Below are 275853 nucleotides of genomic sequence, written 5' to 3'. Positions count from 1 at the left end.
CAATTACTCACACCCCACTGTACTGGTAATAGTGTGCTATCCCTCATGCAGTACTTGAAAGTAATCAGATTTTGGCTTACAGGAAAATGTCTTATTTGAACTTTGAATTCCTACTTCTGGCTTGTCAGTATTTGAGACCTTTGGGGTTTTTGCCCCTTGAAGTGGAAAATGGATAGAGAAGGTCAGCCTTTTCTTGGATGCAGTCCTGTTTGCTTACAAAAACTGCATTTAATGCCCTTTCTCACTGAGCACTGCAGCACTGTTATCATTCAAGGCCTCTTTTCTACAAATGTCTTTGAGCACCAGCTCCACAGCTGCCCAGTCACTGGAAAGGGAGATCTGCTCATCTGTGAAGGCAGTGAGTAGTAGAAATGAGCTACTGAACCCAGAAAAATACATACACTTCAAATCTGCTTTTTACATAACTTTAATTCTGGGAGGGTTACAGGAAGGCTGCAGCAGAAGGCAGGAATGGGAAAGATAACGTTGACAATTCAGAAGCAAAATTCACCACTACAAAAGTTTTCTATGCATTATTTATAGTGCAGGCTGGCACTACTATTTTGAAATCACTTTGCTCTCATGTTTTGGCTGCTCTTCTGTGAGTCTACAGAGAAGTGGGAGATGATATGAGGCACCAGAGGTTAAGTGTGAGGGCCTAAGCAGAAGGGCAAGTAGACGGGTCAAAAGAAATAAATCTCAGGTGTTCTTTGTGCACCTTACTGACAGGGGTTTCTCAAGGTGTAGATGAGGTTAGTTAGAAATTTTATGGTCCCTGCAAATGGGAATACAGCAGATCTGGAAACCTGTTCTGAGTTGTGAGAAGCTGTGCATGACCTCCCAGGTCTAGGGGTGTTTCATATATTCTTTATACAAGGCAAAAGCTTCTCACTTCCTAAGCTATGTAAAGCTCCCTTTCCATGCCATGAGTTAAATGCAAACCCAACCCCTTGCTCATTGGTATTTTCACTGAGTTCAGTACATTTGCATTCTGGGGGTTATATGCATGGACTGGAAACTTGCTCTATAGTTCAGTTGCTGAGAAATGCATAGCCTTTGGCTCTTGCTAGAAGCATGTGCCTGCCATGTACAGTCATTTAATTTTCCCCCCTGCTTGATTTCTGTGTTGAACTCTTAGTGTTGTTGACTTGTAGCAATTATGGAGCTCTCTGCCAATTAAACAGCAAAGATGAGCAGCAGTGGGCTCCCCAAACTGCCACTCAGATGCTCTGGTTGCTCAGTGCACTGCTGGGCTGCCACAGAGCTGTTGGCAGTAACATTTTTCTTCTGCTTGCTGAGGGCTTTTGGGTCAGCCTGCAGCCTCACAAAATCTATTCAAGAAAAAATTAGAGCTGAGGCTCTTGCATAAGAGTAACAGAGAGAAAAAGGCTAAAACCCATTCTCTCTGTAGCAATTGTTGGGAAACAAAAATTTTCTCTTTGCATTAAAATCACAGTCAGTGTTCATTGGGGAATACCACCTGATGTTCTTCACTAAGATAAGACACAGACACTGCTTCAAGGCTCATCAGAAGCCAACTCAGCTTCCAGAGCAGTTTTGGCAACCCCCAGTAATCGATTTGTGCCCCACTGTCCAATAAGTTGAATGAAGAACGTTCCTTTTTCTATCAGCTGCTTTGTTTCACTTGGAAGCCACCTGGGTTAGCAGCTGTCCTGACCTGCACAGTGCTCTGCAGGAGGAGGGCACCAGACATCAGCTGGTGGCAAAGTCTGAGGTTCCCCAGTAACAGCACAAAAGTTGCCCTCATGCAAAACTCAGTATAGACCAGTTGCCCCTTGCCTAAGTTCTTGCAGCAGCATCCCCCATGCAGGGAGGAATGGAGTATAAGTGCTTAACAGCAGCAGAATCCTGCATCATGCTGACTGCTCATGGCATGTATTTATGCTGCTCACAGATGAGTTTGCTTCAGGTGTGGGCTGAATATGAGAATATGTTAGGGAATATCAGGTCTGTGCTTGGCAAAATGAGATCCTTCTAATACTGCTAATGTGAGGTCATAAGGAAAAAGAACATTTACTCGCATCATCCTTCAGAAGATCAGTGATATAAAAATGAGAGGAAATGAAAATAATGTCTCTGTCATTTCATGGTCTCTTCTAGTTTAATCCCTTTGAGACTGGGAAGGAGAATCTTTCCCTCCCCTAATATTTTCCTTCATCTATAGGCCACTTGCTGGTTGATCCTGAACAAAAAGTAAATGAAAAGACCTTCTTGATTTCAGTGCTTTCTAGTAGTTTTTTGATCACTAACATGAATTTCAGTGCCATTGCATCTTCTGAAGACATACACTCCATGATACTAGACCTAGACCTTCTCCTGGAAAAGAGCTGCTCTGATGGAGTCTGGTCCTTCATTTAATTTATCTCCTTACAAACTCACACTGCCTTGGATCAGGTAAAGCCAGAGTCAGGAAAGCTGGTGCAGATGATCCACATCTATTGGCACGTCTATGATTTTTATTTTTTAATTCAATGTTATTTTTCTAATCTGTGCCAAACTGTGCCAAAGGATCAGTACACTCTACAGACAAGCTTTTCTCATGCAGACACCCTTATATCCAGCATGGGATTCTTTGCCAGAAGTCTTTGCACCTTTTTGTTCCATGCTTATATTGTGACTGAGCTATCCTGGACCCAAACAGGGCCAATTATCAAAGATAAAGCAGATTCATAATATGTAACCACTCCATGCAAATAGATGTTCCTGCTTACAAGAGCTCTTGTCTTTCTCCCCTACATAGGTAGATGAATTTCACTCCTTAAGAGACAACAGTGAAACATGATGCTATGTTTTTAAGCTTGTATTCATTTTAATTTTCCGCAAATGGTTTTCATTGTAACAATCTCAACAGGAACCAATAACACACATAATCACAAGGCCCTTGATAAGGGTGAAAATAGATCTGCTGCCAGGAATGATTATACTTGTCCTGGAACTGTGAAAAACATTACACACACTTTTGTTTGGGTGAGATAAAGGGCAGTTTTACCCTGAAAAAAAAAGGCTGTTAGGATGGCATTTTCTTATTCAGTGGCTTTGCTCCCTGCTCATGTCAGATCTGCTGATGTTAGGGGAGACAAGTAAAATTGTACTACCTTAGGGCTTTAACTGCTCACTCCCTAACAGTGTCAGTTGTACTCAGTTGTTTATTATCATCCAAATTGATTTATTACCACTCTCTGCATGGCTCCTCAGAGCAGCATCTCAGTCCCCCAGCAGAAGTGCAATGCATCAGAGGAGCCATGAAGTGACTTGAAGCAAGCTGGTGTCCAGCCAGGTACCTTTCCTGTGCAACCATCAGCCTGCAGGGCTGGTGCAGCTTGAGAGAGTTAACAGGACTGTCCCATCCCTGCACTCTCAGTCTCCATGCCATGTATGAGAGGTGCAGAGGTGACAGCCAGGACCAGGAGGAGCAGCATTGTAAATGTGACCCCCTCCACCCTCTCATACCATTTGATCAAAGTGACTTCTCAAAGATTAAGTTGATCAACTGATGGTTCTCACTTTTTTTTAAGTACCAACATGGCCCTTGTCATCCACTTGCAGCATCCAAGAGGCACTGGGGAGCAGAGCTGTGCTATAATAATATAGGTGCTGTCATGCTCAGGGAATCAAGGGACAATGTGAAATGCACCCTGACTTCCAGCACCAGGTGAGAGATCTGTGGGATGAATCAGATGTACAAAACTATGGAAGAGCTGAGTGCCAAGGCTGGGATTTACTGTGACTCCTATAGCAGCCAGCATGCCAGTGCCAGGGTTGTATCTTAACTCTCTTGGTCCTCACCAGTGTTTAGCACCCTGGTGAAACTGGGATTCAGTCTGAAACCTTCCCCTAAGCTGTGCTGGGTTTCAGAGCCACTCAGAGTTTTCCCTGTTAAAACATGGACAGTAGTCAAAATGTTGGTACTTACATGAGGAGACTTAAGTTCAGGGGATCCTTAAAATGATCCTGAGTTGTAAAGATAAGAGAACCCTGAAAAACATCCCAGCTCAAACCATTTTAGAGTCTGAGTTCAGGGTCACTAACATTCCTTTTTTAATTCTAGACTGGAAAATAGGTATTTGCTTGAAACATATAGCCCTGAATCATGCTGTGAACAGAGACACCCAGCTTATCACAAGAGCTTTGTATCAGGAAGACCCCCAGATATGACTGGATTTTCCAGAGTGCTTGAAAACCTGCAGCTCCTGATATGACTGTAACAACATTGTCTTCTGAGCCCCTGGAAATGTTTCTATTCACTCTGGTGTCTAAAGGAGAACTCAGACCCCAGGTGGCAGGTCTGGAGCATGTCTCAGGATTCTGGATGGAGAGTGGATTTATGATGAGCTTGGCAACAGGACCCTAATGGGCTGTGAGATGCTTTCCAACACATAAATGGCAGCAGAGGTACAGCTAAGCAAGCCTAAAGCAAGCCTCTGGGTATTAGAAGACTGTCTGGGTTAGGGTACAAAGACACAAGACAGCAGGATTCCCTGCAAGAGGCAAAGCATGCCCCTTGCCTGCAAAGGAACCTCTGGAGGTCATGTTTGGAGATACAACCAGGACAGGAAGGGCAGTAAGGACAGGAAGAGATGAAAAGCTAATTCCATTTACTCTGGGTTCTTCTCAGTGCTGTACACACTCTCCCAGGCAGGATAAAAGACACATAGTTTAGGATTTGCAACCTCCTGCCCCACAGTTCTGGAGCCTATCCCACACTGTGCATGCTGTTTGGCAGCCACAGCAAATCATCATTGATAACTGTGGCACATGGGAAAATTTTGGTACAACTTAAAATTCTGTTTGATACCAAAGACTTACTATGTGTGTATCTTGTTTGAATCACAAGCTCTCTTTTGAATATAGGGCTGATCTTACTCCTCTTTTTACATCTGTTTTTTGTGGCAAAATAATGTCCTAAGGGCATGACATAGAATTTGACAGTCACTAAGCCCTGGCAATCTGTGTGGTAATGCCCTTTCATTAGGGAAGAGGCCAGCCCAGGTATGTAGTCAGTGTAGAAGGGATTGCAACTAAGCAGCATATTGCCTGGTCCTGAGTTTTTGTTAGCTCGTGGGTCTGTTACTGGGTTTGCTGACAAAGGAGAACTGTAGGTTCAAGGAGAGAGGAAATCCCCTGGAATCACCCAGTCCCAGCCCCAGGAGTAATTCAGTGTGTAAGAGAAGCTGTGCAAGAAAAGATGTTTAGGTGATCACTGTTCTGACCCTTTGGCTTCTTTTTCTTCCTACAGTAATGAGTGATCTTTGATCAGGCTGAGTGGTACACGTGGTACATGTGTTTCCATGCCATCTGCCCTGGAAGCACATCTTCACTGGAATGTCTACAGGGTAGCTTGTAAGCACCCCCAGGAGCTGGACAAGCTGGCTGTAACCTCAGGGCCCAAGGAAACAGATTGTGAGGAGTGCAAGTAAGAGGAGTGCAATTTAGCTTTGCTCAGGTCTGAGGCCAAATACCCAGGTCTAGCACAGAAATCTGATGCTTGTGTAGCAGCAAGAGCTTTATCAGGGCACTAACAGGCAGCTACAAAATAAATGAGGCTGCAGAATCATCAGTCCAGATGCAGCTGCCCCATGCATTTGAGGCATCTCAGTTTTGTGCTGTTGCTTCAGCTAAGGGTCCCCTGGCTGTGTAGCTGGTGGCACAGACTGCTCAAGGTGAGGTCACCAGGATCTCTCTGAGCATCTTCTGCTGAGGGCTGAAAATTGCCAGGAATACCAAGCCAGTACACCCATGCTCTTGAACATATTTTGGTTTGATCATTCTTCCTCTGATAATCCATAGCCACAACAAAAAGCTGTTGTTTTGCTCCAAGTATCCAGCTTCAGACAGTTCCAGAAATGTAAGATGAGCTGGGATCAGCTTCCTAGTGTGAACCTCCCTTACTCAGTGATGCCAAGAATGAAACAAGCACGTCTGCAATAAAACAGATCTAACAAAGATTGCTCCCAGCGATGCTCTGCAACACCAAATTTCTCTTTCATTATATTCAAATCAGTCTCATTAGTTCAGTCAGACTTCAATTTTTCAATGCTTGGGGCCTTCTTGAAATAAGACACATTAACTTCTTGATTTATAGCTCATGGGTTGGTTTTACTGGTTGGAAAACTGAACACCAACACATTTTTTCCTTCCTTGTAGCTATATTTTCTGCCCTCTTCAGCTCCCAGAGCTGCCTATCAGATCAGCCCCTGTGCTGTGTAAGCCAGTTAAAGATTAACAGCCAAATTGTGGCAGTGTAATTCCTGAACATGCACAAAAAGATAGAAAACAATTTTGTAAACCAAGTTACACAAGCACTCCATGAAAAAGGTTTGCTCATAATATTTCTTTTTTGTTTATATTCTCACCCAGCACACAAAGTTTAGGGTTGTTTGCCACTCTACTGTCTTTTAATGAGTGTTAAATTAAAAATCACTTTGAGAGACAAGAATTTGATCATTTTGCAGGAGATTAAAGGTCTGGAAACTTGTGCTATTGCCTAGGCTCCCAACTGACCTTGGTAATTCACTTGACCTTGTTCTCTTTCAGAAGTGGTGGGGATGCTGGGTATTTCATGTTATGTGAGTGTATGCTGGGAGTTCCTGGGTGCAGTCATCTCATTAAATGATCAGATGGCCCAGACGGCTGCTGCAGAAGGGTCCATGCACACCCACATATGGAGTTCCTTGGGACCTGTGCTCCATGTGGCCACCTGGCTGCTCAGCTTCTCCCTTGTGCACATTTATCCAGCAGCATCCTCAGGGCTGCCTGAACTCCAGAGGGTCCCCTACCTTCTAATCCTTTCCTGCAGGTGCCTTGGGGCTTGAAAGCTGTGGCATCAGCCTCCAGTGGGAAAGATGCTTCAGCATAAGGGTCAGAGACTGAGCATCTATGTAGAAGTGTTTATAAATATGGAAGACTGAAGAAATAAAAACAAAATAGGGTTTCAAATACGGATCTTAAAATCTTCCAGGTCAGACAGCTGAGTGGTCCTGTTCTCTCCAGTCATATCCCTGACAGTGAGGGGAATAGCTGAATATCCATAAGAATTTGCTGTCCCCATTAACATTCCTAGAGCCAAGCCCCAGCTACATGTTGTTCAATAGCCTCAGTTCTCAACACAGTTCTTGCATCCCATAGGAGAAGAGTCAGCATCTGTTCCTCTGGACATCAAAGAATCAATCCCAAGTGTTTAGACCACAGTTCCCCTGGGAAAAGTCTATGCTAAGATTAGGTACTTGACAAAGTTCCCACAATTTCTGGTGAGACACCAGCCTGCAGTGATTGTTAACCACATCACCTAGGCAAGCACTTTTGCACAGTCTATAAAAAATCCCTGTGTTAAATCTGTACAGCAGGAGATAATTGCATCTGCCTCAGCAGCAATCTCTGTTGAATTCCTGTACTTGTACCAGTCCAGACATCAGGAAACTTGGCTGGAAATGTCAAAGATGTTTAAAATCTTATGTTTTCAGTATTCTACATTTAATCATCGAGCCATACTAATGTGCCTCATTATTTTCTCTTTGATTTCCTTTTCCAATTATAAGTACTTTTCACAGGCATTTCTAGACTGAAATGATATTAATGGGACAATGTCTTTGTGCTACTAACCTTAGAGCAAACATAGACTGATATGAGGTCATATTGAACCACAGGAGTCTTTTTCAAGACAGTCTTCAGGGCAGTCATAGTATTCAGTCTGTATCTGTTTTACTTCTGTCTGCCTTGCTCAAATATCTGTGTCAAGAATTCCCATTGATACCATCATCCAATCCACATTTTTTCTCCACGCTGTTGGATTGTCTAAAGAGCACCTGCACTTCTGCAGGGCTGGGCTTTCTGCTCATAACCTCTGTGCTGAAACCTTTTCTTCCTTCCCCACAGAGGGACTGGAGCACTTGTGGAGAAGATAAGTCCTAGGGTTTTATGTCCTATGGTGGCAGTGCCAAAGCTGGGAGGAGCACCCCTGAAAGGGGACTTGTCTGCCACAGTCATGGGCATGACTTGGACTGTTTGGATTAGCCAACTGTTTAGATTGTCTGGATTAACCAACACTGTGTCTTGGTTAGCTTCAACCACTCCAATAAATATAGGAAATTCGTATCACTGCAGATGCAGCATAAGAATCACTGCAGTTTCTTGCCTTTCACCCAGAGATGCCCTGTGATGGATCCCTGTCCACTGAGCCACAGCCTCTCCAGCAGTGTTTCAGCTCCCTTGGCAGAGGTTGCAGTAGGTGCAAATCAAAAGAGAAGGCTGGAAAAAGGAGCAAGCCAACATTTTTCCCCTTCCACATCTAGGGGCTACTTACCCTGCATGTGCTTGCCCCTCTGGTCATCTTTCACGGGATCTTCACCACTGTCACTTGGGATCCCACCTGGGTATTTGCTGCAAAGCTGGACAGTTTTAGGGATCTACTTCATCTTCATTGCAGTGAGGATGGGCAGTGCTCTCCCATACACTGCGGAAAAGGAGGGAGGGACAAGGCAGGGATTTCAGATCCCAAGGACATGGACTGCCATGAGGCAAGGGTAAAATAGCACTGTACAAAGGTGCTTACTCTTTTCAGCATCCAGATAGGGACCAGGTGAATTATTTTACATCATTTCAGACACCACAAACACAATGGCACAGATATCAAAATGCTAGTGGAGACCTGCAGCTTTCCTAAAAAAGCCCACAGTCATTTCTCTGACAGTGGCAGCACAAATACAAGCAGTTTTACTGCATGCCAATTTCTTCTTAAATCTCTTCCCCCAGGGAGCCGAGTGCTTAGAAAATATTTAGGGGGACTGGAAGGTTGCTGGCAGCTCAGCTAATGTAGCTGAGTCTCAAAATCTCTGATGATGCTCCAAAGCATGTCAGGCTGCACTGATGGGCCAAGTTCCTTTAGATTAGGCAGAAGATGATGTTTTGGCAAGAAAAATTGAAATCCAACCAGGTGCCTCCAGAGCAGGAAGGGTTTATATTTATACTGTACATATATATATCTCCACATATATATACATGTATGTGTATTTATATACATATATATACTATATCCAGAAAGGGCCATGTCCAGGACTATGCAAATATTAAATTCATCTTAAAAGCTGAGACAAGCAGTAAGTGCCTGCAGAGTGGGCGACTCTCCAAGGGAGACAATGGTTGGCTTTTAGCACATCCCACTTTTTATTTCCTTAAACAACTTGACTTGTGTAACCCTGCAGTGTGCTGCCAATTGCTCGTACTCAGCTCCCTGTTTACAGCCCTGCATACACTGGGGCTTTCCATTCTCATGGAATGAGGGGGGATGTAGCTGAGGGGGTTTTCCTGTCTCTCCTGCTCTGCTGCTTGTGTGGGTAAAGTGAGAAAGTTAACAAGGTTGAATATTCTCAGCTGATGCTGAGGGCTTTGCCTTCTCATAAAGGTACTCTGTTGCTTTTCAGTGCAAAATTTAAGTGGAGTTGGTTTGATTTTTACATTGCAGCTTGCAAAGACATAGGAAGGAGTGAGCTTCAGCAAGGGTGTGACACTGCTGTGGGAGAAAAAATGATTCCCAGTGTTTCATACTTGATAAGACTTGCTGTGCCCATCTTATGGCACAGATCAGTACTGACCTCTTGGCCTCCACGTGACTTAGTTAGGAAGTTTGCTCCTATCTAGTAAATATGAGAGACTGTTCCATGGTTACTCCTGACAATTCCATGCAAAATATTCACTTCTTGTTTTGCAGAAGCAATAGGGAGCTGGTGGTGAGGGGTAGCCCCAGTGCTACTGTCCTGAGACAGAGAATTGCTCTGATTACAGGAGCAAAGAGATGCAATTCCTTTCTTGGCATCAGGATATTTGTCATTTTCTTTGCTGAGAGCGCTTGGGTGGACAAGCCTGGTAGTTTGTGACAAGTAGCTTTTAGGGAGTGAAATTTCATCTTTTCAGTAAGAAAAACATGAGATTTTTTTTGTGCTATCCAAGAAAACTGAAGAGCTGCCTGTCTGTTAGCACTGCCCCTCTGCACAAGGTGGGTTTTGTCAGTGAGAACACTTCTACTTATCTGACTGGTGACAGACAAATTAACCCCCTGGTGACAAACCTACTTTGTGGACTGTCCTTTGCAGGTATCTGCATGGCCTCTGTCCCTGTGTCATCAGTCAGCAGGCAAGGTGTGTTGTTTTTCTCTTTTTGCAGCTAGAAAACAAAAAAATGAAGAACTAGGAGTCTAAATCCACAACATCACCAAAATGTCTGATTTTTTTTTCTATGTGTAGCTGGACCTCTGAGTGCCTTGCTTGTACTTACTAAAGAAATATGTTGTAGATGGAGCAACAGCAAGTGCAGCTCTTTCTTCTGTGATCATCCCTCTTCCCAGGAAGATTTCCATTCCCTGCCTGCTAAGACAAAGCATGGCAGAGTTTCTATAGCTCCCAGAGCAAGTACCATAGCAGTACCAAAAAGTTAAACCCAAGTTTTTTTTCTGAGTCAGTTTTTGCTCTTTCTGCTGCCTCCTAGAGCTCTGAAGGCCAAAGACACCTTGTAGTTTATGCATCAATATCCATTTTAAGCTATCTACTCTTTTGACACACTTTGCACTTTCCCCACTTAGTACTGACAGCCTATAATCACTGCACATGGTTTCCCTCTCCTTGTTGCCACCTTTGATAAAGAAAACCATTTTCAGTGTTTCAGTGCTGCTGCTTGCCTCTAAAAGGACAGTTTCGCCTCAGATTTAAATGGACTGCAGAATCACAAATGATTTCCACAGTTAGCAGCAAAAAGGGAAATGCCTGTTTCCAAATAAACACCTTGCTGCTGTCCTGAGGTGTTGAGGATCTGAAAGTGAGATGAGAGAGAATCAAAAATGAACCTGACTCATTGGTTTTTATTCTCTAAATAAATAGCAAATCATAACCCACTTAGAATGTAGCCATCTGCCATCACTCCTGTATTTAATTGGGGCTATAGAAGATCTGGGTTGGGAAGTGCATCCAGTGGTGGCCCTAAGTCTGGGGCTTAGGGATAAACATGGTTTTTGTCAGGGTCCTTTCAATGACTGCGTGGCCCTCGACATCTCCTAATGCAATCTCATAAATCATAGCTCACGGTAGTTAAATAAAAATAAACTGCTGATGCAGGCGAGGTACTGCTTTGAAGCACTGCCACCATGTGGCATGTCCTGCCGGTGTCACAGGGCCATCTGCAGGACTCGAACCCAGCGATGGGCTGCTGAGTTGGTCCTCATCATCTCCCTCTGAGCCCTGGGGGTATTTATTCACCCTCCTTCACTGTTTCTGCAGGGATTTTGTCGCCCTGAAGTGGCATTCTGCCTTCAGTGCAGCCCTAAGTTTCATCCCTTTCCAAGGGCATCCCGTCCACACGGTGGAACCTCACAGGGTTGCTCAATCAGCAACCTCACGGGGAATTTTTCATCTCCTGACCAGTTTACAGCAAGTCAGCTTCATTAGTCCTAACAAGCAGTCTCTTCTCTAGGCTGTGGTTGTCCTTTTAGAGAGAATACTGGGGACTGGATCACTTGGTGCCTCCTGATGTCATCCAAAGTCTTTGTTTCATACATTTCTGATGAGGCCTGAAGCTTGCTGGCTTCTCCTCTGATCTATTTTTAATTAGCAGTTTGGGGCCTTTGCCATCACAGCCATGGAAGGTGATCTCTGTAGCATGGACTCATTTGTCTGGCTGTGTGTGTGCTGCTGCCTGTGCAGAGGGCTGAGCTGTGTTGTCTGGGCAACAGCATCCTTGAGAGCAAGGTGCAGGGAGCATCCAGACAGCTCTTGGGAAGAGGTTTTCTGGATGATGCAGGACAAGATGCCAGGATACCTAACTAGACTGGCAGCAGGCCTAGAGAAAGAGGACAGGGAGCCAATGATGGAAAACTTGCTACTTTTTGATGAATAAGCTCCAGATCATGCCAGAAGGACAGTTGGTTTCACTGTCCACAAAATCTGTGCAAAGCAGTCAGGAGAACTAGGAGCTATCAGAATAAGTCCTTTCCAAATGAACTACTTCATTGCATGGTATGTGTAATTTCTCATATTTTTTACTTCAGGGGCAATTCAGTATCCATAACTTGTTAACAGATTTATCCTCTTTGATCACAGAAACAAAGAGTGATGTGGGTTGGAAAGGACTTTAAAGATCACCTCATTCCAACCCCCCTGCCATGGGCAGGGACCATGGTTGCTCCAAGTTCCACCAGACCAGGTTGCTCCAAGTCCCCTCCAACCTGACCTTGAACACTTCAGGGATGGGGCAGCCACAGCATCCCTGGGCAGCCTGTGCCAGTGTCTCACCACCCTCACAGAAACTCATTTCTTCCTAACTTCTCACCTAAATATGCCCAAATCTTTCAGTTTAAAACCATTACTGCTTGTCCTATCACTCCATGCCCTTGGATGAAGTCTCTCTCAAGCTTCCCTGTGTAACCCCTCCAGGTACTGGAAGGCTGCTCTAAGGTCTCATGATCTTGTTGGAATGCTTCAGGGCCAAATCCTCCAAGGGACTGAGTGTCTTTTGATACCTGCTGGGTGCCTTCAGCTATCCCCTTGTCATTAAGAGGGACAGGCAGGCTCAGCACTTCCCACCAGTGTTTTAGCAAGGCCTGGAACAAAGTTGTGGAGTCCTTTGGCACTGTGCAGCCTAGAGGGCACAGAAGAGAACTGGGGGACAGCTCAACCCAGCCAAAATCTGTGCAAAGTCTGGCACTTTTGCTTACAGTGTTTACAAGGGATACTGTCATTATTTATTGATTGGTTATTTATGTTGCAGTAGCATTTTGGCTTGCAATCCTTAAACCACATGCATCAGAGGCCATAAAAAAAAAACCCAGCAACAGAACAGTCTTTGCTCCAAAGGAGGTCACAGCCAGAAAGAGAAAACAAATGAGTACTACAGACAGTGGCATGTGAAGGGAGCAAGGGACCAATATTATTAAGTAAGAAAAAGAATGAATACACAGTCTGCTATTGTGGGGGAAAGAAAAAAAAAAAAAAAAAAAAAAAAGCACAAAAACTGTTGATTCTCCCTCCTTTCTCCCTCCTATTTTCCCTTCCTAGCTATATTTCCTGCAAAGCCAGAAATGTGTCTGTTGCTTTCAATGTGCTAGATTTGTTATACATCTTCCTCAGAAAGTTCCTGACCTAAAACACATGGAAAAAGATGGAAGTGTTTTTTCTGGCTTCAGTGGATCTGGGATGAGCCAAAAATCTTAAATGCAGAATACTTTTGTGGAAATGAGACATTATGTTTTCAGTCAAAGTTTTATCAGCCTAGAGCCCTGTACCCCAAAAGATTTATTCAGGAACTTCCTTTTTTACAAGGACTTCTAGTTTACTAGTTCCTCTCATTATTGCTCCTTTAATTAAATTTAATCCAAAACCAATCCCTTTATAATATTGGGATTGTTTTCTGCTTCAGTCAAAATATTTTGGTCTCAGATCCAGATGATGCCTTTTCACAATCCTTACTTAAAATGCAAATCATTTCCTTGTAATAATTCCACCAGTCTGACAGCTCTTTCACAGGATGAGCTTTTAGGAACCTTTTTCTCCAGCAAATGAGCAGCCTGAGCAAATATCTGGATACTTCCTTAGACACCATGGGTTTGCACAGCAGCTGTAGCTGAGGATACAGTATTTGGATACCTGTACTTTATTTCTGTTTAGAGTCATAAGCCAGTGGAAATGTTTGTGGATCCCATGTCTTTTTTTTCTTTTTCCAAAATCACTCCCCATATATTTTCCTGCAGAATTGTTCTGTGCTCTGAGATCAAAGATATCAGAGAGCCTTTACACTGGTTCTTTCCCTTCTTTGCTTTGCTGACCCAGAAGTTTGGAGGAATGGTGACTTTAATTGAAAGAGCAGGTATCCTCCCAGTATCTTCCCAGTAAGTATCTTTGTTTGCCTGTCCCCTCCACTGCTTACACAGGTTCAGGCTCATCACATTTAGAAAAGCAGCTTTGGTGGCTGGAAGAAGCAGCAGTAATCCTGCTCACTACTGCCACTGCTCATGCAGGGTGTTTGAACAGGTCTGGCACCTAGGAGCAAAACTGTCACTGTGGCATCAAAAGGGAAAAAAAAAAAGAAGAAAAAAAAGAAAAAAAGCAGTGGCACAAACCCCCATTCATTTTGAGAAAAAGACCTGTCTTCAAATATCTTATAGAAGTGGAATAACCTGTAAGAGAAAGAGATGGTTTTAACAGGTACCTTCAATAAGCATCAGTCTAGTTGAGGGCAAGAAGATAAATAAGGAGAGAAGTGAAACTCAGAGCTGTAAAAGCCTTTAGCAAGTGCTCCATCTCCTTAGAAGAAGAAAAGATCTCTCTTCTGGTTACAATAAAGAGGCAGAAAGTCACTCTGCCAGCACTTTGGTACTGATAAGCCCAGCAGATAATTGTAATCTTTGAACATGTCTAAGTAACAGGGCAAATCTAGTAAGTTTTTATTTAATATCTTACTGGCTCCCACTGAAGGTCTGATTAACCTTGCTCATGTGGAGTCATTGTTAGAAAAAGCATTTTCTCTGGCACTCAGCATTCAGCCAACTCTGCAAAGAAGAGGAAAAAAATAATTCCAAAGCCAGAAATTATGACACTTGGCAGCATAGGCTGTTTCAGTAACAGATAGGAATATCTGGAAAAAAGAGAACAGGATGGTAGGTGGGAACTCATGGTCCAGGGAGAGGGAAACTTTCAAATAAATGTAGGATTTCTGTCCATTTCTATTGAAAGAGAGGCATTGGCCATGAGAACACAAGGGCTGGGCACAAGTCTGTCCCAGCAGGATTGTTTTGATATTCCCCTCACTATGGGTCAGACCCTCAGCCAAAGGGTTATTTGTCTGAGAAGGAACATAACTAGATTTAGGCATCCAAGGGTACATTAGTGGAGTTCTGCTCCATCTGGTGAGTGGAGCTTGAGGCACCATTTCAGCTCTCTGTCAGCACTGATCACATCTCCCCAGACTGAAATGGAACCTCTGAGCACACCTGTAGCTGCCTAAGTGGAGGTGTCTGATTCTGTGAGCTGAATGGCAGATCAAAGCTCCACCAGTTGGCAGTGCCTTTAAATCTAATACTATAATTTTCCTAGATTCAGGCAAATGTATGTTGTTATTTACATTAACCAGAAGGAATGGATGCAATTTGCTAAACAAATTTGCTACTGGCAGCAGGACAGGAGTGAAAGTGTTTTAGAGATGTTTGTAAAATAGATTGCTAACTATTTGTGAAACAGTAAATTTAGGGGCTTATGGCTGTAATATCTGATGGAGTTAATGATGTGTCTTTGACCTCCTTTCTGCTTTTGTGGTTTGGCAGAAGCACTTGTACATATGGAATTTAGATTTTTTATCAAATGTTAAATAAAGGTGAAGCTGCCATCATGTATATGAGAAAATATAGACCTTTGCATGCTGCCTTTGAAAATGCACCTTCACAGGGTCTGTTCTTTTGGTTAAAGTGCCACACTTTAAATATCTGTTTGGATTAACAAAACTTCTACTGATTTCAAAGAATGCAATGCTTTACTTGCTGCAGGTTGGGGCAAGGATTTTCCTCATGCACTGTAGTGTAGTGCAATGCACACACACACACACAGAGTGAGCTTGGTTTGCCTGCAAAGATTTCCTGCATGGCTGTGCAATAGCATGGCAAGTAATAGCTTAAACCTGCACATAGCAGCATATTGTAAAAAAATAAATTGCAGGCAGTGTCACATTGAGTCAGTGCTGGAGATGCTGTGGATACTCTAGCTGAGGCTGCCAAATTTTAGCCTTGAAAGATGGCAACTGAACCTTCCTCTTGTGTCCTGATCACCCCACTTCTTGGGGCAAACAGGCAGGTTCCCCCAGAGCCTGGATGTGCCATGGATGCTGTGAAGCACTGGGAGAGGATAAGATAGGATAGGATAGGACAGGATAGGATAGGATAGGATAGGAGAGACAAAGGAAGAGAAGAGAAGAGAAGAGAAGAGAAGAGAAGAGAAGAGAAGAGAAGAGAGAGAAGAGAAGAGAAGAGAAGAGAAGAGAAGAGAAGAGAAGAGAAGAGAAGAGAAGAGAAGAGAAGAGAAGAGAAGAGAAGAGAAGAGAAGAGGAAGAGAAAGAGAAGAGAAGAGAAGAGAAGAGAAGAGAAGAGAAGAGAAGAGAAGAGAAGAGAAGAGAAGAGAAGAGAAGAGAAGAGAAGAGAAGAGAAGAGAAGAGAAGAGAAGAGAAGAGAAGAGAAGAGAAGAGAAGAGAAGAGAAGAGAAGAGATCTGGTGGGGAAGCACGTGCTAAAAAATGTGCTAAAACATGCCTCTTGGAGAAGGTACCTCAGAATCTGAAGGAAAAAAAAATGCAGTTGTCTCTAACTACTTTTTCTCTCCATGGCAAAACAAACAGACTCTTTAAAGTAATCTCCTTAGGTGGTGGATTGATCTGGTTTTTTAGAAGGGCTTTTATAGTCCTTTCCCTGTATTTTCTGGAACATGGTTGTATGACTTAAAAATCTATTCACTTAGGCTTTTAGGGAAGTAATTTTATAGTTCATCTCTATTATTTGTTTCCTTGCATATTCATGATTTTTTTCTCCTTCCTTGGTTCATTATATACAGTATCATTTTGATGTATTTGCTTGTGGCCAATACACTAGTAGCCACGAGTTTTCTCTTTCCACCTCCTCTTTCCATCAGAAATTTTGCTCAGTGACTCAGGTTTTACATCATTTATAACAGTCCACTTCAGTTCTTGGAGGAATTTTTGGGGAATTGTGCTTGGCACTCTGTAAGTTAGTTTCTTAGCTACCTAGTTCAGTCTAGGATCATCTCATTTCTTCCCTCTATGTTTCTCATGTCCACTGTAGCCTGAACTTTCTGTCTCCTTCCATCCAACGTGTTAGCAGCCTTTTATAAGGATTTTCTAGCTACCTCTGTGGGAGTCTGTGACAGCACATTTTCTTAGTTAGTGCTGTATTGTTTCAGTTGCTGCTTTTCAGCAGTTGACCCTTTTGAATGGACTTCTGTACCATTGTGTGCTTATATTTCCTTAAGGCACTGTCAAGATTTCATGCTATACTGGCCAATTTAGACTTGGTAGGTCAATTCAAATCTGAGTATAAACAATTCCATTGATTTCACAGATGGACACAGAGCGAGTTTTAACAGTTTCTGAAATAGCTCATCTTCTGTATTTGTCACTAAATGCTACTTTTTTTTTAGGAAAAAAAAATCATTCAAAGAGCACAAGCTTGTAAATACATTCAACAGGTCACAACATCCTGTGTCCACCATGTAAGCTCTTACCAAATTAGGTGGTAATCAGTAGGGAAGGTCACTTTGAAAATGATGAAACAGATCTAAAATACCTTCAACCCTTACATTCCCTATTCCAGGTCCCAGGTGCCTTCACACAGGCAAAGATTTAGAAGTAGGCATTGCAGCTTCAGAGCTGTCCCCAGTGTGGAAGTGTGACCTTCCTCTGGGCTGGTTCCTTGCTGGAAATCTCCACACTCAACCCCACGTAGACCTGGACACATCCTACTGGGAAGGTGAGTGGGACAGGGAATGAGCCAGCTAATCTTCCCTCCTCACCAAAGAACAAAAGAGCTTGCCAAAATACTGTTTTATCACAGTGGAGGTGGCAAAGCAGGTGTAGGAGAGAGAAGGAGAAAGAGCTACTCCAGGTTGTCCCTCCTTGTGAGTGGCTCCAATGCAGCAGCTTCTCAATGGGGAGGATGAGCAGTGAGTTGACTTTGGTGAGTCAAGAACACTGAGATTTTCCAGGCTTTATGGCCTGTCCCAGGGTAGCCTGTGGGACAGAGATGCCCTGCCCATCCCGCTGGCCTTTCCCAGAGCCACTCACTCAGAGGCCATTCCTTCCCTAGCCAAGAAGTTTTCTTGCTGCTCTCTCTGCCTTTCCCTTTCCACTGCTGGCTGCTCCTCCCTGTCACCATTTAGTGATTTCAGCTCCTCCCTTCACCATAGAGAGCCCACATCTTCTCTGCCATTCTTACCTGCTCTGGCAGCTCCAGCAGTTCTCCTTCCAGTCCTTTTCCTTTGAGATCTCTCTCATGGTCTCAGCTGTTTATTCCAAGCACGTCCAGACCTGATCTTCCCCTCCATGGTTTCATGTAGTTCAGCTCTCTGAAAGGTCACCAGAGGGAAACTCATTTTTCTCATCACAAAATAACCAGAAATATAGTTGAAGTCCAGTTTATTAAAAAGATTAAATTTTGCTTCATTCTTTCAGACTGATCAGGTTTCAGAGCAGAACAGTGTCAGCTGATGTAGATGCTGCAGATTCCCAAAAATCAAAAGGGAAGCAGAAGGAACTGATCCAAACTGATGGGTGTAGCAGCTGTCAGTGGCAAAAACCACTGCAACCTCCCCAACTACAGTTGTCCAGCATCACTCCCAGCAGCAGAGGGCCCAGCCCCAGTTAGGTTTTTTCCAACCAAATCTGTGACTGCAGTGTAGGATCCAAATCTGGGTGCTGAAGTGATGGCTACGCTGGGAAAACTGGAGTGGGTGGAAGAGCACTGGGATGTGCCTTGAGCCAGTCACCAGTGGTAGAGTTTGCTCAGAGGCAGCTTCTGGTGTTAGGTCATTAATAAAAAAAATGCCATGCACTACCATGCAACTACCAGGCAATGGGAGCTCTGGGGACAAGACAAACCAATTTTAACGAAAAACAGATTCCTCTCATGTAATTCCTAGCTGATCCATAGCATGAAATGCTTCTGTTCCTCAGATCCACATGCAAAGCAGGGTTCTGAGGCTGCTGAGATTCTTCCCTGGGACTCAGATTCCCATTAAAAAAAGAAAAAAAAAAAAAAGATAAAATGTCTGGCCTTTATAGCTGTGATTAAAACCTTCCAAGCATGAGAAGAATGTCAAGTCTTTGCAGGGAAGTCTGTTGCCCTAACTACTTTAAAAGGCAGAATGGAGAAAATTAGCTTGGTATAGAGCTGGTTTGTACCACTGTAGCTAATCCCATATGGCAGCTAAACCTGGGCACAGCTCTCAGACACTTTCATTCTAATAGGGGACTAAGCACACAAGGGGAGGCTTTTGGGCCCAGATTGGCAAGCAGGGACAACCTAGTTTAGCACAAGTGATGCAGTTCCTACACCTGATACATGGATGTGGCAGCCACTCATACAGTGCCTCCTCTTGCACAGCAATTACACCAACCCCAAACCCTGCTGTGATGCTCTGATCAAGGCTGCCATGCCCATGTCAGAAGAGATCAGCTCCAGAAGTGCCTGGCAGTGGCACAGCATTGGTAGGGTTTGACTTTTCCTTTCTAAAACCAGAAGCCTTCACACAGACATACCCAGGGTGGCAGACAAGTCATCTTGCTGGCAGAGCTTACTATGCTTTGGAGGTGTTCTGACCTTTCAGAAAAAAAAAAAAAAAAAAAAAAAGGTCATTAAACACCCTTCAAAGGATGGTTGGTAGAGCAGAAGCAAAGTACACTTTTTAAAGAGAACCCAAATCTGAATCTGCAGCTGCCCTGACTTGTTTGTTCTGAGACAAATGCACACTGTGGTGCTTTATTTAGGGGGCACTGACCCTAATGAAGACATCATTCCCTTGGTGAGCGGTTTCTCAGGAAGGTAATTCCAACAGGCTTGTTCCAAGGCTTTCTGCTATTCCTCCTGTGACCCTCAAAGACATTATCTCTTTTTCAGACATCCCAGAAAGCAAATGAGCTTCAGATGGTTTCTTCAACTCCCATGAGCTCCCCAAGGCTTGCAGAGGAAAGTCCTTCTGGTCTCTTCCTCACTTGTCCTCCAGCTTAGCTCTGCAGCTCTCTGTGGCAGATGGCAGAGCCTAATTTGTCCCAAGTAGCCACTCTGTGCCAGCACCTGGAGCTCTGCCCAGAGGCTCTGGGGTTCTGGGACTCTGTCCTTGGATCTGTGCTTCCTTTGCATACTCATTTTGGTCTCCAAGCTGAAGCACAGATAGCTCACCTTAGTGTTCTAACAGCCAAGCAGTGCACAGGGGTTATGGTACAGATTGTCTATGCTGTATCTATATTTAATTCAACAGAGGTACCATTACAAAACACCCAGGTTTGCTTCCAGATTCCTTGACTGGGCTTTAGGATTCTGCATTTGCCTTTTATCTGCCACCAATGTGACACTAAGGTTATATTAAGAGAGCTGGAAAGCAGAAATACATTTGCAATGACTCTTGAAAAGTTTCTTGCCATTTGGTTGTGAGTAACTTTCCAAACTGGAGATGTTAATTTTACAGTTGTCCTTTTCAAGGAAACTAGCCCTGGAATGTCTCATTTCAGCAAAATGGTTCCTCTTGTAGTTTCCTGCAAGAAGTTTCAGAAAGAAAACCTCCAGGCTGCCTGATGCAGAGCTCCCAACAGCTTCTCATTGCCTGAGAGGGAACTTCCAAAGCCTCATGTTCAGCTGATTACTGGTGTTTGCCTTCAATCTTCATTCCTGTGGGTGTTCTGTGTATTTATTTGTGCATCTATAGCTCATGTTTGCATGTGCCAGTCACTGGAAATCCAGTTTTTCTACACTGCAGGTATAAACAGCAAGTGTCCTGACTCCCTAAGAAGGTCTTAGTGTGCTGATAATTGCACAGATATAGCTAGAGACAACCCTGAACCCCACCTCCTCCCTCCGCCCCCCAAATTTACCAGATAAAAAGGCATAAAAGGGCAGATAAAAAGACCTGGAATGACAAAGTAATATGACCAAGATCATAGCCTCTGTCAGTGGCATGGAAAGGAGGGAACTCACATCACCCAACACATCAACCAAATCTTGGTCCTGTTCCTTGGAGAAGATTCTGGCTTTGTCTCTGATAAAACCAGAAGAAATTAAGAAATTCTTTACTGTAAGGGTGGTGAGACACTGGAACAGGTTGTCCAGGAAAGCTGGGGCTGCCCTATCTCTGGAAGTGTTCAAGGCCAGGTTGGATGGGGATTGCAGCAACCTGGTCTAGTGGAAGGTGTCCCTGCCCATGGCAGGGGGGTTGGAATTGGATGATTTTTAAGGTCCCTTCCAATGCTAAGCATTCTAGGATTCTATGATTTTATGAATCTAAAGTTAATTTTGAAAAGTCACATTTTGAGGTGCATGTAGCCCTGCATACCATCCAATGGACTTCTCATCCTCTCTCATCTTCTCATCCTTTCCTCAGAATTTTTTTTTTTTACCATTTGCTACCTGAATGCAAACATGGAATTTCTTTGCTCCAGACAGGTTCATCATTAGCTTCCTCTTTTCTCCTTGCTCTCCTGCCAAGGAGAGTTTGCAGGCTTTCCCATGAGACTACTGGCACATCCCTCAGGAGATCAACTTTCCCAGTTAGTACCAGACTACTCAGGCACATTTCCCAGGTTCCATGCTTGTCTCTGCTGGGGCAGCTGGGTCTTTACCAGTTCCTCACCCTATCCTGGGCCAGCCAAGCCTGACCCTCTCATCCCCCAGTCCCTGCACCTCCTGCAAAACCTCACACAACCAGGGCTGACACCCATCAGTGGTCCCATCCCTGCTGCTGTGGCAAAACCTATGAATGAGCATGGGACTGGGATTCCCTGTGCCACAGCAAAGCTCAGCAGCCAAGCAGCCAATTTCCCTCTTCCTTCTACTACTGCACTGTGAGCCTGGGGCACTGGGAAGCCGAGCTGGGGACACGGAGTCTCCTTCCTTTCTCAGGGCTTTGCTGCTCTTAATCCTGCAGCACCTGTGTCTGCTCAGCACTGGGTGAGAAACACTGAGGTGAGTGCCAACAAAAACAGGCCTGAAGCTACCACTTTCTATAGGAAATTCCAAAAGGCTGAAATGTATGCAGTGCAGTTCATGAACTTTGTTGGGTAGGACACGCAGGCATAGGAACTGGAGAGGTTTGGCAGTCAGAGTGGTCTATGGAAATAAGCAGAGCAGCATCAGGAAAAGAATTAGAGGTAGGCATAAAACGTACAATATGGAGGTGAGCACTAGGGCAGGTGGAGGATCAGCCTCTCCAGGGATACTGGAGGTGCAGAGAGGGCCTGAGGTGTCCAAAGCTATCCTGGAAGTGCCCTGGAGAGGGGCCATGTAGCTTGGCAGCAATGCTGCTCTGATTTGAGTTCCAGGATGAGTGAGTGATTTAGTTCAGCATTTGCTCTGCCTGTCAAATAACTTCTTTCCTTCCCTGTTTCATCTGGCTGATTTGTTATTTTTCCTCATTTTCTTTCTCAGCCCTGCAGTGGTGGTTCTGCTTCCTTCTCCCTTCAGGACTGCACACTAGCAGGAGAGGACTCAGGCAGATACAGGTGGGATGTGAGCCCAGAACGGGGCCTGGATTTGGGAAAACCACTTTCCAGTTTGTTCTGGGTATAGAGGCCTTTCTGTGGGGGTTGCCTGTGGGTGCTTTCTAATGAATCCAGGTGTTAGGCTGCAGCACGGAAAATGCCACTGAACCAGGGAAACCCCCATATCCCCATATGCTTGTCTTTGAGTAAGTGAGGACTCAAAAAAGATGGAAATGTAAGTTATGTGTTGTGTGCAGGCAGTGGGAAGCATTAGAAACCATGTGGGTAAGCACCTGCATTATGTTGCAAATCCTTTTTCAAAGCAGAAGCAGGAGGACTCAGCCACATCAGGCACACATAATTTTCCTGTTCACAAATGCTTTTGGACACTTCATCAGAGCCTGTGGCACGTTCACCAGCGGATGTGCACTGGAGTGCACACTTGGTCCATATGCTCTGGAGCAGTCCCCAGTTCCTCCTCAGTTACTGCCAAAAGTGGCATGAATTTTGGGAAATTCATCTGCCTTGTTATCATTAAGGGGATGGATGTATTCCCACCCATATATTATAACCAATGCCTTCTTCATTATTAATCTCTTGAATGAGACAGTTACTCCCAAGTGCACCATCTTCCTTTAATAATATCAGATCTTCAGAGCTCCTCATCTCTGTACCCAGACAGCTTTTTGTTTCAGTCTGTGCTTTTCTGCAGCATGAAATTAGTTTTCTTTCTCTTGCTTGCTAAATCTCAATTTTTCACATGCTGCCACAGATGCTCTGTTTGGCCAGGCTTCATTCCATTAATGTTCACCTTCAACCAAGCACTGCCTGTGTGAGAATTTTGGCTTTTATTTTTTATGGGGACTTAGCAAGGAGAAACATATGCCTGCCACTTCTTCTGGGGCTTTAATTTGTCCTCTGTGCACTTTTTTGTAAAGCACCATTGAGTAAGAGCCTGGCAGGACTGCAATGAGCTCGAGTGTATCTGGGAGCACAGCCTCAATTTCTCCCACACAAGTGATCCCACTAGAATCCAGCCCTGCCACCCTGTGATGGGAGGAATTAAACAGCAAGGAGTCAGAGGAAAAGAGGAATTTATTTCTATGCAAGAGATAGATCACTGAACAGAAAACTTTTAAGTTCAGTGACCCAGTGAGCAAACCTGAACCATGTCAGGGAGCAAGCTGCAAATGGGAGGGAAGGAAAAGCTGGGCTCTGGGGACAAACTAATGCAGGTCTGACATCCTCACCTGGGTGTGCAGCAATGACCAGCACTGCAGCAGGCTGTCACCTCCCCAGAACTGGCTTTTTTGAGCAAAGGCCATCCACTAGGTACTGAATGTATACAGGGATGACTGCAGAACCTTTTGAGGCGTTGCTTGTAGTATCCTGTTACCCTTTACATCTCTTCCACAGAGGGCAAAATACTTACTCTCTAAGAGCAGATGGCCAGCTTTTGGGATACTTATTTAAAAAGTTATCTCCCCCCCTGGGATACCACCCTGGCTCTTCTAGCCAGACTTTCATATTGTAGCTTGCAATGCAGACACCACCAACCTCTGCCAGCAGACAAAGAGATTAAGTTGGAGCAAGAGAAACAAATTTTTTCTCTGCCCATTGCCCAAGCTGAGTAAAATACTGAAGGTAAACAACACCATATGCACCCAAAACTACTTGTATTTACCATTTTAAAACCTCAGGTTATACTGGCTCAATGAAGGATTCTTAGGGATATTTTTAACCCTGACACCCTGAAAGGGGAAGGATCATGGTACCTAACGCTCTTCAGGGGACAGGAAATCTTAAGAGCTTGGCCATGATCAGCAGCCCAGCTTCACAATCAGCACTGTGTCTTCTTCAGCAGACTGTGGCCTTTGGGATGTTCAGTTCCAAACTCTCCCTGCTGGGTCCAGGTGTAAACTAACTTTACCCAACTGGTAAGTGGTGCCTATATTGCAGGTAGATAGTGGAGACCAGAGACTGCACTAGGGGAAAAGACCTTGTTGGCTTTAAATCAGTTTGCATGTTTGGGAGCATGTCAAAACATTTATGTCTTTTCAATGCTACATACTACTCAAGTGGGAAAGTGCTTTGAAATCATAAACCTTCTTGTAAAGAAAAACATACATTCCTGTATTCACTGGAGTATGGGTCTCTCAGCTGGAGAATCCTCTATCAGCTTTTTAGGTTCATAAGAAATTAAAGAGAAGTCTGCAAGACAAGATGATCTTGCTGCAATCTAAGAGGAGGTAATCCTATTAATCTCCTTGCTGTGCAGACTTGTCTGTCAAGGTGTGCTGAGTTGACCATAGCTGGATGCTAGGTGCCCACCAAATCCTCTCTATCATTCCCTCCTCACAGGGAAAGAAAACACACTGAAAGTCTCATGAGTTGAGATAAGGACAGAAGGAACTCACATTGAGAAAAATTAATTTATTACCAAGACAATCAGTGTAGAATAATGTGAAATAAAACTTAATCTTAAAACACTTTCCCCTAACACTTCCTTCTTCTCCAGCTCAATTTTACTCCCAATATGTCTACCTCCTTGCTCAGCAGCTCACTGGGGAAAGGAACAGGGGTTGCTTTCAGTTCATTGCATGTTTTGTCTGCTCTATCTTCCTCTTCAGCAGGAGGACTCCTCACACTCCTCCCCTGCTCCAGTGTGGGGTCCTTCATGTGCTACAGATTGATACTTGCTCCACCTTTAACCTCCATGGGCTGCAGGGGGACAGCCTTATCATGGGCTTCACTATGGGCAATCTCCACTCTGGTGTCTTGAGCATCTTCTCTCCCTCCTTCTCCACCGACCTTGGTGTCTGCACAATTGTTTTCCTCATGTTATCACTACTCCCTCCAACTGCAGTCACTGTTGTGCAGGATTGGGTTTTTTCCTGTCTTAAACACGTTATCCCAGATGTGCAATCTGTGATCACTGATGGGCTTGGCCTGAACCAGCAGCAGGTCCAGTGTTGTCTGTCAGATGTAGGGGAAGCTTCCAGCAACTTCTCACAGAAGCCACTCCTGTAGCTCTCTGCCATGCAAACTGAATACATGAGGCAAATGTGGGAAGGAGAACTCTGTCCTGGCAGCACATGTGAGCACTGCTTGGGCTTGGGGCATCCCTGGGAGTCAGAATTGAATCCAATGCAGTGAGGAGTTGACAGAACTGCTGTCGGGCAGGTGGTTCCTACAGTGCCCTTCCAGGGTCAGTCACTGATATTTTATCCAGGCAGAGATCCCCTGAGCATGGTGTAGAACAGGGCTGGTGAGGCAACCCAGGAGGGAGCACAGGACAGTGTTTAATAATGAACATCTGGCTCTCAGAGCACAGGCTGATTTATAGGCACCAAGACAATGGACTATTGTGCTGTATCACTGGGACCATTGGAGTGGGTCTATTCATTTGAACAGATATATGAACTGCCCATCTCTTACAAATGATCTCCTCCTTTCTTAAGTTTTTGCCTTCTCACTTCTTTTCTCCCCTGCTCTTCCTGGAGGGTGTTTTTGTGCTGAAATGTATAAATATCTGACACCAGAGCAGTCATTTTTTCCCTTGACTGTGGTCAATGGCAGCATGTAAGTGTTGTCCAAGGGGGGTTTTCCTTGTTGCAAAAGCAGATCCTCTCACTAGGACTTGTTCTGCCCTTTCATGTTCTGGCACGTGTGTGCAGGGCTGCATGCACTGGGGGTAGTGTGATCAATGGTAATTATCATTAACTGAGGACTCAGACAACAGGTGTTCAGCTGCAAACTGCAAAGCTGCTCTTCCCAGGTTCTTAATGAATGTTGTCACCAAACATTAGTGAGGCCTTGAAAATCCCAACTCGAATTACAAACAGTGCTTCTGGGAGACCCCAGTTCCTTGCTTCCCAGTGTCAATGCCAGGGGGCTCATTTTCATGTGTTTGATGCTGTATATCCCACTGGTGTAAACTGGAGGAGAATTGCTGTTTGAGAATAAAAAGAAGAATTTTCTATCTCCATTCTGTTTCCATCTCCTATGGTTATTTGGTTACTATTTGCAGCAAATAATGCTGCAGAGTACAAGACTAGAAGAGAGAAACTGCTGTCTAACAAAGTGTATTAGAATAGTAGCTGGAAACTTAGCATTCAGCATCCAGGAAATTCCAGCATTATTATTGTTCCTGCAATGTTAATTTGGGCCCCTCCATGCACATGCATTTGAAGACGGACTACAAGTCCACACATTGTTTCCTCTAGTCCCCTGCCTCATTTAGTCATCCAGAAAGGACCGTGCTCAATTAGTGAGCTGCTAGTCAGTAATCTTTTCTGTCCATACTGGTCAATGGAAAGGCCTTGTGTCTTATTCAATATCCATCTTTTCATCCTGCTCTGAAAATAAAATTACTCAGATTCTCCTCACCATATCTCTGGGACTCTTTGGTGTTTGGGTACTTGAGAAATATAAGTGCTTTTTGTCACAGCCTGAGACTTTATTAGTGAAACCAACACCCTTGAACCAATCAGGCAACTGAGTCACAGACCAAGGCTGGAAACTTCTTTAAATCTGAATGTCCAGTTTATGATACCAATAACTGTTTTTTTTTTTTAATTTTTACATATTGATATGATCAAAGCCTACTGTAGGATTATCTCAGTTTAGGATTACCACCATTCAGTTCTTTCTCTACAAACTAAGTTGGACCTTTTGCTGTTCCATGTGTACAAGTTGGGGAGATAGTGTGCTGGAGCTCTGAGCCTTGGCACTCAGCACTGGCAGGTGGATCAGGCTGGTTAACCATGGAGTAAACCCAACAGATCTGTTTTGACAGGTCCATCCAGACAGAGCAGAAGTACAACTAAACCCTCCTGGCAGAGCTGTCAGCAGGCAGCCTGCACTCAGCCACGTGGACTGGGGGTGGGCAGCGGGCTGGGTGGGCTGTGCTGAAGCACACTCTGGAGAATGATCTTTCAGAACTGTACGGGCAAAGCTAATATGGCCTTGGCCTCAGGTTTGCAAGATTAAAGGCTGCACTTGGTGCTTCAGAAGCCAAAAGGAAATGTCAGTCTTCAGAAGGCATCATCCAAAAATTGCAGGATAGTTTTAAAAATCCGCTGCCAGCAATTTGTCTGCAATCGTATAGGAAACCTGTGGCAGGCTGGAAGTACAATGCAGACATCCATCTCCCATTTCTGTGTTTTAATAACAAGTCTGTACTTCCCAGATACTCATCTACTTGGTTATTTTTTCCTCTATCAGAAACATTCTGTATGTATTTCTAATTTTTTTCCCACAACAGCTTTACAAGTGTGGGTATCTTTTATAGGCCATTTCTTTACACAAGATACTGAGGGTATTTTAATGAATATTTTTAGTTGATCCCTGTGAAAATATTTTTAATTATTAACTTTCAAGCATCCTAAACACATTTTCTGGCCTGCAGAAGCCTAACAGTGTGAGGATTTAATTCACTAGGGAGATGCTATGCAAAGAACCTTTCAGTGAGTCTAAAAGTTATTAGCATTTAGGGACCACATCAGAAGGGGCAAAATTCTACAGTAACTTGCATTAAAAAACACCAGTGAGTCAGGATAGGCAGACATGCTGTTCTGTGAGGTTATGCTTGGGGAACAGCTGGCCAAGCCATTTTGCTTTGTGCAATTTGTACTTGATATTCCAGGTAGAAGATGGGTCTCTGAAATTTTGTAATAAAATCTAACTCTCATTGTTAGTGTTCTAGTGTTCTGTGCAAGTTTAAGCAAAGCTGAACAGTTCATTTCAACTAATACTTAATTTTTTATTGAATACCTGGTGACTCAGGAGCTGAGTCCATTGGCCAGGAGATGGTCAGGCCAGAACCTCATTCTTGTTCCTTGCAGGGTTTGTCAAAGCTTGATACCTATCAAAGAGGAGCACATTTACCTCCACATCACAAGAACCTGCAAAGAAACACAGTAACCTGAAGAGGTTAATGTGAGAACTTCTGTTTAGACACTGGTTCCTGTGTTTCTCTAGCTGAATGCAATGGAAATAGTTTAAGAGCAATGTCATCCTCTCTGCAGGGTGCAGAGCTCTGCTGGCTATTTTAAGACATAGAGGCAGCAGGAGAGGAAGGACTACTGATGATCTGAGAAATGATAATCACTGTGCAAGGGCAAGAAGCTCAAGTGCCAGTGACTCAGAAAATTGTGTGCCAGCCAAAGGACTGGGAGGTGAAGAGGTGTTGGAGGAACAACCACTGCACCACCCAGGCTTGGGAGGCTGCTGCTCATTTCAGGCACGAGCATGAGTTTCAAAACCACATTGTGGGATTTCAGGCCAATTGAATTTCTGAGCAGTGAATTTTTGAACAACCTGTCCCGAAGCCTGCATCTAACTCTGAAATCACATTGCAGAGATTTTTGTAGTGGCAGAGTTGTGATTTAAGGACAGGTTTCTTCAGTGGCAGGGGATGAGCCAGGTGATCTCTGGAGAGCTGTTTGTATAAGCTGCAGCATTGGTTTAATGATTAGATGAAGGAGAGAAGAATAAACCACCCAGTAGTCAAATCCATAGATGTATTTTGGACTAGATCCTTACTAGATTAACTTTTGGTAACAAGCATCAAAATAAACAGGACACAGATCAGGTGAAATAACTCCCCATGTGGAGACACCAATGGCTATAGAGGGAACACAGACAGGGTAAGTATTTAAATTGGATTTCTAAGTTTTAGTGGGATTTATCTGACCCATGCCATGAAATGGAGAATTTGAGGTCAAGAGGAATCATTGTCATTCCCTGCTGGGCTGAAGGTGTCTCTGTGTCATACAGAAGACAGAAGCTTTTCCTAAAAATGTTTGAGAAAATAGCTATAGAAATTCAGATGAATGGCTTCAGAGATATTTGGGAACTGCTGTAATGCTTCTGATAATTCATAAAAAAGTTATTGCTGAAACACAGAGGCAGAGACAAAGATTATGAGAAACAAACCCACAGACTGAAAGACGTTTCCCAGACTGAAAGAGGAATTCCAGCTATATTAACTCTTGACAGAATATGAAACATATGATGTCCTCATGGTATGGAGCTCTCCAATACTACCAAAAAGAGTATATTGCCTAAATTGTCCTGTGCAGTTACTTCTCATCCAAATGGATGCCTTGCCCTATGTTCTTCACATCTCCCGAGTCCTGGCACTGTTAGCAGCATCAGTGGTTCCTGGGTATCATGATGAATTTGTAGGCTGGTGAGAGCCCATTGCTTCTTCATCAATGTTTCAGCAAAACAGACACCAACTGGCCTTGGTATGAGCCTGTATCATTACATAGCAAAATGCAGTGGTAAAAAATGAAGGGCTTTCAAACAGAGTATCTTTTTTCTTTTTTTTTTTTTTTTTTTGACATATTGTCCAGAGGGAAGTGGGAGAGAAATTTGGAAGAAATGTTAGAAAAGTGTTAAGAAGCTGTCAGTGTAATGCTGTCATGTGTTAATTAATTCAGGGGACAAGAAAATTATACTGAAATTATACAAATAACCCTATCTCAGTTTAGCAGCAATTGACTGGAGTTTAAATCACTCACCAGAATTAATTAAACATTGCACCAAAAAGCCATGGAAATTATCACCATGCACATCATCCCAGAACAATAGCAGAACTCACCAGTACTTGGCATGAATTGCTTTACTCCACTGACTCCCGTATACCTTATCAAGCCAGTGCCACCAAACAATAGGAAATAATAATCCGAGGACTTATTCCAACCACTGAACAAGTGCAGAAGCAGCTCAGAAGAGGAGAGGATATTGTTATCAATTTTCCCAGCACAAAGCCTCAATGCTAACTCATGTTACCAGACCAAAGCCATCACAAAAAGAAAAGATACCAGCCCCAGGGACTGCCTCTTCACTCCTGAGGAGATACCCAGAAATGGTCCAAATTTACCAGTTGGTGCTAAGACAAATTTAGCCACAATATCTCCACCCAGGGTAGGCCTGTGGAGATTTCCCCATGGGTGCTGTTCCCTTGTGATTACACTGGCTGGAGATAACCAACACCCCTCATTCCAGGGACAGGTGGGTGGGCTTGGTTTGAGATGGGGCTGTCCCCTGAGAGAGCATGAAGCACAAAGTCTTCGCAGTCATCTGAGCTTCAGGGAGCTTTGGGGATCCCCCATCCTCAGAGGTAACACAAAACTCTTCCAAATGCTGTGGAATTGCTCAAGACTGAGAGCTGCAAGTGTGGGAATGAGGGGCACAGTCCAGGAAAGAATCATTTCTTTCATCTTGGTGCACACTTTCCTTTATACTCAGGAAGGTTTCTGAGAAGAAAATCCTTCATCTTCCAAGCTACAGGTATCACTAAACTGAAATCCTCCTGCAGCTGTAGCGAAGTCAAAACTGTGGATGCTCACACCATGTAAATATTCCTACTACTGTGTGCAAATCCAAGTAAATGCACAGGAAATGCATGTACCCATCACCAGTGTACAAACTAAAGTAGCAGCCAGCCTGTAGCTACTGCCCTGGTGTTACAAACTTGTCAAACCCTCACCCTGGTTAGACACATTGGTGCCTTTTGTCTTGTGCTTCCTTTTGCCCTGCAGAGCCCCCAGCCCAGCTCTGTCACCCCCAGTAAGCAAAGCCTTCAATCTTCCTCCCACCACATCACAACTATGCCCTTCTCAGCTCCTTTTTTTTTTTTTCTCTTGCTGGGTCTTCTGACACAGGCTGACTCTCCCCAGCTATGTTTTTTTTCAGCAGTGCCTCAGGACTCTCCCAGGACCACTGATGTTGAGGTGAATTTGCTCTACAGCTTTTTCAATTGCTGCTTCTCCCTTCACCCAGGAAGAACAGTGATTATTCTCCTCTCAGGAGTGACGCCAGGTTTCTAGCATGTCATGAAGAGATGATGCCAATCCTTGGGATCCCCTTTGAGTATATTAACTGCTGGATGCCCAGGCATTGGTCCTTAGTCCTTGTGGCTCTGGTCCTCGGGATATTGCAGGGTAACCAGCAACTATCAGTCAATGGCAGAGAGTTTCACTGTGCCCTTCCATCTCTACCAACTCACTTCTCCCTGTTGTTTATTCCACCTGTTCCTTTTTTTGCTGCACTCTTCTCCCTTCTCCAAAAATCTCTATAACACTTTTTCCCTTCACAGCTCTCATTTTTGCTGCTTCTGAACTTCCTATATCTTCCCTCTATTAGTTCCCACTAGATCATGTCTTGGATTATAATGAGATGAGGGGTTAACAAAATCTTTGAGGGAGTCTCCTGCAAGGTGCCCCATCAAGTCTGTGACCACCATCCAAAAGTCTCCATCCCCATTCCCAAGGTTCCCCTTATTCCTCTGTCTCCTTCCTGTCTCCTGTAAGTGGCACCCAGGCTGGAGAAGTGACTGTCCCTCAGCTCAGAAGACACTATATCCCTGCTTCTTTTCTCCTCCCATGGCACTAGGGACAGCTTGTGTGACCAGTGGCCAGGCTGGGGAGGAGAAGCCTGTATGCATCTTGGGAAGACAGGGCAGTGCAGTCAAAGGGCAACCCAGGAGTTGTGGGAGGCTCAGGAAGGATCCTGAGGAGGTTTGTGAGCCAGTGGCCAAATGTTACCATCTCACCTCCTCCCTGCTCAGGCCCTCAAGCAAAGACCAGGGCAAGGTGGGCTCTTCCATCACCATGATGGCCCCAGCAGTGATGCTGGACTTTGGGCAGTGGTGACTGGGGCAGATCTTAAATTATTTCTTTCATCTTTGCTCTATGAACAATGTGTTAGAGAGAGTTTGAATCAGGAGGGAAAAGCAGGATCACTCTGGCTCATTTTCTGACATATGGCACATCCATGGTTGTAATGGTTTGTGATTTTAGTTGGCATTGTGGTGTTACAAAATCACAGAATCATCTGGGTTGGAAAGGACCTCTGAGATCAACAAGTCCAATCCTTAATCCACTGCCTTTGTGGTTCCCAGACCATGGCACTGGGTGCCACATCAGTCTCTTTAAAAATGTCCAGGGATGGAGAATCCACCACCTCCCTGGGCAGCCCATTCCAATGTCTGATCTCTGTGATTCTGTGATCTCTTGGGTGTTGGCTTTGGTGGTTGGACTTGATCATCTTAGAGGTCTTTTTCCAACCTTAATAATTCTATGATTCTGTGACAGTTTCCCTCTGTTACTGCAAAACACTTGTGCTGGGCAGCATTTGCAAACTGAGAGACTCTGTGTGCAAACCCACCTGCAGTGGGGCCCAAAGGCACCTTTCCCTCACCCTAAACCACCCTGTTTGGGGCTGCCTGGGGACGTCAGGCCACATTATAATGTTACAGGCATCTGCAGTGCAACAGGGGATGATATAAGGCCAGGGACAGTCATCTCCTACCACCCATGGCTCTAAGGTGCCTTTACTCATATTATGGCCACATTTAGAGGTCTCCAGTGCATGCAAATCCTGAGCCCAGGGTCTGCCCCATGGAACATCAGGCAGAGCAGATCCTGAGGTTCAGAGGGGCAGAGTCAACTCATGAGTGTGTGTGAAAGTCAGCACAAGAAGGCAGCAAAACAAAAAACAAACTTCCTCTTCACTCCTCACCTTTTTCACCTCTTCTGTGAGTGCTCAAACTCACAGCTTTGCTCTGGAGACCTTCCAGGGCTCTACTGATCTCTGCAAGTTTTCTCTCTGCCTTTTCCTATCTTTGTGCTGCTTGGCATTTTTCTCTTCTCGCCCAGTTACTGGCAAACAATCCAAATATGTAAGGGGCATTTACAAAAAGAACAACAAAAACTTGTTTTGCCCAGGAAAGAAATGAGTACCATCATCTGGCTGGAGGGAAACTACAAAATTTTAATTACTGTGTGAGAGGTACACACAGAAGAGGATGCTTTTGACTTGTGTTCAAGGAACCAGCACATTTCTGATGTAATTACTGTGCAGCTGACAGCATTAAGCATAAACAGGAACAGTAAGAAGTGTCAGGAGGTTTAGAAAAAGGAAATGTGACATTTAGAAGGCTACAGTTCAGAATAATGCACCAGACAACAGATTATTTTTTAAAAAATAACCATATGTACCACAAAGGAAAAGAAAAGAGTAGAGAAAGCAGCAAAATTGTCAGAAATGGAACCAGGCAGGGAAACTCATGGGGTCAAATCACTCTGGAAATGCTTTTATTTTGGTGCACACAAGTTACCCACCAGGAGGACAGGACCTGTGCAGCAGTCACTGCCCAGGCTGGGGCAGGATGCCCAGGAGCGTCTTTAGACACCAAAAAACACAGCAGAGCACAAACCATTGTCCCACCATGTGCCCTATGGTGTGGGTACAACCCTGAGCCTGGTTTGTTCCTGTATCAGTAAGGTGGGCACTGCCTCTTCTTCTGCTTACACCATGGACAGCTGTAACTCTTGTCATTGGCTGTCAGGCCTTTGTATTTCTAATTTGAGGTTTGGGGTTTTTTTTGTAGCTGAAGAAATGGAAGGAAATTGGATTTTGTGTTTGCTCTGAAAGCTTTCCAAATGTTCATCCTTGTCCTCTACGCTCCTTTTGTGGCAAATAAAATTCATTGGTTCGTAATCTGTGATAGGATAAAGGAGGAAAGCTACTTTAAATCTTGTTTCCAACACTTTTTGTTAAAAAGAGATGCTGTGATGCCAACTTCATTGGTGGTACTCTGCAAAATCTCCTGATTTGCACCAGTGTGAGCTGGGCTGAATGATGGGAAAAGCAGCTTATAGGGCTTGAGCATCTGAGAGTCATTTACATCTCAGTTACAAACCAGTTACTATCCTGTGGGGTTCCACTACCCCCTGTACTAAGGCCCTGGCCACTGTAGTAAATGGGCCAGGGACCAGCAAGTGAAAAGCTGGACGGTGTCCAGCTCCAGCCTTAGTCTTGAGTGATGGCAATTAGAGCACACAGGGGCAGATTTAAGCAGCAATCCCAGAAAAAATTGTGAAGTTGAAGGCTCTTCCACCAGGCACAGTTCAGCTTCTGGAGACATTTGGGGTTTTTTCTTGTGTTTCTGCTGTACTTCTAAGCTGAGAATCAGAGCACAAAGCAAGAGCTTCAGCCACAGCTACCCCACCTTACTTCTTACTCCATCCTACTGTAAAACTTACATTGGGTGGCACTAACAAAAACCTGACCTAAGGCATGCAAGGGGCAAAAATCAAAGTCTGCTTTCCGTTTTGGTCTTTGAGCCAAGGCATGCCTCAAAGGGAGGGGTGGCAGTGAGATCAGGTCTGTCTCCGTGCTAGGAAAATGATGCACTGAGTTTTGCCAGCAGTCAGTGGGGATCAGTTCACCACTCATGTTAAAAGAAAATGGTGCTCAAGCCTCTCTCTGCAGGATGGATGTAGGATCTGTAAATGAAAGACAATAATATTAAAAAGCACTTCTTTCCTGTTGACTTATTCTTTTGTCCTTTGGGAAATGCTTCACTCGTTTATGCAGATATTATCATTGAGCAGTACTGAATTTTCAAACTCAGGGGAAGAGTGGTGAAGATTCTGGCTCAGAATTTGCAACAGCTTGTTGCTTAAACACTGTAAGGACCTGTACAAAGTCCTCATCATCTTGGCTGAGGGCAGACTCCTTGGACTGGTCTTTACTGAAATAACCTCAGGGAGTGTAGTTACGTACCTATACAGCAAAGGTAGTTTAAGCCCCCTTCTCTGCCTCTGGATATTTGTTTCTGTCTCAGAGGAGATTACAGAGGAAGCTTATATCAGTTTGTCTTCAGCACTGCAGCTGCAAATATCCTTCTTTACATGAGCCCTGCTTCTGGGAAAAAAAAAAAGAAAAGCAGCAAAACTCATGATGTCTTCTCAGGCTTCATAATACTGCTTGAGCTTTTAGTGCAAGAACCTTTTTCAGAATTTTAAGACCACACAAGAAACTGTTTATCCATTAGATCACTTGCAAATTGTTGAATTAAGTATTGAAATCACTAGAAGTCTTTTTGTTGACCTAAGAGGAATGCTGGCAGGTGATCTGGGGTCCTGCACGTGGGAGAGCTCTGCTGCCATTGCAGGCTGAGCCCACACCTTTTGAGTTGGTATCAGAAGAATTTTGTGGTCTTCAGTAGCAATCTGCAAGTGAACAAATAGCTGCCCTTTCTTTGTAACATACAAACATCTGGGCAGCTTTACCTCCCTGAGAAGCTTTGGCAGTAGCTCTGTTACATTTATGTGGTGTGCACCAGGCAGGAGGAAGCACAGGGGATGGGTTTGGGTACTTTCTGACGTGGTCCATTCTATTGGCAAACAGAGCAGATCCTGTTTTTCAAAATGCAGGGGGAAAACTGAAGAGCACACAGAGCCTTGTCTGTAGCTCCAGCTTTCTCTGTCACAGATGACAGGAGGCTGAAAGGTGCCTTTTCTAGGATTTATTTCCAACACAATCAGCAGTGTCTTGGATTCAGCCTTCCTTGGTTTACCTTCCCCACTTTGCCCAACACATCTTGCATTTTCCACAGTTTTAGGCAGAGGCATGCCTTGGTGAAAGGTGTTTTAAAAACAGCTTTCCTGTTCTTTATATCCATTCTAATAAATCCTCTTCACAGGATAATGTTGTGCCCTCTAACTATAGCCCATTCTGGGACAACATCTTGCTGCAGCCTATGAATTAAGATAGATTATGTGAGTCATTTAAAGGTATTTCCAGTTACGGTCACTCCTGGATAACATGGACGGATATTTTTCCAAACTGGGCCACAGCTGGTTTGTATTACAGCTACACCCAGGGAGTCAGTGTGTACTCATCTGAGTCATCCCAACAACTTTCAGGTGTAGGATGGGAAATGTATTCACATCTTATCAGGAGCTGAGCCAACATCCAGCAGCTGGTTACACAGAGCAGATAAGCAATGTATCTGGGGTGGACATCTCTGTCTCTGATACCCTTTCTCTCTTTTTCAGGAAAGACAAAAATATAAAATAGAGGCAAGCTTGACAGTTCACAGACAAATCTTTTAGTGTGTTGCAGGGAGGATCCTGTGTCACTACAAAGTTAAACTCTCAGTGAAACCAACAACAGGCTTTAAATTCATGTTTTTCAGGGGGGACTTAGGGTGAGTGCTGGTGGTGCAGGTGCTGTCAGGATGTCTGTCATACCCTATGGGGTCTGGGCTGGTTGGGCACCAGGAACCTGCTGGGCAGGAGGAGCTGCAAGGCTACCAGGACCTAGGATGCTGTGGGACTTGGTCTCTGGGGAAGAGGGAGATGTATTGTCCACAAATGATGCAAATGGTGACTGGGGAGCTGGTGATTGCTTTGGCTCATGATCGAGCACCACTGGGGAATGTCACTATCATGGTAACCGAGCCTGTAACCAAGAACCTGTCCTTCAGCACTGGAACACTGGGAAGGGATTTCAGCAGCCATGGGACTGTCTGAAAAACCCTGGGGAAGAACTGCTGAGAGCTTGTTAGTGGGCAGTGCCTCCTGCAGGAGCTGAAGGTTTTGGAAACACCTGCCTGGGTATTTGATCTTAAAAATGTATAATTGCCCATAGCCTTGCTGTACCTGTTTCTGCTCACATGAAGTTGATGTGGGAGAATGACAGAGCCCTTCACACCTCTGTTAAACTAAAACCATTTAATGGAGAAGAGAAGCTGGTTTAGGCACCTTCTGTGCCATGCCCTGACATGAGGAAAAAGAGGGAAGCAGAAGCTGCATTTCAAATAAATACCTTTAATAGCCACCTGTGTTTTGGCAGGCTTGGACTCTGTGCTCAGAAGCATTTAATGAGAGGCTACGTGGGGTGCAAAGGCAGCCATACAGATGAATGTTCTGATGCTACTTACATTTTACAGCTATTGTCCTCTGCTTGTATTAATCTGGTTGGTAGACAAAGGGCTTGGCAGAGCAGCATATAAAATGCCATGCTATAAAAACACAGTGAATCAAGACCTAGACTTGTCTGTGTTCAAAGGAGAACAATGTGAATGGCAAACTCTCATCCCTCAGGGGGGCTGAACGTGCCTCTCTGTAAGGAAATTTGTTATTCTCTGCTGGCCCAAGTGAAAAGCAGCAGGAAGATTCCAGCAGGCACCAAAGCAAAGGTTCACATGTACAGCAGGGTCAGAGGATGGAAAAATCATAAGCTGAGATGCAGCAGGACCAAAGTGGAGGTAGTTTGGTATTTCTGTAACTGTTTCACTGCTAATAGCACAGTTCTTTTTGGAAATTTGGTGTTTTACATATCTGTGCTCCCTTCACCTTCCCTTTGGAGGCTACACACCATTCCTCCTGCCTCGTGAGGTGTTTGGGTGGTTCTGCACAAAGCACCAGGTCCTGCTTCTTCCCTCCCAGCTCCCCCTGAGTCTTTGGGGGAAGAGGGACTGGAGGGATCACTTTCCTCCTGTTGTCTACTTCTGCATCATGGGATCTTTATCTTCTCATCCAGTAGAAGGTTTATGTTATGGGAGGGGTTTTTTTTAAAGCTCCTTTTTCCCCTGATATTTCCATAATACATTACCAATTGTCTACACTTCAGAACTTTGCAGTTTCTATCAGTCCTGATCTGCTTCCCCTCTCCCTCCTTGTCATATAATGCTTTTTTATTTCTAATTGGAGCCTCAGTTTGCCACAGAATCTGGAAGGGATTTTAGCCAATGTTGTCTTCTTTATTGATTGTGGGACTGTAATCATTTTGCTTGAAAAACCATTGATTTCTATTAGTCTTCTGTCTTTGCCTTTCCTCCTGTTTGCTCATAATTTGCTTATCATTTTCTTAGCCTGGAGGAATTAGCCCTCTGAATCACCATACTTGTGTCTATGCAAATGTATGTCATATATTAAGTGGGATTGTCCTCTGTTTCCCCTATTAAACAGAAATACTGTCACTGAGCATTTGTAGTGTGAGATGTGCACACACACAGAAAAAACACAGGACATAAATCCCTCCCCAAACATCAGCAGTGCCTTGCAGTTCTCCTAACTATGGAGAGACATCCCTGTAACCCAGCCCTAGAATTTTCAGGTCTAAGGATATGTCTGTGCTAAGGTGAAGGTTTGCAGTCTTAGACAAACACTTCTTAGATTGAAACTATCTAAGAATGGTGTATAGCTACCACATGGAAAATGTAGATTTACTAATCTCAGCCCTAGGGAGCAATGCAGCCCTTGGCACCAGCTCCCAGGTGAGTGTGTTCACCAGAGGATGAAGATTCCAGAGGTGAGGAAGATGATGCCCTTTGGGCTCTACTCTGGTGCTGTATGACCACTCCCTCATTTCACAAGCACTCATTTTCAAGTCTTCTTGTACCACCAGGAGAGGAGTTTCTCAGCATTAGAATTCTGTAATAAGGTCCATGGGCAGAGCAATTGCCCCAAGACTGAATGTGTAGCTGGAGCAAGGAAGCTCTACTGGGACTCTGCAGAGCTTTTCCTTTCACCTGTACCCACTCTCCTCCTCCAGGACAGCCAAGGGGCCTGCAAAAACTCTAAAGATATCTGCAGTTTACACTTGAGAAAATTCTAAATGTAATTCTGGAAAACAATGCTGAAGGTCAGGCATAAGAACAAAAGGAGCCTTGTTCAGAGCTGGTATTTTTTTGTACTGAGAACAGCTCTTTTTTTTTTTTTTTTTTTTTTTTTTTTTTCCCATCTGCAAGCACCAAAGGGTCTTTCTGCCCTGATGGGGCTGGGAGGTCAAATGGAGTTTTACTGCCTGCCCCTGGTGTGCTGCTGAGCCCCAGGCTTAGCTCAGGCATGGAACCTGCCCAGGCTGCAGGAGGGGGGGGGGGGTCACAGCACCTTGCTTGTGAAACCCCAAAAGACAACAGCAGAGCTCACCCCACCTCGTGTTTCCTAAATGCACTTATGGGTGCTCAAGAGAAGATTGGCAAAGCAGGAGGCCCTCTGCAAGATAAAATGGGCATAAGAGTGCATGGATTCTGCAAAGAGAAAGCTGCACATGTGCAGATCGGGAAAAAATTATTAGGAAATTAGCTGAGGGTTGCAATCCTGCCATATTATAAATGTCTTAACAATATTATTGGAACAGGATGCCCAGGGGGGTGTTGAACGCACTATCCCTGGAGGTGTTCAAAAGATGGGTAGATGAGGTGCTACAGTGGATGGTTTAGTGGTTAGGGGTTTTAGGGTGGGTGGTTGGATTTGATGATCTTAGAGCTCTTTTTCAACCTTGATGATTCTATGATAATTCCTACAAGCTCTTGATACAATCCCTGCTAAGGAGATGACAAGGAGTGGAGAGGAGATGAGTTTTGCTGTTCAACTCACTGCTTAGACACATAAATACCTCATGCTGCCATTGATTACATTTATATGGTGTCAATTTTGAAGTAATCTGCTGTTTTATTAAACATAAGTCAGCTGTGATCCCTCTCAGTAGAAGGTCTTTGCATTGGCCATGGAGAAAGGGGACAGAGCAGGAAGGCAGGAGATGTGCCATCAGCAGGACAGACCTGCCAGAAAAAGTAATGTTTCAGAGATGGGAATGAAATTTTGTATTTTTCTCTGTTTTGGGAAGATATAAAGTATTCCAAGGTTTGCAACAGCCTTAAAGTATTTGCAAATTTTTCTCCAAAAAAAAAAAAAAAAAAAAAAAAACAAAAACAAACAACAAAAAAACCACCAAAACCCAAAAAACCTGCAAAGTCTGATTTACTAGATGCTTAATGTGTTGATAGGAAAAATTCAGGTGAATAAAAGTATTTTTCTGCAAATAACAAAGTGAAAATCTCAGTAGCACTTTATTTGTGTTAGAAATCTTTTCTTTCCCCAAGAAAAATATTTAAATTCCTTGAATAATGGCCAGTTCCACCTGGGCAGGACTGTGTGAAGCTGAGACTGAAAGGTGCAAAAATAAATCACCTGCTAAATATCACTGAGAGGCTGGTGTAGAGTGAGGGGAGGGGCACATGAATAAATATTCTTACCTGCTGAGCAGCAAAGCATTCAAGAGCAGACACTGGAAGGAGAAGCCTGTTTGTTTTGGAAAGGCTGTGAGATCTCTGTTATTGGAGCAAAGGACCTAGAAAGCACAGCTCAGTGCCTAATATGTGAATTGCAGTTGATTTGTAAGTACTTTTGTTCACAGGCTCTGGAGTGGAGCAAAACTGAGCTAGATCCAAGGATGATAAAAAGAGTATGTAGGGTCCTGTGCCAGGAGACAGATCTCCCTTTTCCTCATGCATCAGTAGCTCTTTCATTAGCAAAAGGTATGTGCTGCAAGATAAGGAAGACATCTCCATAAAAATTACAAATCTAATACCCACGGATCTCTTCAGACTGCAGCACTTACACATTTTTGCCCCATGTGGAAGAAGCAAAGAGATATTGGCACCCACCCCCCTGAGCTGTGCTGCTTGGGAGCCAGCAGAAAACAGGTCCCTGGCACCAGAGGAGAGGGCAGGGGGCACATTACCCGCTGCCCACCCTTTGTGCCATCTGCCCCGAGGTCTCTGTTCAGTTGTATCCCTTCCCTTCTCCTATTCCCAGAAGAAGACCTCTCTAGGATGCTGCTTGCCACTGAATGCAATGTTATGTCTTCAGGGTGCTGTCCTTCCCAGGGATCCAGAGCAGATGGCCACAGCATTTCAAAGTGTTGATGCTGTCAAATTACCTTAGAAAAGAGGTCTGATAGAGATTGTGTCTCTGCTGGTGACTCTGTTACAGTCAATTTGCTATCTCTGCTCTAAAGCTGCTTGTGTTTGTCAAGTGGAAAACTCTACTGTGTCCTCTCACCCCCTGGGTCAGCATTGGGTCTGGGAGGTTGGTGAGTAAAGAAAGAAATGATTTGTAAATGTTTATTTTGTGTTATTATTCTTCAACTCGTTATCCAGGCAATGGAGACCAAACTTTGTGTATCTTTGAAGGTCAGTTCTGAGGATCAAGCTGCTAATTACATCAAAACACAACTTTATCAGTATTGCAGCAGACTTTTCCTACATGGAGCTGCACTGCAGGTATAAAAGGTGATATTCCCTGCCTGGGAGTTGACTGGGGATGTGAGGGTAGGAGCTCTGTGCTTGCAATCTAGGTTTTCTTCCAAATATAATTAATTCAGGTTTTGTAAGCTCCACTGGATGCACAAAACCATGACAGGCAAAGGAAAAGGCAGAGTAGCTACTGAAATAATGAGATTTTAAAGATCAATTTGAATAGAACAATGAAACAGAAAGGTGCCTCAAGATGTAAAGGATTATTTATCTTGATTCTCTTAAAATAAAGTAAAAAATGTGTTTTCTCCCTGAGAAAATTATTTAAACCCAGCATAATGCCACATAGCATTAGAAACATGCCATTTCACATCTGATGCCATGAATTATAATACATGCAAGTGCCCCTCTTCACAGCATGTATTTTTGCAAAGCCCCAGTCTGATATAATGAGCTCAAAACCCCAAAGCACTTGACTGAGGAGTGCTGGAGTGCTCAGATTATTTCCAAGGATGCTGGATGGTAAAAGATAACAACAAACCTTACCTACCAGTCATTACTCTTCTCATAATCTGAAACAAGATACCAAAACAAAAAGAATTTTGCCATAGTGCAGCATGGACATGCCCAAGGAGACTGATGGAAGATGTGGTTCAGCTGATTTTCTGATCTTTTTTGTTTTCTCATGTGTCACTACAAGCTCAAGGGATGAGATCCATAAAGGCACTTATGACACAAGAGGAGAAAAGCTGGAAAAACAGAAAATCAACTGAATTCGGTCAATCATATTTTGCAAGAGGATATAAGCCAGGAAAATGATTACAAGTGCATGGCCAGGGAAGGATGATGGCATGTACTAAGAATTTGGATGTCATCCCTCAAACAGGCAGAGAAGCTTACAGTCTGCACTGTCTACAAATGATAAAACCAAAATGTGAGATCAATAAGAGGCTGACATGCTAAATCAATGTAAAAGATGATATCTAAACTGAGTCACAAATCACCTCAAACTACAGGCACTGAAAAGTAGAGGTAAATCATAGTGGTTGAACAGCTCCAGTTCAATCTGATCAGTATTTGCTTCTAAAAACATTTGTGCACTTTCCTACCTGCTACCTCAAGTGACAAAGCGTGAAGATGAGGGGTTTGAAGGCACAGAAAACGGAGTGGAGCAATATAAGGCTGACCCAGGGCTGACTCAGTTGACCTCTTTGTGACCAGCATGGCAATTGAAGCCATCACATGTCCCCTGGTCCTGGAGACTGGATGGATGAAGAAAGTGACTGAAAAGAGTAAGCCAAGACCAAGTGTTTTTCTGAGAAAAATCAAGAGGTTAAGGAAAAGTGCATGGACTGGGGCACTAAGGGCTGGGCTGTGGAATCCCAGTGCTGTGGATAACCAGACAGTGGAGAATCCCTTGGTCAGAAAAGGCCAGGATCTGCCCATTTAACCTCCTGAGGAGAGGTTCTGAAGCAAGGGCATGGCAATCACTGCCTTGGTACTGGAGAAGATGAATGCCTGACCCAAGGCCAAACCTCTGCCCATCAGCCCAGCACACACAGTGTATGAACAGGAGTGGCTTTTGACATCAGCCTGAAGTTACCAAAACCTGTGGTGGGTTCCTGCCCTGCCTGAGCAAGGATGCAGCTCAGCATTAGCAGTTCCTGCCCGGTGGTTAGCAGCATCCTGAAGGAAAGGTTAAGCTTAATGACAGGTTGGTCCAACAATGCAAACAAATAATTTTAATAATTAGAAAAGGGAAGCTGAGTCAAGACAATACCTTTGTCACAGAGTGCACTCAGAAAGATTTTCACCATATTTTTTATGGTCTTCTGTTTCCAACGCTGCAATTTTGACTTTGTAAGTAGTGTCATTAAATGTTGTCTAATCTGAATGGATGGTTCAGGGACCCAGGTTTCTTCTGAAGTTGTGATAGCTCAGTGAGAGCTACACCATGGCAAGCTGCTCTGAAGACATTTGTAGGGCAGATAAATTCCTATCTGAGAGGCAGACTAAGGAGTATAAGACACTTATTGTCTCCACAACCAAGGAAGGCCAGGCCAGCTGCTCTGCATAAAAACTTCAGTATCCTAGGGAGATAAACACTGACTCTTCTGAACAAACACCCACACTTTGCATTCCCTCAGTTTTGCATAACATCTGCTGAAATCAGTGTTAGCTGGTTCAGGCAATGAAATGTGCACCCATAAAAACAGGAGCTAGAATTGGAATTATTTGCAAGCTGGCAAGGAGGGTTTTCATCTGCTTTGATTTAGCAAAATAAATATCTTGAGCTCTTGGTGGGCAAATAGTTTTTTTCCTGGTGGAATAGCAGGTTGTAGTGGTCCTGCTCATCTCCAGATCTTAACTCCTATCCAGCATGCTCGGTTTGGTGGTGGTGTTTATTTTGGGTGTGTTTAACCGTAACTGATTGGAGCCTTTGAAAAAATGTACAGTTTATTTCAAGATCAATTCTGAAAGGAATCGTGGGCTCAGTGTTATTTTCCATACTTCCTCAAATCGGGCATCTTGGCAAGTAAGGGATGGACATTTCATTTTGTGAGTGAGGAGAGCAGGGTGCCTCAGTGCCAGAGCTCAGCACATGGAAATGCAGTCCTATAGGGGCACGTATACAAAGGTATATAGAATATAGAATGGTCTTTTCAGAGGAGCAGACAGCCAGTGGCATTCTGATGTTCACAGCACCAGAAACATGAAGTCACCAAGAGACTCCCTTAGAGCACCAAGGTGACAATGAAGCATTCAGAAGCATAAAGACTTTTGCAGCAGACCTGAAGGATTTAATATCAGTCTGCACCACAAAGAGTGCTGGGAAATATTGGCCTCAGACATATTTTTTCAGGCTCAAATTGTAGACAGTGAGATGTTAAAACATGAAGTGCTGAACAAGCTAAAGAGCCACAGCCTGCTAGGAATGAAAGGTATATATCCCAAAAGAACTGGAGGAATTTAAGAAAAAAAGAGCTAAATTGCTAACAAAAATACACTGTCTCTCCTTATGTCATATCTATGTTTTAGAAAGAGCTGATTCTAGGATGGGAGACCAGTGAGCCTTTCTCCTGTGCCAGCTGCATTGGTCAAAACAAATCAAAACCAGAAGTTGAGTTGGATGAATATGACAGAATGGGGATGATTCAGTCTGGATCCACTAAGGGAAATTGTCTCTAATCTACTAGAATTTTTTAAATATGTCACCAGAAGAATGGATGTGACTTTCTTGGACTTTCAAGAGGCATAGGACAAAGTTGTTCACAGGAGGTAATCTGGGGAATAAATATCCTGATGTATGAGCCTGAATATTGTCACGAACTGGCAATTGGCTAAGAGAGAACAAAATAAAGGATCAGTTGCAACAGGGCAAAAAATAAATATAAACCTCCCCCTACTAGATCCTGCAGAATAAAATTTTCTTACCAGGACTGATGCTTGATATTTTTAATAAGGAAAAATTAATAATTTAAAGGGCTGACAGAACCATGAGATGTGTTGGAAGTGCTGAAGGCTATGAGGAAGCTCTGACAGCTTTGCCTCCTGCTTAGCGGGGTTTTGAAATGCTCCACTCAAAATAATGCTGCTAAGCAGTTACTTGCAGTTTTGTGTGACCTGTGTGTTGCAGAGACAGGATGCCAGCACAGCAGTTTTTGAATCCTTATTTTCACTTGCTGTGGAAAAGAAGATGGTTTAAATTAGCTATATCACTTTTCCAGGAAAAAATACATCATGCAGACCTTTCTCAGAACCACTGCTCTGTTAAAATCTCCACACCAAATTCACCTTACTTGCAATCCAATTGGCATATTTGCAAGTATCCCATAAAGGACTGCAGCCCAGGGGGATGGCAGAATCAAGCTGTGATTCAGCTTTTCCCTTTTCTGAACTACTATGCAGCACATCTAGCACCAAGATTTCTCAGGTTCACTGTATCCCACCAGACCTTGCTCCATAAGCAGATCAGCACAGTGGTCCTTCATCCAAAGGTTTTTGCATTTGTTACATCTGAAAGATCTTAAGAAGCAAGTATAAATGGAGCTTTTGTTTATGAAAAGAACTCATAAATTAAAAGGACTGGAAAACCTCAAAGATGTGTATCTTTTTATTCAAGATTTCTTATTTTGCCATGAAGTCATCTTGAGCTGTGTATCAAGTTCAGGTTTTTAATAAGAATTTTGTAGATTTCTCATTTCCTCTTTCCAGAGACTTTCCTCTACACACATTATACATTTAAAATCCTTTTTCAGAAAGCAGCTGGCTGGCAGTACAGAAACTGCCACAGTAAATGGGTTTTAGGTACTGATTCTGTTACCAGCTACGTTTGCCAGTACTTCCACTCTCCTACTATTCAGGTGCACTTTATTATTCCCTGTGTTATCAACTTCTCATCCAGAGATACTTGTCAAAAATGACAGAGAAGTGGCAGAAGTGAAACAGATTACTACTTTCACCATGGTTGTAGATGCATTATTCTAGCAGTTAAACTGCTCTAGAAACTTTCTGAGAAGGCAATCTCAGCTTCCTGGTCCATTAAGGAACCAAAATATAAAATTGAGTCCTTGGGAAAAAGTAGCCAGTTTTGAACTAGTAGTCAGCCAGTTCCAAGATGTGATTTATTTGTGAGCTTTGACAGATCAATTTGTATCCTCACTGCAAAAAAAAAAAATAAATGATGGAACCACCCAAGTTCCTTAGGCCAAAAGACCAGTTTCATGTCTAAAATACAATTTTACTGATAAGCAATATATTCAGAGAGATTGTAGAATGGCTTGGATTGAAAGGGGCCTCCAATGATCATCTAGTCCAGCCCTCCTGCACTGAGCAGGAATATCTTCAACTAGATCAGGGTGCTCAGACCCCCATCCAACCTGAGCTGGAATGCTTGCAGGGATGGGGCATCTAGCACTTCTCTGGACAACCTGTGCCAGTGTTTCACCAACCTCATCATAAAAAATATCTTCCTTATATATTGTCTAAACCTCCCCTCTTTTAGTTTAGAACCATCACTCCCTGTCCTATCACAACAGGCCCTGCAAAAATGTTTTTCCCCATCTTTCTTATAAGCCCCCTATAAGTACTGAAAGGTTTCAGTAAGGTCTTTCTGGAGCCTTCTCCAGGCTGAACATCCCCAACTCTCACAGCTTGTCTTCAGAGGAGAGATGCTCCAGCCCTGTGATCATCTTTGCAGTCCTCCTCTGGACCCACTTCCACAGGTCAGTGTCCTTCTTGGGCTGATGGCTCCAGAACTGTACAAACTACTGCAGGGGGGTGTCTCACCAGAGCAGAGCAGAGGGGCAGAATCACCTTTCCTGACCTGCTGACCACACTTATTTGATGAAGCCCAGAATACAGGTGACTTTCTGGGTTGTGAGCACACGTTACCTGACTCATGTCTAAGGACTCATGTCCAACTTTTCAGCCACCAGTGCCCCCAAGTCCTTCCCTGCTCTCAATCCCATCACCCACCAGCCTGAACTGATACAGGGGACATCCCCAACACAGGTGCAGGACCTTGCACTTGGCTTTGTTGAACCTCATGTGGTTCACATTGGCCAATTTCTTGAGCTCGCTCAGGTCCCTCTGGGTGACACCCCATCAGCATGTCAGATTCTTGTTGTAATAGCAGCACTGAAACTAAACTAACCTTCAGTAAAGATGTAGCAGTGAGAGCTAGAGTTACCAAATTCTTTGTAGAGAGGTAACAGCACTTGGGATGTTCAAGCAGTTTTTCTGCCTGAGGGTGCCTTATGCTGGGAATCTATTTTAATTCAATAGGTTCATACAGTATCAGAAGAGTGGAGGGATGAAGAGGAGGCATAGAGGAGATTGTTGTATAAAATGTTTCCAATAAGTGTTTTCAAACAGACCAGTGGGGAGAGTTCTCAGCACATCATCAGCACCAGCAATGAGACCAGCCAGAAAGAATCTTAGTATCTACAAGGGACTTTTATGTTCCCTAAAAATCTTCAGTGAGCTCTGCTAACCACTATTCACCAGCTGACTTCTTACAAATGTATGAATCAAGTAGGTTCAAGAAAAGATTTTATTTTACGTCGTGCACAAACACACACTTGCAAATCTGTAAGTCTTAGTCACAAAGATGTTTAAATTGAGTAAAGATAGGTCAGTTCCTGTAGTAGTCCTTCCCCATTCATTCCACATCCTTTGTCTACAATTTACAATGTACCTTTCTTGTTCTTTTTTCAGGATGAATTACTGGCAAAATCCTAAATGTAGTAAAGTCAAGAGAAATGTTTCTATCAGCATCCATAGGCTAGGGTGTCATTCCTTTTTTCTGAGCCTCCTGAAAAGAGCTAGACAGTTTTGGGTGATGGAAATAATACTAATTACAGAGGATTAGAAGACAGTATCTCCCTTAATCTGTATTTGACAAAATTCAACATAACAGAACCCTGTGCTTTTTGTCCTTTTGCAGTAGCAGCATTGTATAAAGTACTGCACTCTGGCCCTATGACAGGGGTGGAGGTGAATGGTAGGACTATGATTTTCAAATATGTTTATTTCATTACAAAGGGTCACCTACAGTGCAGAAGTGCAAAAATTTGCACATCAGACATCACTTCTGAGTTAGCTGAGCTCCTGTTCTTGCTTATGCTGTCAAACACAAATCATCATGAGGGGGCACTAAAGAGCTGTCAATAGCAAAGTTATTTTGAGGCAAGGTTTGTGGGGAAAGGTAATTATCTTTTTATAGATATCCAAATATTTTGACTGAGATCTGAGATAATCTATTTTCAAATTATCTTTAAACTATGAGGAAGTTGAAGTTCTCCACAAGCCTTTCAATACCTTCTTATCACAGAATCATAGACTGGATTTGATTGCAAGGGATCTTAAAGATCATATAGTTCACAGAATCACAGAATATTAGGGGTTCTAAGGGACCTCAGAAGATCATTGAGTCCAACCCCCCTGCCAGAGCAATGATCACCATGTGTAGGTCACAAAAGAACATGACCAGGTGGGGTTTGAATGTCTCCAGAGAGAGATTCCCCAGCCTCACTGGGCAGCCTGTGCCAGTGTTCTGTCACCCTCCCAGTGAAAAAGCTTTTCCTTATGTTCATATGGAACCAACCCCTCCTGTGTGGGCAGAGACACCTCCCACTAGACCAGGTTGCTCAAAGCCCCATCTAACCTGGACTCTTCTAAAAACTGCACCTGTAATACCTGTGGTTTGTAAAGCTGAAGGGTTTGTGAGAGATGGATGAGCCCTTATAATGAGGATTTTCAAATACTTCCTGTTTCAAAAAAAAATTTCTGTGTGGAAGGCTAGAGATACCACCAGGCCTTACAACACCTGGCAGCACAAATAGCAAATGAATGAATGAGATGCAAATTGGACATCTTGACAGTGAACATGGAATATTTCCTTCTAAAGACTCTGTTCTGGATGGAGTGCCAAAGCCAGTGCAGTTGGATTCAGCAGATAGAACTCTGACAAACTGTAAAGAAAATCCCCCACCTCGTAGACAAAGCAAAGGATTTTCAAAATTAAAATGGGCTGCTTCACAAGTGGCTTGTGAACATTCCAGTGAGACTGTGCTGCTAACAGATGTCCTCAGAATTGCTCTCACGGGCCCCCTTGACATGGAATGCACACATGGCACAAACTGCAACCAGACACTCCCCGTGCAGTGCAGGCTGATCACTCATTTTGCACTTATGGTTTACATCCCAGCAACTGACTCAGTGGAGCAAGGTCAATTTCCATGTCTCAGACTCCAGGGAAGTCAGTGAGAACCAGAATTCAACAACAAATTACAACAAAAATAATAAATAACTGCTTAGTCACACTTAATTTTCCTTCGTAGACATTTCTTTATGTGGAATGTTTGAAGGAATAAAAACCAAGTGTTTCCAAAGCGGAGGCATACAGAGATGTGTTAGATTATAATCCATACTCCAAATTTGTGCCTGATACAGACAGAACTTTCTGATCCTTGTCTTCAAGTCCAACCCCTGCCCAGTGGTAGGATGTCAGTCTTCCCAAGGGTGGGATGTGAACCTTCTCATAGTTTTCTTCCAACAAGACTGCCTCTTGGAAAAAATATTCATCTTGATGTAAAGACTAATGTCAGAAGGCAAAGAAAAATAGTGTCATTTTTTATAAACTCTCCTCCTACTTGCCAATTTCCATAACTGGTAGAAAGTTTACCCTCTGGTTGGACTCTTGTACCATTTTCTATCACACTGAGATCTTTCAGTGTGACTTGCTCTCGACAGACATCAAATGACTCAGTTACTTTCCATTTATCTCATAAGCCACATCAATATTTTTCTTGTGGCTGTTTTAGCAAAGCATCCTTACCAATTCTTTAAGCACTTGTAGAGTCAACTAATCATGTAATCATTTTTTGAACATTGTCTTGAATTCTGAATGCCAAACTGGAAGACCCCCAAGGCAGTTGACATCCAACATAGATATTCAGTCCCATTTAGCCTTCCTAAGCACTGCATCATCATGGTAGGCCATGGCCAACTAAATATCCACTACTACTTGCTAGTGTTTTTCCAAAGCAGTTTTGTGGAGAATTGTGCCCTGGCCTGTGGGACCATCTTACAGCCTTTGACTCTCAGTATTGTATTTGTACTCAGTACCTGATATAATCAGGTTTTCTCAGTATCACCCTTTGTACCACATAACTTTGTTAGGACTTGGTTTGTTTTTTTCCTTTGTCAGAACCATAGAAAGCTTTGTGTTGGAAGGGACCTTTAAAGATCATCTAGTTCCAGGGACACCTTCCACCTGACCAGCCTGCTCCAACCTGGCATTGAATGCTTCCGGGGATGGAGCATCCACAACTTCTCTGGGCAACCTGTGTCAGTGTCTCACCAGCCAATGTGTGCTAGAAATACTTAATAGCATGGGGACAGTCCCTGCACAGCCTTGGTAGATGTTTACTTCATTAATTATCATTCTTGCAATTCTGAGACTGTCTGGTCTACTTTTTCTCCTTATTAGTGTATGCTGAGTTGATTTTTGTAGCAGAATGTGTAGAGGAATGGCCTGAGCATGCATACACAGCCCCATGTTTGAGGCACTCAGGTGCCGATTACGAGGTGGAAGGCTGAGCTTGTGTTAAGCCTCTGCCCCCACCCAATTAGGGTTTGCCTCAGCTGTGCATGAGCAGGATTGGGGGGTCAATAAAAGGTGAGATTCCCAACACACATTCAGCTCACTCTCGAGCAGCCAGAGGAGGATGTCAGCAGAGTTGGGAGCAGAAGCACTGAACAAGGCTACCTGAGCCTGAAGGCAGCAAAATGGGAGCACTGACTGTGCACCTTGGTGAGAATACCTCGTTGACTTTGGAGCACCATACCCCAAGAAAGGTTCTCCTGTCTACATCTGGTGGAGAATGCGGGCACAGACCGTGGCCTAGCCCCTGATTAGGCAAACCAGGAAGAAGGCAACCAGTTCAGCACAATGCAGCACCAACAAAAAAGCTGAAGAGTTGGGATAGAGTTAATTGGAGCCAGAAAGCCTGAGTCGGGTAAGAAGGATCACTACCTTCTCTCTATCGTTGACTCATTGAAGGAAAAAATGGGACTATTAGGCACCCCTGCTCATGAGAAGCTTCCACAGAAGCCAATAATGTGGACGCATGAGCAAGAACTCTCCTCCACTCCATCCGCATTGCTCGTGTGGGAGCTTTGGCGAGAGGTCAGTGACTTGATATGGGACCTTCATCCTCGAGAGTGAGCTGAACGTGTGTTGGGAACCTCACCTTTTATTGGCCCCCCAAACCTGCTCATGCACAGCTGAGGCAAACCCTAATTGGGTGGGGGCAGAGGCTTAACACAGGTGGGCTTAACACAAGCTCAGCCTCCCACCTCGTAATTAGCACCTGAGTGCCTCAAACATGGGGCTGTGTAAGCATGGTCAGGCCATTCCCCTACACATTCTGCTAAAGATTTTTATTTTTTGCTCAAAATTTCTAAAGTGATCTTGCATTTCAATTGTCAATAGAAACTGTGTGTCTTTTAGAACACAAATGGATTACTGGGGTTTGCTTCTAAGCATGGTTTTCAGAAAATTTGACTCTTCCTTGACTCCAGGATTATGAAATTTTTTGGCCATTTCAAAACAAGTCTTTAAAAAGTATGAGGTACCAATCATGTTTTCCCAACTTATTTGGATCATAGTTGTTTCTGTTTTAAAACACCTTTCTAAGAGACTGAGTGTATGTATCTGATCATTATAAGGATCACCTGGCCTTCATTTCGCTTGTAAACATGAAATGTAATTAAGACCATATGCTTCAAAGGCATCACTAAAGTAATTCTCTGTCCAACTCTTCTTTAACTTTCAGGATGAGGTTTAATACTAAACTTCCTGGATTTGATGGAACATTTTTGAGTTCGGAAATTAACATCAAGAATTTTCAAAAATTCTAAGGCTGTTTACTTTTGTCAGAGTAACACCTCCAGCATATATTAGAATGAGGATGCTCCTTCACTTCCATCCACCTACATTTTTTTCTTGTGATTTCTGTGCTTCTACAAACAGATAACTACAGTGTGAATGGACAGTGTGTAGACAACACCAACTGGTGTCTGCTTTATGGTTAGGACAATAATCATTGACTGTCAAAGGGCTTGTTTCTGGGCTTTCAAAATAGAACCCAGCGGTTTTGGCCACTTGATACTTTTTCAATATAATTCCTCCCTTCGTATCCTCAACAATTTAATTCTATTCTCCAGATTTTGATTTTGTACTAAATTACTGTTGACTGTTTCCTTATTTCACTCTCTACTTTTGGATAGGAATCTACAAACCACACCAACAAAGACTTTGTTCTTTGGTTGGAAAGGAAAAGGGAAATGGAAGGGGAAGGGAAGGGAAAGGAAAGGGAAGGAAAAGGAAAGGGAAATGGGGAGGGAAAGGGGAAGGAAAGGAAAGGGAAGGGGAAGGAAAAAGGAAGGAAAAGGGGGAGGGAAAGGGAAGGAAAAGGAAAGGGAAAGAAATGTTAAGAATGTTAACAGCAGAATCAAAATCACAGCTTGGGATGTTGGCAGCTGGTGCACCATGTCCAGGGTATTTTGTCTGCTTTAGCCAGACAATGTCAAAAAAGGTCTCGGTTACCACATGGAACACAGCACTTAGGAACTCAGTTATAAGGTGACTGCTCACATTAATCATGTCTTACTAAAGGAATAATATATTTTAAAATATCCTCTATAATTTCATCTGGATAACTATTCTTTGCCTCTGTCCTACTTTGTTCCCGTTGTGGTTGTTAGACAGTTGCTGGTTTTCAACCCAAATTACTCTAATGTCATGGTGAATAATACCCATGAGTACCACATAAAGTGTGCTGGAAGCTTTCCAGACAGTGTTGCCCAGCTCTCCCCAGGTATACACAGCTCCCAGGTTTCAGAGTAAGGTGCAGAAAAGCAGCACACATGCTGCTGTGGCAGAGAAGTAACCCATATCCAAAGTGCACATTCATCTGGATGTATTTGTGACTCACATTTCAACTTCTGCTTTCAGCACACACTGCAAACTGCTTCATGAACCCCATGCAGGTCATGGACCTTTGGTGGTTCTCACCTGCTCCAGGCTGAAAAAACAACAACTGACTGGAAACCAGAAGATTACTATAATTAGCAACACAACTACTTAGTAACATATGCCACTTCCTTAATGAACCTTTCCAAGCAGGTTATAAATGTCCATAGAAGAAGGCATACTATCAACCTACATATTTTGTGTATGCATATATGATTATCACCATGCCTTCAGCATGATAATAGTCCTAAAAATATCCAGGCATTACGAGGTATAAGGCATGGTAAGATGCAATCAGAGGGAATGGAGCAGGGGGAGTGGGAGAAGGGGCAGAGAAGGAGAGCAGAGAGCATATTTCACATATCAGCATTTGCTTGATCCAATTTAGGAATGAGCATCACCCTGCTGTGGTCATGGTCATGCAGTATTTATAGAATGCCACCTCCTGTCTCACAGACATCTAATGGCAACTAAGGATTTACTCCAAGAGTAAATTGGGACCAGCTGGCCTTCGGGACTGATGCAATGTTTTATAGAAAATCAAAATCATTTGTTTACTTGTGTGATCCTCCTCAAAACCAAGTGTTTAATCTTTCAGTGTGATTAATGGAAAATTCATCCAAATCAATACTGCTCTCTGGCCTAGCTCCAAAAAGGTACTTAAAAAATGCCAAACTTCATGCATAGGAGTAATCTCTCTGATGCGTGTTTCTGGTGAATTGGGACTTTAGTTTTAAAATATTTATCACTTTTTTCACTCTATGGTGCTTGTCATGGCATTAGTTAAGTTTCAATTTAAACTGGTGTATACCTTAAAAATATTGCACTCTCTGTTGCATCTATTCCTTATGATCTTGACTAAAAAGGGAATTGCAATTGCACACATGTATTGCTGGGAAAGGACCTGGTGTACATGTTCAAAATGAATCTCCAGCATTTGGAAACATAAACCTGTCAGGTCTGCTAGGCAGCCTCAGGGCCCAAGGAGTACATTTCATTTTCAAGCATCACATCACATTGTTTCTGAAGTGCCATTTTCTTTGAATTTTCAGATTGGGAAAAGCTTCAGACAGTTCTGAGTCCAATACACTTCAAATAACAATCAAGTTTCACATGAGAACACCAAGGACATTTCCCATACATCAGGAATTCTGCTTTCTCACCAAGTCTATTATTCCAGGAGCTGCTCAAGATCTCTGTTAGGGTCAGAGACATCCACATGGGACTAGGCATTTTTTTCCACCCTCTGCAGCTAAGCTTAGTTTTGGGGATTGGCTGAGAAGCCTCTGCTGGCATTACTCCTCAGGAGGTGAATCCCCAGCCCTGTGCTGTTTGATGGGGTGACCCAAGGTGCCTTGCAGGAGAGACACTCCCCTGTTCTGCACCCTGCAGAGGACTGAATACCACCCTATGAAGTCTTTTTTTCAGAGCTTTGCCTGATGCTGAGCACACCTTGGGAGTCACTGTGTCAATCAACACCACTACAGGCCTGGAAAATGGCTTTGCTCTGCCAGATCCCTGTATTTTCTATAACTGGCACTTCCCTGGGAAAGCTTTGGGACTTGCAGAGCAGCTCCACACAGGCAAGAGAGAGCACATTTTAGACAACTGTCTCTGGAGTGACTGTGGTTTTGGTCTGCAGAGGCAAACAGGAGCTGAGGTCTTATGGTCCACACACTTCACAGAAATTACCACTTTCTTCTATTAATATCTGTCTATAGTTGTTGGATAAAAATATATAGCACTGTAACCATGGTGTGATGCCTTCAGCCAAAGTCACAAATGTGCAGAGAGTCATGATGGATCTGGATATGATGAAAGACAAAATCAATTTGATCTTGGTTTTTTTAAACCTGGTAGAATTCAATTGTCTGTGCAGTATCCATATGAAATCTTTTGGAAGCTGGCTGGGAGGAACACAAAGATAAATGCAGATTAAAGATTTCATACCATCACGTTAAATGTACAGTATCTGTATAGGGAAAACCAAATACTGAAATGTTCATGGTCACAGATTTTAAGATACAGAGATGACAACTTCAAATATTCAGGAATCATGAATCAGGCACCTCTAAAAGCTCCAAAGCTTATCTCAGTGTGACACTGAACAATTTCTATGGAGCAAATCACCCGTAATTGCCATTTTACAAGATTCACAAGAGCCTACCATTTTCAGACTGATTTGAAAATAATGAGATTCAGAAAGAAACACTCTTTCAATTTATCTTCTGGTTTGCAAGCCAAGCCAGAATATTTCGGATCGGTGTTTTAAATTTGTTTTGTAACCCTGAAGACTAGAAACTTGTTCTTTTAAATAAAATGTGACATTCTTATGTAATCAGTTGCCCTGAGAACAAGATCTTTAAGATAAGTGCCAAATTCTATGAAACTTTTGATAAGTTCCTAAGAATTGAAATCACTAAATAAAAGGACAAAAATGTAATGACAAGATCATACTATAGGCCCTGTGGAAAAGAACTGAATGGTGTTAGGAAATCAGAGAAGCAACTTCATCTTGTAAAATGACAATTATGAGTATTTCCATCCCTATAAATTTTTCAAATATCATGTTGAGACAAGCTTCAGAGAGGCTAAGTTAGATGTCCTTCTCTAAAAATATTCTTGGAAAAATAGGTTCAAGTGACCAGCTACAGGAAGTCACAGACTTTCCAAGCCATTTGGGTGTTTAAGCTATGGATAAGCATCTTCCTTTCATCCCTACTGAGTCTATCCTGCAGTACAAGCACAGGAGCACTTCTGTTGTGCCACGTTCTACATCTTCACTAAGAATTGTACTAGTGCTGGCTGATGTTTTGTGTCACAGGTCTGATGGTTCTGTTGTGCTGTTATTCTGCCCAAGAAAAAGAAATTGAGATGGCATAATAGCTGCAGAGGTTTTCAGAACCTTCTGCTGAAATCCGAGGAACTGGGTAAGCTACTCCGTGCTTTGGTGTCACTCACAACAGTGCTGAGTATTTCAATTTGCACCAGACAGACTTATTCTTCCTCCTAATGTATTTTCCAGGCTTCTTGAGGTTTGGCATGGAAGCTGCATTCAGGAAGAGGTTATTGAGAGGAAAATATATTCTGGTCAGGTACCACTTTCTTTCCCAGTTAGTTCCATACATACTTAGCTGGTTTCATCATTGCACTGTGCTGACAGCTCCTCGCAGGAGTGAAGTCATTTGTCTGATCTGGTGCCTGGGCTGATTAATTGGTTCACTATGCAGAATGGCCCTACAGAGATCTAACTTTATTGTCTTGATTGAGAAAGAATAGGAGACTCATTTTGTCCCCGTTTCTGCAGCATTAGATTTCTGTAAATGCTATTTGTGGAGCTGGTAGAGAGATTCAGAGTGGTTTTTGTATTATTCTTGCTGGAACTATTTCCCTGGATGTTTCATGTACCAAAATGAATCTGTGCAGCACACTGCTAGGGTCAGCAACTCTCTATTTGTCTACTTCACTGTCTCTCACATTATCCTCTCCCCTAGAATGGCAATAATTGATCACTGCCTAATGTCAGCACTGCCTCAATGAGGTTTTAGACACTTGGCCTGGGAGGGCAAATCCAATCCATCTCATACTGAATTTCTCTTTTCAGTTAGTTGAGTTTGGCACCTCAGAAGACCTATGAGGGGAAGATATTTCTCCCTGAAATAATATTTTCCCTTTATATATTTATTTAATAGGAAATTAGGCACCTCCAGAACAAATATCCAGTCCATATAAAGGCACATATATATTTTATATATATGTTTATATGTATGTATACATATATATGTGTGTGTGTATATATAAACACATCTTTTTAGCACAGCTCTTTCATGAAGATCAGTAGCTGAGAGAGCTCTCCTGTTGATATACAGAAGTGAATTGGAGCTTCAGTAACATGCTAGGAAGAAATCCTGGTTCCAGGGCAAGGGTCTTCTGGCTGCCATTTGCCAAGAAGATTCTGGAGAGCTTGGGGAAGACCAAAGACCTGCTGGTTTTCACTGGGTGAGCCACTACACAGAGCTGGTGAAGGAGGAATTGTCTTTGTGAGATGAGTTCAATGCACTCAGGATCAGCATCATTCAGGCTGAAAGGGACCTGAGGAAGTTTCTAGTCCAACCTCCTGCTCAAAGCAGAGACAGCTTTGAAGTCAGTCCCTTGCTGTGCTGTCCTCATGATGAAAGAGTTTTCCCTTTTATCTGGTCTGAACTTCTCTTATTAAAACTTGTACCTGCTGCCTCTTGTCCTCCTCACAGGCATGGCAAAAACCATGGATGTAATTGTTTAGCTGAAAAATGGTTTTGAAATATATGCATAGCATAAGGAGAACTGGTAAATGCAATGCCTCAAGAAGATATTCAGATATTCAGTATTTCTACCACTGTTTGCATATTACTAATAGTTGTTTTGTTGACTGAGGAATGATCAGGTGATCTCTGCTAGGCTCAGACTAAGGTGTGATCACTGAGCAACAGAGGCATTTTCAAGAAATCTTAAGCTATTTGTCAAATACAGAAATTCACAAGTTAAACCTGACATTTTAGAAATTATCATGAGTCTTATTAGGAAGCAAAATCTGACAATGTGACTTTAAGAGTTGTAAATAAGGAAGTGCTTTTCCTAAGCCCATAATTTTTTTCCTACTTGAATGAAGTGTAATAACTATAAAGATAATTATTCCCTGGAGGACCTGAGATCTAGCTCATTACCTTATCCAGCGGTCACTGAGCTATCAGGGAGCCCTCTCACCAATCTTGTCCTAATGAGAGCTGTACCTGCCTGGGTTGTGGTAGTTTTCTGTCCCTCACGTGGCAGCCCTGCTCTTGCTGCTCCCTAAAATGATCAGAAATGTCAAAGCTTGACTTTTATGTGCAAACATAATATTTTTCTAAAAAATCACCTGCTTGCATATAGTGAACCCAACCTGGCTGGTCCCATGCTGAGCAAATGACATGGCCAGCTTGGGGAGTCCGGGCAGTAGTCCTGACATAGGCTGGAGAAGGAGCAGCATTTGTTTGGCAGTGTTTCCAGGGATGCTTGTGCTGTGCCAGTTCAGCTGCACTGGATAGACCCCAGCATCACCACTGGAATCCAGTTTATGGTGACCTCCCAGAGTCCCCACACAGCCCATGGCAAGTGAGCATCCTTGGGTGGTCAAAGGTGTTGCCTTCACCAGCTGCCTGCCCAGGTTCAAGCACCAGCTGCTTGGTTTGAGGAGAGGCAGAGGAGGGAAATCAAGTGCTCCAGCAAGATGCAAATGTGCTGATTTACCATGGCTCTGAAATCCTGGGCACATGGTGGTAGCATGGGGTGAATGGTGATCTGTCCCCTAACTATTGGGCAGGAAATCTTCAGTTGGACCTGGGGGGATTTGGACTGCATATTTGAAAGCAACTTTTTTATTCTAAAAATGGAAGCAGACCATCTGAGTGCAAAATCTCCATCAATAAAGGATTTTAGGAGTGGGTTTGATAGCCAGCTATCCAAAATGCACGAGGTGATTTTTGTCCTGGCTTTGGATGAGAGTTTGGACCCTTCTGGCATGTTTTCTTTTGATTATTTGGTTACTATGAGGCTGTGCCTACCTCTCCTTTGACTAAAAAGGGAGCCAAGGAGACTCCAAACCTGGGACCACAGTTCGATGCCTGGAGTTAGATGGGATGAGCGTAGGATTTAGCTGCTCATCCTGAGCTCATTAGTTAGCAAGTCACTAAATCTGTCACTTGAATTATTTCTGACAGGAATGAGACAGATGGTGTCTGGTGATGCCCATTCATATTCAGCTCGTTTGAACTTTTCTGGCTGCACCTTTGGATGATCCAGTTCACCAGCCTGTTTTCTGCATGCTGATCCTGCTCATCATGATGCTCACATGGACCCCAGGCTGTAATTATTCAGCTCTATTATATGAGCATGTTGGAAATGGGTGAAATCAAGGGAGGAAGAGTACATGATCAGCAATCTTGCGTTCTGGCTTAACTTAAGTCTCCTTTACTACAATAGTTTTCCATTGGACCTCAAAGAAGGCAGAGACCACGTTTAAGAAAAACTTCTCTTACTGGTACTCATGATGAAGTGGAGCCTCTGGTGGTTAGCTGTACCAAACCTACATAATTAATTTCTCCACTTCAGGGGAAGTCTCAGCCATTTACAGAGGACATTTTCAGCATTTCCTTGTGCTACAGCTGTGACAGGAAGGTTCCTGATATATACAGCAGAAAGCAACCCCAGCTCCTCTGACAATGTTTGATTCATCTTTCAGAACACCATATTGATGCTACACAAATAAGTAGCATTGCTATTTATCAAAATTTTGCAGCTTGCATAATCAAACTGCTGGAAGACTTTAATACATGAGGAAATTCATCTGATTCAGTAGGCAACCAGCTTGGATGAGATTTCTCACAAGAGGGAAGTTCTCAATATTTGCTTCTTTGCATTCACCTCATTACCTGACTTTGTGCACCTAAATTGCAATGATGTCATCAGGGAAATCCATGATCTTTCCAAACAATTTTGTGGCAGGCAGAGATATAAGCCCTCTGTAGGAGAGACACAACATGTTTCTTGATGGTTGTGTCCATTTTGCTGTATTCCTTTTCTTTCAAAAGAATCACAAGGGAAGAGAAACAAAATTGAAGGAAGGGCAGAAGAAATACCATGTACACCTGAGATATCATTGTGTTACAGTGAATCCCAAAGAGATCAAGTGTAGATTAAATGTAGGTTCAAATTCCCTTCACCTTTCATTGCAGCAAACAAATCCTAACTTTTCATTTTCTCTTTACATCTGATGGGTTTAACCAGGACATACTCATTACCACATCCTTATTCCAGCCTGGCAGGGGTCGTTCTGTACTTGAAATGATACTTTCTTATATGGCCAAGACATTTCAAGATTTTTTCCTAAGAACAAGCTCTACTTGGCATCTTCAAGGACATTTATGAACTCTGGTACTTGAATACAACAGTGGGAGTCAGGAGTTTTGGGGACTATTTCTGTCTCTAGCAATAATCACTATAGGTAGGACTCAACAAAGAGGCTCTGACCTTTTAAAGGATAAAATTAGACTCAAATATTCACCAAGGCTTCTTCTGCTGAGAGATGGAAGAGAAACACTTGTGTCATTCCACACCAAATAAAGACATTTAAGTAAGCAGAGTTGCTCACCTCCAAGGTTAATATTGACTGTAGTGGTGACTCCTCACTGCAGTGATGCTCCATGTCAAATGGAGACAATAATTTTATTAGGTATAGTGTAAGGGTAGCCGTGATATTTTAGTTGTTAATATATGTCCAGTGTCCTTGTAAGAAGTAAAACTGAATTTGTTGTCATTTTTATCCAACATCAGAAAAAGCTACGATCTCTACTTTTCTCCCGTGAGATTTACAGCAGAAAACTACAACTGCTTTAGTACCTCTTCTGAGCCCAGTGATTATTTTCCCAGTATATGGGATCAGGAGGACAGAGAGCTCTTGCAATTCACATACAACTGTGTAGGCTGTTCATATGCACTTTAAAATCCCAGTCTTGCTTCGTCCCTATCCATTGGTGGGCATCAGGTTAGGAGGTGGGTCATGGTGTAGCTAATGAAAGTGCATGGTGTCCTCAGGACTTCCCTTCTCCTGTTTTTACTTTTTTAGCTTTTTAATCCTGGTATATTAATTATGCTGTCTATGACAGTGTTTGCTCTGTCTTCTCAGCACTGGCCCATATTTTTCTGCCTCTGTCAGGTCTTTGCCTCTCATACCAACTTGCCTTTTTACTGTCTTCACGCCTTTTAAGTCATGCTGAGTGATACAAATTCCTGGCAGAACTGGACTCCTAAGTTAGATTTTTCTTGGGCTTGTATTAAACCTCCCTAGTCTTGGTGATGCTGAACATTTTGTGCCTTCTACCTCCCTGCTGGCCAGCAGTACGTAAACAGCACCAGTCTCTAATCCTGTCCTTGGAGTTCCCCACGATTAATCCCTTTCCATGCTAAGAATTGGCTATTTGTTCCTACTCTTTGCTCCTTATCTCTTCTCCAGTTTTTAATCCATGACAGGACTTTACCTTTCGCCCCAGGATTGCCAAGTTTCTCAATAGCCTCTTGTGCAGGACTTTATCAAAAGCCTTTTGAGAGTCCTCCCTGCTCAGCAGTTTCTTTAACCCTTTCAAGGGATTCAAGCTGAAAAACAAGAGCCTGAGTGCAGGGTGAAGACTACTGTTCAGGGGAACTTTGCTGGGTGGCACATCTGTCATCATTTTTGTGTTTTCTTGGCCAAATGTTTCCCAGTTGCAGGAGTGATGTGTGTTTTATACTAACCTGCTTTTCCTGGTTTGGCTGCTTGCTGCTACACCACATTTTGGGAGGGAGCAGGGAAAGGCTGCTCAGCTCTGTATTTTAAGGCACAGACTTATTTTAGTCTCTAGATCTTTGTGTCACACTCCAAAGTGACTGCTCCAGACCCCAAACTTTGGAGGCAGACTTCCGTGTAACCCATCATGCCAGTCATGTGTCCTGCCTCACAGGCACAATGCAGTTGTCTGAATGGGGGCCTTGTACCACTTGAGATGTCCAAAGGGATCTGGTTATGTGCATTAAGGTATGGCTGTGTGGGTGGGTACCACACAGGTGTTACAGGAGATCTGGGATGGAGAGCTGGAGGTGGGCATGGGGATTGTTTCCAATATCTGGAGTTGGCAGTAGACAGCATGGGTACGAGGTTGGGTAAGAGGCCTCCAGAAGTCCCTTTCAACTCCCATGTCCTAGCATATGCTCTGATACAGCCTGAGCAACACTTGGCACTTGGTTGTGTCTTCCCTCCAAACCCCAGTGCAGAGTGAGGGCAGTGAGCTCCTGGGTGCTGCAGGGCACCCGCTGTTCAGCCTCAGTGGGTGGCTGAGCAGGGCTGGCACAAACCAAGCCCTTCCTTCTTCTGAGAAACTTCTGTTTGCAGTGACTTGCATTTACAATTTTGCAAAATCATCCCAAGCCCTGTTCCACCAGATTAGTGTGTCTTCTTAGTTGTCACCATGTCAGTTCTCCACTCATAATGTTCCATTTACCATTGTTGTAATTCCTTTGCTTCCACACAAGCAGGTCCCCAGTGAAATGGCCCAAACCTCACACATGCAAAAATCTGATCAAGTAAGTGCCCTGTTCTCAGCAAGACCTGAACAGGCTCCCCTTCCTATGTGTTTGTCCTGCTGTGTCTGAGTCTCTTGACACGTCACTTTGCCAGATGTATCTTTAAAAGTGCTAAAGATGCTCAATGCCTTCACTTCAAAGTAGGCTGGATAAAATTAGCACTTCTTAGGGTACGTCTGACTGATATCATTGGCTTTAGCTCTCCTTTTTCTTGCCATTTTGCCTGGATTAACTTCATCATGGCTGGACTTCTGTTTTCACTTGGTTTCATTATTTCCATAAAGCCATCAGACAGAGAGGAGTACAGGCAGTAAGAGGATCTTGGGATGTCTTCTTCTTCATGGAGAGAACCATGACCATTTCCTTTTTTTCCCCACACCCTTGACTCTCTGCTGGACTTGCATACTGCATCCATGCTGCTGGGGCTCAGATATACATGCTCCAGTACTATTTATTCTGTACATAAAATAAAGCAATCATAAATTACTCCAGATGGCAGCTCTCTGGGTCCCTGGGGCAGGCAATGGAGATTTACCCATTGGTAGGGGTTTTGGTTTGTTTGTCAGTTTGTTTATATATTTGTTTATTATGTATTTTTATTTATATCTACCCCCACCCCTGGCTGAAATATATATATTAATTATATGCAAAGTACTTAGGACATAAACAAATACACAGTTTTGTTCTGTGTAGCTCAGTCCCCATGCAATGAATAGAGCAGGAGTTTCAGAGCACAGACTGAAATCTCTGTCTCTCACAAAGAATCCCAGAGTTCCCAGAAGCAGTAAAAAATGTAAGGAGAAAGATAATAGCATATTTCAGCCACCACCTGTAATGCTGTAATCCTTAGGGGTATAAAACTCTGGAGGGATATGTTATACACAGTGAAGATTCTGAAGAAAATACCACTGCCAAGAAATCAATTCCCAGCTCCTAAACAAGTGGTTTGCAGTTTACAGAGAAACATCTTCAACCAGGGGCTGACAGCCACATCTCCCGAGGCAGCTACATCATGAAAGCTTTAACCCTTCAGGCAGTGATCAGAAAACCAGCGAGTACTTGGACAGATCTTGTTTAGCTGTTTTGCCTTCTTAGGAAGAAAACAACAGAAAACCATTTCCTGGGTGAGAGCCAAGGGCTCTCTGAGGACAATGGCTTTATCCCAAAGCAGGAGGCAAAGTTCAGGAGTCAGAGTAACACTGATGTTTTGTAAATATCATTAAAAGTTGACAAAGCAACAAACCTGACAACAGCAGGTAACAGGATATGACAGTGTGTCTGAAAATGAGGAGGGATGTTCAAATCAGTGATGTCACTGTTCATTCCAGGTAGAGACCCTGAGGAAGGGCAAATTATTATCCCCAGAGCACAGGGGCTTGACCTCTGCAACTTGACCTCCTCCTTTCTTCACCTTTTGCTAAGGTTTGACAGCTTTTCATTAAATTCTGGCATTTAGAGATATTAGTCTTACAGCTGCTTTGCCTTTCTGAAATACTGCTGCTGACCCTCAATTTATTGATATTGCAAAGTACTTGTATATTTGGTAGGACTTTTTCCAGAAAGTTTTCAGATGGTTGTAAAAGCAGGTTGTTTTTCTTATATTCTGTTTTCATTCTCCTAGCAGTATCAAAAGGGTTAATCTGAAGAAGAAAATTGCGAAGACCAGAAATTCAATCACATTTCCCATCTTCTTGCAGCCAAAAATATTGACCCACAAGGTACAATACTTGGTGCCACACAGTATTACCCTGGCCAGGGAAGGATTAGGAAAAAAGTAGGTAAGATTTGCTGGAAAGGGAGAGGTTTTATACACAATGGGGAAACGGAAGATCATTTCCTTAAATGTCAGCAGAGTGAATAATTGCAGAAAATGGAATTTTAAAAATTCCTTTCTGCACCTGAAAAAATAGAATACTGCTGTGGGATTCCTGCAGGAAGCATATGACTTAGACTTAAATCTGAGTAAATCAGATTTCACTCAGCTCAGCTTGAGAGCATCCAAAGAAAAAATGAGCTGCTTTTCTGTTCCATAAAAACACAGCTTTTCCTCTATCTAATTTGGGGACTAACAAGAGGGGAAGAGTGTTATAAGTCAGAAGTAAATTGCTTTAGTATGAAATAATTTTTATTAAACTCACTGATCTCAACTGTTTTAATTCATCTTTCTTAAGTGCATTACAGAGAAACTTTATCCAACCTTGATGGTCTGGTGTCTCACGGATTATATACCAAGCTCATTTTAAATCACAGATTTAACACATCATGTGTTAGCTTTCAGCACCTGATAAATGTTATGGGTTTCCTAATGCTCTTGCAGAATTAAAACCACCAGACATTCGGCTCTCCAACTGTTGTTTGACTATGTGGCATTAAAGGCTCAATATTTTATTAACAGAAGGAAAACAGCCCTTAAATTAAAATGAAATAGCCCACCCAATAGTCCAACTGCATAATGATCAACCTCAGATTCAATTTGTCTCTTAGCAGTCTCCAGAATATACAAACTGGATAGTTTTGACAATTAAAAATTTTTTCAACATTTTCAACATCCAAAGGCAGACGAGATTCAATAACCTGTTAGAAGTCCCACGGGCTACAATCTAAGGATATGTTTTTAAAAGGAAAATAATAAAGGCAGAACTGTTTCAAAAGCTGGAACAGTAAAACGCTGCAGTCTGCTAAGAGCAGGCAGCATTATTTGGGGCACTTTTCACAGCAAGACTGAACCAAACTTTCAGATACAAATGCTGAAATTGAGTGGAAATAGCCCCAGAATCATAGCCAGGGCAGTTGGAGGGGATCTCTGGAGGCCTCTTGCCCAGCCTCCTGCTCAAAGCCAGACCCCTGCCAGCTCTAGATTAGGGCAGATGTGGCTTTGCTTGCCCAAACCTCCCAAAGACAGTTTGAAAACCTCCAAAGGCTGAGACTAAGCAGCCTCTGTACAACCTGTTCCAGTGCTGTGCTCTGCTCCTAATGAAACAGGTTTTCCTGCTATCCCTCCCAGGCTGCAGACTGTAGCTCTTGCCCTCACACTGCCCTGTGCTCCTGTGAAGTCTGGCTACATCATTTTTATTATTGTCTGACAAGGAGTTGTAGGCAACCACTGGATTTCTCCCTTAACTCCCTTTTGCCAGACTAAACAAGCCCAGCTACCTCAGTCTTCCTCTCTAGAAGTGCAGGAGGTCCCTGACCACATCAGTAGAAATGTATTATGAAGTTAGGTGTGGTATTCCCACATAAAATTCAGCAGATAAATGTCTTTTTTAATGTATAGTTAGAAATAGATGCCACAGTCCTTTGGAGACCTGCCCAGTGATAGAAACTTCTGTCTGGCTGAAATAAAGAGCACAGCTTTTTTGGCAGAGCAGGGATGAAATTGGTTGATGGAGAAGGAGAAGGGGAGGGGTTAGTCAGGGCCATCATCTCTGGGGAAATTGCCCCCTGCTGCAACTTTCATTCCTCTGAAAGCATCTCAGCCCAATTAGCTTGTAATTTAATCTCCTATGTTTCTTCTTAGGGTCAATATGTTTGCTGTGGGGTTTGTGTGCACATACGTGGTTTGTAGTCAGAGGGATGTCAGCTCTGTCTCTGAGGACTAGGGGGACTGGCTGAATGTCAGGCTGGTGTGAGCAGGCACCCACTGCACAATAAATTCATCCCCTGATGCATCCTTGGTTTCCCTCTTTCATTACCTGCTCTGTCCCTGTCCCTCAAGAATTTTTCCTCATTTCTTAATTTTATTTCTCTGGCTTTCTACTCTTCTTTTAATAACAAACAATTCTTGCATTCCTCAGTTTCTTTGCCCATCCTCTCTGCTCCCTATTCTTTACAGCCATGTGTTAGCCTCATTGCCCACCTTTGAGACAAACTTGTGAAGCCCTGCAATCACATCTCAACTGCATCCATAGACTAAAGGAAAAGCTGCTACTTGATGCAGTGGGTCTGTTAAACTGAAGTGGATGTGTAAGGGATATATATTAGAGCCAATGACAGAAAGCACTTGTTACATGTTCACAAAACGTCAGCAACAACCTCTCTGGGTTTCTGGGGACGTGCTCTCTGTCTCCACTGTGATGGTATTTGTAGATTGTAGCACATTTGTCCATAATTTACAGATGTCAGGCAGCCCAACTGGGACAGCTGCTCTAACTGGGTAAGCAGATGTCCAGAAATCCTGACATATCCACTGCGCATGGGAACATCTGTGCTGCAGTCGGATGGAGGTTCTCAGAAAGCCACAGGGGATCCTTGGTCAAGGCAGAAGCATCAGCTGCTGCTTGACCCTGGCAGGGAGGGTCTGGAGGGCATGTCCCTGGGCTTCTGCAGGCTTTTGCAGCCATAATGAGCAGACAGTGTCAGGGAAAAATCAGGGACTGAGGAGATTTCTATTTGTGTCAGAGGCTTGTTATGTTGCTGTGGACAATGCAGCATTTTTGATGCCTGGATTTGCCAGCTTCATCACAAAGATTGTGTTCCCTTTCTGTTTTCCCATTCAGATCATCAGCAGTGATGCTGAGGATTTCTTGGTGTCCTTTAAGCCTGGTGGAGACCTGATCTTCAATTGCATGTCACTCGAGCCCCAAGGAAAACCTCTAGAACAGTCTGGAAGTACGTGACATTCCTCATTTTGGGGGACTGAAAATAAGCAGGTTTATTCATGAAAACCTGAGGCCTTTTCTAACCCCTGTGGAAGAAGAGAGGTGCCTTAACCCAAGTTTTATGAAGTCCCACATAAGTGACACTGGAATAGGGGGGACAACCCCTGGGATTGCTGTCAGAGGTGGCACTGGCTCTTCCTTCAGTGGTGTCACAGCAGAAGCAGCCCCTGTACAACAGGACCCTCAGTGCCCTCTCAGTCCCTACATGAACAACTCTCCATCCCTAAAGCCAACAGGGATAGGTTCTAGAAGGGCAAGGACTCCTCAGCCCCATCCTGCAGTTTTTTCAGAAAACATGATGCTTTCAGGCATGAGGGGGATTAAGGTATAAAAATCCCCATGAAAGGCATGGCATTGATGGTGCTATTCTCACCACCAGATAATCTTTTTCCGTGGAGAACCAGGCAGCCAGGAATAACACTTCACTGTACAGCTGACAACAGAGAGAGCAATCACACCCCCCCAACTTCTGAAATAGCATCCAGTAGCCTTGATCATTGCAATGATCATCACTGGAGAACATGGGTGACAGACTGTGGCAGGGGCTAGAGGACACTGTTTCATCCTCACCAAGTGTTGTCATCGGCCCCCACGTGTCTCATGTTAAAAGGCCACAGACCCTGTGCATTACAAGGTACAAGCTCTGGGTTATACACATATCCAGCACAGAGAGACTGTGATCTGGTCATCTGATGCCAAAGCCTCTGCCATGATCTCATTGCTGCATCTGTCATCACCACCCAGCAGGGAAACCCCTCGCTGATAAATGGCTCCACTCCCATCAGGGGGACAGGGCTGCTCTCACCACCCTGGCCAAACGTGGGGAAATCCAGCCCCTCCATGTAGATGGGTTTCCATGTTTGGTTTTCTGTAGCAGTAGAAGAGAAAATGCCTCTGTAGAGGAGCACAAAAGTGGGTCTGGGTGGCTTTCCTCATGTTGAGGAGCTCTCTAGCAGCTTCTAAATCAGGGAGCACAAAACCAAATGGCATGTCCAGTTGGAGGTAAGCATGGTCTTGTTGGTTACCTGGGCCTCACAGCCTGTCAGGATGATCTGCTCCTGACATGTGGGGTCCAAAGTGTGGCCCAGCTAACACTCCCTTTTAACTGGAAAGGTTGTGTCTGTTATACATACAGATACATCTATTTTTATTGTAGATAAAAAGTTATATCAAACTCCACCAGTGTGGAAAAATCTTTTGTCCTGCTCAGAGTGAAAATTTTCTCTCTTATTTTTATATTCTGCAATTTTTTTAATTCTTTCAGATTCCTGGAAAAGAAGCAATTGCCTCACATTGCATGCCCTGGGTTTTGCGATAGCCTCTTCTGCAGCACCCTCAGGGTCCTTAGAGGAAAAGTGTCATATAAGGGAAACCACCTCGACTGGGGCTTTCAGAAAGATAGATATGCTGAAATTAAAGGCCACTCTTGACAATGTTATATTAATAAACAATATTGTTGCTTGTCCCTGCTTGCTAGTCCCTGGGAAGATCTTCCTCCTAGATGGGAATGCAGCTCTTCATGTCACAAGCAGAACATCTGAAATTAGCAGAGGGGTTTGAAGTCTTTGCCAGCAGTGCTCAAACAGCATTACCTCCTGGCAAGGTGCCCAGGCCCTCTCTGTCCCTGCTCAGGAGCCACAGCTGGTGGTGGCTGTTAACCCCTGAGGCCACCATCTGACCCTCATCCAGCACAATATGTGATGGGGAGCCTTGCAGATGCCGTTGGTCAAAGCCATTCCTGCCCACCAAGATCCAGGGAGAAGCACACACAGGCTGGAGGCTGTGAGGAAGAGCCAATGGCTACTGATGTGTTGGAAAAGAGCCAACAGAAATGCCAGGTGCCATGTGGCCACACAAGGGCTACGTGTTCCTGATGCAGTGGGAGGAACCCCAGGGAAGAAGCAGGCTCTGCTCTGTTATGGGTTCTACAGGTGCAGTGCATGCAAGCTGTCCAGGGAATTTATTATAATGAAGGAGTTTAGCATCTGGGAGGAACTTAAAAGTGCTGCTGGGATTCCAGCTCCACTTGGCTTTTTTCCGAAGGGTGATGGATGACTCCTTCAAGCAATAGGCCTTGAGCAGTTGAATGTGCCCCCAAAGGTGACCAGAGATGGAAGGAGCAGCTGGAATGTCTTTGTTTCTCCCCTTGCAGGGATCTGCTTGGGATTGTTGTTCTCTGGCTGCCTCAGATAGATCACCATGTCTGTCCATCCCAAGGGACTTCTTTGGGGCTCAGGAGGAATCAAAGCCTGACCACTGTATGCAGCCTGCCTTCCTTTTTTGCTCTCTGTTCCCTGTTTGATAATGCTGAACATTATCTCATCCCAGGAACTGATTACATCTCACACTTGACTTCACATCTCAGGCCCTGGAGAAGCTCTGCATGTCTCAAAGCTCATCAGAAACTCATGATCCTTTTGGATGCCTAATGACAAAGTGAGTGCCTCTGCCTCACTCTGACCAGATTATTTACAGAGGTAAAATCCTTCCTCCACACATGTTTTTCAGAAATGAACTTGCAAGTGCCACTACCTCCAAACTGTTCTGTGCCACCCCTTCCACCACACTTGGTGCCTTCTTCTGATTACTTCTCCTTTCTCTGCCATAATCAGAGCAGGCTGATGGAGGTGCTGGCCCAAGGCTGACACACACTGAGCACCACTCCATTTTCCATGCTCATCTCAGTGACAGGTTGCTGTGGTGTGGGTGGGCTGGGAGACAGCAGCACAGACAGAAGACCCAGACAACTCGTTTGGAAGCACAGCAGTAGGGTGAGAAGTAAGGAGATTCCTGGAGAGCATCGGAGCTCCAGGGGAACTGTAACCACAACTGGGAAACACAAGTGAACTCGTATAAATCACTCCAGATGCCACATTTATTCCTCCAGTGCTTGTAGAAATGGTAGAGACTAGATACAGCTTGGAGTTTTACTGGATTGCTGCTGGGCTAATGAGATTCATAGGAAAATTAAAAATTTATCAGATGAGCTCAAAACAATGTGTTCTGCTGGAAAATTTGGCTTCAACTGGTTTTGCAACTCAGAAAAGTGTTTTTTTTGACCACGTTTGACATCACTGAGCACATATTGTTTTGCAACCGGAGCAGGGCGATGGGCAATTGCTGTGTGCTTGAAATGGAAGTGAAATATTTCAGTGGCACTCACTGGAACCTGTCTTTCACATTTACAGCTTGAAGAATGCTTCTGTGATTGTGGTTTTTCATTGCAATTCCTGACAGATTTATTATTTTTTTTTCTTTGATACCCTAACAAATCTCCCAGGGAAAGAAAACCACGCTCTGCCCAGCTCTGGCCACATGCACTTTGGGGCCAGACATTGTTTTGCAGGGAATCTGCAGTGTGTACACTTAAAACAAGGGTTACCCTAAGCCCAGTTGTGCAACCAGCTGTTTAATCCAAACAGTGGTATTAACAGTCAAAAAAGTCAAAGCAACTGTAGCTGCCCAGGGTCCCCTGTAGTGACAGTCTGGATGGAGGTGTCCCCACCAGGCATTTTTTACCTCTACCAAAGTCTGGGTCTGCTTCTGGTTTTGCAGAGCAGAGCCAGCATGGCCCCAGTTCTGCTGCCCATGCAGAGGTATTGAGCACCATCTGGGGTCCCCTGTGGGTTCTGTACTCTCTGTATGGGGCTCGTGGCTGTGATAGGGAGCCCTGGGATAGATTCCTGCCTGTGCAGAGCAGCTGGACACCAGGCAGCCTGTGAAATGGCATCACCCCACTCTGTATAGGCAACAACACAACACTGTCCTCATCTGATTCAAGAGAATACTCTTCTCTACCTGAATATTACTGAGGGAGCAATATTATGTCTGTGTTCATAACCCTTCCTACAGAGCTTCTCCCCACTGGGGAGAGCAATGTGAAACCCCTGACCTGACCTTAAGCAACTCCATTAATCCAGAAATTTAAGACCTCTAAATTCAGCCCCAAATTCTTGCAGGGCCCCAGCACTTATCACCCAGCCTTGAAACCCTGGCAGGAAGTTTTGGTGGCTGATGGTTTGCTCTCTGCCACACAGCAAGCCAAGGCTGGCTCAGGAGGAGAGGCAGAGGTTTGCAAAGTGCCTTGGGGCAAGAAGTCCTGGAGCAGCTCCTGCAATGGTTGTACAGTTGCCAGGGTGAAGAGGCAAAAGTCCCTGCAGGAAGCTTTAGGACCTGTACCCAGCTTGATTTTTACAAGGATTGATTTTTAAAAGGATTGACACCAGGGTTTTACATCAGGGACTGTCAAAACTTCTGGCTGTCACTGAGCATCAGGGCTGGGTACAAAAGAGCCAGGGTGCTGGGTCCTTGAAACAGGTCTTTTCCTGTCATTTTAAAATTAAGGCACCAGGTCTCATTTGTCTCTCAGTTTGGTGACTTGCTCGGAGTAATTTTTTGTTTGATCTGCTGGAAGGGAGTAGGGAATCAGGACTGCTCTGTTTAGTCTTACTCATCTGGCATCTCACTATCACACTTCTGTCCTGGCCAGACCAGCTGTTCCCCACAATCAGTCCCTCTGAGATAGCAAAGCCAGCTCAACGTGCTGTTCCTAGTGTGTCCCTCCAGTCTACAAACAACCTCATGTCTTCCAGAAGTCATCAAGAGAGGCCCCTTTGCAGGATGTGGACCCTTCTCTGATGCCTCTGAGACAGAGGATTATAGAAAGATGAAGAGAAGTTTGCAAACTTTTCCTCAGTACTGGGGACCCAAGGAGGCTTCAATGCAGACTCAGTCATAAGGAAACCAAACCTCACCATGATATGGATGTGCTGTCTGGGTGCTGCCTTGCCTTGCTTTTCCCCTTTCCGTGAAGTTGTAGGACATCTGACCTGGGTGGTCTCCTGTGATTAGTCACAAAAACTCCCACAGAGAGGAAAGGAATCCTGTGAAAAAAAACCAAGGAAAGGAGTTGGACTTGATGACCTTAAGGCTCTTTTCTAACCAAAATGGTTCTATGATTCTATGAAGATTTCCATCTTCTTCCTGCACATATGTAACTTTTTTCCTGCAGAAGGACAGTATTCAGGCAAGCCTGTTAAAAGCCTACAGTGTCGCAGAGCTGTAGCACAGAAGGGTCCAGGTAAGAGTGCACCGAGCTTGGGCTGGGTGTCCCCCCACTGAGACAGCCCAGGCTGCCTGGCTCCATGGACTTTTGCACTGAGCAAAGACAAAGCAAGAATTTTGCAGATTCTGCTCCACTTCCTACCCTGTCCACAGCCTAAGAAGCAGACAAAAACACAAGACAGCTCAGAGCCAAAGGTACAGGTTGTGCCTTCCCCCAGGAAGCCTCCTGGAGAAGTCAGGCAGCGGTGGTACCACTGGGAACTGAGGGCAGAACTGCACAGCAAACCACCATGGCTGCAACAAAGAGAGGGACCTGAGGGTTTCGGCTGACCCTCATGTAGAAAATTCCTGCAGAAGGGGCTGGCTTATCTTTCCCAAGGTGTTGAAACCACAAGCAGCACCAACAAAGGCCACACAATGGACGTAGCTGCATCTGCTTTGATGATTTTGCAGGCACAACTGAAGTGAAGAGGAGAGGGAGTTATTTTCTGAGTCTTTACCTAGGCAAGCCTTAAGCTCTAAATTAAGTCCAAATGTTTGAAAAAAAAAGTTTGTTGCTAAATTAGAAGGACTCAGCCTTGTTTAGTCTACAAAAGTAGGTTAAAAAGCCCTGTCTTCCAACACATCAAAGGTTGCTGTAAGCAGGAGGTGATCAGTTGCTGTCCCTCAGCTCCTGGCAAGAGGACAAGATGTAACCGGAGTAATATCCAGGAAAAGGGACTCTGGTTAGAAATGAGGAGTAACTAAAAGGATCTTGAAACACCGGGCAATAAAACTGGAGATTAAGTTACTGAAAAAAGCTGCAGATTCCCACCTCCTAAGGTTTATAATGATGGAAGAGAACTACTTTAACTGAGAATTATTTGGAAATCCTTGTTCCTTACTTGGTGAAGAAAATCTGGATAAATTCTGGCCCCATCTCAATCGGAGATTCTGTTTTAGGGGCTGAACATGGGCAGAAATAAAAGATACTTTGATAAATCATTGCCCACAAAAACAAGCTACTCTACAAAGTCTGGCATACCAACATGTTATGCTCTTACTTCCCATCTCCTATATTGCAGTTACATTCACTGATCAATCTCTCACTCTGCCTTTCTGTCCTCTACCCTTTCCCAAGCCCTGGCCAGGGGCTGCTACATGATATTTAGTAGGTATTTTTAGCACGTGCATCACTATGGCATCTCCTCTTGCATAACAAAGCTGAAGTCACGACCTGGTCCTGCTGTGATATGAACTTGTGGTTCCTGAGAGCCGGAGCATGAGCTGCTGAGCTGTGTCTTCCAGCTTACAAAGTTAACTGAAAACTTCAGGCCAGACTGATTTATTGATGCTGCCTGAAGTCTGCAGACACAGGGGTGACCTCGTGTTGGTGGGCAAGGGCCAGCTGATCTCCCAAGGTGCTCCTGCTTGAAACAGGTGGATGAAATCCCTCCTCACCCCAGCAAAGTAGGTGTCACTGCTGAGCCTGTGTCCAAGTCACATCCAGTGACCTCCTGATAGCCAAGTGCTGAACCAGCTGAAAAGGTCAGTAGCATATCAGCCAGAACAGCTGGATCTAATAGAAAATGAGTCAAGATGAGACATAGCTGGCATTGCAGGAATAACAGATGTAGCCTGGGTTGGTTGTAGCAGGCTGTTGATGTGCTGAAGCAACTGAAAAGAGACTCATGTGACCACAGCAGATCACTCTCTTCCTGTCCACTGAAACTGAGATGCCCCGCAGATGTTACACACAGATTTTCTGGTGACCAGGTTTCTGCACATGGCAGACACAAGGCAGATCTAACACCAAAATGTGATCTTAGGATGGGGGATTTGCAACGAGAGATGTGGAGATAGAATAGATTGCAAGCTTATGAATATAGCCTGCAGTTTCAATTTGTGTTAGGACTCAGCAGTCTTCAGTCCCAGGCCCAGCAACATCACTGCTGACACCAGGCATGCAAAAATCCCAGATTTGCCATTTCCCTTTCTCTGTTGTTGTTGAAGAGGTGCTGATGTTTTCAAGTGAACAACAAAACAAAAACAACACAAAAAAGCCCAAACAATCAAAAAATTAAAACAAAACAATAAAAATTCACAACTAAAACCCAACCCAACAGCTCTGTAGGTCAGGGCATCTTTTATTGTTCAAATTCAAGGAGGCACATGGGGGCAAGGTGAGGAAAGTGGCTTGCAGGAGGGGGCTGTGAAGGCAATAATTCTTCCTGTGAGAGCTGCGATGCTGCAGTGACAGCACCTCACTCCCAGAGCTGTAAAAGGGATTAACTTAACAAATTTAAAAAGAAAAAGAAGGCTAAAATAGAAGTCTAAAATAAGAATCAGAATCCCTCCGGTAAATTGCTGAGTTCGCTCCCTGCTGTGGAGAGCCAGTTGTGTCAGGGGAGTGAGCTATTTTCTGGAGATATTCTGGAAATAGCACAGGGTAGTCAGGGAGCAGCAGGTGAACATCAGCACGGGAGCTTGTGGTCCCCCAAAAGCTTTCCTGCTAGGTTGGGCACCCCAGGCAATGCTGGGGGGATGCAGCAGGAACTGGGCAGGTGTGAGAAGGGATGGGGAAGGCAGCGTGCTGAATGCTGCTGATCCAAGGCAGCTTTCTGCTCTCAGCAAAACCTTCCCCACCCTGTCTGGCAAAACCACCCCGTTCCTGGGCAAGGTACTGAGCTGAGAGCCTCAGTGTGCTGCTCAGGAGGCACAGATGAGTGCAGGGGAGTGCTGGCCTTAAAGTGTGGGGCTTCTTGCAGCCCACAGCTATGGGCACTGTCCCTGCCACCCCAGCCCCAGGATGCTCTGGCAGTGAGGAGCAGCCTCATCGGGTGAAGCAGTCACTGCCAGGCCCAACGTGCTGCTGCTAGTGCAGAAAATTAATTTTGAAGCAGTCGGCAGCAGTTCCCCCTTGGGGGCACTGGCAGGTGGATGAGAGAGTGCTGGAAGGAGGTTTTTTCTTACCAGGTTTCAATCCTCACTTGGACGTGCTGAAATTAGACGCTAAGCCTTGAACTCAAATCCTCTGATCTTCCCTTTTGCAATCAGCACTGCTTTTGGCTTTTCTCCTCATAAAACCTCTTTGTCAAAGCCACATAAGATACCTCCTTGGGAGGCTGGCTCTAAAACATTTGTCCTGAGTTTTGAGCTGACCCTGCCTCTTGCAGAGGGCATGATGGGAGGGTGATGGATACAGGCTGCCAGAGATGCAGGAAACTGGGGCTAAGAAACTATGCTAAGGTAAAACAGCTTTCCCATGTGGTGGAAAGGGGTCACAAAAAAAAAACCCAAAACAAACACATTTAATTCCCTGGTTGTCTTTAAACCTGGGAAATCACACACACAAAAGGAGTTTATTTTGCTATGCTTCCTCTTCACTCCCAGGAGCAGCAGAGTGGCTCACAGAGCACTGCCTTGTAAATGAGTAACCATTTCTTAAGGAGGTATTTACAATAGAGGCACATGAAGTGCTAGTTGTTAGAAGGGTTTTGGTAAGATCACGTGAGGCTGCTGAGTTCAAGCCTTGTGCCTTTGGCATTAGGACACCAAAAGGGAGGATGGAGTAGGAAAGCCTGTGTGTCTCAAAGAGAGAGGGAGAGAGGGAAGAAGGGGAGGAGGGGGGTGCAGAGTTTGTGTGCAGTGGTGTTTTCTGCAGGCTGTAGGTTCTGGACAGTGCTTATCCTGGTGATGCACAAGTGATGCACCTGGTGATAGCTTAAGTAGTCGTTAAGCCAGACCCTTTTTTGGCCCTTCAGCGTGTTTTAAACCGAGCATTCCTGAGAGTTAGGTCCCTCGTTGTAACAAAGTGTATAGCTGGGTTTAGGAAATGCAAACCCTGTGTGTCTCACCTGCAGTTAAGCTTCATTTTGTAAAGCCCAGTGGGGGCTGTAAAGCAGCCAAGCTGAGCCCCTGACAAGACTCAGACCCACATCAGGGTGTATCTGCATTCCCAAGGACCTGTGGCTACCAGCACCCTCCTCTGCAAGCTGCAAGCTCTGGGTCCCAAAAGTCAGAAGGAGCACAAGGAAGACAGCTCAGCACCACCACAGGACCAGCCATGTGTCCTCCCCTCTGCACACCCTGCAGCCTCTGCCAGCCTTATGCTCGAATCACTGGAGAGGGGATTTCTTCCATATCTCTTTGGTTTTTGCTCACTTTGTAAATGATCTTTTGTTCACCCAGGTGCAACGGTGAGAGAAGAGGCTCCAAGCGAGGTCCCAGTCCCCGGGGTGGCAGTGAAACTGCAGTGCAGTACTGGGGAGGACCACTGGAGGTCTGTGTGCGTTTGCTTTCTCCTCTTCGTTGTGAGGGGCTGTACAGTGCGGGATAAATCCTGCTCGCCCTCCCCGGGCCCGGCCAGGATGCTCAACCCACCTTCCCGGCCAGGATGCTGAACCCACCTCCCCGGCCAGGCGCAGACCCCACAGGGTGGCTCCGCTCCCACCCGAGCATCCCAGGGCAGCCCCGGGAAGGCAGAAAATCCAACTGCAAAATAGGAAAATCAAGAAGACGGTTCATCTGGCTCCTCTCCACCTACGAGGCACTTTTTGCAGCTGAAAACCTCACCAGCGGCAGATCCCTCATGTCTGTTTTCCCGAGGAGCTGTTTGCAGCTCTTTCAACTTTGGAGTGACTTCATCCTCAGCCCAGACCAGCACAAAGCTATTGATCTTCGGGACATGCAAACCTCCTTCCTTTCCCTGGCTGGCTGGGCTCAGGGCTCAGGGACAGTACGATGCTGGGGTTCTTACCATAAGGCAATTTTTCCAGGGCTGCAGGTTCCTGCTTTCCTGCTTTCTACAGACTTCGTTGTCATCCAGCTCCTGCAGCTCTGATCCTGCAGCTCTTGCCTCTCTTCCCATTGTTGCTTCCCTATCCCCTGCAGCATCAGTTGAGCTTTGTTTTTGATCAAGTTCAAACACACTTGTGAGCCACAGGATGATGGTGGGAGTGTGTCTGCACAGCAGTTTTCATTCTGGTAGGGTGCTCACCTGCTTCCCCAGCTCAACAAACAGCCCCTGTCTGACATGGAGGTTCAGTGCCAGCACCAAGGATGCTGGATCTGATCAGTGGCTCAAGAGTGGCTGACACTGGCTGTGTTTCAGCTCAACTTTATCCAGCCATGACTACAGGAGAGCTTCTTCTCTGCCCTGGCCTCTGTAGGTTGCCAGTCTTTGCTTATCACTCTGGGCTGGCATGCCATGGGCTAACACTGTGCATTATGTGGATTTGCCCAGTAGATTTAGTATAAAAACCTTGCTGTTGTGAAAAGGCCACTGGATCTTTTAAATTTCACAGATTGTTAGGACTTACATTTTAAAAGAGAAATGGTACCCCGAAATCAGAGCATCACCCACTACTATGTGGTGGTCCTGGTCACAGGGGAACATCAAACCTCTCCTCTCGATTTGTAGTGCCTGCTCCATGTAGATAGAAAATTTTCCTGGACCAGGACCTGTGTCCCACAGAGCTTCCAGATCAGCAGGTAAGTGGTGGTGTTCCAGTCACATACACTTTCTTGAAAACAGTTCTTTAAAAAGACAAGATTTCCTTGTGTCTCTCTCCACCCAGTACCCTGCTTTACAGATTTCATGATATTCAGTATTTTCCTTAAAGATATGATATTCAATATTTTCCCCAACAAAGACTTTGGAGCGTGAATGGCTTCCAAACAGAAGGAAAACTCAAAGAACTGATTGCTTCTGCTGCCAAGGTTGTCGCTTCTGAGTGCTCCCATCACCCTTTCCTACCAGACCCACACTCAGATCCCAAGATTTCCCCTTGGATGTTTTAGGACTTATTTGGGATATATTCCTATGGCTTTCCTTAGCTATAACTGCATTTTCTACACTGCTGTGCTCTGGCTGGGAGTTCCAGGTGGTGATGGTGGATCTCACTATGAAAGGAAAGCAGAAAGCAGAGCTAAACCAAGCAACGACCCCTGGAGCCCCATTTTCTGCTTTTCAGGGGACAAGCTAAACCTCAAGATGGCTTTTCATAAACTGAGCTTTGGTAACCTGCCGTCACCCCACAAGTCCACAAAATATCCCCCAAGTTGTTGGGGAAATCCCCTTTTGTGGTGTCTCTTTGGTTTCTTAAAATGGGACTTTGTGGGAGAGAGTTGGGTCCAGAAACTAGAACTTTATGGGAAATATTGAATATCATGAAGTCTGTAAAGCTTTCAGCTCAGGTTGGGCAAAAGATAACTGAAAAATCCAGCTGGGCTGTGGTGTGCTGCAAGCTCTGGAGGGAGGAAAAAAAGGTGGCAGCAAATGCACCCTGAGAGCTGGGAGGGACCAGAGGTATGGTGATATTTTCTTAGTGTACGGGCATAAAAGGCTGAGCTGGGGGAAGGAAGTGGGAAGATGGTGTAGAGTAAATGATGGCTGACTCCAGGAAGGGAGGAACTGTTTCGTTTTGTTTTTTTTTTCCAGAAGTGTTGCAGCTGGGAAGAGCAAGGAGATGTTAAATGATGGGTTTTTTAAAGTGGCAGTGCTAGAAAAAGCAGATGGCTTTCATGCAAGTATAAACCCCACTGTTCTTGGCTTATGAAGGAGAAATGCCCTGCACTTGCTGTGTGTTTCCAGCAATATTGGAGCAGCACACAGGGAAAACTGAAGCAGGTGGGCTTCACAGTGAACTCTGGGCTAAACCTGCTCTGTCTGCTCTAGGAAAAGGGGGACTCCTCCTTCTCCAGGAAGGTCTTCATCTGACTCAGAAATAACAATGTTGTGTGTTTACGTCCTGCTCCAGCAGGGCTGTCCTGTCCCAGCTCTGAACTCTGGGCGGTGAAACCATTCATGAACAGATGTCCAGTGCCCTCTTTGCAGGGAGTGCACCTGAGCCCCCAGCTACCCAAACCATCCCTTGCAGACCCCAGCTGATGGTGCCCAACACCCCTCCACATGCCCATGCCAGTCCCAAGGAGGCTGCTGGGTCTAATGGCATCTGGGTCTAGCAGAGAAGAAAAGCAAGTGTCAGACATCTGAGGGATTTTAAAAGGCTTGAGACTCCCCCAGATAGTGAAGTGGGCTCATGCTGGTGCCCCTCTCTACCAACAGTTCCTTCTCCAGGAGGAGCCCAGGTCTCCCAGAGTGAACATCCCCTCACCCCTGTGCAGAGGGAAGGGGATCCAGGACCCGTGTCCTGGAGCATCAGGGCCGGAGGCATCACTGAGCAGGAAAACTGGAAATACCTGAAATTTTGCCTCAGCTTTTTGCTGAAAGGCATTATGCAAGGAAAGGAAAATCCCAGCCTGGATCAAGTGCTGGAAAAAGCAGTGTAAAATCAGCTCTGACATTAGCCCAGCCTATATAGGGCATGGTAGAGATTGCCTCCCTCAAGGCAACACACGCATTGCTGCTGGAGTTCAGGGCACTCACTGGCCCTTGCAAGCAGCTACAGGGCAGCCTTGCATGCCAAGCCAAAAAAGTCACTTTCCTTTGCTTAGCAGCAGGACCAACTCCCAAATGTAGCCAAAAAAAAACAAAACCCACACCCCAAAACCAAACCAAACCAACAAACAAAAAAAAACAAAAAACAAAAAACGCCCACAAACCAAAAAAAACCAACCAAAAAAAACCCAACCATTTTTACATCTTTTTCTTCCTTATGTTTGCAGACCTCATCTTGGGCAGGGACATTAATTAGTGGCATCTTGAGGTTTTTCCAGCTGTGATTGGTTTGACATCTGATTTCCCTCACCATGCTATAGAATATCCTCATCTCTTCTCTTCTACAATTTTCTGCCTCTTTTTCCTCATTTAGCCTCTCCTGGGTCCGTTTCAAATTCCTTCACCCATTGCTTGCTGTCAGGCTGTAGAGGGGTAAATAAATGCTGCTCATCCAAGACTTGTTAGCCTCTTTTAGAAGACCATAAGGCTACAGCTGCACTTTGGCAATTCTTAGTTAAAATAGTTGCCATTAAAAATGCCAGCAAGATAGCTGTTGGTCAGAAGTACATTCATTAACCTTCCTCTTCTTCTCTTCTTCCTTAGCAAAGATGGACACACAGTGATAGAGTTGTTCATAAGACAGCAAATTTTGCAGTAGCATTACTGGGCTGATCCAAGCAGGTAGCCAAAATTTGGGTGGCTGGAGGTTATTTACAGCAAGAGAAGGATCTAGCTATGGAGGCAGATACTTGTTGCTCGTTTACAAAGAACATGCAAAGTTCCGCACCAAAAAACCCAATTAGCATTTCCTGGCTCACCCCACCTGTATTATTCCCACATGCATAAGAGCTCTTGTGCTCTCAGCTTTTCTCAGGCCACACAAAGTCCTGGTCTCTTTTTTTTTTTCTTCTTTTTTTAATCCGAGCTTGCAGCAATTATAATAACAGGAGGAAAGCCATGTTGTCTCTCCAAGCCACCACACTTAGTTTCAGGAAATACTACTCCTTAACTGAAGATGTTTTAGATCTCTACAGAACCTCTCCTTGTTTGAAAGCATTCCTCATGGCTGCACCCAAATGCTCTAGATAAATCTCCAAGTAATCACTGGATAGGTCTGAAACACAGCTCAGAGTTTAATGTTCATGTCACTATAGTGGAGTTTCTGTTGTAACATATGTCATGGATGTTACTGTACATTAAATGTAAATGTAAGCTCCAAAAACATGGTTCAGAACAGGATAAAGCCATCTGTGCATATGTACACTGTTTGAGAAACATTTGGATTTTATTCACAACCCACATAATTCTTTCTACACAAAGAAGCTGTAGGAAGAGAATCATTTTCAGATACCCCCCAGGGAGAGTTCCACAGCTGAGCAAGTCACCCTGCTCTCTCTTTAGAGACAAACCCAAACACTTTTAGCACGACTCATCTGATCTTTTTTAGAGGTTCACGTTGAGCTGGAAGCCTCTATGCCTCTCCAGGGAATGGTTTTCCCCCTTCTTTAGTGACTGGAGTGAGGGCAGTCAGCTCCAATGCCCAGGCCCACCTGGCAAAGGTCTGTGCTGGTCAGCAGATGCCACCTCTGACCCCTGCTTACTGATTCACTGAGTTTTACAAGTTGGAAGTAGTTTGGCACATGGGGTTTTATTGTGATTGATTATTTGTGGCACCCAGACACCTGCAGGAGGAGGCAGGTGCTGGGTCCCAGTGTACAGCAGGACTGGAGAAACGGGGATATGTGTGCAGTTACTGCCAGGTACTCGTACCATGTGGGTGCTGTGCCAGTGATGGCTCCTGAGCAAAAGAATTGTAGATCCTCAGCCTCAGGGGTCTGTGCATTGGGAAAGGGGCCAGAACACAGTCTCAGTGTGAAACAAGTGACCCAAGGAGGAGCTGCTGCAGAGCTGCTGCAGTCAGAGGGAGTGCAGTGAGAGAAAATCTTGGGATGCTAATTAATCCTCTTTTAGGAAGATATTTATTAGGCAAGTGTCTTACATTGATACTCACATCTGCACTTCAACAGAGAGGCTTTTTCTTTTATCCAGCCCAGCAAAGCAGGAGGATGGGGAGGCTGCTGCAGCCCCATCTGGGTGCTGGTGGGGCTCAGCCCACTCCAGGCATCTCTGGTCAAGTGTGGAAAAAACAATGTAAATTACCAAGGTCCATGTTGAAGAAGAACCTGGAGGTATATGAGAAGAAGAGCTTTAAATTTGGATGCCTTCCTTCCTCACTCATTGATGGAGACATTGCAAAGGACAGGGTGGGAGCCATCTCTGCCAGACAGCTTCATCCTGCTGGGAAGAGCTGTTCCAGAATCACTGCATTAATGTAACCTGGGGCAGTTTTTGCTGTCAACCAGCTAATTGCTGAGGTTGATTGATACAGCCTTGGATGAACAATAGATTGTGGCTGTTTCTAGCATTTGCTGAAGAAGGATAGAGCCAATAACATGATGCTACAATGCAAGGCCCACGCCAGCAGCACCTCTCTCCTCACATAGCAGATACCAAGCAGTGGGTCAAGGAGGTTTGGTGGGGACTTGCCTTGGCATCCCCTGCTTCTTATGTATAGGTTGTCTGCAAGAGTAACTGCTCATCCCAAACCATTTGCTTCATTTGCAGTCACATAGATCTCATTGCTTCAAGAGTTACAGCAAAATCTAGTTGAAAGATTTTTCAAGTCCTGCATAACCCAGGGTTGGACAGGAAACATAAGATTTCAGATCAAGAGCAGGTTGTGAGCTTCCCAGCAAAGAAAGTGGCAATTCTGCTGTACATCTGCTGGGTGTTTCCTACACCTTGTAAATAGGATTGACTGTTCCCAACCCAGGATGAGAGCTGCAGTCTTGGAAAAGATGGATAATGACATTTCCAAGGCTTACTGGTTTGATATGCTAATCCAAAGCAAAGTCAGACTAAAGCAGACCTGCTGAAAGCAAAATCTGTTTCTTACTGAAATACTCAAATGTCCTCAGCCCCTCAGAGCTGCACAATCTACCCCAGGTTTTTTTCCCAGCTGTACCAATGTATCGAGCATCTATACAAGCTCTTTCTTTACCCTGAGCAGTGAGAGCTGCTGAGAGCATTGTCACAAAATCCAGACTCTAAACTGTCCATCTTAATTAAATTAGTTCTATCCATGAGGTTCAATGGTTGGTCATGGCGTGTCAGAGGTTTACCCTCAGGTCCTGGAGGAGCAGGAACAAACCCAAGAGCAAAACCCTCAGTGACTTGGGATGACAACTGTGTTCTTAAAAACTGAAAGCTCCTGGCAGAGCAGTTGCCTTGCCAGCAAGCTGCTGTTAACAATATCCCTTTTTATTCCAGGAGCCCAAATCTGCTGTCTGCAAACCTGACTGGCTTCTGCAATTGATTTCAGACAGGCCCTTGATTTTCACTGACATTTGCTTCGGTCAGTCACAGCTGCTGGCCCCTTCCCCACTCATCCTCTCTACAGACAGCAGCACCCCCAGAAGCTCACCTTCCCCCCCCATTTACAGAGAAAGTTGAAAACTTGGCTTTTCAGCAAGACAGGCAAAGTTTGGCATTCAGACAGCAAGGAAGGACTGAGGAAATCTGTGCCTTCTTTGAGTTACTGCATGATGATGCATAAATCGCTGCACTCCCCTGTGCCTCAGTCCCCTTGCTGTGGCCAAGGATGACAGTACCCCCTCACCCCAGGGGAACAGGGGATATTAATTACTGCTCATAAGATGCTCCAATATAGCAGCATAAATAGTGAACAAGTATTTAGTGCCTTTCTAAAGATAACTGATCTTCAAACACTCATGTCCACAGCCTGGGACTGGAATTGGGAGCTCCCCCAGCTCTTATGTAACTGCGTTAGGATTTTTTTTTTTTTTTTTTAAGGAACTGGTTGTTTTCATTACTGTAGTTATTTCATAAAAAAGCAACGCATCTGACCAGAAAGGACTGAACAAAAATAAATGCCTGGTTAACCCAGGCATATGGAAACTAAGTGTTATTTTAATTATATTTTTGAAACATCAGCCTTCTATCTTTGGCCCACTGCTTTAATAATTCAAAGGCAAACACCGCCCTGATTTTTTTTTGCCCCCTATCCACAGCCTCTCTGCCTTTCCATTGGTGAATTTGGGGCTGCCAGGTATCTCCAGAGTGCAGGAGTCCAACCTATCCTTGCTGAGGCAAGATGTGACAGGGGCATGTGGGGATGCTGCATGTCTCACCTCTCCCTGTGCAGGAATCTCCTTCCTGTGGGAGGCTTTACTCTCAGGAAATGCTCTTTTTGCCAACCCATCCACCAAGCAGCAAGGCCATCACCATATCTATGTCATACCATCTTTTATTATAATCGATTTTGATCTCTGGTTCAGACAGGCATAGACTTTGGGAGCTGGAGGATGCTCTGGATGAAGCAGCAGAAGATGCTGGTTAGGAACAGGAACTCTGGATGCTTGAGCCAGTGGCTATCAGGGCTGGACCGGGCCAAGCCTGCCCCTCTGAGCAGCCTGGCAGCGCTGCAGCACCTGATCACCAGAAGGTCCCTCAGGCACTCCAGGAGCAGCTTCTCACCAGGGACACCCGATGCAGCATGAGCCTGTGGGGTGCTGGCACCGCTCCTCTGGGTGGAAAGGTTTCACCCACAATGTGTAACAGAGAGATCAAGCTCTAGGTTGTAGCAACGATTCAGTCACTGTCCAGCTTCCCGAGGACTAAAACTTACTCTACGGGCTCCCAGAGCAGAAAATCCAGCAGGGTGCCAAGTGACACAGCCTGCACTTACCAACCCAGGGATGCCCCTCTGGGGGATGCAGGGGTGCAGCTTGTAGAGGGAGCATGAGCCTCAATGAGGGGGTGTGCGCAAGGGTACCTCCTGGCACCCTGCAGGAGACACAGATGAAACTTTCGGGGGGGGGGGGGGGTTGGGTGCACCTTGCAGAAGGAGGCACAGATGAAGCTTGCAAAGGGGGTGCACAGAGGACGCTCGCAGCACACTGCACCCCACAAGGTGTCCCCTAGCGGGGGGGGGCACAGATGAAGCTCTCGAGGGACGCACCACACAGAACCGGACGGCGCCGGGGACAGGGGTCCGAGACACCCCACCTCCCCGCCCAGCAACCCCTCCTCTCCGCCCCGTCCCTGCACCGGCCGTGCACAGCGCATGCCTCGGGCAGATGCCGGCCGGTTCTAACCGGGAGAGGCCGAAGCTTTTAGGGTCCTCCGAAGAGCCCGCCCTCTACCCTGCGCGTCCTCCCCTCCCCCCCCCCTCCCCTTTCTCCGCCCCGCGGAGGGGTGCGGAGGTGGCCGCGGAGGGAGAAGTTACCGACACGGGGAAGGGAGTGGGCGCTGAGTTAAGTGGGATTCTATTTGGGGCAGCGCGCCACACACACCTCCCCCCACTCGCAGCGCATTCCCGCGCAGGGTGGCCGGGGCAGGGGAAAGGGAGGGTGTTGTAGGAAGGTGTCTTCCTTCCGCAACCCGCGGAGCACCGCGCAGGGCCGTGGTGAATGACTCACCACGGAGCGGCCCACGCCGCAGCCCGCCGGGACGCAGTGCGACCGATACCGGCACCCCCCGCCCCTCCCGCAACAAATCTGCCCCTTCACCCCTCCCCCCAGCTCCGCTCCGCGCAGCGCCGCGCACCCGCAGCGACTGTTCCAGAAAGCTGTCAGACGTTTGGTGCTATCTCTTTCCATCAATAAATAACACCAATACCAACACCCCCACCACCGCCGCCGCGGACCGGTGGATGCGGGCAAGGATGCGAGAGCTTCCCAGAGGAAGCGGCTCCGCCACCGCCCCCCGCGCAGGGACGCGCCGTAGTAATTTGCAAGGGGCGGTGCAGGGATGGAAGGGGGGGACGGGGGGAGGGTGTTCCGCCCCCCCGATCACATGGCGACCCCGCGCAGCCAATGCTGGGGGCTCTAGGACCCCGGGGACCCGCGTCCCCCCTCCCATCCAGCCCTATAAATGCCTCTCTAAAATGCTGCGGAGCTCCTTCCTCCCGTCCCGCCCGGCTGAGCTGACCTGCGCCCCGCGCAGCCTCTGCCTGGCGGGTCTCCGTCTTTGCTCCGCGCCCCGCTCCTTCCCCCTCCCCTTTTCTTTTTTTTTTTTTTTTTTTTTTTTTTTTTTTTTTTTTTTTCCCTCTCTTTTTTTTTCTTTTCTTTTTTCATTTAATTGTTTGTTGGGGGGTTTTTTAGGTTTTTTTTACATCCCCTCCCATTTTTCTCCTCCGCCCCTTCCCCGCGGCCGGTTTGCATGCATTGTCTGTCTCCCAAGATGGTTTGTGAGACCAAGATTGTGGCGGAAGATCATGAATCAATCCCGGGATCCAAAAAAGACACGATCATTGTTTCTTCCACCCAGATGTGGCCCTCTTTGGCGGGTTCCCCTTCCTCCCCTCCACCTCCCCTCAGCGCCCCAAAAGAGGACCCCCGCCGCGACAATGTCTATATCCGCGAATTCCACCCCTCTGAGCAGGAGGTGGTGCGCCGCATATTTTACGAGGGTATCATGGAGCGGATCCCCAACACGGCGTTCAGGGGGCTGAAGCAGCAGCCACTCACTCAGCTGCTTTACGGGCTGCTGGCGGGTGAGTACCTGCTCCCTTTTGGGGGAGGGGGTTGCGGTTCGGGTTTTTTTTTTCGGCTTTGTTGGTTTTTGTTCTCCCCCTATCCCCTCTCCCCTGCCCACCGGGTCTTCTCAAAATGGTCGGAGAGGCGGGAGGAGCAGCGGCGGACCTGCCGCCCCGGGCGCGCTGCGGCGGAGCGGCCGCGGAAGAGCCGCAGCATCGTGCGGGGCGGTCGCGGAGCCGCAGCAATGCGGCGGGGGCTGGGTTGTTGGTGGTGACGGGGGGGTGGGCTGGGGAGGGGAAGCCTTGAACAGCTGGAGGATGAGCGACCCTGCGCGGATTTTAAAGGAGGGGAGTGCCGAGGTGTGGGTTGTGCAGGGGTGAAGGTAGAGTCGTCCTTGTAGTTATTCCAGGCCTGGGGTGGGGGGCGGTGAAGGGGAGCGGTGCGCCCCTCGCACCGCGCACTGCACCGCCCCCGCGCAACCCAGTGGGGTTTAGTGAGGGGGCTCTCCGCGTGCCGGCGTTGCTTGGAGACGTCCGGACCCGCCAGCGAACCGACACCCCCCCATTGCCTTCTCCCCGGAGTAGGGGGGTAGGGGGTAACCCCTCAGCAGGGCCCGGGGGAGGGGGGGGGTGTCACCTCCTAGAGCCCTATGCCCGAAATAACGCGTGCAAGGTGCCCTCCCCCCGGTGTAAACAATAATGCCCCCCCCCCCAGCGCAAATAATTGCATGACAGTGGAGGTCACGTTATTGATGATGTGTGTCCCCCACCCTCCGAGTGAGCTATGGGCTGGTTTCTCATGCCCTTGCAGGCAGGTTGCACCCCCGTTTCCCTAGCACGGGGCCTTGTGCTGGAGGGGGACTCCCCAGCAGGGAGTTGGGGTACAGGGGTTTTCAGCCGGTGTGTCTGTGAGGATGCCGGTGGAAGCCACCATCTCAGGGGTGTCCGCAGAAGGGACCCCCCACCCAGGTCTTCAGCGGCATCCGGGCGGGCAGGGTGCCTGCCCGGGATTCGGTGCTTTCCGTGATGGGAACAGTAATGCCGCAGTGACAAACACATGGCTGCGGAGCGGCGTGACCGCGGCATGGCTTGTCCACCTCGGCCACGTTCCGGCCTCTCAGGGGAAAGCAAAGTGGGGCCAGGGGTCTGCCTGGCCTGGCCCTCGGTGTCCCCATCAGCCCCTTTCTGGTGGGGGATTTGGTGGGACCTGCTGTGGTGTGAGGGCATCCTTGCCACTGGCTCACAGCAGGCACCCCATAAACTTCTCGGCTATCTCGCCGTGATATGCTGTCACTTAACACGATAATCTTGAGAGTGTGAATTGTACCTGTAACTGCTAATGTATATTTTGTCTGTGCTTGTTTTGTTTGTTGTTTTTTTTATTTTTAAATAATGAGTTTGTATTCCGAAATCAACACTAAATTCTCTTTTCTGACAGGTATCGTTTATTTCTCTTCCTTATCTCCATAGTAATATGCTTTGTTGTGACCAAGTCCTTCCTGCTGACCTGCTGTTTGCCCATCTTTCTGATGGGCATGAGGTACTACTTCAGTAGAAAAGTTATCCTCCACTATCTCGATTGTGCGCTGCATACGGACATGTCCGATATTGAGCAATATTACATGAAACCACCAGGTGAGTAAGAATTCCCCAGAGGGAGCCTTCCCCAGCCCTGCTTGGGGAACATGGCTGCTCCCTGCTGCTGGTGCCTTTTCCTCCCGTCAGCAGCACTGAGCAAGCTCAAAAGTCACCAGAATGCAGCTCTTTAGCCACACCAGACACAAAGCCATGCCAGGGTTTGGTGTGGGGCTCTTTTTGTTCCTTGTTCCCCCTTCCTAAGATGTGTAGTCATCTAAAGCAGCCTCCGTACACCCCTTCAAATGCAGCACTGGGTCCTGTCACTGCTCTGGGGACACTGGGCGTGGATGATGCAGTTATTTACTGCTGGATAGGTCCATCCCAGCCCTTATTTCTGAGTGTGGTATTTCTTTGCTCCTTGCGCTTGGTATTAGCTCTTGAGAGGAGGAGGAGGGGGAGATGAAAGCTCTTTTAGCCCAGATGTATAGAGGAACCTCTTTCAGTTATTGCGCCCATTTTCCCATTTTATTCAAGAAGAGCCTTAATGCAAGTGTTTGGGAAGAATAGCAGGTCATGTATGTAAAGGGATGCTGCCTGGTTTTGATGTGATATGCATGTACATACATGTACAGAACTAAAAAGGTAGTATCTAATGGCACTCTTTGCTCATTAAGCTGTTAAGAATATCTCTCATGTGATGAATTCCTTTTTAAAAAGCAGTCCATTCAGAATTTGTCAGCCAGGGAAGGTGCCATTTCCCTCTTAGCAGGTGTGCCTTGGTGTTGAGGACCAGAAGAAGGCAATGTCTGGGAGATGACTTAGGGTTTGCTTCTGGTGGTCGCTTAGTACTAGAGATGAGCTGGGAGAGCAAAGGCAGTGCCAGTGACTCACCTTAGCTCTTTCTGTCTTCTTGAGGAACCTGCTTTGTTGTTTTGGCAGGTGACTTTTTGCTGTATCATTGCTGTTCCCCAGGTGTGACAGACCTCCTCCTAGCACTTTTAGAGACCTCATAGGAAGTACTGTATCTACAAAACTTCCCTTTGCTTCCCTTCTAATGTGCAATATGGCATTTTTCTAAAATATTCCTCCTGGAATAAAAGTCCCCAAGTATCTTAAATGCTTTAGATCGTGTTTCCCATCATAATGCCTATCTTCTCCAGATCTTGTCCCATCATACATATAGATTGTATTCATTTACAGTGCTTTTTTTGTAAAAATTAAACGACGTGACTTGTTTTTGTAAAGCTCAATCTTCATTAAAGGTGGTGTCACAAAAATAAGGGTTTCGTAGCAACCTCTGTAGAGAGGTTCAACAACATAGCATGCTGGAGAAAGTAATAGGGGACTGCAGTAGAATAAGAATATATGATATAGAGTTATTAGGTGTTTGAGCTGCATCACACATTAATTAATGGCTGGGACTCATATGGTCACGATTCATGGCATAGATTAAAGTGCCTGCATTTGTAACTTTGGTGTATATAGAAAGTAAAGCAATGGACTCAAAGGAAGAGTAAGGACTGCCCTCAATTTGTTTAGGGTCAGTAATGTCATCTGGTTCAGCTGTGTTGCCAATGTGTCTTAGCATTGCTTTTGTTTTGGTACCTAGAGGGGCTGATTTCAATTTTAGAGCGAGTGTGTAGGTTTCAGCTTTTGACAGAATTCAATTGTGTGTAATTTGGCTTCTGCCATGCCATAAAAAGCAGATGTATGGCATTGTTGGTGCTTGTTCATGATGTTGATGACAGTGGTGTTAAGCAAGTTGGCTGGAGCTGTAATTAGGTAAGGACAAAAGAGGCTCTGGGGGCTAAGAAGGATGGATTGGGACTGGGACCACCAGCAATACCAGTCTGACCAGTGCCTGTCTGTGTGCCATGAAGTCTTACGGTACTATTTGGCATAGCCAAGTATGAGGCATGAATCCAGTGGTTTGCTCCTGTTTTCCCCAAAACCACAGTCGCTGGATTTCTTCCCTTTAAGATAACATTCTGAATACAGACAGTTTGGAAAAGCCCATTTTGGAGGCTGCCTGTCTGAACATACAGGGAAAGGCAGTGATGTGTAGTGGTTGTATTACCCATTCTGCCCAAAGGACAGGAAAATAACAATATATATAACAAATATAACAATATAACAAAATAACAAGTTGGCACATAGGCAGGAATTATTGTGGTGAGAATGGGAAGGGCTCATTCTCCTGTGTATTGCTCCAGGTTAGATGTTAGTGAAAGCTTTGTCAGTGAGGTGTTAGGAAAGAAATGGTCACAGCAATGGTAATCAGAAACAGGGCACCAGAAAGGCTGGAGGTGATCAGGGCTTATCTGCACAAGTGAAAAAACCCTAACCTGTTGCAAGTGCAGGTTTGTCTACCTTTAGCTGGGGATATGACCAGGCATCTCCTTGCTCCTTCTTTGGTAAATCTTGTTTACCTGTTTGAATATTTTGTTCTTTGATTTTTGTCTTTCCCCAGCATAAAGAGCAAGGGAAGGGAACCTTTCTGTGGCATGTTTGAGTTCTTGTTTCTTAGGGTAGCAAATGCAAAGTTAGAACTGGGATATGAAATTAGGATCTTGCATCATGATGTGGGTCATGGCTTTGCTGAGGTTTTGCTCTTGGCTTATGTGTTACCCAAGCATGAAAAACTTCCTTGCAGTGGGCTCCTTCAGGTACCTGGGGTTAGGGTACCCTTGTGCAGAGCATCTCCAGCAAGCAGCCTCTATCAGGGCAGGTGTCTACAGTGAGGGAACAATTTGACTATTTAAATGAGTAATTCTTGGTAGCTTTTTCAAAGCACCTGCAAAAGCTGTGGGCCAGTTTTAAAGTCAAGCCCGAAGAGCCTGGTCTGCAATAGGATGCTGTAAGCACCTGGTTAATGATTAGTATTGAACAGACCCAGGAGTTACACTGTATCATGGTTTTCCTTCTGCAGTTTTTTTCTGAAACGTTCACCTCCAAGTTACTGTTTTAAATTTTCTTTGCTGGGTTTTATATGTGCTGACAGTGTTTTTGCAGAAGTACACTAGCCAAAATTTCAATCCTTGTTTTCCCTTGCCCTCTTATACTTATCCCAAGGATCTGGCAGAACGTTTGTGCCAGGGCTTAACTTTGAGCTTGTTCACCATGGGGTGATTTGCAGTTGCTGTTGATTTGAAAGGAATTGTTTGTGTAAGTTCTGTGTTTGGATCTTAAAACAGAGGGTTCAGTGATTCAGATACCATTTTGAGCTCTTTGTAAATTTGCATTTTTCGTTTAAAAATAGCACTTACAGGGATTTTCCTTTTTCATTGTTTTAATTTTTTTTCATAGGCCATGAAAAAAAGGCACTGGGGTGGTAGAAAAGAAAGGAGTTAGATAGTGGGATTAATTGTCAACTAGAGTAACATAGGCTCTAGTAAACAAAACCAAAAACTTTAATTTTAAATAGAGCCCTGCTTCATGTATTTCCCTACACAAATAAGATGAGCACACCTGGAGCATCTTTTATGGTCCGATGATTTTGATGACTAATCAATTTTACAGTATCTCTTCAAGCTTCTGTCCTGGTCAGTTATGCTGTGTGTTTTTAGTGTGTTTGGTGTGTGGAAATTCTTGCAAGGCTGAGGGCTCTGCTGGAGAGCTGGTGGAAACCAGGATTCCTTGCCTCCCATGCAAAGCCACCGTGCTCCAAAAGGAGTGGGGCTGGAGCTTTGGCTGGTGAGCCTGCACGTCTCTCTGCAGTGGTTGAAAGTGTTGTCTCCTGTGTCTGGCTGTCCCAGCAGGGATGTATCCACCACGCTGGATGTGGTGCATGACCCGTCCTTGTCACGTCTCTGTGTTGTGGTGGTGCAAGGACCTGGTGATGGTGGGAGCTGACCTTAGACAGGGTTTTGGGGCATCAGTGATGTGCTGGGTGGCTGCATTGCAGTGCCCGGTGCTGCAGGGCAGGGTGAACAGACGGGTGACCTGGACTGGTGGAGTCTTGAGGGTGTCTGCCTGGTGTGATGCAGCAGATGAAGCTGAAGTGGTGTGTCAGGTCACATTAAACACGCCCCGCTGAGAGCCGTGGCTTTCGGCAGTGGCTGCACATCTGCTGCCCTGGTGCTTCAAGGCTGGAGGGTGCCTCTGGGTGCCTTCTGCTGGGATGGGCTGGGATGTGCATCTTGGTTCTCCTGCCTCTAGCCAGTGGTGAGCAGCGCCTCCCTGTTCTGCTGCCCTGTGTTCCCTGGTGTGTGAGGGTGCAGATGGAGAGCCTGCACTGATACCCCAGCCTCTAGGGGGGACAGGGGCTGCCCTGAGGAAGGGCTATAGGGGGAAGGTTCAGGAGGGTTCAATTCCCAGTGCTCTGAGGTGGCACATTCCTCAGCTGAGCCCAGAGGAGGACAGGTTTTGAGATCACATCCTTCTGCCAGAATGATGCCAGTTGAGGTGGGGCAAGAATTGGGTTGTGAGGAGGCAAGATCCTGTTTGGTTGAGATGTTTGTCTGGATCATGAGCAATTAATTTAGTTGTGCTTTTGGGATGGGCCCGTTGGCAGTGGGTTTGATGCCAGAGGGACAGGGTTTTGTCACCAGAGGAGCTGAACCCAGGTGCTGGTGAGGAGGTGAGTAGCTGGATGTGAAGCCCCATGGTTCCTGCTGAGCTGGTGCTGAGCCCCAGGGAGCTGCAGGGTGAGCAACAGTGAGTTTTGGGGTGCAAGGGAAATACAAGGGCCACCTTGGGAGGAGACCCCTGGCCTGGGAGCTGCAGTTGCTCTGCCATGCCCAGACCCTGCCCAAGCTGGGTGGGTTTCTTCTCCCAACCACAGAGCCCTGGGCAGAGGGGCTGCACCAGAGCCCAGTTCTTCCACATTCTGGGTAATACTCAAGCTGCCAGATAAGGAGGAAAGCCACTGCCCACTGATAACATTGTTTGGGAAGAAAAGAGCAGCTCTTGCTTTGTAAAGAAATGGCTTAGTTACCTGAGGCCAGGAGCAGGCTCAGGGCTGCTGCTTCTTGCTGGAGGAATGCATTTTTTTGGAGAGCCCTGCCCCTCCCAGGGTGCCCCAGCTGGAATCCAAAGCATCCCTATCTTCAGCATTTCTTGTAGGCTGAAGCGCCCTGACCCAAGGTATCTCCCAAAGCCTTGAGCTGGCTGTCTCTCCTCACGCACCCCATGTGGCCTTGGGGAGCCCAGCACAGGGATGGAGCTGCAAAACCCAGGGGAGAGGCTGTGTCCTTATCTCCAAATCCAGGGTTTCCTGGCTCTGCTCACAACCACCGCTGGGAACTGAGATCAGATCTTTGGCTGGTGGAGAGTCTGTCCTGAGGGCATTTTGGGTGCCACATCTCTCAGCAGTTCCAGGAGGATGGTTTGAGAGGACAGGATCTGCAGAGACATCAGCAATCGAACAAGATCAGGATTAGAGACCTTTAATACAGTTTATATCAGGAAGTATTGTGTCTGAGTATTTCCAGGACTGCCCTCCTGCAAGTGGGATGGTCAGGGATGCTGGTGCTGCTTAGCAATTCCTGTTGTTGCTTTTGGTTTCTCTAGCTTAGTGATACTGGAACTTCCTGGTTTAGTACTTTTCCAGGGCAGAGTTTGTTGGGAATCAATAGGAAAAACAACTTGGTTTTCCAGGTGGTGATTTTCGAGATGATCGTCCACTCAAAATGTCTCCAAATCTCAGAGCAAATTTCTGAAAATCATGTATTCCTTCTGTAGGCTTACATCTTTATTCAGGCAGGTTATATTTTATTAACTGGGAAGGGAATGGCTGAAGAAGACTGGGGTGGCTGTGAGCCCCCATGGGCTCCAGGAGCTCACAGCATTGTTTACCAGCACTTGCTTTAATTTTGCACTGGCGGTGCTGGGGATCTGTTACAAACAATTGTGTCTTCTATGCTGCTGCCTTCCAGACTAAAGCAAAAAGAGACACTGCACAGTGCTTTGCAGGTATCTGGTTCTCCAAGGAGCCCAGGGCTTTTTGGGAGTTGTTGTTGCTTTCTGCATCAATGAAACCGAAATCTTCAAAATGTATTTTTAGATTCTTTTTTTTTCCCTTTTATTTTTTTTACCCATATAAGAAGCTGACAAATTGGGACTTTTCCCTGACAGATGGCTAATCAAAGCAAAATCCAGGGGAAAAAAGGGAATCCAGATAGCACTTACGTGCCTTACAAAGTTTCTACTCACAAATCTGTTACATCTAGCAAAGTAATAAGGTTTTTTTCTTGCTGAGAGGCAAGTGAAGTCACCATAAAGCCTCACTGATGTGTGCATCAGAAATGAGTTTGTAGTGGTCTGGTCAGAGCCAGGTAGAAGCTGTGGTATCTGTTACAGATGGCTTTAAGCCATTCATTTAAGTCATCTGTTGACCCATTGGACCCCATCAATCAATTAACTATTTATGAAAACATATACTGTGTCATTCATTGTCTTCTGTAACTGGTTTTGACCAGTGCTGCTTTTAAGAATTGAAATTCTTATTTTGCACAGGATAATTCTGAAATTTAGACCTGGGACTCCCACAGGTTGGGGCCAAACTGGCTTTCTGTTTAAAAACAGGATTCTGTGGGTGAAAGCAGACTTTTCAAAATAAATAACAGGGAACATGTATTGCAGGTATATTTTTAAGTGGCTACATGAGATACTGGCATTTGAAATTGGATTTGTAATGGTATAAACAGTAACAGAAAAATACAGCACATTAGTTGCACATTAGCATGTAGTTTGCATGTTCTGCTTGAAATGATAGCTTGCAAGTACTATTTGTTACTTAAAATTCATCTGTTTCTAGGATTTATCCAGGTGGCAAAGCTAAAAACCAGACATTTTGTGAGGAAATTATTTTTACACTTGGCAACAGGAAAATAAAAGGGAGGGTTGTTTTGATCTGAATTAACCTGATTTACTACCTCTGTTTTTTTCACTATGAAGAAGCAAAAATCACACCCAAGTATATATTTTTAAAATGCTGATTACAGACAGACATGATGTGCTTTATGTTTGTTACCTCCAGGCAGGTCCCTCTATTTTTTGTATGGCACTATTAAATCTATACTGAGCCAGCACTGGGATCACCTTGTATCCCAGACCTTGTTTAAATTATATATTTAGGCATTTTATATCAGTGTGTTAGTTAAAGAGGTGGTGTTGAGGGGGACCATCTCTAAAGTCCCAGCAGCCAGCACATCCCCTTCAATCCCAAGGAGGACTGAGCTGTGCACAAGTATTCTGGCAATGGGGTATATGTGCAGGATTAGTGCCAGCCTGGCTTTCCTTTGTGTTTTTGTGTTCTTTTTCCCAGCTGAAGATATTTGGTGAATTTAGGGCAAATGTGTAAATTGTTCTGAATTGACCAAGCTTGCATTTTTAAGTAAGCTACTTGCCTAGATTTATCCTTGATCACCAGTAATTGCTATATGAGGTGCTCTCACTCTCTTGCCGTTGTGCTTAAATCCTGACTTGGAAATCAGATCAGAGGTGCAGGTTTATTTGCTTTTTCCAGTTGCAGCCCTTGGTCTCTGTGCTAACAGTGGTAATTGAAATGGGGGGTGAGGGACCAGCTGTCCAGCCATGAATGGCTCCTCAGTGCACATCACATGCAACACTCATTTCAGGAACCAATCAGATAATAACATCTACTATTGGGAACCAATAGTGGTTCCTTGAATTTTTAAATTATTTTTTTCCCCATTTTTTTCCCCTATTCCTTTCTCTGCCACAGCAGCTCTTTATTCCACTTATCCAGTCCTGTGTCAAACCACAGTGTGTGCATTTTCTTATCCTTTGAATTCTGCTTGGCTCTCTTGTCCATCCATGTGTTCAATTCTCCAGTGGGTTTGTCTGGTCTTGTTCTTGCTTCATTCATCAACTCCAGCATCTCCTGAGAGTGGTGGTCCCACACCCCAGCATCCTCTTTGTATCTCTGTGATCTTCCTCCCATTATGCTTTTGAATTTGTCCCTTTGCATAATTTCATTCTGTAAGGACTTCTGCTTCTTCATTTGGTGTTTAGATATTTTGCATGGTGAGCACAAGTATTTCTTTTTGTTGGTAGAATACTCAGAATAACAAAGTCGAGAAAATAAATAGAAGTCAGCAGCACCAGGATATTGTGTCTGCAAAGCTGAAAACAGAATGCGTCAGTGCACAAACCCACATGTCAGGGATGGTGGGGGAGAACATTTTGCCTAAAGGCAAATGAACTGCCAACAAGATTTCTTAAACCTTCCTTAGAACATCTGACCTTCATCACTCCCAAATATATCTGGGCATTGCCTATTGATCTTTTCTGTTACGATTTTTTTCCCTAAACCCCCCCTTATTTCCTTTTAAATACAACATATAAAATCATAATTGCTGTGGGAATACAGAAAAAGATTAAACCAATGTAGTTTGCTGAGATCAGGGCTTTTTGTTCTTTTTTTGGAGGTGCCAAATCTGTTCGTCCTCCCTGTAACTAGATAACAGCATCAGAAACACTGTGTAACACTTCTAGTGGGAATCCAGGAAAGACCTAAATCTGTAGTCTTTCAATTTAAAATAACGTTACATAGTGGAACTGCAAAGAGAAGCTTTTGAAAATAACCTGGTTTGGACCACCTGCATTTTGTAAGTGCTGAGCAATTTTGAATGATGGTTTGTTAGAGCACTAAAAGCATGGCAGACACCTGGCTGCTGAACTGCACCATTTTGGTAAAGTTCTTGCTATTGGAATTAAATAAGTATTGGTGGGATTTGTTAAAAAATAGAGAAAGCAAGGAGGGGCAGGAAGGTACTGTACAAAGGGAATACTAATAAGAGAATTTTCTTAAATCCAAACTTTAAAAGGTATGTTTGTAAAACAGCTTTTGCTGCCTGTAAATTCAATTAGATTCACTTACTGGCTATGAAAATACATGTCTGGTGTGGTGCAGAGGGTAACATCAAGCTGTGCCTCTCAGGCAGTGATTTTCATTTGGGAATAAGGCATCATCAGGTTTTACAGGGCTTTGTTTGAGCCATGAGTAGTCTTAAAAGCCACAAAGCATCTACGAGGATTCTTGAGAAGTGGGAATACTTTTTCATGGGTAATTCAGCTAAAGATGAGTTCAGTAAAATTCTAAAATGAAACAAAAAACTACAAACAAAGTCCCAACCAAACCACAAAACCCCCTCATTCAGTGAGACTGAACTCTGGGACAGTTTAGTTTAAAGATGCTGTGGAGTATTTGCATTTACTTAGGGGCATCCATTGGTATCCAGGTGCTGTTTTGATCTTTATAGGAGAACTGAAGGAGATCTATTTGATGGAGTGATTTGATGGCATAAACCTTGGTTTTGCTGTGTGCTATCAGCTTCCTGCAGGATGGATTTATGATGTTTTAGGGAAAACTGGTGCATTGGAAGGAGGAGGAGTTGCAGCTGTGAACCTGCTCTTGGTTCTTCACTCTGCCCTGTCTTAGCATCAGGTATGGGAGCTTAGTGTTACTCAGTGTTGCCTTTGTAGTTGGGTAAATCCACCTGATCCTCAAAATACTGCATTTCTATCCAGGTTTGTGTGGATTTGCATCTCTTCTGGCTGTGGTTGCTGTTCCCATTTACAGGTCAGTCCTCTTCCTACAAGTACCCCACAAATGCTTGTGTTCACTGACTGATGAGACCTCTCCTTTCCCAAGCCTTCAGCACACTGCCCTTCATTTGCCCTGTGTCTCCCCAGCAGAGTGAGACCTGGCCAGTCACCTACTCAGTTCATTGATTTATTTGGCAAATCTCTCAAATCCGTGGCTCTCATGACTGGTATGAGGGCTCAAAGGGGTTCCCATCCACATGGATGTAGGATGCAAGATGTTGAGTGATGGTCATTACAGGAGATCTGGGAATAACTGAATTAGGTTTTTGTAGGCATTCTTTGGCCTCACTCGTTTGGCATGGTAGTCTGAACATGTAGCTAAGTTGGTGGGTTTTCTTCTTTTTTAGTTTGAGATGTGTAGAGATTTACACATCTAATTTTCATTTTCTGTTAATGCATCATCCACAGCAGTTCCATTGTCTGTACCCAACAGATGTTCATGTATTTATGGATGTAGAATTTTTTTTGACTGCCACATTAAATAAATGTTCTGGCTTCAGTCTGGAGTAGTGGAGCTCAGTAGAATTATAACCAGGGCATATTGGCCTTGAGGGACTGGAGGAGAGTCAGAGCCACATTACTTTTAACACCAGGGAGATGTTTCCACCCTGTGGGGCAGTGCTCTGGCTTTACATGGAGCATTGCCACCAGTTTGCTGAGAGTTAAAAATGGAATTGATCCCTGGTGATAAAGCTTGGCACAGGGTGGAAGGTTGTGGTGGTTGGAAGGGGACAATATTGAGGCTGCATTGGTGACTTTTGTTTCCTCTATTTACGTGGCAGAAGGAAGTGAAATCTGCCTGACTGTTTCAGTCTTCACCCTCCTTGCTGTACCAGGCTCCAGCAGCACTGGGTAGATGATTTTATGCTGGCAAACACATGTGGGACACAACCTTACAGCAGGGCTGAGTTTGGTATAAATATAACAGCCTTCCAGATGTTAAATATTCACAGTAAATCTAGAAAAATAAGAGGTGGTAGGCAAGAAAGGTGTTAATTTACAGTGAGATTCTGTGATGGGTTGGCCATAGCAGGTGGTACCTGAAGGGCAGTAGGTTGCCTTCCCAGGTTCTTCCTGATGGGAAAAGCTTGTGTTTTTTTGAGAAAAACTGTTGCAGTAGTGTCCCTGGGGGTCCTAGCTGTCACAACAGCCTTGTCATCTCAGAACTAAGGTCCTCAGGCACCACTTCAGAAGGAACTCAGCACCTCCTGCAGCCTGGCTTTACAAGTTCAGTGGGACAGGAATGCAGCTGCACCCCCCTCTCCTGTTTCTACCTGACCACCAGGGTCACTAACTGGATGAGGTGTGGAAGGGTACAGGCATCAGGAGGTGCCTGCAAGTGTCAGTGTTTAGCCCCTCAGGGTTTGGTCCCATGGATTGGGCTATGTGCCTCTTTTCCTGCCTCTTTTCCTGCCTCTTTTCCTGCCTCTTTTCCTGCCTCTTTTCCTGCCTCTTTTCCTGCCTCTTTTCCTGCCTCTTTTCCTGCCTCTTTTGGAAGGGGGTGGGCTGATTGGTATGTTGGAGAGAAAGGAGTCTGGTGTTAAAAAGGTGATGGTGGTGGTAAAAGCACTTAGGGAATACTAGGAAGGTTTGCCAGTTATTTATTCTTTTATTTGTATGGTTCAGGAGTTGCATTTGCTAAAAATGGAAACATCAGTCCTGAAGCATCACCTCTTGCTTTGAATGTCAGAAGTGCATAGCAGACACCTCTCCCAAAGGAAAGGCCTGGTATTTTGGCATGATACAGGTAGAAATTGCTCTTCTGTTTCATTTTGGTTTTTTCCATCACCTTCCATGCCAGGGTAAGCACCTTCCCAGGGACATGGTTCTCTCTTGAGGGCAGCAGGATAGATGCTGCAGGTTTGGTTGGTTGACCAAAGCCTTACCAGCTTTATTGTAATTTCAGTTCCCTTCTAAGTCATCTACTCCTTACCTTACCTAGAGGTTAGTGTATCAGGTTTGACCCATCAGGTGGGGAGCTCATAATAACAGGTCAGAAAGGGCTGGTCCTGATGAGAAGCACCCAAAGAAGTGTCCTTGGTGAGTAGCTGAGGACAGAGGTAGTGAGCTGTGCCTCAGTGTCAAGCTCCCCACTCCCCTCTTGACCTCTTTGCAATGGATTTTGGGGGCTTTTCTTGGTATGGCAGAGGGTGACTATTCATGTGCTGTGGTATGATGAGGGTGACTTGGTTGTTGGATGCCTGAGCTCTGGGAAGGGTGTGTGTTTGTATGGGCAGCATAATTTCATCCTGCTGATCTAGAAATAGGAAGAAATATTTGCTTGTGGTAGGCTCAAGGAGGTCAAACCATATATCAACTGACTTCAGCTTTTAGTTTATGTGCCCCAAACCTTTTCTTTTTCCCCCCCACCCCACTCTGTCTCCCTTTACATTGAGTAATGAATTCCTCACTGTGGTTTCAGAGAAAATACAACTCCTTATGAGTTGCTTTTTCACTCCTTTAGATTGTCAGTACAATGGAAAGCCAGAGGCTGGTGAGGTTTGATTCATTGTGTTAACAGTAAGGGAGGATTCTTCTGTGAAACTCAAGTCATCTGCAGAACGAAAGGCTTGGAGAGGAGCAGAGTTATATATAAATGTAGTTAGTTTAGGAGAGCGTCCTGGTAGCTTCTTTCCTGTGCATCATCTGGTGAAAGGCAGTCAGTATCCCTAAGTCCCTGGTATGTCACAGGAGGGAAAGCAAAGGGAGATGTCCTGTGGTCTGAGACTTTTCCAGTCTGCACCATAAATATTGCTCACTGCTGCTCATCATTTCTGTTCCTTGGCTGCTGTGGTAGCCAGGTCCTTGTTCAGAGGCTTATGAGGGCAGCAGGAATGTGTAAGGGGGAAGAAACCCATGGTCAGAACCACTGAAATATGCTGTACAGCACATTCTGGCTGGATATGTGCATCCTTTACATGACCTATGATTGAATGTTGTGCTGTTGCCTATTTTTTTTATCATTTCTCTACTTTCCAGGTGTGGGTTTGGGTGTGTTTGTAGAACCAATCAGCATCTGCACCAGCACTTGGGAGCCCCATCCCATCTGTTGGTATTATATATGCTTTAAATGCAGTTTATTAACCTGCCAGAGGTGACCTGTTCCCAGATCTGCTGTCCTTGGTGCCCCTACAAGTAAAGTGAGCATTATGTGGGGGGTTACGGGATCTTTTGTCTGCCACGTTTTAAATATACAAATATTTGTAGTCCCTCCCTTTTTGCTGTAGGCAGGTGATCTGGCTGTGAAGTAGGGGAAACACCTCTCAGCCTTGTTTTTTACTCTGGTTTAAAGAGCTTGCACACACAGATGGGTGTCTTGGTTTGGGCCAGGATACAGGTGATTTTCTGTCTTGTACTTTTGCTTTCAGCTAAGTCCCTTGTAAGTAGCTGCACTTGCACTTGCTGAAGTTAACAGCAAGTTTCTCAGACAGTGTCTGCTTCTAGGACTGATAGCACTCGATGTTTATAGTTACAGCCAGAGCCTGGTCTGCAGAGCCAAGGACACTGCTCAGCTCTGAGGAACATTTTGCCTTCCAGAAGGAGAGAAGGAGTAAAAAGGTTACACCTGAAACCCTCCTTTGGGGAGGAATGGACAAGACAGATGCCAAAATTGACCAGAGTATTCTATCCCATGTACCTCATACTTAGTATAAATTTGAGGGATCCCTTTCCTTGCCTTCCTGCTTCCCTTTTTTTGCCAGTCCCTGTTTGCTTCAGCATCCTGGGAGGATTCCATCCATTCCTTTGCCTGTGGTCCTGATCCATACCAGCCTGAATCTGTGTGTTCTGCCTCCAGTTCCCAACTGCTGCTGACCCCAGGATTCCAGCCTGGACTTTCCCAGGCTGCCCTGCAGCCTCAGTGGGGATGTGAGAGTTATTGGGGGAAAGGGGGGAGGAACGTGGTATCAATTTTCCTGTATATTTGTATATATTTAGTAATTTTTCCTATTTGTCATTACTGTTTCATTAAAGTTGTGTAGTTTAGTTTCCAACCCATCAGTCTCTCTCCCTTATTCTCTCTCCTTTCTTTATCAGGGAGGGGAGGGGCATTGATAGAGAGCATCTGTCATTTGGTTTAATTGCCAAGCTGGTGTTAAACTATGGCAATGGGTTATTCTGTTCTAACACGTCATTTTGCCATACCCAAAGCTTGAACCTGCATCTTGGGTACAATTCCTCTTGCCTACCTTATTCCTGGCTAAAAGAAATTGTGGTGAGCTGTGGAGGCTTTTGCTGGGGTCATTTGCAGAAGAGGGTTTCTCCTGGAGAAAGAAACCTTCACCTTAAAGGTTGTTGACCCTGATCAGAGCAGCATAAAACTCCTTGGAAATCCTTGTAGAGCTCAGAATTGAAATTATTATTTAACCTTAAGTAACTACAACATTATTTTTTCCCTTCACTGTGAAGCATTTGGTACAATACCTGTGTAGATACAGGCACTTCTATTGAAGTAAAGGGAATCTTGGCTAAATTTAGACCAGACGAGTGATGATGGATGGTGAAAATTAGACTGAGTCTATCCATTTTCCTTGTATGATTTATGGGTAGGCTGACTGCTAAGCTAAAACAAAATCATTTGATGATTACTGCTCAGTGCCTTTCTGCAGAAATGCATAAGAAATAAAAGTCAGCCAGCAGCTAATGAAGTCTACAACATCCAATAAATGTCAAGTTTCCAGTTTTTTTTCAGTCTTTGGAAGGGGAAAGTGCTGTAATGCAAGTTCAGTACCTTTCTGAAACCAATAAAGCCAGATAGTGAAAGATTGATGTAGAGGATGGAGACCAAGCCTTAACAATGTCCTTTTAAGGAGCTGGCTTAAAACACAACCAGCAACACATTTTCTCTTGTAAACTAATTAAACTAAGAAGCAGCTAGTTGCCAGGTTAGTCTTCTAAGTGTTTTATGTGAGGGTGCAGGCTATCAAGGCTGGCAGAAGGATTTGTCTTTTTTTTTTAAATTTAAACTTCTAGCAAAAAAAAACCCCACACAGTTGAAATTCTAAATGGTTGATTTACTTAAGGTCTGACTCTGCAATTGATGGGCTTAGTGCAGCTTCTGGATGCATAGGAAATATCTACTCTGAAAGTACTTTAACTACTTTTCTTTCTGGCTTAGTGTGTTTGTCCAGGCCAGTCTGTTCTGCTGATCCAGCACCACTGAGCTGAGACACTCCATCCAGTTAGCCCTGAGGACACTGCCAGGCCAAAATCAGAAATTCTGGTCTTTATCCACTCCTTTAAGTTATTTAATTCTTTGTGTATTGATAGCAATTGCTCACATGCAAAAAGCCCAGGCAATGCCTGGTTTCTCAAACTGTGCTTTCTCTTAGTGACCCAGTGGCTGCATTGGTGGTTTTGTCTCTCCATTCTCAGTACTGTCTCCTTTTCAGTAGCAGAGAGCAGGGTGATGGACCAGGCTAAACACACCCTGATAACCAGGGGACTTCTATTCCCCCACAACAGATTCTGCAGATTTTTCTTGAACAGTTCTTCCACATTTGCTTTATTACCTTGTTTGCACTTCAAGTGCATCAGGGCCAGCAAAAAAAGCCAGATAACAGATTTTGAAGTCCTGCTGTTGCACTTCTTAAATATAGCACCCTCTGAGATGTGCTGGAAGGGCTGTCTTTACGCTGTCTGCAGCATTGCCTGGATTTCTAGCTGTCTCATCGAAAGCTTGTTCCTGAGATGTGCCCAGCATCTCCCAGGGCTTTGCAGAGCTCCCCGGGTGCTGTCATGGGTGGTGACACTCCAGGTGCCACAGGACTGAAGCCTGTTAAATCAACCTGTGAAGTGTCAACCTGACATAAGGTTTAGCCTCTTAACAGCTTGCGTTGGTTTGGACACTCAGGCTGGGTCCTCCTGAATCTTAGGAGTAACGTGTGGATAGGAGCTGTCACATAGGTGTTTCAGAGGCTGAGGTTTAAAATAAAGGCTTTAAGAAGATTAGAAATGCCTGCTGGGTTACATCCCTGGCAGTGGAGCAGGAGATGCTATTTAGGACAGCATCTTTCTGAAGTATGTTTGCTGCAGAATGTTTTTTCTCCAGTTAGAATATTAGAGTGAAAGTAAACTACAGCTGTCTGTCACTGTCTTGGGGTTTTTCATAGAATCCTAGAATGGTTTGGGTTGGAAGGGACCTTAAAGATCATCTAGTTCCAATCCCTCTGCCATGGGCAGGGACACCTTGCACTAGACTGGGCTGCTCAAAGCCCCATCCAGCCTGGCCTTGAGCACTTCCAGGGAGAGGGTGTATACACAGCTCCTTTAAGCAGCCTGTTCCAATGTGTCACTACCTTCACAGTAAAGAATTTCTTTCTAATATCTAACCTAAATCTGCCTTCTTTCAGCTTAAAACCATTACCCCTCATCCTATCACTCCATGCCCTTGTAAAAGTTAATCTACAGCTTTCCCATAGCCTCTTGAGGTACTGCAGTGCCTCTGTAGGGTCTACCCAGAGCCTTCTCTTCTCCAGGCTGAATAACATAGGGCTTTGGCACTCCAAAGCAAAATACCTGTGATAAACTAGCTGGGTGCTCTTGCAGATGGGTCAGCTCCATCAGGAGATGTGGAGCAGTCTCTGAAACTCAGTTCTCCCACTGTTACTCTGAATCACAATCCCACCAACCTCTCCATTCCCAGGCGAAGGTAAAGCTGGCTTGCAGCAAAACCTCCTGGTGGGATCAGCACCTGTGCAGTGTGTGCTGCTGCTCCAGCTTTGTCAGCAGTGGCACCTGACAATACCTAGCAGTATCAATCCAAATAATCTTTTAGGTTTGTACAGATATTTAGTCCAGCTGTTGCCTGAGCTCCAAAACCCCTTAACCCCCCCATGGCTGTCTTTATGATTGAGTTTATCAGCTGCAGAGGCCACCTCTGAATTCCTGTCTGACCTGGGGTGGTTGGAAACCCATTGCTGTTGTGGGTTGTGATCGTGGGTGTTGCTGGTAGTAAACATGTGGCTGTGTTTCAGGTCAGATGCTGAATGTCACTGTAATCCCAGCAGTTCCCTGCTGATGACAACTCTGGAGGCTTTGCCAGTTTAGTGATGGTTACAAGTAGCTATAGCTCTCAGTAACAATAAAGAGCAAAGGTAGTAAGGATGGAAAAGAAAGTGCATGGAGGTAGGTGAGCTGGTTACTTGGGACCAAATAATTCATCTCCTTTCATGCTGTGCTGGTGATCTCATTGCTTGCTGCCCAAATGCCCCATGAATCAAGAGGTGTCACCCACGCTTGACAAATAGATGTGCTGCCCTGTGATCTTCCAGCAGGGAATTATTTATAACAGGGCAATGAATCCTGCAGTGGTAGCTTATGTAGAGTTATTTATGGGAAAGAAGAGGTCCCACAGCATTTCTGATTTCATGCATGAATAATTCTTGTGTGGCCCTGACATTTTTTGTTCCCCCATGCCTGGGCCTTGTCTTGTGTAGAGGGCTGCTAACACATGTCAGGAGTGGTGCAGTTAGGCTCTCTCCCATCTCACCTGGTTTCCACGGCCATAAACTACTCTGAAATGCCATTATTTTCTCAGAGCCCTCCAGGAATGCATTTTAACTCAAGTGTTGAGTTATTAGCAGAAGTTGTTGGAGCTGTTATGCAGCCCTGCTTGAAGCCAAGGGGAACTACTAGGCTGGAAGGGACAGAAACTCAACACAAGGGGAAGATGGGGGTAAGGAGGGGCAGTAGAATTACCTGCCACATAAACACAAACAAATCCCCTCCCCGTCCTGCCTGGCACCTGCAGTCAGTAGCTGGTACAGCTGCTGTGTGTCCTTGGTTAGTCCCTGTACCCCAGCTGTGTCTGCAGCAAGGTGGCAGCTGATGTGCCACATCTGTACCCCAGAATCCTCTTGCTGACAGCATTCCCATCCTCTCCTTTCTCCCTTGCTGCTGGTGAAGCTGGGCTGGGCTGTCCTGGATTTCCCAAGGGTGAAGGAGAAGGAGGAGGAAGGGCTGAGGACTCAGGTGCTGATGGGTGCCTCTGCTCCCTCTTCAAATCCCAGGCAGGTTAAAAGGGCAGGGGTTGAAATGGGATCAGCAGGATATTGCTGGGGCTTTGGGCTTGGAGACTCTGTCCACTTGCTGCCACACACTTCGTTAAAGCCGGGTACATAAATAGTGCTGGCAGGAGAAGCAAGACAGTGAACTTCAGGGCTCTTTATTCTATTGTCTCCAAATAAATAATTGCACAGGGCTGTGTCCTGTGCAGGACACCCCTAGTCCCCTATGTACCACCTCGCTCAGGCCACCCCTCCTTGACAGAAAGGTCTGCTGCTCCTTTTGTGTGATCACACAAAAACGGGGCACTGGATGCTAAATAAGTGAGTCCAGGGGCAAATATTTAAGGCTTCATGATGTGACAGCATGTTGAATTTCCTCTGTCCTGCTATTGTCCAGTTGTGTTGCACCGGACTGTGCCACAGCAGGTCACAGGGAAGGATGTGGGGGCATTGGGATCTCTAGGATTATCAAGCCTGTCAGTTTTGAAAAGCTTTTAGGCAAGTATACCAAGCAATTGCAGGTTCTGTCCTATGGGCAGCACAGACATGACTTCTGGATTTAGGGTTTTTTTCCCCCCTTTTGCCCCTTCATAGCATCCTGGGGGGAAGTCAAGGCTGCAGAGAGGGCTTTGCTGTGCAGGATGCTGCTCCTCCCAGCAAAGCCCTGAAGACACCCACAGAGCCTGTGGGCAGCCTCCCTCTCTTCCCAGAGCTCACACCTGCACACTGCATTTCTGCCAGGGATGCAAGTTCTCAATTTTTCTTTTCAGGAGGCCTGGCCAGTGTTTCCCATGGTGTCAGCTTCCTTTTCTCATGGTGGCCAATCCTCAGATTCTTTCCTGGCTCAGCATGTCTGTCTGTTCTTCATGTTTCACAAATAACCCTCAGAGTTAATAAGAGCAAGAGCTCAGCTTTGGGAGGTAGCAGTGCCACCCTTGAAGGAAGAGGGAAAAGATTGGTCTGCCTCTGGGCAAGGTTTCCATATTTGCCTTGTGCTGAGCTTCCAAGGAAGGACTCCTTTGCACAGGGATGTAACCCCACCCACACAAAATCATCGTCAGCAGCATCTGGTGGTTGCATCAGATGCTGCTCTGTCTTCTCTCCAGCGCTATGGAAGCAGGGTTGAGTTTTACCTGGCTCAGCCCTGAACTCCTCAGTGCATGGGTATAGGCAAAAGGGGGAACCCACACATGAGTTCAGGATGTTTTGGAGCAGCAGAGCTTTGCTTATTCCCATGGGAGTACTAGAATTTACTAGGAAACAATTTTATAGGTAGCTGGCAGGCAGAGCTTTGCTTTGTCAGAGCAATGCACACTGTTAAATTGTGGGGTTTGGGGCACCAGTTCTTGAGTGCTAAGGGACTTGGGAAAGCTGTGGGAACCTCCTGAAGTCAATCACACAGGACTCGTGCTGGTGGGGAAGGCTGATGTCTCATTTTCCCCCTCTCCTCTAGCAGTACTCTGCACTAATGCTTCAGGCTGCAATCTTTCCACCCATGTACCCACTGGCCTTTTATTCAACAAAGAATTTAGCAACAAAAATAAATTTATTTTCACCCACCACCCTTGTTGGCTCTGTGGGGTAGAGCTGTGCAGCTCGTGGTGCAGGAGAGCAGGGGAGGAGGTTTGCAAACACAGCTGGGGGGATGCCCATCATATCCTCTTTGGGCAGGAGCAGTGGATGCTCTGGGTGGAGGATGAGGGCAAGCACAATATCCACATCATTATATGGAAGTTCTCAGGTAATGAAGGCAGCAGTGGGGTGTGGAGCCTGAGAGCAGCCTGTGCTGCAGTAGAGAAGTGGGCAGATCAGAAGAACACTCTCTTTTGGTCCTCAAAAACCAGGATTCATCCTTAAATTTCAAGCAGAAAGACACCACCGTCATATGGTCTTTGAGACACCACCAATGGAGGAACCTCATCCAACCCTGCTGAGTTATTTTGTGCATTTCTTTTACTAATTTCACTGTTACAGCAGCTGTTTTGTGTCCAGTTAGCAATATATGTCTTAAATGATGGTCCAGAAGGGACAGTGGTAAAGTCTGGGTTGGCAGGCAGCTACATAGCTTGATTTACTCACTGATAACTTGGGCTGGTTTCTTATCCAGAGTATGGAAACATGGTGTTGCTAAGACAAAGGCAACCATGGAGAAGAGTAGAAAGATAAAACAGAACCACTTGCTGTGGCACTTGTCTTGCTGTGCCAGGTATTCAATTTCAAGGAGGCAAGGGATAAGGGATCCCCAGCTTTGTCTTATCTTACAGTGTGTAGGTCTTGGTTATCCCACTGTGACAGCTCTTCTTGACACTTCTGCTCCTAAGCAGAGAGTTCTGCCTTGTGCAACTTGCACCAGTGTGTGCACATCCTCTCAGGTTTTTTCCTGGGAGTCATGGACTTGAGCACAGTGGAATGAATCCTTGTGGCACGATAAGGCGTGGAGACACCTTGGGTGGGGCTTTCTAGGGAAAGCTCTTACCCTCTGGAGCTCAATTTTTTTGTCCTACACCCCCCTATTGCTGAGCTGGGCTCCCTGACAGATTGCTGTCAAGGTGCTGGAGGGACCAAGCTGACTTCACCAAATCTGTGAAGCATGAATAACCCAAAATCATCATCCCTGTTGTGCACATTAATGCTGTTTCGTGCCTTCTTCATACATGTTGGCATCCCAATTTTCTTTTCACAGAATGATGAGGTTGGAAGAGGCCTTTAAAAAATCAGCTGGTCCAAACCCCCTGCTATGAGCAGAAGCATCTTTCAATAGATGAGGCAAAGTACCATCCAACCTAGCACTGAACATTTTCAAAGATGAGGCACCCACAGCTTCTTCTGGGACACCTGTTCCAGTGTCTCGTCACCCTCATCATAAAAAAATAGTTTATTATGGCTTCTGCTTGTGAGAGCAAGGCTCTGTGTGGTGAGGCACAGGCTAGGGAAGTGGAAGGAACCAAGCCAGGTGGTGGGTGTGGGTTTTCCATGGCTGCTTGTCCTTACCTCTGCCTACAGGGAGCCTCGAGAGGTTGGGATGGGTTGGGAGGCAAGGGATAGTGCTGTGAAGGGCTTTGGTGTGGCTGGAAATGGCTAAAGCTCTGGTAGGCACCTCCAGTACTCAAGAGTGGTGTTGACTGGGCAGCTGGAAAGTAATGCAAGATGTCCATGAACAGACCTTGGCTTGACTTTTTATGCAGGGTCAAAAACCAGAAGAGGAGCTTAGGGCAGGGTGAACTGGAAGGCTTCAGGATGTCCATAGTGGTGAGTGACAGGGGGATGCCAGAAGATTCAGGCAGATGAGAATGAAGGCAGATATGGAGGCACTGCCACATCATGAGGATCTGCAGGGCCATCAGGGGTTGTGTTTATCTTTGCAGCCGTGATTATTTTCAGATAGTGGTGTGAGAGAGTAAAATGTCAGCTCCTGCTATTAATAGCACTGCCAACAAGAAGGCTGTTGCTTATTACTGGCAGGTGAGGTGAAGTTAATATTATTTTGTATGGAAAAGTGCAAAAGCAAGACAGGCTCTGAGTCAGTCTCCCTTTGGGACATACAAAAAAGATACAAAAGGACCCCCCTATCCGTGGGTTGTGATAGTGGTAGGGTGGTTTTCTTGGGGTGCTTCTGTTCCTCATCCAGAGAAATTGCTGCTGGAAGTGAGTAGATACAGTGAGGAGCTGAAGCTGCCTGGGATTGCTGCAAACACGTTGGGTTCAGGTGAACAACAAACCAAAAGCCTTCAGGGTTCCTGCTCTGAAACTTGAGGGTTTGCCCAGAGGAGAGAAGGTGCCCAAGGTCAGCAGCATCTGGTGGGACCCCAAAACAGCTTTTGGGCCCAACTCCCCATCTGAATGGGCACAGTTTCCTGGAGGCTGCGTTTGACCCCATGGGTAAAAGCTGCACCTGGACTTGTAGCTATCTTTGGAAACTTTTGGTGTCTTTAGCAGGCTGAAGGGTTTGGGGACTGGTGATCCTTGGAGCAGACACAGACAACGGGTGGGCAGTGGAGTGAAAGTCTTGAGGATGGATGGTGCTGGTGTAAAGGAGAGCTGAAAGCAACCTGCCTTGTTTGAGCAGATGTGCCCTGTCTGATGCTAATTACAAGCATTGCACACACAACACACACTGGGAGATGTGCCAGACACTATTTCTTTTAATGCTGAACTCAAGATCATTATAATTAAGCTTTAAAGTTGTAAGTGAAAACTAATATGGAGTGTGGGTTTGCCATCATGCTGGTTGCAACCAGGCCTGTCCCTGCTGGGATGGTTGGGTGTGAGGGTACAGCCTCCATCCTGGAGAGTGGCTGGAGCAGGGTTGGGGATGTGAAGGGCCTTGTGGGCTCTGATGTGGTGAACATGTCTGGATTTGGGATTGAAAGAGGCTGAAGACCCAAAAATACTGGAAGTGTGCTGTGTTGCAGATGTGGGAAGGCTTGATGGGTGAGCTTGGCAGCCTCTTGGGCTTGATGGACACAGTGGAGAGGGGCTTGCTAGGAAGGGAAAATCAGGAGTAAAAGTGGGAAGCAATCTCATAACTTCTGCTGAGAGAAACCTAGACTGATATCTCCGATAGCTCCAGGAGTTACCACATGCACAGCTGGATGACAAGGGACATGGTTGCTCTGATACCAACTGCAGTTCTGGTCACTGGTTGCACGCAGCTTGTGGCACATTTTGGTGCTGTTTCAAGACAAGGTGGGTGCTAGGGACAACACTGTGTGTTCCTGGGGCAGCATCCCACCTCTGCTCCTCGAACATGGGGGGACTTTTGGTGAACCCCTTTTTTGGGTTGTGCTATTGAAGCTGAAATCAGTGGCTGTGCAAATAGTGGTGTGAGGGTCACTGTGGCCTCAGCCTTGTGGTTTGCTCACCACAGGGCCAGAGGTGTGATGGATGGTCTGGGGGTGTACTGAGCAGAGCCATCCCATGCCAAGTGGGTTAAAAACAAGGAGCAGAGGGAAAGCAGCTGCTGGGTCCCAGCTCTTGTAGGTCTTCATCTGGGGTAGTGTCTGAATAAATTATGTGTTGGGGTCCAGGCAAATGCAGGGGAACAAACTGCACTGTCTGTGGCAGCAGAGGAAAGACAATTTTAACTGCTAATGATAAATGGGTCATGATGGGTCCCAGTGTTTTAAAAATTAGCTGTTGACCTAGATAGCAACAGCAATGACTTGTTCACAGTGAGAACACAAATGAGCATCACTGGAGCTGTGTGTTGCTCAGAAGGTGGGGACAAGCCTGGTGTGCTGGGTTGAACCTGGACTGGTTCTTTGCTCTTCATTTGTACCTGGCTTTTCCTCAGGAGGTCATGGAAGACCTCAGCTGTCTCTTTCTGTTGGCTTCATCAAGTCTCAAGTCTGCATTTGTCCCACAGGAAGCAGCTGGGGAGGCTCCTTCTGCCACCAGTGATGGACTGTCAGAGTTACTTTACTCTCTTCCCCCATTTTCAGAGGGAGCAGTGCTGTGCACCCCTGAGCACCCACCTGGGCTCTTTAATGCAGGTCCTCATAGAGATGTGCTCTGCATTTGGTTTGGGCCATTGGCAGGGTTGGTGCTAAAGATGGAGCTGCTGCCCAAGTCAGGTTTCCTTCTCCTTAATGCTGGAGAAGGAGGAGGCCACCTCCTGCAGGAGGGCACAGTGTGTAGGGGTTTCTCATGTGCTGGAGTCCTTTTCCCCTGGGCTCTTTCAGTTCCACCACCTGAAAGTTGGTGCTTTCCTTCTTGGGAAGAGTCCTGTCAGTGCCCCTTGTTAGCTGTTGTAATTGAATAGTGGCTTTCTTGGGTGTTAATTAAGCAATACCCAAGGTAAGGGTGCAGCTGTCCTGTGCTGACAACGTTGTCCTTTTCAGTCCAGCTGTAGACACTTTTCCTTCACCAGGTTTTTCTGATTATCTTTAGTTAAGGCCTGAGGAATTTGGTACTTAAAATAAATTTAAGTCCCCTCGCTAGTGGGGGGGGGGGATGTGATGCTGTAGTACTCAGAGCTGCAGCAGTTTCTAATTGCTTCAGCTTTAATGTTTGTTGGGCAGTATGAGCAGTGGGACAGGACAGGATGGGACCAGGACCTCGCTCCAGCAGGGTCCATTTTCATTTGAGCTTCATAACTGAGGCTGTGGTTGGAGAACTTGGGACCCCAGGGTGCTCAGCCTGAGCCTGGAGCCCTTCAGGTTGCTGAGCTTTGGTTGGATGGGGTTTGCTTTGGCCTCATGAAGGCAGCATCTGCCCCACCAAGCCTTCAGCTCCATTGCAGGGTAGCAGTGCTCACCCTCTGCACCTCCAAAAGTTCATTAAGCCACATTAGGCCACAACAAGCCCATGGGGAGCTCCAGGCTGGGGACAGAGTGACTGAGAGCAGACAGACAGAAAGGGACCTTGGAGTTTGGATTGACAGGAAGCTGAACAGGAGCCAGCAGCGTGCCCAGGTAGCCAAGAAGGCCAATGGCATCCTGGACTGTATCAGGAACAGCGTGGCCAGCAGGTCCAGGGAAGGGATTCTGCCCCTGTACTCAGCCCTGGTGAGGCCACAGCTTGAGTCCTGTGTCCAGTTCTGGGCCCCTCAGTTCAAGAAGGAGATTGAGGTGCTGGAGCAGGTCCAAAGGAGGCAACTGGGCTGGTGAAGGGACTCCAGCACAGATCCTATGAGGAGAGGCTGAGGGAGCTGGGGCTGTTCAGCCTGGAGGAGGCTCAGAAGAGACCTCATCACTCTCTACAACTCCCTGAAAGGAGGTTGGAGCCAGGTGGGGGTTGGTCTCTTTTTCCAGACAGCTCTCAGCAAGACAAGAGGGCAGGGTCTCAAGTTGTGCCAGGGGAAGTTTAGGTTGGATATTAGAAAGAATTCTTTACCGAGAGGGTGATCAGGCATTGGAATGGGCTGCCCAGGGAAGTGGTGGATTCTCCATCCCTGGAGATATTTAAAAAGAGACTGGATGTGGCACTCAGTGCCATGGTCTAGTAACTGCAGCGGTAGTGGATCAAGGGTTGGACTTAATGATCACAGAGGTCCCTTCCAACCCAGCCAATTCTATGATTCTATGATTCTATCCTCATTATTGGAGCAGTGCTGAGTGCTGCTGAGGCACAATGAGGGTGGGTTGGTTCTGCTTGCAGAGAACTGACATGGTTTTGGCTTGAGTTGCTTGAGCACCATGTTTCCAGCTCATGAGATGCTCTTATCTGGCACATAACAGCAGGGGAGGAACAGCAGTTCTGAAGCAAGGGGTGTTTGCCCATGAGCACCCCAAATTGTGGGGGGGAAAAAGGGGTGGTTGAGCCTCATCTTGGCTGTGCACAGGAGATGCTCTTTCTCAGGGGTGGATATGGCATTTTCTCCGTCAAGGGAAAAGAAAGCTTGCTCCTTATTTATGGAGGCCCTCAGTCCTCACAGATGACAGGGAGGTGCTTTCCCCCAGCCCAGCTCCCATCTGCAGTCTGTCAGCAGGCAGCTTGCCTGCTTTGCCCACCCGAGGTTGTCAGCAGCTATATGTATGTGCTGCTTTGTCTCCCACAGGCTCCTGCTTCTGGGTCGCTGTCCTAGATGGCAACGTGGTGGGGATTGTGGCAGCCCGGGGCAACGAGGAGGACAACACGGTGGAGCTGCGCCGCATGTCCGTCGACTCCAACTACCGTGGCAAAGGGATCGCCAAGGCTCTGGGCCGCAAAGTCCTGGAGTTTGCCATGCTCAACAACTACTCCTCCGTCGTGCTGGGAACCACGGCTGTGAAGATGGCAGCCCACAAGCTCTACGAGTCCTTGGGGTTCAAGCACGAGGGTGTGGTTGAACATTATGCCCTGCCAGGGATGACACACTCCTTACTGGAGAGAATGTTTTTCCAGCTCCGCTACCACCGCTATCGCCTGCAGCTGCGGGAAGAATGAAAAAAAAAACAAAACCCAACCAACCAAACAAGAAAAAAATTATTTTTTTTTTTTCCCGCTCCTCCCCCTTCAGAAATAATAAATTGCCCTTCTCTTTCTCATCACTGTTGATTTGCCAATTCTGGGTTGAGTTGTTGCTCCCTCACGTCATCTCTTGGTTTGCTCCGTGCAGCCCGATGGTCCCGGCCGAGCGGCTCCTTCCTGGTGTGCTGTGGGTGGTGGTGCTGGGAATCCCGTGACCCGGTGGAACCGAGCGGAGCCGAGCGGAGCGGCCTCTCCTCCCCAGGTACCTCCGTAAAGCACAGAGACCATAACTACAAAACCGTAACCACTGCTCCGGTGTACATAGCCCTCTCCTTTTCCAAGTGTAAGATAACCCAGCGATGCATTCATGGTAGTGCAGAAATATTACTTGAATGCAGTTCTCAGTATTTCATGCACCAGTAAGTAGAAATATGCATTCATCTTACCATTATTTACTGGTTAATAGTTTTCAAAGAAAAGGTGGGGGGCAGCCCCCCTTCTTCCCCCCTCGCCCCAGCCCGCTTGCTACAATGCATGAGGAGGGAAACACCTGCACGCACTCCAGCCCATCACACCACCCACACGGCACTGGTGTTGCACTTTTTTTGGGGATGTGCCTCGTTCTGCCAAATGTCTGAGAGACCCCGGGGTGCATCTGTCATCCACGACTCTGCTCCATCCCCGCCCTCCTTCCTGAGCCAGCAGGGACTCAGACCGGCCGAACGCTGAGCCCCGTTGTACCATAGTGTGAAGTTTCAGATCCAACCCAAATTCTCTCCTGCGCTGTCCTGTAGCCACGTGTAAACCTGCAGCCCTGGGCCAGACTCCGCATGTGCGTTGGACTTTCTCTTTGCTGCCTTTTTGGGGTTTTGTTTGTTTGTTTGTTTTTTTCTGATTTTATTTTTAAAGAAGTTCGTTTTCTTTCTTTTTGTTTTTTTGGTTTTTTGGTTTTTTTGTTCTTGTTGATGTTTGTTGTTATTACTTCTTAGTTTTGGCTTTTGCTGAATGGTGTCACCGAGGTGTAATGGAGGCTGCAGTTGCTATGGCAACACATTTGCACATTGATGTGTGCCACCAAATCTAACCAACGTGTGACAGATAATAGCATTCTGGGGAGTGCTGGGGTGGGGCAGGGGGAAAGCATACTTATTATCTTAACCAGCTGCTTGTCTGATAAATGTAGATGGTCACACTGCAGCCTTCCATCAAAGGTAATTATCTGCTTTAATGATGTCAGATTTGTGAATTGTACAATGCAAAAAGCAATGCAAAGCAGATTCGGCATGTGTCTGTACCTGGTATGTATGTACAGTGCCTGCCAGCTAAAGAATAACCAAGACTACAGCTTCTAGCCTGAGATATCAACTTTTATAACTTATTTAAACAAGTAGCAACCTTGCATGAATTATGTCTTGGAGAAAAAGATCAGTTGGTTTTAATTTTTAAAATGTGGTATCAGAAGTATAAAGAAAACCATTTCTGGCTGCACTTAATTCGGGGTGGGTGGAGGGGTTTGTCTCTGTTAATACATTTAAAGGAACAAACCCCTTTAATTTAGTTTCTGGGGGTGGGGGGGAAAAGTTACTATTTTATGAAGTATTATGTGTGTGAGGGGGAGAAACCCAACACATATCTTGTGATGAACTTGTTTAAAGGTTAGAGCCTGTGTTAACCACGCTTGTATGTGCAACCACAATGGGAGCATCCGTGGGAGAGCCCTGGTAGGGAGAGGAGCTGGAGGGGCAGGAGGGAGGCAGGCAGCAGGGACACCCCCCAGGATGCTGCCTGCCTCTCCCCTCCTCCCCCCCCAGAGCTGCCCTTTCCTCTCCAGCCAAAAGCTTTCCCAGCACTGAGATGCAGCTGGAGATGCTCAATGGCAGCAGTGGGGAGGGGCCTTACCCCATGACCCCTGTGCTGGGGGTGGAGGAGCCCCTTGGCACCACCCCAGGAGCCATCTCAGTGCTGGGTTCGGTCCAGCCCATCAGGAGCCGGAGGGGCAGAGTCCCAGTGTGTGTCCCAGCAATAAGGGGGGAAAGGGAGGACAATGGAGGGCACTGTAGCAAGAGGCCATGAAGTTTAATTAACAGAATTTCCGGATGGGGCACTATATTTTTAAAAGTCTTTCTATGCTGTACATTTCTCCTGAAGCTGAAATAATGTACTGTTGGTAGGGGGTTTTTTTTGTATAGTGTACAGAAATTGGCAAAATATTTTCTTGCTGCATTCAGTGATTTATTAACCGAAGTAAAATAGACAAAATATAAAGTGTAAGCAAAAGTTGAAAGAAAAAAAAAAAAAAACAGAAAAAAAAAACACCAAACACAAAACAGTTTGTGCCTTTTTTAGTTTATTTTTCTGTTGCTATATAATCACTGCACTAAAACCTTTCCAGAGGGGTAAAAAACCCCACAAACAACTAGTCTCTTAGTAAGGGAGGAATACGTAAAGCCTAAATTGATCATTACTTCTTTTTATTAGGATATTTAATTAAAAGAATGTTGCTGGTTTTATTTGCTACCTGTGCCTTTGTAATAAAATTCCACATCCTGTCAGAAAATCAAACCTGGAATAAATCCCACCAGATCCCACAGACACAGAAGTACCATCAGGTTACCATTATTTTCTTTAAAAACGTGTAAACCTTAACTGATGATATTACAGGATCTGACTGGAATACTGGGAAGGAAGGAGGTGCTTTGTAAAGGTGCAGCTTTTGGGGTGCTGCCTGCATTCTTCCCCAGGCATGCTGGCTGCTGGAGGGGCACTGGTGAGGGTTGAGTCGTGGCCATTTGGCTGGTAGCTGCTGAGCAAATTTCTTCCCTTAATGCTTCTGCCAGTTGCTGCTTTGTGACTGAGCTCTTTGGAAAAAATCCAGCTGGTTGCTCCCAGCTCTCCAGCCGGGACAGCTCGTTTCTGAAGTAAAGGGCTGGCTGCCAAATAGGCTGGGTTGTGCTTTCCTCCGAAGACAGAAAGGACTGGCAGGTGAAATGCCACTGAGCCCAGGCCTGGTTTTAATTGGGAAGCCTGTGGGCTGCTGGAGCTGCATCCCTGACAGCAGCAAAGGGACGTGGTGTACAGGACCTCCAGCATTGCTGCTGCTTTCCCAGCCAGAGCTGCTCTGAATAGACTGAGACAAGGGCGGGCTTAAAATCATCAAGTGATCCTTATAATTTTGCATTCATGGGAAGTTTCCCTGAATGTGGTAGCTCAGGCTCAGCTCTGGAGACAGAAAGCACTGCTCTGCCTGGCCCCTGGGCTGTGGACAGAACCAGGCTCACCTCTATCCCCCAGGGTCCAGCCTGCCTTGCCTGGGGCACCATCCTTGTAGAGCATGTTGCAGCTCACAGGATGATGTGTTGAGGCCAAACAACCTGATGCAGATCAGCCCGTCTGCTGTGCCTCTTCCAGGGTGCACTGGCTTAAACAATTCTGCATGGAGAAGATGCCACTCATTGCTTGTGCCTCCCAGCACCAGTTTTGCAGCTCCCCTTGCTTCTTCTGCACCAATAAACCATGGTCAGCACAGCCCTGGAATGGGACCATCGCTGTCTCCCTTGGTCATGACAAGATGGTCATGAGTTTGGTCCTGAGCAGAAGAATGTGTGATCTGGACCTATTGCTAGAAAGCTCTTCAGAGCCCATTGCCAGTTATCAAGACTCATTCCAACAGACTTCTATCAGTAGGAGATGCTCATTTATTTTGGTGATTTCTCCTTCCTGTGACACATCTATCTGGAGTGTGGGAAAGAGTGGAGCATCTCTTGTGTTGTAGCTTCAGCTGGTAAAGGTGATGATTAGGAAGGCTGCCTCAGGTTTAAGTGGAGGATGTGCTGGAGATGTGAAGGAACTTCCCCCAAGCTGTGCCAGGTGCCTGCTTTAACTTTAATTGTGCTTTAACTCTGCTGTGCATGGGGATTGTTGCAGCCCCACTGCTCTTGCAGTGTGCGCCGTGCAGTTTCCTCACCTGGCAGTTCACTCCTTGGTCTTGTGGCTTTTTCTGCCAATCCCTGTGCAGTGGACACTGCTTGAGTGTCCTCAGGGGGCATTTGAACAGAATCCTTGTTCTCTGGGAAAGGCACCATAGAAGGGTGAGGTGGTGATGTCCATGCAGAGGTCTTAAAATACTAAACATTAAAATAAATATTAAAAAATGAAAAAGAAGGAAAAAAATTGACAAACCTTTCGTTGCTGCAGCTGAGGTCCTCAACCTTAGGGCTGCCCCAGCCCTCTGGCACAGCCTGAACAATTCCTTCTGGAAACTCTGTGCATCCTGAGCAAACTGGCCTCTCCAGCACAAGTAATATTTGGCAATAAGCTGTGGGAAGCTTGGCCCCTGAACAGTTCCAGGAAAATCTTCTGAGCAATCAAAGCAACAAGGAAAGTGTTTTCTAATCTTACTTGAAACCCTTTAACTGATATTTTTCTTAAAATCAAGCCATGTTTTCCCTCCATGAAGCGTTCAGCACCTGCAAGATGCTTTAGAATCAGCATCTGTAATTCATCTCTGCCCAGAGATGCCTTTTTCAGCCCTTCTTGCCACAGGAAAAATCTTGGGATGTTGCCATCAGTTGAATGCCCTTCCTGCCCCTCACCTGCCTGCTCTGTGCAGTATGTGGGATGGGTCTTCTGAGCAAACCTTTAGCTCTCCTTGGGTGTGCTCAGGGCTGAGTCTCAGGAGCTGGGCTCTCTCCTGCCTGGTCCATCCCCTCCCACCTCTGCTGTGTGTGGGCAGAGGGGCTGCCTGGATGCAGAGGGAATTTTTCAGGCTGGCTTTTAGTGTGGTTAGACCTGTCAGGGAGAAGCAGGCTTTGGTTGGTGGTCTGCACAGTTCCAAGTTGCAGCTTGTTTTAAGAGGTGTTTGTTTGGAGCATGAGTGAAATTGTGCTTTAAGGAGACTCTCAGGATGCTCTGTGCCCTCGGGCTGCTGAGCTGGTTGGGCACTGCAGGTGCTGTGCAGTGGGGCTGTGGTGGGACATGGTAGCAGGACCAGTGTTTGTGATGGTATTTGTATCCCCCAAAGTCACAGGGCCCAAGTTGTTCCACTTCTGCTACATGCAGGATGGAGGCACCTTAGGTCATTAAAATCCCAAGGGCCAGTTCTGCATCTTGGGTCATTTCATTATAGCCTTTCAGCAAATACAGGTGGTGAATAAATAACCCCAGGAATGTCTGTCCCCGGGACTGGGACCCAGGGTGCCCCCCTGCTTTTTTCCCTATGTGAAATGCTTTATGTCAAAATTTTAATAGCCCCTGAGTAGAAGCAGGACTAAGGGGTCAGTAGGTGCCTGTTGGGGTTTGGATGTGCCACAGACCTACAGAAGGAGCAAGAAAGTGCCAAGTGCCTGGGGAGGGGGGGTGGGAAATATCAGTCCCCTTCCTTGCTGTGGCAAAATGCACCTCAAAACGCTGGGGAGAGCAGGGTAAGGCTCTGGAGGATGAGTACAGAAAGTCCCAAGGGAATCATCAGAATTCCCAAAGGAGCTGTGGTTTTACAAAGCCTCCTCATGATCTTTGCTCGCTGAACCGTACCCACCCGTGAGGCAGCCCTGCTGCCTTTTCTTTTGCCACATTTGCTGGCAGAGGTGCAAATGGATGGAGACTGACTACAGGGATTTCTGAATTGCCAAACGCACAAGGGCAGGAACCAGCTCTGGTTACCTCTGAATTAACAATTTCATTTTCAGTGTGCTGGGAGCCTGTGTCTCATTGGCGTGATGCTGTTGATACGCACTCTATTTAAAGCTTAATAAAGGCATTTAAATTCCACGCTACCTGGAGTCTGGTGGTGGAATAAAATGTGCCATATAAAGAAAACAAAGGGATGCAAAGTTTTAAATAAGCTTTAACATGCAGAAGGTAAATTTATCTTTTTTTGGTGTTGTTTTTTATTCCCTCAAAATATATCTACATAAAATCTTGAGCAGAAAAAAATATGGTGTGCTCTGGCATCCCTCAGCAGCTATGCACAGATGATTATGCTTATCACCCACTAAAAAACCTGCTACCTGAATGTCATGTGGACTACCTTCCACTGAAAAACAAAACAAAACAAAAAAAGAATAATTTGAACAACAGAGTTTAGTTAAAACACAGCATCATGTAAAACTACAAGCCCTAATTCAGCACTTGGAGTTTGATCACTGTTTAATATCACTGTTCAGTACTGTCTTTGTGTTATGTGGAGAGGATATGATTTTAATATCAAAGTAGTGGAAGATGGACTTGCTGAGACCAAGAGCATAACAAATACATAATGTAATTGTAAATTTACTTACGAGTAACACATTTGAATGCAGAAGCAGCTACTGCTATGGAAGCATAATGAACATATAGCTAACATTTTTTTCCATTTCTTTTCCTTCAAAGTTTAGTCCTTTTAACTTGTAATATGTATATTTGCTTTTTAAAAAATTAGGTTTAACAAAGCATCTGTTGCTTTGTGAGTTGTACTTACGGTTGTGCTGGGCTGTTAGCTTTAAGCAGTTTGTGTGCTTGTGTTATTTTATTGAAGCAAAAAGTCTTCTTAAATGCAGTAAAAGGGAAAAAAAATAATATTTTTTGGTAGTGTTAAGCAGATGTGTGGTATGCATTTGGAAAGTGTCCAATGTCAGTGGAAAAACAAAAACAAAACAAAACAAACCCAAACAAAAATACAAGAACTGGGGCTAAACTGCTTATCAGAACTGCTTGTTTTGAAGGCAGTGGCTTTTTAGTTCGTGGGCTACAGGCTAAACTCCTGCCTAAATAGAAACTTGGGTTTCCCCAGACAGCCTCTGACTCTGCATCTCCTCACTGTGGTACCAGACCGATGTGAAATGCGTTTTGTGTTCTGTGTTCAGCTGGGGCTGCTCTGTGCTTTGTCACGAGAAGCAGCTCCAAGTCCTCAAAGACAAACATATTTTAAAACAGCAATAATTACCACTGGAAAGCAAAGGGGCAGGTGAGGGAGGGCACAGGGAGATGTCAGTGATGAGGACAGGGTTGGGAAGATGCTGGTGTCGGTGCTGCTATTGCACCTGGGGAGGAGCAGGGTCGGGTGCTGGCAAAGGCCATCGGGCTCCAGGACTGGGCTGCACTTTGGCAGAGCACCTGCCTGTGTAGGATCCCTCTGCCCAAATCGTTCTGTGGCTTTGGAAGGCTGCACACAGAGCAGGTTTTTTCACCAGAGTTTTAAGGATGAGTTATTGCAAATACCATTCCTGGTGGGAGAGACAGAGGTGAGGGAGAACTGTGAGAGGCACAGAGAAAGGTAAATAAATGCTCATTGCTGCAGCCTCATACTCCTGTGTACTCTGCAGCTGCACTCCTGGGGCTCAACAATAGCAGAAAATAGAATAAACTAATACAATTTTCCAATGGAGGGGAGGAGCAGTCAGTTCTGCTGGAAAGCTGTTTGCATCCTGTCGAGGAGTATTGGTCCAAAGCAGTTCCCCTGGCGTGGCAGACGCGTTGAGATGTGAGCTGGTGAGACCTCGGGGTGCTTTAGGTATCTGAGCCCCAGCCTGGGCCGCATTTCCCCACTGAGCTCCCCACCCTCCCTCAGCAGAGCCCCAGGAGCTCTGGGGGGGCAGCAGGTTCTCCTCGGGCAGGGTCGGGCAAGGTGCTCTGGAGGAATGATTTGTAGGTACTTAGGTTCTGTTCCTGATGGCCGCTGTAACTGTGAAAATTAACCAGACCTGCTGTGATAAATTTGGTTATATAAGGTTTATTTGGTTAATTTTTTATAAGTGAAAACTGAAAAGATGAAAGAGAATTGTAATATGAAAGCAACTGCTGTAAATAATGTACGAATGAATAAAATCTAAAACTTATGTCAGTTTTTTCCTAAACTGTATTGCTGTCGAGTTACTGACACCTCAGTGCAGACTGTGCCTCCATCTTTTCCAGCTCTCATTCCAGCACAGGCAAACATCACTTGTTCCTGCTTTAATTGATAAATAAGAATATCTTTGTGTGTCATCCATGTCCTTGTATTACATTTCCACGCTGTTCCAGCTCTCTGACTAATTCTCACATGGTCAGAAGTCTCAGTGTTCTTGGAGCTGCATATTTTAAAAGTGGAGACACCCCTGGGTGTTTGCAGTGCTGGTGCTGGTGCTGTCCCACAGTGGGACCCTGCCCAGTCCTGACCACCAGGCACAGGTCTGCCCCAGGCCACGTCTCCATTTGCTGCACCCATAATCCCATCTAAAATTGGAGACAGCCCTGAGACATGTCCCATCGGAGCAGAGGATCAAAGAAAACCATTTGATGGCTTCTCTACCACCAAGGACATGGAACAATTGAGTGGTATCAGTGAGGAAGTTTTCATGGTGGAGACACATCTGGGGGGGTTCCCTGAGCCACACAAGCCCCTTTGTCTTCCTTACACCATTTCTTTCTGTAAAACCATGCACAAAGGGGTCATGCCCCATTCTGTGTTAGCCCTGGACAAGGCTGTTTCTGACCAACTCTTGGGCATCTCTGTGAGGCAGGAAACCAGTGGTCTCCAGTGTGGGGAGGGGAAGTGGAGCTCCAGCCTTTGGTCCAGTTAGGTGTGGTTGGAATGAGGTGATGGCTGCTGAAGTGTCCTTTGGGGCTGTTTATTCCTGGAAAGCAACTTTGGTGGCAATTATAAAGGCTGCCTGGAGAGCCCTGGCACAGTGGCTCTGGAGGTGACCCTGGCAGCACCAGCAATGAGGGCACTGGGTGGATGGGGGTTTGGGACATGCAGGGTTATCTGGATCAGCAGCCAGTCAGGGACACGGGGGGTGAGGTTATTGGCTTTGCTCTGTGGCTCTGACCCCTGACATTTCTCAGCTTTATCCAGATGTGCAGGCACCCTGCAGCTGTATCACAGCAGAGGAGGAGCAGTTAATACACCTCTGGGACTCATAGTGATGTGCTGTGGGGTTTGGGGGTTTGAGAGAGCGGGGGAAGCAGCTGTAAGTTCACTCGTGCACAAGCTTTGTTTTATACCAAAGCCACCCAAAAAAATAAAATCCACCCCAGAAATGCTCCAGTGAAGTAACAGGTAAGTGGCATGAAAAGCTGTGTTAGTTTTAGAAGCCATACTGTGGGTGTGCTGTGTGTCTGAAAGCACCTTGACTTCCTTTCCTCTTTCCTTTCCTTTCCTTTCCTTTCCTTTCCTTTCCTTTCCTTTCCTTTCCTTTCCTTTCCTTTCCTTTCCTTCTTTCCTTTCATTTTCCTTTTTCTTTTTCCTCCCTTCCTTCCTCCCTTCCTTTCCTTCCACCCTTCCTTCCATTCCTCCCTTCCTTCCCTCTCTTCCCCACCTTTTGACAAGAGAGAGCTGCTAAATTTCCCAGATTCCAAACAATCCCTACCACAAGCCCATCACCCACTCAGGCAGCTCCTTATTTCTGGCTGTTTTATCCATCAGGTAGGCCAAGCTCTGCTGTTCCTCCAGTCCTACCACTAACTGTACAGCTGGAGGGGATGGGCTCAGTTTGTATCAGTCCTCACCAGGAGCTATAAACTGGACACCTTATGCTTATCTCAGCAGCAAGGGCTGCCCAGCAGCAAGAGGGGCTTTGTGATCCTGAGCTTCGTGGTTGTTTTAGTACAGACTGATGTGTAATGCTGTAGGGTATGTGTGAGATACCATGACTTTGTAGCAGTGCATGTGGGAAGTGTTCTCACTGTGGTTTGGTTACACCTAAGAGGACATCATCAGCATCACCGCTCAGGCTGCATTTCTACTCCATCACCCCACAGCCTTCCACAAGTTCTCCCACCATCACCTGCACTCATGTATTCTAGTAAGGCTGAATGTGTCCCATCCCAAAGATAATTTTTTATTGCAGCTACAGCACTACGAGCCAGAGAAGCAAAGGAAAACATCTTATTTTTACTGCCTCATCATCTCAAGATATGGCATCACTCCTTTGGGAAGGAAGTATCCCAGAAGAAACTTCCTTTAGAAATCGACTCCTCATCAGGCAGGCTAAGGCACCCCAGGATGTTTGCTTGGCTCCCTCAAGTCTTCCCAGCCCACAGTTTGGCTCAGCACTCACATGTTATTGCCAGGATCCATTCAGGCCCTGGCTGTTCTTGCTACCAAAGTTTTCCAGGTTGCATTTCCTACGAGGTGAAATCTGCAGAGCTATCAGCTTCACAGCAATTATGTATAAAATGCTGGAAGGTCACCTTGGTATGAGGGAAAGAGAGACCTTAAAGGTTTCATGGTCCTGTGTGCTAATACTATTTCTTATAAAATATGATAAATTTGTCAAGAAATTCACATATTTTTTTATTTGAGGTATGTTTTTATTTTTTTATGTACTTGACTACATTTGCAAAGTCAATAGGGTAACTTCAATACCTGAGGTCAGTTACAAGAGCAGAGGAATTAGCACTGAACAGAGATGAATCTTCCCACTTGGATTTCAAAGGCAGGGTCAGATGAGTTGTGCTACAGAAGTGCTCGTTTCTCTCCATTAATGACCAGTCCAAGGTGAGTGCAGACCAGCCCAGTAGATGCCTATCGTATAAACAGCTAAGGTGAGATAAATCCCAGCATGATGTTTCTGCAGAAAAGCTTAATTGTGCCTGAGAATTCATAAAAGGTGAAGGACAAACCTTTTTTCTTTTTTTATTTTTCCCAAATAAGCACTGGGCCCTTAAAGATAACATAATATTCAGTCACCAAAAACTAAAAGAAAAAAAAAATCCTTAACCTTATTTCTAGGTTGTGGCTTCTTCTAAATGAACATTTTAAGGTATAGAAGAAAAAGCTAGAAACCAGAGGACCATTAAGAAAGAAGAGGAAGTTGGATCATTACCAAACCAGGACTCACCAAATGGCACCTGGGGAAAGCTGTTCTCACTACCAGTTTCAGAGTGCTTGGAGGAGGGATGAGCAAATGGTTACAGATCCTTGCTCTTGGCCTTTGCCTGGCATGCAAGGTGTAGAACCATCCATTCTGTTGTCCCTTCAGAGGTTCTGCTCCCGCTTTTAAAGTCTGGGAAGACTCAGAGCTGCTGCAGCCATAAGAAGGGGAAGGTCAAGCCTTCGAATCCTTTCTATGGATACAGAGGAGCTGAGCAATCCAAGAGGTGCTTACAGGGCAGTTAGTCCTGTTTCAAATGTTTTTGTCTCACCAAAGCCCCCTGCCTTCAAAAATGACCTCATGCTGCAAGTACAACCTGCTCAAGTAGCTAATTTTTTTTTTTCCCAGCTCAATATAGGTCTGATAGGAACCAAACCAAGGAGACTTTGAGCCAAGCTACTTAAAGCTGGAAGCATGGCATAAGCTGGGGGAGTAAGGTTATGTCTGGCACTTTGGATGCCTCAAGGCAAACGTTCTCCAGCAAACACTGTAGGTAAATCCCACCACAAATATACACAGAGACAAATGCATGACAGAGAAGTTATTCCTTTCATTTTAGTGCAGTATATGCAGCAAAACACCACCCACAATAAATTTGAGGTTAACCACAGGGAAAAAAACACCACACTCCATTTTTACAATTCTGCTTCCCATTGCAAAGATGAGCTTTCTGTTCAGTGTATTCTCTACAGCAAAAATGAGAACTGGAGATATGCCTTTTGCCTCAGAAAATACAGTGTATGGATTTCAAATGACAAAGTTAGACTGACCAACCACTACCTCCATCCATCATCATCCAGTTTTGTAGGTATTATACATAGAAGAAAAGACATTAACTGCATTCATCAGAAAGTGTTTCAGATGGAGTTAAATGAGATGTCAATGTCCTAGGAAAGGTGAAAAATGAAAAAAAAAAGAAAAGCCTTGCAAAACAAATATAAATAATGATAATTTAAGAACCAAGCAAACAAAGAAAAAAAGCCTAGTAGACTGAAAACAAATTTCTACAGATGTGGAAACTTTCCAGTACGGGGTTTATTACTTTGATTCCCAGGCAGCAAAAACTTGCATGGCCGGACTTGAGAACATTAAACTGCAGCAAAATTGTCCTTGATATGCTATTAAATTTTCACAAGGCGCTTCTCACTGATGCTAGATCTGAACTTTTTATCAATTTTAATCTCCTAAACATCAGATCATATCCCTGATTATCATGGACAAATTCCTTCAGGCTGGCCACTGGAGGAGAACTGCTGCTCCCCTTCAACCCTCTCCTCCCAACAACCCCATGCAGCACTACAGGCTGGGGACAGAGTGGCAGAGAGCAGCCAGGCAGAAAGGGACCTTGGAGTTTGGATTGACAGGAAGCTGAACATGATCCAGCAGTGTGCCCAGGTGGCCAAGAAGGCCAATGGCATCCTGGCCTGTATCAGGAACAGCGTGGCCAGCAGATCCAGGGAAGGGATTCTGCCCCTGTACTCAGCCCTGGTGAGGCCACACCTCCAGTTCTGGGCCCCTCAGTTTAGGAAGGAGATTGAGGTGCTGGAGCAGGTCCAAAGGAGGCAACTGGGCTGGTGAAGGGACTCCAGCACAGATCCTATGAGGAGAGGCTGAGGGAGCTGGGGCTGTTCAGCCTGGAGAAGAGGAGGCTCAGGGGAGACCTCATCACTCTCTACAACTCCCTGAAATGAGGTTATAGCCAGGTGGGGGTTGGTCTCTTTTCCCAGGCAACTCTCAGCAAGACAAGAGGGCAGGGTCTCAAGTTGTGCCAGGGGAGGTTTAGGTTGGACATGAGAAAGAATTTCTTTACTGAGAGGGTGATCAGACATTGGAATGGGCTGCCCAGGGAAGTAGTGGATTCCCCATCCCTGGAGATATTTCCAAAGAGCCTGGATGTGGCACTCAGTGCCATGGTCTGGTAACTGCAGCGGGAGTGGATCAAGGGTTGGACTTGATGATCTCTGAGGTCCCTTCCAACCCAGCCAGTTCTATGATTCTATGATTCATGCTTCAGGTTCATGCAGTGTTCAAAACCAGTATTTGAGATTTGGGGCATCCTGGCAAGATTCCCTCACTGTGACTTGCAGAAATGCCACATTCAGTGAAGGCAGATGCTACTTTCTTACCCTCATTCAAAATAAACACAATAGATTTTGTAGCAAGACAAACCTCTTTTAGGGTATGGTGCTTCAAGGTCCAACCAGGTGTTCCAGCAGAGACTCACGAACAGTGCTCAGAGCCTATAGCCCACAGGGTTGACTAGCCTGGGTCGGTGCTGTTGCTCTGAGAGCAACTGATCCCTCTGCTTGCTAGCTCAGGAGTGAGCCCCACCTGTGTCTCAGGCTTCACCTTTTATTGGCCCCCTGGTCCTGCTCATGCGCAGTGGGGGCCCACCCTAATTGGGCACAGGTGGGCTTGACACAAGCTCATGCTCACTCCCTGGCAATTAGGGGCACCTGGTTGCCTCGTTACACTACAGATTTTGATATGAGGAATAATGCTCTCTAGAAATACAAGGGATATGGATTCAGCTGGCTAAACATAAGGATCTAGTATCATGTGAGACACCTTGTGTTTACAGGACCTGAAGTGAGCCCAACCAGACTGTGTGCATTGCTTTGGGAGGGTTAAGAAGCTGGAGAGGCAAGCAGTATTATCTTCCCCCTTACTCTCATGCTGAGTTATTTAGTTTTATTGTATGTTATGTTTGCATAGCAAGTGTGAACAAGTCACACTGCTACCTTGAGCACCTGCAAGTGATGCAGTCTAAAAAATAAATATCCTTTTCCCCTACAAGGTTGTCTTCCTAGACTGAATATGTCTGAGTACAACTCAATCACATGAGTATCTACTATTTCTGCAGTAGCTTTTTAATTGCTATCAGTGCCACGACGTATCTGGCCATAGGAATGTGCCCTGCTTATGGATAATTAAAAATAAATACAGATTTCAATAGGAAAAATAATAACTAAATGAGCAGGGCACATGGTAAGAGTTCTTTTGTCATTCACTGAAGCAAAATTAATAAACATTTCAATATGCTAATAAACTGCAAAGTTATTAATTGACATGGTTTGTTCCTTCATCATCTCATAGTGTCAAAGGATTTGCCCCCAGTGCTTCTGCACAGAATTTCAGTATTTTTCACATATATAAAGAAGTCTTAAGGGAAAACAGCACAGAAACTCAGGCCCACAAAAGGCCTTGTCAGAAGTGTGAATTTAACATATTTCAAGCATGCTAATAGAAAATAATATATCTAGGTCTGTCTTATTTTCCTTCCTGCAGTCTAAAATTCATTCTTTAAAAACTATTTTTAAAAGTCATCTAATTAAATTGAAGAAAATTTTTTTTCATCAATGTGCAATAGCCCAATACTCCCTACATGTAAACAACTACAGGCTTGACTGAAGGCTAAAAAGCTGATTCTGTAAGTGTCTGGGTGATGGGCAGTGGCCACAGAGCTATTGCTGACAGTGTTGTACATTACTGTAAATCTGTTTTAGGTGAAGAAGAAGAAGGTCAAGGTAAGGGGCAACATTCACAACACACACTTTTCAATTATATATAAAGAAGTGTTTTCAAAACTGATTTTTCATCCAACAGTGTTATGAAACGGGCAACAGGAGGCTTTGCGTCTCCATTTCTTCAAGGCAGGGGAAGGAAATTTCTGGAGATTAAACAATTTCAGTCTACAATGTGAGGTTCATGTAGGCAGTAAAAGGATTTAAATTCCACAGTTGCCCACTATTACTGATGTGTTTAGCTGTATCACAAACAGGACTATACTTTAAACTGGCAGATTTGGGGGGAAAAAAAAAAAAAAGAAGTATAGAAAGAGATTTTGCAGTTGCTGGGGAAAGAATACCCTTGGGCTAAGAAATTTTAAGAAATGTCATTGGCAACTGTTAAGTACTTAAGTACCAATGTGCAAAAAAGAGCAGGAGGTGGAGTGGGGTGGGGAGTGAATAACACCTACTGCCAAGATAATTTATTGAAAAGCTGAAATACAAAGAACCTAGGAATGAGTTTTAAGGCCAAGAGATCACACAAAAATAGCTGAAACACTCGCTGTTGAATCAAGTGATGGAGAGGGAGGAAGGTCAAGGAAGGGCATTCCTGTCTCTGTACGTGTAGTGTGGAATATGAGGAAGGACATGGAGGGTGTATAATGCAAGAGTGGATTTCCATCTCAAGGGCAGATGTGCATTTCACTGGGTTGTAGCTCTGGGGAATCACACAACAGAGCTGTAAGAAGTCTGCTTTGTTCTGATTTACATGCAGCAACAATTAACACAGTGAGGCATTACCTGAGTTAGAGGCTGGAATCAAACTCAAGGCTCATCTGTGGGATTTGGCAACTCAGAGGCTGGAGAGTTGTGCTATTTTATTTTTTCTTCTTTTATTTTTCTTTTTTTTAAGGTCTTTGGCAGAGCTTAAAATACAGTTCATGTACACAGGCCAGCCCCAAGAGGGAGCATGGAAGGCTCCTCAGCAGACCATCCTGTAGTCCAGTGGTTCATGTGTTCCACTGGCAGATGGATGTTGCAAACCTTGCAGGGAGAAAGATTTCCTACATTTTGTAGATAGAAAGGCAGGAGTGGCAGCAACATCCATTGCTCTTGGTTGCCTTTTGAACTAAGAAACTGCCTTCAAAGCATTAGAATGAAAAGCCAAAAATATCAGTCAAAAGGAGGGTGAATCCCAGGAGGCACCTGAATCCCATAAATATAATAATCTATAATCATAAATAGAATCTTATAGATTCCTATCTTGTTTTAGAAATGGATAGTAATAAAGATACCAAAAGCTCTACTCCAGCTTTTTCAAAGGCTCAGTTATCACGAGCATTCTTCAGAAGGACTTGCTTAACATTCCCTCTAGTTTTATCTTGCTGAGATTTAAGCCCATAGCTTCCCATTCTGTCACCAGGGGACCTATATTGTCCTTTATTACCATCTTTATGACTGCCCACTGGATGACTGCTTTCAGATTTCTCCGTGGTCTTCTCAAGGTTAAATGGCTTAAATTTTCTCAGTCTTTCCTCAAAGGTAATACTGGCTATACCTCTGATCATTTTTGTTTCTCTTCTATGGGCTCATGTTGCTTCTCATCTTTTCTGAAATGCAGTTCTGAAAACTGGGTGGAACATTCAACTGAGCCCTTGGTGGGCATGAAGGAAGGAGAGGGATTCTCGATCACTATGCAAATACATACAAGTTCCCAGGTATTTTCCTGAAACTGATAACAAGCTGTTCCCTGCATTTGGGCAGCGAACTGGTTTTGCTTATGTGTGAAGCTTTGCACTCATCATTACTGAATTGCTTCTTTTTATTCATTTTACACTATTATTCCACTGTGTTAAAATCCTTTTGAATTATAAACCTATTGGCCATAAGGATTTAAAATAAGATTTAAATTCTACAAGTGCAATATAAACAAGACTCAGAAGCTTCCTGGAAAAGGCAGAGAGGACTCATTATCAATATTTTTATTGGTTTGTTGTGCAATGATAAATGCCTGAACAATGAATAGCCCAGACTGGAGGGGTAAGATCGATTAAAGTGGTGACTACAAACCTGACTAGCAGGGACTGGAGGGTGTTAAGGAATACAGAGACTGCCAGGAAAAGGTAATGGTTTCAGTCTCCTATGAGAAGAAGTAAAAGAACTAAAAAAAAAAAAAAAAAAAAAGCTATTAAAAAACCCTCAAATGTACCAGAAGCCATAGCACCAGAAGGAGCACAACACAACCAGAGAAATGCGACCAAAGCACAACATTTGTAACACTTTTCTAACCCAGAAGCCCCAAGGGAAGACACTGATTTCTCCCGGTGTTACAAAAGCTCATGATATTTAAAGGACAGCCTCCCCGGGGAAACTTATTTAATTTGACATCATAGTTCATGTGAATGGACAGGAAAATAAACAGAGATGGAGATTGCTGGCAGACAGGTAGGGTGGTCCAGCTTTCAAGTTGCTGCAGAAATTATTTCTTATAAAAAATAAAGTTCTTACTGGTGTCCTTCACATGCAGTTTGGAGTCAATCATTAATGCAAGCTGGCTTTGGGGCACAGCTTAAGTTAAAGAAGAAGGAAAATAGACTTGTGGCAGAAGCCTTGAGGAAACTTGTTTGCTAACCACCTAACCAGATACAAGCAAGGCATTTAGGATAAATCAGCAATGAACTCATTTCTGGGCTCAGCTGGATGTGGACTAAATGGATCAGTGCAAAGAGGCCAAGGTAACCCAGTGAGATATTTAATTTTGCCTCAGCCAATTCTAACCAGAAACGCAGTGTACCTGCAGCAGCCACTTGTGGGGTTTATTCTCAGGAGGCTGTAAGTATAGTTCTCTGCTTAACACACAAACTGGAAAATGGGATTGTAATCTGATGCATGACACTTTTAATTAGACAAGAGAAATTCAGTGTGCACAGCAGATGAATCTGCCAAAAAATGAAGGGGGAAAAGAAAGGCAGAATTTCAACTCCCAGTTTTTGATAGAAAAATGGGTCATGAGACAAACAACTACAGGGAAAATACAATTAACCAGAACATATGCCATAAATGCATAAATGCCAGACAATCATTTTAGTTGGAAAAGCCCTTAAAGATCATCACGTCCCACCATTAACCCAGGACTGCCAAGGCCACCACTAAACCATGGCACTCAGCACCACAGCTACATGGTTTTTAAATACCTCCAGGCATGGTGACTCCAGCACTGCCCTGTGCAGCCTGTTCCAGTGCCTGACACCACTTCCAGTGAAGAAATTTTTCCTAATATCCTACTAAGCTAGCTGGCTTTCAGCTGCAAATGAGATTGTGATCAGTAATAAATATCTGCAACCAGTAGCCATGAAAATGTCAAATGCTAGAGGGAAGCAAGCTGAGAGCACAAAGGTAGAAAGACAACTTTTTTTTTTATCTTGTGGGCAATTAATAGGGAGAGTTTTACTACCAACAATAATAGTGTCTATGCAGTGCAGGGGAAATGTTGGCAATGGATTAAATTATCAGTGTAGATAGCAAAAGCCAAGGAAGGAAGACTCTAACAATTATCCCACTAATCATTCTTGAATGGAGAAGGTGATGCAGAAAAGGGCTTGGCTGGAAGTTGGACCTCCAGAACTCAGAATGCAAGCAGAGAGGATAACAAATTGCCTGAACTCACAGGGGGACAATAAAGACACACTTGGTATCAAGCAGGTGATAACAAGAGAGTAAAAAAAAAAAAACAAAAACAAAAACAAAACAATATAAAGGGGTTGTAGCACAATGGAATCTGAAGAGAAGCAGCTGATTGTAGGCTGCTGTTTGCAGCAGAGATGAGGCAACCCGACTGAGGAAAGCAAAGACTGAGTGACTGAAACTTATTTTAAATCCCAGAGACACCCTGCCTACTAAAACTATTGCAGAATGGCAGAAATAAGAACTGATTCCTTTCCACTCCCTGAATGTTTCTGACAACCTGCTAATACCAAAAGGAAGTATGCCAGCTGAAAGTGAGACTGTGAGCCAGGGAATATAGTAAATGCTGGCAGAGAATGAGGTAACACAGGTGGGAAGGAGGAATGAAATCCCAAAACATTTCTGAGGGTTCTTCTGGTACAGCACTGCACACTTCAATGTGGTATAGCAGAATACTTGAAGGGAATTTCTGTGCTTTATTTCAACCAGATGATTGCTGTTGTCCAACTAAAGAATCATAGGAACAAGAAACATAAGATCATAGGAGAATTCAGGTTGGATGGGGCCTCAGAGGGTCCCTCGTACAACCTCCTGCCCAAAGTAAGGTGGGATGGTCAAGGCAACTTTTTATCCAGTTCAATCTTCTAACAGTGGGAAGAAAAGAGACATTTTAGGCCAAAATTAGAGGAAATACATCAGGAAGGCATAATACCACCTTCACACCATTCCTTGACCTCCTTTGCAAATCAGATTAAACAAGAGAATGAGACATCAGGTTCTGAGGACTCCCCCAAATAGAAATCTTAATTTTTAAGGGTTTTTTCTTAGTCATTACTAAGAACAAATTACATCCTGAGTGGTCTAGCAGATTCACTGCAGTTTTCAGAAACTGAGAGGGGTTTTTTCCCCCTCCTCTCATTTTTAAAATGTCTCACACAAAATCTGAGACCAGGGTTTTAACTGTGGTTATTACTAAGTTGAGTCAAGATTCAAGATCATTCCATAGTGGTATGTGGACAGTAAAAGATCCAAGTCCTGAGCAGATATATGTTCAATTTTTCACAGACACTGAGCTAAAGTGTGTTCAAATAGTGTTCCTTTCCCACTACTCCTCAAGGTAAATGCAAAGATTTACAGATGATCCAAGTGAAGATTCAGACCACAAAAGACACAACTCCAATTAAACTGAAAGACACAAATCAGTTCAAAAGGGGTTATTACACTATTCAGAGAAAATAATCTGCCCACAAAAATAATGGATGCTTAGCAGAGCCAGATATTTACATCTCACCATCTATTCTATGATCTCCCACACTCACTGATCAGAACTTTTGTTGGGTTCTGCATTTCAAACAGAATTTGTTTCTTGCTCTCCCAGTACCTCCTCATAGGTTGTGAGAAAAAGGGGATAATTTTAGAATTCAAATTGAGAGTTTTAAGGATTGAAAAGGGCTCTTATGATTGCTCCTGCTCCAGCCTACCTTGTTTTACAGTGCCTTTCACACAGAACCAAAATTAACTGAAAAAAGTGGTCATTTAATAGAATAAGGGTCTTGAGCTCTCTGGTGTGAAATTACTGTGCCACCCAGGAGGAATTATTAGCAATCTTCAAATGCAGAATATTTTCACCTGTATTTATTTGGGAGGAAACTTGTGAGGATTGGCCTTGCTTCCCTGTAAAGGTTCTTTAGATTCAGGCACAGTGCAGGGCAGCTTGCCCAGGGTTCAGAAGAACTGACTTTATAGTCACAGATGGAGCAGCACACAAGTGTGATAAAACTGATGCCTTGTCCAGAGGATCTTGTTGGGAAATAAACTGCACACTAACCTACCTCAGGCAGCTTGCTCAAGGAAATCACTTCTTTGCTGAAGTGCAAATTGCTTCTGTAATTCCCAAGTCTGAAAACCAAAACTGCTGGCAAGACCTATATTGCCATACAGGATGGAAGGCAATACGAATGGACAGCAAAGTGAAAGAAATTGTCCCAAAGACTCAGCACTCTTCTGAGTCTTTTGAGTTAAAAACTGAGTTAGATCTGAGATCTTTTGAGTTAAAAACTGAGGAACTTTGAAGCCAAAGCACTTCAAGCCAGGTCTGAAAAATCTAATAGTCCCCCAAATCTGTACCTGAACATAGCACAGGGCAGACAATGAGGACAGATACTCACCTGGCTTTCCAAAGAGAACAGAACCAAAAGATTGGAGAACACATCCCAGTATTTGTAACTCATAGTACAGCAGACACTGGTTGCATGTGCATTGAAGAGTTACAGTCTCCACACAGCTATGCCATGAATCTATATATGCTAATTTACTCACAGGCTGCAATTAGAAGAAAACCCATTTCTTTACTAGAGAATCTGTAGCAGTGGAAAAATGAAGTTCATGGTGTGCATCCTGCAAGTTGCAGGGACACAAAGTGCAGCAAGTCTTGAGATCTTAGTTATCAACAAGCCTCAAAGTATGTTGCTTTGCCTTTTGCCCTTTGTATGCCTTGTACTCATATAAAAAGGTGGTGCCCTTACTGTTTGGTTCTCTTCCTTTTTTTAGCTTATTCTTTAGAAATTTAAAACCAGGAAGGAAAGTTGTAAAAGCAGATGGGTAAAACCTGGTGTCCAGAGGAGCTCACAGTCCCTCTCTAGGACACAATAAGAACAAAATATTAACTTTGCCTACTGTACGGCAGCATATACAAAGTGTATGTGTCCAGGGAACTGTGACTGATGGCCTTTTGTGAAGGTGTTCTGTATGGTGCCCTCTGCATTCCTGTGGTTTCATATTTGAAAAGATGTCAATCCACATCAAGGTTCTTCATGTTCTTATGTGTGTATTTGTTTTTTGTTATGGTGAAGGGTATGCCTAGTACAGTTCAGGTCCTGAAAAAATATACTATCTATATAGTTTAAAACTATGCAGCTTAAGAAAGATACACAATGTAGAAATCAAGTGGGAAGTGTAGGAAAAATGTTGACTTCTTACATATAGCAGCTAGGTTAGAAATACAGCCTTAGAGAAGTGAGGCTTAATTAGTAGAGGCCTCCTGAAAACAGTAGATCTTCAAGAGAAGTGAAACAGATGCAAGAGTAGAATATTTCACACTTACTTAATGCCACTGCAAACACAGAAAACTTGAATATGGCAAAAATCAGACAAAAATCCATACAAATTCCTCTCTTTTGGAAAGGTGGAATCAAGACCCTCTGTTTGCCTGACCTGGTGCAGTGTCACAGTCTTGTAGGCTGGGCTCTCCCCCAGCCAAAGCATGACCACTGCTAATTTTTTATCTATAATAATCAGTTTTTAGAAACAACTGTTTCATTTCATGTTAGGTTACATATGATTACTATGCAACATAATAAAGCAATGTTTAATAGTTTAATGCTTTTAAATGCAATGCAAAATTGTTTATAAAAATTAAAACTGCCGGAAAATCTCTGTAACCACACACATTTAAAATTTTCATTATATTGCTTTAATACTGAAAGATTCTGAACACCTCTTAAAAGTTTTGTGCTTGACTTCAGCTTCTAAATAACTAGTAGACTTGAGAACAGTTGCAATACAAGGATGGAGACAGAATTTGGCAATCACTACTGTAACAAAACAAATTAATTTATAGAATAAACTGCACAGAAAACAAAATACCAATAACAAATCCAAACATTCAAGTAGAAGCCTGAATCTTAAAAAGTATAAGGCTGAATCCCCAAATCTATCTAAACAGTATTTAGCACTATATGAGTAATAAAAAGAACAGATTGGGCAAAACTATAATATTTCCTCTTATACTAAAATACAGTGTATAAACTGACCTTGAAATTAATTGAACTGACAACAATCTTGTTACTTTTAATGCATTTTGGCATCCAGTTTTGTTTACTTGTTTTGCTTCTAAATTGTAAATACAAATGAAGGTGGAGACTCTTCATTTCCACGTTTCTTTTTCTAAGCCTGTGGAACATGACACTTAATACGTGATAAAACCAAGCAGCTGCCTTCTACCCACAAATCATAAGATAAGCTGAACACAACAGTTAAGCAGTTGCTGATGCAGTTCAAACAGAGCCTTTCTAATGCCAGGTTAGAAGTATTTCACACAAGCATTTCGCAAAATACTTATAAAGTCTAAACATCCATCTAACTCAAACATACTTTTCGTGTTCCCAAAGGGTTAATATTGTCTTGCTTCATTTCTTACATGTAGTAATTTAGCTCTGAACAAAAAAGCAGCTCCCTGCTGGTTACCTTGGCTAAAGAAAACACAATGAACTGGTAAAAACCAGTTTTATCTCACTGCCGTTGCCTAGGGCTACAGACAAAATGAAGTAAAAAAATTCACATGCAGAGTATTAGGTGCTTATGAAAGATCCAGCAGGGCTGTTGCCTAGTGATTCAGTGAGGAATCAGCACAGGCCAATGAGGTGCACGGGTGCTGAATAACATCCCTGATGACTGCTTCACATCTCACAGCTCTGTCATACACCCCCATGATTTCCCAGTGGTAAGAATCACTTTCAAGGGAACCTGTCAGGGAAAAAAATAATGAAAATTTAAACAAACAAACTCATCACATATAGCAAGATTACTGTTTTTGCTTTTCCCTTTGGATGTTGATACTGCTCTAGATTACATGCCTATTCAACATGAAATGTCCTTCGTATCTAATAATATTTAATTTTCATTAAAATTTTTATTAAATTACCTTGATAATTAAGACTAACATTCAATTTTGAAATTGCAAATACATGTTACTGATTTGCAAGGAACAGGCTAAACCAAAATTCTTCTTACTACACTTTTCAAAAGAGCTGCAAAACCAGAGCATTTTTCATCAGCAATTTAGTCAGTTATGAATAAAGATACTAGCTGCTTCTACCATCCACTTTTCCAGTTCTGGGGTATTTTTGTTGTTGCTTTGGTTTTATTTCAGTTTGTTTTGCAGTTACTGGTGCTCTGTTACACAGTAGATTTTCTGACATGAAAGCTGCCTCATTAGCAAGAACTGTATTTTGGAAAAGAACTACTTCAAAGATAAAGCATCCTTTTCCTCAAAGAAGAAAAAGAAATCTCTCCCATTAGGACTCTCTACTAGAGTGTGCTCTACTTTGGTGACATTTCTACTCCTTATTAAGAAATAATATCCATATTAACAAAGCACAGAATACATATTTAGTTGAAGCAAAAGTGCTGAAGGAGAGCAGGAGCATTTCACAAAAATCTTTTTATCTTCAACATCTCTGATCCTAAAAGACATGTTCTTACTATATAGGAGGGTAAACAACAGCAACAAAATACAGAGCTCTTTTTAAAAGATCACTCTCAATTTTTTTTCTGAGATAAGACTGTTGGTACTTTATGTTTTCCATCTGGCTTCTGACATCAATCTATTAATGATGCTTCAGAAGATGAAGTATCTTCACGATGTCTAAAGTGCAGTACGAGTATGTCGTGATTCCAACAGGAATTTGCTCAGAAAAAGGACCCAAAACCCATTTGTCTTAGAAACCTATTTATTTTTCATATATATTTGGTGGCAATTATTCCCTCAGGTAAAATATGAACTATGCTGTCCCTGACAAAGTTGTCTAAGAGTCTCCTGAAACCATTAAACAAGGACTCTACTGTTGCTATTCTCTTTATGTATCTTCAATAATATCCTATGTGATTATTTTAATGAACCTTTCAGAAGCATGAATGCCAGGTGTCTAATACCATCACTAAAAATATTTAGATATAGTATACCTTGAAAAACAGTTTTGTTTCTTTTTCCAAGGAATTTGTAACAAAAGAAGGTAGGCAAGCACAGGGGTACAATGTAAGCAACCTACAAAAATGCAGTTTATAAAGCTTGGGAGTGTCAGTGAAGGAAATGTGTAATCACAGCATGGCCAAAAAGTCTCACTTGACCAAACCTGTAGAAAGGAGTGCAACGTCTTACGAGGATGAGAAAGCTTCTCAAAGTGACTGAGATACTGAAATAGGCATAGAAGATGTGGAGGAAGAAATACAAGCTAGAGCTGACCTAGTAGCTTTATTTTTCAACCATTTCAACTAGTGCAAGTCTGTATGTTTGTAGCCATTTCTGAAATGAATGGGTTAAACTTTTTTCTGCCTCCAAACCTTATCCAGTAATGCTGCAGAGTGAGTGATGCAGTAGTGAAGTACTTCATTTCTCAGGAAAGTGGAAACCCTTGGGCTGTTGCTCACTTAATCAGTTTAGGGATTCCCAGAAACTACAGTCTTTCATCAAGAAAAAAAAAATACTGAGCAGCAGGCTAGGGTGAAAGGTATCAATCTTGTAGGAAGAAAAAAAAATTATAAAAACCAATACAAAGGTCCAATACGTAGGTAGATAAAAGAGCTTTAAAGCTATCTACTCAGTTTTCACAGATGTTGTTCTAGTAGAGGATATCCTGTACATTAACCAAAGAGCAATGAATGATGTTGTCTGCTTTACATGTAAGGCATCCACATGGAAATATTAAGAAAGACAATTTTCTAAGTGAAAATTACTGAAGAAAGATCTTTTGCAATATTTTTGCAGCAGTAATGAATGCCTGGCACATTTAGAAAGCCTATGAAGGGCACATATTTCTCACTCTACCACACCCAATAGAAATTTCATGGCCATGAATGAAATAGCTTTTGAAATTACCATACTGCATTGGTAAGACAAAGAGTAGATGACAATCACACTTTCTCAAGTGGAGGTTGAGTTCCTTTCACTTATTTTCCTTTAGAATTTTTATAGTAATATTAAAAAAGCAATTACCTACAAATATGAAAATGAAACTATTGAAGTGAGAGGCAAAATAGTTGTCTCTATTCTTAATATAATAGCAATAATGCACCAAGCTAAGGATGCCTGGGATAGTAATGGCAATTCAGAACTGACCCTACCTTTAGTGGCACTTCCAAGGCTGTGGTTTGCTGCAGGGACTCCATTGTTCTTTTTACCAGTCCTGCAAGGTAAATTTGAAAACCTACAGCTTTATTTTCCATGTTAGAATTGTTACATACATATTTTATAAAAACTCACATACTTTATGTTCTGCTATGTAATACCTGCATTTGTACTTCAAAAATAATTTAACCATTTACATTTCTTTTCAGATTTCTTTTCCAAGAAGAATTCAGATTTCTTTTTTAACCCTTGTGGAAGGTTCAAATACTTGTATTAAACTGAATTTCAGAAATTGGAATTGGAGAATTATTTAACTTATATCCCATAAATACACTCATGTCTGAGTGCTGTATTTCTCAGCTTTCAAGTTCAGAACCCTTAACTATATGTTTGGTGACATTTTATATACTTTAATTTTCCTGTGCAGCCATAAAATTCCACATAAGAAAAAAATAGAAAAAAAATTAGATGTCTGACTTGTCTAAAATAGCTTATTCTTCAAAATAAAAAGGTTAAGGCCAAATTTAAAAAAATAAGTCTTAGTGGAGCTATCAAGGTCCTCAATATATGAATATGAATCTTCAATATCAATAAACTTCAATATGATTTATGTAACTTAACAACTCTGTCATAACACTACACTCACTCTTACTGTGGAAATGCATCTATAGTTATTCCAAATCAAGTTTTTGGGACCAGGTTTTCCACCCTTGGTCATGCCAATTAGTGCTTTACTTAACAAAGATTGCTGCTGCAATATGCTTTGGTTCTGATAAAACTCAAAGAGAAATTAAATGGATAAATTACTTTTAAAAAAGTAACTTTTGACCAGTTCAAGTGAAATAGGAAAATCAGGCAGTTCCAGATCAAAAGTTCCTGAGCAACTTCCATTGCTCTGACAGGATGGCTGACTAAATAATCTGTGTGCCCTACAGAACTCAGAAATATCAGAGTATGATATACATGGTGATAACTGCTAGACCAATAAGCATGTGGTGACTATGAAACTTTCTCTGAAGGTATCCCTTGATGCACATCACACTTCTGTTGCAGCTGGGGTTAAATGTACAGGATCAACAAGAACTCCTAGAAACTGTGTGAGGTTGTTGCTTTGGCTGCTGCCAAAACCTTTTTTAATGATGCCAGCAATGAAGAGTAGTATGTGATATTTTGCATCACATCTGTGACACTGAGGCTGGCTTGATAATACTGCTGAGGAAATAGAACAGAAGCACAGTGCTCAGACCACATTGACTTACTCAGACTTGGGTACCAATGAGCTGTCACAAGATTTCACAAGAAATCTGAATTATGCAGTAATTCAGAAGATCAGGGGCTGAAGTGTCAGTGCTCAGGAAACTGAGACATTTGTTGACACATCTGTGTATAACTACACCTATATATTTTCTTCATGTTAGATTTGAGGTAGTTTGTGGTAGGACTTGTCTTGGAGAGAAGAAACAAACACAACAACCACAGATTGTGACAGGGGATGTACTGGCCTAAATAATTATCCATTCAGTGCAAGTCGAGACAACTATTAATAGCAAAGTCTTGGACTGTCTCCATCTTGAAAAGCTCTGAATTTGAGCAAGCTGCCAGCTGGGAAGGTCAGCAATGCAGCAGACACTGGAGCACTCTGCCTAGGTGCCATTCCTTCAGAAGGATAAAAGTGGATTGCCAGTCAATCCCTGAGGAAACATTTGTCCTGTCAGTGAGCTCCCTACCAGGCAATGACTGCACACAGCTGTTGTGAGAGCAAAACATCTGGATTGGGCACTTCTCATGCAGGCTCAGTCAGCTCTGTATGTTCCACAAAGCACCAATGAACAATTCAAGGGCACACTCAACTCTGTGCAACAACACATTTTTTGAGCTGTTAGACAAACAGCAATAGAGTATAAAGGGAAGAACAGGTCTTTTTGACTAAAAGAGCTCAATGGACAACAAAAAAGAGAGCATGAGTCAGCAGCATCAATTCATGGGTTGAAAGATAGAGTGCTATGATAAAATGTGCTGTCTGCAGATGCACTGAGTTAGTTCACTTTCCTCCTAGTTCTCTAGACCCCTGAATGTGATAAGTTCTCTCTCATACAACTGCTACCCCGAAAGGGTAGCTGCTGCATGATGGCAGCAATGATTTCAAGACCTTTCTCTGTTGGTTCACAATTTTCACTTTAAAGTACCTGGTGCAATCAGAATTCTGTTGCATCCTTAACTGCTCTGAATTTTGAGAGGCACAGCCACATCAGTGAACAAACCTAATGGTTCCTCATTTACTTTGACAACCCATTAAAAACCTCTTCATGGGTTTACTCCATTTTCTTCATTGTTTTTTTTTTTCCTGTGTCAGTTCCACTCCTTGTTCTTTTTCTCACATCACACTGACTTCTGTCTCTTCCCAGAATTTAGTGGGTGGCAGAGTAAAACCAACTCATTACAAGCAATCTGATGTTGTTTTGCCTGCATTTCAGCCTTTTGAAATCATATCTGTAAAAGTATCCAAATATTTGCCTACATCTGCTTTTAAACATATTTTGAATGAAATAATAAATATGTAATGACAAGAGAAATATCAAAGAAAAGCAGATGAATTATCATTCCTGTTCAGTGGTCTGCTAACCTCTGCAAACTATTTCTTCTAGTAGGCAGTGAAGAAGGAAGCATTTAAATTAAATGCTTTGCATGAAAATAAATAGGTAAACTGTTTGAATCTACCTAGGCCAGAAAATTAAAATTCTAGATTTCTGAGAGATGAGCTTCTGGAACAGTCTCTCAATAGGAGTAATTTTCTATATGGAGATGATAATTTATAAAAGGGACTATGTGGTATGTGTTGCAGGAGAGGTCCCCTCTAGTCCTACATATATAATACCTGATTTTCCCTCTACTCTTTCAAATCTCTTTGAAAACTCTCCTTTTCTCAAGAATCAAAAGAAACAATCCAAGTAGACAAAACTCCATCCTTTATATCTCATATACATTATAGAGTGTGGTCATTTAGAAAGGTGACCACAATGTTTAAAGAAATATGTTTCTAACACTCAAATTTTTGTTTCTTTTCTAAGACTTAGACTGCAAGTTTTTGAGTAATGATTATTTCTGTTCCATCAAGAACCTAGTATATCTAGGGCATATAAATTTTTTAATTTAAAAATGTTCATTTGCAGCCAGTTATACACTGCAATGGAATCTGTAAAATGATATTTTCCCAACCTTTGCAACTTATCTCTCAAACCCCGGATTCAGCAATTATGGAATCTGTTGATTTTGCTCATTTTAGGATCTTTTGTAAGAGCTAAGTAAGTAATTTTAAAATATTATTGGTGACAGCAAAGTTAGAGATCGTAGAGGAACTCAAATTTTAACATATATTTTAATGTATATTGTATTTTCTTGATACTGGCCAGAATAAACACACTCATTGAAAGTGCTGTGAATAGGAGCAAAGACAAGACGTATGCCTGCTGTGAACAAAAGCTTATTTGTCCCTATCAAACTGAAGACATTTTTCAAGCTCATTCACCTATGAAATTATGAGCCCAGAAACATGTCAAAACCAAACAGACATTTGATGTATGGAACAGGGATTTTTGCAAATTGAAAGCTATCTGGAGAGACCTTTATTTTAAGCATGCGTTCTTAAAGTTAGAAACAAGCATCTCAGAGGACAGAAATGTCACTATGACCAGTTTGTTCTTCTGTTACTTGAGTGCCCTTTTGAACATGTGCACACTTTTATGCAGCTGCCTCAGAACCCTTTAAGTGGGAAATTGTAGCAGAATAAACTGAAATTTCATGGAATTTGTACTGTCAGACTTTAAAAGAAATCTAAGATATTGGGGTTTTAGGTAGCAATAATCTTAGTGGTCTTAGTATAACAAGAAATAGGTTAATTTATTCTGTTTATTTTCTTTGCATTTTTTTCTTAGAATGGTCCTTTGGGTGTTCTTACACTTGAAGTATTTGAGCTGAAATATACTGTACCTGGTAAAATATAGAAAAATTGTTTAAAAGTATGTTTTACGTGAACTAAATATCAATGGATAACAGCAAACTTTAGTTACATGCAGTATTTTCTGCAAAAGTAGATATTAGAAAAAAAATAACACCTTGTTGCTTGCCCCTTGTTTATCAAACTAAAAAGATTCTAAATAATCTGTTGTGTATAGATTATTAGGTGCACTATAGACTGAATTTCTGTATACTGAAAAGTACTGAAAGTTATTGTGGCTTATGAAATCCTAAGCAGGAGTAGAGAAAGCTCCAGCAATAAGATTGCCTTGTGGCAATTCTCAGCATTCACTCATTAGAGTCTAAGAAGCAAACAGGCATCTTAATATTGTAAAACAATACAAAAGACACTTCTATAAGGGAAAAACTGCTGGGAAGGCTTATGTTCTGCACTATGAGCTAATAGAAATAATGCTCTTAGTTTATGTTCTTAGTTTATAATTCTTAATAGTTTTTAAGATTTCATATCCATTCTGCAAATAAGAAGACTGAGACACATATGTTCTGTTGCTTTCCAGAAAAAGTAGATCACAAGCATGACTGGAATCAGAATGCAAACACTCTGAATAGCAGGCCAGTGCTCCTTGGATCACACTAAATGCAGCACTGAGCTGTAGTCCATTAAAGCCATCAAACACTACTTCTTAGTTTTAAGTCCACATCTTTCCCTTTATTGAGCTTTGTGGCTGTAGGACTGAAATTTCTCCCTGGATCATTAGGCTGCAGGCTGGAATCTGCAAGTCAGCAGATTCTGTAATTTAAAGTTTCTGAATGGTCAAAAGCTCATCAGACATGTAAAGAAAAACTGTCAGCTAAAGAATATTGGCAAATAATAGTAAGAAAAATAAGGACCTAGACAAGAAAAAGGGAGAAAGGAGTTTGGGTAAAGGAGTGAAAACCATATTTAGACTTTCAAAGCACTGAAGTGGATTAGGAGCACACATCCTACTGATACTCCTGTGTTGGTTTAAAACCCACATACCTAATTTGTTACCTCAGCTATCAGCTCCCAGAATAATTGGAAAAGACTCGGAGAAAAGAGTCTTCCTATTTAGTTTCATCTGAAAGGAATCTGGGTCAACTGCTCTCAGACTGCTCTGTGATGTGAACCAAAACTGTTCACACCATGGACTGGGGACAATAGGGAGATCTGCTTCATCCATCATACTCCTGACTGGAAGTTACATCCTGGTGCAGATGCACCCGTTCTCTGCCTATTCAGATCAAAAATCCTTGTTAATGACACTGAAGGAAGAGCCAGCTTCATTCCCTTTTGAGACAACTTGGATTCATTATTTTGCCAGTTATGGAACTATTTGCAAAACACACAGTCTCAGGATTGTGTCCAAACAGCTTTTGAGTGTCTCCAAGGACAGAGACTCCATAACTTCTGTGGGCAATCTCTGCCAGGGCTCAATCACACTATCAGAGGAAAGAGTTTTCTGATGTTCAGGGGAACTTCCTGTGCTTCAGTTTGTGCTTTTTGCCCTTGGTCCTGTCACTGGGCATCGCTGAAGAGAACCTGGTTCCACCCTCTATGCCCCCTCACTTCAGATGTTCATATACATTTATAAGATCCCCTGAACCTTCTCTTCTCCAGGCTGAGCAGTCCCAGCTCTCACACCCTTTCCTCACAGGGAAAATGCTCCAGTCCCTTCATCATCTCTGTGGCCCTTTGCTTGACTCTCTCCAGTATGTCCACAGCTCTCTTGTACTGGGGAGCCCAGACCTGGATGCACTACTCCAGGGGTAGCTTTACAAGGGATGAATTAAGGGGAAGGACATAAACAAATGAAGAAATGAAGGAAATTCATGTCCTAGGTTAGTCTTTACTGTTAAGGAAAAGATCTTTTATTCTTTTTTTCTGAGGCAAGTGAGTATATCTGAAAGTTACTGCAATGGAGAGGTTTGGGGTTTTTTTCCCTTGCCTCCCCAGAAAAAGTAGAGACAAACCTAGAAATCAGTCTTCAGTCAGCAGAACGAACAAAACTCCCATCTGGAACACTCAAACTTGTCAGCCTATGTTAAGCTCAATAGAAATTCCAAGGTGTCTCAGACCTCAGGACTGCCCTGGTCCATTTCCTAAGGGTCACTTCAACAACTTTAATTACATGGTGACAGCTCTGAAGCAGAACAAGGAATTTACAGGTGTGTTTGTTCTGCACACTGCAGCAAGACATGGAGATGTTACACTGTGGTGTGTTGTATTTGACCTGGACTCTTTTCCTGTTTTTTGAAAAAAGCCTCTAGTCATCATGTTTATATAGTAGGGTAATTTTTACCACAATTCAGACAAAGCTAGAGGTTTGTTACATTATACTGGAAAATAATTGATTTTGCTGAATTTACTACATATTCATACTAGTAATGGAGATCAGAATTTGACATGTTGAAGACATAATCTATGATTTTCTATATGTATGAGCAACCATAAATCATTTTTATCTATTGGTTATAATATTAGCTTTGTATTTAGTGTAAAATGATGCAAAATAAGCTAATAAAAATCCTTCTATGCTGTCTTACAAATCTCATTCAATATACTATGCTTTCTAACTGAAATTATGTCACTTTCAGACACGGACCTTTTCTCAGTAGATACTATAATCTCTGATAAATTGTGTGGTGGATTTAAAAATTTAAAATAGATTTGAACTCCTGTATTTAGAGGCCAAATGTTAATATATTAACCTAATTTGCTACAATGTCCCTAATATACTGAACTTAAATATTTCCCAGGTTCTTTGTTTTGATTAAAGGTTTAATGTTCTCATTAAGAGTGAATACTCACAAGAGGGATCACTGATGAAATAAGACTAATAAGGCAAATTGTACTGTTTAAATGAATACAACTCAGGAAGGTGAAATCATTTTTTTCTTAGATGCTTAGGTTATAACAGAATATATTTCTTGCATTGGTTAATTTACAATATTTGTGACATTAAGCTAATTCTTTTAGCCAGAGGTATTGCTGAGCTTCCAACTACACCAAAGTTTGTGAATAAAGGCTTGGTGCCTACAGGAATAAATACACTACTGGAGAAGAGACCAAAGAGCCTCCCATGTGCCCTCATTTGCTGGCTAAATTTGTATCAGATGTTCAGAAAATCCTTGGCTTAGAAAATGATGTCCTCAAAGTAAGCCATATGAGACAATGAAGATGAAGGAAGGAACGTTTACTAACCCCTAACCTTGAAAGTTCCATCATAAAGTTCTCTCAATATAAAAAAAGCAGGAAACTAACTTAGAAATCACAGTACATTACATTCTTACATTTAGAATTACATAGTTCTTTATGTAACAGGCCCCAACCATAAGTATTATGGGAGCTACTTTACAAGACAAAGCAGGTTTATATCCTTCTGAAATCTTGGAGAAAGTATTGTTATTTAGCTTTACAAGATTTACATATTAGATGAGGGAATCTTGATAAGAAAGCCAAATAAAAATAAACATGCTGATGAACTACAAATGAGGAGTATACCTTATTTATACCTGCATTTTACCTATGTAATAGTCAGTGGTGGAAAACATCCAGAAAAATCTGCTTAGTATACATTTTCTTCATCATGAGAATCCATGTGGTGCTTCTTGTTACATTAATTCTGAGAAATAACAGTTTATAAGGATTAAAAAGGGGGTGGGAGAGAAAGAGAGATTTTATTTACCTGAAAATTCCTGGATTTGAGAATCTTCTACTTCAAACAACAATTCATCATGAATCTGAGCAATTAACCTGAAAAATATCAGACATGCAAGAAATTTTTAACAATGCTTCTCATCTTTCTATCTATCTATCTATCTATCTATCTATCTATCAACTAATTGGTACATGCAGAATGGGTATGGTTAAGGGAAAATAAAAATCCAAAGAAAATTAAAACTTCATTAATGGAGTTAAAAGGATTGCCACTCCACATTTTCTGAAAACATAAAGGCTATGGTCTTAAATATGAACTGCACTTGTAAGCTTATAAACATCATTCAGGGACCTGATGATGTGACAAGGTATTACTTAAAACCAATGCAACTTACAGAAAATTGCACTAAATTATAGAGACAGGGTATGTTTATTTAATGTGGCTTCTTTTTTCTCAGTTTGGGTTGGAAGAAATGTGGTTATAAATGGGTGGTTTAACTAATACAAGTCAGCTAAATAGTAAAGAGTGCTTGGCTTACTCCAGTATTAACTCCTAGCACAGGCTGGCCACTGACTTGATATTCCAGGAGATAACCTGGAACGTAATTGCAAAGTGGGTGTGTTCATGCTGACAAGAGGATAGAAGAATGAAAATGCTGGCACAGATAGAGATCCTGATCTGTTGCCTCTGGTCTCAGGACAGTTCCCTTCACCCAAACAGAGCACACAGCTGAGAGCAGTGACATCTTCAAATTCATGCAAGTACCTGTACCTGAGCTCTTCAGTTAGAGATGTTTCATAAAAAATTTATACTGCTGCTTTGTTTTTCTCTTTGTTTGTATTAGTTCTATACTGATAGGTCTCCTGCATACAGGCTGTGGCTTAATTGTTCACTAGTTACAGGAATAGAACCCTAAATTGTCAGTTTGGGTGCTAAAGTACTTTCACATTGGAAATAATAAATGTATTTGATTGAATAAAGTCCAAGGCAGAATAGTTACCATCTAGCAGATAGGATCCCTGAGTGTAGCTCTCACTTAGGAAGGAAAAATACTGCACATCTGATGAGACTGTATTCCTACTAGTTTTATTTTATTACTCCTTTAATTATTGTAGCTGGAAGTCTAAGTGATGAAACAGTATCATGTATTTCCAAATTGCTCTGCAATTTGCATGTAACATTTAAATTGATGCCCACTGTAGACTTATAACCAAGCAGTTATTCAAGTAAATAGCTACAAATGGCTGAAAGATCACTATGGTTACTACTTATAACTTCTCACAGCTTTATGGAAAATATCCTAAGATAGTTTCACACTGCCTTAAATTACAATGTGACATTGACTAACAGTGTGGTGAGCTCTAATAATAGATCTTAAATTATTAGTCACTTACAACACAGTCAGAAGCAGAGCGAAACAGATTAACATATTTCTAATAGGAAATTGGGACACAGGATACAAAAAGAAACAGATGAAAAGATCAGGATCATCAGTAGCAAAAGAATACAATTACATGAAAAGCTACAGTTTCCAATGCAAGTAAATTAATTAAAGCAAGAGACTCTTCATAATCATTCCAATGATGTAAAAAGATATGTTAGGAAGAACTGTGAACATAAAAAACTCTGAATATAGTGTGAAGCAATGGAATAACTGAAAAATAATTGCAATAAAAATGTGATAATCTGGTTTTTATTTGTAAGAGATTAGTGTCTCATGACTTCAATCAGGCTTAAGAGCTCCACAAATTTTGAGTATCTAGTAAGGAAAAAACTTTTCTTAGAAGAACTTACAACACTAATTGAAGTTTTTACCTTATATTTATCAGGACTTAGGTATGGAGGAAAACTAATTTTGTTTTCAAAACCCCTCAGTGTGGGATCAACTGCTCACCTCACCTCTCCTCTAAAAGTAGAGTTCAGTAGAAGCAGGGTTTGACAAAAGATCAGGGCTACCTTATGCGAGTCAGAAAAACTGTGGAAGCAATGTAAAGGGAACTCAACATTTCTCTCTGAGCAGCACAACAGACTTTACACAACTCCAGATGTTCCTGTTCATCCACTGAAAGCACTGCTTTAGCTTGGTTCTCCATCTGAGCTCAAGGATCCTGTTTCTCAGTGCTTATAATACTGACCCGTTGCATTGCCAGTCAGTTGAGGAACTGCACAAGTGTAAAATTACCTCTAACCCATCTTAAACATCAAATAATTCATTTGAAGTTCAGGAGAATATTCTGTCTGCTAAAACACAGGAGTAGAAGTTAGTGTTGCAGGTTCTCTTTCTAGCTCTGTTACTCTCCTGCTAAGCAATTCACTTTCAGTCAGAAAAATTAGAACATGTGGATAATACCTAGCTCAGAAATGTGAGAAATGTGAAATAAGTATTTCTAAAGCACATCTATTTTCATGTGGAAGATATTAGAAAGGTTTTAATTTATGCTAAACATGATTTCCCAGCTTGATGCTGAGAACTGGAACAGTACATGCTATTTCATTCTTAGTTTTAACTAAACAAGTTAGATTCCTTTTTATGATTTGTTATATCTTTCTTATCCATCTCACACCCACTTCTTAGGTTCTACTCCTTCAGGTGTATAACGTAAAACCACCGGCATTTTTTCAGGTTTTTCAGGGAACACATACTGTTCCACAGAAGGAAGCATTCAATTTGACATACATATGAAAGAAAAATCAAAGCAATTCAGATGTTCCAAATTCATGGCTTTCACCATTGTAGTGCATGCATACACATGGACATCTTGAGTGGAAGAAGTTTTAAAAACCCCGTATTTTTTCTTCATATATTAATTAAAGCATCTTCACTTTAAAGGAATCTTGAAATAGCAAGTTCCTCTCATTACCTCTTGCTAAATTAGAAGATTGCAAATCAGTCAGAGAACAGTGCTTCTGTTGTTCTACAGATTAAAAAATGATTTTAATTTACAAGTTAAGATTTTATTAACTGTTTTCTTGATTGCCTGCAGATTAGGCATAATTTTTGATGAGTACACAAGACTTGTTATATTGAGAAACATGACACGTGTCTGACTGTGGTGTGGAATGGAAATAAGGCTATAACCTGCACCTCCCAAAGCAGAAATATTCCTGTGATAACTTTTGACATCAATTCAGTGTGCCCAGGACACAACATCCTTCTTAAGCTATTATGATAGACTATTGAACTTTAAAAGAAAAATGTTTTTTATGTTCTTCAAGGCTATATTCATCAGTCTTACAGTTTCCTATGAAACACAGAGTAAGTTTCTCAAGCCTTCAGTGGATCCACCCAGTTATCATTACTGTGTCGTAATTATAGTATTGACCTGATATATGTCCAAAGAGACTATACTATCTTTGAGAGTTTTTTACATAATGTTCTGTTTATGGGGCTATACAGTATTTGCCTCCTTAGAGTACATTTTTTTCCCAGTACCAGGTCAATTTGTCTAATTTGAGACCAAATGAGGATTTTGTTTGTTCCTGTAAAGCACAATACTCCAGCTCTGAACCTCTCTGTTCTTAAGTACAGAACTGCAAGTTTTTTCATGACTACTTCAAATGCGTTGCCTAGGAATAAATACAGCAGTGAACTGACTTCCACAAAACAGTTATTATCTTATTGGTAAGCAACTGTATTTCTTTACCACTAAAGGAAACAACATGTTGCCTACTGCAAATGCAAGTGCTATGGCACAAGGTGCTGCAGTCTACTGTAGGAATATCCTGTAGAAGAGGCCAGTGTAGGATAGGGAAAAAAATACTGTCCTAGCAGTCTTTCTCAGAAGCTGTTTTTTGACAGCCATAAGTGGTGTTTCAGGCCATTAGTATGTGCCAAGAGATGCTCATTAAATCCATACTCCTTTAATCAACAGACTTAATGTTGGCTCTGACTTGGATGTCTTGAATTGACATCTGGAAAACCCCAGCTCTATGCACTGACTTTGGGGTACCACCTCCTAAACCAGCTACACTCATTGGATATGTGATGTTAGTCAGAGAACAACCCTCTGTGCATTTTTATATCAACAGAGAAGTTTTTACTGCTGATAGTTTTCTAGACTGGAATGCATGAAGATAACACAAGATACAAACCACTAATGAATTCCTACAGACTAACTGCAGGTGAATTTACTCCACTGCTTGGTAGCAGGCTGTCTGATCCACCACATACCCCCTCCAAATCCCTCAAAACTCATCTCAGTCCCAACTGCATCCTCTACTTCCCTCAGCCCAGCCCTGGACACTGCCATGGGGCTCTAAGTAAGTACAGGCAGCAGGAAGGGAGAGAATGGGACAGGCACACCAGAGGTGTGAGGTGCTGAGCATGGTGCTTAAGCTGTATCTGAAAGGAGCTCACATACTACGCACAGTTGGTTGGTTTTAACAGTGTTTTATCAGCAAATAACCAAAAATAACATTTAAAATTGAACAAGGGGGAAAACATTAAATTGGAGGGTCCAACTATCATGCATAGTAAGGAATTCTCACCTACTGTAGGTGACCCTGCTCTGGCAAGGGGGTTGGACTAGATGATTTTTCAAGGTCTCTTCCAACCCCAACTTTCTATGACTCTATGAATTAAGGGCAACTTATTCTGACTGAAAACCAGGCTGAGAAGCTCAGATTAAAATGGTTTAAAATGCCTTCTGTTGGTTAGGTCTGCATCCTCAGGGAAAAAGATGGTATTGCACCATCAGGTTGTCTGATTCTGAGCTAGAGTACTCAAGTATAAAATTTCCATGAAAAATCACAAATTTTAGTTCTCATTTGAAGACATGCTGAGAATTAAAATAATAACTGAACAATAGTTTTCCTAAAGCCAAAAAATTTGCTTTGGAGTAGGAGCAAGAAAGATGTGTTACTTGAAACCCATTATTGGTTATTTGAGTAAAAAATTCTAGATAAACTTTTAAAAACCCAAGTCCTATAATGCTTTACTTAAGAGCAAAGAATGATGTTGATATTTTTTCCATAGGTTTCTAAAATTTTATAAACATTAAAAAAAAGTTACTAAAAGTACACTACTTTAGAAAAGGTAATAATAGTCACTTGATAGCACAATAAATATTTAGAAATACTTTTTAAAAATCAGCCATTTTCTAGACACATGGGGCTATCTTCATACTTAAAAAGCACTGTGACCCTGATCACTGAAATTGATAATATTTTCTGATAAAACACTAGATTTTATATCCCAAATATTAATATCCTTGTCTGTCATCCTATATTATCTCCTTTTTTGATTAATAAAATAATCATCCAACTAGTAACATCACATGTTTCATTTTGAATTTGAAACATCTAAATGCATAATGGAAGACTTCAAAATTGTAGAGAGAAGAGTTCATGGTTAAAAGCTTTGTATATAGTGATAAATTCCAAAAAGGGCATAAAGGCTGTTATGTGGTTAGAAAAATATTATGAAAAGAATACGATATTTTGAAATTAGATGAACAAGGGAATATGAAAAATAGTATATATAGTAAAAAATGGAATGATATCTTATGTTTTGCAACTGAAAAACAAGACCTTAATGACTTTGAAATTTCAGACATTCATACAAAATATTGGTTTACAAGGCATGTAATGAAATACTACCAGGAAAAGCCAGAATAGATGCTCATGGAACAAACACTTGCAAGGATTTCAAGAACATTTAGAAATTGCAAAATACATTATTTGGGGAGAAGAATTTTAAATCCTGTCTTTCAGAACTTAGCCTTGTTGCCACAATCACAACATGAAAATCTGCAGGCAGCCAGGCTACCCTGTTACACTTCTTACACCTTCTTCCTGAAGCATCTGCTACTGGCCACTTTCAGTGATAATGGACCAGATGGGTGTTGAATCTAAATTTTCTTAGAAACCCTGATCCTCCCTACACTAAAATTGCAACAATTTTCTTCTGGTACTGTTAATACTACCTGTTATTTAATTGCATCACAGGTTCCCCACAAAAGTGCAGAGATTTCCAGCAGGAAAGAATGCCTATTAAATTGTCATGTAACTAAGGAACAAGGTTAAGAAAATGTTGTAACATTTGGTAGATTTTTCAAGGTTCTTTTATATGGCTTTCTGTAATATGATACTATAAAAACTACATCTTAATATATATCATGCCTATATAGATGTTACCTGCATTAAAATTAATCTACCTCTTCTAGTGTATTCATTAAAAAAAAGAAAGAAGATATTTTGACAAAGTGCAGCTAACTTTTGAAATTTGTTTTCAGGAGCTACACCATGAAGAGCAGGAAGCTGAGCATATGGTTAATTAGAGAGAATAGAATTTTCACATGTACTCAGGGTTTTAAAACATACCAATCTAAAAGGTGACCTACAAAAGATTTTAGAAATGATAATTATTTCTTTATGTTGAATTACCCACATAAAGCAGCATTGAAAAACCTACAACATGATGAATGTCCTTTTTTGCTGTGATATTTAAGTATATTAACTATATTTAGGTCTATTATTTTCTGTAAAAAATAAATCATTCTGACATGATCTGGCTTACTATGCATGAAGTGTTCAGGTAACAGCTCACCATCTTGTAGATCAATGCAAAATGCTGTATCTTCTATATTCTAGAAATATTCTAGTTCTCCAGTATTAGGCTAGGGATGAAAGTTGACAATCTTACTAGAGTTAATCCTCTAGAATAGATCTGCAACCATGTACTGAGAATTGTGGAAGACTACCAGAATAATAAGCATTTACTTTAGTTTCTGAAGAAATAAAGAGCCATAAGATTTATGCCCAGAATTTAAGAAACTCATCACACTTAGCAGCAGCACTAAGGAGTTTACTGAATGCATTTAGTTGAGGCTACTCTGTAATCAAGTTGGTTTGATTAGTATGTTGTTTTGTATGAACCTGAGAAATTATAAGAAAACAATAAATTACAAACAAATGAATCACTTGTGAATTATGACATTTTGTATCTGAAAAAAACCCCAGGTCCCATAACACAATGCTTGCTCCTGGGAAGATGGGGGCCATTTCTTACTAATTTAGCTTTCTGTACAAGGGAGCTGCATTAACAGTTCATCAACTGAGAAAATCATTAGCTTGATTAAAGTGTTGGTTTCTTGACAAAGACATCCACAACCCTCAACATCCACTGCTACTGAAAAGCAGCTGAGACCAAGAAAATAATATTTTCCTCTGTGCCTTTTCCTCTTATTTGCAGGTGGCTCCTCCTTTTCAGTTCATTCACTTATATCTGTCCTGCTGCTGAACTGTCTCTTTAACTAGGCTGCTGACATGCTGAGGAGTAAAGCTCTGTGTTTGTGGCACAGGTCCAGTTCTGAAGGAACAATAAATTGGTGAGAAAGTAGAATTGCTGGATTCACACCAAATTACTCAATAGTTCTGTAGACCTGTTAAATGCTGTTGAGATATCATCATCATTAATGACTTCCTGAGAAATTTTTGTAGTGCCAGGTGGACTTTGGGTAACAGCAGTGCATCTTCAGCTTCCAAACAGAGAATTTTTACAAGAATTAGTATAGGCAGCAATTCTTCCACAATTTCTTCTTTCTTACCAAGCCTCCATATCAGCCAATGCAAGGATGTTTTTAACATTGAAAATAAATACAATTTCCATCTGAGTTCACTGAGTACCTTTCTGCTCTCAGCAGTTCCATGAATCTTTCTTTTAGCTACTACTGCATGCCTTGAGCTCACTTCAGAAGTTCCTTTGCTATGATTTCCCCTGCAGGAAAAACTGTGTGGAGGTTCTGTGATGTGCTGGCACATGAATAATTTGTGTCATCAGAACATTTTCAGTAAGTGTCTTGGCCATCAGCAACAGAACAGCATCTCAAAAAAGATCTAGCTAGTATGGAAGAAGTCTGAAGAAATAATTTTTATCACTTGTCATTGCCACACAAAATTCAGAACTGTTAATGCTGATGCCAGTAGCTAACCCATACTAGTGTTAGTTCCTTACCATATGTATTGCATTAGTCTGCTAGTTGACAGAACAGCCATTGATCAGTCACTGTTTCCTCAAGAGGGCCTTTCTGCTGGAGCTTCATGAAAATGTAGCTTAATTACCTTCCTTTCCTTGACTTCCAAATGCAGTATCATATGTGCAAACAATAACTGAATATCTGCTGACTACCAGCCATAGGAAAGCTTCATCCTGTTGTGTCAGGGCTTGCTCACAGCTTAACAGCTTACAGCATATGCAAAATGAATGCAGTGAATCAGTGAAGAAGACTGCAAACACACCTGAAACTAACAATGAGAACTGGGAGACCTTATCTTGAGTTTACTCTATTATTTTTATATTATTTCAAAGACAGGAAAGACAAAATGTTGCATGTTAGCCACTACCTGCCTATGCCTTACAGGTGATGCTGTCTCCAAGTGTAAATGAGGAGTTCATAATCACTTCTAAAGCATACATGGAAGATATTTCTCTTTGATTCAAAGATATTTCTCTTTGTTCCAAGTGATAATCCCTGTTTCCAGAATTAGAAAGTTTAAGAGGGGAAAAAATGCTTACAAGGAGATGAAGATAGAAGAAAATATAGTAGTGTACTATCTTGGCAATGAATATGGTCTGATGTGATGACAATAGAGACTACAGTGATGCTTTCAAATGCCTGAGCCACCTTCTAGCCAGGTGAGTGTTCACAGGATTTATAAAGACCTTGATTGTGCTTTTCTGACAAACCTGGCTTGTAACTACCTATTAAATATTACAGCAAGAAGCCACTAGTATCTATTAAAAGACTCTCCTTTAGCAAAGCCATCCAGTTGTTTATGGATGGCAGGTGTTCAAAATACCAGTTTAAAGCAGAAAGAACTAAAACCAGTACAGAGAATCTGCCCCAAAATACACAGTGCAAATGTTATAGAACATCATCCAAAATTTAATACAGAAATGTATCATTGTCTGGCATCATGCAGCATCTCCACTAAAGAACCATTTTCCATTTCAGATTTACACTAGAGGGCAACTTATTTAATTTTTTTTTTTTAATTTTTTTTATTTAATAGTTCAATAAATTTTGCTCAAAAATTTGCAAGAATACTTAAAATTATAACTTAATACCAATAATACTTAAAAGTTTTATTTTTGGTAGGGAAGTGAACTCTACTTTTGAATTCAACACTTAATCTATATTTGTCATTAGAAATTACATTTTAAAATGTTCCTCAAGTAAGACAACACTGCTGTGTGCAAATGATACACACATTTAGAAACACACAGAATATTTATACTGTTAAATATTAAATATAATTGCAAAGTATGTTCACCTTGCACTGAACACACCACTGAATCTTCAATACAGGATTGTTACAGATAAGTTTTTGTGATTTCTCATTCTGGATGAAAACAGGAACACTGATGCTCTGCACTACCTGCTATCTCTGCTTTTATCTGAACTTCTGCAAAAATTTGTGTTCTGCTTGATTGTTTATGACAGCATTATAAAAGATAAGAATCCATTTGCTTAGGTTTTCCTCTGCTTTTTTGCCTTCAAAATATCTTTCTACTGCAGCAAATAATAATGCTCACCAACTCCCTGCCCCATCCCTTCCATCCTTCACTAGAAAAAGAATGAGACTTCATTATTTTTGCTAATGGCATAAAAATATTGAGGAAATTCTGTGATCTCCTACCCAACCATGAGCAGTCAAAACAGAAGAAAATCACGAGGACCTAGCTTTTCTTCAGCAAAAGAAAGCCATCTATACAAGAATAAAAAATGTTCATTTATTTTGCTTGAGCACTGGTTTCCTGATTCCTGTTTTTCCCACCCCATTGAATGTTCAATTCCCATTGTACAATACATGCAAAATACAGGAAGGATATGATCAGTGGGCTTGATTTCAAAGATGCAGAAATACCACTGAACTTGATCTGATTGAGTTGAAATGGCCCCAGAGCACTTTATCACCAGGGGATGGGGTTTTACAGATCCAACCATTTAACCCCAAAGATGTATTAAAGTATCCCACAAGTCCTTGCTTGTTAAAAGATTCAGAGGCATACATAGTATTTCTACAGCTGCTTAAAATGTCAGAAACACATTCATTCCAAATAACTTTGTCTTCATATCAAAGAGTTTTATAATCATTCACTACTAACCTGGCTGTTAAAGTTGGAGAATCAACAACAGAAGTAAAAATCTCCACCATAGCCATTTTACAAAGATCAGCTGCAGATCCTATGAAAGAAAGTGATCTGTTTTTAATTTAAAGCATGTAAAAGGAAAATGTCTTGGATGGAAACTGTTATATGAACAAGACAATAAAATCTTTTAAGACAACACATCTAGCACTGAATTCTAGATAATCTCTCTATAGATAGTTTGTACCTATACCTATATTTAAACACCACATTATTGTGCACTACTGAGCACTATTGTGAATCAGCACATTGTATGTTATGATACTGTTTACTGGCAATTTTCAAGGTAGAAAAAAGACAGAATTTAAACTTCTATTTTATAGTAAAACTCATGCCTCAGGAGCCTGCTAGAACATTTCTTCTTTTGAGATTATCAGAGCTGCTGTCTACTAAAGCCAAGCACAGCTAAAGAGAGGTGGGTCAGAAGGAAAGTAGACAGGTGGTTTTTTACCTTGAACAACAAAATTGACAGCCTGCCTCTCAGCTTGAGTGCGTAGTTTGTAATCCTGTGCACTGATATTAGCCAGTGGTCTCTTACGTCCCATAATGGAAACCACATAACCTTGTAGGATTTAAATAGAAATCAGTATTCTTAGAGTGATTTAAATTAAATTTTAAATGTAATTTTTGAAGATAATACAGATTTTTGTAACTATGTGCGGAGTCTATTTAATACTTTGCCCTCTGAATATAGTCAGAGCTTCTCTTATTTAAAACTTAATTGCTTACTGTGTTTTTGACCTAAGTATTATTTGATTCAGAGAATTGGTACATGTTATACAAAGAAAACTTCCATTCATTAAAGCTATATTTTCATTAGGAATGTCTACTGATATACCATCAAACTCTCTCTGTGGAAGATGAAATTACAAGTATCTAGCAGAATTAGCTAGCTATTAGCAGCCATAACTAAAGGTCTCCATGCAGTGAATAGTTTACTTGGGAACAGCAATGAAAAACCAGTTTGTAGAGTAATGAAATCATTGGCGAATATTTCCCAACGCTATCAAGTAGTATTGGGGGGAAAAAAAAATCCAAGTTCTAATTTTTTTCTTGTGGTATTTTTGTGTCTCTTTCACAGCCAAACTTCCTTTAAATTCTTTAATTAAAAAACATACTAACACAGTTAAAGCTTTATGTTGGCTAATGACTTATTTTGATAAAACAATGATTCTGGAGGACAAATGAGAGGAATCGAGAAGGGAAGAGATGTGAGGAACCTCTCATCAAAATAACACACAAAACCATAACTCAGTTTATTTTCAAAATGAAACTTCCTTTCCTATTTTAAGAACAATGAAAATATATCTTTACAAGATGTTTCATTATATTTCTGATCACCTTGACTATCCATGAGTTGCCATTAGCTACCATGGAAGTTCAGACTGCCACAAGTTTCCAGCCCCCTGTATATCTTATTTATTAAACAATATATTCACAAGGCTTTTTTGTGTTGGAATACATTATATGTCAAAACATGACATTAAACAGGGTTGACTCTGAGATAAGACATCTTATTCTGTTCCCATCTCTCTAAAGAAAAGCTTACAGATTTAACCAGATGCTCTTAGGGTGAAACAGGAAAAAAATGATTCACCAATAAATTATATTCCATCTTTTTTTTATTATCATATAATTATAAGAATTTTGGTCAAGCTGAATCTTTGTCTTCACCACTGTCACACAGTGCTGATCACTTCACAAAAATATACTTACAGACTTTGGATTACCTTTATTTCGGCACTGGTCAATGGTTTTCTTTGTAAATTCATGCACTTTCTTGTATTTTTGCATAAAACTCTCTATAAATTGACTGGCTTGAAGAGGAGTAATACCCAGGCAGTCAGCAAGGCGTTCTTTACCTGATGGGGAAGAAATTATCTTTATTATGCAATGAATCAGAATAGAAATCCACTACATACAACAGTACTCTTATACTCACTACAGTCAGTGGAATTTGTTACATTTGCCTCTACCAAAGAGGCCAGATCTGACAATAGTTCTGTTTCAACAAAGGAAATGTTTAACTTTCAGCTTGAAAGTTTAACTCAAGTTACTGTACAAAGAATACACTTAAGAAGTATGCAACTAAGAAATTCCTGGTTATACTTTATATCTGTAAGGTGGTAGAAATATCTTTTGTTCACAGAATAACTTTGTTGTTCTAAGTATCATTTTACTAGTGAAGTGTTGAAATCATTTAAAAAAACTTTGGAAAGCAGATAAAGAACTCAAAACCAATTTCAAGTAAATTTAAATGTGAATATTATCTAAAAAGGATGGATGAGTTTAGCTGAAAGTTTTAAATGCTGAAGCAATAACACCAAGTAGGCTGATTTTCTAAAAGCAGTTAAAAGTCTGACTACCATGAATTTCAAACAGTCTTAGGCTTCCAATAGCTGTAAAAATCTGGGTCTAAATTGTAAGATAAGAGAGTTGGAAAAAGAAAAACAGAAGTGAAAAGTGTTTCAATGGAGAGAAAGGAATAATAGGTATTTGATAGGGTGCAAAAGCACAATTTATATTATGTTAGATTTTAAAGCACTTTTAAGACAAGTAGGAAAACTATGAAGACATTTTTCCGGAGTGTGAAAAAAGGAAGAGTGAGTGAGTGTTTAAACACATTTATAAACCAAAATGTTCCAATAAAAATAAAACATGCATCAACACTAGTCATATGAGGTTTGAAAGACAGATATATTTGTCAGCTGCAGAGCAATGTAAAATCAGCAGAGTATCTGCAAATAACAAGCAGAGAGGCGATGTCTCAAGGCACCAAAAGCACAGGATAGTTATTGTCACAGTAATACTGTCAAGAAAAATTATCTAGCATTTTCAAAAGAGAGATTTCAGCCACCTAAATGCCACCACTGTCAGTCTGATGTGCATAGCAGAACAATTCTGTAGCATTTTGTTCTTAGTCATGCCAGAATCTGCATGAGCTGCAAGAACACCAGTCTGGACAAGGTGCTAGAAGAAGAAATTGACAAGACCTCCATTATGACTCTTGCTGAGCTATTATAGATCTATATTTTTATTTGTTATCTAATTAATTTGGGTCTTCTACCTAGATAAGCAATTGACAAATTTGCCTGCTAAAGCACATACTGTTAACAGCTGGGAGACTGCTGTGGCTTCCTTAGAGAACTGTAAGATACAAGCTTGTCCAGGTTTCCATCTAAAGAACTACTGATATACAGAAACAAAATATGCATAAAATTGAAGGAAAATTAAGCCACAATATCAGTAATGAAGTCTGAGAGGTCCCAGGGAAATGCAGTTCCTGGGAAGCATAAGGAGGGGAGTGTACAGACATGTAATTGTGTTAGATCATGTTCCTCTTTGCAGGAGCACAGGCCATGCAAAGCAATGCTCAGGAGGGGACTGAAGCTTCCCTGAACACTCTTTGAGTTACCAGTGCCAGGGGAATTGTTAGCAGTTACACTAAAACTCAGAGTAAAAGCAAAGTAAAAACTCAAAAAAATAAAGGAGTCAAAGTAAAAACTTTGACATTCCTCTGTGTAAACTCAGGGCTTGAACATACTGCCACTGAATGGAATTCATTCCTTATTTTACAAATGTTTAAGTTTCCTCTACTGTAGTTTTACAAGATGACCTAGGCAGAAGCAGGTGAATCAAATTGCTCCAAGCCAAGCAAAACACAGTAATAAATACTGTCATCCCCCTCAATATTCTGTGTATTTATTGAAGTACCAACTCCTAGACATAATGAGACTTTTTATTATACTATTTCGTATCCTCAGGGATTACAGAAAACACCTTGAAAATACGAACTAAGAAAACAAAAAAGAAAAAAAAATTACTATCTACTACATGAAAGATTTTCATTAACTCCTGTAAGCATAATATGGGCAAGCTCCTCACAGAATGCTTCTGTATTTTTCAGTCCCAAGAGAAGTGAAATAAATATGTATTATTTGCACTCTTCAGCTGTGTCAAACTGTCTCCTTAATGAAAATTTAGCCATCTTTGGAAGTGAGACAAGCTGTGGGTGGAGGTCAGACCATTAGTTTCATGTATCTAACAATTATTTTTTGTCAGCCCAGTTTCCATCTAAATAGTTTAATGATATCATTCCATGTTATGTCTTAATTAGGATTTGAGCACACTGTTAATGAACTGAAGCATTTTATTATGTTTCAGGTGCTTCAGCTGCCCTCACTGGAGAGAGAGAGATGAAGCACAAACAAGTAAAAGGAGATACTTGGTTAAGCACAGCTGCACTGAAATGTTTAGTGCCCAGTTCAGAGCAAGTGAAGCACTGACAGCACTCTGCTTACTCTAATCATCCAGGTGCTCCATAGCATGACTAGACAGACATATATGCTGCTGAGGGAGGTTCTGGCCCCAGCAATTAAGGCATTTCCTTTTCTATACTGACTATATACAGAACTACAGGGCATTCACCCAGTGGTGACTGAGTCTGACTAGGTCAGGTATCTGCCTGTTCTACTCAGAGTGAAGGGAACAGATAGGAGATGTGTAGTACAGCAGAAACCAAGGGGAAGGGGTGCTAATATGCATATCTTATAAAATAATCTAAACATTCAGCTTGCAAATGGGAGATTTTTTTTTCCAGTCTCAATATGGGAAAAGTCTGAATTTACACTGCAGGGAGCTACTGCTGGGCTTTTTAAATACAGATTTTAAACACAGGTATTTAAAATGTAATTAATCTTAAACAAAAAAATTCCACGTGTATACATGTGTTCTTATATGTGTGTATATAAATCTACACACACCTCTACACATAACAGAGATAATCTGGAGGGCTGAAGTTGAAGTGCTTTACTCCCCTTCTGAGCTGAATATCCTAAACAATAAACTGAATGCCCTTGGCCAACTCTGCCTTTGGTTCAAGGACTACTGAAAACTCACTGCAAAGGATGGTTTAGAAAGTATTCTCACCCAGAAACCCAAGATACACTTTTAATTTTTTCCAAGTTAAATAAAGCCTGCAACCTAGGGCTCGAATTTCCTAAGTTTTCCAAGTACTCATCTTCTGCAGAGCTTTTGGATTTCTCTGGAAGACCTGCATAAAGTTTAGTTATCTGTTTCAGTAAATCAAATTCACAAGAGATTGTAGGCTGATGATACTTAATGCATCTATCTTCCCAGAAGAGGGAATTCTAAGCATGTATGAAGCATAAAGAGAGTTTAGCATCATTTAAAAAATAGTAGGCAGTTTTGGAAAGTATGCAAAATATCTTGTCTTATCTAGGACATGGGCAGAACACAGGGAAAAAAAGTAGCACTGTGGATTTTTGCAGGTTTTCTGCAGTTGTGAAGAAGTGACAGCTAACATTAACATCTAAAGTAAGGAAACACTTTTGTAACTTTGAGTGTGACTAAGCAAGCTGCACAAGTTGCCCAGGATATTGTGGAATCTGCATCCCTGAAGTCATTCAAAACTGCCTGGACATAGTCCTGGGCAATATGCTTTAGGTGTCCCTGCTTGAGCTGGGGGTCAAGCTGATATCCAGAGGTCCCCTCCAGCCTCAGCCACTCTGTGATGTTATAAATCTGTTTTGAGACAATAATTGAGTTCTTTTAATTTCATTGCAGGTATTCTCATCCCTGCTTATATACTCACAGAATGCCAAGTCCACTCAAAATGCAGCTCAGTTTAGATGAAGACACATGCTTCAGTTAAATCAAGAGCAAATTAACACAAACCAGAGTACTCTTTGTATGTATTTATGCAATAATTTTGATACCAGGTAGATTACTTAATAATCCTTGATAAAACTAAAAAAGCAATACTCTAACAAACTTTTATTCACCCTCAGAAGTCCAGTCTACTTACATAAATGATGTATGAAGTATGAAACTACTGCAGCTGGGCTTTTTCTCTAAAAATGCCTACCTGCTCCATAAACCACTGAGTAAACAATACGCTTTGCTTGCTCTCTATCAGTGTGTTTCACTTGTTCACTTGGAATTCCCTTCCTAAACAAATAAAAATTATAAATTTACAGTTAAGACGAATTTAATTTTTTATTACCACAGAAACAGTATTTGAAGTCAATAACCATTTAATAACTACAGACTTGTAAGATATGAAAAGAACCAGCTAAGGGCTTTTGTCGTCAGCCTGGAACATACAAATTCTTTACATCTTTTTGGGGTGAGAGTCCATATTAAATGAAGTTATTTTAATCTTAATCTTTCTAAGAAACTTCTTTGCTAGGAAAACTCCTACTACTTTTTATTAATTCATTAATTATAATTACAAATACTGTGTTTTATCTATTAATAACTAATTATTAATTCTTTATGCTGAAGAGGACTCAATATTGACCCATGGGAAAAGGTAAACCTTTGCAGCAACAGCATTTTCTTGAAGAAAGGTCTTTCACAATTATCATGATATTCAAACACCTAGAAAATGAGCAGAGGCACAAATTGATCCTCATTTGGCCCATACACTTATTGTGGCTGAGCCTGTGCACAGTCCTGATATAATCAGGCATTCTGAATGATAAACAAGTAGACCCTGAGTGCAATCAGACTTAAGCAAGTCCTTCTGGCAGCAGAGATTTTTTTTTTTTTTTGACAAAAAATAAAATTTAATATGATTTCAAACCTTCACTGAGCAAATAGTCTTTGGTTTTATAACAGCCCGCATTGTTCTTTTGAATGCTACTAATTGCTCAAAGATAAAATGGACTTTTCATTGCTCATTTCAGGCTGAGAAATATCAAGAACTGGATAATATAGTACATAGTGGTTACCATCTGTAATTAAGAGTGTTTCCACTTAGGTCACTCATTCTGGTAGTAGGAGATTCATATAATTAGCCTTCTTAGTTAAATCATGTCAAAAGTTCATGGCTCTTTCTAATAAAGTATGTTGAGGTCCCTAAATGTATCTGAATAGGAGGAAAAGTGGCAATTGGCACTAGCAAGTGCAGAATAAGGAAACTAGACATCAATAAGGATTTCCTGAAGCAACTTCTGGCAGAAAGTCTGGAGGAATTGCCTCAAGAACCTGGCAGAAAGCTACATGTACCCTCGAGAAAGCATCATTCCAGAACCAGGAGGGGAAAATAAAATCTGGTAAGAGACTAGGTTTTACCTGAGGACATTTCTGAGATGAAGAAAACAAGAGTGAAGAATGTTGAAACCAGAGAAACTATGAAGTGCAATACTACTTACCTAATACTATAAAATTTGAACAGAGGCCAGGAGAAGGCAAGAGATACGAGTACAGCAACACAATTTACTTGCAGATCTACTTAAGTCTGGGGACACTTAACTGAGAGCCAAGAGGTCATCAGGGAGTATGTTAGCTGCTCACTTCTCTGAAAAACAAGGGCTCTAATAGAAAGGGCACAGTGAATTAGAAGTCCTGGAGAGCTGTAGCAGAATGTACATACACAGATCCTGGTGCTGAGGGAAACACAAGACATGGGTCTTTCTGGGAGGGACCTGGTGGTTCTAGAGAAGCTTTGACATTGAAAGACACTAGAACTCAATTATGTACACAGCAAGACTCACTGCTAGGATTTTAAGGATGATTTTGCATTTTCCAAGCTTCAATCTGCTTCAATCTGAAAGAGCTGAAAACCCGAAATAGATATATTGCTGTAATCATGACAGGCAGTGTCAGGAGGAGGATCCTGTGTTTCCATTGTGAACAATCACAATAAAACCTTGCCTAACATGCATGCTGTGAACATGGCAGTCACAACACTCACTTAGCATTTCCTGATCTTTGGTTAGTCATGAACTACAGGAGAAGTAATTAAGACTTCAGAGCTGTATGTCAAATATTTCTTTTAATATGACGCTAAACCCAAAATGGTTATTCAACACCTCCTAGTGTGGCAGAGTGGGAAATGTGAGCACTTGGCAGAGAGAATTACAGATAGCACTCTGTGTATTTGTAAATTTGACTACCACATTCAAGAATCTGGAATGATAAAGTATGAAATTGCCATATAAATCACAAACGCTTGAGCAAACAGAAGTCATTAATCTAAACTATTCCTCTTTTGTCAAATAAGGAAAGCGTTTGGGTTTCTTTTCTGTTTGTATTGACAATGATTTGTTTCTAACCAGGATATTTGATTCCTTCTGTAACAAAGAGTGGTATTGCTGCAGCCTGAGGTGAAGTCTATTTCTTCCTTTGAATAACAGAACAGTGGGGGATGGTAATTTCCAAAAAACACAGCAGCAATGTTAGAAATCCCCAGTGGGCTTTCTTCATCAGCCTATTTCTTCTGCAATCAAATTTATGTTTGTGATAATTAATTTGTTTTAATGGATACTGCAAGAACCTGTTTAAAGTTAAAACTTATTTTGGCCTTGGACTCCACATGGAAAACCATGAAATTGATAAGGGGACATTGTTATCCTCTTGTGTAAGAAAATTGTAAGTGAAAATCACTAAGCAAGCTACCTAATGCATGAAAATACTGAGAGCTGAATTGGGGTATGATGCAAAAGAGCTCTATAGCTGAGATGCACTCGTTTTGAATAAACTGATTTTGAATAAAGCTGGGCCCAGACAGTGACATGGAGACTTCAGCACAGCCAAGCCTGTATGTACATGTGGAGGAACAGGAAGAAAGTTAACACAGTGAAATAGAAAGTGATGCAGAAAAAACCAACATCTCAAGAAAAGAAAGAATTTGTTGCAGTTACTAATTCTAGAATGAAAGATTTTTCTATTTTATGCATCCTTTTCGTTACTCTCTCAAATATGCCATTTGTTTGTTTCTAATGAATATTATCATTAATTTCTAATTTGTCCTGACATGCTGTCTCAAAATGAGCAGTGTTTCACCTCCTAGATCCCTGTCCTTTCCTGCATTCTTGTCCCAGTCTATTTCCACATCTCTGATTTGTTTGTACTTCACCTTGCTTCCTTTAGTATTGCTCTGAAACTACTGTGATGTATAGGACTTCACATAATACACATCTACTAAGTAGAATAAAGAATGGATTTAAGTGCCAGAAGACATATTGAGAATAACAGATCTCATTCTTGGAAGGAGTCAGCAGAACCAAACAATCTGGAAAGGTCTGTGAAGACAGCAAAGTAACTGCTATGCAAAAATTGTATAAAATCTGACAAACACAGTGACAGTAGAGATACACTGTTCAAAAAGGTGGTTCTACTAAGAACTGGGTTGCATGCCTAAAAGAGAATAGCTGCCTGAATTTTAGAATGAAAAGGAGCAAAATTTTCTAGCAAAGCAGTTAAAAAGGATACCATCAAATTATAATCAAGAAACATATGTTGCAAATACAAAACTTTAAAACAGGCATATGTAATGTATTAAGTTTTCCAGAGATGATATCTTGAATATTTTCTTGAATTTCTCCAAAATTACTCTGTTTTCATATATTAATGGGTTTTAGTGGATAGCTCACAAAGTTTCTGCTGAATTAAGTCTTTTATACCAAGTATATACCCAAGAAAAAAACATCAATCTTATGCAATTTAAAAAAAATGTTTAACTATAAACTAGACTAACACTTTAAAAATAGAGACCTAGACAGATTTCTTTTTAACCTGCACAGAATATTAAGATGGAAGAATTAACACAAAATTTAGTAAGAGAAGCGAGCACACACAGCATAAAATATCTGAACACAAAAAAATCAGAGTCCACAGGGCACAAAGTATGAGCAATGCCAAAATAAAACTTTGAGAACAGGTAGAAATGGAAGGAAATCCGTATTAAAAGAATGCGATAAAACACTTCAGAATTTCTGGGAAATGTTATGTGGTGAGGCGAGTCGTCTGTTCATGTACAGGAAAAGGCAGAACAAACTTCTGAAACACAATATCTGGCACACAAGCCTTTCCTTGATCTACACTATGCTGCAGCCAAACTAAGCTCAGGCGTAAGAGCCACAAAGCTCTTGGCACCTTTCCTGCATCTGCCAATTGATCCAAGTCCTAGCTGTGAGGTGTTGATGTGGGAAACAAGATGTAATGCCATTAATTTTATAAGTGGTCATTATTGTCCAATAAATGAACGAATACACTGATTGCCTTTATAGCTTTAAATTTCATCAGTGAACTATATAAATCTCTCAAACTTTGTGTCTGCACATGAAACTGGTACATGAGGATACATTTAGCAGTACACCAGGTTCCTCACATCTCCTCCTCCTCATCTAAAGAGCAATAAACAAGAGTCCCCATTTTATACACAGTCATTCCCACCCTGGTACTGGGCAAGGCAAAGCTGTCTTCCAGAGGCCCCTGCACATGGTGGAGAATATCTGGTATGGATCTCCATGTAAATATGGGGTCATGTACAAAGAGAAGGAAAAGGGTCACAGCCTCTCACTCAGGGAGTTTAAATTGGTGTTTACTTAGTTTAAAAATTTAAAAGTTTTATAAAATGTTTTAATTGGGTAAACCACCTTACCAAGCTGCATTTTAATTTATTTTAAATCTGCTTAGTGTGAGGAAATGCTTTAAAACCCCTATAAAACACTTTTGCAAGGCTTCAGAAGCTCCATTAAGTCCTTAATGACCTAATGTTTTAAGTCATTCTACTAGATCATAATAAAATAATTTGTCTTGAATAGTCTCTATAGTCCATCACACGAAGATTATTTCATTAGTCCTCAACCTTCTTTTAAAGAGCATGATATCCAGCTTTCATGTATTTTACAGAAGATAAAGACATGTCTTTGCAGTTTGCTCTCTGGGCCAGAAGTCTTCTGTTGCTGCATTTTCAAGTAGCAAGGAACCAGACAAAGAAGTTGCAACAGGGTCATGTCATACATTACAGCTATCATCAGTTCCAATTTGTGGAAATATTCATTTGGAAGTGATCCATCACCCTTGAGGTATTTACCTGGATGCTGATATCCCAAATACTGAAGAGGCATATTAGACACCACTAAGTGCTCCTGGCAAAAAAGGTCACGTGGAGATTTTACTTTAAAAATGCACAATTCTGGAGATCTTTCAGAACAGAACCCCACGTTGATGAAGCTTTTCTGTTAGAGGCTTCTAGCAGTGGAGAAGGAACAGAAGCCATTTTGGGAATGATACAGGTATCTGTAGCAGAGTATCAAATAACTACCCATCTTACATCTGTTAGAAGTCTCATAACTTTTTAATTAAGAAATAGAACTTCAGAGCAGCCTTCAGACATGTACCAGAAAACAGAAGAAAACAGAGTTCTTTATATGTAATCAAAAGATGTAACTGCCATCTCAGATGGCATATGGAACAAAACATGGAGCTATAGTACTGTTAGAACAATGTACAGGGAAAACAAGCAGGGGGAAAAGGGAGATGTCACACTTCATTTACATAGTTCAGAAAAACAAAAAGAAAACAGACATCAAAATATCTGAGTAGGGCAATCAAAAGAGAAAGAAATCAGAGGGTTTTGAACAAATGGGTTCTGGAGAGAGAGATTACATACTTCATATCCCATCTCTTTCACTCTGCTAAAAACACCTCTTGTAGCTTCAATTTCTACTATGCCTATAACCACACTGAATTAAGAGAAAAGGAAAAGTGAAGAATAATTTTCTTGATTTCATCAAGTTTTAGCTTGACACTAAAGTTAATTGGGTTAATATTACTTGGAAATAATAACAGAGACTTTTTATTAAGCTCTGGAGAATGCTCATAAATCGTAGCATTTTATCAAAGTCACTCCAGAAGGAGATGACTATTTGGAGATTTTCATACACATGAAAGCCTCTCCATGAAAACAGCAAAGCCAAATGTTATCAGACACTACAAAACTACTGCAGTAAGCTTTTTTGGTAGTTTGTTTTAATTGTGGTGGCGATGATTCTAAAACTTTATTTTTCATTTGTTCTAGAATAGTAAGAAAGCTTTTAATTCACAGTAATAATAAGCTCGTACTATGACATAAAATTATGCTGTCTGGTTAAACTCATAGTTAACAATTTGGTTTATTTAAAGCTCCTGTTTAGCCCTTCTAAATAACAAATGTCATTATACTTCCTGAAGACTTTATTCCCCCTGCCTTATTAACTGCCAGTCTAAACAAATGTCCCAGCTGTACTTTTCCAAGGGTCTTAAACTGCAAGGTGAAATTTCTATAGGATGCAATACAGATGGTCTGTCAGAATGCAAAGCAAGACAAGTGTTAAATTTATTAATATCAACTAATGCAAGTGAGCTTTCAAAGCAAACAGAAATTACTTTGCTGCAAAAGTAAAACTGCTAAAATATTCCACACCAACAATCAACACCCAGAAGGATGGAACTCAGAGCTAAAAATGTTTTAAAACTCAAGACTCCAAGAAGCCAAACTGAACATTCTCCCTTTTACTAAATTTCATTTTTTACAGTAGGTTGTGTGGGGGTTTTTTGGGGAGGAGGGTGGGTGGGACCAGGGAGTAGGAGAAAGCAATAACTGATTAAACCACTACATGAAAAATATATACTGCAATAATTAAATATCACAAGCCAAAACCTAGATCTGTCTCCTATATCCTAACAGAAAACTTAAAATATATATGCATAGACATATATATATTTAAACCCTCATTTATGGAGGCAGAACTACCAAGCATACCCATATTCCAAAGGCAAAACAAAAATTATTACAGCTATCATGCACATTGTATTTGCAAATGCTTCAATATTTAAGTGTTTCCTGACAAAGTCTTTTGAGGAGTCCTCTTTCATACAATTCCTGTATTATGCAGAAAGCTAAGAGTTACTACACTTATTCATTAAGAAAGAGACATTTCACAAGTTACAGTTATTGAGGGAGGGATAAAAAAATCTCAGTCTAGATTTAATGCTTTTTCCCTAATGCAAACAAGCCTGATTTAAATAAAGATACTTCTTCAGAAAAATTATGTAATCTATTAGAGCCTTGCAGAAATTTAAGAAAAAGTAACTTTGCCACTGATGACATACCAGGCCAAACACTCCTAAGCCAAAACTGGAGATGAAATCTGAGGATGCAATTACAGCTGATTTCACAAGCAGACATGAGACAGCCTAATCCCAAAGTGATCATAATAATAGGAGAGAAAAGAGAAAGCAAGATGCAAAATACAAATAACTTTGTCTTTTAAGCTATTTCACAACAAGCTCTTCTTCAACAGAGCAGAGAGGAACAAAATTAGAGAGTACCCTGACACCATTTCTTCCCTCCAGACTGCAGTAATTGTTAATCTACCCCTACGTGAGGCACATCTTGAGAAATAAACACTTTCACAGAGTCTAAAGCACAATAAAGACTATTGCTTTCTGCAAGTATTTTGCTTGCAAGTAAGAATTATCAGAATATGGAATTCTTCAACACAGTAGAGCATAAGGAGTTAGAAAGAGAAAAAATACATAACTGACTATGCAGAAACTAGGAAACAATGTGGTGTGGCTGTGAAAAAACATATGCAATTCCAGGCTGTGTCAAGGGAGCCACTTCCAAAGATAAGACAGTACCAGTACTGCTGTAAAACATACAGGTGAAATTTTATCTGGAGTAATTAACATAATTTGGTTACTGTGTTCAAGAAACATGAATTTGGTGGTGGTCACCTACTAAAATATTTAATAGAGAAAAATACTCATCCATGTGATGGGAGACACTATGTCAATATTAAGAAGTTAGACCTGACCACAGATGTTCTGGAGCATGGGGGCAGCCTGGAAAACACCATCACATATCCATTTGTTATAACTCTGTTACCATACAAACTTCTCTCTCCTATCTTCAAAGACAGAATTCTGAAGTAACCCTAATTGCTCCATAGTGAAGAGCAGGTGTGCTTGTACTGTGCCTTAATACTGCAACTTATATGTCTTCAATGTCATGGAATGTGTCTGTTGGTCATTTCTTTTGCTGAAAAAACAAGTATTTAATTATTTTGCAGTGTTTCGAGTGAAATTAAATAAACCAAATTCATTGCAGACTTGACATTAAGCTCATAAAAAGTGGACAGATGAATCCAGGAGACTACATGTTCAATTATCTGATGAAGTGTATGAAATAGCCTAAACTACATAAAAAAATCTTTGGAAAAAGGAGGGAGTCCTAAGCTGCTATATCTCATTATTTAGACAATGAACAAAATGGAGAGATTTCTAACAGGGGAAAGGGAGCTGTATAACCCTGTGGCTCCATTTTGTAACCATGTGTCTGTTAACAGGGCTGGGAAGCAGAACTACTATCTACTCCGTGGTAGAAGTCGACCTCAATAAGTATGATTTCATTATTCCTTAATCACCTAACACCCATGTGATATCTCTTGATTAATAATGATTCTTTCAAGAGTTTGTTGAAAATATTTTCAGGAAATTGATACAGAAGCATAAATATTCATAGCTCTTTAAAAGCCATTTAGCTTCTGATGTGGTTTTTGCTTTTATTTTAGATAATAATTGCCATTGCTATGAAGAACTAACAAATATGTCCTCTTATTCTGCAGCCAATTTTTTTTTTTAATCTCTGAAAGCCACAAAAGCACAGGTGAACAATTATTATGTCCACTACTTATTAGAAAGTAAATCCAATACCTGGAAGAAGGACATGTATTCATGCTGATCTTCATCATCACTCAAAAGAAAGCACTAACAGCATGAATAGGAGGAAGCAGATAACAGAGAAGGGGATATATTGTGGTTAGAATTTTGCAAAACTCTTACCTCAAAGTGAAAGTGGAGCAACCAGACCACTACTGAATTCTCCAGCCTTCACTCAAGCAAAGCCTTGAGTGTAAGTATTGTACACAACTGTCACAGGCTGTCTTTTTATTCATATATTCAGAGTAAATATCACCCTTAAAATAGTATCCACTAATTACCTTGCTATTTTAATTAATTCAACAACAGCAGTTAATGTGAATAGGTTAAATTATAGTTTACAGGTAGAAGTTAATAGTTTAAGAAGAATGCCTGCTTTCATACAGGAATGGCAGCAGTTATCAGGCTATTCAGGTATCAGTTATTCAGGTAATTATCTTTTAATACACAGTACAGCTGCATATTAGAGATTAACAGTAGAGATATTCCTCCACTAAATAGCACTGCCAGTATTAGAGATATTCCTTCACTATATAATACTACATAAGTAGTATTATTAAAAGTTTTCTATTTTCTTATTCTATATCTGCAGAATATAAGGAAAACCGCTTGCACATGGGCAAATTTCCTGTGTGTTCTGTGATTCATATACTATGAATTCCAAAATGAAAAGGGTCACAAAATAGAAAAGCCAAAACAGTAAGTCACAACTGTGCAACAGTTTTACCTACAAAGGGATTTTTATGAAGTGGAGACCACCATGGATTTCATTAAACTGGATCTACAGTGGCTCAACAGACAGCCTATGACACAGGATATATGACAGCAAATACCTAGGCAATTCATCATTGCACAGAAAAGTTCATCCACAGGGGGAAATATCCTTCTGGTCTCACTGAAATAAAAATATACAGTTTCTAGTAGTAATTTATGCTCATAATTAGACCATACTGTGAACAATTTACAGAAGGCCTTTCTAAATTTATCCCCCTCCAATATAGTAAATATTGCCTAGAAAAAAGGCATATTTATCTTGCAAAGACAGTATCTAATAATGTTCCAAGATGAAGTTTGCATTGATTTAATCTCAGAGAGATAATGTGGTCAAGAGAGCACTCTTTGTTTCCCATGCTAATATTGTTCCTAGAGACTAAATCACCTGGGCATTCCCATACCTGAATTTCTGGATATAGAAGTATTGGACTTACACTTAAATCCATTTTTCTTTTCCCCTGAGCCTCTAGGTTTATGACAATATGTAGTCTACATCTCTTAACACCTTAGATCACAGTTAAAATTTAGAAAGGGCAAAAGATTTTTTAAAATCTGCTAGGGAATTTATGACATACACACTTACAAATAGAAACTAATAATATTAGAGGCTGCAAGCATAGGTGTAATACCTTGCTGATGCTTGACAATATGTGCCTTGGGAATCACTCACCAGAGAAAAGCATAACCCAGTAAAAATTTTCTACAAGCTAAATCATAAAGCAGACACCTGAGGCATAATCTACCCATTTAATTTAGGTGACCTGGCCACTGGAATGATGCTCACCTCAGGGGAGGGCACCACAGCCACATGAAAAGAGTGAATCCTGCTGACTTTGTTCAAAGGTCACTACCTATATCTAGCAGATTTCTTCAAGTATATACTCTGGACCACTGTTGTCCTTGTCAATCTCTTTCAGCTTCTAAGAGGAGTTCAAATGCAAACTCCTCTGATTAGAATTTATCATTAACTTCTCTTAGATGGCCCTGTGGTCAGCATACAGCCTTTTTCAGACTTTGAAATGCATACTTTGGCACTATACATGGAGCTTGGCAGCCAAACATTGGGTTTATATTCTATTTCATGTTCAGAACTGTAAAATATAGGAAGGAAATATAATTTGCAGGTATCAGAGGTGTCTGTACTATATATTAGAATACAATGACAACTTCTGCAGGATGATAATGACTCAGCTAATTTCAGAGCCATAAATAATACAGCTGAGGCTGTATGGCTTGCTGCCCTCAGGACCCTTGATGGAGGGTATCACTGTGCTCTGCAGGATGCAGCTGAATTCATCCCTGATGGGGATCTCCAGTGATCTAAGGCAGATTCTGAAGAAGCAGGGGAAAGGACTTAGCCAAATATTTTAAGTGTAGCTTAATGCTTGACTCATATGTATGCTGTGCTTAAGTGCTTAGCTAAATCAAGATACTTTTCCTGGTTTTTAACTCAATATGATCAATATGTACTCTGGCAGAAGAACAATAGCCTGCTGAGAAGGTGACAAAAGTTTTAAACAGATGGGTAGTCACTCTTGGTGACTGACAAACAGATTGGTAGGCACTCTTAATCATGAAAGAAATTGCAATTACCTAAAATTCTGCAAATTAACTTTTCAGCATCGATCTTTGAAAGTGATTTTAAGATATGCCCATCAGCAACATTTGAAATACAATTATTTATTTTTCATTTATTGTGTAAAAGATGGATTAAAGAAGTAAGAGTAATTTTATTCTGAGATTCGTTGTCATTTGGATGTCTTAGGGCAGTGAGGTCTGTCAGCTGCCAAGACAGCTCTCATCATCTTCAGCACAGGGATGATGATTTGGTTTTCAAAGGAATATGACTGTCATAAGACATCAAGACAATATAACACAAGGTGATCCTGGAGGCTGAATTTATTATATGATGAACTTTCAAAAGTTTAGGCCAGTCTTGAAAACTTAGTATGTGTTCAGTAGCAAGTAGGTCATTAATGTAATGCACTTTTGTGCTCTGGTAATAGCAGGTGTTGACCTATCATTTAAGGCTTACTCTTCATAGACCATAACACAGCACTTACTGTAAGATAAAGTTGGTAATAGCATATGATCATTAGAAATGGGACAGGATAAGAGTAGGAATATTACTAAGCATATAAAAGTGACCATTAAGATATATTTAGTTTTAGCTGGGGTAAGTATGGAGTAGGTGTCCAGAAAATACACTGAATGAAAAAGGCAGCGACAAACCTGAAGTTTTCACTGACAAAACCAACCAATAGAAATAAATCTATTGGAAAGTGGCCAACAACCACCATTTTAATTTTATTCCATTAAAAGAAGGATTTTAAAAATAAAACACATGAGACCAAGCATGATGTTACCCAGAAAGTCACATTAAGTGAGTAGTTAGCACCAGCTTCTGGGAGTTTTATCTGAATAACTATTTCAAGACACACAATACTTAAAAAAATCCTATCTACAGTAGACAGTACCTACAGCAAACTGTTGGACACAGTGTAGGGAAGTCCAGGCTGGTGGAGGCTGTGTTACTTCTGAAATGAGCCTGCCATAGTAGTGCAGGGTTACAGCCTGGTCTTGTGGAGAGGGATGTCCTCTCAGGGAGGTTTATTGGGTTGGTGTTGCACATGGCCCTGAATTTCAGCATGAAAGTTAGTACCTCCATTCAGCCTTCTGCTGTCATGTATAGACAGAGCTTGGGTTGACACATACTGATGCATCTCTACACCACACAGCTGATCATACAAGTGATGTCTAGTAAAAACATGGAAACAAGAGGTCCCCAAGGCAGATGTATCTCTAAGGTCCCAGAAACAGACCGAGTCACAACAGGGCACACCTAAACAACTTATGAAAGAAAAGCTTTTATACATAAGAGATCTTAATTCAATCAGAAACTCATAGAGCTAAGCCCTAAGAAACTGCCCACCGTGTGTATTTGTTGCCAAATGCTATAAATAGCCTGTAAAAGTTTTTCAGGAGGTTGGACTTTAGAGAGCCTTTAGGCTGAAAGAAAGCTAAGGAATAGTTACACATTTCAGTGCAGAAGCCATGATGCCTAAGAAAAAAAATAAATAAGCTTTAATCTTCTGAAAATCAAGAGACCAAGCTCCTCCTTCTCATAAACTCATTTAAATAATAATGAGATGGAATCAACTACAAAAAAGTCAATTAACTAACTCTTTGCCCTAAATATTTTATTATCAATAGTGGACTATGAGGTATTATGAAGTTTCTGGAACGGGAATGTATTTGTGAAGCTTGCACTTTTGTGTCTTCTCTTTGGAGTTAAATAAATGAAGGACAAAATTCCAAAACCCAAGGTGAGTTCACTAGGAACGGATCCAATCAGAGGAACTGAATTTGTCAAAGTACAGGTGTCTAGATGTAAACTACAACCCCAGACCTACTTTGTTCTCAGTGAGCAGAAGTCAGGGCTTTCAATGTACAATTGATCTCATTACACAGGGGACATAACAATAGGTCAAATCAGTCTCCCCAGGTAAATTACAGATGTTCAAGGTCAGATGAGAAACAGACCCTTTTTCTGTAGTTAGTAATAGTCATGTAATAGATTCAACAGAAAGTGACTTCCAACCATTAGCTTTCCTGAAGCTTAAAAGAAGAGTCAGAAGAACCATTATGTAATGATTTTGTAGACACACCATGACACTCCTCTCTGATAAAAATATTTCTCTGTAATATTTCATTACATTTACTGAGTAGCAACTGTAAGAGGTTGACGGCTGCCAAGAGCTGTGAGGTTGCAGAATAGAATGAATGGTATTTCTGGAGCACTGCCCAGACTTGAGACAAAATTTAACTCATCTTCACGCATACATTTGCAATATACCTCCAAACTAAAATAAGGCTTTAACTCCATCACGAGGTACTAGTGAGATCACATTAGAGCTCAGAATTGGTTATATCAATAGAAGCTTCTAAGTGAATCCAAAGAGAAAGGTGATCTTTCCATAGCTATTTTCTCTGGGATGTTTGTGACCTTGAGTTGTGTTCTCCCAGAATGCACACTGGTTCAGTTGTTGGAAGCAGGATAATTATAATCTGAGCTCCATTTTGTTTCTTTGTGCTACTTCAGAGTATATTAGCAGATATTCCTGTGAGCAGGAAATACTGTGCCTGGGAAGGCTATCCTGCAAAAATTTAGAAAATGTAGGATAGGAATTAAGCCAGATCAGGACTGATGAATTCATCATACCTCTTTGCTTTCTTTTGCAGCCAACAATTTTCCCATGAAAACAGATGTAATATTGAAAGAAAGGAACAAAAAGGACAAAAAGAAAATACAGAAACTGTGTGGCATTTATATGACATCAATCTGTTCAATCTGCCTATATGCTTTATCCAACTTTTTCTGACCTATCTGTTCAAACTGTAAACTTCTTGACATCTATCCTGTCAGCTAATGAATGCACAAGCACTTGGAGTATAAGGGGGGTGTGCCAGTCTTATGTAAGATTTTTAGGCATCACCATGATACAAACAGTAATAAGAAATACACTCAAACAGCTAAGTAAATAATATTCCCTCTTTTTTCATAGTTAATCTTTTGATATGCATGCTGAAGAGATCAGTGAATAATAAATTGGGAACAGAGATACATGTATTATTTTTAATTACTGAAGTACCACTTTTTTCAAGTAATACATCATCCATCAGAAGACAGAAGCACTAAACCCTATGAGTTCAAAGGAATCACATGAGCTCAAGTCTCTTTGTTTCTTTTGCATACATAATTTGACTCCAATACTTCTACTGGATAACTAAGAGGTTTCAGAAATTCTTGTAGTTTTACTGAAAAAGATGTTCTGCACTTGTTCAAATGAATAACCTACTTAACAGCTACCCTGGACTTTTATAAAGAAATGGTGAACAATAATCCAGGGAGAAGTTATCAGCATGCACTGTTCACAATACATGACTGCACCAGCTTTAGTCACAAGGCTGATACTGGTTAGTTGGAATGCAACATTTTGATGTATGTTAATTACCACACTGGAGAAGAAAAGCTTAGAAAAATGGGAAGGAATTCTAATTCATGGTGTTAAGTCTATATTAACAATAGCTACCGAGCAAAATACTGACTTTTGTTAAAACTGCACCATAATACAGTAGTTCCAGTTACTCTTACTATGTTGTCTAATTGTTCTCAAAAAACCACAACATTTAATCTTACCACTGAGAGGCCAGTGAGGAAAAGATATCAGTGGTTTCAGGTTCTTGGAATAGTTTCAAAAGTTCAGGTTCAGATGATAAGTCAGCAAGGATCCTTAACTCAATATGGGAAAAATCTGGAAATCAGTGTTAAAATAAATCTGTTGATCTAAAATAAAGACATACCTGCATTTTAACTAAACTATCACAAATAAAAACACAAGTTTTAGAACTGTTTGTTCCTTGCACTCAGAAAACCCAAAGCCTTTAAAAAGCTCATTTTGAAGAAATTATATTCCAGCTGCAGATCACAAAGTGTCTGTTCCTTCTGTATCTTCAGGTGTCAATAAATCTTGTTAGCTCTTTGTCTCTCCTGACAAGGCTTACATATAATCCAGTTCAAAATCACACTAAGGGGTGTACATCATGTAACAATATTAATTGATAGTAAGGGATTTGACAGCCTTGTAGAACATAATGTCATCCAAAGGAGGGGGGGGGACAATAAAAGAATCATGAACATTAATATGTATGAGAATAATACAACATACTATCTTACCTGCTGCTAAAAATGTATATCCTTTTTTGGAAACAAACAATGTTCTTGGGGAAATTGTTAGTATTTCCTCTTCTTTTCCTAGAGAGGAGACAAGTTATTTATGTACCAAATCTCAGTTCAAAAATACCATGCTGCAAAACAGGGGGTTGTAAATAACATACCAAATACACAACTAAAACCACACAAATGGCAGAGTAAGAAACCTCGCAGAGCACCAACCACAAGTATTTTAGCAAATCAATCATGCACATCTTCACTTTTGCCATCCTTGTGGTACTGCTTACTTCTTTTTCAAAACAGATATCTAAACAAATGTCTAAAACATATCTATGAACAAATATCTAGAACAAATACCTAAAATAATTAGCATTATTCACAGGTCACCTAATAAAGCAGGCAGTTAGATTAGGACGAGTCTATAGAGATGAGGTTAGAACTATATTTTCTTATCTTTGAACATGCTGCAGCAATGTGTTAATAATGAAATTCTGAGTTATTAGAAAACTCAGTGTATTGGAAAAGCAGCACATCCTGAAAATACCATTTCTCTTAGAGTAGATAGGGATGGTGGTTTGAAATACAACATAATTAATATGACCACCATAACAGTGGAAAAAATAAGTGTCTTAATACAGGAATGAAAGACTTAGAAACATTTTTGAGAAGCACATCTTGTAAGAGCATTAACAAAATTGATTGGACTGCTTCCAGAAAGGCTTGAGTGCCACAGTTATGCATGGCAGCTCAGGTTTACACAGCCACAGCTCACAAATTTTTTTAATAACAACTTCAAATTAATCAGGCAGATTAAAAAAATGTCAAAGTTTTACATTGCTTTTTACAGACTCCTGTTTTATGTTCTGTATTATTTCAAACACAGGGGGTGAATAGCTGTGAAAAGGCAAGATTGTATTTATCTGAGTACAGAGAGCAACAAATGAGCAGCATTTTCCAGCTCTGGCTGGGAAAGGTGTTCAAGAAGAAGAGTTTGAGTTAGCAAATCTCTCTGTTTCACTCTAGTATTGTGGGTTTCTCTCTTTATCACTTGGGTCATGCTTTTCTAGGCTTTACTTTGATTCTCTCTGAATCATCAGCCTCAAATTTGTTTCTGTTACAGAAAACAACATTTCTGACTAGCTGCTGGGGTTTAGTTCTGACTTTGGTGACAGCGACCCATCTTTAACATCTCCTCAGAAAAAGCTCTATGAGCTTAATGCACACAAAATCATCCCTAGGATATTCAACAGACTTCGAATGTACAATCTGATTTGGAAAAAGGAATAGCAAGATATCTGAGGGAAATGAAAATTTCTAAAATGTGTGACTTTAGATCACTGCTGAAACAGCAAAATTTTTGCAGAACCAGCACAAAGTAGTTGGTTTAAATTATAAGTTATAACTAAGGATCAATAACCTATTCTATTCGATAATTCTGGAGCTATTGGTCTGCTTAAAAATATAATGACTCAGTAAAATTATTAGTAAAATTGTCTTTTCATGTTAATAAGAACACAGTTTACCTTTTACGTACTGTTTCTTTGTAATTCTAACTGGATGTTTGGAGATGCCTTGAATATTCTACAAGTAATAAGAATTAAAATACTTAGTAACTATTTATGAAGAGTTTATAAGAAGCATAAGAACATTAGAGCCAACTAGATTTTCCTGCATATTAAATCAGATTAACCACTTTGCCTTTCAAAGGAATCTTCACTTTGTAATTTATACACTTCTGAATATTTGCTCTTCCTTGAAAACTGGAAACTTGTAAGAACTATTTCTCACTGGCAGCCTTTCCAAATCCTAATCTCTGGATTACCACAGAACATAATTAGTAACCATATAAAAACAATTTTCTTCTTCTTTTAACCTGTATTTTTTAGATAAGATGCATTACCTTCAAGAAAAGAATGGATGTGAGCCAAGCCTTAAGCTAAGAGAACAGATTCTTCTTCATCCTGCAGAAATTTTTCTAGTATCTATTACCACTTTTTTTACATGCATGGTAAAGTAAGGAAGGAGCTCTATCAACTACAGCACATCAATTTAGGTTATAAATGAGAACTGTGTTTATCAGCAAACATAAAGGACTAGGAATATCAGATTTTCTTTTAAGATCTGGGTTCATACACCTTCAGTACAGAATGAAGGATGATACACGATAGCTTTATGGCATAATGTCTCTTCATCTGGAAAAGTAACTTATGACTGGAGATGAGGTGTATGAAGCTCAGTTTTGAAAATTCCAGGCAATTAATTTGCAAGTGGTTCAGGAATCATATGAATATAGTAATATTATGTAATAGTGTGAATTCAGGGGATGGGAGAAGTGCTGTATAGTTTCCAAACCAGAATGAACACTTTCTATGTAATTTTGAACTCAAAATTGTTATTTTAAACTTAACAGGAATGTAATCGGATTGGGAAAGCTATGGAAATTTAAAGCAGAAGTAAAAGAACAAACCCCAGAAACAGAACAGGGTCATTTCTATTCTTAGTATGGCCCTTAATCTACAGACAGTTGTAGGGAGCAGTAAGTTCTCCTTTCAGGCTCCTTTTCTCCAGACTAAACAACCCCCATTCCCTCAGCTGCTCCTTCTTGTCCTCTAGACACTTCACCACTTTCATTCTCCTTCTTTGGACACTGTCCAGCACCTCAGTGTCTTTCTTGTAGTAAGGGTCCCAAAAACTGAACGCAGAATGTGAGGTGAAACCTTGTAGGGGCAGCACTCACATCCCTAGTCCAGCTGGCCATACTTATTCTGAAATAGGCTAGGATGTCACTGGCCTTACTGGCCACCCGAGTGCCAACCAGCACCCAAAGTTTTTCCTCTGTTGGGCAGCTCTCCAGCTGCCCCTTCCTGCTGCTCTTCCTCAAACCTGTAGCATTGCCTGGGGTTGTGTAGGATCCAACACTTGGCCTGGTTGAGTCTCAAGTCATGACAGGTAGAAAGCTGAAAAAAAACCCCACTCTCTTACAGTTTTACCTTTTTTTTTTAATCAGTGAAACCCTTTTCCTTTTTTCCCTACTACACCACTAAATATTGTAATATGGTTATCACACTTAAAATAAAAAGCACTGCATCTGATCTGCACTAAAGTCACTTTGGATATGATAAACAGACTGTCTCTTTCCTGGGTGTCTAAAACTAACATACTGCTTTGGCAGTGGACCTGCCACACAAGGGCATAAGACTCCATTGCCTCTTCTACAATTTCACATTTTCCCAGCATCTCTATGTTTGTTGCATGACTGGTTTTTAGTTAAATTCTTCAGAAAACATCATGCTGGGAAAGCTGGAAGCATAGGCTTAGCAGAAAAAACATCTCATTAGCAACACTAGATTAAAACTGTACATGTTGACAAACTGTTGATTTCTCTCCTCCTACCTTCATAATCTGTTTTTTGTTTGGTTTGGGGTTTTTTTTGTTCGTTTTGCTGTTTTGTTCGTTTGTGCTTTTTGCTTGGTTTGTTTTTTTATCCCCCCTGCCCGCCACTATAATCCATTACTCTGGTGTTTTAGCACAGATTAGAAATCTCTTTTCTTGATTCTAAAAATATGTCTATTAAAACTAGTTCTAATTATGACTGTTGTTTCAGGTGAAGACAGTGTAGATTCTTGCCTAAACTGTTTGCTTCTGTAAACAGAGCCATTCAGAAACTGACAGACTTCACTTTGGCAAGAAGACTCAGATTTGGTGGGCTCTTGATGTCTCTCAGAGCCCCACAAACCAGTTTTCTCATCAAGCACTCAATGCTTGCAGAATGGATTCTCTAGTCTGCAGGGGAAGATGTATCAAAGAAGAGTAGAATTACCAATGAAACCAAAACCTCATCAAATGCATCAAATAATATAAAATTCCCAGAATAATTTATTCACAATTAGTTATATTTTCTGTTGAGCTTTCCATTTTTGGTATCCAAAATTCTACATCTACATTTGCAATTGATTTTTAATTCCTTCCTAGGTTAAAACCCAATACAGCATTTTAGTTCTTCAGAGGATTACAGTACACAGACAGATTTTGGATACATTACTTTTGAATTCAGCATATTTAGACTACGCCTAATCACAGAGGCTGGTAATGCATTTTAATTATTTCTTACTCTGTGTCAAGTAGCTTTGTTGATCACATTTCCTATGCTGAATTTACATTGATTCAGCTGACCCATGCCTCTCTTCCTCTCCATATACATTTTCAGTAGCAAAACTTGCTTCATTTCAAGTAAAGAACCCCGGTCAACCCTGATAACTACACAGAAAAAGATGTCCATGTATGTATGCAAAGGCACCTATAGCCATAAGTATATTCTTTTTCACTAGGAAATGGCTCAATTATCTACTTACTGCTCAGATCTGCATTTCTAAAGATCTATGGAATTTATCTTTCTGAAGGCCTACAAACCACAGGGAGGAGAACAGAAAAAAAAAACATTAGGTTACTGAAATAAATGGGAATTCTCAGAGGTACCTGCAGACTATTCTATGGACATTTGATTCTGATTAATTCCTGCTCTGATCTAAGGACTTATTTAAAAACAGACAAAGACAAAATTTACTACTGAGATAAGAATATGTATTCATAAATGTATGCAGTATGTATGTGCCATGTGAAAAAAAAAACACCAGGAAGCAGTTAGACCACATAAAGTTATAATGTATGTATACTGTGATGTGGCAACTAATCCACCTGCTGCTGCTATGAGGCATAGTGCCAAATACTAGAGCAAAATAAAGACAATAGAGAAATTAAATATTGTTTTGCTATGGCTACCAACGTAAGGAATGAGCAAAAAGTAGTTGTGCTTATTGTAAGGGGAAAAGTTCAGAGCAGTAAAATTCTAATTTAGCTGATGAAATGTAACACTTCAGCAAGAACTGAAGAATTTTAAGTTCAAAAGTTTCTGGAGCTTGTCTTAGTACCTTCTCCTCCAGAAAGCTGGTGAAAATCATTAGGCCACAACTGTTCTCTTTGAACAAGAACTCAGCTCTATACAATGAAACACAAAGTAAGCTTTCAGATTCATGGCATCTGTTTGATGATTGGCATTCCATTACTTTTGGAGCAGAAGTAATACTTTGGGGTTTTTCTGCTCCACATAGGACTGCACTTATCGATAAATTGTGCTCCTATAGCTCACTTAATCAATTTGAGAATAAATGTAAGCTCAGGTTCAGTGAGCTGCTTCCTTAACTATCAACTCCTGGGTTAAAAGCCAAAGCTACTGGAGAAATAGTGAGGAAAATTGCCCCCTGCCCAAAGCAATATTCTTGCAATGCAGAACAGCAAGAGTTCAGGTCCTGAGGGCACTCAAAAACATGCAGCTCACTTTGTATGGTATCTCCAAACCTGGTAACAACACACTCATGAGAAATTACACAGCAGAAATAAAAAAACCTTCATGATTTCTCACTTGGAAAACTGCCATATTTCATTCTTGTCCATAGGAGGACTTTTTTATTACTGCAAAGGAATCAGCACTTATTTTTTGTGACTTACACATAAGACACAATTTCAATACAGTTGTAAGATCTAATTTTTAAAATACAGAATGTAGCTCTGTAAGTAGAGAAAATGTGAAAATGAACAAGGCCACCACAGCAACTGAACGCTGGTATATATGTGTACATACATGTCTAAGCAAATCTTGACTTGTCTGCAATTGCCACCTAGTGGGCTACTTAAAAATTAAATACATCTATTTTCTTTGTCAAAAACCCACAGAATCACATAGACCTCTGGTAAAGGGTCTCTTATTTTTTGTTAGTGTTTTTCAGCAGTGAACTCTCATTCAAAGGTAATGCACCCCCTCTTGCCTTACCCAGCAGCACAGAACAATCAGAGTTTTAGATTTCAGTCAATTGGGAGACTTAGGAGTAATTCATCAACTTCCGCCAGGGGAGGTTTAGGTTGGATATTAGAAAGAATTTCTTTAAGGAGAGGGTGATCAAACATTGGAATGGGCTGCCCAGGGAAGCAGTGGATTCTCCATCCCTGGAGATATTTAAAAAGAGACTGGATGTGGCACTCAGTGCCATGGTCTGGTAACTGCAGTGGTAGTGGATCAAGGGTTGGACTTGATGATCTCTGAGGTCCCTTCCAACCCAGCCAGTTCTATGATTCTATGATTCTATGATTCCCACAAACTCAAGCAGCTTTCAAAGTGAATACAAAGCAACAAGAAAAGAGCAACCAAACATATTGACCTTTTATGTTAGAGAGTTGGCAATAAGAACACAGTATTTGATCTATGACCAGTCCTCTTTCTGCCACATACTTTGAAATTTTGATCTGGCAATGACCTCAGGTAATGATGTAGCAACACACAAGAAAGAATTTGATGAGTGATTTTTGAAATAACAAAAATTATTTTGTTTTACTAACTTACTGATTTGACATGCTCTGTGACAAATTATTTTCTCAAGTCATGGATTCAGCCCAGATGCTTGTTTATATACTGACAGATACTAAACTGCACAGCAAGCAAGGGAGTTTGTATATATAAAATCTACACATCTGTTAGAGTCAGACTTTTTTTTTTCCTGTATTTTTTTAAATTTAATTATTTATTTCATTTAATTTTCCTGAAAAAAAATATACTCAGAGCATAAACAGGGTTAAACTAGTGTTCATTAATAGAGGAGGCTATTAAACTCTGGAATGAACTCCAAGCAAATATGATTTGTTTCTGGGAACAGTGTTAAAGCAGAGATAACAACCTTCAGAGTAGTAGTTGGAGCAAGTAAATATTGTACTAGTTCTATATTAGCTGTATATTATAGCTTTAAAGTAAACTGTGCCAAAGGAATATTGCCAAAGATACTTTAAACAAATTAAAAATGACTACTTCAAGATTGGAGGAATTTCTTTTCTAAAGATGCAACAGTTTTATGAAAGAGTAAAATTTAGCATGTTAAGCAGGACTGTTCTACATACTGAGGAACTTCCTGAGCATCTGTTAGCAGGGAATTCCTCTTATAAGGCTACAAAAGACTGTGAGCAGGAGGCTGACTGAGGGAGTTAAAGGAAACATGAACAGCCAATGTCTCTTTCTTAATTAGAAGTGAGGAAAATACAATTCTTGATTTATAGAAGTGACCCTTAACTCTAAGTTCCAAAGAACCACAAGCAGCAGATGATCATATCAGGAAGGGACAATTAAGGACAAGGCCATGTGGGAGTCAGAAAGGTGATTTCTGTTCTGACTTCAATGATGCTTATATGAACAATTATTTTGTTGCTCTTGTTCCAAACCTGAGACTGCATCCATCAGCAAAACTCTGTGTGAAATTTCCTGAGGTTATATGAAACAGAGAATCTGCAGATTTTCTTCACTGACACAGAAAAAGAGAACTGTTAGCAGAGAAATCTGAACCTAATAGGGATGGCAGAGCTACAGAGAGAATATTCCTGAAATTCTTTGGAATACCAACAACAAAGCTTTTGAAAATCAGTACTGTCTGAGAACTGGACCATCCAGAACAAGAATTCTCTTTTGCTGTACCTAATTTTTGATCTTCCTCTACAACCCATTCTGGTTTTACCATTCTTCACTTCTGTCTCCTCCATTTGTTGCCTTGTCAGAACTCAGATTTTCTGCAGTAATTTTTTCTGACTGAAAATAGAACGTGAAAAGAATGCTGTATACCAAAATAAACTATTTATTCAGTCTTGATATGTTAAAGCAGTGAAATCTATGCTGAGACGAGAATTAGACTGTCATGTCCTTGTAAAATGGAATTTAGCCATTAGAGGAACATGCTAACTCCTCTCATTTATGAGTTTGTAAGACATGACAGAATTTGTGTGCCTGAGTTTTTTGTTTGGTTTTAATTGTCCCCTTTAACATAAATCTCCAAGTTTTGAGCATTTCCTGCAAGTATATAGATGGAAATTCCACAAATGGAATACATGAAATGAAGAATAAAAAAAAAAATCTTCAAATATAATTTCTAAAATCATAACCAATTCTCAGGGTACCAACAGATAACTTCATAATAAATAGGTACACAAGTATTTAATGTAATAAAAGATCAGACACATGTTTCTACACATTGCTGAAGATTCAATCTGAGCAGAAGTCTTACGGATGAGGACTGGGAAAATTCATTCACTATTGAACTCCTCCGTACAGAGGCAGAGTAACTGTGACCATAAGGAGACTTCAGGGGATTCCAGTGTCTGCCAACCCCAAGCATAAGAAAAGGGTAAAATGAATCAGTAGAGAACCAACTACCTTAACCAAGCCCACTCAACAGCAGTATGCACTTGTGCTGACAATTTAATTTATACACAGTGTATTTAAATGTAGAATCTCCAAATTTTGAATAAAACAAGTGGAAGTATGCAGTGCCATCATCACTCTATCAGAGGAAAATTTTGAAGGAACCTTTTTCCTACAGTTTCTACAAGTCTAAGCTTCTCAGAGGAGGTTTTTGCCAGAAACTAAGGGAGAATGAAGGAGGAATTCAGCCTCCATAGTCAACATTTCATAATGTGTTAAAAATACTTGAGCTGATATTATTCTGAGTTGTACAGCTTTCATTTTTGAGTTGTTACTTTTAATTGCTCTCTATATTCCTATGCTTATGCTTAGTTTGTAGAAGAAATAATGGAAGACTTCCTATCTTATCCTATATAAATAAAATTCAAGCATTTTGGATGCAGATTACTTTGTGGAAGCAGATTTCTACTTGCTGCATAATTTCTTTAAATAACACACAGAACAATTATATATACAAAGATAATCCCAAATAGAAGAGAAGTTATACACATGACTGAATGGCTCTTATTATTACAGAATTACAGCCCAGATGATACTTCAAGCTTTTCTGAGCCAAATGGAAAACATTCTGCTATAAAATGCAACTCCATGTACTGGATACATCACACTCAGATTCATGAACTTATACAAATCAGGAGCATTACTTTAGAGAATGCAAAAGACATGCATATATCATAGAGAAGGATATTTTGTGTACTCTAGATATTAAGAAGAAAAAGCCTATGAAGCAGAAATCTTATTTTTGCATTTGGATATTAAATCAACATGATGTTGTTCTGGAGAATCAGACATGAATGGTATGATATGACAAACACTGACTTTCATATTGTGGTTGTTACACCAATAACAAAACAAAAAACAATCCTACTGTAATGTTAGCATGGTGTAAGTTTTCATCATGAAAGCAAATGAATCAAAGTCTTGCCAACATGCTCATTCCCTCATTTTTAAGTAAAATTTCCCTATGATAAAACAAACTGTGATGAGTGAGAGAGGAAATAGAGAACTACTGCCTCCAACACTGTAAATATGGTTTCTTTAAATGCTACAACCTTCACTAAATTACACTTCTAAAACAAGAGATTGTAAAAATATCAAAACCCTGAATACTCATAAAATGAGATACTATTTTAGTGCTATTAGCACAGTCATAATCAGCATATGGCTCAAGAGTATTGGAATAAATATACTGAAAAGAAATATGGCACAAAAATACGTTCTGAACACAAGAGCCACTCAGAGTACAGACCAACCATAACAAACAGCACACACACACTGACTTTCTCTAATAGCACGTTGACTCATCTGAGTGACATTTGCCTGTACTGACTGGAAAATATGACACAAAATTCCTTTCATGCAAAGGTCCAAGAAAACACAGACATTCTCATCTCTGTTAAGACAACCTACCACATCAGAGCTTAATTACCTAAAAATTTTTTTTTTTAGCTTAGATGACGCTCTAGGAGACTTTTGACAAGAGATTTTATATCAATCTGTCATATGTCTGACTTGTGTCTACACCCAGTACTTTCCAATAAAAACACTTTAAAAAAGACAAAACACACTCAAGTAAAATCAATGCAAATACAAGATCCATACTGTCTGGGCATTTTAAGTCAATATTCCTTTCAGCATGACAGTGTAGGAAAACAAGTTTAAAAACAATATACTTCTAATAGTGCAGTTTCAAAAGCAGCTCAGGCACTGGTTCATTTCTGAAAACAAATGAAGGAAGATGTGATCACATCCCCACTCCTAGACCTGATGTCAGGCTCCTTACATTGCATCAGCTCTTTCAAAGCCTTTTAAAAGCTGTGAAGGAAAGGGGAAAAACAGGAGGACAATTCAAATCTGCAGAGTAGCTCAGTACTATCAGAACACTTTATACAACATTCTATTTGTGCTGAAATCCAATTGCGATTACAGATGATAAAAAGCTCTGGTAGTAACACAGATCAGCCTGGAGCTTTAATGAGACCTGGGGAAAATTGCCTAAAATGTAAGAGCCGTCACAATAGTTTTGATAGCATGATTCGGACAGCCTTGCTTGGGGTGTGTGTGGGTGTGCTAAGGATGCAAAATCTCTGTTGTTATGAAAGGGAGACCAACAGACAACAACACATCCACACTATCCCAAAGGTACTCCAGAATTACATTTGAGTTTTATCTCAGAGAGAATTAGCCCATTCACTCTGGAAAACAGCCCAGAAGGGAACACAGAGACAGTGTGAATAATCAGAAAAACTGATTTCCTAAGATAACTGACAGAACAGACTCATTTTTGATGACAGTTGTTCAGAGGGGTCTCTATTTCAAGAGGCTGTCTCTCCCATTAGGATGAAAACCAGATGGGTAATTTATTATTCATATTGTGAGCACATTCGTAACACCCATTTTCTAATCAACAAGCATGCAATTCTCTACCACTTTTACATTATCAGAAAATATTACTTATATCTGTTGGATACTGGATATTACTTACATCTGTTGGAGGTATATTCAATATTTCAGAGTTTTTTAATGGTATTTATTTGAGCATATTAACATTTGACATACCCCAATTAGTTTCTCTCTCAAATTACATTCCTGCTTTCCAAATGAAAGGCTAACATGCTTCTCTGATTGACAGGCTAAATTATTTTGTTTCTTTGCCTTTTTGGACAAGCTGGTAAATGCATTTGCCTGGGGAGAAATAGGAATGCTTTTATTTTTTTTGCACTTGGTCTGAGAAGGTAAAATTTTTCTTCAGCATAGCTTTTTGGTACTAAAAGGAAGGAAACGCCCCCTGAATCCAACCATTTTGCTTTCTGGGTTAATGATAGAAATATCTGCTGAAGTAGAGAAGTGTAAACTCATTAGTAGCATTTCAGTCCTCCCTACTGCAGAAGCCTGAAGGAAAAAAATCTTAATACAGAATATCTGATTCTATAGCTGAAATTTACATCTTAAACCAAATTAGAACATCCAATTATATGCAATCTTTATAACTCAAGTTAGGATTTCTCTCTGTTCATTCTGAAGAAAGCTTGGTCTTAAGCTTTAGGCCTTTCCATCTCTATCATGACTTATTTTTGCTTTAAAAAGTGGGAGGCTATAAAGTGCTATTTCAAGGTAGGTTTGGAGAACATAATCAAGTTTTTATTAATGCAATCCATATACTTAATAGGAAAGATATCCATGACTTATATAATGAAAGGAGTATCCTAATGCAAATAAAACTAATATATTTATACAAAAATAAAAATAGCATATTCAAATAATAAATCTAATTAACTTTTCCCAGTAGTAAGTAATCCATCACAAAGTAGAAAAAAAAGCTAGCCTATGGATTTATTATACAATAATTTGACTGAAGAATTATAGGGTTTACATTTCTTCTAGGTTTCAGATACACAGGTTCTCTTGAAATACAGTTACAATGTTATATAGCAGATTACAATAACAAATGTGACTGTTTAGTGTCAGACTGTTATTATATAAACACTGTTATTTGTGAAAAAAGCATTAATTATGCAGCACTCTTGTAGAAAAAGAAACCAAATGAGAAGAAATGGACCATGCATTTAAGCTAAAATTGATGTATATATGGAGAGCCACGGGAGTAAAGTTCTAAGTTGCTGCAACACAGAAGTCTCAAAAATCCATGTGAGTAAGGTCATCTATTGACAGAAATCCACATAAAGCCAAAACATACATCATCCATACATCAGGTGTGAATGTGTGTGAAAGAAGATCACAGAAGAGTTTATCTGAAAAAGAAATCCTGCTCTGTACCTCATTCCTGGTCATTTCCCAATTTAATGTGTCAAAGCAAAGAGGACAGAACCATTCCCTTTACAAAACAAATGAAAGATAAAAAACTCTTTGTTTGGAACCCCATCTCCCACAAATACTGAAGCAAATAGGATGCTTTTTTCTATTTAAATTTTTACTTTATCCGATTTACACATCTTTTGTTTTAATCACTCCTTAAAGCATTTAAAAACACAGCAAAAAATAAACTAATTCAGCAATTATTCAGCTAAAATCTGACATAACATCACAGTAACTGCAAAAATACCTACAATATTTATTTCTGGCAAGAATCTTCCCAATTCTTTAACACTTAGTGAAGTGACTGGGCAATGTAGTGTCTCTTCTCTATCAATAAATGATTCCAAAACAGATGGCATGAGTTCCATAAACATTTCACACAAAACAAAGCAGGCCAATGTTTTTCCTTGTAAGGAGATGCTAACGTTATGCAACCCAGGATACTAACTCTAGCAGCATTATTTTGGACAAAAAAAACCCAAACCAAACCAAACTTTAAGTAGATTTTGTCATTTGTAGCATGACAGGCCAAGTGTCAGCTTAGCTTGCATGTAATTGTTCATGACCCCTGTCTGCTCAGATCCTCATTTGTAAATGTCTGTGCATCACATCAGAATATTTATTAAACTGTGACCTTCATTTTCTTTCCCATTCTCTCCCATCACTTTCCCCCATCACTTTCTGGGTGCATGAAAAGAGGGAACAGCAGTAACACTCCTCCTCCGTTCCATTATTAATTCAGAATCCTAGACAAATTTTTTCTTACTCAGCAAAAAAGCACAAGCACTTCCTATATTGTATGATGACAAATAGAATGTAAATAGGTATCATGAAGGTATGGAAGATATAAATGAAATCTGAACTGTCAAGATAGATAAAAAAAGAGATAAGGAAGTCACCAGTACCAAGGATGAGAATGTTCCGGGACTGGTTTCTAATCACCACACCAGGCAGGACTTGCTCAGAGCCACTTGAACTCACCTAAGCAAAGTGGTCACAGCATCCATTATGTCAAACATCCCAGAGCAGACAATGCCCAGGTAGCCAAGAAGGCCTGGACTGTATCAGGAACAGCATGGCCAGCAGGTCCAGGGAAGGGATTCTGCCCCTGTACTCAGCACTGGTGAGGACACACCTTGAGTCCTGTGTCCAGTTCTGGGCCCCTCAGTTCAGGAAAGAGATTGAGGTGCTGGAGCAGGTCCAAAGGAGGGCAACTGGGCTGGTGAAGGGACTCGAGCACAGACCCTATGAGGAGAGGCTGAGGGAGCTGGGGCTGTTCAGCCTGGAGAAGAGGAGGCTCAGGGGAGACCTCATCACTCTCTACAACTCCCTGAAAGGAGGTTGGAGCCAGGGGGGGTTGGTCTCTTTTCCCAGGCAACTCTCAGCAAGACAAGAGGGCATGGTCTCAAGTTGTGCCAGGGGAGGTTTAGGTTGGACATTAGAAAGAATTTCTTTACCGAGAGGGTGATCAGACATTGGAATGGGCTGCCCAGGGAAGTGGTGGATTCTCCATCCCTGGAGATATTTAAAAAGAGACTGGATGTGGCACTCAGTGCCATGGGCTGGTAACTGGGAGTGGATCAAGGGTTGGACTTGATGATCTCTGAGGTCCCTTCCAACCCAGCCAATTCTATGATTCTATGATTCTATTATTCTCCCAAGACTGCATAAAGCTTCTTATGATATTTGTAGCCATGAAACTTAAGGCTGGTACCTGCATTGACAGATAAGCAGTACTCAAACCTGCATGGATAAGAACTGACAGTGCTTATGGGCACAATTTAAAAGCACAACAGCCTCACAGATTCCATGTAGCCTCCATAAGCCAAGTCCCACTTCTGCATCTATTCATTCCCTCTCTCCTTGCAGGGCCGGGTAAGGTCTTTGCTAACAAAGGCCATGACTAAACCAAACACAACATTTCCATAGGCAGTCATTACTTTTCTAGTGCCTCGACTTGAGCCCCTGAAGCAGTCTGTAGCCCTGTGTCCTCCCACAGCAGGTTCTGCACATGTAGCTATGGGCTGTGACAGAAGCAGAACACAAGAACGCCTCACCAGTCCCTACAGTCCAAAGGTTATCACAATGCTTCCCAATTTCAAGAAAAATGCTATAACAAAACATGCTTAAATATGCCCTTAGAGAGGTCACTTTAGCAAAAGAAAAAAAACAACCAAACACAGCTTCTAGCAGTCCAGAAAATCACATAAAAGACATTTCATCCACAAACATGTCCATGGTGATCACCATATCCAAAGACAAGAAAGGAAGCACTCCATGTCACAGCCATATAAGCATCTGGGAAGGCACCAGCATAGCCAGCTTTGCCCTTCTCTGATGTGGCCTGATGCCAAATTCAGAAGAAAAGAGCTTCTGGTTTTTCTTGAGTTGTTCCTTTCCTTCTATAATCCCCAGCTTCCAGGGCTCACTGATCTTTTACAAGGAGTGGTTCAAAACCACCAAGAATTCATTACAAAGTATTCAGTCTAAATCTAGATGGTGCATGCATACCTCACAATTCTATCTCTCTGATTCATGGAAACTCCAGGAATTAATACTAAATTCTGATCTACTGATAGCAAGATAGTAAAGTAAATAAATATTCTTGAGCAAAACACACATTTAATAAGGGTTTTTCTGTCCATTTACATAAAATATGGCAACTGCTAGATATATATATTAAAAAAAAAGCCCAAAACATTCTGCGTGTTAACAATATATTTTATAAAGAACATTATTTATTTAGAATTAAAATGTAAATCTTCTAATAAATGCACTTACTGGACGTTTGGATGAAAGCCTGCCAGTTGCAGTTCCTGTCTGATTCCACGTAGAGGAAATAAATCCCTGTAGTCAAGCAAAGTAAAAATCCCAAGAAAAGGATGAAGATATACATCTAAATTTTATTTAATGGAAGTATTAGTAGTAAAAACACAGTGCAACCAGGACTACAAAATCAAATACTTTATCATTTTCCATATACGAGTTCTTCAGCTGTTAATACTGCAGTCATTCTACATTCCTTTATGATTTGACCATACTTGACAGGTTACTTTTACATCTCTACCTTTCTCATGCACGTTCGGAGTCCGTCCACATAAGTTGACTTCATCTTATGAACCTAAATTACATAAAAGTTTAGATAAATACTTATTTCCTTTACTTTTGTACAGAACTGAAAAAATGTTTTGCCCCAACAGTGTGCTACAGCAGTGAACAAATTTAACAGTGAAGTTTGTCAGTTGTTTTTGCAGCTCTTGTTTGCTACCCATAATCTAACATAGTGCAAAATAGAAGTTTAAACACTAAATTTAACAACTCCTAATACCTAAAACTTCAAAATTTAAGTTAAAAAATATTTAGCTGTGAGTATGCAGTATTTTTTGCAAATTTTGCCTTAGTACAACTACATTATTTGAAAAGTATCACCTCACCTGTCTGTATTCTAAAATTATCTTAGGCAAAGGATGAAGATCTTGCAACTTAGTTAGCTGCAAAATAAAGAATGTGAATTATTTGTATACTTTTCTGTTATGTTATTTTAAAAACTTAGACTAAGTTTTGGAGGAAGAAATTCTGTCACCAAGCTGAAAGGACAATATACTGGCTAAATAATTATGTCCTTCAAGCAATCTCACTCAAGACCCAAGGAAGCTTTCCTTCCCATTTCTTTTCCCTTCCTGTCCCTGACAGGGACAAAAAGACATGCAGACAGAAAAACTTTTTCACAACAACTTTGAAAACACCATGGCTCACCATGGGGGAGATTACTTATGGTCATTTTTATATGAAATAATCCATATATAGACATATATTTATTTATACACACACATACACATAAACCAAACGGAGAATTTCTCCTGTTCATCCCATAACACAAGTTCCAGGAGACTTTCAAGAAGTATTGAAATTGACAAATCCAAAAGCAATAAAATAAAGCTTTGACTGTAAATTGCCATAAAATTTCAAGAAGATATATGAAATGTTTCAAATAAACATTGGCTACTTATAAGGACAAAAAATATTTGGTACTACAACAGTTTAGGGTGAAAAATAGATGCACCTGTAAGAGAATGGAGAATTGAAAGGATAAGGTTTTTCTCTTACCACCAGGGAGTGACAACATATTAAGATTAGTTACCTATTAATAACCTACTGGAAGGTTTCAGCCTGCCTTTCTCTAAATAACCAAGTCTCAGTAATTGCTGGAAGGAGAGTACTGGACTAGATAAAAACATTGCTATGATTACTGCAAACACATCTTATGCTCCCACAAAAAAATGACATGCATTCTAATTCACTGATCCTTCCCATCTCCCAGGGCTCTCTGTCACTCTCCAAGATGACATATTTGATCTATTAAACCTCTTTCTCCTTGAGTACTGTGAGGTTCTTATGGTTACATTGTTGATACTACCTGAGAGATCATATCTGGTAGTTCAGACACTTGGCCTAAAAGTTGAATTTCCTCTTTCACTCATATGAAACAAATGCTGCCATTAAGATCCCCCCAGAGGCACTCATTCTCAGCAATGAGTTGTATACTTTGACTCCCATGTAAACCAGAGCACCAAATCAGAGACAGGTGCAGAAGCACAGATGCTTCTTGTAAGAAGAATTGCCATTAATATTATTATTTTAACAAAAGGAAAGAGCATCCACATTTGCCTCAAGTTACAAAGAGGCTGCAGTTTGGTCTTGACTTCATCATTTTTATACAAATGTTTTTGGCAGGTTTCTGCAATCGGGTGGGATCACACCTGAACATGAGCACCACTGAAAACTCTCTGCCAACAGAACAAACTGGAGAAGCTTCATAGTTATTGTACTGAACCTGATTATTTGATCTCTTGTAAAGGTTTATCATAGTATCTAAACTGTTTGGTCATTATTGCTCTAAAGTAACAATATTCTATCATGATCCTGCAGATCAGACTCCAAATACAACCCTTCTGACTGAAGACAAGCATCTCCACAAAGGGGAAAAAAAAAACAAACAAAAAAAGAAACTACTTGAGGAAAATTCATGCACACAACTCCCAACTTAAACCACAGATATCAAATAATTTCCCATAGAAATCCTTATCTAGCATAAAGGAGTTAAGAGTCCCTAAAAAGACAACAAAATGGCTTTAACCCAAATCTGACAGAAAAGAGAAAGTCTGGGTTGCTATTTCCTTCACCAGCAGATTTGACATTGGTTTTTTTGACATGTTTTTTTCATTTCACCAGTGGTCTCTTTCACTCAACCAGTCAGTGATACATAGCTACCAAAATCCAACTAGTAAGGAAGTCTCCCTCCTTGGAGGAATGTGGTCATGCATGCATGCTGGTAGTGCAGGTTGTAACTCTGCTATATGACTGAAGCTGAGCTTTAACAACTACCTTGTTTTTCCCTGCTGTGGAGTGCAACTTTAATTTCTGGCCTAAGTAAATAAAAAATCATTATTACAATAGAAAAATTAATCAAAATTGCTAAGAAAACTTTAGACAATTTCATTGGAATATAACTTCAAAGTTTTGCCAAATCATGCAGATGGTTTTAAAACAAGGACACCACATGACCCCCACCCCCATCTCACCACAACTTCCGAGGTGGATGCAACTTGTTGCATTTCAGTTCTGTGAACCTTGTCACACAGTGCATGAAGTTTTAACTTTTCAAACAGCACCTAGAGTAGGAAAAGAAAAAAAAAAAAACACACATAAGAGAAATCTTTCAGTGTATCAAGTGCTGAAATGGAAAGGAAAATTATTTAGTGCCTGAATTTAAGTCACGAAAACAGATTTCAAGGAAAACAAAGCAAACTGTAGCAAAGAGAAATAACACAACTGAAAATATCAAATATTTTTGAGCTATTGACAAAGTAGTGGATGCACTAAAATAAAACATAGATTACATAAAAATATTCAAATACATATTATCCAACATTGCCAGTTATGAAAAACTGTTGTCTTCCATTAAAATCAGATAATTATGATCTAAGAAAAACTCTTAAGTTTTAAAAACAATATTACATGCTTTACTATAATTCTTCTGTATCAGTACCAACTTACAGAACTGATAACTTAGATAATTACAGTGGTCTAAATACTACCTCTCTGAGCTGACTACTGCTGGTCAAGAGGAATCGTTCTCCAGCAACTTGATGAGCTTCCTGTTCAAGCTCTTTGAGTCGCAGCTATGAATGAATACATCAGAATTATTCTGTTTACATTGTAATTGTTTTCAATATTCTACTACTTCCCATGTAAGTAAATATATTGTACTTCTACTTAAAAATAGGGTACTTGACAATGTGTAAGCATTACTGGCCATCAACAGCTGGCTTAGTAGAATGCTTACATACTCTTTAATCTATATTTCTTCATGGAGAGAAGGTTCCAGAGAGGCCTTATAGCAGCCTTACAGTACCTAAAGGGGCTACAGAAGAGCTGGAGATGTACTTGTTACAAGTGCTTGTAGTGATGAGAAAAAGAGTGCTGGTTTTAAGCTGAACGAGGTTAGATTTAGATATTAGGCACTTTTCTGTGATGTTGGTGAGGCACTGGAACCATTTGCCAGGGGAAGTTGTGGATGCCCCCACCCTGGAAGTGTTCAAGACCAGGCTGGATGGGGGATTAGATGTCCCACCATCTGGATTAGTGGGAGATGCCCCTGCCCATCAACTAGATGATCTTTAGGGTCCCTTCCAACTTAAACCATTCCATGATCTGGGAGGGTGATTTAATGCCATAAAAAAGTTCCAAAATATGTGGGAAATAATTCAGGTTACTCAAGATTAAAGAGGTCAGTGAGAAACAGACCCATACAATTTACTCCAGTTAATTAATAATCTGTCAGACCACCATGATTGTCTTGTCATATATTATGCTACTAAATGGGATTCTCTAGTAGCTATTTTTATCAGTGGTGAAATGGCAAACTTCAAACTCCCAAACTTGTGCAAGTTGTAAAGAATGTTTTATAGAATGAGGAGTATCTATCACTTCTCAGGAAGATGGTTACAGGTAAAAACTGTAGGTGCAGAAATGGTCATTACAATTCCAACTCTAAAACATGTAACCCAAAAGGACCTATGCATTTTGCAAAGCAATCTCAGTTCTGGGGTAATGCTAGTGAAGAAAATACCTGTTCTGCCTGCCTAAACAAACATGGAAGTGCTCTAACATGTAAATAGCATTATTTATGACAATAAAAATACTAGCAATTCTGAACTGTCATGTCAAACATGAAAAAACAAAAAGATTCCTCCTCTTTTTAATCAGTTATCCTCAGTAAAAGCAGAAAGATCATGCCATACAATTCCCAAAAGCAAAAAATAAAGACAAAATTTACCCCAAGAATCTCTGATGTTTTTTTCAGTTCTTGTTTGTTCACATGTATTTTGTGTGTTTCCATCACTGTAAATAAAATTATAACACTCAAAACCGACACTTTTGATCTTACATGCTTCTTAGACTGTAAAATGGAATCTCAAACTCAAAAAGTCAGTATGAGGCTAAGATAACATTTAGTATTCTCAGGTATAACATTCTACTTGAGCACAGACATCAGCTGTGTTAAAACAGTGAGGACTGATGTTTTGAACTGAACTTTCATACCTGCCAGAATTTTGATAAGTGGGAGCTCTAATGTGCAAAATAATTTCCACAAACCTTGATCCTGTAAAGCAAGATGCAAACAAGTTCTTGAGTATCAGCCAATTTTAATCTTAAAACATACAGCAGTGTCATTATGTGGCTCTGTTTTCTAGTAAGCACTATTTCACTTTCTGTAAAATTCCTTTTTATATGGCTACACTTTTTGTAGAATTAAATACAGCTTAGTGTGAATGACAGTATCTAAATACTGTAGACCACTTTCACATCATTTTGCAGGTAATAGTAATATACTTGCAGAGGAATAGTAATAAAGAATATACATACCTTACTTTACTAAACAGTTTCTTTTTAGAGCATTATTATATTATGCCCACTATAACAGGACATAATGTTATGCTTTTTTCTTTATTCATTTGAACAATTAAGCAAAAATTCCGAGTTCATAACTTTATTTTCATTAGGAAGAAAATAAAACTGATGGCGTTATGCACCCAGTTTGGTTTCAAGGAACAGGAAGACTGTTTTTTCACTTAACTGCTGAAGCAATCAGTCAACAACACTTCCCTAAAAACTTCTGTAGGCTGATTCTCAGTGTTTCTGTGCCTTTAGTATTTCTTTGTTGTCTTCTTTCACAGATTTTTTCATCATACTGCTGGGCCACTTGGATATCCAAATTAATACAGCTCCATCAACTAAGGGTCTAAACCCTACACTTGATCCCATCAATTTCAAGGAAACCCCCTAGGATTCTATGATGCTACTGCCAGCAGAACCTGACCATGTCCTAAATTCTGACACTTTCAAGGTATGACCACAGGAAGAAAAACACACACACACAAAAAAAGAACTCTGGAAGACTTCTTGAGATGCATTCTGAACTGCAACAAGGACTAAAATACAGTAAAACAGTTCACGTGGAAGGGACCTACAACATAGAATCACAGACTCATTTAGATTGGAAAAGACCTTTAAAATCATCAAGTCCAACCCTTAGCCCAGCACTGTCAAGGCCACCACTAAACCATGCCCTCAGCACCACATCTACACATCTTTTAAATCCCTCAACCTAGCCCAGCTGTCTGACATATTCAGGGCTGACCAAAGTCAAAGCAAAATTCAAACACTGATGGACTTGGGCCATTGACTGCCTCTCTGGAAAGCCCATTCTGGTGTGTGACTAATACAACCTAGAGCAAGATATGCTGAGTGTATTTGTACCCAAAGAATGTATTAAAAAACAAACAAAACAACAAAACATCTATGTTCTGTTTTAACTCTGTTAACACTTTTTAGGCTTTTGACTATCTTGTAAAGTATGAAGAGAAATGTCACGATATTCTCAACATTTCCTGTTCTTAGAATCTTCATTTGCATATTTGGTTAACTGTAGCAGATAAAAAGTTTCTTCTAAACATGAACCTTGGGACCAGTCATTTCTTCCTTCTGGAAGAAAATAGCAAATTTGATGACCAATTTTGACCAGCGATGTAAAGCAGTATGGGTTGAAGCCTTCTATTTAACTTCAGCAGAGATTTTTATATGAATGAGAAGCACATCACTGACTCTCTTTAATTCATGATAATGCCTAAGAAGTTAAATCTCAATAAATACTTTATGTATCTTACCTGCAATTCATGAGTAAGGTCCATCATTACATTATAAAGTTTCTCCAAGTTCACACCTAAGTTTTGATACTGATAGAAATAAATAATAAATCAGGAGTTTTAATGTTAACATAGAATATTTAGTATGCTATTTAAAAGATACTAAACAAAATAATTATTTTTTTTTACATGTCCTGTTATATTTATCATTTTAGTAACATTCTTAGACCTCTGACTGTCAAACACAATTCATTAACAGAGCAGCATAGGCCACAAATGGCATGTTCCTTTATTTACATTTCGCACAGCCTAAGCATGCAGAAGTAATATCACTAAGCTACCTTTGACACTGGAGTCAGAATTCTATTATACTTATAAATAAAGTTTTAAAACCCATCTCCTTCCAGTTTTGTCATTTGGCTGCAAGCACTCAAAGTATTCCCAGCACATTTTGTGGGCAATCTACCTTCAGATTTATCATTCACCCTTTGCATATTTTAAAGAAATCCTACTTATTCTATTCTCACTTTATTATTTTTATTCTTCTCTTGGAGCTTATGGAACACTAACAGAGGCTCTCATGCTGTGAGCTGTCCAAGTTCCTCTCCTCTACAGACCTGCAGCTATTCTACAGGTCTCTTACCTTACTGCTCTCATGAAAGACCTACAGTTAGAAGAAAAAAATCTGGTAAAAATAAAAATAAAAATAAATTTCTGCTTTCTCCACTCAAACTGAGTGTTTTTCTTACCGGAGTAAGATGTCAGAAATTATGTTACCAAATCTGACTTTGCAGCCATTTAAAAGCTTCGTGGGTTTTATATGATATATTAAGAATCCTTCCTTTCGTTCTTCTGTGATGAGAAGGAATGAAAAGGATGTTTCTCCTCATTAACAGATTTACTCTCACCTTCAAGAGTATATAGAAAATTTAGATAAGGCTTCATTTGAATGAAACATCCAGTTTTTTGCAAACAAAAAAACCTTGGATGCTAAAATTATCATCCAAGAGAATATATGCAATGCAACTAGATGTGCTACCACTCTACTGAACTGGATGTCATTAAGCTATTAATTGTGGACTAAAAGAAAAAGATTCACAATGAAATTATTTCCAAAATATTTTCTTATGCATAAACCTGATGACAGAATACCACAGATGTCTATGGCTTTTAATCTGTCCAGCCACATCAGTAGCTTTTTTGAAGCAAAAGTAGGTAAGAATAACTTAAGTGGTTAGAAAATCTTCAAAATCCTTTCTAAGGGAGGGTCTATATAGCCTAAACAGATCTCCACAGTAAGTATTTTGCCAAAAAGAAAAATAAATAGATTAGTTAATATAAAAAATAATGGATGTGGGAGGCTCTTCCTCTCTTCAGGGAAGTCAGGACCCTTCTGAGTTTGTGAGAAGGTATCTCTGGGCACCTATTTTCACCTGAAAGGGGCAGGAATTGGTCCCTGAGCTAGATGTCAATATGTTCCAGTCAGAAACTCCTGGCTGTTTCTAGGGAGGGAGGGCAGTCACAGACTGAGACACCAGTACATCTAAACACTTGGCCCTGCGCCCTCACAGTGCATGAGTCACCTGCAAATCAGCAGGTAAACAAAATCCATCCTTTAAATAGGATATAACAATCTGCCTTGCACAGAAAACTCATCATTTTATCATCCTGTTTGCAAAACAGCCCCATTATCTGAAGATGATGTCTGGAACAAAAGTATTACAGCAGATGCAGACTGGCAAAAGCAATGTTTCATCCATTATTTGATTCAAACAGAATGCAGAAGGAATCCAAATTACTTGTTGCTGCAGAAACACAACAGAATCAGAACTGACTGCAAATTAGTTTATATTAGGAGAAATTATAACACATTATTGCTACAGAGACATACATTTTTGTACAAAGCTGGGGGAAGCACCATCATGGCAACTTTATCATATTGGTCCAATTTGTAAGAGATGAGATGTTCCCTTTTACTAAGTGTTTTGGCACAGCACCAGATTTACAGATAAGCACATATTCTGTGTTCAAGAGGTGTGGGTGAGTAGTAATCTACAGAATAACACAGTAGTTACTCCAGGTACTATGCCAGATGGACGACTGGTGCAATACCAAGAGAGCTTAACTGAAGTAAGTAGTGGGGCACAAGACATCACTTGGCCTGGATCCACCTGGGAGTACAGACAGCTGTGAGGAACCTGCCACCCAAGTCCAAGGAAGAAGGCTGAAGAGATAAATCAATCTGGCAAGGAGCTAGGATTCATAAAAAGAACAGAGGTTCCAGAGAACAAAAAGACTGCGGAGAACAAACTAATTGGATAAAGAATGGGGGAAGGAAAGGCAGGAGGAATAATCACAGGATGTGAGAGGGAGGGATAAAATAGGACTTGGGTGAACAAGTCAGCATAATGGCACTGGAAATGGTTGGGGCAAGGAAACAAACTAGACTTGAAGTAGTGCAGGAAGGAAATAAGACTTAAATATTTAACTCAGAGCTGGTAATCAGGATGACAACGTTGAGAAATGATAACTAAGAATAGATGTGATATGTGAAGAACAAAATACGGAGTCAAGCTAAGGAAAAAGACAAGATTAAGGATACTGACTCACGGGAAGGGCATCAAAAATAGACAGACCTAAAAAGTTTGTAGCTTCTGCCTGTTTGCCTGTCCATTCCTTGCACTAACAGCTTAATTCATGAAGTGGCTTCTGAACAACTGCAGTTCACAGCAAGAGATTTACAGTAAACTGACTCTGGTTTTCTCAGAAATGGCTATACTGATGGGTATGTGCTGATACAACTGACCTCTGTCCATGCTTTAAGCCCACTTGACATCTATGGATTTGTACCCCAGAAGCCCTGTAACCATGTTATAATACTTGTGTCTGAACATAGAAGGCCTCTCAAAAGTGAAAGGTTTAAAAGACACAAACATAATTTAGGTTGCTGCCTCTATTTTTATCATTCAAAGAACCTCAGAAGGCTGCCATGTCAACATGTCCAGAGTAGATCAACACAGTCCAAATTAAAATGCTAAAATTTTCAACAGACAGTAGGACATTCCTATAGTGCTACTGGAAATTAAAATTCAAATTTTTTTCATACACATGCTTGAAGGTTCACATTTCACTCTCTACTGTTCCTCAGTCTATGATGTGGTGTCTTCACCAGCCACAAAATTCAGCAAACTCATTAATAATTAAATAAATACAGTTCACAGGAATTAGGGAACAAGGCATTAGACATTTTGGAAAGGAAAACTGGAAATCAGCTTGCACTGAGGTAGAAAGAACAGAATAGGTTATGTAATAATTTTGTTACTGAACTTGGTGGTTTGAAGCAGAATTTTACAGCTGTTCCTGGGGAATATGATCACAGCAGAATGCAGTGAACCTTTCAATTCTTCCCTTTCTTTATATTTCCAACAAGTAGTATTAATATAACAATTTTCTACCATCGGAAAAGCATAATCTATACATTTCTTTGCAGTATTTTGTAAGTAAAAGCAATTCTTTCATCACTTCCTTCCTGTTTTAACCACAAACTATTTAAAACCAACTACTTACTGATACATTTCTCAGAGTGCCTGTGTCTGTATTTACTGTTCCCATGGAGAAAGGCTTTTCAAAATACTTCTGTATTAAACATTCAAAAGAGGGAACTGTGTCACTGGGGTTTATCAGCCATGCTGCAATCCTTGGATCTAACACGACGCTATCAGCAACTACAAAAATAAGTTATTTCTCATAATAAAAACATTTACATTACCTCCCATACTGAGAAATACCTTTTAAGTTAGCCATCTTTCCTGTAGACACATTAGAAAGAGCTAAGCAATTACACTACAAAAATGTTAAACAATCAATTTGTGGTTGCAACAGTCAGTATCATGACCACAGAGGAGTAGGTTCAACACTGAGTATTTTTGAAGAGGAATGTTTTGTGGGTTTGGTTTTTTTTTTGTAAGTTTTGTATTTTTTTGTTTCAAGTTTTAAAATGTAAGCAAACACTTGGTTCTTTAGGTTGACAGTAAAATCCTCTTTCTTAGCACTAAAAAACTTCAAATTGAAGTTTTTCTTGTGAGTCTCTCTCTCTCTGGTACAGTTCTGCTGTTGCTGTTAACTTGATCAATATCCACAAAATTGCTATTGAAGGTCAGGGGAGGGAAGACTTACTTCTTAACAATCAAACTTCTGAGATCTTTAATGCACATATGAACTCACAATATGGGTGCACAGTGCATTTTTCTCAAAAATCAGAAACTTTTGTCTATAGGATCATAGGTGCTTACACACTTTCTCATGCTCACACAGGAACAGCACTAGATGTGCTCCATGCTATGTGGCATTTACCTTTTAACCACAGTCTCAGTATATGGACTACAGTATCCATTGTGTTATAGAGAACTCCCTGCCACACAGCTTTATAAGCTCAGTTACTTGGAAACAAATATTAATGTCCATAATGCAAGTTAGGACAGTTATAAAGAGAACCAGGCTCATTCACCTCTACTGACAAAACTTTTGCTGAAAAGAACTTGGCTGCTTCAGCAGATGTTGAGAGACATCTTGGCCCTGAATCAGCTTGAGTTCTGCTGGAGTGGCCGGGTAACCAAAGGATACTTCACCTGCACAATCGCATGCCAGGATTTTATGTAGCTCACCATCCTTTACTCTGAATGCAAACAGATATCCCCTAAATCATCATCAATTTACTGTGATCTTCTGACGGAATTTTTCAGATGCTGAACACAAGCTGAAGATTCTTCACTGAGGGAGCCTTACTTGAAGGGTTACACTTATTTTTATCATTCACTCAGCAGTAATTCAATGTAGTGAATCACAAAAAGAAAAAAAAAAAAAAAGCATGTTTTTTGTTTGTAGTTGCTTTTAAGTGCATATGGAAGAGTCTTACTTGTTCTTATCATAAAAATGAAGACCCCTTCAAAGGATGCCTAATTCTGATAATTCTGACTGATAATTCTGACTCTGGAATTTATTTTATCCTTTCCTCTTGAGCAGAGAAATTTTTCTAGGGAATGTGAAACATCAAGCAGTTTAACCTTTTCAGCTATAGTCAGGACTGTGCTGGGAGCTTCTATTCCTACTGGGAGCTATCCTTAAATTATTCAAAGATTTGGTCCCTACTCTGAGAAGAAATACACCATCTTGACATGCCAAGCCTCTGCTCACAACCCACCCAATAAGGGTGTTCTTTTCCATGGTACTAAAACTCTGTTTTCCAATATATTACTTAAGCACCAACCCAGCTTCTTCTACACCCAGTAGTTTTAACAGAAACAACAAAAAACAAAGAGATTACGATTAGATTGTAGACTAGATTAGTTACCTTGTTTCCAGCTAATTTCATTACTATAAACTTGAAGTAGAGTCCTCAGGAAATCTTTTGCATTGAAGCAAATAATTGGAACTTTGCAACGTAGCATTTGCAACAACACTTGCCTGCACAGAAGTAGTTGATTAACATACCTTATATTGCTACTAGAATGAGTGAATCTATTTACTTTATAATTTAATTAGCACCTGATACAAAACAGTTAATGTAAGACATTTGTTTAGTTCTCTAAGAACAGAATTTATATTCTAATACCTGAAGCTTTATACTATTAATAAGCATCCTAGCAGATATACCTTATCATGCATTCACTAAGAAAACAAATCCCTATTTGACACTCAAAAGTAAATGCAATCTTAAATAGATACAGCAACTGGCATCCCTATGATACTTTAATATACCAAATTAGATCAAAGAGTATATATTGAATAATAACTTCTGAATATACACTGTAAAATAATGATTTATAAATTAGTAAACAATCTGAATTGCCATAATTGCCCAGTATTAGTATGCTCTGTATATGTAACATGCTCATCTTATGCTACATTTTTCCCTTCCTTTTGAAAATGTCTTTAATTTCCACATCCATGCAACGTGAAATAGATTTTACCTATTATAAATATTAGTATATAGATTTTCTTAATGTGTCATATTGCTTATGAGCTCTTTTTGGCAACATTAAAATAATTTTTTTTTTTTAATGAAGCTTTCAAGTTTATTTATCTTTGGTATTGTAAAACCACAGTACCAAGCTATTGGGAGTATTAGAAACTGTGTAGACTGTAAAGTACCATTGCATACAGTGTGGATTCACTATTAAATAACCACACCATTCTTACAAGAAATAATTAGCATTTAGATAAAACTTAGGCAATACACTTACTCAACTTGTTTATTCTTGAAATTTTACTGTTCATATGTACTTAGTTTATTGTTGAGTTATTTTTACTTTAGTACAGCCTATGTTCAAACTAATAACTTATTAAACTAATTATTTTATAATTCCAGTATTAGAGCAGGTGAAGTGATTTGCTTAAAGTCATACTGGAGCAGTGGTAGAGATGCAACTAACAACCAAGTTCAGAGTCTTTATGCTTTAGAATTTAATGACTCAAACTCAGCAATTTACAACAAAGAAATTGCTACTGAAAGCTCTAGTTAATAAAGTTAATTGTAAGGAATAAAAATTATTGTGGTTATGCGACCTGAAAGTTTAAAACATACGTAAATATTTTTTAAGATTCAGTCTAACTAGTAAGCAGACACAAAAAGCACTTACTTTAAAATTTGATACCATAATTTTGATGTAACATTATTACTGAATGTAAGGAAAGCCTCACTTGGGATCTCAAAAACCATTTTAAAAGCCTATTCTGCTCAAAAACTATACATATTAACAGAAGTCAGACAGGATGTTTGCCATACCAACATCCATCAACAATGTACTGGGCAAGAAATGCAGCTCAAGAATGGAAAGATAAAAGACAGATAAATCATATTTGTGGTGCCACATAGCTGCAAGCTGCTCATAAAGGATTTCTTGGCGAACATAAACAACTCCTGCCAGAATCCCAAGCTACTTCTGCAGAGCTGAAGTTAGTGATACACTGAGCCCAAAGGAAAAGTCTATTCTTATTTGGTTCATATTACCCCAACCTTGACACAGAACTAATACAGCTCATATTAAATACAAAGCACTTGATGTTTAAGGAGATTAAACCTGTGCCATGTAACCAACAAGACCATTGCTAAAAGAAAATGTAAAGCAAAACAGTTTTTCCCACATGCTCTCACCAAGCAAATTTCTTGTGAGCCTGCTGTTCTTGTTGCCAAAGCGATGGCCAATCAGTCTTTAAATAAATTAATTTATCATACTCATTAGCAGTATTCCGAGTACAATCAGTTGACGAGTAACTGGGACAGCAAGAGTGATCACTCTGATTCTTCACTAACACAACAACTCCTTTTACTGATGAGGTTAAGACCTGTTAGGTGTAATAACAATAGTGTTTCTTTTGGCAGATATCATGCAACCCTCTTATGAAAATTTCCCAAATATTTTACAATTTGAAACCCATTACACACACTAGAGTAACTGCATATACCACTGACAAAAGCATGCAAGTGTTTCAGCCTTAAAACAAAAATCCAGAGTAATAGACATAGTGCAAAGCAGAAAGATACATTCTAATTCAGACAGTCTCGCTTTCAGCATACAAAAACCTGTTCAGCCCAAGTGGTTTCTTCAAGCTTTACTTGCATATTAAAAATAAAATATATCCAGGAGTATTGAGGTTTACCTCATTTTAGTCTTATATTTTGGTAAGTAGTAATACACAAAATCAGTCCAGACTCTGACCTCCCAGTAAACAGGTTTTTTAGCAGTCATATGCACAGTTCAGATAGTTCTACGAACTGACTCAAAACAAAACACATCATCCACTAACCTGCTCTGTGCTCAGCTGTGAAGAACCATCTTGAAATATCATAGTGGCTACAAAAGCCACTGCCTGTTCTATAGTTGCCAGCAATTCTCTTTTTTCTTCACATCTCAAAGTCCTGATATCACAAGGATAATTTTCATAAGACTCTGTTTGCCCAGAAGTACAGTTGTCTCTTCTTTCATGTGAAGAAGTATAGGTCTTCAGAGGTAATCTTGTTTTCTTTGAACATGTAGGCAAATCTTGCTTTCGTTTACGGGACACAGCTGTATTTTTTTCACCATCCTTCAGATCTTTTGCTTCTACTGAAAGACTTCTTTCTCTGTATTCCCATGTTGGCAAGCCTAAGTCCTGGTAATACCTCACTATTTTGGTATCTTGACAGGAAAGCATTGCATCACTACCTACTGTCCTGACTAGCTGACCAGCAGTGCTTTTTTCAGGGCTGGCAGATGTTTTTAATAATTCAAGAGTGGAATCATTAATCTCCTGGAAAAATTGGAAATTTTTCAGTGAGCCTACTTTTCAACTCATCAGGAGAAATGAAAACAAGCATACATCAGTTAATTTAGGTAAGCTTTGAAGAAGGTGATATTCTATGAAAAAAAAAAAAGTGTTTATACACACAAGTTTTATACACTAAGCCATACTTCTTTTTCACAGACAGATTTTAGCATTTGTTTTAAGTCTTCAATATTCTGCTTTGAATAAATCCCTATACTACCTACAAATGTTTGAGCTTTGGAGGAGAAATTCAATGTATTTTCTTTTAAACTGAAGAAGAATAGGGTTAGACTGGATCTTTGGAAGTATTCTTCAGCATGGGAGTGGTGAGACAGTGGAAAAATTTGCCAAGAGAAGATGTGAATGTCCCCTCCCTGGAAGTGTACAAGGCCAGGTTGGATGAAGCTTTGAGTAACCTTGCCTAGATGAGAGGTGTCCCTGCCCATGGCAGAGAGGTTGGAGTAGATGATCCATAAGGTCCCTTCCAACCTAACCCATTCTGAGAAAAGCTTCTTCATTTTTATGTAATTTCCTTTTTTGAAATGAAGCATTCTTGTAGCAATTTAGCTACCTTTTAATGCCTCATAAATATTATAGTCAGTGTCAGAGCATCTTTATGCAGGCAGATTTTGAACCTGATCTCACACAGAAATAAAAATTTCTCTGTGAATTTTTTAACTGTTCCACAAAGCAGTTGTCTACTTAGTCTCAGCATCATCCATGAGCACTGTATTTACTCATTCAGTGAAAAGTAACTGATACCTCTAATAATTAGTACATTTTCTGTTCTTCTGGCACAGCCAGTCTCCTTTAGCACCTCTGCTGTCATTACCATTCCAAAGACTAAGGCCTTATCACTTCAATAGAACCACAAGTTACTGCTGTGCAGGGCTCCAATCCATTTCCCAAGACAGCAATTTTCACTGATCAAAGGATATTATCCATCTCTATTCAATCTCTATTGATTGAGCAAGCCAGAATAACAAAGCCAATATTTCTTTCCTGGCTTTACAGTATTCCTCAGACCAGTTCCCGTATTCCCAGACCACAGATCCATCAAGTTGGAAGATGAAAAATGCTTAGACTGCTTGAGATCATGCTTCATAGGATCAACTAGTTCAAAGTAAACAGAAAAAGGGAGCTAATTAAGCTTTTGCTACTAACAAAATGAATAGTGGTTGTTGTGAACTAAGACAAATTAATTGGACTTAGTCAATACTAATTAAAAAATGAACATTATAAAAAGTTACTGTAAGTGGAAGAAAAGGCCAAATATTTAAGAGCCATAGAAAGACAACTAATTCACCCAACTGTATTCTCCAGACAAACTGCAAATAGTTTTATTGTTTAAACACAGTAGAATTTTAATTAGGACATTCAAGAAATTACAGAATCAGGAATAAGCAATTATCTTTTAAAAGTTTCAAACATTAGAATGAAGCAATTTAATTATCATGTCAGAATAATACAGCTGGAACTACAATTAACCACAGAAAGAAGCAGCAGCTTCCGGGAAGAACTCATCTACTAGAAATAATGACATGGCTGGAAGTAGAGAAAATAGCTCCCAAGGTACAGTTTCATAATTTATGTGGATGTAGGAAAATTTCACTAGATGCAGAAAATCAAAATTAGCATCTCATCATCACAGAAGTGGGTTCCACTATCATTCACATGCAATCAGAGCTGCCTGTCTATCTGTGAGCCAATTTAATCTGCAGGGAACTATCACACCCCACAGAAGAAACCAGTTTTTGGCTTCTTGAGCAACCTGAATGGATATGAAGTGTGCAACATGCACCAGAGTCAGACTAAGGAAGGCTCTGAAATTTGCAGCTGGGCCAAGCAGTATCTACAATTCATCAATCAACTAAATAGATCTGGCAATCACAGCCTGAGCAGGGGGTGCCACAGTTCTCTATTAGTCTGCTGGCACTGGCACTCACTTGCATCCACATTTAACCAAATTTGGAGAGGTGATTAAACCAAAAACTAAATTTCCTAATATTGAGTAATTTTTCATATGAATCAGCTCACTTTATCATTATGTGCTAGCGACTGTTCAGTGGCAGAGGTTTGAGAACACTTTTAAACCCCAGTAAGCATCTAAATCGTGACAACCTCATTTACTCCTGGATCAGTCTGTCAGAAAAGCCTAACTTCTTATGAAAAGGGCAACAGAAATGGAGCCAAGAGCCTCATAAGTAAAGAGATGCCAAGTGCAAAGTAAGACAGAGTAAAGTTCTCGGAACTATGACTGTATGCAATATATTGTGAAAAAGCTTCTTATGAAAGAGCCAGGCTGTAACAACTTCAAACCTGCTTTAGAAAGACTGCTTTAAGAGGTCCTCAACCTTAGAAATATGCTTGCCTTTTCATTTTTCAGACGTGCATCCTTATAATCTAGTTTATTTTCCTTTGTCTTCTCTATACCTTTAAGAAATGAATAGGAAACATTTTACAATACAAGTGAAACTGGAAGCAGTGAATACAACTTAGGTTACATTACTAACACTTTTACAAAACCTAAAATAATTGCAAAGAAATTTTTGACAACAACCCTTTTTCTTAAGTTAATATGCTTAAAAGGCCCTGCAGGTTCCTAGATATGCATGTGCAAAAGTGTGCTCTGTCCTCATTAAGAAAAAATTAATTTAAATATGCTACAAAGCAGACAAACATTTTCCATGGTATTACTATATTACCATAAATATGGACATTTTCTTCTTTCAAGAAAATATGTCCCATCTTGGTCTAAGTAAAGCTGGGGGTACAGGCAAGAATTAAAAAAAAGTGAAACAAAAACAGAAAAACAAAACAAACAACAACAAAAAAAAACAACACAAGGAAAAAAACAAACTACACATTTCACACAATTTAGCTGTTTTCTTGGAATTAGACAGTACTATTGCACAATAAACTTTCTTCAGTAAAACAATATTTACCTATACTTTAGCATATCATGGTCTGCAAAGAAGTGACCATGCTTCATCTGCAGAGGATAAAGTTCTTAGTGCTCATCCTCACAACACAGTAAGTATTTTAAGACCAGACAAGAACAGAAAGCAAGAAGAATTCAGAGCTATCAGGCTGACAGGAAGGTAATGGCTTAGTACCACAAGAAGAAAGATGTCTCAGTGCTCAGTCTAAGAGAGAGCCCTGTGTCACAGCACAACTGAGCCTGGACCCACCACTGACCCACCAGTGATAATTGGCCTAAAACTCTGAAATCAGACTTATGCTGTAATTTAGGGAAGGCTTCACAAATGCCTCTGAGGACTCTGCACCATGAAACAGGTAAGACATGACTTCTCTGCCCTCAACACTACTCAGCAGCCCCAAGAAAAGGAGAAACAAGTGAAGACAGAAGTAAAAGAACAAGGGGCAACAGGCTAGCAGTAGTTTCAAATTCAGTAGGTACAGGAAGAGGAACAGGGTAAAAGAGAACTCCACTGAAGTGTGGGTCTCTCCAAAGTTTGCAATTAGTTAGGGTTCCTTTGTCTCTGAATTCTTTTACAAACCACCCAAAAGACACCTCATGGGAAAAATATGTAATTTGTTCCATTCTAACTCCTGGTACATATGGAGTACAAAACTCCACTGCTGTTCTCAGCTATAAAATTTGCAGTACCAGCAGCAAGACACTTTCTGAATCTAATGTGCTGATGATCACCATCAAGCAAAGCATAAGATGATCTATTTTCTACATGGAAACTGAATTTTTTTTTAATAAAATATATATATTTCTAGGTAAACCAGGACATTTTCAAAGACTTTCAAGATTTCAAGATTTTCAAAGACTAACAAGCTTACTCTCCAGAAGAAACTAAGCTCATCGCTTTATAGTATTATGTGCATGTTCATGTTGGTTTAAGTATATGATCAGTTATTTATCTCCAGCTCAGACTTCTAATCTGAGCTGCCAGAATAAGGAAATATGGCATAGCTTTATTTTAAGGCTCAAATATTTCAGCTTTGGGAGTTTTTGACACTTCCTACAGCATTATAATTTAAGAATTATACTGAGTTTACATGCAGTGCTTTAAACTGCTTCACAGCTAGATACTTTTCCTTAACAAATTCACCCTCCAAAGATAAAGATTCCATTTCTCTCCTATGGCACACAGTATTCAGTATGATTGGTAACGAGAGAGCTACACAAATTTCTGGTTTATAGAAAAGTATCACCAGATGGCAGTAGAAACCCATCCTTGCAAGCTCTACCGCCAAGATAACCACAGAATTTCACCTGCTAGTTGGATATTGCAGACATTTGTCATATTTGAACTAAGTATTTAACTTAAAGACAAACATTTTTTCCAATAATTAATACTCAATCTTGAAAGAGCTACCAAGTTCAATACAGTATCAAACAGACCAACTAGTATGACAGGTTTTAGCTTAAGGGAGGCAAAATTTTTCTCTACAGATTCACACTGATCAGCTAAAGCTCTATACACAGGCAGTAACTTAAAAGCACTTCAAATAAATTTGTTCACACTAGAAACAATTGTGAGTAATTCCGAGATGGAAAACAAGAGCAAGAAAATGAGTCATGTGGCCTGCCACCACTAAATGGCTACACTGTTCTTTCACTCCCCAGTGAACAAGAATTTGGCAGCACTACAAAGACGACAGCAAGCTCATTTGCCTAAAGATACCAGACACCTTCATGGTGTTTTTTAAAAAATAGAGAATCTGTAATTTTCCAGCTTTACAGAGAGCAAACAGATCAAAAAGTGGACAACATAACACAACACAGATATTGCACAGTACAGGCCCAGACTAAGACAAAAAACATTACACAGGAAAATTAAGGAATGGAAAATGAAAAGGTAGCATGAGAAGTAGAACAATTAAACTGCAGCAGATCTAATGTTCTTAAAAATAATCTGGGTTTTGGTTCAAATATACCATTTAAAAATTAAGCCATCTCACACTTCTTTAAATGTACATCCCTGATTTACACAGCAATGAACCACTATCCTTTCAGTGCTACACCATCAAATTCCACCCATGGATCCAGTATTTTGCTACTGGAAAAAAGAGCCTGAACTCTTATGTACACAAAACTTAGGCTGCAATGTACACAAGAACAAATGCTAGACTTAAATTCCAGCAAGCAGATAATGTTCCAGGATCTAATTCTCAGAACACAAGCAACTGAAATTGAGCAAAACTCTAATTTTCTACCTACCTCTTTAGAGAGGTACAAGATTGGCAAACCATGAATTTGCACAGAATTAAGACTAAAATTACATCTTGCAGAACCTCCCTAGTACCCCCAACATTCTGAGTAAGATTTGCTCAACAAAGGCAAAGGTCTGCTGAGACACTTTTAACATTACTTAATTTCCTCTACTGCTGGGACTTCTGTTTATGGTTCTCCCTAGAATATCACAAGGAGCAAGCTGCTAATGAACACGTGTTTAAAGGACAGGCTTGAGTCTGGAGAGTTCACAGGTTTTCTGCCAAGTTCCCAATACCTCTAGTGATCTTTAAATGCCTAGTCCATAGTTACTTTCACATATCCATCTATTTTACTGTATTAGTTAATTAAAGTTTGAAATTCTCATTTACTTTTATACCACATAGCAAGAACAGGAAGGAAAACAAACTAAACTGAGAGGACTGGTGATACCCCTAGCTCCTTGCCCTCACACAATATTATCAAATTAGAAAAGTCCCAGCTGATGCCACAGTTACAGCATAATTCCTTTTCTTAACTGTGAAATCTAAACAGGCACTTTCTTTTTCTTTTAAAATAGAGATTAAAGGTTTGATATACTGTTTGTGGGGGTTTCAGTTTTTCAACTGAAAATAGAAGCACTTAAATAGGATAAAATTTACTCACTCTGGTTATTTTTTCTGCTAGCCTGAACTTCTCCTACAGGGATAGACTGCAAAGCTGTCATAATCCTCTGTGCAGTATCAGATAAAGGCACTTTAGAAGTCTCACATGCTATGTATGATGTATACTGTTCCATTTTTAAGATTAAACCTAAACAAAGAACACACAAAAATTATGCATAACAAGGCCACAGAACAATCTGCACTTGCATTCTGTTGACACTAGAGACAAAATACAGTGAACATGTTCAGCCATTCATTCTCAACAGAAAATGACGTTTCCTTCCTAAGATGCCAAACAGTTTTTAAGTATTGTAAAAAGCAAATTGTAATCATTTATAAAAATCACTATGTGAAATGTCCTTGAAAGCATTTTAATACATTGATTAAAAAATTAAGCGGTTCTATCAAGTAAAGGTGACTTCCAATAAAATAAATCTGATAAATAAAACAAGAACTATCATTACTGTTTGAAATTCTGAAATGTTTCCCCCTGCTCAGCATCTTTAAGCTACTCTTTACCTAGCATATGCATACACTTACATTAGTGCTTGGATTTTAACAAGAAAAAACAACCTTTCCATCAACTGCCAAAACAGAGCAAACACAAGATGAAAATAGAAACAAGTTTTACTATAATGATTTACAAACATTAGTGATGGGTTGTTTCAGAAAATACTTCTGATAAAAGATTTCTATTCCTTAAACTTTATGTAATTGATGTACTCAAGTACTACTACATACCAATAATATGAAAACAGTTACTATGGTTTCTCAGTTTAAGAAACAGGTCAGCAATGTCTGAAGTCTCTACAAGCTGTCACTGCTATTTTTTTTTTAAGGCAGTTGCTTTTCCAGTTGACAAGTAGCCATATTTTATAAAACATTGAAACATACAAAATACTTGGAGAGCCAGTATATACTGGCTCAGATTAGAGACATACAACACAGATTAAAGAACTAGAAACAACAAGTTTCCCTTCTGATTACTTTGTTAACTTTCTATAGTTATGAACAGAACAATACAGAAAACTTACACAAAGACCAATACCCAACATTTCCAAAATACTTACAGGAGTCAAGCTTTACAAGTCAATTGCTCTACCAAAAACTTCTGTTAAGTAAATTACTGCTATAGAAGTTAGTAACAGGAGTTCTCTTACTCTAGTCTTCTCCCACTAAATCCAGAGCATGGGTAGACTTACAAGTTTAAGCACCAAGAAGTGTTTGCTCAGCTTACATGGAAATATTTTTCATAGCTGAAAACCATGGCAGACTGCAAGTCTGAGTGCTTACAAGCAGGAACATTGGTATCCAGGACCAAAGAGGAACCATCCATCAGCTGCACTAATAACAGCTACACCTATCTCTCTCAAACTGATATTAAGTAGGCAAAAGGAAGAGAGGCACAGAATTACTTTCTTTTCCCTGACATTGCAGGAGTCACAAGTATAATCTTTCCCCATGCACAGCTCCTCCATTTTATAATGAAGAGCAATGCTACACACTGCAATGCTACACCATGTTTTTATCCCTACAGAGGATAAAAACACTCCCTGCTTCCCACGGTGGGGAACCCACAGTCTTAAAGCCTCAGGGGCTCATCAAAATTAGAACCTAGCAGAAAAATGGAAGTGAAACATAATGCACGAGAACAGTCTAAAACAAACACACAGATTCATCATGAATACTGACAACAGTGAACTGAATTTAGTGTTTGGCATTTAATTGTGAACAGAGTATATAGAGGTAACCAGCATGAAAGCCACACAAAGACATTCAAGCAGTAAGCTAAAAAAAAATAATTCGAAGTTTAAAAATAAATTATACTCACATAGAGGTAAAAGTATGCCATCAAAATAGTTTTAAGACTACTGTTACTGAAGTTAAAGCTAATTTACTAATCACCAATATGTACATGCTTGAAAGCATGTGCAGCCAATCCCATAAATACATAAAAGACTGGGAGTTGTCATACTATAAAAAAACTACTTAGTTCCACTGGTACATTAGGAAGCTATATAAAAACTGATAAACAGTCTAACAATACACCACTAGATTGTTTATCAGAATACTGAAAGCAGAACGATTAGCAGAATAATGAAAGTATCAGGACTGTGAACTGAAATGCCTATCATTATAAAACATACAGCAAACATATAAATCCAAAAGGAAATTTCAAATTCTTTTTCTATGACAATCCCAGTACGAGTATGGATGGGTTGCAATGGAAACGAGAGGCTTAACGTAAATAAGGAGATATCAGATTTGTCTTAAAATACACATTTTGGATACTTGAAAAAAGTTCTGGTACATATACCAACATATCTGACAGAACCAAATCTTCATAGAAAAACTGTAAGGGAGACAATCAGGCAGGATCTGCCTTAGAGACATCTCTTCAGAAGGCACACATTACATTCATGTTCCAAAGTCTGGAATGTCTTCTCCATATTTATTTTGCAGTTCACATATCAAAGGTTCTTGGCACGCAAGAAAACTTATCTCAATTCTATGAAATGTTCCTTTTTGTGCTATGCTGTGTACAGTAGAAATCAACATACAGGCTAGCAAAAGAGCAGCCTGAATGTAATTTATTTAAATAACCCACTTATTACCTCATATCAAAGAGCTTTGACAATACTGAAATTTGAACTCAATGAGCAGATGCCAAAAGCCATAAAGTAGCAGAGAATCCAATCTTGGTAACCTGCAGTTAAACATCCATAGCAATGATAAACATTAGCCTTGATAAGCTAATACTAATCATTCCATTAACTTGTAGACAGTTTACATTAACATGCTTTCCTTTTTAAAGTGTACAAAGTTTAAATATTAAGAAATCCACTGGTGGTGAACTTCTCATCTTCCAGACTACTGACTTTAGCCTCAGACTGCTGCTCAAGCTCCTCCACCATCTCTCTCAAGAGATCTTCATCTTTGAAAAAATACACGTACAAGTTTCTTTCCATTTGATGAAGCTTATTGGAGTCTATAAAGCTTTTCTTTGACTTCACATCAGCAACCAGATCCGCAAGGAGTTTATTTAGTTTCTTTAAATCAGCTTCCAGTTGATTAAACAGGTCAGTAAGTTCCTAACAAAAAATACAAGATTAAAAATAATTACTTTTATATTGTTAATACACTAGCTGAAATATAATACAAGGTTTTTTTGAAGCAAAGTAAGTGTTGGGAAGTGAACTGTCACCACAAAAAAAAAAAAAAAAAACAAAAAACAAAACAAAAACACAGGTGACATGGTGACTCCATTCAATTTATGTACTTTTTTGAATTTTGAGTTCCTGGTAATGGTACTCATATTAGGTTACAAAAAATGCAATTCCATTTACTTGTTTACTAAACCAGATGCATAAAGAAAGATCTCGCCCTCTGCTACATAGGCTGAATACATTTTCAATCAATTACAACAAACAAACAAAAACAAACAAAAAAAGCACAAAAAAGGACAATTCAAATTTAAAATTAAATCATTATCAGCTACAATGTTCCCAACTGTCATCTAAAATTATAGCTCAGTGTAAGCAGCTTAGTCATCTTCTTGCATATTATTTCTTTAATAAAGGCAATACTTTTCTTGAAAAATAATACCAATAATGAGATGTCACTATGTTTTAAGAGGTACCTTGAACTGAGAAGAAAGGGATTTGATTTGTAATGAGTAAAGCCAAAATGCATTTTGTTCCAATTATAAAGATTCATTTAATAAAAACTGTTCTGTATGTTGCAAATTGACAGATGAAAGTGTTAATATTTCCTTGGTTAAAGAGATGAAAATATATTTATGTAACAGAAGATTTCCTTCAACACTCTTTCGAGATATCGTCAATTATTTAAAAACTGAAACAAGCTTCATTTAACAACTCCTATTCCCATTTAAAAAAGGTCTAAACCTGAGAGCTCTGTAGCAGGACTGTCCCACTACAACTGTCCTTCAAAATTCTGATACTCTTTTTGTCCAAATGAGGCTCCCAAAGCCAGGCTTTTTAAGGGGGGTTGACCCATATTATTCAGGTGCAACAGGTAACGGGGAAAAAAGCCCATCTGAAATAAAGAGAAATTTAAACAAATTTTCCAGTGACATCATATTCAGATGACATTATTTCCAACACCATAAACTTACTAGTAATACAGGACTGTGCATGCCTTTGAGACAAAAGTTAGATGCAACAATTTGCTCAGATACTGAAGTTTTTTCCTGCCAACTTAAAAAAATTCTAACATGGATCATGTAAATACTGAGCCCATTGTCATTATGCTGATAAATTTGTTGCTGATTGTGGGAGTCAGTTCATGTGTCTACAGCCTTCAGCATTTTTCTCAGTAAGTAACACAACACACACTGACATAATAGTTTTAATAATGAGGTAAGTGCTTACAGGACTGCGGAGTTGTAGCTGGTTTCCTCCACGATACAGAGCATTGTAAACAGAATCCACATCACTCTTCATCTTGGACAAAAGGAGAGACTGTTCTTGAGAAGATGCTGCTAGCTCATCTTCTGCTCTAGCACAATCCTGCTTTAACTGCTGAGCCATCTGTTCCAAGCTTTCATATGTTTTAAACAATGTCTGGTTATTTTCTCCTTCCAGAAGCTGATGTAGCCTGTAACAAATGAAGTGAGCCACACAAGCATTTTTAAGTTCCCAAGAACTCCTGACATTATTAATAAAGATTTTAGATGATTTTCATGTTGACAAGCCAGACTAGTCAGACCAATAAAGGGCAGTACTGCTCAGAGTACTCACACTGCTGTATCTCTCACTGATTTCGTTATTCTATCTATATACAGTTAGTATGTAATTAAAAGGACTCAAAAATATTTCAATAATAGCAATGATATTCCAAGATAATAGCTAAAAAGTACAATGAATACAAATAAAGTTGACAACATGCTTTTGCTAACTTTGCTCAGTTGCTACTACCACCTCTGTATATCAATATCTCCAGGAGTTGAGTCCCAGTAAAGATTCAGATTGGCTTTAGTAAGAGCAGGAGCTCTATTTAAATAGTAACTGAGTTTGTTTCAATCATCTTCTGTTTAGAAAATCTTTAGGGTTTGTAACACTTTCAAATTCCCTTCACAATCATGAATACTAAGATGTGCCATTAAAAAAAAAAAAAAAAAAGTGGAAAATTATCTAGGCAACATTCTGATTCACCATTTTTGAGCCTTAATAATAAGTCTGAACAAAAATGTTAGAAGTTGCCAATGCAAACACGCAACAGGAGCAAAATTAATGCTGCTTAATTATTGCAGTTATTCTCTGTGCAAAATCATACTCAACTATCACTTAACGTTAATTAAAACACACTTAAAGCACCATCTTAAAGAAGGAGGAAAAGTCTGACATTAACAAACCTATAATTATAAAATAAACCTCATCAAAACGTTTAGAGTCTTGGAAGTGACAGTAACAGAGCACACATTCCTACTGTATCACTTGAGCTACAAAAGGACATAATTAACTTCGATGGTTAAAGACCACGGGTGACAGGACACTGAAGCCTCCTGGCAACATTTGACATATTCAAGGAGCTGTTCCTCTCCTCTACCACATGGGGTTTTTTGCAGACTAAGCTGATGAGGTCATGCATATGATCTGGGAAATCATAGTTATTAACAGCTCTCTACATCTGTATGTCTAGAGCTTTCAAGAGGTCCTAGTTAAGGGCATTGTATAAAGCCAGACTTTTTTTATATTCTGGATATTCCTTGGGAATGCTTCAGCGATATGAACAAGAGCAGCTTTTCCTCAGGCAAAATTTCAAAGAATAAGAGACAAGTCCCGTATCTTGAAGGCTTCAATTCTGGAGAATTCACAATACAAATTGAACTAAGAACTTAGCAACAGGAAAGGCTTACCTTGCCTAAGCCTTTATCTCCTCAGTAATTATTTCAAAATAAGTAAAAGTTCAATAGTGACTATAAAGACTTACCTGTAAGAGAAACCATCCTCTGAACTAATAGTATTTCCTGGCTTTGCACGTTCAGTTTGTTCAGTTATCACCTGTATCCCCCGCTGCAAATCAATAGCGCTCTGCTTCAGAGACTCTACCAAATTCTCAACATGACAGCACATCTCCTTGTGTTTCTTCAATTCCATTTCACAGGCTAGCTCAATCAGTTCAAAAGATGCTTTCTGTCTTACCAAATGCCTGTATATTTCATCCTGTCTTGAAGCATAATATTCCTGCTGAGCAATTTGGTGATCTATGTATGCTTTCACCACTGGTGCAATAAAACGCTGTGCATTCTCTTTCAGAAGAGGAAACAGTTCTTCCCTGTTTATCCTAGTTATATCCTGTCTAATCCTTGAAATTTCATCATTAAGATTAGATATTTTGGCATCCAGGTTTTCCTGCTTTTCAATATCCTGCATGAAGAAAAACATTTGTCAATTTCTTCATGGTTCCCTCCAAGCCACTTTATTAATGCATTTTTTCAGCTCATACCAGATTCATATACTTACATCCCATTAAAATCACTGCATCTTCTCTAACTACAAAATTAAATGAAAACTCCACAAGCTGTTTTACAGAATTTTACACCATCAGGCAAATACACATTTACAAAGTAGGTATCAAATAAATGAATTTCAATAAATAGTAATTTCACTCCAGGGCCAGGAAACAACTCATTGTGAAAAAATAGAAGAGCTGTCATTTCACTCAGCACCCAAATTTCAAGCATGTCTAATTGAAATCTCACATGCAAACATATTTTTTCTAGTCAGTCAGATGTCTATCAATGCTTCTATTGCAATCAATCTTTTTCAAATTACTCTGATCAATCAAGCCCTATATGCTAGTCATCCATAAACAAAAATATACAAATTGGCACGATGCCTCCATTTAGTCCATGACTGGCATAAGCTAATATTTTTCCTTCTGTTAGGATTTCTACACATTCCTAAATTCCATCTGCCTGTCATTCACTTGTCAAGAGATTTCAGGGGCTTCACAGTTTTTTATTTGGTATTTAAGACATGCCACCATAATGTCACCATATTAGAAATATTTTAAATTCAAAAGTCAGTGAATTAAAAGTTGACAACTTTATGCTATGGAATATAAACAAAATAAATCTATCTAATTAGTTCCTCAATACCAGAAATATTCAACCAGTGTTAAGCTTTGTTTCTTATCCAAACCACTCACAGTTATAATTTGAGATTTCCAAGTTAAACTAAACTGGAAAGCTACTACTAAATTCTTGGGCTTTTAAAGTAGTAATTCTTTAAAGTAGAATTAAACATACTTTGCCATACCAAAAAATTCTTAACTACATAAACTGGACCTATTTCACAAGGAGTTTTGTGAGCAAAACTAAAACTTGATAAATGTGCAATTTCACCATGAAAAAATAGTTGAAAAAAACCCCAGTAACTTGGCAATTCCTTTTACTGTATTCCACCTGAACACGCCTGCCTGTTTAAAACTCCACTACCTTCTATCACCTTTTGTGGCTTACCTTGCTCTCTAAGGACTGCAGCATGCTCTCTGCACATTTTAAAACTGAATTCATGCTCTCCTCTTTAGCTTGCATCTTAATTCGCTGATGTTGAGCACAAATGTAGGCTGTCTGGAGCCTTGCTATCTCTTTGATCTCTTCACAAACATCAGCAGTCTCAATACAAGTGACTTGCTTGCTTGCATCCCCAAGCTGAAAGGTATCTTCAGGAGATTTGTCAGCCCATTCAGACATCCCTTGATAGCAACGCTTATGTTTTTTTACGTACGAGGTAAGTGCTGCAGTGTTTTGTTCTTCCTGAGCCAAATACTTGTCCAAAGAAAGTTGGGAAAAAAACACGGGATGCTGAGCTGACCCTTGTTCTGAATCTGAGGCAGTGAAGAAAGAGGACAGTTTCTTAGCTGCCTCTATAAGAGGCTGCAGTTGACTACTAAGCTTTTTATTTGCTGCAATAAAGATTTCCAGGCTGTCTTTCAGGTATTTACGTGCTTCTTGCTCTCTGCTTTCTGATATTTTTAACATCTGTGTGTTTGCAACAACCATCATTTGAAGCTTATTATGCCGATGAGTTTGAAGTTTTTTTAACTGCTGAAGAGTTTGAAGCTCATCCTCTAGTTCCTCTTCTTCCTCCTCCTTTTGGCTACTGTTCTTAGAATCCACAGGCTTCAAAGTTTTAAGGACTTCATCCAGTGCATTTCCTTCCAAAATGGGCTTGCCAGACTGAATAAGATTATCAAAATCTTGCAGTTCTTTTTCAGATACCACATGCTCCTCATTTACATTTTTACAAAACCACTCCAGAAAAGATTTGTCTTCCAAAGACTCAAACAGCCAGTCAAAATCTTCTCCATTAAGCTCATCAGCTTTAGGATAGCCAATTTTCTTTAGAGTTTTCACAAAATCATTTCCACAGCTCATGATTAAAATATTTTTGTAAGCACAAAAGATCCAAATACATGAAAAAACTTGTGGTTTTATTCCAGTTGTAATTATCGTGTCATTTTAAATGAGTATTTAATATTTAAATAAGAATTCTGTACAGGAAAAACAAAGTGTCAGATAACACCAGAAAAATGAATGCTATTCTGGATTACAATGCTATTCAAGGACTAGAAACCTTTTTTTTTCATGGATGTCTTAATGTATTTTTTGTTCATTAAATCAGGACATATACTTACAGCAGTTAAATCCCTAATCTTTGCAAGCACATTTTTTAATTCACATACATGTACTATTGAAATAGATGACTACCATTAATTTAAAAGCAACAAGTGAAAATACTGAGTTTCCCCTCACATTAAATAAAAAACCACCCACAACCATTTTAGCACTTACAAAATGACAGCTTTCAGCTTATTCTAAAAACAAAACTAGTGATGTTACACTGCACTTCAAGATCTTGCTTATATTCTTTTTTTAATTCAATGGCAAGCAGAATCTTGTCTTCTAAACCTTCATTTTGAAGTTTGTTCTGAAAATGGAACAAGTAATAATTTAACATAAAAGTATATCAACATAACTATGCATTTTTTGACCAATTATAAAAAAACTAAGATTGCTTGCTTCTGAAAATAGTGACAACTTACAAGTTATAAGAGCAAGGAGTTCGCTATATTGCTGTTTCCCAGCAAACACAATCAGCTTTGGGACCCTATAGTGAGCCCAACTAACAGCAAAGAATAGTATAAATTATCAAGTCAGTCCCTGTCTGCAATATTCGGGTAATATGCATGAGCTTTTTTTAATTTGGTATTACTTCATACTTTGTTTCTAGACTATACACTCCATACGTTTCTAGACATATACACTACAAACCCCACTCTGCCAGCTGGTCTGGAAGGCGTGAATGCTGAACAAGTGAACGCATCCTTCTGAAACTCTGTATTTAATTTCTCTTAGTGTTACAGATTACGTTGTAAATATAATTTGTTATAGAGGCTTCATGTCACAGGGCAGCTTTCCAACTGCTCTCTGCCTTCCACACTAAAAAAGGGCTCAGTGAAAACAAATCAATGCAAAGGAGCGCGCACAGCTGTACGTATGTGCATGCAGATCACCAGGGCACGCTGACACTGCCGCTCAAGCCGCCACCAAACACCAATAAAACACCTTCAGCCTCTAAGGAACCAACACGCTCTGCCCGTCCCCAGCCCCGGGACGTCCGACCGCCACCAGTGGGGCCCTCAGGGGATGAGCCTCAGCCCCGGCCGGGCAGGGCCCAGCTCCGCGACAGCAGCTGCTGCCCTACAATCCCCACGGGAGTCTCGTCCCGGGCGGCACAGGGCAGGACGAGGAGACGGAGGGGAGCAGGGCGGTTGCTGTCCCCCAACCCCACACCCCTCGGTACTCACCCGCTCACGGAGGGGACGGATGGGGAGCGGGAGAGAGGCGGGAACCGGCGGGAGCGCTGAGGGAGCGCGCGGGCGCCGTCCCCACTGCGGCGCGGGCGGGAGGGGAGGGGCGGGGCCGCACGCGGCGCCAACGGCTCGAAACGCCCGCCACGCGCTAGTCTCGCGCGGCCTCCTCCGCAGCGCCGCCAAGAGCTGCGCGCGACAGCGAAGGGGGGCGGAGTGCGCCTGCGCGCCTGCGCGCCTGCGCGCGCCGATGGACCCGCACGGGGGAGAGGGAGACGATGACGTCACGGGCGGGGCGGCGGCGGCGGCTGAGGGGGCGCGGGGGAGAGACCCGGGGTGACGGGGGCGGAGTGCGGGGTTGTGCGGGGTTGTGCGGGGTTGTATGGCCTCCGGCCCCCTCCGCCGGAGTCCCCTGCTTTCTGTGGCAGGGAGAGGATGGGGAGGAGACCCGACTGCGGTTTGACATCGCTCAGCTTTGACCGAACCCCTGTGCTCACCTGGCTCCCCCACCCGGAGACACGGCTGGTGGTGGCCACCACGCTCCTGCCCGCGCTGCTGTGCCAGTGGCTCGCCTTTTCGTGGACTTTAGGCGCACGAATTTCTCCCATTTTGAAGGTGTTGATACCCACCCCCCAAAAAAACTTTCACACTTCAAATTCCTTCACTACGTGATGCTTGAAAAAGCGCTTTCTGTTTTGTTTTCTAGCCCTCTCCTGAGCACACCGACTCATCCTTGCCTCAGCGCTGCGGGGTTTGGTGAATTAAACCCCCTCTGCATTAACCACAAATAAATTTCCCCTCACCTTGAGTGTGTTTGGAGATTCACAAAATCTGGCCTGGCTAAAGCAAGTGCTCCCTTCCTCTAGGATTTCAGTTGTCCTCTTCTACCTCATGTAGCATCTCTGCACCTTGCTTGAGGTGCAGGGATGAGACCACACATGGTCTCAGGCATGAGTGCACCAAGGTTTTCTACAAAACCCTTGTTTCCGATGCCCCTCCTTTGATGCTCCCTGTTTTTCTTGGCTTTTTTGGATGCTGCTGCTCACAGAGCCACCAGAAAGCCCTCAGCAAGGATTGCAGGGCCTCTGCTGCATTGCAAGGACTGGTTCTGCGTTGAGCATCATGTAAACTTTTCACTAACAGCTTGAGCATCCTTCATCAGCCACTCCTTGAGTTTAGCCATCTTTGTTTCCTGTTTACATCTTGCATGCCACGTTTTTCTGGGCTTCCCTCCTTGCCTGGAGATAGCCTCCCTAACTTTCTCACTGAGTCACACAGGGGATGGGGGAGGTTTGGGACATGGTTTTCTATTTGCATCAGGCGTTTTGCTTGGGCTTCTAGCGTGGTGGTTTTTAAACCTTCTGGGTGCTCATGGATTTCTTTTGAACTGCTCATTTAGGGTTTTCTGGCATTTTTTTACATAGGTCATTTTCTTAAAATTGAGTATCACTTTGCTCTATGTTTCTTGCTCTCTCTTCTGACAGTGTTAAGCTTAATTATATTGTGGTTGTTACTATGGAGCAGTTCGCCTACGAATAGCTCTTGAATTAGATGCTCTGCACTGCTGAAGACTAAATTCAGAGTGGCTTTCCCTCCCCCCCCACCTTCCCCCCCACCCCCCCCACCCCCCGTGGTTTTTAAGGCAGTTATTCTAGAAAGAAATAATTCATTGCATAAAGAAATGTTATCTCTACATTTCCCCCTGTTGAGGCACTGACCCAGTCTGTATGTGGGTGGCTGAGCCCTCCCACTCTGTGTCCTAAATGTGCAGCTTCTCTAATCTTACTTAATGCAATTGTTGAAATGAATCAACACAGAGAAATGAGCAACCTTGCAGCTCAGCACAGCTAAGACTAACTCACATGGGGTTTTCTAGATCAAAATCAGCACCTGCAGTGCCTGCAAAGTGCAGTACGTTGATTTCTGGTATAATGTAGTCTGTGCAAGACACTTTTAAATTAAACCCTGACCTGGCAGTGAGTTCTCATGGGTAAAAAGAGCTGTAGTGTTGAATTTCTCCCCATCAGATTACAGCCTGATATGCATCTGTAATTTAGGCCAGTTGAAGTTTTCAAATTGTCTTGCAGATAGAGTGCACTGCATCTTTCCAATGGGGAAGTAACAACAGCATTCCCTAGCTTGTTTCATAAGACAATACAGTTTCAGTTCAGCCAATTATTTGCACTGAAATCAACCTGTCCTACACTGGCATTTTAGAGACTTGTGCCTCACATTATTGGGTTGTTGGGTTTTTGTCTTTGTCTTTTTCATTTCCTGAATACAAGTGATACTCATGCAAAAAATGGCTGAGGAAAAGCAAATTTTAAACACTAAAAAACTTCCTATAATTCTGCTGTCCTGAGAGCAATTCAGCTCTAAGACAGAAATCTATCTTTTGTCTACCATACTGTCTACCTGGATTACTGCAACCAATCCCTTCAGTTCCCTGTGTAATAGATTTTTAGGGACAATATCCCACCTCCCTCCTGGCCTTTCATAAAACCTACATCTCCATCTCCTACATCTCTGTTTAGCTGGGCAAGCAGGACTGTATGCTCATGCTGTAGCTGCTTTTGAGCTCCATACGTGCTGGCCAGTAGCCACTTCTCAAAACAGCCTTCAGACACACTCAGTGCAGGGAATAGATTATTTCTCTTTCTCCCAGACATGGAATTTTCATGGAAGTTTTCACCATGAGTTATTATCACAGCCTCTGTCCTATCCCTTTGGTAAGTTTCATGAAAATTAGCCTAAAGATTCAAAAGTTATCAAGGAAAGGAGGAATGGAACAGATGGATGAAAGAGGAGTCGACAGACAGCATGATCTCATAATCCCTGCTGACACAGGAATTCAGGCTAGAATTGAAATATTTTAGGTCAGAACACTGTGGACTTAAACTTCACATTTTGAAAGAACAAGCCTCAAATGTAAAACAAATTCTCACGTTAGACAACTGATCAGCTTTTAGGGCAGAACAGCCTTCCCCTACAAACATGTCACAAACATATCTGCAGAATTTTTTACAGCTCATTTTCCCCACCCAACCACAGCCCTGTGTGATTCAGTGTTTGCTTTTGCAGCTCCTTATGGGTCAAGATTGTTTTTCTTTGATTCATTTTTTTTCTCAGTTGTGTTCAGTCAAAACATAATTAAAGGCTTACCTTACCCTTTCTTTCCATCCTAGAAGCAGTTGTTTTGAAATCTGTGTCCAAGAACTGGAGAGGTTGCTTAGATAGCATATTGCCATGTTATGGTGGATTCCAGCAGATGAAGACACAGACATTTCTGGATGGATCTCTGAAAGCTCTGCACTATTCCATCCATGCCATGCTGAGTTTGTTCCACTGCAAAATGTGACATCATTGTGCCTGATACCTCAGAGAAACTCTTGGTCACCCATCAGCCAAAGCTGTAAAAAAAACAGGTGAGGAGTGTAGTTGCCATCATGTAGGCATTGCAGCTGGCAGTACAAGCTCTCCCACTGGGATACATCTGTCAGCTGAAAAACTCTACAAGTGTTTTGCTTATTACTGCTTTAGGGTTTTGTTTGGTAAAAAAAAACCAAAAAAACAAAACAAAACAAAAAAACCCACAAAAAAACAGAACAAAAAACCCCCACCAAACCAACAAAAATCAACCAACCCAACAAAAGAAAAATCAAAAAAACAAAAAAACACTGAGACAGAAGACATGGCAATAAGTGTCTAGCTAATGAACTGCAAGTCTAAAATCTTTTTCATTTTACATCACACTGCACATCTGCTCAGAGCAGCCACAGGATGTTAGAGGTCCATGCTGCAGATTGCTGTACCAACCACCCTTTAGAAACACCTTGTCCTATAAGGCAATTCATTACTTTAAGGAAATTTATATTCTGTATCAAGCTCAGGTTTTGAAGTAACATGTGAACTTTTATTATAACAAAGTTGGAAGACAGGAGTTTGGCACCAACTTGTTTTCTTTCCCTAGGACAGGTATTGTCTCTCTAGAGGAAAGGTAGATTTCAGTCTGAGACCTGGTATTCCCAGAAAAGCAGGTCAAAGTGATTAGTTTTCTTCAGCTTTGTTGGACTCAATGCCATAAATACAAAAGCAGCTCCTATATGTCTGGGCTAACACTACCAATGTATCTAGCCATATGATGAACACCATCATTTTTTTTTCTAGAAAATTGTTTTCTTACTCTTTTCACCTTGTTTTGGATTAAAACTCTGAGTGGGGCAGACCAGTGGGGCTGTCTGCAAATAGGTTTTGTTCAGAAGAGCCTGGTCCAGACCTTTGTGTGAGAGCAGGGGCCTCAGCAGGGCCCTTGAAGGACCAGTCTGATCCCTCCTGCTTTCTTGCTCTGCTCCCTCTTTCTCATCAAACTCCTTGGTGGAGCAGTGGTTCCTCTGCTCAGCAGTGACACTGGAAAGAGGCATTTGGGGGGCTTGTACAGAGCTGTGTCCTCAGCCCAGTGACTGTAAAATCATAGCAGAAAGAAGGAAATCAGCAACTGCTCCTCTTCCCAATCCAGCCCTTCTGGCAGCAGTCATGCCAGCCCTCAGCTCCTCTGTCTGCCACAGCACTATTTACACCTTGCTTGTCACTCTGGTCCTTAAAAATGGGGTAATTCAGAGTTTTTAGAATGATAACTGAGAACTTTGCCACTGAAACCACTCATAATTCTTTTAGGGGAAGCTGGTAGTTACATCATCATTCATTTAATTATAACTTAAGGCTATGAATTTAATTATAACAGGCTTTGTTCATCCTGATAGGTAAGGCAAGCTTTTGGACATCTAATATTCAGTTTGAAACATTCATCATTAGCAAAATGATGAAACTTACTTTTCTCATGAACAAATCATAAGACATTAGAAATGTAAGGAAAGAAGTTGCATAGGTCATAAAATGTTACAGGATTTACAGGTCATAAAATGTTACAGGATTCCTCAGTACAGGCTGAGAAACGTGGTGCTGTCCCAAAGTATAGCACTGCTAAATGTTTCACAGTTTTTTTCCTGTTGGAGGCTGATTTATAATAATTGTGTTTTATGCTTATTCTGTGATAGTGCTATTTTTTAAAAAAATGCTTTGATTAAAAGAATAGGTTACTTTGCACATGAATATTTTTACTGATTCAGAAGGTCTTCTTACTTGAATCAAACATAAACATTTTGACAAGGTATTTACCAAGACTTCAGCTTAAAACTGCTATTCCTATATTTTTTAGATATTGCTGTATTCAAGTGTAACATGCTTGACAAACAAACAAAAATCACTGGCTGTCAGAGACTGCAGCTGAGAGTCTAATGATGGAATTTGCAAATGCATTTTTGTTCTGTCTCTCATCTCCCCTACTCACTAAAATGCTTATTTTTAGCTGTACATCACTTGTGATGTGACTTTCATATTCGAGAAAATACATGTGTAGAACTTTTAGACTGCCTTTTAACAGTTTTTTTCTTCTGTCTTACACAGAGCTGGAATGATTTCAACTCTAATTACTTAAACCAGATACTAACCCAGTTCAATTTGCTCTTTCTTTTCTAGGTTTCTTTGTCTACAGAAATGTAATTGTGGAAATTTATACAGCAGCTATGGTAAGAAACAAATAACATGAATGACTACTGGGGATCCATTGGGCCAACATATATTAAAGAATTTAGTTTAAATACCATTCCATGCTATTAATTTGAATTGCTCAAACTCAGTGAGCTCCTTATGAAATACTTAGGAAATACTTATGAAAAGCCCAAATGATGAAAAATTTAAAAAAAACAACCTGAAAACTACAAGAAAATGGTATAAAAAATTCTATCTATATTATGAAATAATAATGATAAAGCACAATACTCGTGTGCTGCAGAGAGTAGTGAGCACTGTGCACATGAGTACAAATGATTCTGTACAGTATAAAACATCTCACTGCCCACGAACCTTTGCTTTGGCTCTGGGACCCAGTGGTTCTGGCACTGAACCCACTCACTGACACCCTTAGGTAACAATTCCACTGGCAAACAGCAGAAGGCTCTGTCAGTGCTTCACATGCTCCAAAATGTCATCATTTGAAAATCCATGCTGCCCAGACCCTTTCAAAAAGTGTTCAGCTACATTTTACACCTCTAGTGCAAAAGGGAAGAAAGAAGAAGTTGTGCAGCTGGAGTGAGTGGCTTCACTCTGCTTTGCCAGTGAGTGAGGCTCTGGCTGGATGTGCCTCCCCAGGAATCCTTTGCTGGGAATAATTTACAATGCTTCAGGTAGAAAGAACAGCCAAGGGGACCAAATGGTTTCTGATCTTTTCTGTTTCATATATCCCGTGTTTTAATTCGAGGTAGCTCCACAACACATGTGGATGTTACTTTTGTAGCTGCCAATTAACAACAGTACATTTAGTCAGTCACTGAAGCAAACTGACTCATTTCATTGCTGGTAAAAAGAATTTCTGAGTGTGGTTGCCCCATTGCTATTTATAGGGAGTACAGCTCTTCCTTAAAGAGTATCTAAAGTCATTCAATTTTCCCACCACGAATTTCAGAGAGTGCAAGTCAGTGGGTTAAGCAACAACACTGTTAGTGGCTCATACCACACGCAGAATCAATGGTCTTGAGTAGTAAACACATGAAGAACCAGATTTCTGAAAGAGTAATATGTTTTGCAGACATCCCTTTATCAACACCATCACAAAAGGAAAAGTGCATAAAATTAATTTTAATTTCATTAAAAGCTGTCATCTTGTGGCTCTTCTTAAAAATGTGTTTCTTTTCCACAGGGCTGATCTGCAAAGATGAAAAAGATCACTGCTAATTACCAGTCTGCTACAAGTTGGTAAAATGGTGAAATAATGACTTGTCACAGTAGCAGAGGCTGCTGTACACACCTCCCAGAAAAGCAGAAGCACATCCTGTGTGTGAACAGGGACTGGGGCTTGGAACAGGAGCAGATCTGCAGGCAGAGCTCACATAAATGCAGCTTCACCTCATTCCACTTACCAGTGCTCCTGGCTTTTAACTTCATCCACTGAAACGGGTTATGCAGAGTCAGATGCTCAGAATAGGGGTGTTTATCAGTCATTTATTTGTAGATCAATAAAAGTAAATTTTTTATTCGATACAAAATGATGTGAGGCTGCATGTGGCATAGCTGAATACATACTCATCCAAGCCAAGAAAACTAACATTTTTTAAGGTCAGGAAAAGTCTTAATTCTTTAACTTGGATGCAAGCTATATTAGATTATAATTCTTTTTGTTTTCCACTCTAAATTTTAGACTAAGAAATCAGGATAAAAACTCACCTGTAAACACCAGATGAAAAACTGACCTTGTGAATTTTTGGGCGTCAATTTATTTCTGCTTTAATCTCATAAAACTCCCTCTGAAGAGAGTCTGTATTTTGCACAAAACAATACAGGATCCTGTCTATAGGTAGCAATGTGTTGGGGAGTTTCTGCTGGCCAAACTCTGCACTTTTTAGAAGATAACAAACCAGCTGCCATGGGCTGGGGGACTAGGTACAGGATGGGCAGAGAAAAGATGTGAAGGAGATTCTTCCTCCAAATTGCAGTGGAGAATCTGCAGGAAAAGCAATTTTAAGCTGGGTTTTTTTGTACCTCTTTCCAGTGATGACAGAGTGTGCTCACAGAGCTAGAGGCAGAGCTAACCCAGGAGAAACAGAGACACACATCCTCCCAACACCTGCAGGCTGCAAAGGAAAACCCTTCCTTTCCTCTCCCTCCAGGAAAGAGGCCAAACCACTACGTCTCCATAAAAAGAACTTCTTGATGACTTCATCTCTCCAGAGCCATTTCCACAGAGGAAAAGACCTAGCAGCCCTATAATCTTGTCCCTATTCCTTCTTTTCCTATGTGGTAATAGCACAGAAAATAGATTATTTGAGCAGTGGTGTCTCCTCACCTGCTAAAAGCAGTAATGACACAGAATGGTGGAGCTGGCAAGGCACTGGCAGCATTTCACCTCTCAGCAAGGAGAATGCTTTCTGCAGTCACATCGTGGTTACAGATGCTCTTACACACACACACACAGCACATAGACAGATACTCAGCTTAAAAAAAAATTAAGAAATAAGATACTATAGACACAAACCAGAAAAAAGACACTATTTGCATCCCAAGGTGCTATGGCCAGGGGTAGCACTGTGCTGGCTGCTAAATAGCAAGTCAGGTCCCCACAGGAATGTCAGAGCCAGTGATGGGGACCATGGATCAGATGGGACAGGGCTGGGCATATAACCCAACACCTGAAACCCTTGTGCCATCCCCTTCAACTGGGTTGCTCCTGTCCCAGCTGGAGAAAAGGAGGCTGTGCCTAAAATACCACCATAAACTGAGCTGAACTGGAGGGAGAACGGCACAGGCAGTGTGGTGTCATTTTTCTTTACCATAATCATAGCCCCCAGCTGTGATAACTGAAAAAGTAAAAACAAACAAACCCTTTTTATTTCCACTCAAGATTATTCGAGTAATTTTTATTGAAAATATAAGATCTACAAAGCCATGGATACCCAGCGTGGAAGAACTCATTAAGTTAGCACATTCATCTTTAAAAGGAAAATTTCAGGTCGACCTAAGGTACAATAATGTTCAACTTAAAATCTCGTTTTTCCTTCTGTAAGTTTCAAATCTCTTTTCATTAGGAGGTTCTGTGCAAGAGCTGCTTGTCATGAAAGGAAACACTTTACAACTCATGAATGTGTTCATTATATAATAAATGAACAGCAACAATATACTAGCCTCTTTTTTTTTTCCTGTTAACAGTCGTGTGTTAAAGTAAACTCTTGTTTTGTTTTGTTTTTTCCATGATTTGGAAATTAGTTACGTATGCACCAAAGGAGCTAGTAATTTCTGCTGCTTGTCAGCTACACACAATGAGTATATTGCTGTGTGCTTTCCCCAACAATGAGGATTTTAGTAATATGCAAGGTGTATAGAACATAATACCAAAACCTGCATCACAGAAAAGGTTAATTGTTTTCTTATTCAGCTGCCAGAGTTTATAACCTTAGGCCCCTCCCCAGAGCCAAAGTAGGGGTGGCCATCCACTAGGTTATGTAAATGAAACATATAGGTTTTCCTTGTTGGCAAGTTCCAAGCAGTAAGCGAGAGTGCAAACAAGGATCTGTAAAAGCTGCCACAAAATGTATTCATATTTCTACTCTGTGTTGTAAGAGCCAAAGGGAGGACACGTATGTCAGATGTTGAAAGAACAACTGAATCTTTGTTTTTGATCATTATGGTCAGTCTGTCATGAGGTCTTGTATTTAATGCTAAAAATGGCACCACACTTGGACATCCCATAGCCTTACACAGTACATTTGTGTTTCCCTAACCACCAAGCACTGGTCTCACAGAGACCCTGACTTTATAAGCTAACAAAATATAGATTTGGGTGCTGAAGAATCCAAGGGAAGGCTTATGCAAAGACAATTAACCCTCGCACCAAAACCTAATTTTATGATTTTACTTAAAGCCACACTGAATCAGTTGTGAGAGGGTGAAGATAAAAATGCACCTCTCTGCTTCATCCAGAGGAAGGTGGACAACTGACCTTTCAAACAGAGGGTCTGGAAACAAAGCTTAGTTGTCCTTTAAACAATGAAAAGGAGAGGCATACATAAATGGTCACCAAGGCACAATATGACAAAGGTGAAGAGTCCCTGAGACTCTGGTCTGGGTCTGTACCATTCCCCTCCCTATACAAGTAAATGAGAACATTTAGGAAAATATAATACAAAATCTCTTACAGGAAATATAGACTACACTTGCTAAAATCACTTCCCTAAAAGTGTTTATAGCTTTTTTCTTTTTTTGTTTTTCTTTTTTTCTTTTCTATTTTTTTAATTTTTTTTTTTTTTAAAAGACCTTCTTTAAACAGATAATGCAAAGACTGGTCCATTTTTTTCTTACCCGGCAAGCCAAGCTCTAATGACTTCACTAAGCTGAAGTTGTATTAAAATACATCTTCATAGTATTGCTACAAATTGGGTAAATATGTTCTGAACAGCTTGATGAGTACTAAATAAACTTTGCTGTTTTACAGCATACATTTTAAATTTTTTGCACTTTTTTAAGAATAGAAAATGCAATTATAGTGTGCAAAAGAAAAAAAAAAGATTAATTATTCCTAGCTGAATACTGTAGTTTTAAGCCATGCCTTCCATAAAAATGTGTTGACATGTGTAAATAGAAGAAAAGAAAAAAAAATACAAGCAAACAGAGATTTCATTTCCTTGCAAGGAAAGATTAACTATTGCAAACTGGATCATTTGAGTTCTGTATTCTTCAGACAAAGAAATGAAAAAAAACAACCCAAAAAAACACTGAAATGCTTCAAATGTCATCCATTCCACGACAACAGGTTAAAAATGCAGCACTGCTTTCTATTACTCCTGTTAACATGGACAGAATGATTTGCTGCTGGTTGGATATTGAATACAAAAAAGCAAAAGAAAGTTGAGATCATCCCACATGAAGTCATTATTAGAGCTGGCTTTTCCCCCGTTTTGAAGTACAGTAGTGACTTGCAAATATGACCTTTTCTAAAGATCATCTGAGATTTGAAGATTTATCTGCCTGCTTCATCCAAACAACTGCTGAAAGAATTTCTTCTATAGGGCACCCTATACAGCATTCAAAATGTGGTCGTTTTTTTTTTTTCCATTAATAAAATACCACAAAAGTAGTTTTAGGTTCTCCTATCTCCAAATCACTAACACATTATAGATTCCATTTATTCCTCTGTGTTTGAAAATGGTTTCTGCAAAATCAAAATAACTGTCAAACCCCCTTACACCATGCTTCCATCAGCTTGAATTTAATACTTCTTGAATGGAATGACATAATTTATTTTCTTTAATTTGCAGTATGGCTACATCAAGCTAGCTTTAAGTCACAACTGTACCTAACCACAGTTCTCTGCAGCAAACCCATGATTTACAATATCTAATATTGTGGTTACAGTGCAGGGAACCGTGGGTAAGAAACCTCCATGCCAGAGTACTGTGGTTGGGGTTTCCTGGAAGAGTGGCAGTTGACACCTCTGGAATATTCTGTATAAGTGCTTCAGTCAGATGGTCCTGAGTTGAAGGGGTAACTCAGGCACTATGAGAGCCTGGCATTCAGTCTGCGGGAATGTGTGTAACCTCCGTCACTCGAACCGCTCTGCAAACTGTAGTGGTCTTCAGCATCACTGGCACTTCCAATACTGTCCATTTCACCTGGAGTAAACTCCATTCCTTCAATGTCTACTTCTAAAGAAAACATAAGAAGGCACATTTTGAGTAAGACATCGTGGGCCAGTGTTGCCTGTGTCAAGCAACATTCTGGTGCAACCCGACTTTAATTTTCCGTAATTAAAAAAAACAATGGAACAGTAATTCCTGAGAAAAGGATCATCTTGTCCACCTGAGAATTAAAATCCCTTCTGTCCTCATCCAAATAAATATACTGCATGACATCAATACCAAATGCTGTCCCAGAACTGTTCCAACCTGTGCCTAGACACTCATCTCAAAAAAAAAAAAAAAGAAAAAAAGAAAAAAAAGGAAAAAAAGAAAACCCTTAGAGCCCACAATACTGCAGCACCATTCATGGTAATTCCAACCTATACAGGTGTCAGCTAGTAGCAACCATGGTGTAACCATCTGTCCACCAGTAACTGCACCGTGACCAACAACTCCTCTCCCACAGGACCTGGAAAAATCCTCCTGTGCATGTGGTTCAGGCACAGAAAAACACCAAATGAGAAAAAAGAAATGGTGACTGGCAGCTTGAAGAGCTCTGTCTTAAATGAGAACCAAATGCAGAGAACACTTGGTGATTGTTCACACAGAAAGTATTTTAAAATTTCACAATAAATGATGTGAAATTAACTTATTCATATGAAGTAATTAAATCCAATAAAATATTTCTTTCCAAAAAGAAAATAATAGGCAGCCTTACCAAGAATTGCACTACAAATTTAGAGCAGAAAATGGTAACTGTTTAAAAAAAATGGCAAAAACACATGCAGTATAAATAGCCCTAAAAATACATGCACTATTGATAGTTTCAAAACTCATGAGAAGAAAAAACCAATTTTTTTCAAAGTGTAAAAAAGATGCAGTAGTTTTGCATCCTGCAAATCACATAACGGACAAACTTCACCTGGGTTTTCTTGAAAGCTTTTATTCAAGTTCTGAATTCTTGCTTCCCTACTTTCCTTTTCCTCCCTGCTCCTACAGCTGCTTTAGGGAAGCCCTTCCCTCGTTACCTTGTTCAGAGTCAGTGGATATTGTTGATCCCATGCTGTCCGTGCGGATGCGCTCCATGCCCTGCACGGAAAGCTGCTCCAGCCGGCGCTTGAGGTAGCGGTGTTCCCGCTGTAGCTGTTCCTTAATATTTAGAGCTTTTCGGTCCTGTTCTTCCAATTTCTTAAAAGAGAGAGAAAGGGAATAAGCCAGCAGTTTCTACTCACATTAAAACATCAGCAGACTAAGATCTTTTTTGTAAACAATTTAGAAACAATTCCATTAAAAAAAATAATTTTAAGTTAAAATAGTACAATTGAAGCTGGCTAAGCCAGAGGTGAATTCATTTCATGATAAGATACAGGCATCCAGGGGAATTAAAAAAAAACTCCTCAGAGATTCTTGCCACTGGTAGAAGTTCCTCAGCTAAGACCAAATTTTTGTTGCCTTGGTTGTGGGGCTATTTACATCGTTTTGTCAGGCAAAACTTGACATCATCTTTGACAAGCAGAGCACAGCTCAGGTTTCAGTTTTCAGGTTTCAGAATGTAGCACCTCTATAGGTGAAATAAGAGACTTATCACGATAAAGGAATCATTGCAAGCCTCCTGAATGGTCTCACTCCTACTGCAAGCCACGGAAATTTTTACCATTTAAAAAGCTTCATTAACAATAACCAGTATTAATTATACATAGATGGTGTGTGGAATTTACTAACAATTCTCTCTATTCTTGCATTGTTTATCCTTGAATTTACACAGAGCAAACATGGTGATTCTGTGATAACCTCTTACAAAACCCATGGTATTATTCCAAAATTTCTCAGCAAACAGCCTGTGAAAAGATCCTTCCCACCTATCTACCTAAATTCTCCTCCCTGCTTGGATAAATAAGGTATTAATTTTGATAATAAAAAAGAATACTTTACACCTGGTAAAATACTCTGCACTGTTGGTCCACATGCAATAACAGAAATAGTATCTTTTAAACCTTCAACTGAACCCTCCACAAAATCTCTGACAGCCAGTTTTAAAAAGTGACTGAATAGTTAGGGAAGAAAGTGTAATAACCATAGGATCAAAAGCATGAAGGACACACAAATCAAAACACATTATTAAAAAAAAAACAACAGATCTACCTGATGAAGTAAATTACAGGTTGCAGCAGTAAAAGCACTTGTGAGAAAGACCAGATTTCTCTGTGAGCTGTGTTTACAGGACCACTGAGATTTAGGAGATGTGCAGGAAGTGAACACAGCTGCCGACGATTCCTCCCTACCATCTGAATGAACCTATGCTTGGTTTTCTGAGAAGAGCAGGGTGGGACAGTGCACAGCAAACCACAAGCAAAATGATTCCAGAGATTTTGCTTTTCCAGTGCAAGACTGAAAACAAAATTATTTACCTTTGAAAAAATAATGAACGCTATTGAACTGAGCAGTTTCCTGGCTGAATAAAATTTTAAAAAAACCCAAAAACCCAAACTTCTGCAGCCTCGTGTTAAGCCCCCTCCCAGGCAATACACTACACAGATAGACATCACAAGTGGATACACAATGTTATAAGAAAAGGGCTTGGTACTTCCACAACAAACCAAATGTGCCCAACTGATCATATTTCCTTTTCCTCTATTTTCCTGGATGCTTTCCCAAACTCTAGCAACTATTTTAGGAATGAACTCAGTGATTCATATCCAGGAGACTCAAAACGTTCCAGTATTTCAGGGCAAGTTTCAGTACATGGGGGAAGTGTGTGTGTGTGTGTGTGTGTGTGTGTGTGTGTGTGTGTGTGAAAAGTTCAAAACTGATGACTGCATTAGAAATGGCAGACAGGCACTGGCACACTCAGTCCATGCAGCCAGGAGGCAGCAGACCTGACCAAGAGGAGCAATTATGTGCAATGCAGATAGGGTAGGTTCAGTAAAAACCCTAAAAAGAAAGCTAAACTTCAGTTTCTGTTTACAGAAAATGACTACTTGTTACTGTGCATAACACACTTGGAAAGAATCTGCTTCTACGTTGGGTTTTTTCAACAGCAGCTGAAATGGTAACTACATGGCTAATCTCTCACACTTGCCACTTGTAAAAACAGTTTTTCAATTTGTATGCCTAAGCCCATGACAGGGGGGCAGCCCAAGACAAAAACCACATGCAGTGCCTTTCACGCATGTGAGCCTGAATTATAAACAAGAGGCCAAAATCTCAAATGGTTAAAAACAGGGGTTGCCCAGCTGGAGTAAATGTGCTTACAAGAGCTGAAGTAGCTCAGTAAACTTGTCCACAATAATGGTTTCACTTAAATTAATCTTTAATGCTGCATATGAATTACACTCATTTCTGCAACTGCAATGAATCTTAATGCTGTACAAGAGCAGGTCCATTCCCCACAGTATTTCAGTTACTGTATTACTGGCAGTGTTCAGCCTCTCTTGACACTTTTCTTGACCTGTTTCCCTGTAACACTGAAAAAATGCCAGATGAATAATTACAGTCCTGGACACAGCAGCAAAAACCTGTTCTTTAACTTTTACATTTAAATACTTGTATGTCCTATTTCTGCACATAATCATGTTCCCCTGAAAAAAATGACAGTGAAAAAGAGAGCAAAGATGTCTTTGGAGAGAGAAGGACTGAGGAATACTTCCCTTTGAATTACCTTTGCAAATGTGTACTCTGCACTGCTGCTGGAACACAAAGGAGATTTTGCTTTGGTATTTGTTTTAAACTTGTTACATACAAGAAACAAGTGGAGCTGCAACCGTCAGGAGACTGCATTTCAGTTTCTTTTAAATAAGTGTTGAATGCTCCAAGATCTGGTTATCAAGATGTGGGATGTGGCTTACTAGACGCTATAATCCCTTTGTCTCCATTAGGGTTTTTTAACATTATTAGATCCAGCTTTTTACATTGAAATCAATGCTTCTGGTTCAACGCTACTTTGTTCAGTCTTTAAAAATTAAATCGAAGATCAGCCTTGATACATACTTATTCTTTGTTACAATACATGGTACAACATTAGTAATGAAACAGAAGTCACAAAACCACTGGGTTTTATGTATCTGATACTGCAGGGTAAGTTACAAAACACAAAACCTTGGTGCTGTGACTGAAATCCCTCAAACTAACAAAGGCCAATATATCCAGAACAACAGACACCTGGGCATGGATTTTGTGTGGAAATCAGTTTTCTCTCAATGAATACACATTCTGGAAGATTCTGTTTTAAAAGAAGTAAAAATAGGGATGAATGTTTTTACCTTGATATGCATCTTAGCTCTTTTCAACAGACTTAGAGTGGTGTGTCTGGTGCTGTCTGGCCCAAGAGGCACAAGCTGTTTTAGCTGCTCCAAATACCGCCGGAGTTTAGCCCGCCTGAAATGATTAAAAATGAAGAGCATTGTAGTACAGTTGCACCCCAGCAGCACATCTTATATGCAAACACCATCTGTTTGCAGGATCTCTGTGCAGAACTCAATTCAACGGTGGCTTCCTTTCCCCTCCCTTTGGCAAAGTTTCAGACCAAAAGGTCACTGGAAACATGGTAATGCTGCTTAGCACATTCAGACAGTAGTTTCATACCTGTGTTTCACTGCACTTGTCTAGTTAGTCCCAGCTCCACCAAGGAGAAGCATGCCCAGAGCAGTGAGAACCCCAATTCATGGCTGGGTAAGGAACTAAAACTGGAACTTCAACCCAGTCATTCTTGCAGATGGAGATGGAGCTGTGGGAGGGAGCAGGGGGGCTGCAGACCCCGATTCCCCCATGAGCCTTGCTCCTGCTATGCATCACATAGGGGATGTGCATCACAAGGGAAGGGCATCTATGCATCTCTGCACAGCTCAGAGATGCTTCAAGCCACATTTCATCAACCTAAGAAGGTACTGATACCTGCTCTCCTTCCATCTACAGACCCACAGTCTCCCCAAGAAGGAAGTATGACTCCCCTCACTTTACAGCCAGCACAATCTTTACTACAAACACACAAAAGAAAATAGTTCCATCCATGCTGGGTCCTGCTTTCTCCATTGCTCCTCTGCAAGTATCACTACTGTTGCTCTCAATTCACTTTTCTGTACAAATGACATCAAAACCTCCAGTAAAAAGAGGATAAATAAAGTGGTATTTGGTCAGATATTTGGTTTCCAAACATTTTCTACTGGCTTTGAGAAAGAAGCTGGCCCCTGAAACGGTTGCTTCATCTATGCAAACCAAGGCAGTAGTTTCAAGGCAGAGGCAAACCAACAACAGTGTTTGTGTGTGCGTTTCTACAAACAAATCCACAAAGAAAAAACCCTCCCAGTCTTAATGCATGATTCTTGAACAAGAATCCAAAACCAAATAACCTCCCAGTGTTGCAAGGAAGTAAAAATACATGCAGAAGGGCTTACATGAGCCACATCTCCATTATCTTCTTTCTGCCAGTCTGCTACAGATTGAGGAAAGCCTTGACCTGGAGAATGCCAACATCTCCCACAAGGCAGTGGTAGTAAGTGAAGGGGGATCACAAATGTGAGAGGAATAATCAGCTTTTTCAAGCCTGCTCGATTCTGTATGAAGGAAACAAACTGTGCAGGAAGTTTAGCACTTCTGGTCAGGAACGAACTTTCTTTTGAACAATCAGTTCAGAACAAGAATTCAGCATCAGTGTTTGAAATGCAGCTGAAGAGTTTGTTATGCACCAACTGATGAATTACACATGTGTAATTGGAATTATTAGTGCAGTGTGAAAAGAACCTGAGAATTAATGGGGAAAAAACCAAAGCAAAATAAAATCTAATTAAAATACAGTACAGTAATGACTCCACTCACATATTGAGTTCTGGATGCTTATAAATCAGCAATGTATTAGGTATGAAACCAAACAGCATAGGTATAAGATTCTTAATTCTTTCTTCAAGCCACTTAGGAAAAGAATAAATATCGGTGAAAATGTGATTCTCAAGAGAAAACTGATGACAGATTTTTTGTTTAAGCGTAGGGTTTGTTATTAAATATAGGGCTTCAAATTTAACCATCTAAGTGCTTTTTATTTCACCAACTGCAACAAAGACTGGAGTAAGTATTCACAAAAGTAGCTCCATCAGACTGCACTGTGGCTGCTAACTTAAACTGGGACATTGACCTTTAAAAAAGTGAAATACCAGAATTAGGCACTACTGGTATTTATATAGAAAACCCTAATCAGGTAAGTTTTTATTTCTGTGTCTGCAACCTCCTAAAATTACCTGGCTGCTTTTGTGTTTTAATTTAACAAAACCAAAAAACCAAAACCCAAAAAAACCTTGCTTCAGAGAGCAAATTCAATTTATCTTTTTGTTTTTAAATGGCCTCTACATGCCCATGCAATCATCTGCGTCACTCAGCACAACTTGGATGCAGTTGTATTTAGACAGCTGACAAGAACGTGGGGACTGAAGATAAAGGAGGATGTGGCTAGGAGAGGACAGGAATAGTATCCAAGTAGTAAATAGAAAGTTAAATATATTGAAATGCAACAATCAATATATTTGCAGTAATGAAAAGTCTGATAAGGAATATACAAACCCGCTGAGCTGAAATCTACTTAATATTAATCCTGGAAACCATTAATGAAACCAGACTACATACTCAACCTATCTATCTGAATAAAGCCTGCTTACCACAGGGAAAAAAAATGAGGATTTAGTGCACTTCCTTACCATCAGCAGAGAAGTTAACAGAGACCTTACCAAGATCCAAAGGGCACAGCTCTGTGTCTCTTTATGCACTAATTCTTTTATGTTACTTGCCAACCAGGTAAAGCAGGACTTCACAGAAGTGCCATGAAGAATGTGGGACTGAAGGTTAAGAAGAGTATTTTAACTGAATAATTAAAAGAAATAAGAAGAGCTGAATATTAAAAGAAATGCTTTAAGGAATTCTCAGCACTAATAATTTCTAGCACTAAATTTAATAAACACACTACAAGACCTTCTCTAACTTCACTTTGTTTTTTCTTTAAAGGGACTTTTTCTTTCATTTAAGTACTCATCATCTGTGAATCCATTAAAGGTTTTAAAGCAGAGGCTGTGTGTGTATCTTTAGATAAATGCAGGCATGTTTACATGGCTTGTAACACAACAGTATAATCAACAGTATAGATCGTGAACATGCATTAAAAAAAAACAAAAAAATCAACCAAACCATCCCACAACAATTCCTATGGTACCAAAGTAAACTATCCCCATGTTTTCCTTTTTGCACATCTCAGAAAAAAACTGTAAGAATGTAAGAAAACATTTCAAGCATGTTATGTTAACAGATCACACCAGCAGGAACAGGGGACCCAAACTTCCCAGCAGATGAATTGTCACACACAGACTCTGCCAGCACTAATTTCTCTCTTTTTCTGCAGGGACCTGACAGCTTTCTGTGACCACCAGCGGAGGGAAGGGCACTCACAGAGGGAATCACAGCCAGAGCTGCTTTGTGTTTTGCAGCTCATGCTTTAAATTCCACCTCGAAAATAAGCAAAAAACCTCAGCCTGGTCTCAGAGCAACGGTGTAATAACCTCTGTGCATGAAATGTGGCTGAAGTTTGGTAATGAGGCTCTGGGCCACTGTCGAAACCCACTACACCTTCACTCACACAAAGCAGGGTGTCAGGCCAGGACACTGGTGCCTGCAGAAGTGGGCACATCTCTAAGCTCATGTGGCTGCACAGAAATATCCCCCTCGTCACTGCTACTTAATTTATCAGGGAAGGTAAGAGCTAAAAAAAGCCATACAAAATCTAAATGTCCCAACCTGTAGCTCTCTGTTTTGGGTACAGCCCCATGCATAGAGAGAGGCACGTGGGTAACCCTGCCTGATTTTACACACTTTCCTCTCTGCCAGAAGATAAAAGGGTTTCAGATGTTCAAGATTTCAGTGGTTCCCCATAAGTGAACTCACAACATGGTGCTATAAATCTCCACCACAGTTCTTTTAATGCTTAATAAAAATTAATTACTAACCCACAGACTTGCTCAGCGTTGCACAGCAGCAGCCAAGTCCAGAAGCAGTCAGGTGGTTCCTCACATTCACATAACATGTTGACAACTAAAATAATACCAGCTGAATTCCCTTGCACTGGTTTTAAATCCATGAAAGCTGTGATGGACAACTCTGGCAGGTATTTCAGAACCAGTAACAAAATGAACCCTAGTGCGTTGCAACTTGGAAGGACAAAGCAGCAACAGTGTTGCTAAAAATTCCCCCATAGAACAAAGACATCCACCACAAGTTCATTTAAGACCACTCACTGATTCTCATCCTCAAAGACTTCAGTTTGCTCCAGTGTTTGACTATGCAAAAGCAGGAGCTGACCAGAGAAAGGACAGTTCACCACTCCTCCAAAAAAGGCTGCCATGGAAAAAGTAAATCAAGATCTCTTATTCCAAAATTGTGTTAAATGAGTCTGTAATTGTCTGTAAGCTTTCCTGTACGTATGAAATCCCAGATGCAAATCCATTTTAGCACTCCAAGAAATGTAGTATTAAGATGCAGAGGAAAACAAACAAACAAAAAAAAGCTTTTTGTTTGCACTCTATAATTGTCATTCCAAGGAAACTACAATACCAAGGAATTCCTGCAACTACTTGATATGTGGTGGCAATAGAACAAAATATTCCTTGGTATGGCCAAATACTGTTCCAAGATGCAGTGACTGTGAATGGGGGGGGTTCAGGATGGACATTAGGGAGCTCATTTGTTACCAGTGCAGCTGTGCACAATCAGAACAGGCTGGCAAAAAGCCTGTAGAGGTGGCACCTTCTAAGATTTTTCAAAATGCACCTGGACAGGGCCATTGCCATTCAGAGGTCCTGACAATCAACGTTTCTACGAGCATTTAAATCAGAGATTGCTTGTAAACTTGTAGCATTCAAATCATAAGACCACTCCCACTCATTTAACAGCAAAGAAAACCCCACAACAAAACCAATTGCACAACTTAAACTTGTGCCAGTTTGATCAATACAGTGCTGGCTCATCTGGGGAGTGACCTGATCCAGTTGCAGTCCCCAGGGGTTGTCCAGGGCCTTTTTAGGTCCAGCACAGCAGAGAGAGATGGCCTGCAGCCCGTCAGACAGCAGGCAACTGTTTAGGCAGTATTTCCATGGGTTTTGACAGCAGCAAAATATTTCCTAAGCCATACCTGTATAAATCATAGACCTTACTTATGGGAGGGAACAGCACTACTGTTTAAGCCACTGATACGCACAAAGCCTGCTGGAAAGCCAAAGCCTTCCTTTGGCAAGTGCATGTCCAAAACAAGCTGCTTTGTCCTCAGTGTGGCATTCCTCACACAGGCCTCTGCCCACAGACACCCATGAAAGTGAAAGTGAAACCTGTGCTTGTCCATCCTGACCCCCTGGCTGGGCTGCCCATGCAGACACAGCTGCCAACAGCCCTCCCTGTGCTAAGGGCAGGAAGAATAAGTTAGGTATTTCCTTGAAGCTGCACCTGAAGATATCTACTGCTGTTCCTGCTGTTGAAATCATGCTGCTGACTGCCAGAAATCACTTGCAGAAACCCTCAAAAGGCCATGCTCATTTGTTTCTCAACAATTGTGGGCAAGAGGAAAAAACTTACTAGAAAGAAGTTAAATTTATGACAGTGGTCACTTTGCACATCCTCAAGGTCTCAGTCCACAGCCTCCCCAAGTTAGAAGAATGACTCTCATATGTACACAAGCTCTTGGCGACCCAAAGCTGGTTTTAAAAGGAAAGAAGCAACTCTATTACCCCATGGGATGTCCCAGAACAGCTCTGTCTGGTCCACACCCACTCACTCCCACTAGCAGATTGCCCAGTCCAGACTTGGAGTTGTCCTGGGCATGCTGGAAGGCATCTTAGAGCTGCAGCATTTCCAGCTGATGGGCAGCAAGGCTGGGAAAAGGACAAAAAGCCAATAAATGTCCATATTCTGAATTTACCTTCGTGCTGGCACCAGCAGAAGTTGGATGGGTTGGACAGGGTTTGATTCAATATCCACAGCCCAATGCACCTCTCACACCACAGTTAATCAGTAGCACATATGGGATGACAAAGCTTGCCTCACAAGGAGGCCCTGACTGAGCTTTCTGCAAATGCTTTCAATGCTAAAAATGCTTGCATGGTTGAGTATGTGCCTGTATTTCAGCTGCCCCAAATTTAGTCTACTAAACTACCTGTGTGTACAGGAGGTTGCCATACTCTCAAATCAACTGCTAAATACACTTGCCTGGTGATGTTCTGCAATGAAAAGGACACTATAGATCAAACATTCATATTACACTAAAAATGCAATCATTACAAAGCCCATGGGTGAGAACAGCAGATCTATTTGAAATAGATACAAAAATTTCATAATTTCTGTCCAATAAACATCTCAGTCTAAAACCCACACAGCCTCAGACCCAATCACAAAGCAAATTCAGTCCCACTCCATATAGTTTTTAATAAAAACAAACCCCCAGTTCCATGAATATTTGAAATTCTAGTGGAAGAGAAAAAATTGTCACAAGCTGGACAGAGTTACAGATTACTGGACAAAGCATTTCAGACTCCTTCCCCTTGATTCACATTTTTTTTCTACATTCAAACCTATCCTGGTCCTGGTGCTGTGCAATGAAGTTAATACACAAATGTTTAAATAGAGCAGATAGTAAATTTTTCATTGTTGCACAATGACTCTGTAATCTGGCTTAATACCATACACAGGATAAAGTCAGAGGAGAATCTCGGCACCAAAAGTTCACTTTGGGAGTCCAGTGTTCTCTAGGCACACTGCAGACTAAAATGGTCTGAGCTGAGCCCACATCTCTGGGTGTGAGACCCCTGTGGTGAACTAATGGTTGTGTTTTCTCCCTAAAGAAAGGTGATTTCTATCTCCCTACCAGACACGAAATTCAGTGTAAAATACAGAAGTGAGCTAAGTGCAATTATAAGATGCTCATGTTTTACAGGAAGACTCTTCACAGTTTTATTGAAGAAATGCAAATACCTTCATATCGGGAGCACTCAAGTTTTAGGTAGAACTAATCAGCAAAGACAGAAGCTCAGGATCCTTTTTGACATGCCAGGGTCAAGATGAACAGAGACAGTATCATTGTATCAAAGCTTTTAAGAGAAGCTGACCAGCAGTAAAAACCTCCCCACTGCAAATTCAGAATTCATCTGACCTCAAGGTAAAATCAGAGAGAGGAACTCTGCCAGCTTTATGACTCCAACATCAACCCCTTCTCACTAGAGCCTGACACAGCAAGCCAAGATCTCTTAAGGGCTTCAGCTCTTTGTATTTTGTGCAGTCACAGACTCTAGCAATGACACACTTCTGCTTCAATTGGCTTTAATGGTACTGAAAATTGTGTTCATATTGTTTTGTTTATTCCTGGATACCATGGCCATGCATATAATGGAGGTACACTCTACTTAGTAGAAGTTGGTATTAAAAGCAAAGTTGCCTCATTCCCCATTAATCTTATGCTTTTCCTAAAGTAACTGTCAGAAATAATAAATTTACAGCTCAGAGATACTTTTTATAAGCTATCAAAGATGAGCATGTATCAATTAGCACACATTTGTTTAGAAAGACATTTAGAGATTATATATATACTTCCATCTTGAGACATCATAGAAATGAAATCATATAAAAAATTGTTCTAAAGAAACCTAGTTGTTAATGGTCCAGATTTTAGCACATCTTCAGAAAAATATTACATACAGTAGATGGTAACTTTTCACTGAAGTATAAAATCCTGTCTTTTCCACTTTTATTTCAGGCAGACAAACTTTCAATACTTTCTGCCCTAAAAAGGATACTGCAAATACCATTTTTCTTCCAAAAGAGGCTCTAGCTCTTACCCAAGTTGCACGATCTATTTTAACTACACAACAAATTTGCTTTAGTGAAGAGGCAAGAAAACCTCTTAGTATTAAGGCACTGTACCATAGCAAGGCACCCAGCGTGCTGACTGCTATGTGTGAAATGCCTGCTCACAGCTGAGTGCCTCGGAGTCAAAACCAGAAAATTCAGCAGTGCCCTTGCAGCAAACCTCTTGGCTTTTTATTACCCAAGAAAAGATAAGTCAAACACTGGTGTTCTGCTACGAATGCAAGAGGTTTTTTTCCATATTAAGGACAAAATAAGGACAAAATCCTGAAGCTTTGTACTGCAGGTGAAGACATTTTTTGCCCATGTCTAACAACTCACAGAAGCTTCTGCAAGTATATTCAGCAGTGAAATCTAGGAAGGTACTGTGATAACTAAGAGTCAGAAGCTGCAAGTACCAGTTGCAGTGATTGTTAGTGAATTAAATGCAACAGTCCCAGGACCAGTGAAACCACCTGCTTTATTTACTTTGGCACTAGCTAGAATTTTCATCTCCTATATGCATTTGCAGTGTGCTGAATATTTTTGTGCCATCTGACTTGCTGAACTGAAGCCAGTCAGCCAGCTTTAGCAGCCAGGCAGGCAGTGGTCCCAGGGTACTTCAGAGATGCCAAAACACAGGACCTCAACTGCAGATGGATGCAAGGGCTGCAGTGAATCTCAGCATCAGTATCAAAGAGTCAGTGCTGCTCTGAACTTTGTCATCTGCAAGCTTTCATAAGAATACTGTTCAGAAATGCCTGATGCTGCCCCTAACACTAAGCCTGTCAGAAGAATACCTCACCTGCCTGTTATACAGGCAGGTTATACAGCTTACCCTGTCAATGCTTTGGGCATTTTATCACTCTGATATATATTTAAGTCTTCTATTTCACTATATGTAAATGCACACTGCAGCAATCACAGTGCATTCTATTTACTTTCACTTTGTGCCACTTCAGCTCACTTGCTGAGCCAACTCCACAGCTTCACTTTGCTTTTTTACCTTCCAAAAGTTGTGGCTTGTTCATGTTTTAGACATATGCATGAAACTGGAACTTATTCCTACACCTGTCAGCAAACATAAATTAGGGGAAGTATTTGCAGGCCACAAATGAATTTTTGGACAGCTAAGCTTCTTGGCAGCAGTGTGCAGAAAGCTAGCTGAGATTCAAGCTGGAGGCAGGTGAATACTCTCTGGTCTGCAAGAAGGAAGCTGCTGAGTCCCATGAGGGGATGCCTGGCAGATACTGCTGTCCATGTTGCTTCTGCCCCTCTCCTTCCTTTCCTCATCCCCCCAGTAGCTCCATGCTGAATGCAATGACAGCTGCCAATCCTAAATTACAAGCACTGAGCTACAACAACCTTTCCTCATCTCTCAAAATGCCTACAAGCCCAGTTTTATGCTCCTTACATTCTAGTTCCCACCCGAGCTGTCATGGCCTGAGTACTGCCATAAACCAGGGGCAGCAGCTAAGGTGGGCAAACAGCAACTCCCAGGGCTTGTTTTGGGCTGGAATGACCTTGTAAATCAACCTGAACAACACCAGCATGAGAGACCTGACTGGAACCTCAGGATCTGGTGGCCAGCCAGACCACCCACATGCTGTCACTTCAGGAGTGTATCTGACAGCAGAAGCAGATGATGAGGGTCTCAGAGCCATGTTTGACTGTGGCCAGCAAAAGGAATAAAATCCCCATGGCACAGCTGGTGCCTGCTGCCACACTGCTCCTTGACCTTCTCCCACTCAAGTTCTCCTCCTGCCATGGAAACTGAGCAGAAGCTGTCAGAGAGGCATCCCCCACACTTGTGCCACCCCACCACATATTCATCCACCTGCCAAAACTGCCTGCAAGATGACAAAACCAAAATACAGGGGTTGGTTTCCAACCAGTCCCTCTCCTCCGTGGGCTCATGGCAGGCACTCAGAGGAGCACATGTGCAAGGCAATGGAGAGACAAGACCAGGTCAGTAAGGAGCAGGTGGGACAGCAGCAGCTCTGACTGGGTGGGTTGGAGAACTGTAGCCTCAGGCTCCACAGTATTCATGTCGGACCACCAATCTCCTCTCCTTGTTTTTTCCAGGCTTTTCTTTGCAGACAGACTTGTCCTCACAGTTTTCCCTAAGCTTCAGCCATCCAACTGCCTCAAGCTGCTCTTATTGGAAAAGCAGCCATGAAAGGTTTAACAGCCCTTCATTTTATTGAATCTTGGAGATAAATAACAGCAACACACACAAAAACCTAGGATGTGCTTTACGGGAAATGTCAATAGGAATTTATAAGCTATACAGGGATTCCCAAAGGCATCACAAGCAGCTGGATACAATTTGTCCTTCCTGGATGGTCACTATCTCAAATTTACTTCTATTGGACTTCCCATTCTTTCACCACAGGCAGTAAAATCTCTGACCTTGCAAGAAAGTTAAGGCAACAGAAATCAAACATTATGGAAACAGCTGAAACCCCCTGCAGTGAGCTTTTGCCCTTCTATGGATTTATTTTCCTCTGGAAAAAAAAAAAAAAAAAAGAAAAAGGAGATTCCAATTTATATTTTAGCATTGCAGCCTTCAAGCTGGGCTCATCTATAAAGAACAGTTTTCTATAATTTTAAAGTCAATATCAGACAAATTTGAACAATTATTAGACCTACAGAAAAGAAATTTCTGCTTCAGGCATCTTCTGTTTTTAGCCCTGCTATCTATTCATTACCTTTTAACATAAACCTCAAACGCTTTTAGGCAGTAGCAGTAGAGGTATCACCTAGTACCACAAGCTCAGCATCACATGGTATGGACCTAACCCAGGCAGATGAACAACACAGCCTTGTAGGGAGATAGACTAGAAATGGAACCAGCTTTGTATGCACTTGAAAATAGAGTCAAAAAAAAAAAAAAAAAAAAAAAAAAAAAAGCAGCCATGCTTTCAATAAGCATTTAATACTTCTTTCATCCAGCCTTCCACCCATTTGTTTTGCACATTAAAATGCACACATTGCAACTTAGTAGTCCTCCTAAATTAGACCTTTCTAACCGCTCTGTCTTACTGTCCCTCAAGTTTCTTAGATTACACTGCTGGGAAATTTCAGATTTTAAGTTTTCCTGTTACCTTGGAATAGTGACAGACCCAATTAGATAAGGGAAGTGCCATTGCAAGATCATGCCATTCCAGTATCAAGCAGTTTTAGTTGTCACTTGAAGTTACACAGAGGTACAGACACACAGATGCTCCCCCTGGAAACCCCAGGAGGGGATCAGGACTCACCAGCATGGACACCAGTGTGGTACTGGTGTGGTCCTTGCTGCTGGTGGAACACCCAGAGCAAATCAGCACAGCAAAGCAAACCCACAACACTGCTCTGCAGTTCTGCAAGAGGTGTCTTTTCAGCTGCCACCTTTCATGGTACTCTTGTAAGTAATTTATTGAGGACTGCTGAGCACAGGACAAGGAGAACTGCATTCATTTATACATGGAAAAGCTGGCTAATAAAAATGGGTTTGCACCAGGCTTATACACAGAGGGCAACAGGATGATAACCATGATTTTCCTCAAATTAACCATTCACCAAAAGGTGGCTAAGGAGGAGGCAATCAGTCTCCTTCACAAATGGCTCCAGGGACCATACATGTCCCTCTCCCATGGTGTTTAAGGCAGAAGGTGCAGCTCTGAGCACACGTTTATCGACTGACAACACCCCAGAGCAAGTCACGGCTTACAGCTGAGCTCAGGGCTCGAAACCAGCTTTAATTATCAGACTGTTTCCCCACATCAAAATGCTAAGCAAGAAAGAACATTGTGTCTCAGGGCATTTGCCAACAGGAAGGATCTGAAAAAAAAAAAAATAATAAAGGGGTGGGGGTGACTACAACACTTAGAGAAGCCCAGAAAAGTTGGGCTGAAATACAGCACCAAGCGAAGAGTGCACGGTACAAGAATGTTTCTGCCTAATTTTAAGCCTCCCTATAGACTTAGTTATTTTATACATATGTCAAATGAGGGGAGAAATGTGCTAAAGATTTCTTTTTTTTTTACACAACTGTATGATGCCAAATTAAAGCAAAGGCAAGTCAAGTTGAATTATTTTAGCTAAATTAGAAACATGCACAGCCATCACATACAGAGCATGAGGCCTTGGGATGGCAGACAGCTGGAATTAAGCAGCCTTTTCCTGCATCAAGTTAAATAAAGACTATGAGGTTTTAATATCTGCAATACTGGATACCTGTGACTGTGGTTTTATTGTCTATAATACCACTCTAAATGCAACTGCATCTCTGTTTCAGCACCTAAGCAATCACTTTCTCATTCACAGAGGTAGGAAGCTTTAAGCTCTGAGTAGGGAATTAAGTATCAGCAAAGGAAGTTCAGTCTTATTTCCATTTTTGCTTTTGCTAATACTTCCTCAGCCACCTGTACCTACCCAAAGCTTAGTGGCCATCTTAGAGGGAGTAGCTAATGGTGGCAGCTTGAGCATGCACAAATTAAGTTAATTTGATTCTGGGGGAAAGGTGTTGCTGTCTTTTACTGCTGTAGATATTTCAGATGTCCTCCAAGGAGGCAGCAGAGGATGGGATGACAGCAAGGTGCCTGTTCCAGCCAACCAAAAGCTGGTTCAGACCCCAGGGGAGAATACCAAAGGAAATAAGAAATCATTCTGAAGTAATTAAGAACACATATCCTCAAATGTTTTGCTCTACATCTCAAGCTCCATCACTGAAACATTGTTATTAGAGGTGATCAGAAAAGATAGTGTGAAGTGTATATATAAACAAATTTTGGATCAGGATTACATGCACTGACTCCAATTAAAGATGGTCTCTTCCAAGGCTACAATTGGTACTCTTACTTTCCTATGAATTAAAAGCTAAGAAACACATAATGTTCCCCTTCCAAACAGGGACAAAATCTGGCATCATGGGACAGTGGAGAGTTACAGACATCTGACAGTCCCACCTCAAAGTTTAGATTTAGCTTGCCAACGCACAGATAGTTCCTTGTTTATAATTTGATTTCCATCTTATTTCCCTTTCCATTGAGCAGTACAAAGCTGGCTGTCTCTGTGCCAGATAGGGTGCAGTTGAGCAGAACCTGAAAATGATCCATTTGGGGATGGAACAGTTTTGCAAAACTTCCCCCCTTCTATTTCTGCTTCTTCTTCTTTCTTCCCCACAAAACTAATCCCACATTTCTGAAGCAGTGTCCCAGAATTATCCATCCATGAAAGGAAGCACCAAGCTTGGACCTACCTGCCCTGTACATAAAGTCAGGCAGTGAGAAGCAAGACACCTGACAGTCTGTTCCAAATACCTGTTAGTGTCTAAACCCAGTACCTGCATCTAACCAAACACACACAACAACCTCTCAGATTTCCCTAGCAGAAGTATTCACTCCACCCATGCTGCTCCTATCAGCAGTCAACACAACAGCACTTACTGATCACTTTCTTGGGGGAATTACAGGGTTTGCTACCTTTATGTTTTGTAAATACCAGCTACTGAGGTATGTAAGACACACAGTGTCTGTGCAGCATATTTATAAACACTGCTGGTACTCCCAGCTTCAGCAGGAGCTGCTGAGTTTTGGCAACAATTACATGCCAGGCAAGCCTCTTAATTAGCACATTTTTGTTTAGTTAACTAAATTGAAACATCAATTTAGCTATCAAAATTTTCAATTTCTATTGTCAATATACAGTTCAATTACCAAAAGTTATCAATTTAGTTTACTAAAAACAGATAAATTTGTTAGACATTAATCCCTCGGTGGCAGCTGGGAGGAGAGGATTCTCAAGGAGTTCTCCAGCTTTCTACAGATGTTTTACTACATTCAGATATGGTCTTTGGCTGTTCCCCAAATCTTCTGCTGTCTTGCTTCAAGGTAGAGCCTAATACAGGTTTTCTTAATGTAGGGCATGAGTTATTAGTTTTCAAGGCAGCAGCATTGCAACAGATGACATCATGTACATACATCCAAGGACACACCTCTTCTGTTATCAGCTACACCAATCTCCATGTGTTACACAATTAGTTACATGGATTTGTGTAGGAAAAAGCCTGCAGAGCAGTAAGCAGCACAGGTAAGCAGCCCATGCAAAGCAGCCCTGAAAACAGAGGTAAAAATGCCAATCCAGCATGGAGGCAAGGAGAGGAGGGGACAGGACAGAGCAACCTTCTCCAGCTATGTTGCTCCTTTTGTGTCTCCTCCAACCAGGGACATTGGGACATCAAGATTTTTTGTTCACAACATAACTGGGAGAAAATAATCCTGCAGACCTGGTGTGAATCCTAAGTTCAGAGTCAACCTTGCCTTAAACAGGCAGAGCTGCACTTCTGCCTTTCAGGTGCTTTTGCCACCTCTTCAAAACATGGTAGGTGCAACCTCTGAATACCCCATTTTTGTCTGTGGGTTTCCACATACTTGACTGGTTGGGATTAAGCCAAGGATTCCCATCACATTACATAAGACTCCTGTCTTCTTAAGGCACGTTAGCCGCCTAAATATTTTTAGGAAAAAGAAATTTAAAAATCATCAAGCTCCAGCTTAGTTGCACAAGCTTAAAAGTTTTTTGTAATACTTAATTCAACAAATCCCTTCCTCTATTTTCAGGGAATCAGCACCTAGATGCTGTCTGTACAACCCTGAAAGTACCTGGAACTCTGGCCCTTCTGCATTTTCTACAAGACCAGACCACTCTTTCCATCCAGGAGGATAAGAATTGGCCAGATCAATTAACAGATACAGAGAACAAAAATCACCTTTCACATAGTCTGTTAGAGGCTGACACACAATAGACTTTGGAGGGAGGGATGAACAACTTAAAGTGGAAAAAATTGCATGTGTTTGTTTCCTCACCCATCTGTTTTCTGCTGGCTCTGTGGCTGGCCAGGAGGCACACGGATTTCTGCAGCCCAGACCCAAGACCTCACTTAGGCTCTGCATTGCAAAGCTGACTTCAGCAGGAAAAAGGACAGTACAATTTAGTCCAGACTGTATTTTTATCCATTTTTCATTGCCAAATAAAGCTCTGTCCAACGCACAAGGATGAGAACATCTCTGACACCTGGAATATAACTTCCTCAGCAGATTAACTCCTAAACTTTATCTGCTTAATATACCCCTCCTCTCCAAAGCAGCAGTTTAAGTGGGAAGACAGATTTGTTGGGGTATATACTTTTCTGTTCTGTTGGAAATCTCACATGATGGGTGAGACAGGGTTTGAACCAAGACTCTGCCTTACACTGTCTGAGGCATCCTGAAAAAGACAGCCATAGCTGGGGGGGAGCTGGTGACTAAACCATGGTAGCTGTCTTCTCACAAAGGTGTCTGACCCTTAAGATATTACCTTGCTTAAGCAGTGCAAAGGTGTGTTTATTGCAAGTCACCTGAACTGTAATAAACCACATCAAGCAGATGCTGTAACAAGATCCTTATTTGACAAGAAAACCAGAAGAAACAGATGTCATACAGAGGTTGAGTTCTGCTAGTACATGAGGCAGCTCCCACAACTAATGTAGCAGCCACATTATCTAGATGGTCTGTGTATAATCTGGACATGTCTTAGAAATGGCAGCAGTCTTTATAGACCCATAATAACAACAGGATCTGTACCAGTCAGTAAGACCCATCCAGCAAAGCAATAGGAGCCAAATCAAGATAATTAGGAGAAATATTAAACTAACAAATAAGTAAACTGTACTACTGTGTACTCTAAATTAATTCTGCCACTCAAAGATGTGAATCCACCCTCCCCCTGTGCTGGCATTTGGGTGTCCCTGTGACAGGGAGCTGGGTCAGGAAAATGAAATGGCTGAAGAAGCTTCTCCCCTCCCTCCTGTGCTGCCAGGAAGCAGAACTCAGCAGCAGGGCAGCCAGGCTGGGTTTAACTCATGATGGAAGCACTGCAGCCAAACAACATCCTGGGTGATCCTTCCCTGACCTCCAGCACCCAGCTGGGGGATTTCCTCAGCTGGTGGCTGTGCTGTAGCCATTCAACACAATGGATTAATGCAGTTCTATCTTTATGCTGCTGCATAACAGTACTAACTGCAGCAATAATCTGCAATTTTGAAAAGGCAGCCCATAATAAAAATAAACATCAAGAATTGTTTTGGTATGCTATTATTTCAATGACCTTTCAGCTTTGTTTCAAAACTTCCAAGCTGATCAGCAACTGGTGATTACATGCTTTTCATTAACCCTGCAATTTAGTAACATGAAGAACCACAGATGGAATTGCAGGACATCCATCTATGCACTCTCTTGGTTTATACAAATTTTAATCTCCATGTAACCCTGGTGGGTGAAATTACTGTGCCAATGAATGTAACCATGCTTCCTGGCAAGTTCACCTGCACTTCATGAAAAAACTATCTATTAGACCTTAACTTCAATGGCACCTATTATATTTACTTTAAATGCAAATATTGTATGTTATGATGCTCCCATCAAAAGTATGTGCATTTTTCACCAACACCTGCATGTATGTGTATCTCCCTCATAAGTGTGAAGATGCACTGTAACAATGTTATCTTCTGGCAAGATTTTAGGTTTAAAGAATACACAAAGCACTACCCAAAAATCAGGACTGTGTTGCCTTCTGCACATCCAGGAACACTTTTCAGTCTCCACCTACTAGCACCATAAACCAAATGCATGCACCAGGCTCATTTGGGAATAACGAAAGGTTTGTTTCCTTCTACTAAAAGGTTTTGCAAGTCACTGTGTTTCATGTATTCTCTATCCTACTGTTGCACTTGTAAAAATTCAGGGCTGCCCCACTCAGCTGATCTAGGCTATTTCCACAGCAATCTCTGCTTGTGCCCTGAACAAGAGAGAACTGCTCCCTGTCCCCCCAGCACTGAGCTAAACACCCCATGCACTTCTTCTTGTAGTAACTTCCACAGGAAGACAGGGAAATCAGACCTCTGCTTCTACTTGGTTTCCTCTGAGAAAAGAGACCCAGCAGTAGAAAATGCAAATTAAACACAATGGTGCCAAAGTCTGCACACACCAAGAGATCAACCACTGTCATTCCTACTGACATCAAACCTGAGATAAAACCACTGCAGAACCTGAAACAGCCCCATGTGCCAGCATACAGCTACCACAACTTTCTGGTTAGCAGCTCTGGACACCCACATCCAGGACACAAAGGCCTCATAAATGAGGAAGCTACTTCCCTGTCCTCCAGTGCTAAGTCCAGCCCACAGAAACCACATGAGGGACTGGGCAAGGAGAAGGATACAAGCAGACATCTCCTCTCTTCCTCCTTGATGGGCTCTGTGAGATAACCAAGTGTGCCCCAGCCAGAAGCACCATGGCTGTGGTGAGTCCTAGAAAGGATACAACTCCAAAATCAACATCCAGAGCTTCACAGCTGGCAGGGCAGGGCTGCGTGGGGGAAGAGGATGGGCCCTGTTGCAAGGACCAGCTGCTATAGGACTCACTATGGCTGTGAACTTTCCATTAAACTTTCCAGATGCTTGATGAATTTTTAATGCAATTTTACTAAAACAAAGTGAAAAATAATCAGGAGTATCAGTTCATATACCTACAGTGCTGGAGGAAAGGGTTGTTACAAAAATTTAAAATGACAAGAGTTCTTTGCACCAATACATTAGTTAACTACAATTATACACACCTCATCTGGTTTTGTGAGTATGCACACACAGAGATCTTGTACTCATTTGCAGGTTGTCACCAGGAACAGTAAAACCTGGCTTCAAGTACAGTGTAACTGTAGGAGGTACAGCAGTTACAAACAGCAGCAGCAGTTACAAGTATTAGTTGTCTGATCACAAGACATACCTTACAGTTTACTGATTTTGACCTTGAGATGGCAGAGAAAGAAAAGCTAGGAAGGCAAATATTATATAGTCCAGCTACTACTAAGATACAACACAGAACTGAAAGTGAGAAGACAAAAATTAATAGATCCTTCTTCTGCCCCTGCATCTACTGCAAATGCTGTGCCTCATTTACTGCGCTGTTTAAATGAGGTAGAGCAGGGTAAGGAAGAGGCAACTCTATGCTCAGGTTATAAAAACGAGTAGCAGGAGGAAAAAAAAGAAATATGCAGTATAAATGATGGTAAATCAGTAGTCATGGAGCAGGGGAAAAGGAAGAATTGGAAGAGAATTATCTGGAAAGAGAATGGGGAAAAATGTTAGCGAGAAAGAAGCACAATCGAGGCCAAAGATTATTTTATAGTTTTTTTTAAACAGAATTTTTTAAGTTATTTTCCTGAAGACTGATCAGCAGAACTTCTGTCAGCTGATTTCACTGCCTTAGCATTCTGCAGCCCAGGCTTGTTTGTAAGCTTCAGCCTTCTCCAGTTCCTCTCATCTCTAGGATGACCACGTGGCTACTAAGCATTGCTATAGTTTACTCATATTACAATTAAACTACATGTAGACATGCAGGGGAAATGATGGTCTAGCTGCTACATAACTGCAGCCACAGAACAACACACAAAAAAAACCCCTCAGTGAGTTCCATCTTGCTGCACCATCAGCCACATTTCATGTATTTAGAAGCATGCAAATAGGTTTAAGTCATATTCACACATACACCCCTCACTTTCTTTGGATGCATGAAACCTGAAAGACCACAAGCTACAAGATAAAGAACTAAAAACTACCCGAAAGACACTTGGTCCTGTTGCATGACTGATCCAAGAAGGGCAGCAGTCCTGCAGGCACAAAGCCAAGCATACAGACCAGCACCTTCTGCAGCTCCCTTGCACACCTTCAGGGCACTTCCCACAGCTAAAAAACCCATCTGCAGAGCAACTCCAGCAAGGTACAATAGGTGGTAAACACTGCCTCCAAAACTGTGCAAACATGAGTTCTTTAGAAACTGGGTGTAATACATGTCCTTGGTGAGCACCCAGAGCTTTTCAGACAGAGCTGAGACACAGAACCAGGGCTGTGGCTCAGGAGCTGCTGATTTTTAGCCCACACTCTTTGGACAGGACACACACCAGCGGAGAAGCACACAAAAGGGAAAAAAACCCTGTATCTGTAGCTACTTACATGCAAGATGAAAACTAACCGCACTTTAGGCATACTTTAAAAAAAAAATAACCCTGTGTGACATATTATCCCCCAAAATCATCCACCTTAATCACCCAACACTTTGAATATACTCTGAGCACTGAACACCTCTAGCAAACAATTGCTGCAATCATATTCTTTGTTAGTAATAGGACAGTTAACTGGTTACAGCATTAATCAGTCCAAAGCTAATTATCAGGGGTGTTTCAAAAATAACATACCAAACAACCCAAAAAGTAAAATAGTATTATATTCTTAGATTTTAGTCAGTAGTCCCTCCACCCCCAACTTAACAAACTAGTCAGTTGAGAATTAAAACAATTTCAACAAAAAAAATTCTACAATAAGCACGGTAATTCTAATGTCAGCTACACATCTTTTAATTTTCTTTTTTCCAAGACTTACCTATGTTTTTCTAGTTCGTTGTGTGACGACCTATTAAAAAGAGAAAGGAAATATTAGAAAAATACCAAGATTTAGAATATCTGAAAGCCAATATCTGCATAACTTGCAAAAGAGCTCTCCAAAACATATATTTATATGGATTATGAAACAGTTTCACAGTTAAATTTGTTCATTTTACACCCCTTGATACTTCAAGGTATCATCTTAATTTCCATGAGTAAACCGTGGGTTTAGGAGAGAATGATAATAAATTTGCATTTATTAGTGTTCAATAGATTCAGAAACAGAATTTGACATAAAAAAGTAATAAAAACAGCCCACAAGGTTTTCATCTGTGAAGAAAAATTATGAGGGGGCAGAAAGTGTTAGAAGATCTAAATGGTAACAGGCAAGAGTAAAAAGCACCCAAAAAGACAGTTTTCAAGCCCACAGAGAAGCAGAAGAAAAAAATCAGCAGCTAACTACTGCTGTTGCTGTTGACATCTTAATGCTAAAAAAGAAGAATCCTCTTAATTCTTCTGAGTCTATAAACAGGGGGAAAAAAATAATCGTAGTCCCTGAACTGATCACATTAGCATGCTATTTTCTTCCAATCTAGTATTCAAGATATTTTTTTTCCCAACCAATGCCTCAGGATTTTGCCAGTAGAATGCAGCTTGAACTTCTTGGAGGATTTTTTTTTTAATCGATTCAATCAGGAATATTAATTTTATTTATTTAGACAGTTCCGATTAAAAACATTCCTGAAATGAAGTTATTGTCGCCACTTCAAAACCAGCAACTTCCCAGACCTTTAGTTTTGTCCAACTAAAAATATTTGCAGTACTGAAGGATCAAAAGGCACAAGGCAGTGGCAGCTTTCACGGCCGGCAGATTACGTCAACGTGCTGCAACCCCTGCCTGCATCTGGCCGTGAGGTGCTGACCCAGACACCTCTGTGGAGGTGTAAGTGCCCAATCCATCGAATGAGCAGAGACATCCCAAGGTGAGAAATCCTTCCAGCACCACCTGCCCTCTGCCAAGCTGCTCTGCTCCCCCCCGCACAGGCGCATGCAGCTGGATGCTGCGGCAGACCCAGGTGTTGCTGATGACGGAAGCATCTCAACAGCCACAGAGAGGGGGGGAAAAAAAAAGCAAAGCACATGCAAAGAAATAAGCAAGGAACAAACCCACAAGCAACTCGTTTCAGCCCAGCACAGTGCCTGATCTTGCAAGGAATTAGGCAAACTGCCCCTCTGTAGGTAGAAGAGAACTCAAATGCATACAATGTTCGCAACTGACGTTCATCCATTGCCATGGGAAGCATCCCGGAATTGTTACCATCAGCTATCTCAGTCATTACCTGCTATCTGGGTTTGAAGAGCCTATGAATTTAGTATTTTTTTTTAATTTGTGTCAAGTGAGCAACAAATAGAAAACATCCACATTCCTACTGTGCCAACTAAGTGCTCCTGACCAATGCAGCAACACTAGAGTGCCTTACACATCCTATGTACCCCATTAACAGGTCAAGTTGGGCTGTTTGCTGTGTTTTCCTGCCTTTGACATTTCACCATAATAAGGGAATATTGGTTATATTTTCTACTCCTACACAGAGATAGCTCAAAGTTTTTCTCCATGAAAAGTGGCAAACACTATGTCAAATCCACCAATATTTACAGAAACATGTGGGAAATGTATGTTCAGAAGGAAATATTCTTCCCAAACACTCCCAAAGGGCAGGTCAAAGGCACAAAGACTCTGAGCAAGAGGGATTACAGGCTGGCCTAGATTCAGCCCTATGGTATGACCTTCCTGACATTTTTGGCAATGATACACAAGATGAAGACAATCACTGTTACAAGCCAGTTCCAACCTGCCTGCTGTAGCAGTGCTCACAGCCATCTGTGGAGAGCACACATGGTGACCACTGCACCAGGAGAACCACCAGCCAAGAAATTCAGCCTGCACAAGGTATTTTGCTGGCGTAAAAGAAGATGCAGTGAGTATCTGAAGTACCCTCTGTGTGCAGCACACCTACAGGACACCACTGGCTTACAAAGCATGGCTTTGGAAGGGCACAGATGCCTGCCTTGGCTTTGCCAGCTCCCAGACACGTGTCTCGTTGCAGGATTCTCTGGGATGCAGAAGCCTTATTGATGTGTGCAAACAAGAGCTCCAGCCACACATCTCAAATGGTGCAAGAAGGCTGACTAATGTCTCAACCATCAGTCCCTATCTGAAAACCAAAACTGAGAGTTTTGACATTTACCTGGCAGTTGCTCCATCTACAGAACAAGATAAATACCCTATTATAGGCATGATGTAGTTTGTAGGTTTTTGTTGGATTTGTTTTCAGAAGAGATGAACCTCTCTCTACATATTTTTTTTTTCTCCTTCACTGCCTATAGGACAGTACATTGCAAGAACATCCAGCTCTTTCTGTTCTTACAACCTGCAATGAGGGGAATAAAAACAGAAGACCTGGTCTACACACAAGCCAGTACCCCAAGCACTACCTCTGCTTCAAAATGGTGTCTTTTATTACTTCAATAAAAGATAAATTGCAGGCCAGAAGTAGGAAGATATTTATATATATATATATAAATATATACTTCTACAAAGGAGGCAGATGCACAATTGTGTTTTTCAGATGGTCTGTAGAGCCTTTCAAAAGCAGATGTCAGAGACTCTTGGTGTGTAGTGTAAGTTTACTAAATTCAGTTCTAGATCTCCATGCAAAAGCTGGGGGAATAGTGATGAAGGAAAGGTGTCGATAAAAAGTTCAGATAAAAATAAAAAAGACAACAGTAACAAAAATCAAGAGCAAAATCACAGATGCAGAAGATCAGCAAGGCTGCTGCTGAGACAGCCCTAATATCCCTTTAGCAAATGCCGAGCAGTTCCCCAGCTATGGAGCAGCAGTTAATTCTTCTTTGTGAATAAAATGTCAAAAGAAGATTTTAAAAAAGGGGAGGAGCCAAGCAAATGCAGATGTTGGTTTGAAAGATGCTGTGCCACTTGCAAGTGCATGTCTCCAAAGCTTTCCACTTTTAGAACCCTTGCTTCCTTAAACAAGACTGCTAGATATTGGATTTGAGTTGATGCAACGTTCAGCAGACACCTTTCAACAATTAGGATGATAAGACTAACACAAAAAAGTCCTCCCCAAAGTCCACTTTCTACCTGTTTACAGGTGAGTGGTGCCTGTTTCATTAACATGGGGCTTCCCTGTGCCCCACCAGCTGGTGCATTTTGTGGGAAGGCCACCAGCACAGCTCCTGACAAAATCAGGGATGTATCCACAGTGCTGCAGAAATCTCTTCCCCAGTGCTAATGGGAAGCTGTGGGTCCAGGCTGTGAGTCCCCAGCACACTACAGCTGCCAATGCATTTTAAAGCACTGCAGCAAGCAAAGCCAGATAGGGAACAAAGTGCTTAGAACAGTGGCAAATGCCTCACAGGTGCCAGGGCCTTCTGGTACAGGCAGGGCTGGCAGGGTATTGTCCCCATGTGCAAGGGACACAATTCCACCTAAGGTCACAGAACACTCAGAGGAACTGGTGTAACTGTGCTGCCTGCACTTCACTTTTTGTCCAGGCCAAAAGAGAAAGAACAAACAAAGCAAGAAGTTTTACAAGGTGCTACACATTAAGTGCCTACACCCAATTTCCACTCCCAAGTGCACAAGCATCTAAGAGCCTGCAGCTCATACACACAGTCTTCTCTGGTTGGTGCATTCTACACAGCTTTTCCCTGGGAAGAACCCCATTCTCTTTCAGGGAATTCCCTGTTCACACATGTAACCTGCCACGGCATACACCTGCAAATGTTACAGCCTCCCAACTGCACCACCAGAGAGGAGGAGCAGTGCAATCCCAAACCTGAGCATAAGCACACATCCTGTCCAGTATTCACTGCTCTAGGGTTGTTGGGTTTTTTCCTACTTATTTTAAACTGGACATATTGTTTACTGCCTGTATGGAATTAATCCACTAGAACTATTTCATTCTCCTCATAGCAAAATTTAACCAGCCCCAGAGATGTAGCTGGGATCTGGGAACCAGCGACACTGGCACAGCCTGGATGGAGAGCTCTGGCTCCAGTACCTCATCCAGGTTTGTACTGCCACATTTGCAGCAGTGAAGTCCAAACACGATTCTAATATGGTGATTTGTTTTCTTCAGCTGCATGAGCACTGCAACTCCCAGGCATCACACACCTACTGCAGTTCCTCAGGGGTGATGGACAAGTCGATGTGATCTATCATATAGGGACTAAAAATGTATCATGTTAAAAAACATGCATGGTGATATCAGTTGCTGTCTCTCTACTGCCAGCTTTAGGGAAGTAAACCCAGAAGGATCTACCAAATTCAGAAAAGTAGGCAAAAAAGCAAAGCGGCCATGCTTGCACAGTCTGGTTTGCAGTGTCTTATTCTTGGCCTTCTACAGACAAAAGGAAAAATAAATAAATAAATAAATAAATAAGGTTCTGACCCCTAAGCTGCTTTGTGTGGGCACACAACAACATCTGCAGAGAGCCAGGGGCTTGCTCTGCAGGCCACAGGTTGACTGTGACTGTGAGCCAACATTACCAGAGGAATTCGGACATCTAGATCTGTTTTTATTTGAAACACCAAATTTAGCTTTCATCTTTGTCTAGAGATAACCCTTCACAAGAACACAGCACAATGTACAAGCCTATTTATGCAACACTTAAACAAAAATATTAATTAATAGATACAGGAGATCTATTTACAAACGTGCATTTCTTTTGCTGCCCTCCCTCCTTCAGTAAGGAGCCAAATACACTGCACCACCAGTGTCAGTTCCTTTCTCTGCAAGTAAAGTTAACTGTGACCTCAGTAGACTGGCATCTAACACTAAGATTTTAATTTTCACTTTTCAAGTTGAAGCTCAAGCTCCCCCCCGTGCACAGCTGGACAGACAGACACCTCACACCCACACACAACCCAATCCACCCCACACCTGGTGGGTGTCACTGCAGTCAGAGTACAGGAAAACCCCGTTACCTGCAGGCTGGTATGGTTTTCTGTATGAGTGCCCTGCCCCATAAGCAGCTGTCACCAAATTTCAGATTTACTCTGTACTCCTCCCTGGCTCATGGCACCTATGTTGCCTCTTTATTTCCTCGGATCAAACAGCAAGCTCGGGGGGTGTTTCTTAATATTAACATTTCCAAGGCACAAGTGCACTAAATCCAGCTGTTTGGTTTATGTCTTTTCTTTAATTCCAACTGCACATTAACAAGAATTATTAGGCCGTGTGGCACTGCTTTAGGAACTAAAGGTATGCCTCTGTGAAAAGGAGGCATTTATTATACTGTGCTCAAGTACCTGGAAAATGTAACAGGATGATGGGACCTAGTTTTACCTCCCCTCAAAAGTCAGTCTGACATTTCTCCGCACTCCCGTCCTCTTTGCAAAACAAGAATCCAGTTTCATTTGCTAGAGGACTGGAGGGGAAGAAGTCTGAATCTCAGCTGAGGACACCATACAAACGGCAGAACAGAGACAGAAAATAAAGCCGTTTAGTTCATGTGACATGGAAAAGGGCACAGCATAGAAAGCTGAGTGAGAAGAAAACACATAAAATCAACTGATTTTACCATAAAAGTGAAAAAGAAATAGTAAAAAATTGTGTCTGATTGCTACCAAAAAACCCAAGAATACTGTTGTTTAGCAACAAACTGCTACTGACAAATACCAAATTTGCCCAAAAGCTTTTAGTGGATGAAGAAAAAAACGTTAAATTCCTCTGGTGGACAGAAAGCTTATAGATTTTGGTTAATTAAATACAATTCTGCTGGTATTTTCTCCTGGCACGAACCAAAACCTTACAAAATTACTTCTGATTTGATTACAGTTGAAAGGCCAGACCTGGGCATTCTGTCCAAAGGACAGGCAGCCTTCTTTCCCTTTTTCAGCCTGCAAGTTTGGGCCTTGTCAGCATTCATCGAGAGGATGGAGGTCTCAAGATATGATTTCATACATGAACATCACCACCGTCTTGGCAGAGGTAGGAGGTATCCATCAGGGCACTTACTAAACAAGAGGGCAGCTCTAATCCATCCCACCCTGCCCTGCAGTGGTGGGTCAACACACCTGTGTGACACAGGGTATGGCTCTTCATCCCCCACTGGCAGGCAACATGGGGAAGAAAATACAGAACAAAGACAATGGGTACAACACACCAGGCTTTCTCACAGATCTGAGTTTTCCTCCCCTCTTTTCTAATTTTTCCAAGAATGAGGAGGAAGATGTTTTTTTCACGCTTTTAAACATGTATAGTTGATAAAGAAAAAAAAAAATCATTTTTTAATCTGATCAGATGCTGCAAGCAGCAGGATACAAAAATAGAAAACGAAAACAACAATGAAGCCCCTGCAGTTTTGAAATCTGCAGTTATCTGCTCCTCTCCTACTTCTGCAAGGTTAAGTATATATTTTGATACATAACAAAACATGCAATAAAAGCATGTAAATTTCAGATATATATGCAATCATGTCTGCCTGCACCTGATGCTCCAAACCTGGTGCGCCTGGAAAATGTTTTAAGTGGAACAATAGGGTCTGGTGGTTCACATCACCCACGACCACTTCAGATCCTCTGAACTTTGGCCAGTCGTCTCCCTCTGTTAATCTTTGAGTTACTTAGGAAGATTTAACTGTACTATCAAAAATTCAGACTCCAGTCTGGGACTTGGACCCTGCAGCCTTTAAGGGCCAAATAACAATAAACCAGCAACACAAGTGTACTACATGCATTTTAGATTGGAAGTTCAAGCACAAGGATAATTCCTGCCCCCTCCAGTCCAAGCTCACTTGAGCAGTGCTGCTGGACATGGGTAGAGAGCTGGCAGGTTCCAGGCAGAGATGCCCACACAGCCTTGCTGCTGCACCTCTGTCCCTGGAATAGCAGGGTGCTGCATTAAAGCAATGCCTCTGCTTCCCACACCAGCAAGCCCAGTGTCTGTGCTGAACCGGGCAAACCCCATCCTGGTCCTGGCCACCTTTCAAATCGGTTCTTGATAAGCATTGTCCTACCCCATAACAAAAACGACACAGCCTTCATCTAACCACTGCGGCTAGAAGAAAGTGTAAGTAAACATATACATTGTATACCGCAGGATGGCATTTTTGACCATTGCCACTTCTGGAAAGTGGGAATCAGAGACTGAAGAGGTAAACACAAATCTACAGGCAAAAATTAAAAAAGCAGGAAGGTAACTGCAAGCAGACGTGTATGCCTCAGCATTAGTAATGCTAGCAAATCTGTAACCAGAAATCTTTTAATTCTGCTGTATTTGATAGATTACAAATCCTCTCCTAAAAACTCCTGAAAGCAGCTTACAGTTCAGACAAATAACTATTTTGTAGCAGATGACAAGAGACCTAAGAACAGAAACGGTGGAATAATAGCTCTGTAAGTAATACAGATTTCTTGAATGCAAGAGACAGAAAGTAAGAAATCTGCACAATTAAGTTCGCTGTTTACAGCTGGAAAGATGATGAGACCTGCTTTGGTTAACTGTGATTTTTTTTCTTTTGAAAGCAGTGAGCACACTTTATAAGAAAATAATTAAAAATACTGAGGACTAAAGAGTCTCAGGAAACAACACCCCCCCCCCCCCCACTCCTGATGAGTCTCCTTTTTGAAAACAAACTGGCTTATTAGCTACACTCCAAGATGAGACAAAGAATCCAGCTAAAACCAAAAGCTGCAGCAGCACCGCGATAAATACCCCCTGAAAGGGGCTGGCGTGCTCGGAATAGGGGCAGAGGGGAACAATTTGCTCCCCCCGCAGCCTTCAAGGCACATTGCTCAGTCGCGGTAGGCAGGGGCAGGGTGCTCCGCAGCTCGTGTTTTTCACAAGGAGGGAGCTTGTCAGCTTTTGATTTCAGCTTACACCTCCGGTACCCTCCGAGCAGCCGCCGGCCCTCTGCCCCTGTGCCTCTCCCGAGCTGCCCGCAGCCGTGCGGGATGGCCGCGGGAGCAGCCGGAGCGGCGGAGCGGGCCCGCCAAGACGCACGGCTCGTTTGGCAAACAAGTCACGTGCGAGCCGAGTTCATTTTAGGCAATTCCAGAGGAACCACCACCATCCAGCACCACCATGCAGAGCAGAGCCTGTGCCTCCGAGGGAGAGCATTGCCGCTGCAGGCCCGGCCGGGCAGGGTCCTCGGTCCTCTCCGGAACAGCCCTGGAAGAGCAAAGCAGAGCAGGCAGAGCACAGGGCTGGAGGAGCTCCCAGGCAGGGGCCGGCACTGTCCCTGTAAGACAGCCTCCTGCACGTACACAGCCGCTGCCCCAGCAGCAAACAAAGCTGCAGAGAGCCTGCGCACAGCAGCCCTCCGCTCATGCCGTCGCAGCGCAGGTAGCGGCTGCGGGGAAAAACAACAAAACCACCACGACCACGACAACAAGGCGGGACGATAATCGCGATAAAGAACAACCGAGTCATGCACTTCGGCGGAATCTGCATGCGGCGGGCGGGCGGGCGGGCTGGCGAACCCAGCGGTGCAGCAGAAGCCACGGAGAGGTCAAGTTGGCTCCAGCACCTTCTGGCTGAATACCTACAGGAGAAGTTAAAGCCCACGCGTGGGTCTCCCCCCTCCATACACACACCGCTCCGCACACGCTCCCTCTCCCAGAGCCCGGCGCTGCGCTGCAACCGAAGGCTGCATCTGCCCGGGCTGCGATGGGGGAGGCGGCCGGTTTGCTGCCTGCGGTTTATAAATAAATGCCAGGGGTGTGGGGGGGCTGGAAATTAGTGCCATGCAAAGAGAAGTCTGGGTGGCGATTATGGTGTCAAGATCTGCAGTAAAAGCCGCTGTCGGTGAGCGCGGAGCAGAAGGAGCGATGAGGGCGGATGATTTAGAAGTGCAGTGAGTACTAAGGAGATGGTGTACGCGTGGCAGTGTTTATATGAGAGATCAAAACAGAGCCAAGCCCATCCAGGGAAAAAATGGCGACTACCGGGATGGGGGAAACTAAGACACTGGATTAGTTATTATTTTTAATAAATGTATGCACTGCACATAAGCTAGACACATTGGAAAAGCTGCCGATTCATTCTGAAAAAGCGGTGCATCTATTACCTGTTATTCTGGGATTTTCTGGCCATGGTGCCTGCCTTTGTTTTCTTTCTGGAATAGTCACTATCGAAGGGTAACACTGATGCATAGCCATGTTCTGCTTCTAGGGACAAAGTCAGCATTAGTGGCAATATATTTTTTCCATGCATTTTTTTCCTCCTTTGCAGGAACGCTAGGGTAAAGAACAGAATTTTTTCCGGTTGATTTGTTTGGATTTTATTCTGGCATCTCTTAAAGAAGCGAGACAAAAATATAAGAACTCAGTAAACCAAAGAAAAGAAAAAAAAAGTGCCGAAATTAGGAGGATTATTGGACTGCACATTAAAAACGAGGCGGATCATGCAAACCCTTGTCACGCTGCGCTGGGAGGGGGGGAGGGGAGCACTGCCATACAATTAACGACTGCCACACACAGAGAAGTGTGAGGGATCCTGAGCGCTGCGACACACACACCATCCCCATCCGGAGCTTGAAAAAAAAATTACCCTTGTTTGGTTTTTTGCGTTTTGTCTGGTTTTAAAAAAAAAAACAACAAAAAAACCAAAAAACAAACTACCACAGAGAAGAGCACTGTTCCTCCCCCAGCGCGGTGCCTCTGGCGAAGCCCGGGTCAATCCCGCAGCGCCTGGCAGGTGAGGGAGCGGGGCTGGACCCCCGGCCCGGGCCGCCCGCCGCCACCTCCACGCAACAAAGGCCGAGAGGGGCTGGGAGCGCCTGCGGGTGAGTGACTGACTGCCCGCCTGCGCCCAGTACCTCGGTCTCTTCTCTCCAAGTACTCGGCCGCTTCCAGGAGAATTAACAGAGAGTTCAGTTCCATGGCTGCCTGTGCCGAGTCGAGTCGTGCCGTGCCTTGCCGAGCCGAACCGAGTCGTGCCGAGCCGATACCCCAGCCCCCCGCCACCCCTCAACGCGCACCGCGCCGAGTTCACGCGCGGGGGACTTCCAAGCCCCCGGTTATAAGGCACCTCTCTCAACCTACATTTGACACACAGGAGACGGGCAGCCCTCGCCACCAATAGGGAGCGGCGGTTGGGCGGGAGGGCGGGACTCAGGGCGGCAGCCTGGCCAATCGTCGGCCTGCGCCCCCCCTTTATCCTCTGGCTGGGGCAGGGAATGTTGACAGATCGGCAGCGCGCCCTCCGATTGGCTGAGCACCAGAGTAACAATTTAGAAGCCGAAGCTTAGCAACAGCACGTGGTGGCCCGGCCCCCGCGCACGCTGATTGGCCGGGTTCTTGCATGTTAAACAGGCAGCGGCCGCCGATTGGTGCCCGCGGCGCCATGCAAATGAAGGCGGGGCAGGGAGCACAGGGGTGGGCGGGGCCAGGCCGGCAGGAAGCGGGGACTCAATGGGCGAGCGGAGCAGCGGCGTTGCTGTGAGGAAGAGGCAGGCGAAGGGGCCGGGCTTGCAAAGGCCACGCCTCCCGGTCCCACCCGCGCCGCCGTGGGGTGTGCGGAGCAGCGGGAGCTGGCGCAGCCGCTCACGGCGAACGCAGGGTGCGGAGCGCGGGGCGGCCGAGCTGGGGAAGGAGGAGGGAAAAAGGAAAAATGTGGCAGGTAGGGGTGGAGCAGCCCTGGCGCCCTCGAACGCTGCCGCCCCAGGAAGCTCGCTGCCGCCCTAACCGCCAGTGCTGCTCGGCCTGGCGTGCCCCGTGGCGCTGCAGCCTCCGTTCCCTCACTGTCTGGGTCAGACTCCCATCCCCGCCGGGCACGGGCGCTTGCAGCGACTCCCTCCCCGAGAACGGCACCCGGGGCTCCCCAAACTCGCACCCCGTACCCTGCCCGCTCTCCCCGACCCGCCGTGGTCAGGAAACCGGCGCTGGGGGAAGGCGAGGCCCCGCCTCTCCGGCCGGGCTGCGCATGGGCGCCGGGGCGGGCGAAGGGACGCGGAGCCGCTTCACCGGAAGAGAAATCACCAGTGGCGTGGGCAGCGGGGATCTCGGGGGCGGCTGTGTGGCCGGGGTGGCTGTGTGGCCACCGCGCCGCTTGTCTCGCCGGCGAGTGCTGCGGTGCCGCGGCGGAAGGGCCTGGAGCCGCACCGGCCGCAGCCTTGTGTCCCCTCAGCATCGTGCGGTTGTCACACGTTTTCATGCATCTTGTCCCTGTAAATACAAGCGTGCCCCTCCTCCAGCGTAAGGGTAAGGAAGAGAGGCCCGTGGTCACCGGTAGCCCCCGAGATTCCCTGGAAGGCAGGCGAGGGAAGCGGGGCAGCAGGCATGAGGAGCTCGGCAGGCGCTCAGGGCAGGAAACCAATCTCCTCCCGGCGACAGCAAACGGCGGACACCCGAGCATCACCGTGCCGGTACTGTGGGCTCTTGGGCATCTGACAGCAAAAGGGGCTCTTGCTGTGCCTACTGTGGGATTTCTCATCCCCACCAGTGCGTGGGGTTTTTCCTAAAGTAGCCTACATTTCAAGCTGATTTCATTCTCAAGTGAGAAGAGCATTAGCATACAACTGTAACTGAAGGAAGAGCCGCCTGCCCTCATAGTGGAAAAGTATGGCGAGAAATTAAATGGAATGAAAAAGATTATACAAGTGAGATGCCAGATCTATGTAAAAATGGGTCTGGCAGATGTACAGTGACCCCTTACAGTCTGCAGGCAAGAGAGGGAAACAGCAGTGCTGCAAAAACATCCACGGAGATCTGTAGGACTGAACTCTACACAATAGTCTAACCTGCTGAAAAAACCGAAACAGTGGAAAGCGCTCAGAAATGCAGTGAAAGTTACTGACAGCTTTTCAACCCTTGCCAGCATATTCAGCTGCCTTTTCGTCAGCTGGATACACAGAAGCCATCTACCAGAATAGCCTGGCTCCTGGTGTACAGCCTGAGCAGGAAGGAGCTCAGCACCCTTCCTGTCCACACCATCCTATTTGCACTGCTAACTTTGCATCCTTATCACAGATAGCTGCTGCACAGCTCTCGCCTAAAACTAGTTGGTTTTAACACAAGCAAGTAGTTCTAAAGCAGGCTTATTTTAAGCTGTGCTGTGGTCACACATTGGAACATCTTCAGGCCAAAAGTGCTGAAGTCTGTAACCAGTCTTGCAGAGTAGCACTTAGGCACACAAGTGGTCCCATTGATTTTAATTGAACTATTTGAGTGAGAGCTATTCAGCATACAGTAGAGTTGCAGAATATTGTCCTCTGTGTTTATTCCTTGGCAAAAGAAGTCAGCTACAGTTTCCTTTTAAGAGAATAATAGCGATTCAGATTAAAATAAGGATTATGTTTCACTCTTTTTACAGGATTTTGGTAAGGTTATACATTAGATCTGATACTTTGTTAGTTTTTATCTAGTTGCCTCAGGTAAGCAAGTGTAATGTGGCTCTTAAACATTGCTGAAAAAGGCAGATTGCATTTTTCTGTCATTGGGTCCAGGCATCAGGGATGAGACAGAACAAAGAGCTGTAAAGAAAGCAGCAGCATTGTGATTGCCATTTAAAAGAGTATTCTATCTGGTTAGAAAAAGTAACTCCATGAATTACACTGCAGAAGAGAATCTGGTGCATAGATTGCAACAGTGAAAAGAATGCTGTAATATTTCCCACTTGTTTGAACTGTTGAAATTCTGCTGCATGGGTGAGACAGTAGTGTTTTCACTGTAAACCCCTTGAAATTTCTGGCACTTTTGCTGTTGACCTAACTGGAAGTAGGTTTAGACACTCTTTGACATTTCTTTCTATTACGAAATAGCATGAAACCATATATACATAGGTCTGTGTTGTCCACACAGGAAAGCAAGTTCCCTTTGCCTCACCATGTGCTTAGGGTATGAAGTAAATTCACAGATGTGCAGATAAGGCACTGTTGCTTTTAGCCACAATGATCTAGCAGTACCTCAGCTCTCCAAAGCACCTGCATGTCTCAGTACATGTGTCTAAATGCCTGTATTTCACACATTGTGAAATCAGTTGTATGTCCAGAAAGGAAGCTGAGCTTGTTAGGATATATAAATGCTGCTGGGTGGAAGTATGAAAGGCTAGGATTCAGGTATGGATCAACTGAGGCTCTGAAAGCTTTTCCTGCTCCTCCTATGAGCACACCCTGTTTGGTCCTAGAAACAGGAGTTCGAACAGGCATAGCCCTGCACAGGGCCAGCTTTTTTAGGAGGGTTCATAGCCCCTGCTGCACAAACCACCCAGCACTGCCTTTACCAGACACCCCTCAGCACTTGGTCCCTCTGATTGCTGAGTCTTCTCCTTGGCAGCTTCAGCCCTCACCTTCCTGTGCACCCCTGGGACCCAAACCCAGCAACCTGACCTCTCCTGGGGTATGAACCATCAGACTCAACATGATTGCTCTTTCTACTTTTAAATGTGTACAGAAATATTTTGAAGATGGTTGCTTTAAGGCTGAGTGAGCACACTTTCACATTGCTATTGGCACTTTCCAGGTTCCTGTGCTTCCACTCTTCCCTGCCCGGGAGGATTGTTTTGGGGAGATCAGAGACACTGAGGCAGTCTGGGCTCTGTGTGAGTGTTGTGCAGTGCAACCCAGCAAAACAGGGATCAGTGCAGCCACAAGAAGAGGCTGATTTCTGTTCATGGTGGGTCTCAGCCTCAGGGGTCACAAACTTACTGGTCTGCTTAAACTACACACACACACACAGAGCCATTACTGAGGAAATTCAAGGAAACCCTCGTGGAATTAGGAGGGACAGGGGGTTGGCTCATACCAAACAAGTGCTGAGACACATTTAGCTGCAGCTGCATCAAAGGAGCTTTCTGTACAGCATGCAGGACTGTGTTAGAGAGTCCTGAGTGTTTTACCAAGATTATTTATCCCAGAGTGAATTCAACTGAGTCTTGCTCAGGAGGCAGCATAACATCTTTTGAAATACCTAGAATGAATCATTCTGGATCTGGTTTTACTTGTGCCAGTGACCCAGGACTCGCTTTGGTGGTGTCAGCATGGGTGCAGAGGTGTAAAATGGGTGTGAAAGGAGATCAACTGAATTACATGAAGAACTGAAGGACGTGCTCTAAGATATATATACACTCAAAGGCTTTGCAGATTTGCGTCTCTAAATAGCTTTTTTCCATTTCTACCAGCAAGCAGCAGGAACAGCTGAGTGCTGAAGAAACAGCTGGCCTTCAGTGATAAGGGGGAGCTGCCACTTCGTGGCGAAGTTTGGAAACCTTATATTTAGAAGCAGAAGGGAGAGGCATCAGCAGCCACACCCCACAACCTGCGCTGTTTGTGGTTCCTTCATTGCCTGCTCTTTGGGACTGGAATGGCAGTATTTAAATTTTTAAATGTTGCAATGCCTTTCTTTTCCGAAGTCCATCCTGTGGCATGACATGATGTGTGAGATCAGTGACATGGGAACTGCTGACTGCCCTGAGCTGTGATGAGGCCAGAGCTCTGAAGTTGAGGATCTGTAACCCAAGCAGCTTCATTCACTGTTTCCCATGTATGGCATTAAAAAAAATAGTTAGGCCTCCCATACTTTTCAGATTTGGCTCATTCTTCCATCTTTTAAAATTTCTTATTCTTTCATATCCCTGTGTCCAGAAATAACCTCCTTCCCAGTGCCTTGGAGTCCATCCCCCTATTTCCTCAGGTGCTGTGAGCCTTGGGTACTTAGCAGTGAGATGTCTTCCCACACAGGAGGGGATCTCTACTATGAGCTGGCACTGACAATTTTCAGCTCCCTGTCTCAGCATCTCAAATCCCACTTCATTTCTCATCTCACCTGTGATTCAGATCATTAACTGTTTCCTAGATGCAGAAACCAAAACATCTGAAAACTGAATAGCAAGAAGTTTCAGAAGTAACAACTTTGTCAGTGCTCAAGACCAATTTAAAGCACTTAGAATACCTCTACCCTGCCAAATAAAGTAGAGCCAAAGACCATTCATTTTCCATTCCAGATCTCAAATGGCAAATGTCACTGCAGCCACTTGGCTCTGCATCTCCTCTGGGCTGCTATGGGTGCACATGTGGCTTTTAGTCATCATGTGTTGTTAGGTTTTAGTTTGGGATGGGTTTTTTAAGTTTAAAGTGTCTGAAGATGTGTGGCATCAGAGAGCTACTTTCAAAGCTGAAAGCTGAGGTTTTGTGACACAAAATGTGGGGTACTGGGGTTAATGAGCTGCTGCTACAACATTGAGGGAACCTGTAGTGCTGAGGGGTCATGTCTGTGCATTCTTATCCAGTGTGCCTTCTGGATTGGTATTTGACCTGTCACAGCCTTGAAGTGGACTCAGGCATAGACTCAGAGAGTAGCTTGGTCCAAGGACATGACAACAAATAAATAGCACAGATGCTGTGGGGTCCTATGGACCTGGGTGAGTCTCATGGATTTGGGCTGATGGGCTCTCTACATGATGCTTGCCATCCAATCTTGCTGCCTGCTCTTGACCAGGAGTTTGCTGCACTGTTTGAATCCCTCAAAATAATGTCATTTCTCCTGGTTTTGTTTGGGATTTAGGAAAGTTTTATGAACACTAGTGGACAGACGTGCTTGCAAGTCAAATCTAAAAAAATAGTATCTCAAACTGAATGCCACTTCCTTTTAACATGTCTTTCATACTAAAGCAATTAAAAAGAAATTAAACATTTGTATCTCGGTGTCCTTGAGAGTTTGGCTGCAGGGACCTTGAATGCCCCTCTCTGCCAGCACTCCCCAAGTAGTGAGACATTCAGTACCCTGTCGCCAGGCCCTGCAGCCATTTCTGTGATCAGGCATGAAATTATTCTTAACTGATTGAAGTGAGGCATAGATTGAAAAGCTTGAGAGACAGATTTATTCCATCATCCTGCTCTGCTTCCTAACCTATGCATGGCAATTTTGGATAGCATCATGCTAATAATTTTCTCTAGCGCTGCTGCACTCAGAGCACTTTACAGAAGGCAGTGGTATCACTGCTTTAATTTTAGAGGCAAAACCAAAATGAGACATAGGTGAAACAACTGACTCGTAGTAACTGAGCAGAAGCAGGGGAAGAGCTGTGGAGAGAACTTGGTGTCCCAGTCTCCAGTCTGTTATTGCAGAGGGAAGATTTATTATATGATTTTGCATCTGAATTTCAGACATGCCATGGCCTTGCTACATTCCCTTAGCCTAGGAATACACAGTGTACATTTGTATTGCATTTAGCTTCCACAAAATATATAGGCTAGTGTAGTGCAAAGAGGCTTTAAGGAAACCATAATACAGACCCACTTGGTGTTAAGAATGCTTCTGGCGGGCATGGGCACCTGCCTGAGCAAGCTGGTAAATTAAACATTTCTCCTTTTTCTAAAAAAAAAATTGCAGTTGGGTCTTCTTGTTATGTTTGTTTGATACAGGCACATTACATAACATTTAAAGCATATTCTGCCTTGCTTGATCATCTTCTAAGCTGCCTTAAAGCTTAGCACCACTGCTGCAGACCAGGATAGAGAAAGAAACAGAACATGGTTGTGCACACATTGTAGCAAATGGGATGGAGAACAGTCTGCCTTTGGCAAACAGAATATCCATATTAAGAGGGGAGAGAGGCAGCTGTGGGATTTAAGTATAAAAGCAGTCAGTGACAACACAATGTCAATGGCATCTACCCTATGAACATAAAAACCCACTTAGTTATCCAAGGTATCTGCCATTAGTTTATAGATTATTTACCACAGATGAGAAACCAAGAATGAAAAAGTTATATGTACTAATATAAGCATTGAGATTGCTTACCTAAGTGCTTGGACATCCAGAAACAACTGAGTTGTAAGCTGGATAAATAAAATTTTGAGATGAGAATTGAAGGTGAACTCCTCATGTCTTTTCATACAGTCAGTCTCCAGGAGCCAAGCTGTGTACGTATGAACATGGGAAAACAGATACTTGTTTATCAAGGAGTGGGTATCTGTCATACATTTACAGACCAGCAGAAAGGATGTAAGCAAACTGTTGAGCTTTATTCCCAGCAGGAAAAAATAATTCCTTAAGTTGCTAATGCAAACTATGCTCATTTGTATCAGCTGTGATAGATCCAGGTGAATCTGTGATAAAAGATCATAGGTGCATACCTTGTTGTACCATAATAATAATATTCTGCATTTCTATAGCATGTTGAACTCATGCATTTTAGACTGCTTAGTCAAGATTTGATCATTCAGCCCCTTCACAGATATTAGTACATAGGTAAAGTGGTGTTCAGCTGAATGAGGGAGGAATCAATATGGATCATGAACCTCATACTGCTGGGATAGTTGGAATAGTATTACGTGGTAGAGTTAAGAGAACTCCTACATCAATACACACATTGGAGAGAAGATCAGAACAGCCCAGGTGGTAAATAACCTGGACAATTGCCTGCAGGACCTAAAATTAGAGATCAGCACAAAGACTTGGCAGGTGAATAGTCAGCAGATGCTGTCTTATCTCTCTATTTGCTTTGGAAGATTGGGTCTGACCCAAAACATGTTGAAATTAATTTGTATTTTCTCCCTTATTTCGATAGGCTATGCACCAGGCTCTAATAAGTTGTAGGCCTAATTAAATGACTTTTTTCATTGCAAGCTAATTATTCCTATGGAGAAATGAAACTGAATGTTAAATGAGCACTCTGTAGGAACTGTATCTGTACTGTATGGTTGAGAATAAAAAATTATGGGCCTGATTTCACGCTGTCTTACATAGTCTCCTATTCCACATAAAGCAAGTACAATTTCTCGCTCTCTTTTAGCAGTATAAGTATGGAAATGGAGAGAAGAGTCAGAATGATTGTAACAAGTTCCCATCCTTATGCAAAAAAAATCTACTGCAAGCAGGAAAGCACTAGCTTTCAGCATCCAAGGGAGGAAGAAGCAGTAAATTTAAATTGCAACCAGGAGGTCAGATATCAGCAAAACATTCTGATGGTGAGGACAGTGAAGGATTGGGCTGCATTACTTGGGGAGCCTTTGGTACCTCCAGCATGAGCTGCCTGTGAGAAGTTTGGTTCCAGCCTTGGTCAGGGGATGGATCACCCAGAGACGTGCTGGATGTGCACTCTTACCAGCGACTGATAGAGTTTTGCACCAGTCCAGGGGAAAATGCAGGGTACAAGGCACAGACAGATTCAGTGTCATCACCTGAAAGTCAAAGCACACAATGTGAAATGTGAAAACTGCAGTAATTAGTTAGATAATGGGAAATCAATCATGCTAATGAGTATTTAAGTGCTGGCCGACTCCAACCATTGCTGTGTGGATGGAATTGATTTAGTGAAAAATTTTTTCAGGGATTGTAGGTGGGAAGCTGCACAGACCTGGCCAGAAATGATCATATGTGGTGCTTCCCTGTAATACTTCCCATCTTCAAGCTGAGCGTTGGTTTTGGTGCTTTGATGTACTGAAGGTACCAAAGTACTCCTGTGATGGAGGGGAGAGGAAAAGGAATTGTCTCCATAAGGCACAAACTTGCTGAAAGAAGCTTTGTGTGCAAAAATGTTTGTCACTTAGGCTGCTCTGTCTGGGGCAAGAATATAACATGCTATAGCACATAGTGGTTAGGACCCAGCTTTATGGGACCCACACAGCATTGTGTTTGCTAAATGTGATGTCTTCAATATGTGAAAATGACAAAGGGAAATCACCCTAAGGCAGATGTTTGCCACTCAAGTGTCCTGTGGGGTTCCACCTCCTTTGTATTGATGCATGGACTTGAGCACTGGGAGAAAATTCCAGTAACAAGGTGCATGTGAAGGGGAAGAGCTCAGGGGCAGGATGGAGAATTGAACTTACTTGGTTTACTTGTTTTCCTTCCAGCTTTCCACAGGTCTGTTTTTTTGCCTGGCACAAGGCTCAGTGTCTCTGATCCCGTCTGTCCTCTTTTTATTCACCTTCCTTTGTTGCCGGGGGTTTCAAGCTGTTTCCATTCCTCTCCTTTCGTGTGACACAGATTCTCCACCTGAGCCACTTCCAAGGTGTTGGGCTCCCTGCAGTTACAGCTCAGAGACTCGATGCCCAGGACACAATTTCCTGCTCTGCTGACAGTGCCTGCATTGTGTAAGTCAGTGTATGGTTTACCAGCCCGCAGAAAAGAAGTTTCAGGGCATTATTTAGTGTATTCTCCTTTTTCCAACTCATTGGGACACTGGCAGCTCTTCAACTCTTCATTGTTGCTGACCTGTTGGTAGTGGACCAAGGTCCCACTAGTCTGGATGATCTAAAGTGAGAGAACTTTTTTTAACGTGAAAAAATCAACCAGAGAAAACAGACAAAGCTGTGAAAATGTTGTCATTAATAAATCTTCCTTATGCAGAGAGAAGCAGAAACACAGAGAGATCTCCAGTTCTAATTACTAAAGGTAATGATATACCTGCAGTAACAGATACTGTGAGTCCAGATCAAGGCTTTCACCACAAAAAGCAGTCCTTCTCCCCACGGGGACCAGTGTAACACAGGGATGGATTTTCACTTTTTCCTGCCATTCAGATGTGCTGAGGATGGTGGAGGGTGGACCCATATCAAGTAGCTGCCACCACAGCACTAGGACAGGGCATGTGACCACTCACTCACCTGGGAAAGTCTAAATCATCCCAAGTCACTCGATCGCCTCTCTGTTTTCAGATGAAACCATGAGAGTTATTTAAAAGGGTTATATATATTGGCAGTTCTCCCAGAGCTGAGAAGATTGATAGACATATATTCCCATATATAAAAGATAGATATAATATTCAGAGATACAGTCATGAGAATTAAAGCTTTAACTCCTAATAG

General features: G+C 41.8%; 4 protein-coding genes across 7 annotated transcripts; 1 reads left to right on the top strand and 3 right to left on the bottom strand.

Moving 5' to 3' along the window:
* The first annotated feature begins 84021 nt into the window (after positions 1-84021).
* Positions 84022-112547, top strand: NAT8L (N-acetyltransferase 8 like). The gene is given in 7 exon segments (XM_030450890.1): positions 84022-84186; positions 84658-84804; positions 84807-84890; positions 84892-84994; positions 85053-85439; positions 86892-87056; positions 112077-112547. Coding segments are annotated over 7 exon segments (1419 nt in total). The 3' UTR covers positions 112445-112547.
* A 22407-nt stretch (positions 112548-134954) lies between these two features.
* On the bottom strand, positions 134955-211836 carry POLN (DNA polymerase nu). The gene is made up of 24 exons (XM_030450688.1): positions 211698-211836; positions 208215-208276; positions 205346-205828; positions 204693-204883; positions 202890-203002; positions 201107-201264; positions 197561-197629; positions 195936-195996; positions 195670-195734; positions 194429-194512; positions 193913-194002; positions 191765-191821; positions 191398-191451; positions 191112-191177; positions 177748-177805; positions 176228-176305; positions 175691-175805; positions 161087-161169; positions 156930-157061; positions 155651-155761; positions 155158-155236; positions 145077-145144; positions 137391-137452; positions 134955-135014 (listed from the first exon to the last, which is right to left on the bottom strand). The coding sequence occupies exons 1-24, from the start codon at positions 211828-211830 to the stop codon at positions 134955-134957; spliced, it is 2532 nt and encodes an 843-aa protein (XP_030306548.1). The 5' UTR covers positions 211831-211836.
* Positions 211837-214444: 2608 nt separating this feature from the next.
* On the bottom strand, positions 214445-220103 carry HAUS3 (HAUS augmin like complex subunit 3). The gene is made up of 4 exons (XM_008501843.2): positions 219186-220103; positions 217652-218088; positions 216091-216316; positions 214445-214788 (listed from the first exon to the last, which is right to left on the bottom strand). The coding sequence occupies exons 1-4, from the start codon at positions 220101-220103 to the stop codon at positions 214522-214524; spliced, it is 1848 nt and encodes a 615-aa protein (XP_008500065.1). The 3' UTR covers positions 214445-214521.
* A 9876-nt stretch (positions 220104-229979) lies between these two features.
* On the bottom strand, positions 229980-266154 carry MXD4 (MAX dimerization protein 4). Of its 4 annotated transcripts, none has more exons than XM_030450542.1 (6): positions 265921-266154; positions 265171-265339; positions 256073-256102; positions 237021-237135; positions 233790-233949; positions 229980-232788 (listed from the first exon to the last, which is right to left on the bottom strand). In XM_030450542.1, the coding sequence occupies exons 1-6, from the start codon at positions 265982-265984 to the stop codon at positions 232640-232642; spliced, it is 687 nt and encodes a 228-aa protein (XP_030306402.1). In that variant the 5' UTR covers positions 265985-266154; the 3' UTR covers positions 229980-232639. The 4 variants fall into 4 exon arrangements, with proteins under 4 accessions (XP_030306402.1, XP_030306403.1, XP_030306404.1 ...); XM_030450543.1 differs by having other exon boundaries at positions 265171-265270; XM_030450544.1 differs by having other exon boundaries at positions 265171-265267; positions 265921-266073.
* Between the last annotated feature and the right edge of the window lie 9699 nt (positions 266155-275853).

The sequence above is a fragment of the Calypte anna genome, chromosome 4B (assembly GCF_003957555.1).
Source record: "Calypte anna isolate BGI_N300 chromosome 4B, bCalAnn1_v1.p, whole genome shotgun sequence".
Lineage (NCBI taxonomy): Eukaryota > Metazoa > Chordata > Aves > Apodiformes > Trochilidae > Calypte > Calypte anna.
Note: the sequence above shows the minus strand (reverse complement) of the source record. Positions and strands in the feature narration are given on the sequence as shown.

Excerpts from the sequence above, each read along its gene's own strand:
- POLN (XM_030450688.1), bottom strand. The coding sequence starts at position 211,830 with ATGGAACAGTATACATCATACATAGCATGTGAGACTTCTAAAGTGCCT. Across the intron at positions 201,265-202,889 it reads TGAAATTAGCTGGAAACAAG|TTGCTGATAGCGTCGTGTTA; the intron begins GTAACTAATCTA and ends TTATTTTTGTAG. Across the intron at positions 191,452-191,764 it reads TAATTTTAGAATACAGACAG|GTTCATAAGATGAAGTCAAC; the intron begins GTGAGGTGATAC and ends TATGTAATTTAG.
- HAUS3 (XM_008501843.2), bottom strand. The coding sequence starts at position 220,103 with ATGAGCTGTGGAAATGATTTTGTGAAAACTCTAAAGAAAATTGGCTAT. Across the intron at positions 216,317-217,651 it reads GAGGATGGTTTCTCTTACAG|GCTACATCAGCTTCTGGAAG; the intron begins GTAAGTCTTTAT and ends CATTTGTTACAG. Across the intron at positions 214,789-216,090 it reads AGCTACAACTCCGCAGTCCT|GAACTTACTGACCTGTTTAA; the intron begins GTAAGCACTTAC and ends ATTTTTTGTTAG.
- MXD4 (XM_030450542.1), bottom strand. The coding sequence starts at position 265,984 with ATGGAACTGAACTCTCTGTTAATTCTCCTGGAAGCGGCCGAGTACTTG. Across the intron at positions 256,103-265,170 it reads AGAAAATCCCAGAATAACAG|GTCGTCACACAACGAACTAG; the intron begins GTAATAGATGCA and ends TCTTTTTAATAG. Across the intron at positions 232,789-233,789 it reads ATCCACTGACTCTGAACAAG|AAGTAGACATTGAAGGAATG; the intron begins GTAACGAGGGAA and ends TGTTTTCTTTAG.